The 288,358-nt window shown below is 45.4% G+C and overlaps 2 protein-coding genes across 2 annotated transcripts; one reads left to right on the forward strand and one right to left on the reverse strand.

Annotated features, from left to right (window-relative positions):
- Window positions 1-38,766: 38,766 nt before the first annotated feature.
- Window positions 38,767-41,220, reverse strand: LOC120996849 (indolethylamine N-methyltransferase-like). Its single transcript, XM_040426793.1, has 3 exons — window positions 40,968-41,220; window positions 39,481-39,688; window positions 38,767-39,383 (listed from the first exon to the last, which is right to left on the reverse strand). Exons 1-3 carry the CDS (start codon window positions 41,119-41,121, stop codon window positions 38,945-38,947), a joined length of 801 nt encoding a protein of 266 aa, XP_040282727.1. The 5' UTR covers window positions 41,122-41,220; the 3' UTR covers window positions 38,767-38,944.
- A 68,419-nt stretch (window positions 41,221-109,639) lies between these two features.
- On the forward strand, window positions 109,640-224,599 carry LOC120996865 (nicotinamide N-methyltransferase-like). The gene is made up of 5 exons (XM_040426794.1): window positions 109,640-109,682; window positions 111,413-111,500; window positions 164,482-164,649; window positions 178,751-178,958; window positions 223,775-224,599. Exons 3-5 carry the CDS (start codon window positions 164,496-164,498, stop codon window positions 224,193-224,195), a joined length of 783 nt encoding a protein of 260 aa, XP_040282728.1. The 5' UTR covers window positions 109,640-109,682; window positions 111,413-111,500; window positions 164,482-164,495; the 3' UTR covers window positions 224,196-224,599.
- The last annotated feature ends 63,759 nt before the right edge of the window (window positions 224,600-288,358 follow it).

Raw genomic sequence — 288,358 nt, forward strand, 5'->3', positions numbered from 1 at the left:
ATCAGCCCAGTAACATGTGCCACAAAATGGTCTGCACAACCTTTAAAAAAAATAGCCTTGGACTGTGCTGCTAAATCGCTATTGGTCTGAATCCCAGGTGTAGATGTCTGACTTGTTTGGAGCTTTGGAATGCACACTGTGGCAGCTTCTGCTGCAGCACTACAAGTCGCAAAATGGCGGCCGGCGGTCAGCCCAGGTACATGTGGATGGAAAAATCACTCTGGCCACTCTAAAAATAGCCAATCCCTATCAAAAAAGCAGCTCAGCTGCAGTTGTTCAGATGAATCACAGGTGGAGGAGAGAAATTTGCTTCCAGTTATTCAATTATCCCTGCCTATTCTCGCCCTAGCATCAGCTGCGTCTAACCCTGTTCTATTCACATCGGGAGTGAGCACGTCCCGACGTGCGCACAAGCTTATAAGAGGCTGAGTCACATGCTGCACTTGGCCAATCACAGCCTTGCCAATAGTAGGCATGGCTGCGATGGCATCTTAGGGCAAGTAGTATGATGCATGTTGATTGGCTGCTTTGCAGCCTTTCAAAATGCGCCAAAATACATGCCGAACGACGAACCCGAACCCGAACTTTTACGAAAAAGTTCGGGTTCGGGTCCGTGTCACGAACACCCCAAAATTCGGTACGGACCCGAACTATGCTCGAACTGTTCGCTCAACACTAATTATAATCAAATACCCACATGACAGGTTTCCTTTAAACTAGTGATTGGGAAGGTATTGTTTCAAGCTAGATTATTGATTTTGAAGAAATGGAAAACAGCAGAACCACCTGCCCATTTAGAATGGAAAAATGCGGCAGAAACGATGAAAAAAGAAAAGGTTATATATCAAATTAACCACCTCAGCCCCCAGTGCTTAAACACCCTGAAAGACCAGGCCACTTTTTACACTTCTGACCTACACTACTTTCACCGTTTATTGCTCGGTCATGCAACTTACCACCCAAATGAATTTTACCTCCTTTTCTTCTCACTAATAGAGCTTTCATTTGGTGGTATTTCATTGCTGCTGACATTTTTACTTTTTTTGTTATTAATCGAAATTTAACGATTTTTTTGCAAAAAAATGACATTTTTCACTTTCAGTTGTAAAATTTTGCAAAAAAAACGACATCCATATAGAAATTTTGCTCTAAATTTATAGTTCTACATGTCTTTGATAAAAAAAAAATGTTTGGGTAAAAAAAAAATGGTTTGGGTAAAAGTTATAGCGCTTACAAACTATGGTACAAAAATGTGAATTTCCGCTTTTTGAAGCAGCTCTGACTTTCTGAGCACCTGTCATGTTTCCTGAAGTTCTACAATGCCCAGACAGTACAAACACCCCACAAATGACCCCATTTCTGAAAGTACACACCCTAAGGTATTCGCTGATGGGCATAGTGAGTTCATAGAACTTTTAATTTTTTGTCACAAGTTAGCGGAAAAAGATGATTTTTTTTTTTTTTTTTTTTTTTCTTACAAAGTCTCCTATTCCACTAACTTGTGACAAAAAATAAAAAGTTCTATGAACTCACTATGCCCATCAGCGAATACCTTGGGGTCTCTTCTTTCCAAAATGGGGTCACTTGTGGGGTACTTATACTGCCCTGGCATTCTAGGGGCCCAAATGTGTGGTAAGGAGTTTGAAATCAAATTCTGTAAAAAATGACCTGTGAAATCCGAAAGGTGCTCTTTGGAATATGGGCCCCTTTGCCCACCTAGGCTGCAAAAAAGTGTCACACATCTGGTATCTCCGTACTCAGGAGAAGGTGGGGAATGTGTTTTGGGGTGTCATTTTATATATACCCATGCTGGGTGAGAGAAATATCTTGGCAAAAGACAACTTTTCCCATTTTTTTATACAAAGTTGTCATTTGACCAAGATATTTATCTCACCCAGCATGGGTATATGTAAAAAGACACCCCAAAACACATTCCTCAACTTCTCCTGAGTACGGGGATACCAGATGTGTGACACTTTTTTGCAGCCTAGGTGGGCAAAGGGGCCCATATTCCAAAGAGCACCTTTCGGATTTCACTCCTCATTTTTTCCTGAATTTGATTTCAAACTCCTTACCACACATTTGGGCCCCTAGAATACCAGGGCAGTATAACTACCCCACAAGTGACCCCATTTTGGAAAGAAGACACCCCAAGGTATTCCGTGAGGGGCATGGCGAGTTCCTAGAATTTTTTATTTTTTGTCACAAGTTAGTGGAAAATGATGATTTTTTTTTTTTTTTTTCATACAAAGTCTCATATTCCACAAACTTGTGACAAAAAATAAAAACTTCCATGAACTCACTATGCCCATCAGCGAATACCTTGGGGTCTCTTCTTTCCAAAATGGGGTCACTTGTGGGGTAGTTATACTGCCCTGGCATTCTAGGGGCCCAAATGTGTGGTAAGTAGGTAAATGACCTGTGAAATCCGAAAGGTGCTCTTTGGAATGTGGGCCCCTTTGCCCACCTAGGCTGCAAAAAAGTGTCACACATCTGGTATCTCTGTATTCAGGAGAAGTTGAGGAATGTGTTTTGGGGTGTCTTTTTACATATACCCATGCTGGGTGAGATAAATATCTTGGTCAAATGCCAACTTTGTATAAAAAAATGGGAAAAGTTGTCTTTTGCCAAGATATTTCTCTCACCCAGCATGGGTATATGTAAAATGACACCCCAAAACACATTCCCCAACTTCTCCCGATTACGGAGATACCAGATGTGTGACACTTTTTTGCAGCCGAGGTGGGCAAAGGGGCCCATATTCAAAAGAGCACCTTTCGGATTTCACAGGTCATTTTTTACAGAATTTGATTTCAAACTCCTTACCACACATTTGGGCCCCTAGAATGCCAGGGCAGTATAACTACCCCACAAGTGACCCCATTTTGGAAAGAAGAGACCCCAAGGTATTCGCTGATGGGCATAGTGAGTTCATGGAAGTTTTTATTTTTTGTCACAAGTTAGTGGAATATGAGACCTTGTATGAAAAAAAAAAAAAAAAAAATAAGCATTTTCCACTAACTTGTGACAAAAAATAAAAAATTCTAGGAACTCGCCATGCCCCTCACGGAATACCTTGGGGTGTCTTCTTTCCAAAATGGGGTCACTTGTGGGGTAGTTATACTGCCCTGGCATTTTCCAGGGGCCCTAATGTGTGGTAAGTAGGTAAATGACCTGTGAAATCCTAAAGGTGCTCTTTGGAATATGGGCCCCTTTGCCCACCTAGGCTGCAAAAAAGTGTCACACATGTGGTATCGCCGTATTCAGGAGAAGTTGGGGAATGTGTTTTGGGGTGTCATTTTACATATACCCATGCTGGGTGAGAGAAATATCTTGGCAAAAGACAACTTTTCCCATTTTTTTATGCAAAGTTGGCATTTGACCAAGATATTTCTCTCACCCAGCATGGGTATATGTAAAATGACACCCCAAAACACATTCCCCAACTTCTCCTGAGTACGGCGATACCAGATGTGTGACACTTTTTTGCAGCCTAGATGCGCAAAGGTGCCCAAATTCCTTTTAGGAGGGCATTTTTAGACATTTGGATACCAGACTTCTTCTCACGCTTTGGGGCCCCTAGAATGCCAGGGCAGTATAAATACCCCACATGTGACCCCATTTTGGAAAGAAGACACCCCAAGGTATTCAATGAGGGGCATGGCGAGTTCATAGAATTTTTTTTTTTTTGGCACAAGTTAGCGGAAATTGATATTTTTAATTTTTTGCTCACAAAGTCTCCCGTTCCGCTAACTTGGGACAAAAATTTCAATCTTTCATGGACTCAATATGCCCCTCACGGAATACCTGGGGGTGTCTTCTTTCCGAAATGGGGTCACATGTGGGGTATTTATACTGCCCTGGCATTCTAGGGGCCCTAAAGCGTGAGAAGAAGTCTGGAATATAAATGTCTAAAAAATTTTACGCATTTGGATTCCGTGAGGGGTATGGTGAGTTCATGTGAGATTTTATTTTTTGACACAAGTTAGTGGAATATGAGACTTTGTCAGAAAAAAAAAAAAAAATTCTGCTAACTTGGGCCAAAAAAATATCTGAATGGAGCCTTACAGAGGGGTGATCAATGACAGGGGGGTGATCAATGACAGGGGGGTGATCAGGGAGTCTATATGGGGTGATAACCACAGTCATTGATCACGCCCGTGTAAGGCTTCATTCAGACGTCCGGATGCGTTTTGCGGATCCGATCCATCTATCAGTGCATCCGTAAAAATCATGCGGACATCTGAATGGAGCTTTACAGGGGGGTAATCAATGACAGGGGGGTAATCAGGGAGTCTATATGGGGTGATCACCACAGTCATTGATCACGCCCCTGTAAGGCTTCATTCAGACGTCCGGATGCGTTTTGCGGATCCGATCCATCTATCAGTGCATCCGTAAAAATCATGCGGACATCTGAATGGAGCTTTACAGGGGGGTAATCAATGACAGGGGGGTAATCAATGACAGGGGGGTGATCAGGGAGTCTATATGGGGTGATCACCACAGTCATTGATCATGCCCCTGTAAGGCTTCATTCAGACGTCCGGATGTGTTTTGCGGATCCGATCCATCTATCAGTGCATCCGTAAAAATCATGCGGACATCTGAATGGAGCTTTACAGGGGGGTAATCAATGACAGGGGGGTGATCACCACAGTCATTGATCATGCCCCTGTAAGGCTTCATTCAGACGACCGGATGCGTTTTGCGGATCCGATCCATGTATCAGTGCATCCGTAAAAATCATGCGGACATCTGAATGGAGCTTTACAGGGGGGTGATCAGGGAGTCTATATGGGGTGATCACCACAGTCATTGATCATGCCCCTGTAAGGCTTCATTCAGACGTCCGGATGCGTTTTGCGGATCCGATCCATCTATCAGTGCATCCGTAAAAATCATGCGGACATCTGAATGGAGCTTTACAGGGGGGTAATCAATGACAGGGGGGTAATCAATGACAGGGGGGTGATCAGGGAGTCTATATGGGGTGATCACCACAGTCATTGATCATGCCCCTGTAAGGCTTCATTCAGACGTCCGGATGCGTTTTGCGGATCCGATCCATCTATCAGTGCATCCGTAAAAATCATGTGGACATCTGAATGGAGCTTTACAGGGGGGTAATCAATGACAGGGGGGTGATCACCACAGTCATTGATCATGCCCCTGTAAGGCTTCATTCAGACGACCGGATGCGTTTTGCGGATCCGATCCATCTATCAGTGCATCCGTAAAAATCATGCGGACATCTGAATGGAGCTTTACAGGGGGGTAATCAATGACAGGGGGGTAATCAATGACAGGGGGGTGATCAGGGAGTCTATATGGGGTGATCATCACAGTCATTGATCACGCCCCTGTAAGGCTTCATTCAGACGTCCGGATGCGTTTTGCGGATCCGATCCATCTATCAGTGGATCCGTAAAAATCATGCGGACGTCTGAATAGAGCTTTACAGGGGGGTGATCAATGACAGGGGGGTAATCAATGACAGGGGGGTGATCAGGGAGTCTATATGGGGTGATCAGGGGTGATCAGGGGTGATTAGGGGTGATCAGGGGCTAATAAGGGGTTAATAAGTGACGGGGGGGGGGGGGTGTAGTGTAGTGTAGTGGTGCTTGGTGCTACTTTACTGAGCTACCTGTGTCCTCTGGTGGTCGATCCAAACAAAGGGGACCACCAGAGGACCAGGTAGCAGGTATATTAGACGCTGTTATCAAAACAGCGTCTAATATACCTGTTAGGGGTTAAAAAAAACACATCTCCAGCCTGCCAGCGAACGATCGCCGCTGGCAGGCTGGAGATCAACTCTCTTACCTTCCGTTCCTGTGAGCGCGCGCGCCTGTGTGCGCGCGTTCACAGGAAGTCTCGCGTCTCGCGAGATGACGCGTATATGCGTGACTGTGCGCAGCGCTGCCACCTCCGGAACGCGATCCTGCGTTAGGCGGTCCGGAGGTGGTTAAGTGGAAGAAGGAGATATACCTAAAGTATTGGAATCCATGGAGCATCCAGAGTTAATTTTTTATAATTTTTTTCTCTTTCTCTCCTTTTTGTTTCCTTAGCCGTGCCTTCCTTGTCTCAAGAGGGGGGCGGGGGGTTCGAACGAAGGGAAATTGGGATTTTGTCTTATATGTATATCATGTGTTTGTTGACAAAAATCCCTAATCCGCGTGAAACGGAAGGGATATTGTTGTTTGATGCATTTTATACATGAAAATATTAAAATTAATTATTATTAAAACTATAGATCGCCCTACAAAAATGAGCTCTCACAGCTCCTTAAATGTAAGTATAAAAGTTATGGGGATCAGAACATGGTGATGCAAAAAAATACTGTAGTTTTTAAGGTTTTTATATTTTTACAGTATTAAAATACAAGAAAAACTATAAAAAATATTGTATCACTGTAATCATACTGACTCAGAGGATGAAGTTAACAGGTCAGTTTTACTGGGTAGGGAACACCGTCAAAATGAAACCCATTAAACTGTGGTGGAAATGCAAATTTTTTTTCCAATTTCACCCCATATGGAATTTTTTTCCAGCTTCCCACTACATCACATGCAATATACAGTAAAATGGTGCCATTAGAAAGTGCAACTTGTCCAATAATGGACAAGAACTCATACAACCTATGTGAACGGAAAATGAAAAAGTTATGGCTCTGGGAATGCAGGAAGTAAAAAAGGAAAATTGATGTGTCCTTAAGACCTCTTTCACACGAGAGTGACGGATTAGGTCCGGATGCGTTCAGGGTGCGTTCAGCAAAACTCGCACCATTTTGCAAGCAAGTTCAGTCAGTTTTGTCTGCAATTGCGTTCAGTTGTTCAGTTTTTTCCGCGCGTGTGCAATGCATTTTGATGCGTTTTCCCCGCGTGTGGTAAAAAACTAAAGGTTTACAAACAACATCTCCTAGCAACTATCAGTGAAAAACGCATTGCATCCGCACTTGCTTCCGGATGCATAGCATTTTTCACTGAAGCCCTATTCACCTCTATAAGGCCAGGGCTGCGTGAAAAACATGGAATATAGAACATGCTGCGTTTTTCATGCAATGCATGAAATGAATGGGTCAGGATTCAGTGCGCGTGTGTGTTCACGTCCCGCATTGCACCCGCGTGGAAAACTCGCTCGTGTGAACGAGGCCTAAAAGGGTTGAGTCATGATAGGGGGTAATAAAACTTCCAGATATCAATAATGCATTTTGTACTTATCATTAAAGATGGCCTTGCGGTTCGCCCGGCGGTCGTATCGCAGCGAACTTTACTCATTCGTGGTTAGTTGAACGGGCAAACATATGGCGATGTCCGTCGGCACCATATTCTTTTACATTGTGAAGAACTTTGACCCATGACACATCCATCAGGTGGTGCAGGACAGCCAATTGAGACGTTTCAGCACATGGACATACCCCCTACCTTATAAATAAACCTGAACTGGCCGCCATTTTACATTCAGTTTTTTGCCAGTGTAGGGAGAGGTTGCTGTGTGGAGCAGGGACCGACTGTTAGGGACACAAAACGCTAGCTAATAGGGCCACAAAAGTCCTTGGACTGGTATACAGTCAGGTCCATAAATATTGGGACATCGACACATTTGTAACATTTTTGGCTCTATACACCACCACAATGGATTTGAAATGAAACGAACAATATGTGCTTTAACTGCAGACTGTCAGCTTTAATTTGAAGGTATTTACATCCAAATCAGGTGAACGGTGTAGGAATTACAACAGTTTGCATATGTGCCTCCCACTTGTTAAGGGACCAAAAGTAATGGGACAGAATAATAATCATAAATCAAACTTTCACTTTTTAATACTTGGTTGCAAATCCTTTGCAGTCAATTACAGCCTGAAGTCTGGAACGCATAGACATCACCAGATGCTGGGTTTCATCCCTGGTGATGCTATGCCAGGCCTCTACTGCAACTGTCTTCAGTTCCTGCTTGTTCTTGGGGCATTTTCCCTTCAGTTTTGTCTTCAGCAAGTGAAATGCATGCTCAATCGGATTCAGGTCAGGTGATTGACTTGGCCATTACATAACATTACACTTCTTTCCTTTAAAAAACTCTTTGGTTGCTTTTGCAGTATGCTTTGTGTCATTGTCCATCTGCACTGTGAAGCGCCGTCCAATGAGTTCTGAAGCATTTGGCTGAATATCAGCAGATAATATTGCCCAAAACACTTCAGAATTCATCCTGCTGCATTTGTCAGCAGTCACATCATCAATAAATACAAGAGAACCAGTTCCATTGGCAGCCATACATGCCCACGCCATGACACTACCACCACCATGCTTCACTGATGAGGTCGTATGCTTAGGATCATGAGCAGTTCCTTTCCTTCTCCATACTCTTCTCTTCCCATCACTCTGGTACAAGTTGATCTTGGTCTCATCTGTCTATAGGATGTTGTTCCAGAACTGTGAAGGCTTTTTTTAAATGTTGTTTGGCAAACTCTAATCTGGCCTTCCTGTTTTTGAGGCTCACCAATGGTTTACATCTTGTGGTGAACCCTCTGTATTCACTCTGGTGAAGTCTTCTCTTGATTGTTGACTTTGACACACATACACCTAGCTCCTGGAGAGTGTTCTTGATCTTGCCAACTGTTGTGAAGGGTGTTTTCTTCACCAGGGAAAGAATTCTATGGTCATCCACCACAGTTGTTTTCCGTGGTCTTCCGGGTCTTTTAGTGTTGCTGAGCTCACCGATGCGTTCCTTCTTTTTAAGAATGTTCCAAACAGTTGTTTTGGCCACGCCTAATGTTTTTGCTATCTCTCTGATGGGTTTGTTTTGTTTTTTCAGCCTAATGATGGCTTTCTTCACTGATGGTGACAGCTCTTTGGATCTCATCTTAAGAGTTGACAGCAACAGATTCCAAATGCAAATAGCACACTTGAAATGAACTCTGGACCTTTTATCTGCTCATTGTAATTGGGATAATGAGGGAATAACACACACCTGGCCATGGCACAGCTGAGAAGCCAATTGTCCCATTACTTTTGGTCCCTTAGCAAGTGGGAGGCACATATGCAAACTGTTGTAATTCCTACACCGTTCACCTGATTTGGATGTAAATACCCTCAAATTAAAGCTGACAGTCTGCAGTTAAAGCACATCTTGTTCGTTTCATTTCATATCCATTGTGGTGGTGTATAGAGCCAAAAATGTTAGAATTGTGTCAACGTCCCAATATTTATGGACCTGACTGTATATATTATTTAAACCCTTAAGGACCCTGGGATTTTCAATTTTTGCGTTTTCATTTTCACTCCCCGCCTTACCATAGTCCAAACTTTTTTATTTTTCCATTAACATAGCCTTATGAGGCCCTTTTTTTTGCGGGACAAGTTGTACTTTTTAATGGCACCATTTACGGTTGCATATCATGTAGTAGGGAGCGGGAAAAAAAAAAAAATGGGGTAGAGTTGGGGAAAAATGCAATTCTGATAAATGTTTTTATTAAATTTTTTTGACACTGTACACTATGCGGTAATAATTGACCTGTTACCTTTATTCTCCAGGTCAGTATGGTTCCAACGATACCACACTTGTATAATTTTTCTTGCGTTTTAACACTGACATTTTTTTTAAAACCTTTGAGGATTTTTTTTTTTTCATAACCATATTCTGACCCCTATAACTTTTATGTAGCTATGTGTACGGGGCTGTGTGAGGGCTCATTTTTTTGTGATAACAATTTTAAGTGTGTGCGACTTTTGAATCACTTTTTATAAAAAAAATTATTGGGTAGTTGAAGTGACAAAAAATGGCAAATTGGCAGTTTTAATTTTTTTCCCGCTACACGATTTGCCGTATGCCATTAATATTGTTATATTTTATTAGCATGGGCATTTTTGCACGTGGCGATGCCCATGATGTTTATTTTTTTTATTGGTTAAGTATTTTTATTTTAAGGAAAGGGGGGTGATTTGAACTTTTTGATTATTTTTTTTAAAATTTTATTTGTAAAAACGTTTTTTACTTTTTTTTTTTTACTTTTTGTAAGTCACCTTGGGTGAGAATAACTGGCAATCATTCGATTGCCCATAGTATTCAGTGATGGCTAAATAGCCATCATTGAAGACTTCATTTGCACTATATCGATACAAGGCTGCCACCTAGTGACCTGTATTGATATATACATCTAATTGACTCTGAAACCTGTTTGAGGCTTCGGTCAATTAGCGCAAGGTAACAGGTCCCCCGATCTCAGCCGGGGAACGCGTGACTTCCGGTTCCGGTCTGTGCAGATGCTGTGGTCACATTTGACCATGGCATCTGAAAGGTAAGATGTATGCGATCAGCCTTATCGCTGATCGCATACATGTGACGCGGGTCTCTGCTATTTAAAATAGCAGAAACCCTGCGGCTAAGGCGCCCGCTGCACTCGCGAGCGGGTGCCATGCTTAGGGATCGGACCCATGACGTACAGCTACGTCATGGGTCCTTAAAGGGTTAATATGCGCAAGGTGAGCAGTAAGGGACGGAGAAGTGGCCGTGCTGCTGATGGTGCACGCAGAGGCCTGGCCCTGGGCGCAGTGAAACTGGGCCTATTGCCAGAGCACAAGAAACACACTCATCCACAATACCTAGCTTCATGTCCCAGTTTGCAGGGCAATGCTGGACACCACTCTCGAAGTCAGACCAGTGCGACCAGGTGGTCGGTTGGATTGCAGCAGATAATGCTTCCAGTCGGTTAAGCACCACCCTGTCTTCCACAAAGTCCAGTCTCAGTAGCCAAAAGTCTGGTCAACAGAATCCTCACCCTGATATTCCTTCCACCCACCATGGTGAGTCTTGGCAAACAAAGGTTCCTACACTCGGATATTCCAAGGAGCTCTTTTCCACACTATTCCTTGATTTGGGCCTCTCGTCAATCCCGCTTGAAGAGGGACATGAGGAGATCTTGTGCCCTGATTCCCAAACTCTGGAGCATCCACATTTAGAAGAAGATGACAGTGGGGAACGGCAATCAGTGTTTCATGAGGTGGATGATGATGATGATGAGACACAGTTGCCAATAAGTCAACCGCAATTAGTGTCTCAAGAGGTTCATAATGAGGATGAAACACAGTTGTCAATAACTGAGGTTGTTGTTAGGTCAACAAGTCAGGAGGATGACCAGAGTGAGAAAGTGGAAGAGGAGGTGCTGGACGATGAAGTCACTGACCCAACCTGGGAAGGTGGCAAGCCGAGCGAGAACAGCAGTACAGAGGGGGAGGGATTCGCAGCACTGCAACAGGCTGGAAGGAGCAGTGTGGTGGCAAAAGGGAGAAGGCGGGCCATACCAAATAGGCCAGCAATTGTTCCCCGGAGCACCCCCTTGCGTCAATCTCCCTTGCCAAGGGGTAGGTGTTCCGCAGTCTGGTGCTTTTTTTGTGGAGGCCGGGAGCGAGTCGTAACCTGGGATGACACAGGTGCTACCGACGCCACGTACGCCAAGGGCCCTACTTTAATCAGGGTTTCCGCTGCCACCTACGTTAGTAGCTGCAACCACCCCCCCTTATCCCCTTATCCTCCTCCGCCTCCTCCTCCACTTCCACCTCTAAATTATCATCTTGCAGCACCAGTCAGCAATAAGTCAGTAGCTGGAAGTAGTGTAGCACTGCAGTGGGGAAGCGGCAACAAGCTGTGCTTAAACTGATCTGCTTAGGTGACAAACAGCACACCGCCGCAGAGCTGTGGCAGAGGATAAGGGACCAGACTGAGCTGTATTTCTCGCCACTCAACCTACAACCAGGCATGGTTGTGTCTGATAATGGCCGTAACTTGGTGGCGGCTTTGGAGCTCAGCAAGCTTACACACATACCATGCCTAGTCCATGTGTTCAACTTAGTGGTTCAACTGTTTCTCAAAACCTACCCCAATTTTCCTGAGCTACTGGTGAAGGTGCGCCGCGTGTGTGCCCACTTCCGCAAGTCATCGACAGCTTCCGCTGGTCTGGCAATGCTGCAGCAGCGCTTGCAATTGCCAGCTCACCGACTCTTGTGCAATGTGAGCACGCGCTGTAACTCCACGTTCCACATGTTGGCCAGGCTTTGTGAGCAGCAGAGGGCAGTAGTGGGATACCAGCTGCAACATGGTTGTCACCTTGCCAGTCAGCTTCCGCTCTTCACAAGACACGAGTGGGCATTGATTTCTGACCTCTGTGAGGTTTTACGCAACTTTGAGGAATCAACACAGATGTGAGCGGCGATAACGCTATTATCAGCGTAACCATCCCACTTCTGTGTCTACTCAAACGCTCGCTGCTCACAATTAGGGCAGATGCCTTGCATGTGGAAGAGGTGGAAATGTGGGAAGAAAGTACACAGGGTGATAGCCAGACCACCCTCAGTTTGTCTTCTCAGCGTGAATTGGATGATGAGGAGGAGGGGGAGCAGGAGACGGTTGCCTCCGCTACAGAGGGTAGTAACAATGGAAGTTTTATTCCTTCTGTTCAGCGTGGATGGGTAGAAGAGAAGGAAGAGGATGAGGAGATTGAGAATCAGATTGAGGACAGCGAAGTCTTGTCTGTTGGGACTCCGGCACACATGGCTGACTTTATGTTAGGCTGCCTTTCCCGTGACCTCCGCATTGTATGCATTTTGGCCAACACCAATTATTGGTTGTTCACCCCTCTCGACCCCCCGCTACAAAGAGAACTTCTCATCTCTCATTCCTGTGGGGGAGAGGATGAGCAAAATGGTGCAATACCAGAAGGTCCTTTTGGAAAAATTGCTCCAAAACTTTCCAGCTGACAACGCTGGCTGCAGTGTAGGCAGTTCCAAGAAGGGGAGACGAGGGGAACACACTGCAGTTCCAACAGAGGAAGGGCAACACTCTCCAAGGCCTGGGACAGTGTTATGACACCCCGCCTGCACCCTCAACCTGATGCTCGGCCTAGTGTCACAAGGAGGGAAAAATTTTGGAAGATGGTGAAGGAGTACGTAGCAGACCGTGTCAGCGTCCTCAGTGATCCCTGAACTGAGGAGTCCCACTACCCTGAACAATTGTACCACAATGTGAATGGGGTCATCCTTTATGTGATATACAGGTTGTATCGGAGTGCCTCTTCCTTGTAATTTTTGGCAGCACTTTATATACAAGTAAATATACAGGAAAGAATGTTTCCTAACAATTTTTGGTCTAAAATCGATTTTATCTTCGGTTTGGTGCGTATTATTGTCAGTCTGTAAAAGTGGCATACTACTCGGACAACATCGTTCCCAGCAGCGACCTGGGAGTCCAAGATGCATCCAGACATCCTCTCCATGCTGTTCCCGAACAATTTTGGTGGTGTTTCCATCAATTTCTGACCTTTTCCTATGAACCGGGCACCCTCCCCTCTTCAGAGCAGGGGGTGCCTGGTTTAATGCTCGGGTTCTCCCATTGACTTCCATTGTGCTCGGTTGCTCGGTAAAGCACCGAGCATCCCGAGGTGTTCTACTCAAGTACCCGAGCACTTTGCTGCTTGACCAACACTAATAAATACATCCCAAAACCAGTTGTATCAGACTGAAAATTCACTCCAAAAGCAAGGCTGAATGGACATACTTTTATATATGAAAAACACACCCTAAAACTGGATGTATCAGATGGCAATTTCACCCCAAAAACAAGTATTAATGGAAGTACTTTTTTATATTAAAAATAAATACACCCCAAAACTGGTTGTATCAGATCGCACTTTCGGTACATAAGCAAAGATGAATGCAAGTACTTATATATCAACTAAATTCACCACAAAACTGGTTGTATAAGACCGCAGATTCACCACAATAACAGAAGCAAGGATTATTGGAATTACTGATGTATTAAAGAATGCAAACATCCTAAAATCTGTAGTAATCAATCACTTTTAGTAACCCCAAGGTGTAAAGAATAACCCCTATTACCCAAGCTTTATACTCTCCAATTGCTCCCTGCTCTCTCCCTATAGTGTGAATGATGCCTCCCTATCCTTTCAATACACTATGAATAATCTTTCCCTGAACTGCTCAGATGCTTATTTTTTTTATAAAGTCTGTCTTAGCACTGTCCCTAGTGCCGGCAACGTCTCTCCCTGCACTAAGTTCACTGTAAAATGGCGGAGACCAAGTATGAGGAGGCTTTTTATAGGGCTGTGACATCACAGGGACTGGCTATCTGCTGATTAGCTGTCTGCATGGCATTGTGGGTTTTCCCTCGTTTTCGGGCTTCTTACTTTCACTTTGTAACATGTGCAGCAGCCATTTTAGAAAAAATGTGATTCGTTGCCACGAAGCACGAGGAAATTCGACTTCGGGATGAATCGAATTTTTACTAAAATTCGGATAGAATTCCACTTCGTCAACTTCTATTCGCTAGTTAACATGGTTACATTTTTATAAATTTTTTGGTTGGGGGGAGTTAAATTTCATGAAATGGCATATGTACATGATTACTGTAGTAATACAGACATTTTCTCAAAGTTGAAGCAAGCTGAATGCGATCAGTAGATCTCTCCTTGCTGCTGGTGCCTCATCTTGCCACTCTTGCTGTCTGTCATGGTGTGATAACATGCTGTATGATAACAGCATCAAATGTATGTTTACCCGTAGTTATGTATGTCAGTGTCACTCTGACATCATTTACTATTGCTGCTATTGCGTTCCAGAGCTTGGGGAGGGGTGAAGGGGGGAAAAAAATTCTTAAAAAAATAACAAATTTTCCTACAAATTATTAGGCTAGAGGCGATTATATGCCAACTTTTTAGGGCAATTTGAGGAACTTCAGTTCTGGCCTTAATCGATTCGGGTCCAAACCAAACTTTTTACAAAATTCAGCAAATGAGACCTGAAATGAATCTTGACTGGTTTGAACATCTCTAATTTACAGACATTTCAGCATTATAGATAAGGTCTCCACAGTAAATGTCAATACACAATTGCTAGTTCTTATGGTCATGAATATGTTTATACAGCATATAAATTGTTCTCTAATTTGTTCTTAGATTGCTGGATAATATTTGATATCACTGGTTATTTTAAGAAAATCCTAGAGCTAAGATGATTATGTGATAGTTAAAGGGGTTCTACAGTTTGTTTTAACTGATGATCTATCCTCTGGATAGATCATCAGCATCTGATCGGTGGGGGTCTGACACCCGAGACCCCCGCCGATCAGCACCGCTGCCTTCTCAAACAGCTGATCGGCGGGGGTCCCGGGTGTCGGAGCCCTGCCGATCAGATGCTGATGATCTATCCAGAAGGTAGATCATCAGTTTAAATAAACTGCAGAACCCCTTTAAGATTTTTAAGTACATTAGTTTTATAGATAACATTTTCCACAGTTGGCGCATGTTCTACATATTGTTTAATCTACTACATGTTCCTATTCACTGGCTGAAGAATGTTCCCAGTCAGCTGCCAAATTCTGTAGTTCTACTGGCAGAGTATTAAGAAATTATTGTTGAAATTGCAGAACTAAGCAAAAAAGAAATTTGCAAAAGGCAAATATAAATTACAAAACTACAAACCGGATTCCAAAAAAGTTGGGACACTATACAAATTGTGAATAAAAACGGAATGCAATGATGTGGAGGTGGCAACTTCTAATATTTTATTCAGAATAGAACATAAATCACGGAACAAAAGTTTAAACTGAGACAATGTACCATTTTAAGGGAAAAATATGTTGAATCAGAATTTCATGGTGTCAACAAATCCCCAAAAAGTTGGGACAAGGCCATTTTCACCACTGTGTGGCATCTCCCCTTCTTCTTACAACACTCAACAGACGTCTAGGGACCGAGGAGACCAGTTTCTCAAGTTTAGAAATAGGAATGCTCTCCTATTCTTGTCTAATACAGGCCTCTAACTGTTCAATCGTCTTGGGCCTTCTTTGTTGCACCTTCCTCTTTATGATGCGCCAAATGTTCTCTATAGGTGAAAGATCTGGACTGCAGACTGGCCATTTCAGTACCCGGATCCTTCTTCTACGCAGCCATGATGTTGTGATTGATGCAGAATGTGGTCTGGCATTATCTTGTTGAAAAATCCAGGGTCTTCCCTGAAAGAGATGACGTCTGGATGGGAGCATATGTTGTTCTAGAACCTGAATATATTTTTCTGCATTGATGGTGCCTTTCCAGACATGCAAGCTGCCCATGCCACACGCACTCATGCAACCCCATACCATCAGAGATGCAGGCTTCTGAACTGAGCGTTGATAACAACTTGGGTTGTCCTTGTCCTCTTTGGTCCGGATGACATGGCGTCGCAGATTTAAAAAAAGAACTTCGAATCGTGACTCGTCTGACCACAGAACAGTCTTCCATTTTGCCACACTCCATTTTGAATGATCCCTGCCCCAGTGAAAACGCCTGAGCTTGTGGATCTTGCTTAGAAATGGCTTCTTCTTTGCACTGTAGAGTTTCAGCTGGCAACGGCGGATTGTGTTGACTGACAATGGTTTCTGGAAGTATTCCTGAGCCCATTCTGTGATTTCCTTTACAGTAGCATTCCTGTTTGTGGTGCAGTGTCGTTTAAGGGCCCGGAGATCACAGGCATCCAGTATGGTTTTACGGCCTTGACCCTTACGCACAGAGATTGTTCCAGATTCTCTGAATCTTCGGATGATGTTTTGCACAGTTGATGATGATAGATGCAAAGTCTTTGCAATTTTTCGCTGGGTAACACCTTTCTGATATTGCTCCACTATCTTTCTGCGCAACATTGTGGGAATTTGTGATCCTCTACCTATCTTGGCTTCTGAGAGACACTGCCACTCTGAGAAGCTCTTTTTATACCCAATCATGTTGCCAATTGACCTAATTAGTGTTAATTGGTCTTCCAGCTCTTCGTTATGCTCAAATTTACTTTTTCCAGCCTCTTATTGCTACTTGTCCCAACTTTTTGGGGATTTGTTGACACCGTGAAAATTGGAATCAACGTATTTTTCCTTTAAAATGATACATTTACTCGGATTAAACGTTTGATCTGTTATTTACGTTCTATTACAAATAAAATATTGACATTTGCCATCTCCACATCATTGCATTCAGTTTTTATTCACAATTTGTTTAGTGTCCCAACTTTTTTGGAATCCGGTTTGTACATGAATCTTATATTCAATTTTGCTATTAAAAAATAATTTAGCTCGCTTAAAGGGAAATACCAAATTCATAACATGCAAAATCCAGACTCTAATGACTGAAAAACACAACCTTCTTTCTAAGCACAGAAGTTTCTCTGCCAAATCTTGTTTAAAGATTTAAAGTTTTAAAAGTTCTGTTGTTTACTAGCCCAAATTATTGGGTCTGGTATTGCAGCTCAACCCAAGCCACTTGAATGCAGTTGAACTGCATATCCATACACTGTCCTATTACAGCAGTGGCTCTGTTTTTAGGGGGAAAAATAATAAACAGTGTACAGAGCCAAAGCATCAGCTGCAGTACCCAAGAACGGCCACTACATAGTGAATAGAAAAAAATAAGGGGTTGGGTCAGCACAACCTGCCTGTAGGTGCAGATCGCTATGGCGAAATACATATACAAACGGAAAATGCAAATGTGATCGCACACTACATCCAGCACTCTGCCCTCCATGCTGGATGAGACATTGGTTTATATTTTGGCCAAAGCATAGTAAGCCACTCACCGCGTCAAGGCTGTCTCATGAGTGGTCCCTAACTCTTGTTCCTACCTGTTCATGGGCCATGACAGCCACATAAAATCCAGGGAATGCAGGTCAGCATGCAAGCCAAGTACACTTTGCTTGTAACCCCGTCCGGTGCCATTACAGCTTTCATCGGATCCAGGGATGCAAGTACCAACATGCATGCTGAACCCACCATATACTTCTCCTGGAGCCAAATGGCTAATGGTAGGTTCTATACAAGCAGACTCAGTTTTATACTGACTTTAAAACCAGCCTCAAGGACAGATTAACTGGTCAGGTGTGCAATGACTCCAAGGAGATCGCCACGCCTCCAATATATACTACAAAGAAAAAAATAAGGGGTTGGGTCAGCACAACATTGCCTGTAGGTGCAGATCGCTATGGCGAAATACATATACAAACGGAAAATGCAAATGTGATCGCACACTACATCCAGCACTCTGCCCTCCATGCTGGATGAGACATTGGTTTATATTTTGGCCAAAGCATAGTAAGCCACTCACCGCGTCAAGGCTGTCTCATGAGTGGTCCCTAACTCTTGTTCCTACCTGTTCATGGGCCATGACAGCCACATAAAATCCAGGGAATGCAGGTCAGCATGCAAGCCAAGTACACTTTGCTTGTAACCCCGTCCGGTGCCATGAGTGGTCCCTAACCCCGTCCGGGGTTACAAGCAAAGTGTACTTGGCTTGCATGCTGACCTGCATTCCCTGGATTTTATGTGGCTGTCATGGCCCATGAACAGGTAGGAACAAGAGTTAGGGACCACTCATGAGACAGCCTTGACGCGGTGAGTGGCTTACTATGCTTTGGCCAAAATATAAACCAATGTCTCATCCAGCATGGAGGGCAGAGTGCTGGATGTAGTGTGCGATCACATTTGCATTTTCCGTTTGTATATGTATTTCGCCATAGCGATCTGCACCTACAGGCAGGTTGTGCTGACCCAACCCCTTATTTTTTTCTTTGTAGTATATATTGGAGGCGTGGCGATCTCCTTGGAGTCATTGCACACCTGACCAGTTAATCTGTCCTTGAGGCTGGTTTTAAAGTCAGTATAAAACTGAGTCTGCTTGTATAGAACCTACCATTAGCCATTTGGCTCCAGGAGAAGTATATGGTGGGTTCAGCATGCATGTTGGTACTTGCATCCCTGGATCCGATGAAAGCTGTAATGGCACCGGACGGGGTTACAAGCAAAGTGTACTTGGCTTGCATGCTGACCTGCATTCCCTGGATTTTATGTGGCTGTCATGGCCCATGAACAGGTAGGAACAAGAGTTAGGGACCACTCATGAGACAGCCTTGACGCGGTGAGTGGCTTACTATGCTTTGGCCAAAATATAAACCAATGTCTCATGCAGCATGGAGGGCAGAGTGCTGGATGTAGTGTGCGATCACATTTGCATTTTCCGTTTGTATATGTATTTCGCCATAGCGATCTGCACCTACAGGCAGGTTGTGCTGACCCAACCCCTTATTTTTTTCTTTGTAGTATATATTGGAGGCGTGGCGATCTCCTTGGAGTCATTGCACACCTGACCAGTTAATCTGTCCTTGAGGCTGGTTTTAAAGTCAGTATAAAACTGAGTCTGCTTGTATAGAACCTACCATTAGCCATTTGGCTCCAGGAGAAGTATATGGTGGGTTCAGCATGCATGTTGGTACTTGCATCCCTGGATCCGATGAAAGCTGTAATGGCACCGGACGGGGTTACAAGCAAAGTGTACTTGGCTTGCATGCTGACCTGCATTCCCTGGATTTTATGTGGCTGTCATGGCCCATGAACAGGTAGGAACAAGAGTTAGGGACCACTCATGAGACAGCCTTGACGCGGTGAGTGGCTTACTATGCTTTGGCCAAAATATAAACCAATGTCTCATCCAGCATGGAGGGCAGAGTGCTGGATGTAGTGTGCGATCACATTTGCATTTTCCGTTTGTATATGTATTTCGCCATAGCGATCTGCACCTACAGGCAGGTTGTGCTGACCCAACCCCTTATTTTTTTCTTTGTAGTATATATTGGAGGCGTGGCGATCTCCTTGGAGTCATTGCACACCTGACCAGTTAATCTGTCCTTGAGGCTGGTTTTAAAGTCAGTATAAAACTGAGTCTGCTTGTATAGAACCTACCATTAGCCATTTGGCTCCAGGAGAAGTATATGGTGGGTTCAGCATGCATGTTGGTACTTGCATCCCTGGATCCGATGAAAGCTGTAATGGCACCGGACGGGGTTACAAGCAAAGTGTACTTGGCTTGCATGCTGACCTGCATTCCCTGGATTTTATGTGGCTGTCATGGCCCATGAACAGGTAGGAACAAGAGTTAGGGACCACTCATGAGACAGCCTTGACGCGGTGAGTGGCTTACTATGCTTTAGCCAAAATATAAACCAATGTCTCATCCAGCATGGAGGGCAGAGTGCTGGATGTAGTGTGCGATCACATTTGCATTTTCCGTTTACATAGTGAATAGAGCTGTGGTGTTCTGGCTTCTCCTCCTAGCACCTGCTAACAGATGATCAGTGGGAGTGCTGGATACTGGACAGACGGATCATCAATATTGGTGGACATTGATCCGAATTTCAGGTTAAATTTGATTCTCCGCAAAGCTGAATTTCCTTGTTCTTCATGGTAGCGAATCGATTTGACCTGATATAATTTAAAAAAAACAAAAAACTAATACTATTTACCTAATCCATTTGCTCGCGACGGGCCAGCCGCCATCTTGCGGGTGTGATGACGTCATCTCTGGCCACGTGAGATTTCGCGCCCGATCTTCAAGCCAGATGGTGTTGGACAGCCCGTCGCGAGCAAATGGATCAGGTAAGTATTATTATTTTTTTAATTTACACTGTATTATTGCTATCAGAGGCCGCGATCATGTATGATTGCGTCGTTCCCTGTCGTTGCACCCACTACTTACAAAGAAATGTACTTTGTGACAAAATAATTTTTCACAAAGCCTTTTTTTTTTTGTAAAATTCAGCGAAGCGGGCAAATCAAATTTTACTAAACTTCGCTCATCTCTAATCAATTTGTTAATTCCCGAAAATACCTATAAAGCTGGCTAATTCAAGTTGCATTGCAATGCAGTGCCTAGCACCCCAATCTCTCATTCATGGAACTGTATAGCATATTGTGTAGAACTGTATATTTTTCATGATTGCTATGCCACCTTAAAAGAAACACCTAATATGATTATTTGTATGGTACTGTATATAGGAGCACTCTAAGACAGTGCGTATAGATAAAAGAGACTATAATAATGGTCTGGGCAAGCTACTTGAAAAAAGTGAACTGCCACAATTAGATGTGATATTTAAGGGGTTTTATGGATTCACAATATTGAAGACCTATCTTTAGGATAGGCCATCACAATCAGATTGGAGGGAATGAGACTCTTGGCAACCCTGCAGACCACCTATTGCAGCATTCTGCTTCAAGAGGTGAAGTATACTGCAAAGAAAATGTCTGAATGCATGTTCGGGAGTTGTCTCCTGCGCCTGAGCACACCAAGCCCAATGTGAAAATTTCCACATTCCAAGGTGAAGTCTGTGGACGTTTACGTTGTAAGTACAGCAACCTATTCAACAAAGGGAGCAGAAGAGTCTGTCATGAGGGAGAACCCCTCTTCTGGTTGCATTGTATTAGCTAAAATATACATCTCACATCTGGATGCTTGTGTCAGTCAGCTAGTGAAGTGCCGATTGAGGAAGATAGCTTTAAAGAAACACCATTTGGCCTGTTACTACTTGTTCTGCCCTGAGACCTATACCATCTGTGACAGTGCATTCTGTGTATCAACTGCCGGTTCCTCGCATGATAAGAACTGTCCTGATCTGTTTGCATTTTAATTCTTCAGTAAAGAACTATTCTGCTGCACAACTGCCTCATTACTGCTTCCTGCACTACTATTACACTGAAATGTGCTGGCTATACGACCGGGACCCTGCCTTCCACCTCAAAACCTTCACCATCAAGGGCCCCTCAACGTCATCATGCAGGAGGATGTCAGAATAGGAGTGTGCCCCAAAGGAAAGAACATGTATGCATTTTCCATCACTGCATGCTGGCCCGAGGAGGAGCTTCAGAACCATGAGTATTAAAGCTACTAGACTCCTCCAACCAAAGACACTCATGCATGACCCTGTGGCCCCGGTGCTGCACAAGGACTGTGACACTAGGACTATTGTTGTGTCCTCTTCATTGTTTAAATCTTAAACAAATAAAGGCCTCATTACAGTGCCCAAACTTCGGGCAGATCATCTGCTGGTCTAAAGATGTTGCTGATTACCCGATGAAGGAATGAAACGCTTGTTCATCGTGTAATTGGATCTTTCATGAGGTCACCTAAATCATCATTTGCCAACAGCAGATTATGCCTGGAAAACAATGATCCTGTATAGGAACAGCGATGATATTAGCAATTGCTCCTCCTAATACTGTGGAGGAGATCACTGCATGTAAATTATGAGCTGCTTATTGATAGGAAGGAACACTTCCTTCCCGACAATCATCTGCTCAATCGAGCAGCAATGTAAACTACAAAAAGACCGCAGCAATGGTCCACAGGGGTGCTGAGAGTCAGACTCTCAATTATCCTAAGGATATGTCATCAGGATGGGGAACCTGGAAAACCCATAATCCACTTATCTAATGTAATTTTATACCTGCCTATAATCAGTTCTGTTTTCCTTTGTTTAATCTTTAGCTTTACTTTATCCCTTTGTACTGAGATATTTGATCTTGTATTGCAGTTGTATTTATCCATAATATGATTTTATTCTCTATTATATCATGGCATTTTCTTTCACCATACGGAAATATTATTTTAAGGTTTAAGGTACACTCTTCTTCTACGGGCATTGTATGATATTGGAACTCAGCCCTAATCTCCTGAATGTGGCTGAGCTGCATATTCAGTCCATGGAAAGATGTAGCTCTGATTCTGATCAGCAAACGTTTGATAATTATATCAGATTTACTTACAAGGTTATAATTTTTTTTTTTTTTCTGTTTTAGTGGCCATTTGTGAAGAGACTCTGAAACTCTAATACTGGTCCCCAATGTTAATACTACACCTAACCTTAATACTGACCCTTAAGCCTAATACTGACCCCTAACCCTAAGGCTACATTCACACTGCCGTATGTGTTTTCCAGCCCGCAAATTGCAGATCTGCAAAACTCGGATACTGTCCGTGTGAATTCCGCATTTCGTGGAACATACACGGCCATCCCTATGATGGAAATGCCTATTCTTGTCTGTGATTGCGGACAAAAATAGGAGATGGTCTTTATCTTTTTTGCAGATAAAGTGTGCTGTCCCCATCCTAATAATGGCCCTAATGCTAATACTACGCCTAACCCTAATACTGGCCCCTAACTTTAATGCTATGCCTAACTCTAATACTGGTCTCTAACCCTAAGGCCTCTTGCACACGGCCGTTGTTCGGCCATTCCATGCATTAGCGATCCCCATTGCACAGGCACCATCCTTGTGGCTGCTGCGATGGACCCAGACCCATTCAACTTGAATGGGTCTGTGATATGTCCGCACCGAAAAAAATAGATCAAGTGAATGGGTCCGCATCCGTGATACAGTGAGCAGGAGGCCGGTGCCTGCATATTGCTGATATGCTGTTTACGGGCCACAGTAAGGGCCACGGCCGGCAATGGACCTGTGCATGAGGCCTAATACTGACCCTAACCCCAATACTGACACCTAACCCTAATACTGACCCTAATGCTAATACTATGCCTAACCCTGACCTTCATGAGGTGCTTTCAATCACTCCAGCTGACGGCCCAGTCGCTGCCAATTTCCCGGGCCGCCAGGTGCATCTGATTGTGCAGGTGTGTCATTTTGCAAGGATGTAAATCTCCTTTGCAATTTTTTTTTTTTCGCTTTAAAAGCAACATGAGGGATTGCAGATTGCTCTTCGCTTGCTTTCCGGCATGTACCCATACCCAAAGGAGACACCTATCAGCCATAGAATAGGCATATCGTGAGTATGACCCACGGATGGGAACCCTCTCTGCTGGGTGGGTTGCAGAGGAGCCGCCGTGCGAGTGTCTGCCGAGGCCTCGGTGCTGCCAGCCCAGCAGCCGCCGTGCGAGTGTCCGCTGAGGCCTCGATGCTGCCAGCACAGCAACGGCCGTGAGAGTGTCCGCCGAGGCCTGGGGCCGCCGGCCGAGTGGCCGCCGGCCGAGTGGCTGCTGGCCAAGTGTCCTCCAAAGGCTATAGGCCGCCAACCGCGTGTCCGCCAGATTCTATGGGCTGCCAAGTGCACCCCAAAGCAGTCAACAGGTTACCCCGGGACACCGCTCAGCCTGTTTCAGACAGACCGCTGGTGGCTCCATGGTCTGAGGCGCCTGCCAGTAGAAGGGTGAGGGGGTTCGAATGTACCCCACAGACCCTGGGAGAGTAGCACTAAGCCGGTGTGTGTGATTTGTCATACCAATGTTTATATCGTAATTTTATCTCTCTTCAAAGTCACAACCGGACTGTCCTCACGTGTGCCGTCTGTCACAAAGTGTACAGAGACTTATCCACGCACTTGAGGAGATGCTGTATGTAAGCACAGACGATGAGATCCAATCCAGTCTGTTATCTTCCACGACCTCCCTGAAGAACATTGCCAGCCGCGGTACCACCATCAGCTACCATCAGGCTGCCTCCCTTCAATCCACTGAGGACATAGTACGGTTCCTGGAAGACAGAGGGTTCACCATCATCGATAAGCCCCCTTCTCCCTGGTAAGGTGCTGTTATGTGTTGTGGGCCTGTGTTTCCCACCCCAACACCCTTCTGCTGACTTACGTACCTTATACTTCTCTCTATAGCTCTGGTCCTCTTACTCCTCCTCTCCAGGCCAGCCAGCATCTTTCATCTTCCACCCCCAACGATCATGGAACTGTTTGCCAGATTAGCAGTCATTGGGAGGATGGAGCTTCAGAAACCGTGAGCTTAATGGAGGAGGATGGGGCTTCAGAAACCGTGAGCCTAGTGGAGGAGGATGGGGCTTCAATAACCCTGAGCCTGGTGGAGGTTTCTTCAGGAACCGTGAGCCCAGTGGTGATGGAGGTTTCTTCAGGAACCGTGAGCCCAGTGGTGGTGGAGGGTTCTTCAGCAACCGTGAGCCCAGTGGTGGTGGAGGGTTCTTCAGGAACAGTGAGCCCAGTGGTGGTGGAGGGTTCTTCAGGAACCGTGAGCCCAGTGGAGGAGGGTGCTTCAGGAACCGTGAGCCTAGTGGAGGCGGATCTGGCCCCTTCAGGAACCATGGACCTATTATCTGTAACCGAGTCTCCAGATGTAGACGATGATAATTTCTTTCAACGCACTCCCAGGTGGGTACACGACGCTTGGTGGTGAACCTTGACTTTCATGGTCGCACCGTGACTGTTTCCTCTTTCTCATCATCCTCTACCCCTGCCTCTAGGACTTTGAGAACCACAGGGAAAGGGGCTAGACGGAAGAGGATGCAGGACGCTGGTCTGTACAACCGTCATCCCTCTGGGGATCCTCTGTTGAAACCTTACTCCAATTATCTGAAGTCTACGCTGGGCCTGAACAATCACAGGCAGGAGGTGGATGCGGCTGCCCGGTTCCTATACTTTATGAAACCACAACGTGCCTGCCTGTACTTTGTCAGCGACATGGAGAAGGTTCACTATTACTTTGACAAGCTCTTAAAAGCCAAGCTCTATCACCAGACTCGGCTCAACTGCATCCAGCATATCCGGCGGTTCGTAAAGTACAACATGCGTTCCACCAACCTTTCCATTAAGCAGCCTGACCTGTACAAGGCGTGCAAGTTCTTCCTCACCACCACCGAAGACAAACAAAAGAACCTGTCCAAATCTCAAGAGACCGTGTCGACAGGAGGTGAATGTGGGGCCAGGGGTAGTACTGGGAAGGTGGAGTCATTTGATGGTCCTCCCCCACTCTCCGTTAGTATGTACCTAACTTCTCTGGTCTTCTTTCTCCCCTTGTCTTAGGTACACGGCCTTGAGCCAAAAAACACCCAGCCCGTCCGATTGCCGAGCAGTCCTCACGGACGCCAAGAGCATGTTCTTGAAGTGCATAGACAAAGCCCGGGCGAACATATCCTATCAGCAAACAGAAATCATCCTTTACCTAGAGTGCCTTCTTGTCTTAAAGCATCTTCAGCGACCGGCGGTAGTCTAAAACATGACTGTAAGCCGCTTTTCTGGTTTAGTATGTGGGGTTATTTTTCACCACTTGTCGCTCCTCATGTCTCCTTCTCCTTGCAGGTGGGAGAGTGGGATGGGAGGATGCACCATGAATATGAAGGTGAAAACCTATGTGGGATCGGTGTAAGAACCCACAAGACCTCTACTCAACAAGTTGCTGCTTTCGCGCTGGATAAGGATGAAGAGTCTGTGAGTGAGGGCAGATGCCCCTTGCGGGTTCCGGGACGTTATTCGGCTCCCACCCCCTTCAATTTAAACATTTTGTACCCTTGTTCTTTCCCCAGTAGTTCCAAGCCTACTATGAAAAAGTCCGGCCATTGCTAACCAAAACTGACACAGACGATCCAAAGGCTAAAATTCTTCCTTTCTTCACTGGGAACTGAGAGACATAGTGTTTCACGAGACATCAAGAGATACCAATCAAAGTGAGTAGTGCCCAAGAAGTCATCCCTGCTCTCTGTCTCTTTGTTGCCCGGATCTTCAGCTTATTTTCTCCTTCGTTCCCAGGTATTTCCTCCCCAATATCTCCAGTCAAGTGGTCATGAAGGTCTGTGAAACTTGGATGCTTGCAAGATACACTGATCCTGAAAAGTCTCTGTTTGCCAAGTACTTAGCGCACACGAACTCCACGGTGGACAGGCACTACCGGGAGTAAGTGCTGGATGACATCTGTCATGGTTACAAGCTGGTGAAGAGATCTTGTGGTTGTGATGAGGGCCAGACCCAATCCACCGCTGCCCCCCAGATGGAACTGATCGTGGTGGAGAGGGAGATGGAATGTCTGCCCAACAGTTCAAGCTGCGGTCATTAATATTTATGTGTAAAGAAAATAAACGATTTTTCTATCTCAAATGAATTTGGCTCAGACAAGTTCAATGGCTCTTGTAGCCCTAGACATCTTCTACAAACCCCGAAAGTTTGGTGCTCCTAGCCCGAAAGGAGTCCTAGCGACATGACTTCCAGTGGGTGGTGCCATTTTGAGAGAGAACCGTAAATGGGAGCGAACCTGACTGATGCACCCGACCTGCAAATCAAGGAGCTGGGCAGGATCAGACTCCTCTCCCCGTTCACAGAGATGGTGTGCCTTACCAGGGGGGCTCCGTTTCCCACATCTCTTGGAAGAAGGTAGAGATGCCCCGGGGGTGAACTGGGTGGTCGCATCCCAACAGCAAATCCAGGGGCCTGGGCAGAAGTCCCTCACTCCTCCCACTGGCAAAGAGAAGGGCATACCTTGCCGGTTTGAGAGAGAGAACTGCAGATGAGAGTAAACCTGGCTGTCGCACCCGAAAAGCAGTTCCAGGGGCTGGGCAGGATCAGGCTACTCTCCTGGGTCACAGAGCTGGTGTGCCTGGCCAGAGAGGCACCGTTTCCAACACCTCTTGGAAGAAAGTAGAGATGCATCGGGGGTGTACTGGGTGGTCGCATCCCACCAGCAGTTCCAGGGGCCTGGGCAGGAGTCCCTCACTCCTTCCACTGGCAAAGAGAAGGGCATACCTTGCCGGTTTGAGAGAGAGAACCGTGGATGACAGCGAACCTGGCTGGTGCACCCGACCAGCATTTTTAGAGGCTGGGCAGGATAAGATGCCTCTCCTGGGTCACAAAGCTGGTGTGCCTGGCCAGGGGGGCCCCGTTTCCCACACCTCTTGGAAGAAGGTAGAGATGCCCCGGGGGTGAACTGGGTGGTCGCATCCCACCAGCAGTTCAAGGGGCCTGGGCAGGAGTCCCTCACTCTGGCAAAGAGAAGGGCATACCTTGCCGGTTTGAGAAAGAGAACGGTGAATGAGAGCGAACCTGGCTGGTGCACCCAACCAGCAGTTCCAGAGGCTGGGCAGGATCAGACACCTCTCCAGTGTCACAGAGCTGGTGTGACTGGCCAGGGGGGCCCAGTTTCCCACATCTCTTGGAAGAAGGTAGAGATGGCCCGGAAGTAACTGGGTGGTCACATCCGACCAGCAGTTCCAGGGGCCTGGGTAGGAGTCCCTCACTCCTCCCGTTAGAAAGGAGAAGGGTATACCTTGTCGTTTTGAGAGAGAGAACCGTGAAAGGGAACGAACCTGGCTCGTGCACCCGACCAACAGTTCCAGAGGCTGGGCAGGATCAGACGCCTCTCCTCGGTCACAGAGCTGGTGTGTCTGGCCAGGGGGGCCCCATTTTCCACACCTCTTGGAAGAAGGTAGAGATGCCCTGGGAGTAAACTGGGTAGTCACATCCCACCAGCAGTTTCAGGGGCCTGGGCAGGAGTCCCTCACTCCTCCCGCTAGCAAAGAGAAGGTCATACCTTGCCGGTTTGAGAGAGAGAACCGTGAATGAAAGCGAAACTGAATGGTGCACCCGACCAGCAGTTCCAGAGGCTGGGCAGATTCAGACGTCTCTCCTGGGTCACAGAGCTGGTGTGCCTGGCCAGGGGGGCCCCATTTCCCACACCTCTTAGAAGAAGGCAGAGATGCCCCGGGGGTTAACTGTGTGGTTGCATCCCACCATCAGTTCCAGTGGCCTGGGTAGGAGTCCCTCACTCCTCCCGCTAGAAAAGAGAAGGGTATACCTTGTCGTTTTGAGAGAGAGAACTGTGAATGGGAACAAACCTGGCTGGTGCACCCGACCAGCAGTTTCAGAGGATGGGCAGGATCAGACGCCTCTCCTCGGTCACAGAGCTGGTGTGCCTGGCCAGGGGGGCCCCATTTTCCACACCTCTTGGAGGAAGGTAAAGATGCCCCGGGGGTGAACTGGGTGGTCGCATCCCACCAGCAGTTCAAGGGGCCTAGGTAGGAGTCCCTCACTCCTCCTGCTGTCAAAGAGAAGGACATACCTTTGCCGGTTTGAGAGAGAGAAACGGGGATGAGAGCGAACCTGGCTGTCGCACCCTAATAGCAGTTCCAGGGGCTGGGCAGGATCAGACGCCTCTCCTCGGTCACAGAGCTGGTGTGCCTGGCCAGGGGGGCCCCGTTTACCACACCTCTTGGAAGAAGGTAGAGATGCCCCGGGGGTGAACTGGGTGGTTACATCCCACCAGCAGTTCCAGGGGCCTAGGCAGGAGTCCCTCACTCCTCCCGCTGGCAAAGAGAAGGGCATACCTTGCCAGTTTGAGAGAGAAATCCGTGAATGAGAGCGAACCTGACTGGTGCATCCGACCAGCAGTTCCAGAGGCTGGGCAGGATCAGATGCCTCTCCTGGGTTACATAGCTGGTGTGCCTGGCCAGGGGGGCACCGTTTCCCACACCTCTTGGAAAAAGGTAGAGATGCCCCGGGGGTGAACTGGGTGGTGGCATCCCACCAGCAGTTCCAGAGCCTGGGCAGGAGTCCCTCACTCCTCCCGCTGGCAAAGGGAAGGGCATACCTTGCCGGTTTGAGAGAGAGAACCGTGAATGAGAGCGAACCTGGCTGGTGCACCCAACCAGCAGTTCCAGAGGCTGGGCAGGATCAGACGCCTCTCCTGGATCACAGAGCTGGTGTGTCTGGCCAGGGGTCCCCGTTTCCCACACCTCTTGGACGAAGGTAGAGATGGCCCGGGGGTGAACTGGGTGGTCGCATCCCACCAGCAGTTCCAGGAGCCTTGGTAGGAGTCCCTCACTACTCCCGCTGGCAAAGAGAAGGGCATACCTTGCCAGTTTGAGAGAGAGAACCGTGAATGAGAGTGAACCTGGATGGTGCACCCGACGAGCAGTTCCAGAGGCTGGGCAGGATCAGACACCTCTCATGGGTAACAGAGCTGGTGTGCCTTGCCAGGGTGGCCCCGTTTCCCACACCTCTTGGAAAAAGGTAGAGATGCCCCGGGGGTGAACTGGGTGGTGGCATCCCACCAGCAGTTCCAGGGGCCTGGGCAGGAGTCCCTCACTACTCCCGCTGGCAAAGAGAAGGGCATACCTTGCCAGTTTAAAAGAGAGAACCGTGAATAAGAGAGAACCTGGCTGGTGCACCCGACCAGCAGTTCCAGAGGCTGGGCAGGATCAGACACCTCTCATGGGTCACAGAGCTGGTGTGCCTTGCCAAGGGGGCCCCGTTTCCCACACATCTTGGAAGAAGGTAGAGATGCCCCGGGGGTTAACTGGGTGGTCACATTCTACGAGCAGTTCCAGGGGCCTGGGTAGGAGTCCCTCACTCCTCCCGCTGGCAAAGAGAAGGGCATGCCTTGCCGGTTTGAGAGAGAGAACCGTGAATGAGAGTGAACCTGGCTGGTGCACCCAACCAGCTGTTCCAGAGGCTGGGCAGGATCAGATGCCTCTCCTGGGTCACAGAGCTGGTGTGACTGGCCAGAAGGGCCCAGTTTCCCACACCTCTTGGAAGTAGGTAGAGATGCCCTGGGGTGAACTGGGTGGTCGCATCCCACCAGCAGTTCCAGGGGACTGGGTAGGAGTCCCTCACTCCTCCCGCTAGAAAAGAGAAGAGTATACCTTGTCATTTTGAGAGAGAGAACCGTGAATGGGAACGAACCTGGCTGGTGCACCCGACCAGCAGTTCCAGAGGATGGGCAGGATCAGACGCCTCTCCTCGGTCACAGAGCTGGTGTTCCTGGCCAGGGGGGCCCCATTTTCCACACCTCTTGGAGGAAGGTTGAGATGCCCCGGGGGTGAACTGGGTGGTCGCATCCCACCAGCAGTTCAAAGGACCTGGGTAGGAGTCCCTCACTCCTCCCGCTGGCAAAGAGAAGGGCATACCTTTGCCGGTTTGAGAGAGAGAAACGGGGATGAGAGCAAACCTGGCTGTCGCACCCGAATAGCAGTTCCAGGGGCTGGGCAGGATCAGACGCCTCTCCTGGGTCACAGAGCTGGTGTGCCTGGCCAAGGGGGCCCCGTTTACCACACCTCTTGGAAGAAGGTAGAGATGCCCCGGGGGTGAACTGGCTGGTCACATCCCACCAGCCGTTCCAGGGGCCTAGGCAGGAGTCCCTCACTCCTCCCGCTGGCAAAGAGAAGGGCATACCTTGTCGGTTTGAGAGAGAAAATCGTGAATGAGAGCGAACCTGACTGGTGCACCCGTCAAGCAGTTCCAGAGGATAGGCAAGATCAGATGCCTCTCCTGGGTTAATGAGCTGGTGTTCCTGGCCAGGGGGCCTCGTTTCCCACACCTCTTGGAAGAAGGTAGAGATGCCCCGGGGGTTAACTGGGTGGTTGCATCCCACCAGCAGTTCCAGTGGCCTGGGTAGGAGTCCCTCACTCCTCCCGCTAGAAAAGAGAAGGGTATACCTTGTCGTTTTGAGAGAGAGAACTGTGAATGGGAACAAACCTGGCTGGTGCACCCGACCAGCAGTTTCAGAGGATGGGCAGGATCAGACGCCTCTCCTCGGTCACAGAGCTGGTGTGCCTGGCCAGGGGGGCCCCATTTTCCACACCTCTTGGAGGAAGGTAAAGATGCCCCGGGGGTGAACTGGGTGGTCGCATCCCACCAGCAGTTCAAGGGGCCTGGGTAGGAGTCCCTCACTCCTCCTGCTGTCAAAGAGAAGGACATACCTTTGCCGGTTTGAGAGAGAGAAACAGGGATGAGAGCGAACCTGGCTGTCGCACCCTAATAGCAGTTCCAGGGGCTGGGCAGGATCAGACGCCTCTCCTCGGTCACAGAGCTGGTGTGCCTGGCCAGGGGGGCCCCGTTTACCACACCTCTTGGAAGAAGGTAGAGATGCCCCGGGGGTGAACTGGGTGGTCACATCCCACCAGCAGTTCCAGGGGCCTAGGCAGGAGTCCCTCACTCCTCCCGCTGGCAAAGAGAAGGGCATACCTTGCCAGTTTGAGAGAGAAATCCGTGAATGAGAGCGAACCTGACTGGTGCATCCGACCAGCAGTTCCAGAGACTGGGCAGGATCAGATGCCTCTCCTGGGTTACAGAGCTGGTGTGCCTGGCCAGGGGGGCACCGTTTCCCACACATCTTGGAAGAAGGTAGAGATGCCCCGGGGGTTAACTGGGTGGTCGCATCCCACCAGCAGTTCCAGAGCCTGGGCAGGAGTCCCTCACTCCTCCTGCTGGCAAAGGGAAGGGCATACCTTGCCAGTTTGAGAGAGAGAACCGTGAATGAGAGCGAACCTGGCTGGTGCACCCAACCAGCAGTTCCAGAGGCTGGGCAGGATCAGACGCCTCTCCTGGATCACAGAGCTGGTGTGTCTGGCCAGGAGTCCCCGTTTACCACACCTCTTGGACGAAGGTAGAGATGGCCCGGGGGTGAACTGGGTGGTCGCATCCCACCAGCAGTTCCAGGAGCCTTGGTAGGAGTCACTCACTACTCCCGCTGGCAAAGAGAAGGGCATACCTTGCCAGTTTGAGAGAGAGAACCGTGAATGAGAGTGAACCTGGCTGGTGTACCCGACCAGCAGTTCCAGAGGCTGGGCAGGATCAGACACCTCTCATGGGTCACAGAGCTGGTGTGCCTTGCCAGGGGGGCCCCGTTTCCCACACCTCTTGGAAGAAGGTAGAGATGCCCCGGGGGTTAACTGGGTGGTCACATTCTACGAGCAGTTCCAGGGGCCTGGGTAGGAGTCCCTCACTCCTCCCGCTGGCAAAGAGAAGGGCATGCCTTGCCGGTTTGAGAGAGAGAACTGTGAATGAGAGTGAACCTGGCTGGTGCACCCAACCAGCTGTTCCAGAGGCTGGGCAGGATCAGATGCCTCTCCTGGGTCACAGAGCTGGTGTGACTGGCCAGAAGGGCCCAGTTTCCCACACCTCTTGGAAGAAGGTAGAGATGCACCGGGGGTGAACTGGGTGGTCGCATCCCACCAGCAGTTCCAGGGGCCTGGACAGGAGTCCCTCACTCCTCTCGCTGGCAAAGATAAGGGCATACCTTGCCAGTTTGAGAGAGAGCACCGTGAATGAGAGCGAACCTGGCTGGTGCACCCGACCAGCAGTTCCAGAGGCTAGGCAGGATCAGACTCCTCTCGTGGGTCACAGAGCTGGTGTGCCTGGCCAGGGGGGCCCCGTTTCCCACACCTCTTGCTAGAAGGTAGAGATGCCCCAGGGGTGAACTGGGTGGTTGCATCCCACCAACAGTTCCAGGGGCCTGGGTAGGAGTCCCTCACTCCTCCCGCTGGCAAAGAGAAGGGTATACCTTGTCGTTTTGAGAGAGAGAACCATGAATGGGAACGAACCTGGCCGGTGCACCCGACCAGCAGTTCCAGAGGATGGGCAGGATCAGACGCCTCTCCAGGGTCACAGAGCTGGTGTGCCTGGCCAGGGGGGCCCCATTTTCCACACCTCTTGGAAGAAGGTAGAAATGCCCTGGGGGTTAACTGGGTGGTCTCATCCCACCAGCAGTTCAAGGGGCCTGGGTAGGAGTCCATCACTCCTCCCGCTGGCAAAGAGAAGGGCATACCTTTTGCCGGTTTGAAAGAGAGAAACGGAGATGAGAGCGAACCTGGCTGTCGCCCCCGAAAAGCTATTCGAGGACTGGGCAGGATTAAACGTCACTCCTGGGTCACTGGGCTTCTGTGCCTGGCCAGGGGTTCCCCGTTTACCACACCTCTTGGAAGAAGGTAGAGATGCCCCAGGGGTGAACTGGGTGGTCGCATCCCACCAGCAGTTTCAGGGGCCTGGACAGGAGTCCCTCACTCCTTCCGCTGGCAAAGAGAAGGGCATACCTTGCCGGTTTGAAAGAGAGAACCATGAATGAGAGCGAACCTGGCTGGTGCACCAGACCAGCAGTTTCAGAGGCTGGGCAGGTTCAGACTACTCTCCTGGGTCACAGAGCTGGTGTGCCTGGCCAGGTGGGCCCCATTTCCCACACCTCTTTGAAGAAGGTAGAGATGCCTCGGGGGTGAACTGGGTGGTCGCATCCCACCAGCAGTTCCAGGGGCTTGGGTAGGAGTCCCTCACTCCTCCCGCTGGCAAAGAGAAGGGCAGGCTTTGTCATTTTGAGAGAGAGAACCGTAAATGGGAACGAACCTGGCTGGTGCACCCGACCAGCAGTTCCAGGGGCCGGGCGGGATCAGATGCCTCTCATCGGTCACAGAGTTGGTGTGCCAGGCCAGGGGAACTTCATTTCCCACTCCCCGAGGAAGAAGGTAGAAACCCCGACCGGCTTAGGCAGCCTGGCAGCGTCCAGGGTTCAAGCGCCTCTGCCAGGACGCGAGGTGCCACACTTCCCCGCTCCATAACTCGGAAGGTTTCCTGGCGTCTTGGCAAAGTCCCTCTATCTATGTCTCTATATCTATAGTTAGATAGATGAGGTGCTTTCTCCACCCTCTGATCTTCTGTGTGGTTTATCTCCTCCACCTAGGATCGATTTGGCATATTGTGACCCGGCGAATAGGGACCCTCCCTCGGCTGGACTTTGAAGTCCATGCCTGCTGATGGCGAGAGTGTCCTCTCTCTCTTCTAGCCCGGGTTTGATGTTGTGAGTGACCCGGTGGGTAGGGCAAGAGACCCCTGACCTTCTCCCTATGTTTAACAGAACTTTGGACTTGCGATTTTGAAGCACATAACCGATGAGAGAGAACTCGATGGGGGCATCCCACCAGCAGTTGCAGGGGCCTGCGCAGGAGCCCCCCACTCCACCCACTGCTAAAGAGAAGGGCGGACCTTGTCGGTTTGAGAGAGAGGACCGGGAATAAGAGCGAACCTGGCTGTCGCACCCGACCAGCAGTTCCAGGGGCTGGGCAGGTTGGGTCGCCTCACACCGGTCACAGAGGTGGTGTGTCACGCTAGGGCTAGCCCCGTTTCCCACACCTTGCGGAAGAAGGTAGTGAGGCCCCGGGGGTAAACTGGGTGGGCACATCCCACCAGCAGAGAGGGCCGGGAATGAGAGCGAACCTAGCTGTCGCACCCGACCAGCAGTTCCAGGGGCTGGGCAGGATCATACTCCTCTCCTGGGTCACAGAGCTGGTGTGCCTGGCCAGGTGGGCCCCATTTCCCACACCTCTTGGAAGAAGGTAGAGATGCCTCGGGGGTGAACTGGGTGGTCGCATCCCACCAGCAGTTCCAGGGGCTTGGGTAGGAGTCCCTCACTCCTCCCGCTGGCAAAGAGAAGGGCAGGCTTTGTCATTTTGAGAGAGAGAACCGTAAATGGGAACGAACCTGGCTGGTGCACCCGACCAGCAGTTCCAGGGGCCGGGCGGGATCAGATGCCTCTCATCGGTCACAGAGTTGGTGTGCCAGGCCAGGGGAGCGTCATTTCCCACTCCCCGAGGAAGAAGGTAGAAACCCCGACCGGCTTAGGCAGCCTGGCAGCGTCCAGGGTTCAAGCGTCTCTGCCAGGACGCGAGGTGCCACACTTCCCCGCTCCATAACCTGGAAGGTTTCCTGGCGTCTTGGCAAAGTCCCTCTATCTATGTCTCTATATCTATAGTTAGATAGATAAGGTGCTTTCTCCACCCTCTGATCTTCTGTGTGGTTTATCTCCTCCACCTAGGATCGATTTGGCATATTGTGACCCGGCGAATAGGGACCCTCCCTCGGCTGGACTTTGAAGTCCATGCCTGCTGATGGCGAGAGTGTCCTCTCTCTCTTCTAGCCCGGGTTTGATGTTGTGAGTGACCCGGTGGGTAGGGCAAGAGACCCCTGACCTTCTCCCTATGTTTAACAGAACTTTGGACTTGCGATTTTGAAGCACATAACCGATGAGAGAGAACTCGATGGGGGCATCCCACCAGCAGTTGCAGGGGCCTGCGCAGGAGCCCCCCACTCCACCCACTGCTAAAGAGAAGGGCGGACCTTGTCGGTTTGAGAGAGAGGACCGGGAATGAGAGCGAACCTGGCTGTCGCACCCGACCAGCAGTTCCAGGGGCTGGGCAGGTTGGGTCGCCTCACACCGGTCACAGAGGTGGTGTGTCACGCTAGGGCTAGCCCCGTTTCCCACACCTTGCGGAAGAAGGTAGTGAGGCCCCGGGGGTAAACTGGGTGGGCACATCCCACCAGCAGAGAGGGCCGGGAATGAGAGCGAACCTAGCTGTCGCACCCGACCAGCAGTTCCAGGGGCTGGGCAGGATCATACTCCTCTCCTGGGTCACAGAGCTGGTGTGCCTGGCCAGGGGGGCCCCGTTTCCCACACCTCTTGGAAGAAGGTAGAGATGCCCCGGGGGTGAACTGGGTGGTTGCATCCCACCAGCATTTCCAGGGGCCTGGGCAGGAGTCCCACACTCCTCTTGCTGGTAAAGAGAAGGGCAAACTATGTTGATTTGAGAGAGAGGACCGGGAATGAGAGCGAACCTGATTGTCGCACCCGACCAGCAGTTCCAGAGGCTGGGCAGGTTGAGGGGCCTCTCTCTGGTAAAATATGTGGTGTGTCACGCCAGGGGAGCCCCATTTCCCACACCTTGCGGAAGAAGGTAGAGAGGCCCCGGGGAGTGAACTGGGTGGGCGCATCCCACCAGCAGTTCCAGGGGCCTGGGGAGTAGCCCCCCACCTTCCGCTTTCAAAGAGAAGGGCGGACTATGTGGTTTTGAGAAAGAGAGAACTGTGAATGAGGGTGCACCTAATAGGTGCACCCGACAAGCAGTTCCAGCGGCTGGGCATGTTGGGTCCCCCTTTCCCCTTTCACAGAGGTGGTGTGTCATGCCAGGGGAGCCCAGTCTCCCACACCTTGCGGAAGAAGGTAGAGAGGCCCCGGGGGGTGAAATGGGTAAGCGCATCCCACCAGCAGTTCCAGGGGCCTGGGGAGTAGCCCCCCACCTTCCGCTTTCAAAGAGAAGGGCGGACTATGTGGTTTTGAGAAAGAGAGAACTGTGAATGAGGGTGCACCTAATAGGTGCACCCGACAAGCAGTTCCAGCGGCTGGGCATGTTGGGTCCCCCTTTCCCCTTTCACAGAGGTGGTGTGTCATGCCAGGGGAGCCCAGTCTCCCACACCTTGCGGAAGAAGGTAGAGAGGCCCCGGGGGGTGAAATGGGTAAGCGCATCCCACCAGCAGTTCCAGGGGCCCGGGGAGGAGCCCCCACTCCTCCCGCTGGCAAAGAGAAGGGCACACTTTGTCGTTTTAAGAAAGAGAGAACCGTGAATGAGGGAGCACCTAATAGGTGCACCCGACCAGCAGTTCCAGCGGCTGGGCATGTTGGGTCCCTCTTTCCCCTTTCACAGAGGTGGTGTCATGCCAGGGGAGCCCAGTCTCCCACACCTTGCGGAAGAAGGTAGAGAGGCCCCGGGGGATGAACTGGGTGGGCGCGTCCCACCGGCAGTTCCAGGGGCCTGGGGAGGAGCCCCCCATTCCTCCCGCTTGCAAATAGAAGGGCGGACTATGTCATTTTGAGAAAGAGAGAACCGTGAATGAGGGTGCACCTAATAGGTGCACCCGACCAGCAGTTCCAGCGGCTGGGCATGTTGGGTCCCCCTTTCCCTTGTCACGGAGGTGGTGTGTCATGCCAGGGGAGCCTAGTCTCCCACACCTTGCGGAAGAAGGTAGAGAGGCTCCGGGGGGTGAACTGGGTGGGCGCATCCTACCAGCAGTTCCAGGGGCCTGGGGAGGAGCCCCCCACTCCTCCCGCTTGCAAAGAGAAGGGCAGACTATGTTGTTTTGAGAAAGAGAGAACCGTGAATGAGGGTGCACCTAATAGGTGCACCCGACCAGCAGTTCCAGCGGCTGGGCATGTTGGTTCCCCATTTCCCCTTTCACAGAGGTTGTGTGTCATGCCAGGGGAGCCCAGTCTCCCACACCTTGCGGAAGAAGGTAGAGAGGCTCCAGGGGGTGAACTGGGTGGGAGCAGCAGTTCCAGGGGCCTAGGGGGGGGGGGGCAGTCCTCCTGCTGGCAAAGAGAAGGGCGGACTATGTTGTTTTGAGAAAGAGAGAACCGTGAATGAGGGTGCACCTAATAGGTGCACCCGACCAGCAGTTCCATGGCCTTGGATGGTACAGACATCTCTCCTATGGTGCCCCAGGCTCCCGTGCCAAGGAGTAGTTCCATGGAAGCGATAGAGAGAAGGAGGTACCCACCGCTGGTTCACTTGAAGGCAGACAAGTGTCAGCAGATATCTGCCAAGCCGTCAGCCCTGTGGCTGCCATTACACGGGCTGTCAACAGTTAATCCTGTTCGAGACGCCTAACCCTAATACTGGCCTTAATATACTTAACCCTAATACTAATCCTAACCCTAAAACTGACCATAACCTTAAATACAACCCCCAATACCTCACACAGTGACCATAATATATGACTGTCCACATATATCTGTACCCACTGCATCTTTAAACCCTTACCCCTGACACATAGTATACACACAGAACACTGATATGTCAGGTACGAGGTATAATAGTTGCCTTTTGTACAGATATATAGTATAAAAAGCAGTGTATTGATACATCAGAACATGGTTCTGGTGCTGTATTTGACTTATAAGTTTGGTTCTGGTGCTATATTTGGTGTTGATTTTGTTGCTGTATTTGACTTATAGGCTTAGTTCTGATGCTGTATTCATGCAGTGAACTTAGTTCTGGTACTGTGTTTGACTTATAGGCTTGGTTCTAGTGCTGTATGCATGTAGTGGTCTTTGTTTTTGCTCTTTATTTGTGTTTTAAACATGCAGCTGATGTTCTAATACCATCCATTCACATCTGAGTTTGGGTGACTGTCACAGATCCTGTTATTCCTGCATGCAAGACTTGTTTGTCTAGTAAAGAGGCAGCATCTTGAGCAGACCCCATTATAGTCAATGGATTCTCTTCAGCTCAGGAGTTGGTAAATCTTGCCCCTCTAATGACCATGCAGTTGCTAGGGTCTCTATCATGTCTAGTATCTGGGATTGCACATGTGTGTGTGTGTGTGTGTGTGTGTGTGTGTGTGTGTGTGTGATCCCAACATGAAAACAGAACTAGCTGCCTCCTTTTATTGATTTAAAGCCCATTTACCTATACCGCCTTTTGCCTTTTTGCTGCCTTTTCCTCACCCTTCACCTCCCTAGGCACATGGCCCTCAGTCCCTAGTTACACAACTGAATCCAGCAGTTGGAAAAAATGTAGAATGAAATTTAAATTAAACACCACAAGCCCTTTAATAATGCAGACAAAAACTTGATAATTATAAAGAAGTTTTATTAGTTTTCTGATTAATTGATGGGAAAAAGCTGATACTTTGAGATTCCATTTTTGTTTTCAAGAATTAAAAAGATAGTGCTACTGCCACTTTCTGGTACTAAGGCATCAATGCATGCACTATTGCAATTTCATTCTGCCTATGTGAAGAACTGACTTGCTTTTACACATCTTTAACTTTTTTCGCCAGAATAAAAATTCCAGAAGTGTGATTGCAGATATCAAACATAGGCTTGTCAAATTCTCTGTGGAGAACTTCCAGGTCCTCAATGACAAACCCTGTATCTGTTACGACTTTTCTAAGAAATTGCTCACTTAGGTTGATGATGGAGAAATGCATTTTTCCACATCGAAAAATAGTGCCTCCTAATACGCTACCAATAATCAGATGACCGCCCATTTTCAGCAAGCCTGAGAGATTTTTGATAACATTTGCATAGGCCTCTTCATCTTTGCAGGCACATTCAAGGCAGCCTACAGTCAGGACACAATCAGCTTTGGGTAAGACGAGAGGGTGAAGAGGACTGCTCTTGGTGACATCACATGGCACTACTCTTTTCAATGTCTTCCTCAGTTTTTCTTCCTTCTCTGCAATTTTTCCACTAAGTAGGAAATTAAAATGTATTATAACATTGCTTTTATAAATGAGACAAGTTTAAAGGAATACTCTTTGTCTACCTTTGAGGTTTAAACACATACCTACGTCCTTCTAAGTCACAGACAAAGTTCAAAACAGGCGTCCAGTCAAACAACCCAGGCTCGTTTCTTCGCCATTTCTCCAGGTATTCCCTGTTCAGATCTGTAAAATCTGCAGCCGTAATCTCCTTGAAGGCCTCACATGCAGACAATTCTTGGTAAATGGCAGGACCAGGACCAATGTCTATCATCAAGTCCCCTTTTACGCCACCTGAGTACAGAGAAACAATTATAAATGCAATATAGGTCATAATAACTTAGCTATGTGGTACCTGCATGGCCATATTAGAGAGTATTACCATATTAACATGCATTTTCCCTGATTTGGTCCATAGGATGGTGGAGACATGCCACAAACTAGCATGCGTTCTATGTCTTAATTGGCATGTCTTATTATATTTTGACCTTCAAGGGAACATAATGAAAATCCTGAGGTGCACGTCCAAGCAGTCAGGTTTCTGCATGAAATTTTGGAAGTCAAAACCAGGAGTGAATTAAAAAAGGAGAAGTCGCGGATCTGTCCTTTATACTTTCTCTCCTTCTATGATCCACTTTAGATTTTGGCTTCCAAAACTGCATGCAGAAACCTGACCGTGTGGCCACACCCTAAAAGAACACGGCTTTGTCTAGCCCAGGGGTAGGCAACCTCCGGCTCCCAGCTCTTGTGAAACTACAACTCCCAGTATGCATACTTGCTCTGCTCTTCTAAGAACTCTCATAGAATTGAATGGAGCATGCTGGGAATTGTAGTTTCACAACAGCTGGGAGCCGGAGGTTGCCTACCCCTGGTCTAGCCCCTACTGTATTATGGGTCTTTCTCAAGCAGTTTTGACCTGTGTATGCACAGAAGGCGCATGGACGTACTGTAGCTATGAGGATAACATACACACAGCTGAAAAAAGAGAAGGCTAGGAGAGAGGACAGAACAGGGAACTGTGAGCTTAAAGTGTCACTAACTTTTTATACAACTTTTGATATGTCATAAAGACATATCAAAAGTTATTACCGATGGTGTTTTGAGTGCAGAGCCCCCACCGTTCTCTTAAATTAGGGGAAGGAAGCTATCATGCACTCTCACCACGCTGGGGAGGAAGGAATAGAGGCAAGCTTGTGCAGTGAGGAGAAACAGTGCAACATGCTCACACCTCTTTCCCCTCGTTCTACAGAATGGTGGGGATCTTATCACTCATTAATATTCACATCAGTTTTTTACTATTTTTTGTCTTTGAAAGTACTTTACAGCAAAAAATCAGGCAATTAAGCTTTGCTAAGTGAGTAGCTTGTTCTTTAGTTACATACGTTATATCTGCAACACACATTGAAGGAGAGGTAGATGTGAGATACAGTAGGTACGATAGACAGAAAGACAGACAAAGACAGACCGACAGACCGACAGACGGATAGATAGATAGATAGATAGATAGATAGATAGATAGATAGATAGATAGAATTTTAAACATATATAAAGTATTCGATTTCTCTGGAGTTACCTGATGTGAAAGCTTTGTGCAGTTTTCTCAGAATGAAGTTTAGATATCCATCTTTAATGAAGACTCCTGAAACAGCTCCATAATAAGTATCTAAATAAATCTGAGAATCAAAATTTTCTTGGTATAACTTTGGTCCGGTGAATGCAGTTGTCATTTTAGCAGTTCCAGTTCTCCAGCAGTTCCCTGTAACATCTGTGTTCTCAGGCGTAGTCCAGTTCCTTTTATAGCTATGTTCTGAGGTGCTATCAGATAGGCTGATCCCATTCAGCTGTTAATAAGTAAACACGCAGGCACATGTTTTTATGGTTATCTATATTATAAAAATGAAAGTCTCTCTGTCTGTCTGTCTATCTACCTGTCCTCTATAGGCATCCAGATGCCTAAACCAATCGTCACTAAATTTGGCACATAGGAACATCGGGTGTCTGGGAAGGTTTTCGTAAAGGTCTCAGTTCTCTAGGACGCACCGTCCTGAGATATTCCCAAAAAATGTATTAGCCAATAGGAGCTCTCAGGTTCTTCACTTATATCCTAACTGCCATACACACAGTCACATGACCCTTATTAGCCAATAGAAACTTGCACGTCCTTGAGTCTTGACATACACAGTTACACCAGGTTTCCCCAACAACTTAGCTCTTTTTCTTTCAATGTTATATGAGACAGTGGAGGTCACTGTTAAGGGGGTGGGGTGCTGTAGCGATCACTGTTAAGAGGAAGGACACTGTGGAGGTCACAATTAAAAGGGTTGTCCGAGTTATGGAAAAAAAAAGATATAGCACTGTAAATGTGATGGTCAGCGATATACAACTAAGCTAAGCAAGTTTTAGGCAAAACATTTTTTCATCATTTCCCTGGTTCTCTTCTGGCCCTTTGTTTACTTGCAATAAAAACAATCTCTGCCCCTCCCCCTGCACTGCTAAGGGAGTGAGTATAAGTGCTGCCCTGAGTGACATGTCTGCCTGCTGGGAGACTCAGCAGCATGTTGTATGTGTAGGACTACAAGTCCCAGCTGTATAATGACACTGCTAAGGGAGTGGATATAAGAGCTGCCCTGAGTGACATGTCTGCCTGCTGGGAGACTCAGCAGCATGTTGTATGTGTAGGACTACAAGTCCCAGCTGTATAATGACACTGCTAAGGGAGTGGATATAAGAGCTGCCCTGAGTGACATGTCTGCCTGCTGGGAGATTCAGCAGCATGTTGTATGTGTAGGACTACAAGTCCCAGCTGTATAATGACACTGCTAAGGGAGTGAGTATAAGTGCTGCCCTGAGTGACATGTCTTCCTGCTGGGAGACTCTGCAGCATGTTGTAAGTATAGAACTACAAGTCCCAGCTGTATAATGACACTGCTAAGGGAGTGAATACAAGAGCTGCCCTGAGTGACATATCTGCCTGCTGGGAGACTCAGCAGCATGTTATATGTATAGAACTACAGGTCCCAGCTGTATAATGACACTGCTAAGGGAGTGAATACAAGTGCTGCCCTGAGTGACATGTCTGCCTGCTGGGAGACTCAGCAGCATGTTGTATGTGTAGGACTACAAGTCCCAGCTGTATAATGACACTGCTAAGGGAGTGAGTATAAGTGCTGCCCTGAGTGACATGTCTGCCTGCTGGGAGACTCAGCAGCATGTTGTATGTGTAGGACTACAAGTCCCAGCTGTATAATGACACTGCTAAGGAAGTGAGTATAAGTGCTGCCCTGAGTGACATGTCTGCCTGCTGGGAGACTCAGCAGCATGTTGTATGTGTAGGACTACAAGTCCCAGCTGTATAATGACACTGCTAAGGAAGTGAGTATAAGTGCTGCCCTGAGTGACATGTCTGCCTGCTGGGAGACTCAGCAGCATGCTGTATGTGTAGGACTACAAGTTCCAGCTATATAATGACAAAGCTAAGGGAGTGAGTATAAGTGCTGCCCTGAGTGACATGTCTGCCTGCTGGGAGACTCAGCAGCATGCTGTATGTGTAGAACTACAGGTCCCAGCTGTATAATGACACTGCTAATACACACAGGATCTTCCCCTTACCTGCAATGCTCTGCAGAACTCTTTCAGCTCCTGTGCCCAGCATTTGTCTCCTCACTGCCTGCAGATACACAGTAAACACTTCAGCCCTGAGTCTGTGCAGCTGAAGGGGTTAAGAATCCTGGGAGAGAGCAATAAGCAGCAGCAGTGCAGGGGGGGCGTGGCCAGCACAGTGATGTCTGGTTTACAGGCTTGTAAACGACCTTTATCAGAGCAGGGAGAGAAGCTGACATCACAGGTCATGTGACCCTCAGTTAAATCTGAGAAACCAGCCACTAGAGAGAAACTGAGTTAATTGGAAAGCTGTTACATTTGCGTAGTTAGAAACATAGAAAGAATTCAAAAATAACTCGGACAACCCCTTTAAGGGAACGGAGTGCTGTCGAGGTCACTCTTAAAGGGATATAATGCTGTGGAAGTCACTGTTAAAGGGGCGGGGAGCTGTGAAAGTCACAGTTAAGGGGCTGGAAACTGTTGACGTCACTGATAGGGAGGCAGGGTACTGTGGCGATCACAGTTAAGGGGGAAAGCACTGTGATGGTCACAGTTAAGGGGGTGGGGTGTTGTGGAGGTCACTGTTAAGGGGCAGGGAACTGTTGAGATGACTGTTAAGGGGGCAGGTTGCTGTGGAGATCACTGTTAAGGGGGGACGGCCACTGGTAAGTAGGCAGGTGCTGTGGAAGTCATTGTTAAGGCACGGTGGAGGTCACTGTTAAGTGGGTGGTGTTCTCTGAAATTCACTGTTAAGGGGTATAGTGCTGTGGAGGTCACTGTTAAAGGGGTGTGGTGCTGTGGAGGTCACTGTTAGGGGGACAGGGTGCTGTGGAGGATCAGGATTAGATCTGATGGTCCGCCATGTTGTCAAAGGCTACTTTCCCACTGGCGTTTTGAATTCCGTTTGTGAGATCCGTTTCAGGGCTCTCACAAACGGTTAAAAACCTATCAGTTAAGCCCTAATGCATTCTGAATGGATAAGGATCCGCTCAGAATGCATCAGTTGGGCTGCGTTTGGTCACCGTTCCGCTTTGGAGGCAGACACCGAAACGCTGCTTGCTGCGTTTTGATGCCTGTCTGACGATGCGGAGCCAAACGGATCCGTCCGGACTCACAATTGAAGTAAATGGAGACAGATCCATTTGTACTGGCTCCGCTTTGAGACGGATCCGTTTCAAAATGTTCACATCTCTGCGCATGCCCAGTAATTTCCTTTCCCTCCCATCATTGTCGGCCATCTTGGATCATCGACTTGCTGAACACTGGTAAGTATAGGAAGTTTTGTCTGTATATCTTTATTTTTTTTATCTATCTATCACTAGGGGGGGCTTCTGGCACTGGGGGGGTGTGGCTGGCACTGGGGGGGCTGGCTTTATGTGGGCTACTGGCTTTGGGGGGTGGCTGATGGCACTGGGGTGGGGGTGCTGCTGGCACTGGGGGGGCGGCTGGCACTGGGGGGGTGTGGATGGAACTTTGAGGGCTGATGGCACTGGGGGTGCGGGCTTTATGGGGCTACTGGCTCTGGGGGTGGCTGATGGCACTAGGGTGGTGGGGCTGCTGACACTGGGGGGCTGATGGCACTGGGGGGGGGGTGTGGCTGGAACTGTGGGGGCTGCTGGCACTGGGGGGTGTGTGTGGCTGGAACCGTGGGGCTGCTGGCACTGGGGGGGGGCTGGCTTTATGGGGGCTACTGGCTCTGGGGGTGGCTAATGGCACTGGGGTGGGGGGCTGATGGCACTGTGGGAGGGTTGGTTGGAACTGTGGGGGCTGCTGGCACTGGGGGGGGGCTGGCTTTATGGGGGCTACTGGATCTGGGGGTGGCTGATGGCACTGGGGTGGGGGGCTGCTGGCACTGGGGGGCTGATGGCACTGTGGGGGGGTTGGAACTGTGGGGGTTGCTGGCACTGGGGGGGTGATGGCACTGGGGGGGTGTTGCTGGAACTGTGGGGGCTGCTGGCACTGGGGGTGTGTGGCTGGAACTGTGGGGGCTGCTGGCACTGTCTTTATGGGGGCTACTGGCTCTGGGGGGTGGCTGTTGGCACTGGGGTGGGGGGCTGCTGGCACTGGGGGGCTGATGGCACTGTGGGGGGGTTGATTTGTTACTGTGGGGGCTTCTGGCACTGGGGGGGGCTGCTGCCACTGTGGGGTCTTCTGGCACTGCGGGGGCTGCTCCACTGTGGTGGGCTGCTGGCACTATGGGAGGCTGCTGGCTCTGGGGGGGATTATGGCACTTGGGGGGGATTATGGCACCTATGGGATTATTATATTATTTTTTTATTAGGGTTGTCAAAAAGTTTTATAGAAAGTTCTGTGGTGGGCAAGCACCAATTTATCTTGTATAAAGTAAGTATTTAAAAAAAAAAATTGTTGATATATCTGGAAATAGTGCTCTAAACAAGTTCCTTTAACATTATCTGCATTTTGTCTGGTATTATGTTCAGTACAGATGTCATCAAAGAAGCAAACCATTGATTGGAGACACCCACCCAGAAGCCGCCGTCGTATTCAGAGGCCGGTAAGTATAAAATCAACGCTTGCAGTTTGTACTGTTTAATTCGTTGCATTAACCAGTATGTGCTCTTATTATAGGCTTCTTCATCATCGGACGGCTCTCCAGCTGTGGCCGGCTCACCTGCCAGGGCCCGCTCGACAGTGGTGGCCTCGCCATCGTCCAGGGGAGGTGGACCAAGCACGGACCGGGGCTGTCAAGAAGTAAATATACATAATATTATTTATTTATTTTTTTAAATACATTATGGTTTAAAAAAAAAGATTTGTTTCAGCAACCTGCACCTAGAGCCGTCAGCGAGGATCCCCCAGTCGCCTCCAGAGTCCGCGGGAATGAGAGTAGCGGTCGTAGACGTGTAAGTCTTGATTAAGTAGTTCTAATTTGCATTTTGTATTCAGATTTTCAGTTAATTTTGTATTTCTTTTTCTTTCAGGGTTCCAGAGGCTCCACCAGAGAACATGAGGAGCTCGGGGTCCCTACCATTGATAACGAGCTCCTCATCCAACTGGTGGAGGCGAGTCCATCTTTATGGGAACACTCCGACCGCCACCACGCTGATCATCATCTGACCCAGCGGCTCTGGAGGGACATATGTTCTGAACTTTTTGAGACCTGGGGGAGCTTTTTGCTCCCCTGTTTTGGCCAGCCCCCTATGGTATAAGGTAGACATAGCATAGAACATGGATGTTGTATTTAAAGGATAATTCTTTACTTTCCATTTTTTTTTTTCTACAGAACTGCCAGCAGCACTCGGGAGCCTGAACAACCTCCTGAGGCGGAACCAGAACGGATCGCCAGCGCCAGCCCTCCTGTCCCTCATGCATCGGCTCAGGACAATCCGGGTCCCATACCGGAACCCTCTGCTCAACAGAGGCTCTTTGGTTTCCACCCAAATTTGAGAGCCCTGGTGAGCAGGCAGAGATCCGGTGGGCCAAATCAAACTGATTATTTGAACCTTGTAGAGGTCGTTTTCGACACTCTGGAAGGTTTTGCCGAACATCAGAAGGAGTTTAGTGCTGACTTGATTCGCCGCTGGGAGGGGGCGGAGTCGGCGATTCAATGCAGCCCTAACTACCATTATGGGCTAAGCTTAATCAGTTTGATGGACTCAATGACGCCCGAGCAGTTGCATGAGTTTAAGATCATGCTAGAGAACGGGTCATGGCAAATTATGCACCGCCCTCCGTGATGCGGAATGACAAGGGAACGGAGCCCGTGTATTGTGGATTCGCAAATGCGGTCCGCAATACGGGAACGGTACACCAGCGGTCGTGTGAACGAGCCCTAACAGGTTGCCTAGGAGACCCAGCCTGAGGCTGGATCTCCTGGGCACCCGTAGAACGCAGGTCCCCATGCCGTGCAAGGCATTGGACAGTCTCTGCACGGAATCGAGCTGCCTTGTCACACATTGGGTCCCCGCCACAGCAGCGCGAGGACCCGATGCGCTCCTTCACCCGCCGCAAACCACTTCTATGTCACGGTCAGCACTGACTGCGGCATAGAAGGGGTTAATCTGCCGGCATCGCTGTAAACGATGTCGTGGATATAGCAGGGGCCTGGCTATCAGGGTCTGCCGGACCCCTGCAGTGATCGGGCGGGCGCAGCTCCTGCACCCGCTCGATCAGCCCGCCGTGCATGTACGGCGGAATGCGCTCTGGCACAGCATCCACCGCCGTATATGCACGGCATTTTGCGTTAAGGGGTTAATCAGGTCTCCATTGGGTGTAGCACGATGAACAACAGGTCTTTATTCAGAAATAACAGAAAAAAAATATGAATATAACTTTCAGTAAGATAAGAATCTCAGCACATCTGCTTCTGGCTTTCTTCTCTCCTCAGCTCTCGCTTTGTACATGTGCAGCCAAGTCTCCGCTCCTTCCTGCCTTTTCATTTTAGCAGTACTTTATTAACAACATAACACTGTGTCTGGAAACAGGCAATCACATAATGTGATTGTTGCAATGAGCATTATTCCAACAACTTATAATTACAATATGCCAGTTCTTCACAGGAAACAACGCGTAGTATAAGGCCTCTTTCACACGGGCGTCGGGTGTGAGGGCCGGACAAGATGGGGGTGCGTTGTGGGAAAATTAGTGCCGCTTTCTGGTCTTTAGGCCCCTTTTACACGGTCGAGAATTCAGCGCGGGTGCAATGCGTGAGGTGAACTGCTGGTGGCCTAAAAAATCGGCATGTTTTGTACCCAGACCCAAACCTGGACTTCTTCACAGAAGTTTGGGTTTGGGATCAGTGTTGTGTAGATTTTATTATTTTACCTTATAACATGGTTATAAGGGAAAATAATAGCATTCCTAATACAGAATGCTTAGTAAAATGTCCATTGAGGGGTTAAAAATAATAAACAAATTTAAGTCACCCGAGAAGGGCATACCTTGCCGGTTTGAGAGAGAGAACCGTGAATGAGAGCAAACCTGGCTGGTGCACCCGACAAGCAGTTTCAGAGGTTGGGCAGGTTTAGACTACTCTCCTGGGTCACAGAGCTGGTGTGCCTGGCCAGGGGGGCTCCATTTCCCACACCTCTTGGAAGAAGGTAGAGATGGCCCGTGGGTGAACTGGGTGGTCGCATCCCACCAGCAGTTCACCTCACGCATTGCACCCGCGCTGAATTCTCGACCGTGTAAAAGGGGCCTAAAGACCAGAAAGCGGCGCTTGCATGGAGTGCCACCACCTCTTCAAAAAGCTGATCTGTGGGAGTGCCAGGAGTAGGACCCCCGCCAATCAGATATTGATTACCTATTCTGAGGATAGGTCATCAATATAAATCACTGCACAATCCCTTTAATTTGTAATTTATTAAAGAGTAAATAAACTTTTAGAAAAAAAAATTGTAATATACTTTATTTATTAATTTTCTATTTTTACTATCATTTTTCACCCCTAAAGCGCACCATTCAGTGTGCTCTTAAAACTCAGTTCTCCGTACATCGCTAACAGCTCAGCAGTGTATGGAGTACTCATTTTATGAATAGGCAGCAGCGCTGTGAGTACTGTACATTGCTGCTTCTGCCAGTGCTCCCCGAACAATTACTAACTCTTGGCATAATACATGGGTACCCTGTGTGTTGACCATTGTGTGTTGAAACCGTTGTAAGTTGAGTAATTGGTTCCAAAGACCCAAAATGTCATCCAAGATAAGAGAAAATTAAGATATAAGAAAAATAAGCAGATCACTAAGGCTACTTTCACATTAGCGTTTTAGTTTTCCGGTATTGAGATCCTTCATAGGGGCTCAATACCGGAAAAAACGCTTCCGTTTTGTCCCCATTCATTGTCAACGGGGACAAAACTGAACTGAACAGAACGGAATGCTTCAAAATGCATTCTGTTCCGTTTAGTTGCATTCCCAGACCGGAGAGCAAACCGCGGCACCTGAGGGGTTAACTACCGCAGATCGCAGCTAGCGCTCATAGAGGTCGGGACCCGGCTATGTGATTCTGCAGCCAGCTCCTGCCTCCTGTATATTAATTAATTAGAGAAGTAGCAGCCGCACAGGAAGGGGGGGGGAGACACTGCTTCCTTCTCCCCTGTGCTGCTGAGGGAACACGGAGAGCGCTGACAGATCAGTATATCGGCAAAATAGATGCCGATACCGATAACGTTCAAAATCCTGAATATCGGCCGATAATATCGGTAAAACCGATAATCGGTCGATCCCTATTAGTAACTAATCACATTTTCTTTCTTAAAATGGCTGCTGCACTTGTTTGGACATGAAGCAAGGAACTCTGGGAATGAGGGATCACCCACAATGCCATGCCTGCAGCCAATCAGCAGCCAGCCAGCCCTGTGATGTCACAGCCCTATAAATAGCCTCAGCCATCTTGGATTCAGCCATTTTCCAGTGTACTTAGTGCAGGGAGAGACGTCAGCAGGCGCTAGGGACAGTGGTAGGTAATACTTTAAAACTTTTATTTTGCTGTACAGAAGTTAAGGGAAAGGATAGGGAGGAATCATTCCACAATATTGAAGCAGAACAGGGTTCAGTAGGGAAGTTTACAGCCTGGGTAATAGGAACAATCCTATTACACCTTGCTGCACTGACTGGTGATCCAAATTGCCATTATACAGCTCTGTAATTCCAGCAAACCGTTCTTGTTATTGGGGTGCAAGTGCTGTGTGATACAGCCATTAACCGGGTTTATTACAGGGAAATATTTCTATGTCTTATTTGCCCTTGTGCGGTGCAGTTATATGTTCTTGTTGAGGGAAGTGTTGGATTTAAATATATATGTATATATGCCCTTACATATATGCATATATATTGGCCCTTGTGCATGGGCGAGTCCAGGTGGTAGGTGTATACATAGAGATGTATGTATGCCCCCTTGTCAGCATACATCTCTATGTATATAATATATTGTAGGTGGGCTTATTGCTGCCCATTCAGACCCCCTGTTTTATATATATATACAGGGCTTTTTTTCTGGCGGAACGCACCGGAACGGCGTTCCGCCACCTTTTGACATCGCAGGCTGCGATGTATCAGTGGGGAGGGACTGGGAGGAGGAGCTTGGGGCCGGTGCGTTCACTGTGCTCCGGCCCCGCCACTCCAGTACAGTTATAAAATGTGTAATTCAATTAATAATGATTCATGCTGCCCCCTCTGTAGTATAACATTCAATATATCCTACTCACAGGGCTACTGTTATATCGTAATGCAGGCCGGCCGGGCAGACGAGCGGCAGAGTGACAGACGTCACGTGGCTGCCCGGCCTACTTTATGAATGAAGCAGGCGGCGCAGGCACGTGACGTCAGTCAGTCACTCTGCCGCTCGTCTGCCCGACCGGCCTGCATTACGATATAACAGTAGCCCTGTGAGTAGGATATATTGAATGCAGTGGCGACTCTAGGAACAATGTATAGGGGGGGCACAAAGATACCACAGTCAAAAATGGGAGGGCAAAAACAAAATAAGTATATATAAATAATATTACAAAATACGAGAGAATTGCGGTCTGCAGGGATACATTTATAATAAAACAATTTACTTACAAACGAAGCTATTCAGTCGTCTGCTGTGCCGTCCTCTGCTTGCTTCCGCAGGCGCACTGTTATGGTGGATCTGTGGAAGACACACTGTTATGGGGGCATCTGTTGATGACACATTATGCCTCTCATTAGCCCTCATTATGCCTCTCATATCAGCCCTTATGCCTCATTAGCCCCCATTATAAGCCCTTATGCCTCATTAGCCCCCATTATTCCTCTTATTAGCCCCCATTATGCCTCTTATCACCCCCATATCAGCCCCCATATCAGCCCTTATGCCTCATTAGCCCCCATTATAAGCCCTTATGCCTCATTAGACCCCATTATTCCTCTTATTAGCCCCCATTATGCCTCATTAGCCCCCATTATAAGCCATTATGCCTCTTATTAGCCCACATTATGCCTCTTATTAGCACCCATATGCCTCATTAGCCCCCATATGCCTCTAATAGTCTAATTACCCCCATTGTGTCTCTAATTAGCCCCCATTATGCCTCCTATTAGCCCCCATATGCCTCCAATTAGCCCCCATATGCCTCCAATTAGCCCACATATGCCTCCTATTAGCCCCATATGCCTCCAATTAGCCCCCATAGCCCCCATATGCCTCCAATTAGCCCCCATATGCCTCCTATTAGCCCCCATATGCCTCCAATTAGCCCCCATATGCCTCCAATTAGCCCCATATGCCTCCAATTAGCCCCCATATGCCTCCAATTAGCCCCCATAGCCCCCATATGCCTCCAATTAGCCCCCATATGCCTACTAGCCCCCATATGTCTCCAATTTGCCCCCATATGCCTCAAATTAGCCCCCATATGCCTCCAATTAGCCCTCATAGCCCCCATATGCCTCCAATTAGCCCCCATATGCCTCCAATTAGCCCCATAGGCCTCCAATTAGGCCCCATATGCCTCCAATTAGGCCCCATATGCCTCCAATTAGCCCCCATATGCCTCCAATTAGCCCCCATATGACTCCAATTAGCCCCCATTATGCCCCCAGCAGCCACATTTTTTATAAAATAAAAATACCACTTACCTCTCCTGCTCCTGGACGGACGCCACCTGCAATTTTCTCCCTCCTCAGTCGACTGTGCTCTAAACTGGTGCGCACAGCGTGAGGTCACAGAGCGTCCTCACGCTGTGCGCAGCCCTGCACAGCCGACAGCCGAGGACCAGGAAGTGGTGAGTACAGACCACTTCCTGGTCCTTCGGTTCAAATGAGCGCTTCCATAATGGAAGCGCTCATTAGATAGTATTCACCTGGGGGAATCAGCGGGAGGGCAACCGGGGGGGGGCAAAGAACAGCGATGCCACTAATTGAATGTTATACTACAGAGGGGGCAGCATGAATCATTATTAATTGAATTACACATTTTATAACTGTACTGGAGCGGCAATGGGGGGTCTGTGGATGACACTGTTAAGGGGTGGGGGGTCTGTGGATGGCACTGTTATGGGGTGGGGGGGTCTGTGGATGGCACTGTTAAGGGGGGTCTGTGGATGGCACTGTTATGGGGTGGGGGGGGGTCTGTGGATGGCACTGTTATAGGATGGGGGGGGGGTCTGTAGATGGCACTGTTATAGGATGGGGGATCTGTGGATGCCATCCACAGATCCCCCATAACAGTGCCATCCACAGATCCTCCACCCCATAACAGTGCCATCCCCAGATCCCCCATTAACAGTGCCATCCCCATCTGGGGGGTTTCTTTGCTGGGTTGGACTTTTATAGCCCCCCCAAATTTTACTTGCATCCCTGTTCTCTAAGTTTTAAGGGGCGGTGAGAAAAAAAGTCCTGTGTATATATATATATATATATATATATATATATATGGATGTGCCCCAAGCATCTATAAGTATATATGTATATGTACAGTTAAACTGTGCCCAGAAGCTCCCATGGATGCCCCCCCCCCCTCTGGAATGTGCCTGCTGGGTGGGGAGAGACCGACAACTGGACAATTATGTCCAGTTTCAGCCTCTTCAAAGGACAGATGATCAATAAAGATCCTCTGCCCTTTGTCACCATCTCCGGCAGCGCCGGAGATGGTATGCCTAACAGGGACATGAGAACAAAGAGTTCCCATGCCCCTGTGTGCCGCTCACCTCCGGCGCTGTAATTACAGCGCCAGAAATGTGCGATATCTCCACAGGCGGGAGGATCTAAGGATCCCCCCGACTGGGAGCGCGGGCTGGTGCGGTGATGTGGACCTGGCTGCAGGACCGCAGGACCCCCTGCACCCCCCCCCCCCCCCCCCCCCCCCCCGAAGGAGAGCGCATCCAGAGCTTCAACAAACTCTACCTTTCTACCTTCCGCCATAGCAAAGAGCGCAGCCAGTATACCCCGGCACCTACCCCTCACAGAAGCAACCCCGGCACCTCCAGCAAGGAAGAGGGCGCAGGCAGCAATGAGCTGCACTGCGCTCTGAAAACAGCGGCCAGCCCCAGGAGGAGAGAGCACACAGGCTGAGCAACCAGCCCCCCCTCTGGAATGCCAGCTGGCTAAGTATTGCTTCCTTGTTAACCCCTGAACCCCTGTTCCTGCTGCCCTGAAACCCCTGCAGCACAGAACCCCTGATATGCTGCCCTGCCTCAGCATTAACCCCTGCTGAGACCCTGGCAGACCTCTTCAGCAGTAACCCCTTCACTGCCTGATCCCTGCTGCAGTCTGCTGCCCTGAATACCCCTGCTCTGCCCTGACACCCCTGCATCAACCCTGTAGCCTCTGCCCTGCAAGTCCCTGCAGAGCATTAACCCCTTCAGTGCTCTGTTCCCCTGCTCTGCAAGTCCCTGCAGAGCATTAATCCCTGCAGTGCCCTGTTCCCCTGCTCTGCAAGTCCCTGCAGAGCATTAACCCCTGAATTGCCCTGTCCGTGCAGTGCATTAACCCTTGGTGTTTAACCCCTTGTACCCCGTAGGGACAGTGAGTAGCCAGGCGGGTAGGTTACTGATATTTGTGTGAATATAAGTGTATTATTGTAATTGTGGTCGTGGCAAAAAATTTGGACTCAGGCAGGCGTGCTCGTCTCAACATGTAACCGGCTGATTTGTGCCTGGAGCCGGATACGAGAGCAGCCTATAAGGGAGCTGCCCTGGAGGAGAAGATTTAGAAAATAAGGGGAATGGGCGGGTGGGTCGATAACCGTAACACCTGCCTGGTAAGAGTGAGAGGGGCTGATATAGGCTCAAGCCCCTCCCACAAATGCAGACTGAGCTTCAGCCTTAACTAACTTGTGGTCGTGGCTAAAAAGTTGGACTCGGCAGGCGTGCCCATCTCGACATCTAACTGGCTGAGTTGTGCCTGGAGCCGGGTACGAGAGCAGCCTATAAAGGGGCAAAAAGGAAACCAAGTTAGTTAATTCAAGGATTTTATTGAATCATAATACCAGAGACAGAAATTTCGCAAGCTTTTCAATCTGCGTGTTTGGTATGTACCTGGTGAAGCATGACGAGCGCCAGCGTCCCATTCTCCGGATGACATGAACGGGGACCCTGTGCTTGGAAGCTGCGGATGCAGCTCCGATACGGAAGGAATGTCCAGATATTGAGCTGGGGTCGAAACCTAAGCCTGAGGCAAGTTTACGGATGTGGCACATGAATTGCGCAGAGGTGAGAGGTCCATTGAGATGAGGTAGCAGTGGGCTGTTAGGGGGAGCTTCACGGATGGCGTGCATGAGCTGCCTGAAGACTTGTACCGGGCACCAATTATTGCCAGATTGGAAGAATCTTACCTCAACTGGGGGACCTGTCTCGCTTGTCTTAGTGGACAACAACCTAAGCGTATAGTGGCCCTGGCTCCTTTAACAGACCGCTGTGCCCAGCTGAACTGCAAGTGAATTCACCTGGCCTAAGGAACCTGTAGAAGCCCAGGTACATAGCAGCTTTGATGACCAAGCTGGAGAAGGGCCCAAAAGGGTCGCCATCAAGGGCTGATGGCCTTTCTGGACCCCACGCAAGGTGGCCTTGACTGCATGCGAGGAAAAAATGGAGCCCCCTCCCGGGTTACGGAGCATGGTGTGGTGTTGGACGCCCGCAAGGTACAACTTGATGGTGTGTGCGAGAGATGTAAATGGTGATGACAATGGGCGATAAAGGCCATGATGTACGGGATGTCCGCTAGCTCGCCCTGTGGGTGCAGTCTGGAAAAATCCTGGTAGGTTCTCAGGCCAGATTGGTAGTTCCTGGCTGTATTTGGGGCAAGGGACTGCTGTGCCAGGCCCCTTGCTGAGGAGACGAGAGCACTTAGTCCATGGTCAGGGAACTGAATGCCGGGGTGGGACATCTGAGCGGATCGGCTTCGGGCATGACCTGGAAAAAGAGGGGGAAATTAAACCGGGATAAGGCATCTGCCGCGATGTTTTGCTGGCCCGGAATGTGGCTGCAGTGCAAATGGAAATTGTGAGGAAGGGCAAGCCAGACCAGCCGGCGCAAAAGTGACATTATTTTTTGGGACTTAGCCCTACCCTTAGTTAATATGTCAACTAGAGCCTGATTGTCGGTGACGAACATCACCGGCGTGTTGGTCCAGTGATGACCCCAGGCCTGAGTGGCTGCGACAATGGGGTATAATTCCAACAGGGAGGAGGAGCTGATGGATTCGGCATCCGCCAGGACAGACGTGGGCCAATGGTCAACCAGCCAATGGTGACCCCAAATGGCTGCGTAACCGCAAGAAGCGGCAACATCCGAAAAGATAGTAGGGAAGGAGGGCGACCATGGAGGGAAGAAGAGGGAGATGCCGTTCCACCGGGAGAGGAACAACTCCCACATGGCCAGGTCCGCCATTGCATGGCCGTCCAAATGACAGGATGACGCTGTCCTGGTCGGGCGCCAAGGGAAGAAGCTGGAGTAGCCTCGACACGAACGTCCTGCCCTGGGGCATGATCCTAGAGGCGAAATTGAGCCGGCCCAGAAGAGATTGTAACTCGACCTTTTTGAGGCACCTGGAGGAGGCAGTGTGGGAAATAACCTCTCAGCACTGGGCGAGTTTCTCTTCCGGGAGGCTGGCCTGCATGCTGACGGAATGTAGGATGATGCCCAGGAATGAGACCCTAGTGGCGGGACCCTCAGTCTTGGCCTGGGCGACCGGAACCTCTAGAGTGGCGAATATCTCAAGGAAGGTGGTGAGGATGCCAGATCTGCCCTGCATGCCCTCAATGATCAGAAAGTCATCCAGGTAATGGATGACCGTCTGTAGTCCGCCGTGATAGACCAAGATCCAGTGTAGCGCCTTGGCAAACTGGTCGAACAGCCAGGGGCTACTTTTAGAGCCGAAAGTGAGCCTGTTGGCGAAGTAATATTGGCCGGCCCACTTGATGCCATAGTACTGCCACAACTGAGGTTGGATGGGGAGGAGCTTGAATGCATCGGCAATGTCCGCCTTTGCTAACCAAGCACCTCTGCCATACAACAAAATGGCCCGTATGGCGTCGTCTATGGAGAAATACTTCATGGAGAACTCTTCCGAAGGAATGAATGAATTAAGGCTAGGAATAGCAGAAACATGAGGGGCGGACAGGTCATAGATCAACCTTTTTTTATTAGTGTTTTTTTTGGACACCAGGCCGATAGGGTTGATGCGCCATGAATGAAAGGGTATGAATGGAAAGGGACCTATAAGGAAACTTTTATCTACCTCAGACTGAATTAACTCGCTCGTTGTTGTTGGGTCTCTGGTGACTGATAGAAGATTCCTGCCCTCCCAAGGGACCTGAGGTAGTGCAATGAGCCCGGTGTGGAACCCATCCGAGAAGCCTGCCAACAGGAACGCCACGAAGTTCTAATCGTGGTGGTCCCGAAGGAGAGCCGCCAAGAGGTCCACATTAATGTCGGGTAGTCAGGATTCTTTAGCCGCCCTCTTGGGACAGGAGGAACGAGGGTGGGCCCTGAAACACAAGGAGCAAACATGTAGGGATCTGCAACTGCCATAGGAGCAACCACCTGCATTGAAATTATTACAGATTTGGCTCCCAGGTAGAAGATGGGCCGGCCGAGCTTGTCGGTGGAGGGGGTGGCCTGCTGGGTCCCGGAGGACCCCGAGAGAGCCCTATCCTGAGCGGTGTGGGCGGTATTTGGGCACCATTCGGAGGTATAAAAAATGGATTGGCACATCGCGCAGGTGGGTGCCCTGAACCCAGCGAAGTGACGGCAGAAAAGTTCTCTGTCAATGATGGCCCAGCTGGTGACATACTGAAACTGAGCCAAAGCTGCTGCCGCTTTTGCCGAGAAAGAACGATGGTAGTCGTAGAAGGCTGAACCTCCATACTTATGACCCAGGTCAGTGACGAGGTATAAGTAGCTGTCTAGCTCTTCCCTTCTCTCCGACTGTGCGGTGCAGACAATGTCCCTAAAGAGGCTGAATGCCAGGACAAACTCCGGAATGGATAATTTGCGGTTAAGCCGAGAGTCCTTGGCACTGAGGACTACGGACACATCCCCACAATTGATCACCCTGTTTTTGGGTACATCTTGGGCGGCAATGAGAACTGAAGCAAGATTAACGTCTTTCCCTGCCAGAATGTCTCTTTTGAGATTGTCTGGGATAAAATGCGAGGGGGCCACTTGGGGAATAGGCCTGGGTGTACCTGGTGTCAGCCAAACCGAAGTGGAGGGTGTGGCCAGTGGGACGGGTGTCGGGGGTGCCACGGATGGCCGGGACTCCAGTTCCGATACTCTTGCTCGGACGTCAGCCACCGAGTCGACCAGTGAGTTCAAGGTGGACTGTAGCTGCACCAGCGAGAGCTGGATAGATGATGTGTCCGGTTGAACCCTGGAAGAGTTTGGGCTGACCATGAGGAGCTTATATAGCTCTGCCTTTCTGGTGGAGGCTGGATGCGGGATGCCCCTCCTGTTAAGCTCAGCCAGTAACTTTGGAATGGTCCAACTCCTTAGTGACGATGGACCGGCTTGGCCTGAAACGACTGTTTCAGGGACAGAAAGGCTGTCATCTATATCAGAGGCCCGAGACATGATTGACCCAAATACAGAACACCGTAACACGGACTACCAGAAAAACCGACCTGGCCAGATAGATGAAGAATCAAATTAATTGAGAAACATTGACCCGTTGGGCTCGCCGAGGATGTCAGTGAGTACTTACCTGTACAGGACTGACTGGAACCTAGGAATAGGCTAGAACCTGAAAGAAAAAAGGGAGACAGCCGAAAACTTGAGAGTGCAGAACGAGGGACGACCCCAGACCTGTTGAGCCAGGCGAACTGGCCAGGAGGGGGCGCACCCCTGGAGTCAAATAAACGTTTGAGCATATCAGACTGGCCATTGACAGTAGAAGGCCACCTGAGCGTACCAGGTGGCAGAAGGGAGAGATGGCGCGTTGCCATGAGACAGAGGCTGCGCGTAGCAGCGGCCCGCGAAGGGCGAAAGACATTACATAGCTGACCTGTGAGCCAGGCGGACAAAGAGCGTGGAAGAAACCTGAGGATCAGGATGAAGCGTGGCCCCGCAGGCTGCACAAGAACAGACAGCACGACTGCCAGCTGGTTGAAGGTGCGAGGAGACCCACGTACCAATTGAAGGTGAGTAGGCAAGGAGGACCTGGGCGTACCAGGAACGAACTGTGCCCTGGGCGAACCAGGGGTCGACAATGTGACAAAACAAGACAACGACCGTGCCCAGTGAACAATCAGGGGCCTAGGAAGTGGTTACGGACACAAGGACAACAGTGACCTGGGCGTACCAGGCAGACGATGACAGGCCTGGGCGATCCCAGCAAGAGGGAGACGACCTGAACGTATCAGGGAGGTGGTTCATATGAAACTTTTATTTTTATTATTTTTATTATTAACTTTAATGATTTTATTATTTTTTTAAAAGCAACCCAAGCTAAAATATAACAGGTGCTATTGCTCCTAGGAGCATGCCAGCATGCATCTGCCGCACCCTACCTGGGATGTCAGCAGGCAGGACCGCCGGGTGGCTAAACGGAATGGCATGCCCAATGGCGCCCCCTGCCGACCAGATATGAGCAGCAGGCGCCCGAAAGCAGCCACCTGGAAACCAGCGCAACGTGACCCCTGAAGGAAGCCGCGAGTCCCACCAGCCATCGTGAGATTTGGCTTGTTTATTATTAAATTGATTACACCTGTAACTTTGTGGCCATTCCCTCTATGGGATGGACTTCAGCTCCTGTGGGCGGTGACTGTAGAGCATATATAGTTTGTTAAGATTGTATTTGGACTACCTGTTGATGAAGGCACATTGCCGAAACCTGGTCCTGGTCTTTTCATTTATGGAATAAAAGACATCTGATTCACATTAAGACGCGACTGCTGGGATCCTTTGTTCATATCACTGTGGATTGACGTCCTCTCCCGTGCAGCGTGCATTTGAGTGAGTGCTGGTTTCTCCATATCAAAACAAAAATCGTGAGAAGTACGGCAGGCACTAGATGTGGCGGGCGGAAGCTGGGGTGCGAAGAGGATGTCCTCCAACTTACCCCCGTGCAACGCGAAAGCTGCAGCGTGAAGTGACCGGGACGGCTGAGGGGAGCAGATGCGACTCTTCTACCCGGAAGTCGATAACCGGAACGCCTGCCAGGTAAGAGTGAGAGGGGCTGATATAGGCTCAAGCCCCTCCCACAAATGCAGGCTGAGCTTCAGCCTTAACTAACTTGTAGTTAGATCCTGGGGAGGACTTGGGACTGTGTTAGCGTAGTTAGGACCGTAATAGTGTGTTTGTTTACTTACAATGGGATGCGAAAGTTTGGGCAACCTTGTTAATCGTCATGATTTTCCTGTATAAATCGTTGGTTGTTACGATAAAAAATGTCAGTTAAATATATCATATAGGAGACACACACAGTGATATTTGAGAAGTGAAATAAAGTTTATTGGATTTACAGAAAGTGTGCTATAATTGTTTAAACAAAATTAGGCAGGTGCATAAATTTGGGCACCACAAAAAACTAATGAAATCAATATTTAGTAGATCCTCCTTTTACAGAAATTACAGCCTCTATACGCTTCCTGTAGGTTCCAATGAGAGTCTGGATTCTGTTTGAAGGTATTTTGGACCATTCCTCTTTAGAAAACATCTTTAGTTCATTCAGGTTTGATGGCTTCCGAGCATGGACAGCTCTCTTTAAGTCACACCACAGATTTTCAATTATTTTCAGGTCTGGGGACTGAGATGGCCATTCCAGAATGTTGTACTTGTTCCGCTGCATAAACGCCTTAGTGGATTTTGAGCAGTGTTTAGGGTCGTTGTCTTGTCGAAAGATCCAGCCCCGGCGCAGCTTCAGCTTTGTCACTGATTCCTGGACATTGGTCTCCAGAATCTGCTGATACTGAGTGGAATCCATGCGTCCCTCAACTTTGACAAGATTCCCAGTCCCTGCACTGGCCACACAGCCCCACAGCATGATAGAACCACCACCATATTTTACTGTAGGTAGCAGGTGTATTTCTTGGAATGCTGTGTTCTTTTTCCTCCATGCATAACGCCCCTTGTTATGGCCAAATAACTCAATTTTAGTTTCATCAGTCCACAGCACCTTATTCCAAAATGAAGCTGGCTTGTCCAAATGTGCTTTTTGTGCTGTGGGCGGAGAAAAGGCTTCCTCTGCATCACTCTCACATACAGCATCTCCTTGTGTAAAGTGCGCCGAATGGTTGAACGATGCACAGTGACTCCATCTGCAGCAAGATGATGTTGTAGGTCTTTGGTGCTGGTCTGTGGGTTGAATCTGACTGTTCTCACCATTCGTCGCTTCTGTCTATCCGAGATTTTTCTTGGTCTGCAACTTCGAGCCTTAACTTGAACTGAGCCTGTGGTCTTCCATTTCCTCAATATGTTCCTAACTGTTGAAACAGAGAGCTGAAATCTCTGAGACAGCTTTCTATATCCTTCCCCTAAACCGTGATGGTGAACAATCTTTGTCTTCAGGTCATTTGAGAGTTGTTTTGAGACCCCCATGTTGCTACTCTTCAGAGAAAATTAAAAGAGGAGGTAAACTTACAATTGACCCCCTTAAATACTCTTTCTCATAATTGGATTCACCTGTGTATGTAGGTCAGGGGTCACTGAGCTTACCAAGCCAATTTGAGTTCCAATAATTAGTTCTAAAGGTTTTGGAATCAATAAAATGACAATAGTGCCCAAATTTATGCACCTGCCTAATTTTGTTTAAACAATTATAGCACACTTTCTGTAAATCCAATAAACTTCATTTCACTTCTCAAATATCACTGTGTGTGTCTCCTATATGATATATTTAACTGACATTTTTTATCGTAACAACTAATGATTTATACAGGAAAATCATGATGATTAACAAGGTTGCCCAAACTTTCGCATCCACTGTATATTGCTGTGTGCTGCTATAAATATATATATCTATTCCATTGATATAGATATACAGTACAGACCAAAAGTTTGGACACACCTTCTCATTCAAAGAGTTTTCTTTATTTTCATGACTATGAAGGCATCAAAACTATGAATTAACACATGTGGAATTATATACATAACAAACAAGTGTGAAACAACTGAAAATATGTCATATTCTAGGTTCTTCAAAGTAGCCCCCTTTTGCTTTGATTACTGCTTTGCACACTCTTGGCATTCTCTTGATGAGCTTCAAGAGGTAGTCACCTGAAATGGTCTTCCAACAGTCTTGAAGGAGTTCCCAGAGATGCTTAGCACTTGTTGGCACTTTTGCCTTCATTCTGCGGTCCAGCTCACCCCAAACCATCTCGATTGGGTTCAGGTCCGGTGACTGTGGAGGCCAGGTCATCTGGCGCAGCACCCCATCACTCTCCTTCATGGTCAAATAGCCCTTACTTTCAAAGTTTTCCCAATTTTTCGGCTGACTGACTGACCTTCATTTCTTAAAGTAATGATGGCCACTCATTTTTCTTTACTTAGCTGCTTTTTTCTTGCCATAATACAAATTCTAACAGTCTATTCAGTAGGACTATCAGCTGTGTATCCACCTGACTTCTCCTCAACGCAACTGATGGTCCCAACTACATTTATAAGGCAAGAAATCCAACTTATTAAACCTGACAGGGCACACCTGTGAAGTGAAAACCATTTCAGGGGACTACCTCTTGAAGCTCATCAAGAGAATGCCAAGAGTGTGCAAAGCAGTAATCAAAGCAAAAGGTGGCTACTTTGAAGAACCTAGAATATGACATATTTTCAGTTGTTTCACACTTGTTTGTTATGTATATAATTCCACGTGTTAATTCATAGTTTTGATGCCTTCAGTGTGAATCTACAATTTTTATTGTCATGAAAATAAAGAAAACTCTTTGAATGAGAAGGTGTGTCCAAACTTTTGGTCTGTACAGTATATAATTATAAGCAAATATTAGACTGTGACATATAGTGTGTTAATAAATACCTTTTATTTAAGCACAGTGTGTAGTCTTTTGTAGTAGTAAGGCGCCGCAGCAATAACCGCAGGTAGCTCAGTGTAGAGTAAAGTAATCAGTAGTGATTTGTTGTTTATTTAGGCATAAATAAGCGGTCATCACTAGACGACTCACGCCTATTTATGAATATTAATTATTGAGATTTGCATAAATATCAATAATTAATATCCCCTTTAACAGTTCTAAAGCATTTTTGGCTTCTATTAGTGGAAAAAAAGGGGTTATTAGCTGTTGTGTGGTGAAGTGAAAAAATTACAGCCCTTTTTGGCGTGTATTAGTGGCAAAAAAATATATATATTTGCCATTCAGCGGTGCAGTTATTTGTTCTAAACCACTTTTTTACATGTATTAGTGGCAAAAAAATATATAATTTGCTGTTCAGTGGTGTAGTTATATGTTCTAAAGCTTTTTGTGGCGTGTATTAGTGGCAAAAAAATATATATTATTTGCCATTCAGCAGTGCAGTTATGGTCAAAAATCCCAGTGGTAAGATGTGGAAAGCTAAAAGAGACTTATCCAAAGCGACTTGGAGCTGTGATTGCCGCAAAAGGTGGCTCTACAAAATTTTGACTTTAGGGGGGTGAATATTCATGCACATTGACCTTTTCTGTTATTTTGTCCTATTTGTTGTTTGCTTCACAATAAAAAATATTTTAAAAAATAAAATAAAGTTGTGTGTTCTGTAAATTAAATGATGCAAATCCTCAAACAATCCATGTTAATTCTAGGTTGTGAGGCAACAAAACACGAAAAAAGTCAAGGGGGGTGAATACTTTTGCAAGGCACTGTATATATTTGACATTCAGCGGTGCAGTTATATGTTCTAAAGCCCTTTTTTGCGTGTCTTAGTGGCAAAAAATATATATATTTGCCGCTCAGCGGTGCAGATATATGTTCTAAAGCCCTTTTTGACGTGTATTAGAGGCAAAAAAATATATATTTGCCGTTCAGCGGTGCAGTTATATGTTCTAAAGCCCTTTTTTGCGTGTATTAGTGGCAAAAAATATATACAGTATTTGCAGTTCAGCTGCGCAGTTATATGTTCTAAAGGCTTTTGTGGCATGTATAAGTTGAAAAAAGTAAGGGCCTATTTGCTGTTCAGCAGTGCAGTTATATATTCTAAAGCCATTTTTAGTGTGTATTAGTTACATAACTAATTACAGACCTTTTTGGGGTGTTTTAATTTCCTTTTTATTTATTTGATCTAACAGTATGTCAGACAAAGAAGTGCCAGGCCCTGCACAGGGGAGTGGCAGAGGCCTAAATGTTTCTGGCGCAGGCACAGGTCGCAGCAGAGTAAGCAGGAGTCGCAGCCAGAGGCCTGAGCTCCCAGTGTCATCTAGCGGTCTTGTCTTGAGCAGCAACCTAGCAGTTCTTGAATGGTTTACTCGGTCATCTACTTCGTCCCAAGTGACATCAGATGCCCCCAGCCAAGATTCGGTGGGTTCGTCAGACACAACCCTTAGTTGGTATGGCCCGGGAGCAGGCCCTGTGCCCTCATCTGTCCTCAACCTGCCTCTGTCCTTTCCTGTTCCCTCAGCCAGATAAGTATTATGTGCTGTGGGCTCAGCTCCACTATACAGCCAGGACGAGATACTAGAGGACAGTCAGCAGCTACTGGCCAGCCAAGATGTGGAGGAGAAATCCGCCGCTTCCTCCGGTAGGCGGGCAAGTAGTGATGAGGAGAATGGTGTGGGAGCTGGTGTTGCGAGCAGTCAGGCTCCTGACCTAGAGACCGTTGAGGAGGACATCAGTGACGTGCAGACAGTACTCAATGATGTAGCTGATCGCACTTGGGTGCCGGGTGAATTAGGGGCTTCATTATCATCGGGAGAAGAGGGTGGCAGCTTGCCCATGAGCCAGCAAGTCACTAGCGTGGTCAACAGTAAGCAGAGTGGCAGTAGTCGGGAGCCAAACGTGCCCATGGTAGACAACCTGCTTCGCTGGAGCCTACCTGCCTGGAAAGTAGTGGTGCAGGGGTTCACGGAAGCAGCGGCAGTAGCAGTCAGTCAGTGCGGAGTGTTGGGGGAAAGATTATCTACTCGACGGTGTGGCAGTTTTTTGTTAAGCTGCCAGAGGAGGTGAACATGGCCATTTGTAGAATCTGTGTGCAGAAAGTGAAGTGTGGCCAGGGTGCCAATGTTGACACCACGGCCCTGTTCTTCTGGTGCCGGAGCTTTCTTTTTATCGTGTATCTACCTCTGGACTGGCTTGTGTCCGCCCCGTGCACCATCACACAGGATCGGAAGGTGAGCTGGCTGTAACCTTTCACCACGGCCCTGTGTCAACATATGCAGCGTCACCATAAAGTGGCCTGGGAGAACCGTGGCTCTGATGTGGTGGTCAAGACTGCTGCAGCAACCACTGCATCACCTAGTGGCACGCACCCGATTTCAGGCAGTCAATGCTCCACCACCTCAACCAAAGGGAGTTGTATGTCCTTCCCATCATCTGCTGGTCCTGATGCTCCTGCTCCTCTTCCTACTGTCACGGGTGAAGTTTGCAGATAGCTGGAACTTATGAATAAACGAGCGTCTGGCTTGATCCGAAACTAAGGAGCTTATAGGTGAGCCCTATAAAACCCTAAGAGCTCTCCCTGAGTGCTATGCACATGCAATGGTCTCGATGGTAGATGATTGCATGCCCATATAAAACCCTATAATAGTGAGGACCCCTGAAAACCCTATAATAGTGAGGGGACATGACCACCGGCTCCCTGCACTTAATACAGACGGAGTCACCTAGATTCAAGCCAGCAAGGAAACACAATAAAGTAAAGGACTTATCTGAGCAAACAGCAGAAGCAGCCTCCATCAGTGAACACTTCATCCAGGAAGTAGTATAAACTGCAAAGTGAGGCAGTATGGGAGGGAATATAAAGGAAGACGATTAGTCTAAATAAGTGACACCTGGCAGAAGGAAAGGAGATGAGAAAGTGAAACCAAAACAAAGAACATCATAACATCATACAAGAGGTAGAGAACAACGTCTGCCAGACCTTCTCACAGAACTGGCGGTGACAGTACCCCTCCCTCTACAGGTAAACTCCGGACACTCAGAGCCCACCTTCTCAGGATGAGCCCTATGGAAAGCCCTGATGAGACGAGTGGCCTTAATGTCCGCCACTGGGACCCACATCCTCTCCTCAGAACCATAACCCTCCCAATGAACGAGGTACTGAAGAGAACCGTGGATAATGCGAGAATCCACAATCCTAGAGACCTGAAATTCAAGATTACCATCAACAATAATCGGAGGAGGAGGCAAAGAGGAGGGTACAATAAAAAAGAAAGGTATTTAGTCACCAGTCTGCAACAATGTTCTGCTGCAGGTCCGAAGAGTGTTGTGGGATCAATCACACTTTCATGGAGTATACATATAGGGTTCGGACCGCGCGTGTCATAAATAGACGGTAAACAAACAGTTTTTTTCTTTCTCCTTCTCCTTTCAGAAAAATACAGAGGTCTGAAGATGTCCTATTTGTTAATATCTTGCAACTTATAAAAATTATAATAGTGTAAATCCGTACGGTTGTACTGCCCTGCAGTGTACAGATTGTACTTACATGGCACTCCACCAACAGCAGGCGTATCTAAGATATCATCCGCGGCTTGTTAGGTTCTTCGCGGCGAAGGTCCACGTTCATACGACACCACACAGGGCTCAACCACGGACTTGATTCCAGCACACACCAGATGAGTCTGCTATTATTCCCGACTTCTTTTGATTAAAAATTTAAACATGCACTTTAAAATTCGCATTAAAAATCCCAGCGTCTTATTCTTTGCCCGACCCAGGTTTCGCTCCTTAAGCTTCGTCAGGGGCACACATCATCTCTCCCTCCCCCTTCTTTTTTATTTGGTAGGCTAGAGTTAATCAAGGACCTGATGTGCTACTCCAGACACCTTCTCTTTTTTCTTCACTTAACCCTACACTTGAATCTCTTGATTCTCAATGGAAAAAAAAACGCAGATCTTTAAGTCCTAATTCACATGGGGATAATCGTTCTACCATTTTTTGGCTAATTTATAACGGCTTGCAGGTCAAAATCTACATTCAGGCCCCCTGGTTGTAGCGTACACGATTCATATATCCACCTACTTTCTTTTTTATTAATTTTCTCTAGAAAGCTTCCTCTCCTCCAATGGTTTTGTACTAATTCCACCCCCATAAATTTTAGTCCCTCTGGGTTCTTTTGGTGATATTTTTTATAGTGCACCGAGACGCCATGACTTTCAAGCCCCTTCTTGATATTTCTTATGTGCTCCTGCACCCGGACCTTAACCGCCTCAGGACCGCCGTACGCAGGATTGCATCCTGGCGGTGGCCCTGCTATTCTGGGTGGACGCGAGAGGCGAGATTTCCTGTGAACGCGCGCACACAGGCGCGCGCGTTCACAGGATCGGAAGGTAAGCGAGTGGATCTCCAGCCTGCCAGCGGCGATCGTTCGCTGGCAGGCTAGAGATGCAATTTTTTTTAACCCCTAACAGGTATATTAGACGCTGTTTTGCTAACAGCGTCTATTATACCTGCTACCTGGTCCTCTGGTGGTCCCCTTTGCTTGGATCGACCACCAGAGGACACAGGCAGCTCAGTAATAAGTAGCACCAAACACCACTACACTACACCACCCCTGTCACTTATTAACCCCTTATTAACCCCTGATCACCCCATATAGACTCCCTAAACACCCCCCTGTCATTGATCACCCCCCTGTCATTGATCACCACCTTGTAAGGCTTCATTCAGACATCCGTATGTTTTTTACGGATCCACTGATACATGGATCAGATCTGCAAAACACATACGGACGTCTGAATGGAGCCTTACAGGGGGGTGATCAATGAAGGGGGTGATCACCCCATATAGACTCCCTGATCACCCCCCTGTCATTGATCACCCCCCTGTCATTGATCACCCCCCTGTAAGGCTCCATTCAGACGTCTGTATGTTTTTTACGGATCCACTGATACATGGATCGGATCCGCAAAACACATACAGACATCTGACTGGAGCCTTACAGGGGGGTGATCAGCCCATATAGACTCCCTGATCACCCCCCTGTCATTGATCACCCCCCTGTCATTGATCACCCCCTGTAAGGCTCCATTCAGGCGTCCGTATGTTTTTTACGGATCCACGGATACATGGATCGGATCCGCAAAACACATATGGACATCTGAATGGAGCCTTACAGGGGGGTAATCACCCCATATAGACTCCCTGATCACCCCCCTGTCATTGATCACCCCCCTGTAAGGCTCCATTCAGACGTCCGTCTGTTTTTTACGGATCCACGGATACATGGATCGGATCCGCAAAACACATACGGACATCTGAATGGAGCCTTACAGGGGGGTGATCAATGACAGGGGGGTGATAACCCCATATACACTCCCTGATCACCCCCCTGTCAGGCTCCATTCAGACATTTTTTTGGCCCAAGTTAGCGGAAATTGTTTCTTTTTTTTTTTTTTTTTCTTACAAAGTCTCATATTCCACTAACTTGTGTCAAAAAATTAAATCTCACATGAACTCACCATACCCCTCACGGAATCCAAATGCGTAAAAAAATTTTGACATTTATATTCCAGACTTCTTCTCACACTTTAGGGCCCCTCAAATGCCAGGGCAGTATAAATACCCCACATGTGACCCCATTTCAGAAAGTAGACACCCCAAGGTATTCGCTGAGGGGCATATTGAGTCCATGAAAGATTTAAATTTTTGTCCCAAGTTAGCGGAAAGGGAGACTTTGTGAGAAAAAAAAAAATAATAATTTCCGCTAACTTGTGGCAAAAAAAAAATTTCTATGAACTCGCCATGCCCCTCATTGAATACCTTGGGGTGTCTTCTTTCCAAAATGGGGTCACATGTGGGGTATTTATACTGCCCTGGCATTTTAGGAGGCCTAAAGCGTGAGAAGAAGTCTGGGATCCAAATGTCTAAAAATGCCCTCCTAGAAGGAATGTAGGCCCCTTTGCGCATCTAGGCTGCAAAAAAGTGTATCGCTGTACTCAGGAGAAGTTGGCGAATGTTTTTTGGTGTGTCATTTTACATATACCCATGCTGGGTGAGATAAATATCTTGGTCAAATGCCAACTTTGTATAAAAAAATGGGAAAAGTTGCCTTTTGCCAAGATATTTCTCTCACCCAGCATGGGTATATGTAAAATGACACCCCAAAACACATTGCCCAACTTCTCCTGAGTACGGCAATACCACATGTGTGACACTTTTTTGCAGCCTAGGTGGGCAAAGGGGCCCACATTCCAAAGAGCATCTTTCGGATTTCACCGGGCATTTTTTACAGATTTTGATTTCAAACTACTTCGCACGCATTTGGGCCCCTAAAATGCCAGGGCAGTATAACTACCCCACAAGTGACCCCATTTTGGAAAGAAGACACCCCAAGGTATTTCGTGATGGGCATAGTGAGTTCATGGAAGTTTTTATTTTTTGTCACAAGTTAGTGGAATATGAGACTTTGTAAGAAAAAAAAAAAATAATCATAATTTTCCGCTAACTTGTGACAAAAAATAAAAAGTTCTATGAACTCACTATGCCCATCATCGAATACCTTAGGGTGTCTACTTTCCGAAATGGGGTCATTTGTGGGGTGTTTGTACTGTCTGGGCATTGTAGAACCTCAGGAAACATGACAGGTGCTCAGAAAGTCAGAGCTGCTTCAAAAAGCGGAAATTCACATTTTTGTACCATAGTTTGTAAACGCTATAACTTTTACCCAAACCATTTTTTTTTTTACCCAAACATTTTTTTTTTAATCAAAGACATGTAGAACAATAAATTTAGAGAAAAATTTATATCTGTATGTCGTTTTTATTTGCAAAATTTTACAACTGAAAGTGAAAAATTTCATTTTTTTGCAAAAAAATCGTTAAATTTCGATTACTAACAAAAAAAGTAAAAATGTCAGCAGCAATGAAATACCACCAAATAAAAGCTCTATTAGTGAGAAGAAAAGGAGGTAAAATTCATTTGGGTGGTAAGTTGCATGACCGAGCAATAAATGGTGAAAGTAGTGTAGTGCAGAAGTGTAAAAAGTGGTCTGGTCATTAAGGGTGTTTAAGCTAGGGGGGCTGAAGTGGTTAAGGGGTCTGATGGTACGTCCTACATACTGGAGGCCACAAGGGCACTCCAGTACATATACGACCCCTTTGCTATGACATGTCATCTCTCCCACTACTTCCAATTGTTTGCCTTTTACCATGCTATTAACTATAGTACTATTTTGTAATCTTTCTGTTCTTTTTCTGTTTTTACAGGCAATGCAGAAACCACACCAATTAAAACTATTTTTTATTTTTTTATTTATGTCCTCAGGTCGGTTAGCACTATGTACTAATTTATTTTGTAAATTAGGTGCTCTTTTTTAGATGACTAGTGGTTGTTCAGGAATTACAGGTCCAAGTACTGGATCATTTTTCAGGATGGACCAGTTTCTTTTAATTGCGTTTTTTAGTTCCCCAGAACATTGTGTGAACTGGGTTATGAATGAAAAACGGAAGTCAGTTGTGTTTTTCGGTATTTTTGGATTATTTGGGGTTTCCTCTCATTGTTTTATTGTATCTTTTATACATCTCTCCAATTTTTCACTCTCATATCCTTTTTCTAGGAAGCGTTCTTTTATTATTTTACTCTGTTCTTTAAACATAGCTGTGTCAGTGCAGTTGCGGTGGATTCTCTGGACCTGTCCCTTGGATATATTTTGAAGCCAGGGGGCATAATGGCAGCTGGTTATATCTATATACCCGTTGACATCAGTGGGCTTAAAATAGGTTTTAGTTTTAAGCTGTCCTTCTTCCACATATATGGTCAGGTCCAGAAAATCCACCGAAACCGCACTAACAGTGCTGGTGAAACTTAAGTTCCATTCCTTATTTTCCAATCCTCTAATAAACATCTCCAACTGATTTTTTTGCCCTTCCCATATCACCAGGCAATCATCTATATACCTTTTCCAAATTCTTAATGTCCCACTTTTTTTGTATTTGTTCACCTTGGGGTCAATGTAATGTTTTTCCCACATGGTCATAAAAATATTTGCAAAACTGGTTTCGCCCCCATCACCGTTCCGACCTTCTGTAAGTAATATTGGCCCTTGAACCAAAAATAATTATGCTCTAGGCAGAATTCCACACAGCGTACAATGAAGTCCGCTTGTATTTTTGTCATGTCAGAGTCATCGTACAGGGTATCTTTTATTGCTTGTAGTCCTTTGTTTTTTGGTATAATGGTATACAGGGAGGATACGTCGGTGGTAGCCATCCACGTATTCTCCCCAACCCCCTGTAGTTCTTTTATCATTTTCACCACACAACCACTATCCTTTAAAAATAACTGTGCTAATGGTACATATTTCTGTAAAAAATTATCTATGTATTCCGTGATCCTACTGGTCAGGGAATTAATCCCTGACACTATAGGTCTACCAGGTGGATTTATAGGGCTTTTGTGGATCTTCGGTAATACATAGATAATTGGGGTCGTAGGCTCTTTTATATTCAGATATTCCATTTCCTTTTTATTGAGTATGCCTTTGTCTCCTCCATATTTGACCAAATCTTGTAATTTATTCCTATATTCTGGGAGAGGATCTTTTTTCAACATAGCGTAGGTTTTGGCATCTCTCAACTGTCTCAATACCTCTGCTTTATAGTCCTCGACATTCATCACTACTACCTTGTCAGAATCTGAGAAAGCGGTGCTGAGAAAGGGGTTAAAATTTGCTCCATCAAAGAACCCCCTGGGTTTGAAAGTCATGGCGTCTCGGCGCCACCAAAAGAACCCAGAGGGACTAAAAGGGACAGGTCCAGAGAATCCACCGCAACTGCACTGACACAGCTATGTTTAAAGAACAGAGTAAAATAATAAAAGAACGCTTCCTAGAAAAAGGATATGAGATTGAAAAATTGGAGAGACGTATAAAAGATACAATAAAACAACGAGAGGAGACCCCAAATAATCCAAAAATACCGAAAAACACAACTGACTTCCGTTTTTCATTCATAAACCAGTTCACACAATGTTCTGGGGAACTAAAAAACGCAATTAAAAGAAACTGGTCCATCCTGAAAAATGATCCAGTACTTGGACCTGTAATTCCTGAACAACCACTAGTCATCTATAATAGAGCACCTAATTTACAAAATAAATTAGTACATAGTGCTAACCGACCTGAGGACATAAAACTATTTTTTCTTTTTTTATTTAATTGGTGTGGTTTCTGCATTGCCTGTAAAAACAGAAAAAGAACAGAAAGATTACAAAATAGTACTATAGTTAATAGCATGGTAAAAGGCAAACAATTGGAAGTAGTGGGAGAGATGACATGTCATAGCAAAGGGGTCGTATATGTACTGGAGTGCCCTTGTGGCCTCCAGTATGTAGGACGTACCATCAGACCCCTTAAGGTCCGGGTGCAGGAGCACATAAGAAATATCAAGAAGGGGTTTGAAAGTCATGGCGTCTCGGCGCCATCCATGTATCAGTGGATCCGTAAAAAACATACAGACGTCTGAATGGAGCCTTACAGGGGGGTGATCAATGACAGGGGGGTGATCAATGACAGGGGGGTGATCAGGGAGTCTATATGGGGTGATCACCCCCTTCATTGATCACCCCCCTGTAAGGCTCCATTCAGACGTCCGTATGTGTTTTGCAGATCCGATCCATGTATCAGTGGATCCGTAAAAAACATACGGATGTCTGAATGAAGCCTTACAAGGGGGTGATCAATGACAGGGGGGTGATCAATGACAGGGGGGTGTTTAGGGAGTCTATATGGGGTGATCAGGGGTTAATAAGGGGTTAATAAGTGACAGGGGTGGTGTAGTGTAGTGGTGTTTGGTGCTACTTATTACTGAGCTGCCTGTGTCCTCTGGTGGTCGATCCAAGCAAAGGGGACCACCAGAGGACCAGGTAGCAGGTATAATAGACGCTGTTAGCAAAACAGCATCTAATATACCTGTTAGGGGTTAAAAAAAATTGCATCTCTAGCCTGCCAGCGAACGATCGCCGCTGGCAGGCTGGAGATCCACTCGCTTACCTTCCGATCCTGTGAACGCGCGCGCCTGTGTGCGCGCGTTCACAGGAAATCTCGCCTCTCGCGTCCACCCAGAATAGCAGGGCCGCCGCCAGGATGCAATCCTGCGTACGGCGGTCCTGAGGCGGTTAAGGTCCGGGTGCAGGAGCACATAAGAAATATCAAGAAGGGGCTTGAAAGTCATGGCGTCTCGGTGCACTATAAAAAATATCACCAAAAGAACCCAGAGGGACTAAAATTTATGGGGGTGAAATTAGTACAAAACCATTGGAGGGGAGGAAGCTTTCTAGAGAAAATTCATAAAAAAGAAAGTAGGTGGATATATGAATTGTGTACGCTACAACCAGGGGGCCTGAATGTAGATTTTGACCTGCAAGCCGTTATAAATTAGCCCAAAAAAATTGGTAGAACGATTATCCCCATGTGAATTAGGACTTAAAGATCTGTTTTTTTTTTCCATTGAGAATCAAGAGATACAAGTGTAGGGTTAAGTGAAGAAAAAAGAGAAGGTGTCTGGAGTAGCACATCAGGTGCTTGATTAACTCTAGCCTACCAAATATAAAAGAAGGGGGAGGGAGAGATGATGTGTGCCCCTGACGAAGCTTAAAGAGGACCTTTCACTTGTAAAAACAATGTGAACTAAGTATGCTGACATATAGAGCGGCGCCCGGGGATCTCACTGCACTTACTATTATCCCCGGGCGCCGCTCCGTTCTCCCGTTATGCCCTCTGGTACCTTTGCTCTTTAAGTTATAGTAGGCGGTGTCTTCCCTTGTCCTGTGGGCGTCTCCTTCTCCTAGGCTGCAGCGCTGGCCAATCGCAGCGCACAGCTCACAGCCTGGGAGATTTTTTTCTCCCAGGCTGTGAGCTGTGCACTGCGATTGGCCAGCGCTGCAGCCTAGGAGGGGGAGACGCCCACAGGACAAGGGAAGACACCGCCTACTATAACTTAAAGAGCAAAGGTACTGGAGGGCATAACGGGAGAACGGAGCGGCGCCCGGGGATAATAGTAAGTGCAGTGAGATCCCCGGGCGCCGCTCTATATGTCAGCATACTTAGTTCACATTGTTTTTACAAGTGAAAGGTCCTCTTTAAGGAGCGAAACCTGGGTCGGGCAAAGAATAAGACGCTGGGATTTTTAATGCAAATTTTAAAGTGCATGTTTAAATTTTTAATCAAAAGAAGTCGGGAATACTAGCAGACTCATCTGTTGTGTGCTGGAATCAAGTCCATGGTTGAGCCCTGTGTGGTGTCGTATGAACGTGGACCTTCGCCGCGAAGAACCTAACAAGCCGCGGATGATATCTTAGATACGCCTGCTGTTGGTGGAGTCAGGGCCGTCTTTAATATTAATTAGGCCCTGGGCAAAAATTTACTTGGGCCCCCTGGATCCCTCCTTCCCACACCCTTGCATGCAATCACGCCCTCCACCACAACACACACAAAAAAAAACCCACACACCTGGTAGAGTACAGTGAATGACTCGAAATACTTCCAGTTCTGGAGACTCCAGCGGCTCAGGATCAGTGCTCTGGGCAGCTGGGCTCAGGCTGGGAGTGGGCACCGCTCCGCAGTTCAGGAAGGAGACCGGGGCTCGGCTCACCCTAGCGTTACAGTGCACCCCAGCACCCCACAGTATGCAGTATAGCACCCTATAGTATACAGCATCCCACAGTATGCAGTATAGCACCCTATAGTATTCAGCACCCCACAGTATACAGTAGAGCAGTATAGCACCCCACAATATACAGCACCCCATAGTATACAGCACCCCACAGTATACAGCACCCCACAGTATACAGTAGAGCACCCCACAGTATACAGCCCCCCACAGTATACAGTAGAGCAGTATAGCACCCCACAGTATACAGCCCCCCACAGTATACAGCCCCACACAGTATACAGTAGAGCAGTTTAGCACCCCACAGTATACAGCACCCCACAGTATACAACACCCCACAGTATACAGTAGAGCAGTATAGCACCCCACAGTATACAGCCCCCCACAGTATACAGTAGAGCAGTATAGCACCCACAGTATACAGCACCCCATAGTATACAGTAGAGCACTATAGCACACCACAATATACAGCACCCCACCGTATACAGCACCCCACAGTATACAGTAGAGCAGTATAGCACACCACAGTATACAGCCTCCCACAGTATACAGCCCCCCACAGTATACAGCCCCCCACAGTATACAGCACCCCACAGTATACAGCCCCCCACAGTATACAGTCCCCACAGTATACAGTATACAGCCCCCCACAGTATACAGTGGAGCAGTATAGCACCCCACAATATACAGCACCCCATAGTATACAGCACCCCACAGTATACAGCACCCCACAGTATACAGTAGAGCACCCCACAGTATACAGCCCCCCACAGTATACAGTAGAGCAGTATAGCACCCCACAGTATACAGCCCCACACAGTATACAGTAGAGCAGTTTAGCACCCCACAGTATACAGCACCCCACAGTATACAACACCCCACAGTATACAGTAGAGCAGTATAGCACCCCACAGTATACAGCCCCCCACAGTATACAGTAGAGCAGTATAGCACCCACAGTATACAGCACCCCATAGTATACAGTAGAGCACTATAGCACACCACAATATACAGCACCCCACCGTATACAGCACCCCACAGTATACAGTAGAGCAGTATAGCACACCACAGTATACAGCCTCCCACAGTATACAGCCCCCCACAGTATACAGCCCCCCACAGTATACAGCACCCCACAGTATACAGCCCCCCACAGTATACAGTCCCCACAGTATACAGTATACAGCCCCCCACAGTATACAGTGGAGCAGTATAGCACCCCACAGTATACAGCACCCCACAGTATACAGTAGAGCAGTATAGCACACCACAGTATACAGCACCCCATAGTATACAGTAGAGCAGTATAGCAAACCAAAATATACACTGCGTGCAGAATTATTAGGCAAATGAGTATTTTGACCACATCATCCTCTTTATGCATGTTGTCTTACTCCAAGCTGTATAGGCTCGAAAGCCTACTACCAATTAAGCATATTAGGTGATGTGCATCTCTGTAATGAGAAGGGGTGTGGTCTAATGACATCAACACCCTATATTAGGTGTGCATAATTATTAGGCAACTTCCTTTCCTTTGGCAAAATGGGTCAAAAGAAGGACTTGACAGGCTCAGAAAAGTCAAAAATAGTGAGATATCTTGCAGAGGGATGCAGCACTCTTAAGATTGCAAAGCTTCTGAAGCGTGATCATCGAACAATCAAGCGTTTCATTCGAAATAGTCAACAGGGTCGCAAGAAGCGTGTGGAAAAACCAAGGCGCAAAATAACTGCCCATGAACTGAGAAAAGTCAAGCGTGCAGCTGCCAAGATGCCACTTGCCACCAGTTTGGCAATATTTCAGAGCTGCAACATCACTGGAGTGCCCAAAAGCACAAGGTGTGCAATACTCACAGACATGGCCAAGGTAAGAAAGGCTGAAAGACGACCACCACTGAACAAGACACACAAGCTGAAACGTCAAGACTGGGCCAAGAAATATCTCAAGACTGATTTTTCTAAGGTTTTATGGACTGATGAAATGAGAGTGAGTCTTGATGGGCCAGATGGATGGGCCCGTGGCTGGATTGGTAAAGGGTAGAGAGCTCCAGTCCGACTCAGACGCCAGCAAGGTGGAGGTGGAGTACTGGTTTGGGCTGGTATCATCAAAGATGAGCTTGTGGGGCCTTTTCGGGTTGAGGATGGAGTCAAGCTCAACTCCCAGTCCTACTGCCAGTTTCTGGAAGACACCTTCTTCAAGCAGTGGTACAGGAAGAAGTCTGCATCCTTCAAGAAAAACATGATTTTCATGCAGGACAATGCTCCATCACACGCGTCCAAGTACTCCACAGCGTGGCTGGCAAGAAAGGGTATAAAAGAAGAAAATCTAATGACATGGCCTCCTTGTTCACCTGATCTGAACCCCATTGAGAACCTGTGGTCCATCATCAAATGTGAGATTTACAAGGAGGGAAAACAGTACACCTCTCTGAACAGTGTCTGGGAGGCTGTGGTTGCTGCTGCACGCAATGTTGATGGTGAACAGATCAAAACACTGACAGAATCCATGGATGGCAGGCTTTTGAGTGTCCTTGCAAAGAAAGGTGGCTATATTGGTTTGTTTTTGTTTTGTTTTTGAATGTCAGAAATGTATATTTGTGAATGTTGAGATGTTATATTGGTTTCACTGGTAAAAATAAATAATTGAAATGGGTATATATTTGTTTTTTGTTAAGTTGCCTAATAATTATGCACAGTAATAGTCACCTGCACACACAGATATCCCCCTAAAATAGCTAAAACTAAAAACAAACTAAAATCTACTTCCAAAAATATTCAGCTTTGATATTAATGAGATTTTTGGGTTCATTGAGAACATGGTTGTTGTTCAATAATAAAATTAATCCTCAAAAATACAACTTGCCTAATAATTCTGCACTCCCTGTACAGCACCCCACCATATACAGCACCCCACAGTATACAGTAGAGCAGTATAGCACACCACAGTATACAGCCCCCCACAGTATACAATACCCCACAGTATACAGCCCCCCATAGTATACAGCCCCCCACAGTATACAGCCCCCCACAGTATACAGCACCCCACAGTATACAGCCCCCACAGTATACAGCACCCCATAGTATACAGTAGAGCAGCATAGCACCCTACAGTATACAGCACCCCACAGTATACAGTAGCTTACAGTATATTAGCATAACAGCCCCTGTCACCTTTTCCTGATGTAATCTTCACAAAAAAAGCTCCACAGTTAAGGCAAACTTCTCCTGCAGGAACACTCCTGGTAGAAAGGACCTTTGATTACCTCATAGCCATGTGACCAGTAATATTGCTAGGTTACTGGTCACATGGTGATGATGTCATCTAAGGTCCTTTATCCTAAGAGAATCACAGCTCTCACAGTTCGCTGCCTGGAGTGCCGGCAGGCATGGCAGCACCCCCCTGTGTAGCTGACAGCCTGACACCCGGTGCAGTGGCTAGCAGGGCTCAAGAGGCAGCTGCCTTGGGCCCCCCAGGAGCAACTGGGCCTGGGGCAGCTGCCCCTTTTGCCCCTTGTTAAAGACGGCCCTGGGTGGAGTGCCGTGTAAGTACAATCTGTACACTGCAGGGCAGTACAACCGTACGGATTTACACTATTATAATTTTTATAAGTTGCAGGATATCTACAAATAGTACATCTGCAGACCTCTGTATTTTTCTGAAAGGAGAAGGAGAAAGAAAAAAACTGTTTACCGTCTATTTATGACAAAGAGGAGGGTACAGAGGGTGGGACATAAGGTTTTAATAGGGACCTGTGAAAAACATTATGGATCTTCCAAGTCTGAGGAAGATCAAGACAGAAGGCAACGGGATTGATGACGGACAAGATCTTGTAAGGCCCAATAAACTTAGGACCTAACTTCTAGGAGGGAACCTTCAGTTTGATATTCTTTGTAGACAACCACATCAGATCACCCACATTCAGGTCCGGACCAGGCACACGTCTCTTATCCGCCACACGCTTATATCTCTAACTCATCCTCTTCAGATTACCCTGAATCTTTTGCCATATAAATGACAAAGACGAGGAAAATCTCTCCTCATCAGGTAAACCAGAAGACCCCTCTCCAGAGAATGTCCCAAACTGCGGATGAAACCCATATGCACCATGGGCGACGGTTATTTAAAGCAAACTCAGCAAGGGACAAAAAAGAATACCAATCCTCCTGATTCTCCGCCCCAAAACAGCGCAGATATGTCTCCAGATTCTGATTGACGCGTTCGGTCTGAATTTTCGACTGCGGGTGAAAAGCAGAAGAGAACGACAACTGAACCCCCAAGCGAGAACAGAAGGCCTTCCAGAATCTGGAAACAAATTGCGTGCCCCTATCAGAAACGATGTCTGAAGAAATGCCATGCAATTTAACAATATGATCAACAAACACTTGCGCCAGCGTCTTAGCATTGGGTAAAGGAATGGAATGAAATGTGCCATTTTGCTAAAACGGTCCACTACCACCAGAATCACAGTCTTCCCCGAAGAATGAGGCAGGTCTGTAATGAAGTCCATGGACAGATGCGTCCAAGGACGGGAAGGAATGAGTAATGGGAGGAGAGAACCTGATGGCCGTGAATGAGGGACCTTGGCACGAGCGCAGGTCTCGCAGGCTGCCACAAAACCCTCAACCATCTTACGAAGAGCCGGCCACCAGAATCTCCGAGCAATGAGATCCACTGTGGCTCTACTCCCCGGGTGCCCAGCAAGGACAGTATCGTGGTGCTCCTTAAAAACCTTGTGTCGTAAAGCGAGAGGCACAAACAACCTCCCAGGAGGACAAAGATCACGAGCCTCTGCCTGGGCTGCCTGAACCTCTGCCTCCAAATCAGGATAAAGAGCAGAGACTACCACCCCTTCAGCCAAAATGGGACCCGGGTCTTCAAAGTTCCCCCCTCCCGGAAAACAAAGTGACAGGGCATCCGCCTTCACATTTTTAACCCCAGGGCGGAACGTAACAACAAAATTAAACCTAGAAAAGAACAAAGACCATCTAGCCTGTCTCGGGTTCAGACGCTTGGCCGATTCCAAGTAGGCCAGATTCTTATGGTCGGTAAACACAGTAATAGGGTGTCTGGCTCCCTCTAATCAATGGCGCCATTCCTCAAAAGCTAATTTGATGGACAACAACTCCCTATCTCCCACATCGTAATTTCCCTCTGCAGAGGATAGTTTCCTTGAGAAAAAGGCAGACAGTCGCCATTTGGCAGGAGAGGGACCCTGACATAAGACCGCACCCACACCCACCTCAGAAGCATCCACCTCAACAATAAAAGGTAGAGAGACATCAGGTTGTACCAAAATGGGAGCGGAAGAAAAACTCTCTTTAATACTAGAAAAGGCTTTAAGCGCATCTACCGACCACAAGGAAAAATCCACCCCCTTTTTAGTCATATCAGTGAGTGGCTTAACAACAGAGGAATAATTCAAAATGAACTTTCTGTAATAATTGGCAAAACCCAAAAACCGCATCAGCACCTTCTGATTCTCAGGAAGCTCCCAATCAGGCACAGCGCAAACCTTCTCAGGGTCCATCCGAAAACCAGAAGCGGAGAGAAGAAAACCAAGAAATTGAATCTCCGGAACTGCAAACACACATTTTTCCAGTTTAGCGTACAATTTATTCTCCCGCAGAATCAGCAAGACCTGACATAGGTGGTCCCGATGAGTCTTGAAATCAGGAGAAAAAATAAAAATGTAATCTAGATACACCAGTACAAATTTCCCCATTAAATGATAAAAAATGCTGTTCACAAAATGTTGGAAGACAGCCGGAGCATTCATCAAACCAAAGGGCATAACCAAATTCTCGAAATGACCCTCAGGGGTACTGAAGGATGTCTTCCATTCGTCCCCTTCCCTGACCCTGACTAGGTCGTATGCCCCTCTTAAATCCAACTTAGAAAAAACTTTAGCCCCAAAAATCTGGTTAAACAGGTCCAGGATCAGAGGAATCGGATATGGGTCACGAATCGTGATACGGTTCAGCTCCCTGAAATCCAGACAAGGTCTTAAAGAAGCATCATTTTTCTTAACAAAAAAAAAAAAACTGCGGCAACAGGTGACTTCGAGGGTCGGATGTGTCCCTTTCTCAGGCTCTTAGAGATATAAGTATGCATAGCAACCCTTCCAGATTGGGAGAGATTGTATAGTCGTGATTTTGGCAGCTTGGCGCCTGGGATGAGATTAATAGGGCAGTCGTACTCCCGGTGAGGGGGCAACTCCTGGACACCACTCTCAGAAAACACATCCGAAAATTCTGAGAGAAAAGATGGCACAGTCTTGGTAGAAACCTCTGAAAGAGATGCCGTGAAGCAATTCTCTCTGCAAAACTCACTCCAACCATTTATTTGCCTTGCTTGCCAATCAATGGTGGGGTTATGTTTAGTGAGCCAGGGTAGCCTCAACACTAGAGGAGTAGGTAATCCGCTTAAGACGAAACATGACATATCCCCAACATGAGTGTCACCCACAGTCAAACGGATATTGTGAACTATGCCCTTTAACGATCTTTGAGAAAGTGGAGCGGAATCGATAGCAAAAACAGGTATATCCTTTTCCAAAGTGCATACTTGGAAACCATGCGTTGTTGCAAATTGATTATCAATGAGATTGACAGCTGCTCCACTATCTACAAAAATCTCACAAACAATGTTCTTGCTGTCTAGCGGCACCCTTGCAGGCAGGAAAAAACGGGAACTACAAGCAAACGGCAAACCTTCAATTTCCGCATCAACCTTGTCAATAGAAGCAAATGGAAAGGTTTTAGAGTTTTTTTTGTTTTGTCTTGTTTTTATTACCCTCAGAAAACTTCATGAATCTCCTAGAGGGGCAAACATGAGCTAAATGATTTATACCACCACAACAGAAACAAACCCTCCTCTGAGAGCTGAATCCTCTACTATCAGAGGCAAGCAAACCCAGCTGCATGGCCTCCTCCTCAGAGGGGATAGAGACAGACTAAGACCCCTGCGCACTGAATGAGACAGCCCCACTGTCCTTCGGCTGAATATGACAGGAAAGAGTAGTCTCCTCTCTCTCTCTAAGACGCCTAATACGAACAGCTAGAGACATGGCTGACTCTAACGACGCTGGTCTCTCATGGCATTCGCATCTTTCAATCTTTCCGAAAGACCATGGCAAAATTGACTTCGGAGTGCAGCATCATTCCAACAAGTATCAGCTGCCCATCTCCGAAATTTAGAACAATATATCTATGCAGAGTGTTTACCCTGGCATAAAAAACGCAGTTTAGATTCAGCCAGAGCAATACGATCCGGGTCATCATATATCTGCCCCAGGGCTACAGAAAAATTAATCCACTGATCGGAGGGGCCGTGCCCCCACCGGCATCGAAAAGGCCCAAGACTGAGCGTTATCCCTGAGCAGCGAGATGATGATCCCCACCCTCTGCTCCTTATCACCAGAGGAATGGGGAAGTAGGCGAAAATGGAGTTTGCAAGCCTCTCTAAAGTGAACAAAATTCTCACTACCCCCGGAGAATGTATCTGGAAGCGAGATCTTAGGCTCGGAACAAACTCCATGAACGCCAGCAGAACCGGTCACCTGCAACTGAGACACAGTTTTACGGAGATCTGCTACCTCCAGCGAAAGACCTTGCATGCGGTCAATCAACGCTGAAACCGGATCCATGCTTAAGACGGTTATGGCGGTTTATAATGTCATGGGTGAAGTTTGCAGATAGCTGGAACTTATGAATAAACGAGCGACTGGCTTGATCCCAAACTAAGGAGCTTATAGGTGAACCCTATAAAACCCTAAGAGCTCTCCCTGACTGCTATGCACATGCAAGGGTCTCGATGGTAGACGATTGCATGCCCACGTACCGAAGTCTGTGTGACACCTGAAAACCCTATAATAGTGAGGGGACACGACCACCGGCTCCCTGCACTTAATACGGACGGAGTCAGGGTCACCTAGATTCAAGCCAGCAAGGAAACACAATAAAGTAAAGGACTTATCTGAGCAAACAGCAGAAGCAGCCTTTCAGCAGTGAACACTTCATCCAGGAAGTAGTATAAACCGCAAAGTGAGGCAGTATGGGAGGGAATATAAAGGAAGACGATTAGTCTAAATAAGTGACACCTGGCAGAAGGAAAGGAGATGAGAAAGTGAAACCAAAACAAAGAACATCATACAAGAGGTAGAGAAGAACGTCTACCAGACCTTCTCACAGAACTGGCGGTGACACCTACTCCTCATCAGTCATTCTGTCAGCAAACGATCACTGAAGCGATTGCCAAGAGACAGCAGTATGCGTGCACTCATCCAATGGCGCAGAAGCTGGCCAAGTTACTGGTGCTACAGTCCCTCCCTTTCCAAGTGGTGGATTCTGCACCTTTCAGAGAACTGATGGCTTGTGCCGAGCCAAGGTGGCGAGTCCAAAGCCGTCATTTCTTTGTTTAAAAAGGCTGTACCAGCCAGTCCTTGAGCCTGTTAGTGTCTGCCAAAGTGTACGGCAGCTCTGACGTGTGGAGCTATGAGAGTTAATTTATTTACAGTTGGTCACTAGGACCATAGATGTCCCTGATTTACACGTGTTATTAATTCTAAAATTTAGCATTTATTTCTTGTCCTTAAAATGTTACGAACACTTCTATTAAAATAATCAGCAGTGCATGCTATATACATGTATGATTGGTGCCAGTGAGAACAAGCTGGTTCAGCACAGTCATCATCCTGTGCATCCTTCTCTCAACCCACTACCAGTGGGCCAGTGGGAAATCCCAATCAAGCAGGGAACATTACCCAGACACTGATGCCCCATTTTTTAGTGCCGGGGATACAGCTCAGGGACAGAGACAAGTGGGGGTATCGCCAGGGGACCTAGTCGCTACATCATCTACTGATATGCAAATCATTAATCTCAGTGATATGATACTGACCCCAGAACATGAGACCATGTTAAGAAAAGGATTATCGTTTACACCTTTACCATATTTTGACTGCTTCAGTTGGGTCAAAGACGTAAATCTGTTTGCGAGGAAACTGGCATTATACAAAGAGCATAAAAACCTAGAAAAAGACCCAACAAAACAAAGTGCTAGAGAAGCAGAAGCGGTACAAATCTTAGAAGATCTACAGAGAGAACATCAGGGAGAAATAGTGCCACTTAGAGCACCCCACAGTACACTTACTCCACAATCCAGATTCACCCCGCCATTTACAAAATATGGGAAAATAGAGTCGTTTGTAGACCTGGTCACAAAGGATCTTCAAAAAATCAAGACCAACAAAGCCTTCCTAGGATCCAACCTAACTCCACAGGAGAAAGGAGTTCTGGATAGTCTGAGTAAAAATGATGACATAGAGATAAAGCCCTCTGACAAAGGAGGGAACATAGTGCTCCTGAATAAGGAATACTATGTAAGTATGGTGATGACCCTCCTAAATGATAACAACACATATCGATTACTTGGAGAGAACCCTACAGTGGGGTTTAAACAAGAACTTAAAGCCATCTTGGATGAGGCGAAGGGAAGGGGCCTTATCACCAAGGAAGAGATGAGGGTCCTCTTTAATCCTCATCCAACTATAGCTACCTTCTATGCCATCCCCAAGGTACATAAAAAACGTGACCCTATACCAGGGAGGCCAATAGTATCAGGGAACCAGAGTCTATGTGAGGGGATTAGCAGCTATGTTGACCAGATCATATCGCCATTCGTGCCCAGTTTATCCTCTTACCTTAAAGATACCAAGGACACGCTGATGAAACTCCATGACATTCAGGTCAGTAAGACCACATATATAGCGAGCCTGGACGTTGAAGCTCTCTATACCAGCATTCAACATGATCTCGGCCTAGTAGCACAGTACCATGAACACAATGAGTTTGTTTTATCACTACTTAAGTTTTTATTGACACATAATTATTTCACCTTTAGGGAAAAATATTATTTACAGATCACCGGGACAGCTATGGGGACCATATGTGCACCTAGCTTTGCTAATTTATTTTTAGGGTTGTGGGAAGAACAGGAGGTTTTCACAGAGGATAATTTACAGTTCACAGATCACATATTATACTGGGGTCGATACATAGACGACATTATAATTTTGTGGGACAGCACCAGCACACAATTCCATGAGTTTGTCAATAAACTCAATAACAATCTACTAGGCCTCAATTTTACTGCTGAGATAGATCAGAGAGCTATCAACTTCCTTGATCTCACAATTACCCTGGAGATGGACGGCGGTCTCAAAACGACCATCTATAGGAAGCCCACATCAACAAACAGCCTCCTACATTGGGAGAGTCACCATCCAACCAGTCTTAAAAAAGGAATCCCAATAGGACAATATCTGAGGGCAAAACGAAACTGTTCAACAACTGAAGACTTTGAAACAGAATGTGGGCTCCTATATGAGAAATTCTTGGCAAGAGGATATCCAAAAAAGACCTTACACTTCGCATACAATCGAGCGAAGAAAAGTTGTAGAACAAATCTACTTCTTGGCAATAGACAAGTTAGAACATCAAATGAAAAAGCAATACGGTGCATCGGTACGTATGATGGACAACATGAAAAGATACGTAAGATCTTGACACGTCACTGGCCTATACTACTCTTAGATGAAGAACTGAGGGAAGTCATCACCCCCAGACCAGCCATTACGTATAGAAGAGGGCAGAATATAAGAGAAAAACTAGTGCACAGTCACTTTATTCAGAATAAAAAACAAGCCAAATCCACCTGGCTGAGAACGGTCGGATCATATCCGTGCGGGGACTGTAGCTTCTGCAGACTGATGTCGCCAAAGAAAGAATTTACAAATCCCAATGATAACAAAAAATATAAGATCAAAGAATATATTAATTGTAAATCAATGGGAGTAGTCTATGCCATCCAATGTGACTGTCCAAAGATATACGTGGGTAAAACCACGCAAGAACTCAGAAGACGAATCTCGAAACACCTTAGCATGATTAATACCACTGGCGATACCCCCCTTTCAAGACATATGCACTATACACATAATGATAATGTTCAAAATTTGAGAGTCTGGGGAATACAAAAACTCAAATTAGGCCCAAGAATGGGCAACCTAGACCAGAGATTACAACAACTAGAAACTAGATGGATATACCGGCTAGGTAGCTTGGCCCCACATGGTTTGAATGAGGGATTCACCTATGCCTCATTTCTGTGAAAAAGACTCCTGCAAAACTAATCAATTAGAATGTAAACAGAAGAAATGTTTATGAACCTATGGATTATGTAATTAGGGGACGGACCAAGATACTCCCAGAAAATAAAATAAAAATTAATTATAAAACAGATAGTATCTTACCAGTTTTGGTGCAGTACCAAGCAGATACATGTGAGTACTACAAGTAGAAATAAGATGCACCGAACAACATAAATGATATGCGAATTCTCTAAACACAATAGTGTCTCTAGAAATTAAAATTCATAATAATGAGTAAATAAATAAAATCATAATGAAACAAAAATAAACATAACTAGAAAAGAGATAATAACTAATAACCATCACCCACCAGGAACTTTAGGATCATGAAAATAACTCTAGACTTGTTAACCATCATCAATAAGTAGCGTGAAAATTTGCAAATAAATATAATTAAAATAAAATATAAATAATAAAAAGCATATTAAAAATCATGAGAATATCCAATAATGAGCATGAGCCTATCTGTATAGATATGTATAGATATGTAAACAAAAATAAAAAATATTAAAAAACAAATACTCACAAGGTTAAAGTTGAGGGAATTTGGGAAGATGTGGGATCCTACAAGAACCTACAATTTAAAATGAAGAATTAGATACACTAATCACAAGAGAGCACAATTGACTAAGGCATGGGTTAAATGCAGTCAGCACCAATCACTAAAAATATAAATTCAATTAAAATCATAATAACTTAATAGATTAAACCTAAAAAATGAAATAAAAATAATAAAGATTACATTAAAACTAAGAAAAATATCTAACAATGAGCACGAGTGTTACTGCATAAGTATGCATCTAAAGATACTCACGTAATGAGGGATGGGGGAGTCCTGGGATGAGTGGGACCCTATAGGAACCTGTAATATATAGAAAGGAAGAGAAAAAATAGATATTGATACAGGGCAGTCCATGACCAATAATAACACAAAATATAGATAGAGTGGATGTAATAAAGTACAGGGATCACCACCGGAATCACGGTGGGATCTACATTAGACTAACCCTTTAGAATAAATTAATAACATGAAGGTATCAGGACTGTGATGATTATACATTTATACATAAAAATAATAAAAAAATAATAAATGATAGAAAAGGAGAAAAGAAGTACAGTATAGGCAAATGTAGAGGGCGTTTTAAATTCCACATCACAAGTAAAGTGTTATTAATATAGATAAAATCAGGGAACCCATATTCAGAGATGCTGGTATAAGAAGTCTAACAAAAAGGCTAGATGGTAAGAACTTGAGATCATCGCAAAGGTGCGACAGGACCTGTAAGATACAGGGGAGAAAGAATATAAGTACCTCACAGATCTGACATCTCTGCACTATCACCCTGAGCAGCCGCAATAAGCTCCATGATCGGACGGCACGGGCACTAAGTCAGATGACATGCGCACATCGATGACGGCGCATAGATTAGTCGTCATCTAGAACGGAGAAGCGCATATAGGTAGAACCGATATGAACCAGCAGCTAAGTGCCTAGACATGCGCAAGTGACCACAGAGACCGGCAATACAGTCTAAGTAACAGCGCAACTCATACGGCGCAGATCAACCATCATTGGCTGCTGAAATATGAGGAGTGGCCAACCTAGAACTATAGACGGTAGATACACCAAGAGTGGCTGAGCGTGTTTGACTCAGAGTAAGAGAGACATGCATTGGATAACAGAACAGATACGTCGAAAGGGAGGTCTTATAAACCGGGATCCGCCCCCAACACACACTTCACTGCCCATACCCCTGAAGACGCCAAGTGGCTTGGCGAAACATGTCGGGGGGCAGATAGTGTGTCTTTTAGCCAGTTTGTGCATGTCCATGCAGTGAACTGTAGGGGACAGAGAATGAGAGAGTGTATCGCATGAGGACTCATGCTGTTGGAAGTAGCGCACTGTGCTAATAACAGAGCGCAATTACTCAGTACTGGAGCATTATCCTAACAGGCAGGAGAGCCTCAAACAGCTATTAGTTATAAGCGCCCTCTAGTGATATCACTCAGCAAACAGTATCACTGGCACCAATCATACATGTATATAGCATGCACTGCTGATTATTTTAATAGAAGTGTTCGTAACATTTTAAGGACAAGAAATAAATGCTAAATTTTAGAATTAATAACACGTGTAAATCAGGGACATCTATGGTCCTAGTGACCAACTGTAAATAAATTATTGCACAGTCCCAACACGTGTTAGGGAGAGATATGTAAAGAAGGTCAGAGCTATGAGAGTTGACCCCACTTCCGCCTCAACGTTCTCACGCCGTTGGTCATGTAACAATGTCCGCCTATGCCTCTACGGTGTGCCCAGCCTCCACTGCAGGGACAATTCACAGTGCCGCTCCAGCATACCACATGTGAAGGGCATGACGGTGTCACGCTGTTCTGCACCTCGTTTGCCTGGGTAACGGAGTCACACAGGGTAGGAACTGCTCCATATCTTTCATCAAGAAATCGAATCCTGGCTTTCACCACGACAACTCAAATTCAGAACTATGGTGACCGACAACGGAAAGAACATGGTGTCGGCGCTGCGCCAAGGAGGGCTGAGCCATGCGCCCTGCATGGCACACGTGTTTAATTTGGTTGTCAAGCGGTTCCTGAAGTCTTCCAGCCATCTGCAAGACATCCTAAAAATGTCCAGGAAACTTTGCATGCACTTCAGCCACTTGTACATAGTGATGGCCCGAATAGTTCGCCGGCGAATAGTTCCCGGCGAACATAGCTTGTTCGCGTTCGTCGCGGCAGGCGAACATATGCGATGTTCGGTCCGCCCCCTATACATCATCATTGAGTAAACTTTGACCCTGTACCTCACAGTCAGCAGACACATTCCAGCCAATCAGCAGCAGACCCTCCCTCCCAGACCCTCCCACCTCCTGGACAGCATCCATTTTAGATACATTCGGAATCTGCATTCTCAATGAGAGGAGGGACAGTGCTGCTGCTGATTCAATAGGCAAAGCGTTAGCTAGGGCAGTGTTCTGTGTCCACAGACTCATCTGCTGTCAGGACAGCGTCCTGACAGCACCCCAAAAAGCCCTTTTGAGGGCTGGTACATCAGTCTGCTTTTTTTTTATTTTTTATATATATATATATATATATATATATATATTGAAGTTGCCTGCCCGTGTGTGAGAGGCTGCAGGCTCAGTCACAGACAGTACTGTGTGCACACCATTCATACAGGGTGTGACAGAAAATACCTTGCAGATAAAAAAAAATTATATTTAATATTTTTCTGTGATCTAATCACATTTGCAAGCCCGTATGTGTCAGGCCCACACAGACTGTATTGTGGCCACTGGCTAGTGGCTAGGCCTCCACTTATACCGTTACAGGGTGTCACTCACTCACAAATACCTCGCAGATAAATAAAAATTCTATTTAATATTTTTCTGTGATCTAATCACAGTTGCAAGCCAGTGTGGGTCAGGCCCACACAGACTGTACTGTGCCCACTGCCCACCACTTATATAGGGTGGCACAGTACCTTGCAGGCATAGTAACACTTATCTAATAAAAAATGACAGGCAGAGGCAGGCCACCCCGCAGGGGCCGTCGTGTTCGTGGTGGTGTGATTTCCACTGGTCCTGGAATAATGCCCAGTGTTCAGAGGCCAAGTACCCTGAACCCAAAAAATTTGGAGAAAATAGTTGACTGGCTTACACAGGACACCCAATCTTTAACAGCTTCCGCTAAGAACCTTGACGCACAATCCTCCTCCAGCTCAGCTTTGGTCACCTGCTCTCAAGTTACCACTCTCCCGCCCGCCGCCACCACCACCACTACCACCAACACCGCTTCACTTGATCCCTCAGAGGAGTTATTTACACATCAGTTGGATGAAATTAGTGATGCACAACCATTATTGCCAGAGGATGGAGATAACAGGGATATGTCTCAGTCAGGCAGCATTACACACATGGACATACAGTGTGATGATGATGATGATGTTGTACCCGCTGCTGCTTCCTTTGCTGAGGTGTCAGATACCAGTGAAGTGGTTGATGATGACGATGTGTCCGTGGATGCCACGTGGGTGCCTGCTCGAAGAGAAGAAGAAGAGGGGGAAAGTTCAGAAGGGGAGACAGAGAGAAGGAGGAGACGAGTTGAAAGCAGGGGGAGGTCGTCGCAAGGAGCTAGTGGCACAGTGAGACAGCAGGTAACGGCACCCGGGGTCATCCAGACAGCACGCCAATCAACGCATGCTGTTGCCACCACCAGAATGCCGTCATTGCAAAGCTCAGCAGTGTGGCATTTTTTTTGTGTGTCTGCCTCTGACAACAGCGATGCAATTTGCAACCTGTGCCAAAAGAAACTGAGTCGTGGGAAATCCAACACCCACCTAGGTACAACTGCTTTGCGAAGGCACATGATCGCACATCACAAACGCCTATGGGATCAACACATGATGACGAGTAGAAGCAGCACACAAGCTCAAAGCCACCATCCTCCTCCTGGTCCAGCATCTTCAGCCACGTCAACCACTGCTGTCCTCCTTGCCCCCTCTCAACCACCCGCCACTCCGCCTCTCACCTTCAGCAGTTCCATCTCATCTGCCCACAGTCAGGTGTCTGTAAAGGAAATGTTTGAGCGTAGGAAGCAAATGTCACAGAGTCACCCCCTTGCCCGGCGTCTGACAGCTGGCTTGACGGAACTCTTAGCCCGCCAGCTTTTACCATACCAGCTGGTGGAGTCTGAAGCCTTCAAAAAATTTGTCGCTATTGGGACACCACAGTGGAAGGTACCCGGACGAAATTTTTTTTCAAAAAAGGCAATCCCAAACCTCTACTCAGTGATTGAAAAGGAAGTCATGGCATCTCTGGCATACAGTGTTGGGGCAAGGGTCCATCTGACCACTGATACCTGGTCTGCAAAGCACGGTCAGGGTAGGTATATCACCTACACTGCGCATTGGGTCAACCTGCTGATGGCTGCCAAGCATGGAATGATTGGCTCTGCAGAGGAGTTGGTGACACCGCCACGACTTGCAGGCAGGCCTACTGCCACCTCCTCTACTCCTCCTACTCCATCCTCTTCCATAACCTCCTCGGCTGAGTCCTCTTCTGATGCGGTGTCTGGTTGCACATCAACTGAATCCCCCCAGCTCCCCAGGGGCTATTCCACATCCCGGATACGACAGTGTCACGCTGTCTTGGGGTTGACTTGCCTGAGAGAAGAGAGCCACACCGGACCAGCACTCCTGTCCGCCCTGAACGCACAGGTGGATCAGTGGCTGACCCCGCACCAACTGGAGATCGGCAAAGTGGTGTGTGACAATGGAAGCAATTTGTTGGCGGCATTGAATTTGGGCAAGTTGTCACATGTGCCGTGCATGGCACATGTGTTGAATCTCATCGTACAACGCTTTGTGTCTAAGTACCCAAGCTTACAGGACGTCGTCAAGCAGGCCAGGAAAATGTGTGGCCATTTCAGGCATTCCTACACGGCCATGGAGCACTTTTCAGACATTCAGCGCCGAAACAACATGCCAGTGAGGCGCTTGATTTGCGACAGCCCGACACGTTGGAATTCAACACTCCTAATGTTTGACCGCCTGCTCCAACAAGAAAAAGCCGTCAATGAGTATTTGTATGACCGGGGTGCTAGGACAGCCTCTGCGGAACTGGGAATTTTTTTTCCACGTTACTGGAAGCTCATGCGCAATGCCTGTAGGCTCATGCGTCCTTTTGAGGAGGTGACAAACCTAGTCAGTCGCACCGAAGGCAACATCAGTGACCTCATCCCATTTGTTTTCTTCCTGGAGCGTGCCCTGCGAAGAGTGCTGGATCAGGCTGTAGATGAGTGTGAAGAGGAAGAGGAAGAATTGTGGTCACCATCACCACCAGAAACAGCCTTGTCATCATTGCTTGCCGGACCTGCGGCAACGCTGCAAGAGGAGTATGAGGAAGAGGAGTCAGAGGAGGAATGTGGCTTTGAGGAGGAGGAAGATCAACCACAGCAGGCATCCCAGGGTGCTCGTTGTTGTCACCTATCTGGGACCCGTGGGGTTGTACGTGGCTGGGGTGAAGAACAGACCGTCAATGACATCAGTGAGGACGAGGAACGGGAAATGAGTAGCTCGGCATCCAACCTTGTGCAAATGGGGTCTTTCATGCTGTCATGTCTGTTGAGGGACCCTCGTATAAAAAGGATGAAGGAGAACGACCTGTACTGGGTGGCCACGCTACTAGACCCCGGTATAAGCAGAAAGTGGCGGAAATGTTACCAACTTACCGAAAGTCAGAAAGGATGCAGCAGTTCAAAACAAAACTAAAAAATATGCTTTACACAGCTTATAAGGGGGATGTCACAGCACAACAGGAATCTAACAGGGGAAGAGGTGAAAGTAATCCTCCTCCTACCACGACCACGGCGGCAAGGACAGGACGCTTTACAGATGTGTTGTTGATGGAGGACATGCAGAGCTTTTTCAGTCCTACACATCGCCACAGCCCTTCGGGATCCAGCCTTAGAGAACGACTCGACCGACAGGTAGCAGACTACCTCGCCTTAACTGCAGATATCGACACTCTGAGGACCCCTTGACTACTGGGTGTGCAGGCTTGACCTGTGGCCTGAGCTATTCCAGTTTGCAATAGAACTTCTGGCCTGCCCCGCTTCAAGTGTCCTGTCAGAAAGGACCTTCAATGCAGCAGGAGGCATTGTCACTGACAAAAGAAGTCGCCTCGGTCAAAAAAGTGTTAATTACCTCACCTTCATTAAGATGAATGAGGCATGGATCCCGAAGGGACTGACAGTGGGGGATACGTTTGACTAACAAAAGGCCTGATGACATGCCTTGGCCTCAAAATGGTCCTCACGCTGCTGTATTTAATGTCTGCATATTGGATGACTTTCGTGAATTCTCCGCCACCAACTAGGGTTCAAGCCGCAATGTTTTAGTCACCTTTCTGCCTTGAAATCATCAATTTTTCCGGCCGCTGCTACAACAGCGGCTGCAACAATAACATTATTTTTCAGGCATGTGTACATGCCTAATTTTTCTGGCCTCTGGTGCTGCACTGTGGCTGCAAAAACAAAACAAAAAAAAAGGCACATACAAGTGTCAATTCCCCTTCGTGCTCATTACCTTGTTGTGGTGAAGAGGCTTGCGTATCACAATGAAGCGATCATCACCTCTATGAGTGTGTTGGCAATGTTGCCACACCCCAGATGATAAGGCCGTTGCTTCATTATGATGAGACCAAAAGCGATCGGCTGGATAATTTTTCATAGAAAAAAAAAAAAAAAAAAAAAATTTTTTAAAGTTGTATGGGTGGGTTTTTAATACATAAAATAAAAAAATCATAATAAAGTCTCAATAGTTTATTAGAAATAATGCAGACAATTTAAAAAATTCCCATCAATTCCAATACAAAGCAAGTACAAAGCTCAGAACTAAATTATTCCAGGATGTCGTAATGGTTTGTTTATTCGACAATGGTTAATCAATTCGACACACGTCCCCGGGTAGGGGACGTAACAGGGATTAAACTGATAGTACTAGTTAAGACACCACTCATATAGGGTGTCACAACACATTGCTCCGTGCACGCGCAGTGCCCCAACTTGGGAGTAAGAGGACCGACCAAGCTGCTTTTTCCATCTCCCGGTTCCTAAAATCAATTCAGTTTGGTGTATCAGAGTTTGGTCTGTCACTGTGAAGGCAGTCAAAGGTTCCCGGCCTAAATTTTTTTTCACAAAAGGCAATCCCACCCTGATATGGGACGTAACAGGGATTAAACTAATGAGAATAGTACTACAGAAAATAGCACCCATATCGGGTGTGACAGTAAATTGCACGGCGCAGACGCAGTGACCGTGGCTTGGATTCAAACAAAGGGGAGGGAGCCAGTGATTTTTTAACCATCTCCCCGTTCGAAAAATCAATTTAATAAATGGACCCCAGATTGGGGACGTAACAGGGATTAAATTGATGAGAAGAAAGAACTAAAGAAAATACCACTCATATTGGGTGTGACAGTAAATTGCACGGCGCAGACGCAGTGACTGTGGCGTGGATTCAAACAAAGGGGAGGGAGCCAGCGTTTTTTTAACCATCTCCCTATTCGAAAAATCTATTTAATAAATGGACCCCAGATTGGGGACGTAACAGGGATTAAACTGATGAGAAGAGAGAACTACAGAAAATACCACTCATATCGGGTGGGACAGTAAATTGCATGGCACAGACGCAGTGACCGTGGATTCAAACAAAGGGGAGGGAGCCAGCGTTTTTTTAACCATCTCCCCGTTCGAAAAATCAATTCAATTCACCTTTCCGGGACCCTTGGTGTTGTACGTGGCTGGGTGGAGGAAGAAACCTTCAATGACATTAACGGGACATGGCTAGCTTGGTATCCAACCTTGTACAAATGGGGAGTTTGCGGTTGGGCAAATGGACTGTTTGCGGTTGTTTGCGATGCATTAAAAGGGGAGTTTGGTCTGTCAATGTCTGTGAAGCGGGCGTAACCCTTACACTACCTGATCGATACAACATCATACCTGATCGTATACACACACTGGATGCTTTAAAATTGGATTGTTAGGTGATTTATGCCCTTTATGGATTAAAATCCAACTCTGCGTCAACTATGTAATTTTCCATAGGAGTTTTGCCATGGATCCCCCTCCGGCATGCCACAGTCCAGGTGTTAGTCCCTTTGAAACAATTTTTCCATCACTACTGTGGCTAGAAAGAGTCCCTGTGGGTTTTAAAATTCGCCTGCCTATTGAAGTCTATGGCGGTTCGCGAACATTTGCAGAAATTCGCGTTCGCCGACAGAAAATTTTATGTTCGCAACATCTCTACTCGTACACGGCAAAGCACACCTTCCTTAAGCTGCAGCAGCAGAACGGCATCCCCCAACATAGGCTGATATGCGACGTTTCCACCTGTTGGAATTCCACCCTCCATATGTTTGACCGACTATACGAACAGAGAAAGGCCATCAATGATTTCTTGATGATCCAAGCGGACAGGAGTGCTCCACTGTGTAACTTCGATGTCAGCCAGTGGTAGCTCATGCGTGACACCTGCCATTTGCTCAGGCCCTTTGAGGAGGCCACGTTATTTGTCAGTCGCCAGGACTACGGGATGAACAACATCATTCCACTGCTTCATGTCCTGGAACAGATGCTGGTAAATCTGGCTGGTCAGGGGACTAGAGACGTGGCACCCAAATCTCACGGCCACATGAGCCCTGTGGGGGCTGAACTGGAGGAGGAGGAGGACATTGGAGCACAAACAATGTGTAGTGAAATGGGTGTTTTTCTACACAGGTGACAGGAGAGGAGGAGCAGGAGCAGCCAGAGGAGCTACAGGGCGATGAGGAAGATGAGGCAGAGGACCCAGACACACTGTGGCATTATACCCTCCGAGTCACTTGCACAAATTGCCCAATGCATGCTCACTTGCTTGCGTAGTGACAGCCAAATTGTCACCATTCAGCAGTGGGATGACTTCTGGCTCTCCACCTTGTTGGACCCTCGCTACCGGTCCAAAATGGGGGCATTTTTTACAGCCGCTGAGAGGGAGGACAAACTGAACTACTACAGAGACATCCTATGTAGTCAGTTTGCCACTGCCTATCGGCGCCATCGTCTATTCTCTCGCAGCTCTGACCAGGGAGGGTCCTCTGCGCTCACGTTCCTCTGCCATGGCTGATGTGGCAGAGTGGGGGGTAGGAGCAGTTCCAGCTCCATCAGCAGCAATGAGCAGCTTTCTTCACCCGCCTAGTGAAGAAACTACTCACCAGCAGCAGCTAGACCTGGAGCAGGACCTGAACTAGCAGGTGGTGGCATACTTAGACAGCACCCTGCAACCCCACATCGAAGATCCGCCGGACTACTGGGCAGCCAAACTGGATTTGTGGCCGGAAATGGCAAATGCCCTGGAAACGCTGTTCTGTCCGGCCAGTAGTGTGGCATCAGAGCGGGTGTTTAGTGCGGCGGGGGCCATTGTTACCCCAAGAAGAACTTGCCTGTCCACCCAAAATGTTGAGAGACTGACCTTTGTCAAGATGAATCAGGCGTGGATCAGCCAGGATTTTCACCTACCAATGCCTGATGCATCAGACTAGATCATCCATGGTGCCACACCAACACTTTGACAAAAGAGACCGGTCTCTTCTGGCTGCCTCCCTCAGCTACTATTCTGATACTGCCACCCGCCTGATACCACACACATTATCTACCACGACTGATCTGTCAGAAGGAAGGAAAAATAAGACGCACAATGGATCCTGTCTATGTAACAGCTGTAAGGCCTGCATGACATGGTCCCTATTTTGCATCAGAATTGGCTTATGATTTGGTAGCCAAAATCAGGAGTGGGTATAAAACACAGAAGACATGCAAATATTCCATTCACGGGTCATCTCTGTTTTGGATCCACTCCTGTTTTTTTGGGTTTTAGCAATACTGATGGATTACTGACCAAATGCTGACCGAGTGAAGGCGGATGCTCCACAGACAGAATCTGTTTTTTGGGGGTTATTGTTCTGATGGATCAGAGGAAGGGCAAAATAATCAGTGACATCAACACAAACTTACTGCTGACACCCTCTCCACTCTGTCGGGGGGGCTCTACTTGTATAAGCGTTTAATAGAACAGGTTCTGTAGACATCTATGTGGAATCAGCTGACAAGGGTGTAAAAGGAGTGCGCTTCTTCTTGACGCTAACATTGACCTGTAAGAGTTCACACTTGAGTTATTTGGTCAGTTTTGGCCCCGTAACTGCCCAAATAAGTGAAGTGTGCAGTGATTCTAAGGGCGACACCTGTCATCTGCATGTCATACTGACTCATGGTATTGTTGCACTACCACAGCAGACTCCCTATGCGTGTTAGGCCTCATGCACACGTCCGCAAAACGGATTTCCGTTGTTCCGTGATCCGTGGCCGTTTTTTCTTCCGTGGGTCTTCCTTGATTTTTGGAGGATCCACGGACATGAAAAAAAAGTTGTTTTGGTGTCCGCCTGGCCGTGCGGAGCCAAACGGATCCGTCCTGACTTACAATGCAAGTCAATGGGGACGGATCCGTTTGACGTTGACACAATATGGTGCAATTGCAAACGGATCCGTCCCCCATTGACTTTCAATGTAAAGTCAGGAGTCCCTATTAATATACCATCAGATCGGAGTTTTCTTCAATCCGATGGTATATTTTAACTTGAAGCGTCCCCATCACCATGGGAACGCCTCTATGTTAGAATATACCATCGGATTTGAGTTAGATCGTGAAACTCAGATCCGACAGTATATTCTAACACAGAGGCGTTCCCATGGTGATGGGGACGCTTCAGGTTAGAATATACTAAAAGAACTGTGTACATGACTGCCCACTGCTGCCTGGCAGGTGCTGCCAGGCAGCAGGGGGCAGACTCCCCTTCCCCCCCCCCTGTATTTAACTCATTGGTGGCCAGTGCGGACGCCCCCCCCTCCCTCCCTCCCTCCCTTGTATTTAACACATTGGTGGCCAGTGCGGCCGACGCTACTGCAGTCCTGGCTGCCATGGTTACTTAGCAATTTTAGAAGCATTATACTTACCTGCGATGTCTGTGACCGGCAGGGCGTTCCTCCTACTGGTAAGTGAAAGGTCTGTGTTATAATCAATGCACCGCACAGACCTTTCACTTACCAGTAGGAGGAGCGCCCCGGCTGGTCACAGACATCGCAGGTAAGTATAATGCTTCTAAAATTGCTAAGTAACCATGGCAGCCAGGACTGCAGTAGCGTCTTGGCTGCCATGGTAACCGATCGGAGCCCCAGCGATTAAACTGGAACTCGCCGCTGCCACCAATGATGGGGGGTCGGTCATTTTAATTAGGAGGAGGGAGGGGGGCAGGCCGCACTGGCCACCAATGTGTTAAATACAAGGGAGGGAGGGGGGCCGGCCGCACTGGCCACCAATGTGTTAAATACAAGGGAGGGAGGGGGGGCCGGCCGCACTGGCCACGAATGAGTTAAATACAGGGGGGGAGGGGGGCCGCACTGGCCACCAATGAGTTAAATACAGGGGGGGAGGGGGGGTTCTGCCCCCTGATGCCTGGCAGCACCTGCCAGGCAGCAGGGGGCAGTCATGTACACAGTTCTTTTAGTATATTCTAACCTGAAGCGTCCCCATCACCATGGGAACGCCTCTGTGTTAGAATATACTGTCGGATCTGAGTTTTCACAAGTGAAAAATCAGATCTAAAAAGCTTTTATGCAGACGGATCAGCGGATCCGTCTGTGTGAAAGTAGCCTACGGACAAGGATGACGGACGCGGATGGCAATCTTGTGTGCATTCATGTTTTTTCACGGACCCATTGACTTGAATGAGTCCGTGAACCGTTGTCCGTCAAAAAAATAGGACAGGTCCTATTTTTTTGACGGACAGGAAACATGGATCACGGATGCGGCTGCAAAACGGTGCATTTTCCGATTTTTCCACGGACCCATTGAAAGTCAATGGGTCCGCGAAAAAAAACGGAAAACGGAACAACGACCGCGGATGCACACAACGGTCGTGTGCATGAGGACTTACTGCAAGGCACAGTGTTGTACACCACTATAAAGGCTCTTTACAGCCAGGAAATAGCAATTTTTTTACGTAATTCACCACAAATAAATTCTGATCAAACCAAAAAAAATATTAAAATTCCGTGAACTGGCCAAATCTAATTTTTGAGAAATTCGCTTATCTCTATTCAATATTATTAAAACGGCATATAGGGTATCGGTACACCAATAAACAGAATAGCACACCAAATTATCTGTGAGTGATAATGTGATATTAAATGTCAGACCTGGCCCTTAATCATCCAATTCTGTTTATTCTATCTCCACACAGTTGGAATTAAATTTTTTGTGGGGTTGTTCAATTTAATTAAACCAGCATATAGGTGATCATTCCAGTTTATTTCTGTCTCCACACAGTTTATTATTAAACCAGGGGGGGTCATTGAATGTAATGACAAGGTTGTAATTTTTGTGGGGGGTGGGCTTCGATTTTATGAAACCAGCATTAGGGTATCACTACACTAATACAAGGTAGTGCACAAAATTGTCTGTGATTGATAACGAATTTAGGCCTAAATCCATTTCCCTTAATTACTACCTCTGCACGGTGCCAAATTGTTTTGGGGGTTGTTATATACATTTAAACGAGCATATACGTGATTGCTACACCACTACACAGGGCAGCACACAACATTATCTGTGAGGGGTAACGAATTTATGCCCAAACCTGTTTCCATTTAGTTCTCTCTTCACATGTTTCCAATCAATTTTTTGGGGGGGAAGGTTGTGGAATTTATTAACAGCAGCATATATGTGATTACTACAACAACACACAGGGCAGCGCACAGCATTATCTGTGAAGCCCAAAAATGTCAGGGCTAGGGAAGGGTTCCCTGGTGGCTATGAGTCAGAATGGTTTACAGCTACACTACTTAGGCTACATGCACACGACCGTGGTGTGTTTTGCGGTCCGCAAATCGCGGATCCGCAAAACACGCAATGTGCGGAACGGCACGGACAGCCTTTAATATAACTGCAAGAATAGGACACGTTATAGTTTTTTTGCGGGGCCACGGAACAGAGCAACGGATGTGGACATCACACGGAGTGCTGTCTGCATCGTTTGCGGACCCATTGAAGTGAATGGGTCCACATCCGAGCCGCCAAAACTGCGGCTCGGATGCGGACCAAAACAACGGCCGTGTGCATGAGGCCTTAATCTGCAATGTTTCAAGTCAATGGAATTTAACATTGTACATGCTTGAGCATCTGTATGAGCAGCGGAAAGCTGTGAACATTTTTGTCATGCACCAGACCGCCTCAGCGCGGAGCATGTTGTTCATGCTGGAATTGTCCTTCATATTTATGAGCTGAAGCTCATGCAATAGATGGAGGAAGACATCTTGCTGTCCTCGATGTAGCTGTGGGGACCCATAATGAGAAACTCCCATATGGGAGGAGAAGAAGGTGCTGCTCCTTGAGGAGGAAGAGGGGTCAGGTTGGAGGAGCAAGAGGATGATGACGATAACAGTGACACTGGCCACGACACCCAATCATCTCAGTGGGGGGCCGGGGTTGAAAAGAACTGGCTGATTGGGCACACTGACCATGTACAATGCCAGGTCATGCAATTTTCTTAGCTTAGCGGAGAAGGCAGAAGCAGGAGCCTGCTCCGCTCAGCTAATCCTGGCATAGTACATGGGTACAGTGTAACCATGTACTGTATTATGCCAAGAGTTAGTAATTGTCCCGGGAGCACGGGCAGGAGCAGCAATGTGCGCTCATGCCTGTACTCACAGCGCTGCTGCCCATTCATAAAATGAAGACTCCGTACTCCATACACTGCTGAGCTGTCAGCGGTGTACGGAGAACTGAGTTTTAAGCTCACACTGAGAGGTGCACTATAGGGATGTAAAAGTATAGTAAAAATAGAAAATTAATAAATAAAGTATATTAGAATTTTTTTTTTTTTAGGGGATTACGGACAATATATTAAAAATTATTATGAATGTTTAGTTACTCTTTAACTCTTGACTTCTGGGCAAGCAGAATTGTTATATTTTTTTTTAATTCCCAGCCCCACCTTAACTCAGGACAGTGTTCTACATTTTATGTCAACCTCAGTTTTCCAGCATCTCAGTTGTGAAAATTTGAACCAGGTCTAGTGATATATTTCAAAATCTATTTGCCCAGTTTTATACATATTTACAGAGTCAGACATGTTGCACATACCCTTGTTCTTCTCTGACACTGAACTATCCAAGATCAACAAAATATAATTGATTTTACTTTCTTTCCTAACACATAACTGGACTCTGACATAAAGGTAGCCTCAGAAGTCTGAGAGAATGTAGTAGTAATGTCCTATATTACATTTTGTATTATGTCTTAAGTGGCTGTAAAAGGTTTACCCTTAAATATGTGGCTATGGGTTCCCAACAAAGACCAGAGCAAGAAAGTAGGTAGTAGCAGCAACAGCTAACCGGGCAGTGGCAGCTCACGTTGTTCATGCTGGAGTTGTCCCTCATTCCCCTCATATTTATTTTTAAAGAGATGCTGACGCTCATGCAATAGGTGGTAACGAGGGAGGAGGAAGAAGAACAGCTAACGCATCTTGCTGTCCTCCGTGTAGCTGTGGGGACCCAGAATGAGAAACTCCCATATGGGAGGAGAAGAAGATGCTGCTACTTGAGGAGGAAGAGGGGTCAGGTTGAAGGAGCAAGAGGATGATGATGATGACAGTGACACTGACCACGAAACCCAATCGTCTCAGTGGGGGGGGCGGGGTTGAAAAGAACTGGCTGCTTGGGCACGCTGACCAGATTGGCAACCTGTAGACTCGCTTACGTAATGACAGATGTATCGTTGACCTCAAGCAGTCCGATGATTACTGGATAACCATGCTTTTATACCCTCACTATCATGCAAAATGGGTGAATGTTTTCCTCCCGCAGAAAGGAAGGACAAATTACGTTATTGCCAGAAAACACAGTGTACGCAGTTTACCGCATCTTACTGTGAGCAGACGCCTGCCGCCAGCATGTCTAAAAGGGAGGCCCCTCTCCGCCCCTCACACAGTCACCCCAGTCCCGGTTCCACAAGCAGCAGAAGCCGCAGCAGCAGTAGCAGAAGCCGCAGCAGCCATTTCAATCTACTCAACATGATAGATCAGTTTTTTTATGTGCCACGCCAGGCTGAGGCCAGTCAGCAAGTTGATAGCTCCCATCTCAACATCTAGGTTCAGGCCTACCTAAACTATGGCCACTCTGGCACATACCCTGTTTCCTGACTCCATGGATTTGTGGGCAGGCCGACTGGAACAGTAGCCCAAACTAGCACAGCACGTTCTCTTTCTTCTTTTTTGTACAGCCTCCAGTGTCATCTTGGAAAAAGTTTTCAGCTCCGCAGGGGGCGTGGTGATGCCCAAACAGACCAAGTTGTCCTCCGCCAGTGTCCAAAACATCACTTTTGTCAAAATGAACTAAGACTGGATTGGGGAGGATTTTCACTCTCTTCTGGCTGAGGCTGATGAATATATCTGTTCCTGCTGGCCGTGCCCCATCTGGTCTCTGTTTCTGTCTGCCTGCCTCCATCAATTTTTACTAAGCCGTTCACAATGAGCCACTTTTTCTTCTGACAATCAACACTTGTGTGTGTTGTAAGGCATTCTGACCCCGGATATGTTAATGATTGTAGCGCATATCCACAAATCCAGGTTCAGATTCATCATGTAATACATTAATGCATGTGCCGCTTCTTACTGTAACGGTGCATGCAAGCCTACTGAAGTCTGCGTTAACCGCCACCATCTTGAAAGAGCCGCATCAGAGGCAATACATTTAAAGGGAACCTGTCACCAGTTTTATGGTGTCCTAACTAAGGGCAACATAAATAAGTGACTGATTCTCTTAGCAAAATGCTGGGTCACTTTCTTTAATTGACCCAGTCAATCTGCCAACATCTTGTATTGAAAAGCTCCAGCTGATAATTATGAGTTCCTGACTCTCCCCGCCCACCTGCTGCTGATTGACAGTTATTTTCCATATGAATCAGCAGCAGGTGGCTATAGATCCGAATTAAAAATACGCTGGACTCACTGACATCACGCTGGACTCAAATCAGCTCATTAGCATGCAGCATGCGGCATCTTTGTGTGTATATTATGAGGTAACCATCTGTCACACCAGTAAGTGAATACATCTAAGGCACTTTTCTAGTAGTTAATGATTGTATATAATTAGTTAGATTATAATCAAATATCCACATGACAGGTTCCCTTTAAGGCATGTACAGAGCTAGGGATTTTTCATCTATCTTAGTTATGTAGATGAATGAACTGGTTTGCTCATCTCTACTTCTGAAGTACACTCAGGACATAAAAATAAATAAAAATTCATTTTTCTCTGACTTGTTAGTAAGGTACATGATCTAAACTACCAAAGACTGCATTTGGTGAGTTATAACCTACCTTCTAATCCTCAGCTGTGTCATGTGACCAAAACTCGGATCTCCAACTGGCAGATGACAGGAAGTCAGTCACTTTTCTATTCATTGCTATGAGACTGACATTGAGGCTACTATAGGAATACTTTGAGAAACTGGCTCCCTGATCACACATAAAATGCTATGTTATGTGGAGATCAGAGTGTGAGTCAAAAAATAGAGACGAGTCCAGTCTAGATTCTCTCTCTTTCTCTCTCTCTGGGGGGACCCAGCACACCCAGGTGTTATAAAGCTTACATGGGCATCATGTAATTCCTCATTTCTCTGTTATAATGATTTGAAAGAAAATCCAGCACAACATCCTCATAAAATGGAAAAGTCTTTAATGATTGCATTAAAAGTCCATAAGGTGCAAGTTTAATAGCTGCGAGTTTCGGACGATAGCCATGATGAAAGGAAACCTGCGGTCGTCCCGGACGTGTAGCTGTTAAACTTGCACCTTACGGACATTTAATGTGATCAATAAAGACTATTACTTCTTTTGAGGATGTTGTGCTGGATTTTACCTTCAAGTATTTCACCGTGTCCGGAACAGCCTTTCTAAGCACCGCCTGGAGTTCTTGGAACCCTCAATGGCAGTCAATGTTGGTGTGGTGAGCTGGATGACATTTTCTTTATTTTCTTCTTTACTTTTAAGCCTCTTTCATACGGGCGTCATGTTTTTGGCCCGGATAAGATGCGGGTGCGTTGCGGGAAAATGCATGATTTTTCAGCGCGAGTTCAAAACATTGTAATGCGTTTTGCATGAGTGTGAGAAAAATCGGCATGTTTGGTACCCAGACCCGAACTTCTTCACAGAAGTTTGGGTTTCGGTTAGGTGTTGTGTAGATTTTATTATTTTCCCTTATAACATGGTTATAAGGGAAATAATAGCATTCTTAATACAGAATGCTTAGTACAATAGGGCTGGAGGGGTTAAAAAAAATAAAAAAAATTTAACTCACCTTAATCCACTTGCTCGTGCAGCCCGGCTTCTCTTTTGTCTTCTTTGAGGAATAGTAACTTTGATGACCTCACTGCGCTCATCACATGGTCCATCACATGATCCATCACCATGGTGATGGATCATGTGACGGACCATGTGATGACTGCAGTGACGTCACCACAGGTCCTTTTCCTGTGCACAGCAAAGATGAAGACAGAAGAGAAGCCGGGCTTCGCAAACAAGTGGATTAAGGTGAGTTAAATTTATTTTTATATTTTTTTAACCCCTCCAACCCCTCCATTCTGTATTAAGAATGCTATTATTTTCCCTTATAAGCATGTTATAAGGGAAAATAATAAAGATCGGGTCCCCATCCTGATCGTCTCCTACAACCGTGCGTGAAAATCGCACCGCATCCGCACTTGCTTGCGGATGCTTGCGATTTTCACGCAGCCCCATTCACTTCTATGGGGCCTGCGTTGCGTGGAAAACGCACAAAGAGGAGCATGCTGCGATTTTCACGCAACGCACAAGTGATGCGTGAAAATCACCGCTCATGTGCACAGCCCCATAGAAATGAATGGGTCCGGATTCAGTGCGGGTGCAATGCGTTCACCTCACGCATTGCACCCGCGCAGAAATCTCGCCCGTGTGAAAGGGGCCTTACAGATTACAGGTCTTTGCTTGATTTGCCATTGACATTAATCAATGCAACACAATTTCATGGGGGAGGGGAATCAATCTTAAATAAAAGGTAATTTCCAAATCTCTAACTTTATTCTGAACTCAAAAAGAACAGCTCTCATCTCAGCTCTTGCAAAGCATCCTTTCTTGAAACAAGAATGTAGAAGATTTTATTTTATTTTTTAATCAGGATCGGATGTGATTGGAAAATTCCACATCATAACATTAAAAGCAATATTAAGTAAGTAAAGCGGTTTATTTAAAACAATATTCAATATTTTACACTGTACATTGTACATCAGCATGTAGGTTTAATCCGTGGGATGTTGTAATTCTATTGTCCAAAAGTCCATTATCCTTTCTCTTCTACAATACATGCAAATTTGAGAAGCCACATTAAGTTTACAAGTACCATGATGGTCACAGATATAGCCAAAGATAATTTAAACTGCTATTAAATATCTTGGCACAGGATTTGGTTTTAGGTTATGGATCCTCTTTTATGAATGTGAGCCTTTGATTTGCTACTAAAAAGCTATGACTTCTAAGCTTACGTGTCTTAACGGCAGGCTATAAACCACATAAATGGTAATAAAATAAACATTTCTACCAGAAAAACTAAGTAGAGTAATTTTCTTGTGACTCCTGTAGCTGCTGCATCAAAGCTTAAACTAAAATGTTTCTTAAGGAGCTTAGCCTAAACAATTACATTTTGTGGGGTGTACAATGATGGATCCACAGCAGATATCTTCCTTCTATTAGCCATTGGACCTACACTAAGTAAATGGTCTTAAGTTGGGCCATAAGGAGTGCTGGTCGATGATAAAAATAAGCTTAAAGAGATTCCGTCATGACATTTTAGGCCTATAACCTAAACATATGGCCAGGTCCGTCCAAATAGCATGAATCCGAAACTGTACTTATTAAATCTGCCTGTGGCTCTATTAGCACATAAAACTGGTTACATAAGGACATCCCAAATTTACAAGGACAGGCTCTGAAAGTTAGTGACAGTCCCAGCAAATTTGGGACTGTTGGTAACTATGGGTGTTTACACAGGCAGGTGACATCTGAATAAACATTTCCATCATCGGCCCTCAGTGGTGGATTATAATATGGAAAGTTCAGGCGGCCACCTCCTGAGGAGAGCCCAAACACCTCATGCAAATTGTGGTTTTGTCACCTAATACTGGAAGGATTCTAGCACTTTTCCTTTTTCCTTTCTTGCCATTATATGACAAACCTGCTATGGGCATCTTTCTGCAGTACCTGTGGTCACATGACCTCTCTGAAGGTAGCAGCAGGCAGAAGAGGTGCTCCTAGGTAAGTGTACGGGGTCTGGTGTCTATTAGGGGGCCTGGGGTATGAATCTGGGTCAGTATTTAGGGACCTAGAGTCTGACTTTGTTTAGGGGGTCTGCTGTAGGTATTTATTTATAGGGGCTAGTTTGAGTGTGTAGATTAAATTAGTGGGACTGGTCTCTGGGTCTGTAGAGGACCTGGTTTGAGGGTCTGTATTAATTTAGGGTATTTGGTTTGGGGGTCTGTATTCAGAGGATCTGTTTTGAGAGTCTATATGAGTTTAGGTGTCTGCGGGTAACGCCTTGTTCACATCAGCGTTCAGCCTTTCCGTTCTCCTGCTCCGTTATAGGAGCAGGAGAACGGAAAGGACAGATTCGGCACATAACTGATCCGAATGGAGCCTACAGACCCCATAGACTATAATGGGGTCCGTTAGGTTTCCGATCAGATGAAGATTTTTGAAGCAGAGACAAAAGTCCTGTGTGCGCAACTTTTGTCTCTGCTCCAAAATCATCTTCAGAGCGGAAACCTAATGGACCCCATTATAGTCTATGGGGTCCCTAGGCTCAGTTATGTGCCAAATCCGTCCTTTCCGTTCTCCTGCTCCTATAACGGAGCAGGAGAACGGAAAGGCTGAACGCTGATGTGAACTCAGCCTAATCAGCGGCAGTATTAGGCCTTATTCACACGTCCGTTGTTTCTTTCCTGATCTGTTCCGTTTTTTGCGGAACAGATCTGGACCAGATCTGGACCCATTCATTTTCAATGGGTCCTGAAAAAAAATCAGACATTGAGCTGTCCGTTTTTTTTCAGGACCCATTGAAAATGAATGGGTCCAGATCTGTTCCGCAAAAAACGGAACAGATCAGGAAAGAAACAACGGACGTGTGAATGGACCCTTAGACTGCCAGATCATCGCTAACGAGCGTCCATAGGAACTCTTGTGAGCGCCTATCTTCTGGTGTAATAGGGCCTTTACTCTCTTCTCACCATTGAAAACACATGTATGCGGGACCATGCCAAATGTATGAGGGATGAGAGGAATAGCCGTCATTCAGTCAACAACTATCTGAAGTATAAGGTTGGCTTTATGTGCTGTATATGACCACCAGAGACATCAGATTGTTAGTAGATCTCAGCAAATTTAGCTATATCTAGCAATGGTCTGCAGATAAATATCTAATGTCTATGGCCAGATTTATATCCTATGTGCAGGAGAGTAAGTACCACCATAGGATCTGCAGTGACTGCCATGGATCCTGTAGTGGCAGGAGGCCTGCCGTTGTAATGGATGTGTTTCATTCATTATGGCCCAGACTTTATTCCCTGGCCTGTGCTCTCTCTATATGTTTTTACTGTATTGTGCCTGCTGGGCTGAGTAGAAGAGCCCATGGGCAGAGAGAGGATCATAACCAGGCCTGTCCTCTGCCTGTGCGATCTCGCCGGTCAGCAGGCATGATGATGTCACCGCGTCGCGTCTGCTGGAGAGAGCAGGAGGTGCTATATTCATCAGGGGAATGGGGTTAGATGAGTATTACTGTTTTTTATTTTGTTTACGCATCAGGGGCTTCACTAATGTAAGGGGGCACTAAGGTAGAGCTCTACTGTGAGGGCACACTAAGGGGGCAAACCTATTCTATGTGGCACTAAGTGGGAGCATTACTGTGGGAGCACTAAGGGGGCATAACTACTATGTGGAGGCACTAAATGGACAGCACCACTGTGTGGGGGCACTAAGGGAGCATAACTATTGTGTGCACGCATCAAGAGGGCATAACTACTGTGTGGGGGCAGTAGAGGAGGATAACTGCTGTGAAGGGGCACTAAGGAGGCATAACTACTGATTGGGTAGGGGTTTTCATGTGAACTAGCTGCAGGAAGTGGGGGGTTGCGTGAAAGTTGCTTAGGGGAGAGGGGGTTAAAAAATTTGCTATGGGTCCCAGACTTTTCAATTTTTTTGTAATTATTCCCCTACCTATGTAAACTGTAGACCCTTTGACAGGACCAGGCTCTGGAAAACCATTAAAGAGAACCTGTCACCTCCAAAAACCATCCCAAGCCTCCAGCAGTACCTGAAGTAGCCCGCAGTGTGTTTCTAATGATCTGCAAATGTTCTTTTATCCCCTGCCTGCGCTATTTTCTAGTCATGCTTGAAGTCACGTAACCGCGTCCCCTTCCCTGCCCCTTCTCTGTGACTGACAGCGGGCAGTTCGGCTGGCTTTGCCAAACCTTCTGCATAAGCTCTGTCAGTCACAGCGAAGGGGCAGGGAAGGGGGCGCGGTTACGTGACTTCAAGCATGACTAGAAAATAGCGCGGGCAGGGGATAAAAGAACGTTTTCAGAGCTTTTACCACATCTGACTGCTGAAATGATCATTAGAAACACACTGCGGGCTACTCTCAGGTACTGCTGGAGGCTTGGGATGGTTTTTGGAGGTTACAGGTTCCCATTAAGGATTATGCTTCTATTAGCAGATAGGAACTGCTTAAAGGGAACCTGTCACCTAGATTTTGCGTACAGAGCTGAGGACATGGGTTGCTAGATGGCCGCTAGCACATCCGCAATACCCAGTCCCCATAGCTCTGTGTGCTTTTATTGTGTCAAAAAAACGATTTTATAGATATGTAAATGAACCTTAGAGGAGTCCTGTCTCCTCCATGCTTGAGAGAGGAGTCCAGCGTTCTCTGACTCTGAGTCCAGCCACGCCCACTGCGAAGGAGCCCAGCACCGCCCCGCGTCCTCCCAATCTCCTCCTTGCTCCCCGATGTCACAAAGCTAGTGCGCCATAATCTCGTTATGCGCGAGCTAGCACATGCGCAGTTCGTTCCCTGAGGCCGATGCCAGCACATGGAAGGAACACTATGCCGACACTGCGCATGCGCTAGCTCGCGCATCGCGAGATTATGGCGCTCTAGCTTTGCGACGTAGGGGAGCAAGGAGGAGATTCGGAGTATGTGGGGCGGTGCTGGGCTCCTTCACAGTCGGTGTGGCTCGGCTCCGGAAATGTTAGTAACAGCTCCTTGGGCTTCTTACTTGCCTCATTTACATATCTATAAAATCGGTTTTTTTGACACAATAAAAGCACACAGAGCTATGGGGACTGGGTATTGCGGATGTGCTAGCGGCCATCTAGCAACCCATGTCCTCAGCTCTGTACCCAAAATCCAGGTGACAGGTTCCCTTTAAAGGGGTTCTGCACTTTGTTTAAACTGATGATGTATCCACCTGGGACCCCCACCGATCAGCTGTTTGAGAAGGCAGCGGCAACAACTGTAGTGCCAGAAGTTCCGGACCTCTGTGCCCAACGGTCAGTAACAGAGAATAGAGCGCTCCATGACTAAAGCAGAATGCACAGACATCCCAACCTGCAAAAACTCATTTCAGGGAGGTTTTCTTTTTTTTTTCTTTCACAAACTTTTTATTACATTTTCTGCACACTTTGCTCTATGGTGTGGAGGACGGAGCTCATTACCCTGCCTCAAATTATGCTATTTATGTATATGATTAAAGGGATTCTGTCACCACCTATAAGCTCTGTGAGCTAAACACATGCTCATGTCCAGGGCAGCATTCTGATTTCTAAGGTGGCCTCATAAAAGCTATTTGTGGCTTTATTCTGCGGAAAAACAGGTTTTACTAACCTGTCAATCATTGAATTAAGGTGCCCAAGCAGGGGAGGTCTGTGGATGCATGGTGCCCGGCCGCACGCATCGCCGTTCGTGCCCAGCGCCGCCTTCTACTCTTCAGTGCTGCCTCTCCCTCCCCCTCCTCCCGCTTTGAGATCCCGCGCGTGCGCACAGGCTCAGCCTGATGCGCCGTTGCGGACTGCTGGCATCGGCTTCTTCTTGCACTGTGCGCACGCGCCGAGAAGGGGGACACTGCTACAGGTTGCCGGAAAGGTTTACTGCGAGTACCTTTCCGGGATATATTGTCTCACATGCGGGCGTCAGGGAGCCGCTATCTAATAGCGGGAGACTCCCTGAACGTCCGGGAGACTTGAGATCCCTGATCATAATGAACAAATTCAAAATGATAAATCTTTAGCTCTCTTTATTGGAAACTTCACTACATTACAGGAAAATTCTTAAAAGCATCTTGTACAACGATTAAAAAACATTCCTACCCAATTTGGACATAGTATGACTTGTCTTTAAAGGGGTATTCCCATCTTAGACAATGGGGGCATATGGCTAGGATATGCCCCCATTGCCTGATAGGTGCGGGTCCCACCGCTGGGACCCGCGCCTATATCGAGAACGGAGCGGGTGAGCGCTGTGGCAGGAGGACCCAAGATTTCCCGGGGTCTGTCCACCAAACACTAATCCCCGCCTCTCCCATAGAAGTGAATGGGAGCGTGCCGCGCATGCGCGGCCCATGCTCCAATTCATTTCTATGGGGCAGACGGCAATAGCGTGGTACCAGCGGTCATAAGACAATGGGGGCATATCCTAGCGATATCCCCCCATTGTCTGAGATGAGAAAACCCCTTTAATCATGGAACCAGTCCATGAAGGACAAGAAGGAAAAGTCATACTATCCCCAAAATGCTTAGGTAAGATGTTTTTAAGGATTTTCTAATAAAGAAGTGAAGTTTTTATTGGGGTGCTGGAGAAATCTGTGGCGTACCTCCAATAGAGGCAGACCACACAGCTGCTATGGGGCCCCTGAGGGAAGGGGGCCCGCAGTGGAGAATAGGCCCCGCCCACTAATTACAGTTGCATAGCTACCTGTGTGAAAAGAGAATGTAAGAAGTGGAGAAGGACCTTTGGTGACGTCATCAACCATGTGACCAGTGCAGGAAGCCAAGGAATAGCAGAGCAGCAGAAGTCTGAATGACCTGTGGTGATGTCATCATCATGTGACCAGTTCAGAGGACCGGTGAAAGCCCTATAGGATGTCGCTGTGAGGGGGCGGAGCTTCTGTGTGGTGCCTGGAGAAGAGGTTGGTGGTGTCCTGGGATAACCTACATAACATCCTAGAAAAGCTGGGAGTTGTAGTTCTGTCATATTATATCCCTCTCCATGTAATTTCAATGTATGCCCTAGTACAGTCTGGTAATGTTGAGAGTTGTAGTTCTGTCCTATAATATCCCTCTCCATGTAATTTCAATTTATGCCCTAGTACAGGTTGGTAATGCTGGGAGTTGTAGTTCTCTCCTCTTATACCCCGCTCTCTGTAATGTATACTGATGCCCGATAATAATAAATCTGGCCATACTGGGGGTTATAGTTATTTCCTTTTAAAGCTCTCACCTAGTACAACTGGATGATGCCCTATAATAATCTGGACATGCTGGGAGTTGTAGTTCTCTCTTCTTAGGCTGGGTTCACATCACCGTTTAGTTTTTCCGTTTTGCGTGCAGGACTTTTTTTCCATCTAAAATAATGGATCTCAGGCGGAAATGGCTGAAACGGATGCCAAATATGCAGAACTGATGCTTGAAATACAGAATCAGTTTTTTTTTCTTTATTTTTCGTACAGAAAACTAAGGCTACTTTCCGCGTTTTGTGCGGATCCATCTTGTATCTGCACAGATGGATCCGCACCAATAATGCAAATGCTTGTATCCGTTAATAACAGATCCGTTTGCATTATTCATAAAAAAAAAAAAAAAAGTCTAAGTCAAAACGGATCCGTCTTGACTTACATTGAAAGTCAATAGGGGACGGATCCGTTTTCAATTGAACCATATTGTGTCAGTGAAAAACGGATCCATCCCCATTGACTTACATTGGAAGTCTAGACGGATCCGTTTGGCTCCGCATCGTCAGACGGTCACCAAAACGCTGCAAGCTGCATTTTAGTGACCGTCTAAAAAAACGCAACGGAGACCAAATGCAGCCAAAGTGATGCATCCTGAACGGATCCTCATCCAATCAGAATGCATTGGGGCTGAACTGATCCGTTTTGGACCGCTTCTGAGAGCCCTGAAACGGATCTCACAAGCGGACCCAGAAACGCCAGTGTGAAAGTAGCCTAAACATTGATGTGAACCCGGCCTAATACTCTCTGTGTAATATCCACTTGTATCCAATAATAATAGCCCGGACATGCTGCGAGTTGTAGTTCTCTCCATTTAACCTTTCCCTGTGTTGCGCCCTAATTTCCAATAATAAAAATCTGGTGATGATGAGACTTGTAGTTCCCTTGTAACTATTAGAATGTTCTGCAGCAGCTGAGGTGTGTATTAGGCGTTGTTCACATCTGTTCTGCCGTCATAGGATCAGAACAACGAAAATCACTGCAATTCTGGATCTGGCACTTGATGACGGATCCCACTAAATATGATGAGATCTGACGGGTTCCATCTGCCAGGAAATAAAATTGTGTCCAGCATTTATGACCTGATCTGTGAATGAGGCCCCAACACAGATGTGATCAAAGCCTTATATGTTCTCTAGCATCAGGTTATGATGTTCTGCAGCAGCTGAGGTGTGAGTTAGGAGGTTCTGCAGCAGCTGAGGTGTGTATTAGGAGGTTCTGCAGAAGCTCGGGCGTGTATTAGGAGGTTCTGCAGCAGCTCGGGTGTGTATTAGGAGGTTCTGCAGCAGCTCGGGTGTGTATTAGGAGGTTCTGCAGCAGTCAGAGAAACATCAGTTGTGACTGGATTAAATCCTTTAGTTTTCTGTATTTGCACTTTGTAAAATGTCCCTGTCCTGTTCCTCCGCCAGCACACATCGCACTGTGACCTGACTGACCAGTCCGGACCTGACCTGAACCGCCCCCGCCCCTGACTGCGCCCTGCCAGCAGCAAAAACAGTAAGTCAGCATTGGGGAGGAGGTGAAGCAGCAGCAGGCACAGTCCATGGGGGAAGGGTAACACACTATATACACTCACCTAAAGAATTATTAGGAACACCATACTAATACGGTGTTGGACCCCCTTTTGCCTTCAGAACTGCCTTAATTCTACGTGGCATTGATTCAACAAGGTGCTGATAGCATTCTTTAGAAATGTTGGCCCATATTGATAGGATAGCATCTTGCAGTTGAGGGAGATTTGAGGGATGCACATCCAGGGCACGAAGCTCCCGTTCCACCACATCCCAAAGATGCTCTATTGGGTTGAGATCTGGTGACTGTGGGGGCCATTTTAGTACAGTGAACTCATTGTCATGTTCAAGAAACCAATTTGAAATGATTCGAGCTTTGTGACATGGTGCATTATCCTGCTGGAAGTAGCCATCAGAGGATGGATACATGTTCTCATTCTGTTTACGCCAAATTCGGACTCTACCATTTGAATGTCTCAACAGAAATCGAGACTCATCAGACCAGGCAACATTTTTCCAGTCTTCAACAGTCCAATTTTGGTGAGCTCGTGCAAATTGTAGCCTCTTTTTCCTATTTGTAGTGGAGATGAGTGGTACCCGGTGGGGTCTTCTGCTGTTGTAGCCCATCCGCCTCAAGGTTGTGCGTGTTGTGGCTTCACAAATGCTTTGCTGCATACCTCGGTTATAACGAGTGGTTATTTCAGTCAACGTTGCTCTTCTATCAGCTTGAATCAGTCGGCCCATTCTCCTCTGACCTCTAGCATCCACAAGGCATTTTTGCCCACAGGACTGCCGCATACTGGATGTTTTTCCCTTTTCACACCATTCTTTGTAAACCCTAGAAATGGTTGTGCGTGAAAATCCCAGTAACTGAGCAGATTGTGAAATACTCAGACCGGCCCGTCTGGCACCAACAACCATGCCACGCTCAAAATTGCTTAAATCACCTTTCTTTCCCATTCTGACATTCAGTTTGGAGTTCAGGAGATTGTCTTGATCAGGACCACCCCCCTAAATGCATTGAAGCAACTGCCATGTGATTGGTTGACTAGATAATTGCATTAATGAGAAATAGAACAGGTGTTCCTAATAGTTCTTTAGGTGAGTGTAAGAAGTAACAGCAGCGGGCACAATTCATCGGGTCTGGCTAGGTTTTCACTTGCGATCAGATTTTGGTATTCTGTTCCAGCAGAATATCCGAATCCCAGATCCAGCATATGCCAAACACTGCTGGCACCTGCCGGATCCGATTCACCATCATGGGGTCAGTCGAGATCCCACATGCAGCGGTGTTTTGCCCTTTGTTTTTGCCAGAATCTGCAACAGAGGCTTCTGCTGGAACCTCTGCAGTAGATGTGCACCTACCCTAAGGGGTGCTGTGGGTCGCTCACAAGGGGGCCCAATTCAGATTCTTGCCATGGGGCCCAGTGATTTCTATGTACGCCCCAGCTGGAGATTTATCGTTTTTAATTTGTTCATTGTGGATACCCCTGTGTCACCTAACACCTGTTATTTGGGCATTTAACAAAAACAAGGAGATAAACATAATCATTTTTATTCTGTGTATCACAGTAAGTATAAACTGTCATATGCATAGCTACTGCCAGGAAAACAAAGTTATAAAGCCTTTTATTGTGTTGCACATCTGCCCTTGATCTGTTCCTTGAACCAAATCCAGTCTCTACACAAATGTCAACATTTATTTGCACAATGTTGTAAAACAGACAATCGGTGACAACCTCAGGGATGACTTTCTGCACGTAATCGATCCAGGGTGCTATAAAAAAAAATATAAAAAATTCTTAACACGGCATAAAAATAGTGACAAATAAATACTTTAGGCAGTCAGCTTTTGCTGACCCATAAATATGTCCATATTATTTAGCAGCAAAGGTATTTACTTAGCACATGTTTTTTTTTTTGTATGTCTGTTTTAATGGCAATTTCCCTCTTAGGGCTGTTACACACAAGCGAGTCCATTGCGGGAATCACGCTTCGTGTGTGAGTGGGATCCTCCGCTCTGGACTTACAGGAGCGCACAGCATTATCATGATTTATAATGCTATGTGTCTCTGCTTGACCTTATTTCTACAGAATCATACTGACAGCTTTATGTCACTATGATTCTGTGGAAAAAAGCCCATGCAGAGACACACAGCATTATAAATCATGATAATGCTGTGCGCTCCTGTAAGTCCAGAGCGGAGGATCACACTCACACACGGAGCGCGATTCCCGCAATGGACTCGCTCATGTGAAACAGCCCTTAGGAAAAGCAGTCTTCAATTGCAGGATTCCAGCCCCCTAATACTGGATCTTTTGAATAAGGATGAGTGAAGTTATCAAAAATTTGATTTGGCTGCTTCAACAAAGTTCACAAAGAAATTTGGTTTGTTCGAAATAACTTTGCCACAAATCACATTCCATTGTATGTAACAGGCGCAATTAATGAGGAATGGCGATCGTGCCATCCCCCCGTCATTGAACCCCTCAGATGCTGCTTTCAATGCTGATCGCGGCATCTGACAGTCACAATAAGGCCTTTCAGGGGTTAATCAGGGGTTAAAAACAAAAGAATAAGGACACCATTATCTTCTTTTCTCTCTAGCAGCTCTTTCAGGGTGTGATTTGCTGTCTCGACTTCCCCATCCTTTTCGGTGCTGTTGGTGTTCCTCAGGGTTCAGTCCTGGGACCTCTCTCCCGATCTGTAGCAGATTTGGTTTTCAGTAGCACCTCTATTTTGATGACGTCCAGCTATATACTTTTTTACACCTCTGCAGTATTACAGAACACCAGTAACTGTCTGTCTGCGGTCCCTAACTTCATGTCCTCTCTATATCTGAAAACTGTTTTCTCCATCTACTAATCTGCCTAAACCTGATAACTCCATCTCAGTGCATGGCACGACCACAATGCCTAGTCTGCATGCCCGCCATCACAGTGTTACAATCAATCTACACCCTGCCTGGATGGCCGTGTCCTGTTACAAGATCAACGGCTCAACGCGTTTCAATGTGGAACCATAAGCCACATATCATCAGGAGCGAGAGTCTCTAGATAGAGGTAGCCTGTAAAGCAGAAGTAGCCTCACACTTTTGCGTGTCAAGGCTCCGGCGCTATGATGGCCATCCAGGCAGGGTGTAGATTGATTGTCAAGCAGCGCTACAGCTGACTTGTCAGTGTGCATGCGGTCTGATACCGAGACCCAGTGTGATATTGCATGAATGGGTAGGCTGTTGTAGGCAGCTAAGTGAGCGTCCCCATATTCTACTATACTGGATGGATGCTACATGCTGGTCTGCCTTGGTAACCAGCTCATCACTCACTCATAGCTGCTCTATAATTTATGCTAGGTAGGACTGCTCAAATAACGCACCTGTGCCTGGTTCAAATATAAGAACCGTGTCCTGACTCCCTCCCCAGTAATTATTGGCACCAGTGTGCTAGCTGGATAGGGACCTAGTCCAGACTTTGGGTTGTGTGGTGGATATAATCTAACTCCTATACCACATCACCTGAGTCTGGAGCCTGATAGTCACGGAAAGGGATGTACAGATTATTCCCGTTTTTAACCTGAGATTAATAAATACTTTATTATTTTCTTTTAAATACGTTCTTCAGGCAGTAATTATTATATTTATAGTGAACTTACACAATAGTATTTGTTTGTGTGAGATGGATTTGATTTAAATCAAAATGATTTAAATCACAATTTAAATCACTAGTCAGTAAGGCTTGATTTAAATCATAGTTTTCTACATAAAGACTAATTCTTGCTGGTATAACTTATAATATGCAAGTAGATGAAGATTTAAACAACTTTTCATATTAGTTTGATTAGGGTAGGTTGATTCTGCATTCATAGGTTTGTAGAAGTTAGGATTAAGGTCTTTTTCTCAACTCTGTTCATGTTATAACATTTTTGCTGTGAAGAAGAGGCATGTGATCTCTGCTGAGTCAAATTCAGTTTTGAGAACTGCAAAAGTAAACCAAGCATCTGTGATAATATCTTGTAGGCAGAGAAACTGCCGAATAATCTTACAAGAACCTCTGGAAGAGCATGACCTTGTGAATGGATTAATGGAATTTATTTACCCAAAAAAATTACACACATAGAAACATAGAATGTGTCGGCAGATAAGAACCATTTGGCCCATCTAGTCTGCCCAATATACTGAATACTGAATATACTGAATACTATGGATAGCCCCTGGCCCTATCTTATATGAAGGACGGCCTTATGCCTATCCCATGCATGCTTAAACTCCTCCACTGTATTTGCAGCTACCCCTTCTGCAGGAAGGCTATTCCATGCATCCACTACTCTCTCAGTAAAGTAATACTTCCTGATATTACTTTTAAACCTTTGCCCCTCTAATTTAAAACTATGTCCTCTTGTAGTTTTTCTTCTTTTAAATATTCTCTCCTCTTTTACCTTGTTGATTCCCTTTATGTATTTAAAAGTTTCTATCATATCCCCTCTGTCTCGTCTTTCTTCCAAGCTATACATGTTAAGGTCCTTTAATCTTTCCTGGTAAGTTTTGTCCTGCAATCCATGTACCAGTTTAGTAGCTCTTCTCGGAACTCTCTCCAAAGTATCAATATCCTTCTGGAGATATGGTCTCCAGTACTGAGCGCAATACTCCAAATGAGGTCTCACTAGTGCTCTGTAGAGCGGCATGAGCATCTCCCTCTTTCTACTGGTAATGCCTCTCCCAGCAGCGTGTTTCAGATTCTTCAAAGATTTTCGTTCTTCAGAAATAAGGCCTCTTTCACACTTGCGTTGTCCGGATCCGGCGTGTATTCCACTTGCCGGAATTACACGCCGGATCCGGAAAAACGCAAGTGTACTGAAAGCATTTGAAGACGGAACCGTCTTCCAAATGCTTTCAGTGTTACTATGGCAGCCAGGACGCTATTAAAGTCCTGGTTGCCATAGTAGGAGCGGGGAGTGGGGGAGCGGTATACTTACAGTCCGTGCGGCTCCCGGGGCGCTCCAGAGTGACGGCAGAGTGCCCCATGCGCATGGATGACGTGATCCATGTGATCACATGATCCATGCGCTTGGGGCGCCCTGACGTCACTCTGAAGCGCCCCGGGAGCCGCACGGACGGTAAGTATACTGCTCCCCCGCTCCCCACTACAGTTTACCATGGCTGCCAGGACTTTAGCGTCCCGGCAGCCATGGTAACCACTCTGAAAAAGCTAAATGTCGGCTCCGGCAATGCGCCGAAACGACGTTTAGCTTAAGGCCGGATCCGGATCAATGCCTTTCAATGGGCATTAATTCCGGATCCGGCCTTGCGGCAAGTTTTCCGGATTTTTGGCCGGAGCAAAAAGCGCAGCATGCTGCGATATTTTCTCCGGCCAAAAAACGTTCCGTTCCGGAACTGAAGACATCCTGATGCATCCTGAACGGATTTCTCTCCATTCAGAATGCATTAGGATAATCCTGATCAGGATTCTTCCGGCATAGAGCCCCGACGACGGAACTCTATGCCGGAAGACAAGAACGCAAGTGTGAAAGAGCCCTAACACAAGTAGGACGCGTTTCGGCCCGTCCTGGCCTTCATCAACTAATAAAATACATTGTTAAACTCACAACATATATAGCATGTCAGTTCCTGTGACGTGGAACCAGGTACATACAAAATCTGGACTGAAGTCTGGGATCGGGGTTCAACATTAATTGCATGAAATACCAAATAGAGTTCAGTATATTGATGAACTTGCTGGAGAGTGTGAATCTGCATCAGTTTCAGCACTGTGGCAAAACAGGGCTTAATCGGCCGAAGGCCCTTTGGGGGCGCATTTGAAGCAGGAGGTGAGGGAGCGCATTTGGAAAGGGGAGTATGTGGAAATTTTTCCCCTGCTCCCCTTGGAAAAGTTTAACTTGGATAGAGCTAGGAAGGAGGAGGGTAAGAAGGAAGACGAGGAGAAGCGAAGGTATCGCTTAATACTGTGGACGTTTCCAAACTGGTTGCAGGCTTTCACAATATTAGCAAGTGTGATTGGGGAAAAATCGCCAGAGGGTTGTTCAGCGCTTTTTTGCTATTTGGACGCCATCAGTGAAGCGTATCGGGTGTATGGGGGCAAGCATGGCTGCTCTATGATGAGCAGTTCATACAGCAGAAGACCGAATCACAAAGATATTGCTTTGTGGTTGAAGGTAACAGCGCCAGTTAGGTCAGGTCAGTCCTTTCGGGGGGGAATCTGGGGGCAGGGGCCAATCCGGTTTTGCGTCAGCGTCCGCAAATTTATTGTGCTTATTATTTAATAAAGGGGGGTGCAAATTTGAAGCTAAGTGTAAGTTCAAACACGAGTGCTCCACATGTGGTGGGTCCCATGGAGCCACGCTTTGCTTCAAGGGAAGCAAGCAAAAAGGGGGTGAATCCAATAGCAAAGGGGGAGACACCGGTTCGTCTGGAAAGGATAGAACCGTTATTAAGTAGAAACCCGGATAAGGGGGCGGCAAATTAGTTGCAGGAAGGGTTGTTGTCGGGTTTTCGGATTCCGTTTATTCCGTCTGGCGCGGTGTTAGTTAAAAATAATCTACGGTCAGCTCTGGTATTGGAGAAATTGCAAAAAGTTTTGCCTTATTCATCATCTGTCTTTTCCGACGGTGATGTCGTTCAATGATGGTATTGATCCAGCTATGTGTTCGGTGGTCTATATCTCATTTGATGCAGCAATTACGTGGGTTTTGTAGGTTTGGTAAAGGGGCGTTGCTCACAAAGACAGATATTGAGGCAGCGTTTTAGATTGTTGCCAGTGCATCCGGATAGTTTGTTGGGGTGTTTTTGGGATGGGGGGATCGTTGTTTGCAGATGGGCTGTTCCCTGTCATGCTTGTACTTTGAGAAGTTCAGTTAGTTTCTGGAATGGGCGGTGGCGGATGCTTCCAAATGTGAAAGTATCATTCACTATCTGAACATTTTCCTTTGCATTGGCCCTCCGGATTTGTGCGTTTGTTCGCTGTTACTGCACACGTTGAGCACGTTGTTTGGTGCATTTGGGGTTCCTCTGGCAACAGAAAAGACGAATAGATTTTTTTTGGGGATAGTGATTAATATGGTGCGGATTGAATGTAGGTTGCCCTCAGATAAATTGGCGGGATTAAAGGGGGAAGTTGCAAGGGCGTGGCTTTTGCAGAAGATTAGGCTGCATGAGCTTCAATCACTCCTGGGAAAGCTTAATTTTGTGTGCTGAATTATGCCCATGGGGAGGGTTTTTAGTAGGAGGTTAACAGAGGCGACGTCTGGAATAGCCGCACCACTCCATTACATTCAGATGGGTCGTAAATTGAGGGCGGATTTGCAAGTTTGGAGCTCATTTTTGGATAGTTACAACGGTCGTTCACTATTTATGAGTGAAGTCGTGGATTTGTTCGATTTGGTTATGGCGTTTACTGTGGTGGTCAATGGTGTGCAGGAGGATGGCCAGATAGTTGGGTGGCAAGGGGCTGGGTGAGGAATTTAGATCTGTTGGAACTATTCCCTATTGTAGTGGCGGTTATGATGTGGGGGGAGGTTTTCAAAAATGTTCGGTTCCATTGTGATAATTTGGGAGTGGTTCAGGCAATTAACGGGTTGTTGGCCTCATTGCCTTTAGTGGTGCGACAACGGTTGGTCTTGGAATGTTTGTCACTCAATACATGGCTGGTGGCGGTACATGTACCCGCGTTCGCAAACTGTATTGCCGATGCTCTCTCGTTCCCAGTGGGAACGTTTTCGGCAGCTTGCCCCAGAGGCATAGGAGGTCGGGCTGGAGTGCCTGAGGTAACGTTTTTATTAACTGTAAGCATGCTAGGGAGCTGTGGGTGCAATACACCAGCTTTGTACTTCTGACACAAAAATATAATAGTTCACCAAAAATATATATACACACATATAATATAAATTCAATCTTTATTGTTTAAAAATAAAAATTCTATATATATTCTAGCAAAAGTACATACAGTGGTAGCAGTGCAGGACAGTACTGCGACAAGTATAAGTCCACCCTCCCCCAACAACAATAACTCCTATGGTTAGTTTTGCACAGTCAGAAAAGCAGATTATAAGCCACAATCTTAGTACAGATATTGTGTAATAAAACACATACCGGTATAAAAATAGATAGCTCGTATATCTCATACATATGCGGTATAATAATCTCATATCCTGACCTCATGCCACATCATATTACCATACCCATTTACTGCCATTAAATATCAGCTTAGCATGGAGTCTCCGAAAGGTATACTCCAAATGCATGCAGAAGGCACACAATGTTTTTTGGGACATTTGGTGATCCTCACCGCAATCGCCGATTTTCGCGTCGTTAGTCGGCGCATGCGCAATAGTTACTGTGATGCCGTACAAGGAATGGGCATCGCAGTGCGCATGCGCCGGCCAAAGGAATGAGTGCGCAGGCGCGGGAAATCGGCAGCATAACAAGTTAGTACAAAGGCGGTCAGAGGGTAGGAAGGGGCGGAGGTACGCAATGAGAAGGCTGAGCAAGCAGGGCACCTAAGAGAGTAACGCCGCCCCTGGGCACTTGCGAGCCCTCATTTGCATATCTTATAAAGATCGTTTTTGAGGGTTCTATAAGTCCAGGATTGATGCCAGAGGTAACGTTTTTATTAACTGTAAGCATGCTAGGGAGCTGTGGGAAGGGTTAAAAAAGTGAAATGCTAGTGACAGACTCCCTTTAAGCTGCCTGCTTCCTGCCCCTGCAATACTCAGTGCTGATTGGCGGTGCTACACGTGATCCAGATTTTATAGAGGCTGGGTCACATGCTGCAGCGGCCAATCACAGCCTTGCCATTAGTAGGCATGGCTGTGATGGCTTCTAAGTGCCCACAGCTTAAAAGATTGCACTGCAGCCTTTCAAGAAGCTTTATTAAATGCACAAACACCGAACTCGAACCCGAACTTTTGCTGAAAAGTTCGGGTTTGGGTCCGTGTACCCGAAATCGCAAAGTTCGTTACGGACCCGAACTTTGCAGTTGGGGTTTGCTCAACACTACTTGTAATACATACAATTCCCGTAGATAAAAAAAGAAAAAGTATACATTGTAATCGTACCTATAACCACAGCCTAAAATATCTGTCTGCGTGTAACCTGAACAACCTTGAACCGCATGAAGACTACACAGCTGTAGGAGTTGTCAGCTGGACTCTCCGTAGGAAAGACAGTTCTGTTTCCCCAATTGCTGTATATACTGTATGGTGCTCAATGTGCACCGTGTATAAAGTTCAGGAAACGGCTATGATGCTTCTTGCTACTGTCCCAGTGATCACGTTGTCGCTGGGTGCTCGATAGCTGCAGGAGCTGTTGGATTTTCCTTCTGTGCCTGAGGCTAATATGTAGGCCATAGCTTCAGGGGAAATCAGTGACCTTATAGGGGTTATCCCATGATTAATGTAAAAAATGAAAATGAGACATCATATAGCACTTGACAACCTCTTTCTAACAAAGCTAGATCCAGCCCTGTACCTCACATGGATCCAGAGATCTCCACATTCATTGCTCTGCTAGATTTCTATCAAGCTGGCAGCTCAAGGGGAGTGTCTTATCTGCTGCAGCTCAGGGGGCGTGTCTCAGCTCTCCCTATCACAGCTCAGGGGGCGTGTCCATGCTCTCCCTATCACAGCTAAGGCAGTTAAAGGATTAAAAATGAGCATGTGCGGCCATCTCAGTGAGCAGGTCAAAGAAATAAGAAAAAAACAAACAGCAGGTGGCGCTATACAGATACATTTTATTGAATAACCCAGTGGTACAGCTATGTGAAAATAGCCTTATTTACATTTAGCCAGGTAAGAAAATAAACGAAAAAAAATAAAATAAAAATAGCATGAAAATAGAAAGAATCCCATCACCGGAAAAAATATGAAAAAAATGTTTAACCCCTTTCCTACCAGCGCTGTAATAGTACGGTGCTGCGGGAAGTGACTTCCCGACAAGCTGCCGGAGCTGCGTTCGCCCGATCAGGAGCTGCAGGGGAACGGCTGTTCCCGTTACCCGGACCCCTGCTGTATGCGCCGGCATCGGTGAAAACACCGATGCCGGCGCATTAACCCTCACAATGCCGCAGTCATCGCTGATCACGTCATGTGGGGGGGGTGTGGAGCGAGGGAGCTCCCTCCATTGTCCCCATCGGGTCCCCGTGCTGCTGTGACGGGGACCTGATGGCTGGGACGGCAGCCCGATGCCTTCCTTAGGCATTGTGGCTGCCTTCCCTGTTAGGCCTATTGCACACGACCGTATGGCTTTTTCAGTGTTTTGTGGTCCGCAAAAAACGGATCCGCAAAAAATACAGATGACATCCGTGTGCATTCTGTTTTTTGCGGAACGGAACATCTGGCCCCTAATAGAACATTACTATCCTTGTCCGTTATGCAGACAATAATAGGACATGTTCTATCTTTGAACGGAAATACGGAAACTGAATGCATACGGAGTACATTGAAATTAATTGTCAGGAGTGGAAATCTGGTGTATTTCACCCACAAAAAAAATCACTATAGGTCACCCACAGAATAAATAGCCAGATGAGATTCCTAACACTGTCCCTCACTTCAGCTGCCTGCTTCCTGCCCCTGCACACGAACGTGTGCGCCCTGTGGCCGTGCTGCGGGTCGCAATGCACAACCACCCACCGCGGGGCAGCCACAGCGGATTGCGAACTCATTCAATTTAATGGGTCTGCGATCCGGCCGTTGCGCAAAAACATAGGACATGTTCTATCTTTTTGCAGAACGGAAGTATGGGACGAAACCCCACAAAAGCACTCCGTAGTGGTTCCGTTCCGTGCTTCCGTTCCACACCATTCCGCATCTAATAATAATAATAATAATAATATGTATTTATATAGCGCCACAATATTCTGCAGCGCTTTACAAGTTCATAGGGTTCATATACAAAACTAAAACAAAAATAACTGGCTAATATGCAACTGAAACACTAGGAGTCAGGGCCCTGCTCGCAAGAGCTTACAATCTATGAGGAATTGGGGGGGACACATAAGGTAGTTGATTGTGATAAGTAGGATTTGAGCCATTATTGAACTGACAGGAGTCGTGCCGGCCGATCTGCTTCGGGTTTGGGACTACTAGAGGATCGAGTTCAGGCCAGAGGAATTGGTGGGGGAGAGGTTTAGTTGGGGAATAGTCATTTTAGGTAGCTTGATAAGCCTGCCTGAAAAGATGTGTTTTTAAGGCACGTTTGAAGGTGGAGAAGTTGTGAATTGACCTGATATTCCGGGGCAGAGTATTCCAGAGAGTAGGTGCAGCTCGAGAAAAGTCTTGAAGACGGGAGTGAGAGGTACGAATTATGGAGTATGTTAATCTTAGGTCGCTAACAGAACAGAGAGCACGAGTACGGTGGTAGATGGAGATGAGGGAGGAGATGTATGGAGGTGCAGCACTGTGAAGAGCTTTGTGGGTGAGGGTGAGAAGTTTGAACTGTATTCTGTGGTGGATGGGCAACCAGTGAAGTGACTGGCACAGACTAGTAGCATCAGTGTAGCGGTTGGATGGATAGATGAGCCTGGCTGCAGCATTTAGGATAGACTGAAGGGGGGAGAGTTTAGTGAGAGGGAGACTGATTAGTAATGAGTTGCAGTAGTCAAGACTAGAATGAATCAAGGCAACAACAAGAGTTTTTGCCGTTTCCACCATAAGAAAAGGGCGGATTCTGGCGATATTCTTGAGGTGCAGACGACAAGAGCATGTAAGTGATTGAATATGGGGAACAAAGGAGAGATCGGAGTCAAATGTGGCCCCAAGACAGCGGGCATGTTGCACAGGAGTTATGATAGTGCTGCAGACTGAAATTGAAATATCAAGTTTCGGTGAGTTAGTAGATAGGGGAAAGACAAGAAGTTCAGTTTTTGAGAGGTTCAGTTTTAGATACAGAGAGAACATGATGCACTTCCGGATTTGCGGACCCGTTGAAGTGAATGGGTCCGCATCCGTGATGCGGAATGGTGCCCGTGTATTGCGGATCCGCAAATGCGCACACATGTATTGTAATTCATTGTACAGGGGATCAGACCCCCAAAAGTTGTGGGGAAAAAAAAGTTTAAAAAAAAGTTCAAATAAAGTTTTGCATAATAAAAAAAAAAATAATAATTTCAAGTAAAAAATAAAAAAGCGTTCTTTTGCCATAATTAAGTAATATATATTTTTTTTAAAAATAGGAAAAAAAAAAGAAACGTTTACATATTAGGTATTGCCTCATCCGTATCGACCAGCTCTATAAAAATATCACATGATCCACCCTGTCAGGTGAATGCAGAAAAAAGCAAAAACTTTAAAACAGTGCCAAAACAGCCATTTTTTTTGTCATCTTCCCTTACAAAAAGTGTAATACCAAGCGATCAAAAAGGCGTATGTACCCCAAAATTGTACCAATCAGACCGTCATCTCATTCCACAAAAAATAAGACCCAACCTAAGGCAATCGTCCAAAAAGTAAAAAAATAGGGCAGTCAGAAAATGGAAACACAAAAACAAGATTGAATTCAAAAATGCATTTACTGTGTAAAACTTAACAAAAGTAATAGACATATTGGGTATTGTCGCGTCCTTAACAACCTGCTCTATAAAAATATCACATGAGATGCCCCCTCAGGTGAATACTGTAAAGAAAAAAAAAAAAAACTATGCCAAAACAGCCTTTTTTTCACCTTGCCTCACAAAAAGTGTAATACAAACCAAGCGATCAAAAAGTTTTATGTACCCTAAAATGGTACCAATGAAAAGGTCACCTCATCCTGCAAAAAAATGACCCCCCACATAAGACATTCACTCAAAAAATAAAAACTAGTGGCGCCCATAAACCAATCCATCAATATCATATACAGTCAGGTCCATAAATATTGGGACATCAACACAATTCTAACATTTGTGGCTCTATACACCACCACAATGGATTTGAAATGAAACGAACAAGATGTGCTTTAACTGCATACTGTCAGCTTTAATTTGAGGGTATTTACATCCAAATCAGGTGAACGGTGTAGGAATTACAACAGTTTGCATATGTGCCTCCCACTTGTTAAGGGACCAAAAGTAATCGGACAGTTGACTTCTCAGCTGTTCCATGGCCAGATGTGTGTTATTCCCTCATTCTCCCAATTACAATGAGCAGATAAAAGGTCCAGAGGTCATTTCAAGTCTGCTATTTGCATTTGGAATCTGTTGCTGTCAACTCTCAAGATGAGATCCAAAGAGCTGTCACTATCAGTGAAGCAAGCCATCATTAGGCTGAAAAAAACAAAACAAACCCATCAGAGAGATAGCAAAAACATTAGGTGTGGCCAAAACAACTGTTTGGAACATCCTTAAAAAGAAGGAACGCACCGGTGAGCTCAGCAACACCAAAAGACCCGGAAGACCACGGAAAACATCTGTGGTGGATGACCGAAGAATTCTTTCCCTGGTGAAGAAAACACCCTTCATAACAGTTGGCCAGATCAAGAACAGTCTCCAGGAGGTAGGTGTATGTGTGTCATAGTCGACAATCAAGAGAAGACTTCACCAGAGTGAATACAGAGGGTTCACCACAAGATGTAAACCATTGGTGAGCCTCAAAAACAGGAAGGCCAGATTAGATTTTGCCAAACGACATCTAAAAAAGCCTTCACAGTTCTGGAACAACATCCTATGGACAGATAAGACCAAGATCAACTTGTACCAGAGTGATGGGAAGAGAAGAGTATGGAGAAGGAAAGGAACTGCTCATGATCCTAAGTATACCACCTCATCAGTGAAGCATGGTGGTGGTAGTGTCATGGCGTGGGCATGTATAGCTGCCAATGGAACTGGTTCTCTTGTATTTATTGATGATGTGACTGCTGACAAAAGCAGCAGGATTAATTCTGATGTGTTTCGGGCAATATTATCTGCTGATATTCAGCCAAATGCTTCAGAACTCATTGGACGGCGCTTCACAGTGCAGATGGACAATGACCCAAAGCATACTGCAAAAGCAACAAAAGAGTTTTTTTTAAGGGAAAGAAGTGGAATGTTATACAATGGCCAAGTCAATCACCTGACCTGAATCTGTTTGAGCATGCATTTCACTTGCTGAAGACAAAACTAAACAAAAAAAAGGGAAAATGCCCCAAGAACAAGCAGGAACTGAAGACAGTTGCAGTAGAGGCCTGGCAGAGCATCACCAGGGATGAAACCCAGCGTCTGGTGATGTCTATGCGTTCCAGACTTCAGGCTGTAATTGACTGCAAAGGATTTGCAACCAAGTATTAAAAAGTGAAAGTTTGATTTATGATTATTATTCTGTCCCATTACTTTTGGTAATGGGACACATATGCAAACTGTTGTAATTCCTACACCGTTCACCTGATTTGGATGTAAATACCCTCAAATTAAAGCTGACAGTCTGCAGTTAAAGCACATCTTGTTAGTTTCATTTCAAATCCATTGTGGTGGTGTATAGAGCGATAAATGTTAGAATTGTGTCGATGTCCCAATATTTATGGACCTGACTGTATATATATATCATAGGGCCCGATGGCAAAACTTAGTAAAGGCCCCCTCCCTTTGAGATTTTGACTTCTGTACTGTGGAACAGAAGCTTTATCAATTGATTGCCTATTGTGAACAGCACCATCATTTTAGTGCATTTTAAAAAAACTGGTATAGGTTGATAAATCTCGCATACAGCTCTAAATTATTGTTCAATTAATAAATGATAAAACCTGCTGCCTGCCACAATTAGGGGGAGCTCACTGCATAGAAATACACACAGTTACTATTGAACTTAAAGCGTACCTGAGTTTTCAAAATAAAGTTTGCATAATGGCTGTGCTTCTTTGTATATTCATAACTGTGTCATGTTTGGGATTCCCTGAAGTTTTTTCAGCCTTATTATTCCCTATTTCAGATGCACAGCTAGATGCATTTCACTCAAAAGCAGAAAGCGTCTCCCTTCTATCATCGCTGTACTATTGTGACATATTTTCCCTTACTGTTTCCAGTTGCAGAGTTCACAGAACAGATAAGGAGGGATACATCACGCTTACAGACACACAAGGGAAGTAGTTTAGAAGCAATTTTTTATCAGGCTCATGATCTCAGCTAGTTCTGACCCCCCCCCGCCCACACACACACATCCTCTTAGCAATTTAGATGGAATTGAGACCCCTAGTGGTCATGACTTTACAGGTTTTTTTTTTTGCGGGTGGATGCAAGCATTAATTTAGAAATTTGCTAGTTGCGCCATTCTCTTTTAATTAAATTTGTAAAAATATTTTCCCTGTGCTCTTCCTAGTCCCAGTGGCTGCAGAAAAATGCCATAGTTTTGTGTAGGGAAGCAAGGGGAGGATCAAGCTCTTAAGTCTTGTCTCAACAGATTTGTGATGCCTTTGACAACTGATGTCTTCATTTCTGAACTAGTGTCATCCATTTAATCATATGTCAATATAATGATCCACTGATTAAAAATGCATTCTTAAAGGGGTATTCCAAGACTTTAATACTGATGACTAGTGTTGAGCGAAGTTATCAAAAATTCAATTCGGCTGCTTCACTGAATTTCACAAAGAAGTTTGACTCATGATGAAGTGCATTTCTTTGTATGTAGTGGGCACAATGATCGGGAACGGCGATCGCCCCGCCCCCGTCATTAAACCCCTCAGATGCTGCGTTCATCTCTGATCACGGCATCTGAGATTAACGTTGAGGACTTTCAGGGGTTAATCCAATAAAAAAATAAACAAATCAAAAATACTCACCTTATCCATTTGATGATGTAGAGGCCGCCGTGGCCACCACACGTGAGATTTTGAGTGGTATCTTCAATAGGCGGAGGCCTCTTCTCGTGTTAATGGATGAGATAAGTATGTAATTTTTCGTTTTGACTTTGATTGGCTCATCATTACTGATGACCTCTGGATAGGCCTTCTCCATGCTCACCAAGCACAGCACCATACATTCTACATCAGTCTTCAATGGGGCTGATCTGCAACTAGGCTGTGTGACCAATAAACGTGTCGTCACACAGTCTTCGAGCGCCACTGCCTACTCAAACAGATGATCGGCGGGGGTCCCGGGTGTCACATTCCCAATGATCAGATAGTTAACTTTCTCCTGTTCTCCCAGGGGATAAGCCGCCACCAATGTCTGGCAGTGTCTTTCTCCTTTCTCCCAATTAAATACAGGTACACATACATAGTGAGCCAAACTGAACGTGTATGTGAATGGAAAAGTTGGGAGGGAGTCGTGATAGATAGATGTTCAGCCAACAAATATTGAATGAGTATGATCAGCCTTATAGGGCATTTCCAGGACTCCAATATTGATGGCATCTTCAGGATAGGTTATCAATATCATTTTTCACAATATCTACAGTATATAGCATACAATGGGAAAGATGCTAGTACACAGACTTCTCTTTTGCTAGTTTACAATCAAGCATTACTTATCCATTGTTTTTTAAGGTCGCACACAAATTTTAAAAAAGGGAGACCAATTAAAAGCATCGTTCTCGCTATTTAACCATTTCTTAATTTCATCTAGTTTGCCTTGGAAATAATCAGTCAGATAGATTTTTTGAAATAATTCACATGCAGACAGTATATGATATACGCAGGGACCAACACCAATCTCGATAAGGCCGTGACCTTTCCTACGACCTGATAAAAAACTCATGTTTAAAGAATTATGGTGGGTTTACACGGGGCGAGAGCAGCTGATTATTAGGAAGGAAGCGTTTCTCTCAGACAGCTGGCTGCTCATTCAGTGGGGGCAGGGCCTGCGTTACGGGGGGAAAACAGGGCAATTGCCCAGGGCCCCTTTTCCAAAAGGGGCCCCCTGCTGTTAGATACTTAAAGGGGTTCTGCAGTTTGTTTAAACTGATGATCTATCCTCTGGATAGATCATCAACATCTGATCGGCGGGGGTCCGACACTCGAGACCCCCGCCGATCAGCTGTTTGAGAAGGCAGCGGCGCTCCAGCAGCGCTGCGGCCTTCTCACTGTTTAGATGTATTCCAAACGTCAGACTGGGATGACTGGCTCTGACCTCAGCTGCTGGACTGCAGGAGCTCCCAGGACCCTCCTATTAATCCCTTTAGATCACAGCCATATTTCACCTTGAGGACCAGGCCATTTTTTGCTAATCTGACCAGTGTCACTTGTGGTAATAAAACGCTTTTAAAACGCTTTTACTTATCCAGGCCTTTCTGAGATTGTTTTTTCGTCACATATTTTACTTCAAGACACTGGTAAAATGAAGTAAAAATAAATTATTTTTATTTATAAAAAAAAAATACAAAATTTACCAAAAATTTTGAAAAAATTGCAAATTTCCAAGTTTCAATTTCTCTACTTCTATAATACATAGAAAAAACAATAAAGACCAAAGGGGTCCAATTGATAAAAAAAAGGAAGACAGTGTCCACCCAATAAAACCAAAAGGACACCCGTAGTTGTAACTCAGTACTAGCTCCCGAGTGAAACAAGCGAAAAAACAAGAAAACAGAGCTCATAGAACCAAAAGTAAAAATAGAATTTTATTGTAACATGATTAAAAAAAAATATATAAAGCAATAAGTAATGTGCCGTTAAAAAGTGAATGGAAGCAGAAAAAGAGCGCCACCCTGGGATAGCACACGTGTCAAATGTAAAAGGTAGTGATCAATGGAATAGATTATATACGGTACAGTGACCAGCCAATGATCAGAAAAATACAACCTAAATGACGAATGAGTCAAAAGAGAACATACACGGCAAAAAAAAGCTAGAACGGGGTTCGGACGAAGGCACGCCGAAACGCGCGTTGGGGTAGCGCCATCCTGGGTGATATAGCACACTGTCTTCTTTTGGTGAGTCTCTGCTCTTTTTCACCTATACGGCACTTAATTTAGGATATTTTACATCTAGTCATTACTGAGGTTTGCTCCTAGTTCATTTATGTTGCACTTGCAATGCAAACCCCGTTCTAGCTTTTTTTGCCGTGTATGTTCTCTTTTTGACCGCTGACTCATTCGTCATTTAGGTTGTATTTTTCTGATCATTGGCTGGTCACAGTACCGTATATAATCTATTCCATTGATCACTACCTTTTACATTTGACACGTGTGCTATCCCAGGGTGGCACTCCCCTAAAAAATAAAATAAAATTCTAATATACTTTATTTATAAATTTTCTATTTTTACTATACTTTTACATCCCTATAGTTTTTTATCCGATTGTCAGTGGCTAAATTGGGATATAAATGTAGTACTCCATGGAAGTAACCAATGATGCAGAGGCCTGGGTCACACTGAGTAGTGGAGTCCTTCCGTATCCCCCTCCTGTGACACACTCTGCACTTTTTTTGGGTCTGTCCCTTCTTTCCGGTATGGGGGACCACACCTGGAAAGTGTTGGCCAGGGACGATCCGGGCGCCTACAGTTCCCGAGGTACTCCGGCCTGCTCTTTCCCGGTCAGAAAAGATCAGGGCTTTGAGGACTGCCTCATAGAACTGGAGGAATGTCCCTGTGCTGCCAGCGCTTCGGGATAGTACAAAAGAGTTGTACAAGGCAACCTGTACCAAGTAGACCGCAACTTTTTTGTACCATGTCCGGGTTTTGCGCATGGTGTTATATGGCTTGAGGACTTGATCAGAGAGATCAACTCCTCCCATATACCGATTGTAGTTGACGATACAATCGGGCTTGAGGACCGTTGCCGCGGTACCTCGCACAGGGACAGGGGTGATGCCGTTACCATGAATTGTGGACAGTACAAGGACATCCCTCTTGTCCTTATATCTGACCAGCAACAGGTTTCCACTGGTAAGGGCACGGGTCTCACCCCTGCGGATAGGTACCTGGAGGGGGTAGGTAGGGAGGCCGCATTGATTTTTCCGCATGGTCCCACAAGCGGACGTGGATCTGGCGGCGAGGGACTGGAACAAGGGGATACTAGTATAAAAGTTATCCACCTACACCTAGAGTGGGGGACATTCTGGGGGTTGAATACGGGAATTTCACCCCTCGTACACACGAAACTTGTAAGTGTACCCTGAGGTACTCTCACAAAGTTTGTACAGCTTCACGCCATACCTCGCCCGCTTAGAGGGAACATACTGGCGGAAAAGGAGTCTCCCCTTGAAAGCAATGAGAGACTCATCAACCGCGACCTCCCTTCCAGGTACATAGGCCTGTACAAATTTGGCCCCAAAGTGATCGATGACTGGCCTGATTTTGTACAGGCGGTCATAGGCAGGATCACCTTGGGGGGGACATGCTGCATTATCTGCATAATGCAGGCATTACCGGATGGCCTCAAACCGGGAGCGTGTCATGGCCGTACTGTAAAGTGGGGTCTGGTAGAGGACGTCCCCACTCCAGTAATGCCTGACACTAGGTTTCTTGACTGGGCCCATGTGCAGCACGAGGCCCCAAAATATACTCATCTCGGCTGCACTGACCAGGGTCCAGCCACCGGGCCTAGCCAAAAAGGAGCCCGGGTGTTGAGCAACAAACTGTTGGGCATACAGGTTTGTTTGCTCCACCATTAGATTTACAAAGTGGTCACTGAAAAAAAGATTAAAATAGTCGTATTCAGTGAAGCCCACTGTGGAATTCTGGATTCCTGGTTGGCCACAGGGTCCCTAGCATGGCGGTCCTCTTGCTCCGCCTGGCGGCGTCTCCGCCTTGGGGGCTCATCATCATCGCTAGATGATGATTACGCGGATGACAAAAGGAAAGTGGGGTCATCCTCGTCCTCACTGGGACTCTCGGAGTCGGAGGCAAGCTGGCCATAGGGGAGTGTGTGTCTGTGTGTGTGTGCGTGCGTGTAAATCTTTATTCAGTGTGTGTGTGTGGGGGCACGGGTGTTCGCGAACTTAGCCTAAATCTAACAGACAAAAAAAAAAAAAAAAGAGCAAAAAATGTTAAAAAATCAAATAAAAAAATCGCTGATCAACCACCTGAAGTTGATCAGCGGTGGGGTGTGCGATGCGCTAACAGTGGCCGGACGCTAAGAGTGCCGGCCACAGTGAGCGTACGCAAAAAACAAAATTTGTGGGGGGCAAGCTGCAGCACCCCTGGGGGGGGGGGTCTAGGGTCACACAGCTGTGCTGTGGACCCCAGACACCTGATTTAGGGTGATGCAATCAGTAACAGTTTTTTTTTTTCTTCCACTAACTTTCCCTAAATATCCCTGCCTAATCTAACTTGTCCTTAGCCTTTCCCTAAATACCTGGGGGTGCTGGGGCACAGATGGGGTGCTGGATCCTGAGCTCTGAACAGATGGGGGGTGCTGGCTCTGATGATCGATGCAGCGCTCCTCTCTTCTTGGGCTCCCGGACTGAAAAGTAGGAAGAGAGGAGCGCTGCGATAATTTGAACCTCCCACCCGCCGAGCCGACCAATGAGAGGCGATCCTGGGAGGTGATGTCACATCACCTCTCAGGATCGCAGGATGGTGATTGGTGGTGTATTATCACACCACCGATCACCATCCTGTTCCGGGTTATCGGGTCCCCAGAGACCCGAATAACCCGGAAACGCAGCAAACTGCAGGTCTGAATTGACCTGCGGTTTGCTGCGATCGCCTACATTGTCCACAGGTACATTGATCGCCTACATTGTCCACAGGTGCCTGCACAATGATTTGAGCAGGCACCGGGTTCCGATCACCGCCCGCTGAGCGGCGGTGATCGGAAATACATAGGACGTACCGGTACGTCCTGTGTCCTTAAGGATTGGGACATCAGGACCTACCAGTACGCCCTATGTCCTAAACAGGTTAAAGCACCTGGTAAGTCCATCTAGCAAGAAACATGCAGCAGTGTCTGTGGAGAGGGTGCAGGGCTGCTGGGGTCGCACTCGCATTGTAGCAACCCTGCACTGCCCTCAACTACTGATGGTAACTGACCTGTGAGTTTCCCCTGTGTCCCCTCCTGTGCGCTCCCTGTTCCCCCTCCTGTGCGCTCCCTGTGCCCCCTCTGTGTGCTCTCCCTGTGCCCCCTCTGTGTGCACTCCCTGTGCCCCCTCTGTGTGCACTCCCTGTGCCCCCTCTGTGTGCACTCCCTGTGCCCCCTCTGTGTGCGATCCCTGTGCCCCCTCTGTGTGCGATCCCTGTGCCCCCTCTGTGTGCGCTCCCTGTGCCCCCTCTGTGTGCGCTCCCTGTGCCCCCTCTGTGTGCGCTCCCTGTGCCCCCTCTGTGTGCGCTCCCTGTGCCCCCTCTGTGTGCGCTCCCTGTGCCTCCTCTGTGTGCGCTCCCTGTGCCCCCTCTGTGTGCGCTCCCTGTGCCCCCTCTGTGTGCGATCCCTGTGCCTCTGTGTGAGCTCCTTGTGTTCTGTGGGCTCCGTGTGACTCCAGAGCACAACCAAACGGCATGCTCGTGTGGTGCTTGTGACGTGGCTGTGCTGCGTTCAATTACATGGCTGTCTGGGCCATAGAGGGCTCTAGTTAAACTAATGAAGACAACATTGTTTAGGTGGTCTGCATTGTTAATGGGGGGGACACATAACAGTGTGTCATCCACAGATCCCCCATAACAGTGTGTCATCCACAGATCCCCCATAACAGTGTGTCATCCACAGATCCCCCATAACTGTGTGTCATCCACAGATCCCCCATAACAGTGTGTCATCCACAGATCCCCCATAACAGTGTGTCATCCACAGATCCCCCATAACTGTGTGTCATCCACAGATCCCCCATAACAGTGTGTCATCCACAGATCCCCCATAACAGTGTGTCATCCACAGATCCCCCATAACAGTGTGTCATCCACAGATCCCCCATAACAGTGTGTCATCCACAGATCCCCCATAACAGTGTGTCATCCACAGATCCCCCATAACAGTGTGTCATCCACAGATCCCCCATAACAGTGTGTCATCCACAGATCCCCCATAACAGTGTGTCATCCACAGATCCCCCATAACAGTGTGTCATCCACAGATCCCCCATAACAGTGTGTCATCCACAGATCCCCCATAACAGTGTGTCATCCACAGATCCCCCATAACAGTGTGTCATCCACAGATCCCCCATAACAGTGTGTCATTTACAGATCCCCCATAACAGTGTGTCATCCACAGATCCCCCATAACAGTGTGTCATCCACAGATCCCCCATAACAGTGTGCATGCGCAGCATTATTTCCATTCATTGCTATGAAATAAGAGAGCCAGTGATCATCTATTATCAGAAAACTCATAGCATAAAGGAGGATGACCATGCATGCACACTGTGCTCTCCCTTCACTTCAGGGGCCCGGATGGGACAGCCCCTTTTTTTCAGTTTGTGGTTTTATAAACTGCACCATGGAAAAACAGAAGTGCCCTGGCCATTCATAACATGGGGTCCATGTCCAGAATTCCCATTGAAAATGGGAAGGAATAAAAATCCACGCCAAAACTGCATCAAAAAGTGTTTTATAAAATTAGTCCGAAAAAAACCACATCTCCCAAAAATTTCTGCATTAGGTTTTTTAAGCAGAGAAAATACTATGTGTGAACATACCCAAAGAGGCTGCAGGATCAGCAGTTTACAGTGGAAAGGCTAAAGAGAGATAATGTGGCATTCTACAGTCGTGGCCAAAAGTTTTGAGAATGACACAAATATTAGTTTTCACAAAGTTTGCTGCTAAACTGCTTTTAGATCTTTGTTTCAGTTGTTTCTGTGATGTAGTGAAATATAATTACACGCACTTCATACGTTTCAAAGGCTTTTATCGACAATTACATGACATTTATGCAAAGAGTCAGTATTTGCAGTGTTGGCCCTTCTTTTTCAGGACCTCTGCAATTCGACTGGGCATGCTCTCAATCAACTTCTGGGCCAATTCCTGACTGATAGCAACCCATTCTTTCATAATCACTTCTTGGAGTTTGTCAGAATTAGTGAGTTTTTGTTTGTCCACCCTCCTCTTGAGGATTGACCACAAGTTCTCAATGGGATTAAGATCTGGGGAGTTTCCAGGCCATGGACCCAAAATGTCAAAGTTTTGGTCCCCGAGCCACTTAGTTATCACTTTTGCCTTATGGCACGGTGCTCCATCGTGCTGGAAAATGCATTGTTCTTCACCAAACTGTTGTTGGATTGTTGGACGAAGTTGCTGTTGGAGGGTGTTTTGGTACCATTCTTTATTCATGGCTGTGTTTTTGGGCAAAATTGTGAGTGAGCCCACTCCCTTGGATGAGAAGCAACCCCACACATGAATGGTCTCAGGATGCTTTACTGTTGGCATGACACAGGACTGATGGTAGCGCTCACCTTTTCTTCTCCGGACAAGCCTTTTTCCAGATGCCCCAAACAATCGGAAAGAGGCTTCATCGGAGAATATGACTTTGCCTCAGTCCTCAGCAGTCCATTCACCAAACTTTCTGCAGAAGATCAATCTGTCCCTGATGTTTTTTTGGGAGAGAAGTGGCTTCTTTGCTGCCCTTCTTGACACCAGGCCATCTTCCAAAAGTCTTCGCCTCACTGTGCATGCAGATGCACTCACACCTGCCTGCTGCCATTCCTGAGCAAGCTCTGCACTGGTGGCACTCCGATCCCACAGCTGAATCCTCTTTAGGAGACGATCCTGGCGCTTGCTGGACTTTCTTGGACGCCCTGAAGCCTTCTTAACAAGAATTGAACCTCTTTCCTTGAGGTTCTTGATGATCCTATAAATTGTTGATTGAGGTTCAATCTTAGTAGCCACAATATCCTTGCCTGTGAAGCCATTTTTATGCAACGCAATGATGGCTGCACGCGTTTCTTAGCAGGTCACAAAGGTTAACAATGGAAGAACAATGATTTCAAGCATCACCCTCCTTTTAACATGTCAAGTCTGCCATTTTAACCCAATCAGCCTGACATAATGATCTCCAGCCTTGTGCTCGTCAACATTCTCACCTGAGTTAACAAGACGATTACTGAAATGATCTCAGCAGGTCCTTTAATGACAGCAATGAAATGCAGTGGAAAGGTCTTTTTGGGATTAAGTTAATTTTCATGGCAAAGAAGGACTATGCAATTCATCTGATCACTCTTCATAACATTCTGGAGTATATGCAAATTGCTATTATAAAAACTTAAGCAGCAACTTTTCCAATTTCCAATATTTATGTAATTCTCAAAACTTTTGGCCACGACTGTACACACAGCTGCTGTGGTTGCAACCGCTGTCCGTGCCTACAAAGTTCTGTCCAACTGGTAGTCCAATATTTCAGGATTTGGGGCCCCACTTTCAATTTTGCCCAGGGTCACACTGTCTAAAACCGGCCCTGAGTGAGGGTGAAACACTGCATTCATCCCCAATAATCTGCCTGACAATCGAGCTGTGTAAACTTGCCATGATTATTGTCACAATAAATAAAAAAAATATGGTAGAGTAATGGTGCAGTTACACTATGCGAGAAGAAGCCGATTATAGGGAAAGAAATGTTTAGAGATGAGCGAATCAAAGTTGACGAAGTGGATTTCCTCACGTTTCATGGTAACGAATCACATTTTTTCCTAAAATGGCTGCTGCACCTGTTAGGACATGGAGCAAAGAACTCTGGGAATGAGGGATCACCCACAATGCCATGCATGCAGCCAATCAGCAGCCAGTCAGCCCTGTGATGTCACAGCCCTATAAATGGCCTCAGCCATCTTGGATTCAGCCATTTTCCAGTGAACTTAGTGCAGAGAGAGACTTGACAGGCACTAGGGACAATGGTAGAAAAGACTTTAAAACTTTTAGTTTGCTGAATAGAAAGATCAGGGAAAGATCATTAGAAGTGTAGGAAAAAGAAAGGGAGGAATTATTCCACAGTATTGAAGCAGAACAGGGTGCAATAGGGGAGTGTACAGCCTAGGTAATAGGAACAATCCTATTACACCTTGCTGCACTGACTGGGGATCCAAATTGCCATTATACTGCTGATTTCAGGTTTTAAATAGATGATACCTCTGTAATTCCAGCAAACCGTTCTTTTCATTGGGGTGCAAATGTTGTGTGATACAGCCATTAATAGGGTGTATTACTAGGGAATTTCTATGTCTTATTAGACCTTGTGCAGTGCAGTTATAAGTTCTAAAGCCTTTTTTGGCGTGTATAAGTGTGGGGAAAAAAGAGCTTATTAGCCATTGTGTGGTGAAGTGAGAAAATTAATGCCCTTTTTGGGGTGTATTAGTGGCAAAAAAAAAAGTATTACTTGCCGATCAGCAGTGCAGTTATATGTTCTAAAGCTTTTTTGGTCGTTCCGTGGTGAAGTTATATGTTCTAAAGCTTTTTTAGCTTGTATTGGTGGCAAAAAAACGATTATTTGCTGTTGTGTGGTGAAGTGAGAAATTTACAGCCCTTTTTGTCGTGTATTAGTGGCAAAAAAAAGTATTATTTGCTGTTCAACGGAGCAGTTATATGTTCTAAAGCCTTTTTTGTCGTGTATTAGTGGCAAAAAAATGTATTATTTGCCGTTCAGCTGTGCAGTTATGTTCTAAAGCAGAGATGCTCAACCTGCAGCCCTTCAGCTGTTGTAAAACTACAACTCCCATCATGCCTGGGCAGCCTACATCTATCAGCCTACAGCAGTGCATGGTGGGAGTTGTAGTTTTACAACAGCTGGAGGGCCGCAAGTTGAGCATCCTTGTTCTAAAGCCTTTTTTGGCGTGTATAAGTGGGAAAAAAAGGGCTTATTAGCTGTTGTGAGGTGAGAAAATTACAGCTCTTTTTGTCATGTATTAGTGGCAAAAAAAAGTATTATTTGTCGTTCAGCAGTGCAGTTATATGTTCTAAAGCCTTTTTTGTTGTCTATTAGTGGCAAAAAAAGTATTATTTGCCATTGTGTGGTGAAGTGACAAAATTACAGACTTTTTTGGGGTGTATTCATTTCCTTTTTATTTACTTATTTGATCTAACAGTACGTCAGACAGAGAAGTGCCAGGCCCTGCACAGGGGAGGGACAGAGGCCGAAATGTTTCTGGCACAGGTCGCAGCAAAGTAAAGGGGCGTGGCAGCAGGGGTCACTTCCAGAGGCCTGAGCTTCCAGTGTCAGCTAGCGGTTGTGTCTTGACAAGCAACCCAGCGGTTCTTGAATGGTTTACTCGGTCATCCACTTCGTCCCAAGTGACATCAGACACCCCCAGCCAAGAGTCGGTGGGTTCATCAGACACAGCCCTTAGGCTACTTTCACACTAGCGTTCGGAGCGGGTCCGTCTGATGTTTCATCAGACGGATCCGCTCCTATAATGCAGACGTTTGCATCCGTTCAGAACGGATCCGTCTGCATTATAACTTAGAAAAATTTCTAAGTGTGAAAGTAGCCTGAACTGATCCGTCCAGACTTTACATTGAAAGTCAATGGGGGACGGATCCGTTTGAAGATTGAGCCATATAGTGTAATCTTCAAACGGATCCGTCCCCATTGACTTACATTGTAAGTCTGGACGGATCCGCTTGCCTCCGCACGGCCAGGCGGACACCCGAACGCTGCAAGCAGCGTTCGGGTGTCCGCTTGCTGAGCGGAGCGGAGGCTGAACGCCGCCAGACTGATGCATTCTGAGCGGATCCGCGTCCACTCAGAATGCATTAGGGCTGGACGGATGCGTTCGGGGCCGCTTGTGAGCCCCTTCAAACTGAGCTCACAAGCGGAGCCCCGAACGCTATTGTGAAAGTAGCCTTAGTTGGCATGGCCCGGGAGCAGGCCCTGTGCCCTCACCTGTCCTCAACCCGCCTCTGTCCTTTTCTGTTCCCTCAGCCAGAGAAGTATTATATGCTGTGGGCTCAGCTCAACTATACAGCAAGGACGAGCTGCTAGAGGACAGTCGGCAGCTACTGCCCAGCCAAGATCTGGAGAAGACATTTGCCGCTTCCTCCGGTAGGCGGGCAAGTAGTGATGAGAATAGTGGCATGGGAGCTGGTGTTGCGAGCGGTCAGGCTCCTGGCTCAGATACTGTTGAGGAGGACATCAGTGACATGCAGACAGTACTCGATGATGATGTAGCCGATCACAATTGGGAGCCGGGTGATGAAGGGGCTTCAACATCATCGGGAGAAGAGGGTGACAGCTTGCGCGTGAGGCAGCAGCAGAGCCAGCATGTTGCTAGCGTGGCCTGGAGTCAGCAAGGTGGCAGCAGTGGGAGGTCGGGAGAAAAACGTGCCTGGGGTAGACTACCCGCTTCGCAGGAGCCTACCTGCCCGGGATGTAGTATTGCAGGGGTTCGCGGAGGCAGCCGCGGTAGCAGTCAGTCAGTGCAGAGTGTTGGGGGTAAAATCACCTACTCGGCGGTGTGGAAGTTTTTTGTTAAGCCGCCGGAGGAGGTGAACATGACCATTTGCCGAATCTGTGGGCGGAAGGTGAAGCGTGGCCAGGGTGCCAATGTTGGCACCATGGCCCTGCGTCAACATATGCAGCGTCACCATAAAGTGGCCTGGGAGAACCGGGGCTCCTATTTGGTGGTCCCGCCTGCCACAGCAACCGCTGCATCACCCAGTGGCGCGCACCCGATTTTAGGCAGTTAAAGCTCCACCCCCTAGCCGAAGGGAGATTTCTGTCCTTCCCATCATCTCTTGGTCCTGATGCTCCTTCTCCTCACCCTCCTACTTCTTGTCAGTCATACCGTCAGCAATCGATCACCAAAGCGATTTCCAAGAGATAACAGTATGCGTTTCCACGTGGTGGACTCTGCACCTTTCAGAGAACTGATCGCTTGTGCCGAGGTGAGGTGGAGAGTCCCAAACAGTCATTTCTTTCCCAAAAAGGCAGTACCAGCCCTGCACAAATATGTAGAACAGAACGTGGGCCTGTCCTTGAGTGCACTTCAGCGCCGATGTGTGGAGCTGTAACTACGGTCAGGGACAATACATGTCCTTTACGGCCCACTGGGTAAATGTGGTTCCTGCCCAGATAAACCAGCAACTTCGCCAGGTGACGCCGCTTCCGCCTCTACATTCTCACGCCTTTGGTCCTGCGACAATATCTGCCTCTGCCTCCTCATCCTCCACAGTGTCCTCAGCATCCACTGCAGGGACAATTGACAGTGCTCCTCCAACATACCACATGTGCATGGCACGGCGGTGTCACCCTGTTCTACAGCTTATTTGCCTGGGCAAACTGAGTCACACAGGGGAGGAACTGCTCCGTGTCCTTCATCAAGAAATCGAATCCTGGCTTTCTCTGCAACTACTCAAAATCGGAAACATGGTGACAGACAACAGGAAGAACATGGTGTCGGCGCTGTGTCAAGGAGGGCTGAACCATGTGCCCTGCATGGCTCACGTGTTCAGTCTGGTTGTCAAGCGGTTCCTGAAATCTTCCACCCATCTTCAAGACATCCTAAAAATGGCCAGGAAAATTTGCATGCCCTTCAGCCACTCGTACACCGCCAAGCACACCCTCCTTGAGCTGCAGCGGCAGAACAGGGTCCCCCATCATAGGCTGATATGCAACGTTTACACCCATTGGAATTCCACCCTCCATATGTTGGACCGACTATACGAACAGAGAAAGGCCAGAAACGATTTCTTGATGATCCAAGCGGACAGGAGTACTCCTCTGTGTAACTTCGGTGGCAGCTCATGCGTGACACCTGCCGTTTGCTCAGGCCCTTTGAGAAGGCCACATTATTTGTCAGTCACCAGAACTACGGGATGAACAAAGTCTTTCCACTGCTTCATATCCTGGAAAAGATGCTAGTACATCTGGCTGGTCAGGGGACTGGAGACGTGGCGCCTAGATATCACGGCCACATGAGCCCTGTGGGGGCTGAACTGGAGGAGGAGGAGGACATTGGAGCACAACAATATGTAGCAAAATGGGTGGTTTTTATACACAGGTGACAGGAGAGGAGGAGCAGGAGCAGCCGGAGGAGCAAGAGGGAGATGAGGAAGACGAGGCAGATGACCCAGGCACACCGTGGCAGTATGCAGTGGAGATGAATGCAGGGAGTCCCTCCGAGTCACTTGCTCAAATGGCCCGCTGCATGCTCACTTGCTTGGGTAGTGACAGCCAAATTGTCACCATTCGGCAGAGGGATGATTTCTGGCTCTCCACCTTGTTCGACCCTTGCTACCGGTCAAAAATAGGGGATTTTTTTACACCCGCTGAGAGGGACGACAAGCTGAACTACTGTAGAGACATCCTATGTAGTCTGTTGGCCACTGCCTATCTGCGCCATCATCCATCCTCTTGCAGGTCTGACCGGGGGGGCCATCTGCGCTCATGTTCCACTGCCATGGCTGCTGGGGAGGGGTGGGATGGCAGGAGCAGTACCAACCCCATCAGCAGCAGCCTGAGTCTAAAGTCACTAATGAGCAGCTTTCTTCACCCGCATATTAAAAAAACTACTCACCAGCAGCTAGACATAAAGCAGAACCTGAACCAGAAGGTGGTGGCATACTTGGAGTGCACCCTGCCAGCCGCCATTGAAGATCCGCTGGACTACTTTGCAGCCAAACTGGAATCACTGAAGCAATTGCCAAGAGACAACAGTATGCGTGCACTCATCCAACGGCGCAGAAGCTGAACGTGCTCCTGGCCAATTTGCTCCCTTTCCTAGTGGTGGACTCTGCACCTTTCAGAGAACTGATTGTTTGTGCCGAGCCGAGGTGGAGAGTCCCAAGCCGTCATTTCTTTGCCAAAAAGGCAGTACCAGCCCTGCACACACATGTAGAACAGAAGGTGGACCAGTCCTTGAGCCTGTCGGTGTCTGCTAAAGTGCACGGCAGCGCCGATGTGTAGAGCTGTGACTACGGTCAGGGACAATACATGTCTTTTACGGCCCACTGAGTAAATGTGGTTCCTGCACAGCCACACCAGCAACTTGGCCAGGTGACGCCTCCTCAAAGGGTCCTGTGACAATGTCCGCCTCTGCCTCCTCATCCTCCACCGTGTCCTCAGCCTCCACTGCAGGGACAATTCACATTGCCCCTCCAACATACCACATGTGCAGGGCACAGCGGTGTCATGCTGTTCTTCAACTTGTTTGCCTGGGCGAATGGAGTCACACAGGGGAGAAACTGCTCCGTATCCTTTATCAAGAAATTGAAGCCTGGCTTTCTCCACGACAACTCAAAATCTGAACCATAGTGACCAACAACGGGAAGAACATGGTGTCGGCGCTGCGTCAAGGAGGGCTGAGCCATGCGCCCTGCATGGCAAAAGTGTTCAATCTGGTTGTCAAGCGGTTCCCGAAGTCTTCCACCCATCTGCAAGACATCCTAAAAGGAAACTTTGCATGCCCTTCAGCCACTCGTACACCGCAAAGCACACCCTCCTTGAGCTGCAGGGGCAGAACATAGGCTGATGTTTCCACCCATTGGAATTCCACCCTTCATATGCTGGACCGACTGTACGAACAGAAAGAGGCCGTAAATGATTTTGTGATGATGCAAGCGGACAGTAGTACTCCCCTGTGTAACTTCTATGTAAGCCAGTGGCAGCTCATGCGTGACACCTGCTGTTTGCTCAGGCCCTTTGAGGAGGCCACATTATTCGTCAGTCGCTAGGACTACTGGACGAACAATGTGATTCCACTGCATCATGTCCTGGAACAGATGCTGGTAAATCTGTCTAGTCAAGGGACTGGCTAGGTGGCGCCTACATCTCACGGCCACATGAGCCCTATGGGAGCTGAACTGAAGGAGGTGGACACTGAGGCACAAGCAATGTGTAGCGAAATTGGTCGTTTTTCTACACAGGTGACAGGAGAGGAGGAGCAGGAGCAGCCAGAGGAGCTACAGGGCAATAGGGAAGACGAGGCAGAGGACCCAGACACACCGTTGGCAGTATGCAGTGGAGATGGAGGCAGGGAGTCCCTCCGAGTCACTTTCACAAATAGCCTGATGCATGCTCACTTGCTTGCGTAGTGGCAGCCGAATTGTCACCATTCGGCAAAGGGATGACTTCTGGCTCTCCACCTTGTTGGACCCTCGCTACTGCTCCAAAATGGGGGCCTTTTTTACACCCGCTGAGAGGGAGGACAAACTGAACTACTATAGAGACATCCTATGTAGTCAGTTGGCCGCTGCCTATTTGCGCCATCCTCTCGCAGGTCTGACTGGGGGGGCCGTCTGCGCTCACGTTCCACTGCCATGGCTGATGGGATGGGGTGGCAGGAGCAGTACCAGCTCCATCAGCAGCAGCCTGAGTCTAGAGTTGCTAATGAGCAGCTTTCTTCACCCGCATAGTGCAGAAACTACTCACCAGCAGCTAGACATAGAGCAGAACCTGAACTAGCAGGTGGTGGCATACTTGGAGTGCACCCTGCCAGCCGTCATTGAAGATCCGCTGGACAACTGAGCAGCCAAACTGGATTTGTGGCCGCAACTGGCCGAGTTTGCCCTGGAAAAACTGTCCTGCCCAGTCAGTAGTGCGGCAGCAGAGCAGGTGTTTAGTGCGGCGGGGGCCATAGTTACCCGAAGAAGAACCCGCCTGTCCACTCAAAATGTGGAGAGACTGACCTTTGTCAAGATGAATCAAGCGTGGATCAGCCAGGATTTCCACCCACCAATGCCTGATGCATCAGACTAGATCATCCATGGTGTCACACCAACACTTTGACAAAAGAGACCGGTTTCTTCTGGCTACCTGCCTCAGCTACTATTCTGATGCTGCCAAGCAAAAAACAAAAGAACAGAGCTTATAGTACCGTATGTAAAAATATAATTTTTATTATAACATGATTAAAATATGAAAAGAATGAATAGTATGCCGTTAAAAAATGAAGAGAATCAGCAAAGAGAACGCCATCCTGGCGCTGCACACGTATCAAATAGAGAAACGTAATAATGAACGTTATTGATTGTATGTAGTGCAATGACCAACTATTGAAAGAAAATAAATCATGAATATTGGGTCAATATTGAGTCAACAGTCAAAAATAATAACTGCAGCTGGAGATGAAGGGATTGCATGCAAGTGCAGTGGTGACCAAATGGTAGCAATCCACAATAGTAACCAGGTATCAAATAGTACCTATATCCAATGCCGTGTAAGTTAAAGATGACAGAGACTCACCTAGAAAGATGGCGCTACTCCGACGCGCGTTTCGGCGTGCCTTCGTGCGTGGGTAATGCTGCCACTCACCTGATGCCACACATCTGATGCCAAATGCTCCTTCTTTCACCCACCATCTTCAGCTTGTACTGGTATTGCCACCCACCTCCACACTCTATCACTGGTCACTGTAGTCTCCTGATGCTGCTGTCACCTCCACACTATGTCACCTTGCCACTCTGTGACCTCCTGATGCTGCCGCCACCTCCACACTGTCATTGGGCCACTCTGTGGTCTCCTCATGCTGCTTCCACCACACCACTATGTCATTGGGCCACACTGTGGACTTCTCATGCTGTTCCCACCCTCCCCACTTCATGACTGGGCCACTATTTTACTTTTCGGCATGTCTGAAATCATCATTTATTTGACCCTTCTTCTGATCCGTCAGAAGGAAGGAAAAATGGGACAGAATTGGCTTGTGATTTGGTAGCCAAAAGCAGGAGTGGGTACAAAACACAAAAGACATGCAAATATTCCATTCATGTGTCATCTCTGTTTTGGATCCACTCCTCTTTTTTTCGGCATTAGCAAAACTGATGGATTACTGACCAAATGCTGATGGTTATTGTTCTGACGGATTAGAGGAAGGGCAAAATAATCAGTGACGTCAACACAAACTTACTGCTGACATCCTCTCCACTCTGTCGGGGGGCTCTACTTGTATAAGCGTTTAATAGAACAGGTTCTGTAGACATCTATATGGAATCAGCTGACGACAGTGTAAAAGGAGTGCACTTCTTCTTGGCGCTAACATCGACCTGAAAGGCAGAGTTCATACTTGAGTTATTTGGTCATTTTCTGCCCCGTGACTGCCCAAATAAGTGAAGTGTGCAGTGATTCTAAGCGAAGCCTGTCATCTGCATGTCATACTGACTCACAGTATTATTTCACTACCACAGCAGACTCCCTATGCGTGTTACTGCAAGGCACAGTGTTCTACAACACTATAAAGGCTCCCTGCAGCCAGGAAAAAGCTGTTTTTTACCATGATTCGCCGTGAATAAGTTTGGATTAAACCAAAGTTTAGAAAAAAATGCAGTGAACCCGCCGAATCGAATTTTTTAATATTTCGCTCATCTCTATCTATGTTCTCTGTATCTCCCCATGCTCCAGTGATGCCTGTGAGCTGATTTTGGTGCCCCCCTGCTGTGAACACGGATCCTCCTCCTCATCATCATCATCATCATCATCATCATCATCATCATCCAAAACTGTACCCTGGCTGGACAGTTGTGTACTTAGCCACTGTTGGTGCAGGAACCCATCCTCCGAGCCACTTGTGAATGACTGGCCTGATAACCGTGGTAATGATCCCTCTTCCTCCTGTGCCACATAGTCATCCATCATCGTCCAAGGCGTAGAAGTGGGATAGTAACGCTGAGGACAGCGTCATCGGCACTGCCCATGTTTGTGGAGTACTCGGAACAGCGTAACACGGCACACATGTTGCTCATGGAGGCCCAATCGGTGGTGAAGTGGTGCTGTTCCGCAGAGTGACTCACCCATGCGTGCTGCAGGTGAAACTCCAGTATTGCCTGCTGCTGCTTTCTCAGTCCCTCCAGCATGTGCAAGGTGGAGTTCCTTGTGGGTACGTTTCATATGAGGCGGTGATCGGGAAGGCCAAAGTTACGCTGCAGCGCAGACAGGGTGAGAACTCCGAAAGAACGCACAGACGACCCTCACTTTCTGCAGCAGCTCTGACTTATCAGGGTAATTTTTCAGGAACCTCTGCACCACCATGATCAGCACATGCACCAGGCAAGGGATGTGCATCAAACCAGCTAGGCCCAGAGCTGCAACGAAATTTTGCCCATTGTCGCACACCACCAGGTCGGGCTTTAAGCTCAGCGGCACCAACCACTCATCGGTCTGTTCTTGACCGCCCACAGGTCCTGCTTGATGTGGGGTCTTTCCCCCAAAACATATCAGTTTCAGAACAGCCTGCTGGCGTTTCCCCGTGGCTGTGTTGAAATTGGTGGTGCAGGTGTTGCGCTGACGTGATGAGGAGGCTGTAGAGGAAGTACAGGAGAAAGAAACAGAGTAGGAGGAGGCAACAGGAGGCACCAAGATACTTCCAGCAATTCTTGGTGGTGGTAGGACGTGCGCCAAACTGCTTTCTACCTCGGGTCCAGCTGTCACTCACTACATTTACCCAGTGTGCAGTTTGGGAGATATAACGTCCCTGCCCATGCTTACTGATCTACGTATCGGTGGTTATGTGGACCTTGCCACTGATGTCGTGGCACAGCGCACAGATTATTTTTTTCCGAAACTTCTTCATGCAGGGCAGAGACAGCCCGTCTGGAAAAGTAGTGGGAACCACATACCGTGGGAAAGCTGCTGTCATAACTGGAGATAAGTGAATTTCTCAAAAATTCAATTCGGCCAGTTCACCAAATTTCCCAAAAAGTTTCTATTCGATCCAAATTTATTTGTGACAAATTGCATTAAAAAAAACCTGCTATTTTTGGCTGCAGAGATTCTGTATAGTGGTGTAGAACACCGTGCACTACAGAAACATGCCTAGGGAGTCCTCTGTGGTAGTGAAACAGTACTGTGAGTCAGTATGACATGCAGATAACAGGCGTCACTCTTAGAATCACTTCACTTATTACAGGGCCAAAACTGACCAAATAACTCAAGTGTGAACCCAGCCTTACAAGTCAATGTTAGCGTCCGGTATAAAGAACCATGTAGTGGTCCAAGAGTCTACTATAGAGTGAAGGAGCACATTCCTTTTACACCGCCGTGAGCTGATTCCACATAGATTTCTACAGAACCTGTTCCATTACATGCTGAAACATGACCAAATTAACAGGGTGCCCGCTGTAAGTATGTGTTGACATCGCTGTTTATTTTGCTCGCAATGAGAGAAAAAGAATGTGTAGCAGCACTCACCGATGTAATGTTACAAGCAGGTACTTTTTATTCCATATGTAGAATGTAGCAGGGGGCAGACAATTCTTATTCACCCATGTGGAAAGCGACGGCCGTTTCGCGCTAACAAGCGCTTTCTCAGGCTCTGCGTCGGGGCATATCATGCGCGTCACCCTTTTAAATATCGGCGCTGCCGGTTGTCATAGCAATCAACAACACAGCTGTGCCTTCATCAAAGGTAAGTACAAAAATCAATACATGCAACAAAAAGACAAAACAACAAATACCTAGCAATACAGCAATACAATACATATCATGATTGCGTGTGCGTTATGTGGCTACAGGAATGAACTCAAATCGTTCCTGTCATTTAAACCAAGCTCGCGAGGGCTTGAGTGCGCAAAATCCATCTCGCTTCCCTCTGCAGGAGGAGGCGGTGTCTGTCCCCCCTACCCCTGCAGAGGGGTAGACCCAGTCTCCAATCCCGTGAAGGAGATGCAATCAACGTTACCTCCATGTACACTTCTAACGTGTTCTATGAATCTCGGGCAACCTTTTCCTATTTTTATTGAGTTGAAATGTCCCCTCACTGTTTCGAACATGCACCTAATTGTTTTCCCAACATAGAATCGCCCGCAGCTGCAGAGCAGTAAATAAACTACATACGTGCTCCTGCAGTTAATTAAACTGTTGATTCTATGCTGGGTGCCAGCAAACTCAATGTATTTCTTTTGGGAGTTATAGGAACATAGAGAACAGCTGCCACAACGGAAATTGCCCTTTGGAATATTATTCCTGAGCCAATTACTGCCTTTGATGGTCTGGAACCTACTTCTCACAAGTCTGTCCTTGATCGTATGGCTTCTTCTGAAAGATATAAGTGGCTTCTGTCCTGTAAGTTCACTCAAGGTAGCATCTCGCCTCAAAATGTCCCAGTTTTTAAGTATCACTGAACGAATTCGTTCTGTCATGGGGCTATATTTGAAAGAGAATGCAAATCTTGAATCCCCACTGGTAGCCCCGATCTGTTTATTTCTACCAACGCTATCCCTTAATAGGTCATCCTGAGAGAAAGCCTCCTCTACTCTCTTCATATCTTTATTCAGTACATCCTCTGGATACCCTCTCTCTAAGAGTCGCTGTTTCAAATCTGATGCCTGTTTGTGGTATCCACTCTCCCTACTATTTATTCTCCTAAGTCTGATGAACTGGCCGTAGGGTACGGCTTTTTTTACATTCCGTGGATGGAAGCTGTCGTAGTGGAGCAAGGAGTTGGTCGCCGTGGGCTTGCGAAAGCCCTCCATGACCAACTCGTCGCCCTCAGCCACGACAGCCACATCCAGGAAGCGAGATGGATTTTGCGCACTCAAGCCCTCGCTGAGCTTGGTTTAAATGACAGGAACGATTTAAGGTTCATTCCTGTAGCCACATAACGCACATGCAATCGTGATATGTATTGTATTGCTGTATTGCTAGGTATTTGTTGTTTTGTCTTTTTGTTGCATGTATTGATTTTTGTACTTGCCTTTGATGAAGGCACAGCTGTCTTGTCGATTGCTATGACAACCGGCAGCGCCCATATTTAAAAGGGTGACGCGCATGATATGCCCCGACGCAGAGCCTGAGAAAGCGCTTGTTAGCGCGAAACGGCTGTCGCTTTCCACATGCGTGAATAAGAATTGTCTGCCCCCTGCTACATTCTACATATGGAATAAAAAGTACCTGTTTGTAACAACACATCGGTGAGTGCCGCTACACATTCTTTTTCTCTCATTGTGATTTGAATAATCTCTTCACTGTGAGTAGCTGCGCACCACCGCGATTGTGTAGATCCTGAGCAGCCCAGAATACTTACTTCACTGTCTCGTGGACTGTTCATGTAACTCTGCCACCCCTGCCTCTACTACTGTTATACACTGTTTATTTTTCCCTTCTTCTCAACAGTCACAAGAACAACCCAAAAAAAACTGATCCTGTCTTCTTAGCATCCCCCTTCACATGGTCAGCATTTGCTCAGTAATCCATCAGTATTGCTAATGTCTAAAAAAAACAGGAGTGGATCTAAAACAGAGATGACACATGATTGGAAAGTTTGCATGTATTCTGTGTTTTGGACCCACTCCTGTTTTTGGCTTCCAAATCATGATCATATCCTGCTACAAAATAAGGACTGTGTGATACAGGCCATATGGATGCTCCAAATACAAGATCCGTTGTGTTTCTCATTTTTCCGTCCTTCTGACAGTTCAGAAAAAGGGTAAAATAAAATAGTGATCACTACAAGGGCAAACAGGAACAATATTGGCCCCATCATAGAGTGGGGAGGGTGCCAACAGCATAAGTAGTTAACATAGTGGCCTAGTCACAGAGTGGCCCAGTCCCAGAGTAATGTGGTTGCAACAGCATGAGAAGCCAACACAATCACCCAATCACAGAGTGGTTTGGTGGAAACAGCATGAGGAGTCGACACAGTGGCTCTGTCACAAAGTGGTAATGTGGCAAGAGCATGATGAGTGAACACAGTAACAGCACAAGATGGTGGGTGGCAGTAGGAGTACATGGCAGCAGGTGTGTGGCATCAGGCAGATGGCAGCATCCGAATAGTGGCTGAAGCAGGTGGCCAGAAGAAGCAGGTCAGACCTTTGTGAGCATGTGCGATCGCGCCCATAGGCAGCGAACAGCGGACTACATGGGATGTCTCGATAGTAGTTCAGTTTATCCTCCCTCTCAGCGCTTGTAAAAAAAAAAAAAAGCCCCCATTTTGGACCGGTAGTGAGAGTATAACATGGTGGAGAGCCAGTAGTCATCCCTCTGCCGAATTGTGACAATTCGGCTGTCACTACGCAATAAACATAGCATGCATCGGGCCATTTGCGCAAGGGACTCTGAGGGACTCTCTGCCTCCACCTTCACTGCATACTGTGTCTCGGGGTCATCTGCCTGGTCCTCTTATCGCCCTTTAGCTCCTGCTTCTCCTCTCCTGTCCCTTGTGCAGAAAAACCATCAGTTCTGTATATATTGATTGTGCGTGAATGTCCTCCTCCTCCTCCAGTTCAGCCCCCACAGAGCTCAGGTGCCCGTGAGATGTAGGCGCCACGTATCCTGTCCGCTGGCCAGCTAGATTTAGCAGCATCTGTTCCAGGACATGAAGCAGTGGATGACGTTATTCATCCCGTAGTCCTGGCGACTAAAAAAATAAAGTGGCCTCCTCAAGAGCCTGAGCAAACATCAGATGTCATGCATGAGCTGCCACTGGCTAACGCCAAATTACACAGGGGAGTACTCGGTCCGCTTGCATCATCAAGAAATCGTTCATGGACTTTCTCTGCTCATACAGTCGGTCCGACATGTAGAGGGTGGAGTTCCAACTGGTGGAAAAGTTTTATATCAGCCAATGTTGGGCCATTCTGCCTTTGCAGCTCGAGACAGGTGTGATTTGCAGTGTAAGGCCTCATGCACACGACAGTATTTTTTTCACGGTCCGCAAAACGGGGGTTCCGTTGTTCGTGATCCATTTCCGTTTTTTTTTTCCGTGTGTCTTCCTTGATTTTTGGAGGATCACCAGACATGAAAAGTGAAAAAAAAATCGAAGTCAAGTTTGCCTTGCAATTGATAGGAAAAAAAACGGACGCGGACGGCGGATGAACAATCTTGTGTGCCTCTGTGTTTTTTCACGGACCCATTGACTTGAATGGGTCCGCAAAACCGTTGTCCATGAAAAAATAGGACAGGTCATATTTTTTTTGACGGACTGGAACACGGATCACGGACGCGGGATGACAAACGGTGGCATTATCCGAGTTTTCAACGGACCCATTGAAAGTCAATGGGTCCGCAGAAAATCACGGAAAACGGAACAACGGACACTGAACATAACAACGGTCATGTGCATGAGGCCTAGGAGTGGCTGAAGTGCATGCACAATTTCCTGGCCATTTTTAGGATGTCTTGCAGTTGAGTGGAAGACTTCAGACATCACTTTAGCCCTCCTTGACCCATCACCAACACAATGTTCTTCCCAATTAGATAAAACTGGGTCAGTGGCTACACCAAACTGAAAAACCTATGGCTAGGTGCTCTACCCAGCGACTCACCCTAGTGTCGCAAGAGAAAATAGGTTCTAGTGAATTTTGGATCTGGGAGGCACTCAAAATATCTAGGGCCGTGTGTATTAACCACAATGTACGTGATACTGGTAATAATTTATTATATTTTTACCAATTTAGACAACTTTGTGAGAGAAGGATAAAAAATGAAAAGATTTAGTAATTGATCAACTAAGATTAATACATATGTAATTAAGAAAAATAGGAAAATTAGAAAAATTTTAAAAAGTATATAAAATTTATATAATTTTTTTTAAAATACTGTATATAATGTAAACTAGAAGTCACAGTATATGTGAATATAAAAAATGGACATGACCTACGGTGCGGATTTTCCGCACGCAAATCCGCACGCAATCCTGATTGTGTGCAGGGGGCCTTAATGTTTTCCGGTAAGTTAGGGTAATATATTTGATGCTCACAAAAGCCTGCGGTATAATAATATTTAAAACTGTAGCGCTATCCTGTGTGCGGTGAACATGGTTAAGGATGTCCACTGTATTAGCGATGTACCGCTCCAGAGACAAAACGCATATTAGGGTGATCGGAGCACAGATTGATAGATTTTTTGGAACACTCAAGAAGCCTTTGGATTAAGACCGGATACCGTTTACAAGCTCCGCTGTTCCATTCAAGACACGAGCCGTTCAATGCAAAGCATCTTCAACTCAAGCAACTAGCACCCCGCCTTAGCTCCCACGGCGCCCACGTGGGACTCCACGTCATGGGCAGGTAGAGCTCGACTGGCCAACATTACTTCTTCCCGCGTACATCTGGACCGGTAATGTAATTGAAATTTTGTAATTTACAACAATCTGTGCTTCGATCACCCTAATATGTGTTTTGTCTCTGGAGCGGTACATCGCTATTTACAGTGGACATCCTTAACAGTGTTCACCGCACACAGGATAGCACTACAGTTTTAAATATTATTATACCGCAGGCTTTTGTGAGCATTAAATATATTACCCTAACTTAACGGAAAACATTAGATGTATTGTGACGTTCTCTCTCTATCAGATGGAGGCACATACTGTCACTGATAAGTAAAAAGGAAGATTGTCAAAGCTAAAGGGAAGCTCTCTGACATATACAGTTGCTGATTTCTTGCTATACTATATCGCTTATCATTGGGATGCCCATTCATGAAACAGTGTGAACGAACTTGGACTATTTAGAAATTTGATGTAACTGCTCCCCCTACTGGACATTAATGGGATTTAACGTGAATATTTTATATGCACATACACTCACCTAAAGAATTGTTAGGAACACCTGTTGTATTTCTCATTAATGCAATTATCTAGTCAGCCAATCACATGGCAGTTGCTTCAATGCATTTAGGGGTGTGGTCCTGGTCAAGACAATCTCCTGAACTCCAAACTGAATGTCAGAATGGGAAAGAAAGGTGATTTAAGCAATTTTGAGCGTGGCATGGTTGTTGGTGCCAGACGGGCCGGTCTGAGAATTTCACAATCTGCTCAGTTACTGGGATTTTCACGTACAACCATTTCTAGGGTTTACAAAGAATGGTGTGAAAAGGGAAAAACATCCAGTATGCGTCAGTCCTGTGGGCAAAAATGCCTTGTGGATGCTAGAGGTCAGAGGAGAATGGGCCGACTGATTCAAGCTGATAGAAGAGCAACGTTGACTGAAATAACCACTCGTTACAACCGAGGTATGCAGCAAAGCATTTGTGAAGCCACAACACGCACAACCTTGAGGCGGATGGGCTACAACAGCAGAAGGACCCCACCGGGTACCACTCATCTCCACTACAAATAGGAAAAAGAGGCTACAATTTGCACGAGCTCACCAAAATGTTGAAGACTGGAAAAATGTTGCCTGGTCTGATGAGTCTCGATTTCTGTTGAGACATTCAAATGGTAGATTCCGAATTTGGCGTAAACAGAATGAGAACATGTATCCATCCGCTGATGGCTACTTCCAGCAGGATAATGCACCATGTCACAAAGCTCGAATCATTTCAAATTGGTTTCTTGAACATGACAATGAGTTCACTGTACTAAAATGTCCCCCACAGTCACCAGATCTCAACCCAATAGAGCATCTTTGGGATGTGGTGGAACGGGAGCTTCGTGCCCTGGATGTGCATCCCTCAAATCTCCATCAACTGCAAGATGCTATCCTATCAATATGGGCCAACATTTCTAAAGAATGCTATCAGCACCTTGTTGAATCAATGCCACGTAGAATTAAGGCAGTTCTGAAGGCAAAAGGGGGTCCAACACCGTATTAGTACGGTGTTCCTAATAATTCTTTAGGTGAGTGTATACTGTGACTTCAAGTTTACATTATATACAGTGTTTTTTTTAACATTTTTTATATATTTTATATATAAAAATTTTACATTTTTTCTAATTTTCCTATATTTCTTATTTTTCTTAATTACATTTTTATCCATCTTAGTTGATCAATTACTAAATCAACTTTTCATTTTTTTTATCCTTCTCTCACAAAGTTGTCTGAATTGGTAATATAATAAATTATTAATCCCTTAGTGACCACGCGCATTTAAAAAAAAAATTGCATTTCAAGAGCTATAACTTTTTTGTTTTTTGATCAATGTACTTGTATGAGGTCTTATTTTTTGCAGGACAAGTTACAGTTTTTGATGCACCATTTTAAATACATGTAATGATTGAATAAAGCAAGCTGTTTAGCTAAAAACCCCTTTGTTTACGTCAGTAAAAAGGCGTATTAGTGGTCACTAAGGGGGTAACCGTTAAGGTAAGTAACAGTATCACATACATTGTGGTTAATACACACGGCCCTGGGGCCACTGGGTGATGCAGCGGTTGCTGCATCAAGGCTGTACCACTACATTAGCACCACGGTTTTCCTAGGCCACTTTATGGTGATACTGCATGTGTTGACGCAGAGCTGTGGTGCAATATTGGCACCCTGGCCACACTTCACCTTTTGCCCACAGATTCTGAAAATGGCCATGCTGACATCCTCTGGCGGCTTGATGAAAGACTGCCCACACCACCAAGTATCTTCAAATAAAACCACCCTTTTCTGGCACAAAGAACCATAACAGCCGGCATAAGGAAAGAGAAACATGTCCTGAACCTTTACTCCTACCTCAAACTTCCACTACCCTAATTAATTTGAAGGATTTCGAGTGGAAAGACACATACAATGGCTGACATTACACGTTCACATATCCAGCACAATCTAGGGATCGAATGTGTATCTTCCTTTCTCAAAAAAGACCCAGATATGCCCACAGAGCAAAGAGACTTTGTTCCCACGGGCATAGAATTTATTCTAACCCACAACATATTTTCATTTCAAGACAATATTTACAGACAGACGCAGGGCACCGCGATGGGCACGATATTTGTGTAATATGGGGGGTGTAATCTACTTATAATATACTTTCTAACATAGAAAGTATATTATAGTGCATTTGTATTGTGCAGCAGTTGTGTGCGGTTCTGCTGCGATACCGCAGCTACACAGAGTGCCAAACACTATTGGAACAAATAATTTCTGATTGGTGTGATAATCCAGTTGCCCCCCCAAAAAAACTGATTGAGGCAGGGGTGTTATATACCAATAATATACTTTCTATATAGTGCATTTAGGGTAGTGCAGCATTTGTGTGTGGTTCTGCTGCGTTACCGCAGCTACACACAGTGACAAACGCTATTGGAACAAATAATTTCTACTGGTGTGATATACTAGTTGCCCCCCAAAAAAGTGGGCTACGGTAAAATTGTATTCAGTGACCGCAAAATGTACCTCGAGCCACATAATCAGAATTTATTTTATGTCAGGTGAATGCCTAATTTTGAAGGCCCGTACTCCTGTGGCCTAAAATAAAAAATTTCTCGGCACCAACAGGGCACATTTCAGAGAATTTCCCTTTAAGACGCATAAAAATGTCCCCTGATTAAAATACATATTTTATGTCGGGAATTTTTGTCATTGATCCCCCTCTAGTATGTCATTGTCCATGTTGTGGGACTATTTGTACACTTCTACTAAGTATTTGGTGGCTGCAAATATAAGCTGAAGGTTTTTCAGGTTCTCCTGCCATTAAAGTGAATGGGGCCCGCGTTCGCGAACAGTCTCGGCCGATGTTTGTCCATCACTATTCATTTATTTATTTTTATATATATATATACAGTATATATATATATATATATATATATATATATACAGTCAGGTCCATAAATATTGGGACTGACACAATTCTAACATTTTTGGCTCTATACACCACCACAATGGATTTGAAATGAAAAGAACAAGCTGACTGTCAGCTTTTAATTTGAGGGTATTTACATCCAAATCAGGTGAACGGTGTAGGAATTACAACCAGTTTGTATATGTGCCCCTCCCACTTGTTACGGAACCAAAAGTAATGGGACAGAATAATAATAATCATAAATCAAACTTTCAGTTTTTAACCACCTCAGCTCCCCTAGCTTAAACCCTTAATGACCAGACCACTTTTTACAATTCTGCACTACACTACTTTCACGGTTTATTGCCTCTGTCATGCAACTTACCACCCAAATGAATTTTACCTCCTTTTCTTCTCACTAATAGAGCTTTTCATTTGGTGGTATTTCATTGCTGCTGACATTTTTACTTTTTTTGTTATTAATCGAAATTTAAGATCCAAAGAGCTGTCACTATCAGTGAAGCAAGCCATCATTAGGCTGAAAAACAAATCAAACCCATCAGAGAGATAGCAAAACATTAGGCGTGGCCAAAAACAACTGTTTGGAACATTCTGAATAGAAGGAACGCATCGGTGAGCTCAGCAACACCAAAGACCCAGAAGACACGGAAAACAACTGTGGTGTATGACCGAAGAATTCTTTCCTGGTGAAGAAAACACCCTTCACAAACAGTTGGCCAGATCAGAACACTCTCCAGGAGGTAGGTGTATGTGTGTCAAAGTTAACAATCAAGAGAAGACTTCACCAGTGTGAAGATGTAAGATTTACAAGTTGTAAACCATTGGTGAGCCTCAAAAACCAGGAAGGCTAGATTAGAGTTTCTCTAATGACATCTAAAAAAGCCTTCACAGTTTTGGAACAAACATCCTATGGACAGATGAGACCAAGATCAACTTGTACCAGAGTGATAGGAAGAGAAGAGTATGGAGAAGGAAAGGAACTGCTCATGATCCTAAGCATACCACCTCATCAGTGAAGCATGGTGGTGGTAGTGTCATGGCATGGGCATGTATGGCTGCCAATGGAACTGGTCTCTTGTATTTATTGATGATGTGACTGCTGACAAAAGCAGAAAGATGAATTCTGAAGTGTTTCGAGCAATATTATCTGCTCATATTCAGCCAAATGCTTCAGAACTCATTGGACGGCGCTTCACAGTGCAGATGGACAATGACCCAAAGCATACTGCAAAAGCAACCAAAGAGTTTTTTATGGGAAAGAAGTGGAATGTTCTGCAATGGCCAAGTCAATCACCTGACCTGAATCCGATTGAGCATGCATTTCACTTGCTGAAGACAAAACTGAAGGGAAAATGCCCCAAGAACAAGCAGGAACTGAAGACAGTTGCAAGTAGAGGCCTGGCATAGCATCACCAGGGATGAAACCAGCATCTGGTGATGTCTATGCGTTCGAGACCTTCAGGCTGTAATTGACTGCAAAGGATTTGCAACCAAGTATTAAAAAGTGAAAGTTTGATTTATGATTATTCGGGTTGAGGGAACCCGAACTGTAAAGTTCGGTTTCGTACCGAATTTAGGATTTTTTGGACCCCGGACCCAAACCCGCCGAACTTTGCCGTAAAAGTTTGAGTTCCCGTGTTCGGCGAGTTAATGGCGCTTTTTGAAAGGCTAGCAGAGCAGCCAATAAACAAGCGTTTAACTCGTATGCCCTTAGAAGCCATCACAGCCATGCCTACTAATGGCATGGCTGTGATTGGCTAGTGCAGCATGTGACCCAGCCTCTATATAATCTGTAGTTGCGTAGTGCCTGCACGTCACTCTGTTCGTATTAGTGTAGGGATAGGATGCTGCTGCTGTGAGAGAGAGAATAGAAAATAATCTTTTATCAGAAGTGCTTGTTAACTCAGCGATCTACAGCAATTTGGTTTTGTGGGTGCAGTGCACAATTTTTTTTTACCCTGCCCCTGAGCCCCAGTGACACAGAAAAATAACTTTTATCCGTCTGTTAGTTAGGTGGGCGTCGGCAGCATTTTTATGGCAACTTCAGTGCCACCAGCACAGCATATGTGCATTTGTGACAGTCAAGTACATGCTTGAAATCTGCAATTATATTCTGGGTTAAAAAAATCACCCATTTTTGCAAGACCCTACATCTGGGGCCTTTGCTGCATTTGTTACAGTGAAATACAAGTTTGAAATACTGCAATAATAATCTGGGTTTTTAAAAAAACACCCATTTTATGCGGAGACACTACATCTGAGGCCTTTGCTGCATTTTGTCACTGTGAAATACAAGCTTGAAATACTGCAATAATATTCTGGGGTTAAAAAAACACCCCATTTTTGGCAATACCTTACATCTGGGCCTTTGCTGCATTGGCACTGTGAAATACAAGCTTGAAATACTGCAATAATATTCTGGAGTTTAAAATAACAACCATTTTTGGCAAGACCCTACATCTGGGGCCTTTGCTGCATTTATCACATTGAAATACATGCGTTAGATACTGCTGTTATATTCTATTATTAAAAAAACACCCATTTTGGGAAAGATAATAAATTTGCGGCCTTTTGCTGCATTTCTGACAGTCCAATACAAGCGTATATACCGCTGTTATATTCTGGTATTTAAAAAAACACCAATTTTGGGTAATACCCTACATCTGGCGCCCTTTGCTGCATTTGTCACAGTGAAATACAAGCGTTTGACACTGCTGTTATATTCTTTTTATTAAAAAATACAACTTTTTGGCAAGATACTAAATTTGCGGCCTTTGCTGCATTTGTGACAGTGAAAATACAACCAGTCAATACTGCAGTTACATTGTTGGTTGACAATTAAAAAAAAATCTGACCGTGAAAGTAATTGTATAAAATTTGCCTGTCACACTGTTAGTGTGACCTTAAGAAATGTTTCCTCTTTATGGACACAAGCACTGCCTTACTTCAGTGAACTTAAAGAGGACCTTTCACTCTGTATAAACTATGTGAACTGAGTATGCTGCCATATAGAGCGGCGCCCGGGGATCTCACTGCACTTACTATTATCCCGGGCGCCCGCTCCGTTCTCCGTTATAGGCTCCGGTACCTTTGCTTTTTAAGTTATAGTAGGCGGTGTCTGCCCTTGTCCTGGTGGGCGTCTCCTTCTCCTAGGCTGCAGCGCTGGCCAATCGCAGCACACAGCTCACAGCCTGGGAGTTTTTTTTTTCTCCGGAGCGGCATTGAGATCCCCGGGCTCTGCTCTATATGGCAGCATACTCAGTTCACATAGTTCCTAACAAGTGAAAGGTCCTCTTTAATTGTTTGACTATTGGTGGTCACATTTTTTTGCCTGACATAAACCGACTGTTAGTTTGGTGGTGAACTCAAAGAATGAGGAGAGCCTCAAATAAGGGACGTGGCCCTGGTCGTGGTGTGCTGGTGTTGGTGGAGCTCTTGTTGCAGGGAGGAGGATGTGGTCGATCTGTGCAGCTACATGCACAAGTAAAACACCTTCCTCAGGTGCGAGTAGGCGACAGAAACTTCAGCGTTATTTGGTAGGGCCGAATGCGGCTATACGAATGGTTGAGGCCAGAACAAGTACAGGCGATAGTAGATTGGGTGGTTGACAGTGCTCAGTTCCTTCACATTGTCTCCCACCCAGTCTCCTGCTGAAAGATCAGATTTAGCACCTGCAGCGATGTCCATCAGTCCTTCACCTCACACCCTTGCAAATCAGCCAAGCATTCTGAGCCCCCAAGTCATGGAGCAGTGTCTCTGCTTTTTGATGACTCTGCTTGCAGGGTTTCCCAGGGCCATCCAAATAGCCCTGCCCAGAAGTGGAAGAGATTGAGTGCACCGATGCCCAACCACTTATGTTTCAGGATGAGTAATGGAGGACCCACCGCAGCATGTCTCGGATGATGACGAAGCACAGGTTCCAACTGCTGTGGCTTTCTGCAGTCTGCAGACCGACAAGGAGGGCAGGGGGTGAAGACTGGGTGGAAGATGATGTGGAGGACGATGAGGTCCTCGACCCCACATTGGAATCAAGGTCATACGAGTGACCTGTGTAGTTCGGAGGAAGAGGCGGTGGTCGCACAGAGCCACCAGCACTGCAGAAGAAGGAGCAGGGTGCAAAAGCAGCGCAGCCATCCCCTAGACAGTACGCCTGCTACTGCCACACTACAGCAAGCGACCGAGCACACCAAAGTCAGCTCCAAAGAGTTCCCTGGCGTGGCAGTTCTTCAGACAATGTGCTGACGATAAGACAAGAGTGGTTTGCACGCTGTGCAATAAGAGCCTGAAGCGAGGGCATTAACTTTTCTAAACTGAGCACAACTGCATGACCAGTCATCTAAGTGCAAAGCACGAGCTGACAGTGGAGTAGACACCTCAAAAACAAAGAAAAGGTCTCTGGCTCCTCCTGCTTTCTCTTCTGCTGCAGTCTCGGACTCTTCATCACCTCTGTAGTGACAGTGGCACCTGCCACCCTGCAAACAGAGGATCTGCCAGCAACGCCACCACCTGGGTCACCAAGCATCTCCACAATGTCCTATGGAAGCGTTCAACTCTCTATCTCCCAAACAATGGAGCAAAAGAGCAAGTACCCCCCCTACCCACCCGCGATCCCTGGCCCTGAATGCCAGCATTTCAAAATTACTGGCCTTTTAAATGCTGTCACTCCGTCTGTTGGAGACGGAGAGTTTTAAAAGCCTTATGGCGGTGGCTGTCCCACAGTACGTCGTGCCCAGCCGCCACTACTTTTCCATGCGAGCCATCCCTTCACTGCACAACCAAGTGGGGGACAAAATCAGGTGTGCACTGCGCAACGCCATCTGTGGCAAGGTCCACCTAACTACGGATACGGTCAGGGACGTTATATATCCCTAACAGCACACTAGGTAAATGCAGTGGCTGCTGGGCCTGAGACGGATAGCAGTTTGGCGCATGTTCTTGCACCACCGAGGATTGCAGTGCGCTTCTCTTTGCCTCCTGTTGCTTCCTTCTCTACTCCGCTTCCTCATCCTCTACCGGCCCCCTCATCCGGTCAGCGTAACACCTTCACCCACCACTTCAGCACAGCCAGGGCGTAAACGACAGCAGCAGTTTTAAAACGGATCTGTTTGGGGGACAAACCCCACACCGCGCAGGAGCTTGTCGACGGGCATGGAACAACAGACCGATGAGTGGTTGGTGCCAGTGAACCTCAAGCCCCGCCTGGTGGTGTGCGATAATAGGCGAAATCACGTAGCAGCTCTGGGGACTAGCCAGTTTGACGCACATCCCTTGCTGGCGCAATGTGCTGAATTTGGTGGTGCAGAGGTTCCTTAAAAATTACCCCGATATGTCAGAGCTGCCTGCAGAAAGTGCGGGCCGTCTGTGCGCGCTTTCGGAGTTCTCACCCTGCTACTGCTCGCCTGTCAGCGCTGTCAGCGTAACTTTGGCCTTCCCGCTGTCACCCACATTTTGACATTATAGACCTGCTTACATAGCGCTGTAGCATAACTGTAGATGATTCAAATGGTACCCTTTGTTGTGTTCTTGTGAAGTTCACGAGGCAAAAACTGACTGTTATTCGTATGTAAATGAGGGCTCGCAAGTGCCCAGGGGCGGCGTTTACTTCGTTGGAGCCCAGGCTGCTCTGCCTCTTTTGCTCATATCTCCGCCCCAGCCTCTGCCCGCCCTTCTCTTTCCTTGCGTCCTACTTCTCTCCCAGCGAAATGCCACACCTGGGCTCTCCCTCGCTGGGCCGGGGCATGCGCACTGCGATGCCCATTGTGGGCACGGCATCACTGTAGCTACTGCGCATGCGCCGGCCAACGGCGCGGAAACCAGTGGCAAGGAGGGGGACCAGAGGCGCAGTAGCTACAGTGATGCCGTGCCCACAATGGCATCGGCAGTGCGCATACCCCGGCCCAGCTAGGGAGAGCGCAGGTGCGGGATCTCGCTGGGAGAGAAGGAGCATGCATGGAAAGAGAAGGGCGGGCAGAGGCTGGGGCGGAGATATGAGCAAAAGAGGCGAGCAGCCTGGGCTCCAACGAATGTGAACGCCGCCCCTGGGCATTTGCGAGCCCTCATTTACATACAAATAAAAGTCTAGTTTTTGCCTGGCTGAACTTCACAAGAACACAACAAAGGAACCATTTGAATCATCTACAGTTATGCTACAGCGCTATATAAGCAGTCTATAATGTCAAAATGTGGTGACAGACTCCCTTTAAGAACTGCTGGGTTGCTGGTCAAGACACGACTGCCAGCTTTACTTTTTATGAATAAAGTCTTTCCTAAACAATGTCCCTAGTGCTGGTAAATCTCTCCGGCACTAAGTTCACTGTAAAGGTAAATTGGATGGGCTGCACTCCGCTTGTCCAATCTGTGATGTGCTTCAGTGGAGTGGATATATTCCAAGTAGACAATAGTAAGAGAAGTACCACTGCACACCTGGGGTTAACATGCAATTAAAATTATTTTATTGTGACATATCCTCAATGAATACATAGGTAGATATGGAAGAATGCCTATTTATGTGACTCCAAATCTTGACGTTTCGGTCAGTTCAGACCTTGGTCACATAAGTCACAGGAGAGAGTCAAAGGGTGGAATGGAGGACCCCCGTGGTACGGTGTGGACGCGCTGCGGGGGAGGCTGTAGGCCAGTGTGAGCACTGTAAAATGGAAAATACCAAGCAAGCTGAGACATCACAGGGACTGCCTGGCTGCTGATTGGCTGGCTGCATGCATGGCATTGTGGGTGATCCCTCGTTCCCGTGCTTCTTACCTCCTCGTTCTAACATGTGCAGCAGCCATTTTAGGAAAGATTTGAAGAATTAAATTTTTCCTGAAATTCAGATCGAATTCCACTTCTTCAGCTTTGATTCGTTCATCTCTAGTCCCTACTCTAAATATGTGCAGAGACGGACAAACACCAACAGACAAGCAAACGCAAAAACTGAGTTGTATGGTAATGGGTCAGAACTGTCACGTGCCGGAGGCCAAGCCAGACCTCCGGGACGTCAAGCAAACAGGGCACAGGCAAAACAGACCCGTACATGACAGTAAGCAGGTTAGGCAATAGTGGTAGTACTACAACAGAACCCAAGTGCACCGCAGACCAGTGTCAAAACCCAGAGAGCCAGTGAACTCCGTTCTTCAGAGCCCCTGGTGGTGGGGATGAACTGGGCCGAGGGCTCACTGGTCGCACCTCCAGGGAGGTCTGGTGCACCTTGGCCCTACCTGCAAGGAACCACTCTGGTGCAAGGAACCAGAAGTTGAACAGGACGACAGAACTGGAACCCAAGCAAACGCATGACATGGAACAGACAACACGACGAACGGGAACCAGCACAGAAGCAGATGCCTGGACCCCAAGTGGGATGAAAGCATGCGGTCTCAGGCAGACTAGAGATTTCCCTTCCAGGGAAGACAGGGACCCTATCACAAAGGCAGGACAAAACATGGGACAGGACAGAAGCAGAAAGGAACTACAGGCAGACAAGCACAGACAAGGATCAGAAGCAGTAGGTACTGCCAGACAGGACATGGGACAGAATACATCCGAAGCAGTTTAGCACTGCCAGGCTATCAGATGCAGATGCTACACATCATACAGGACAGGTACAAAACATCATAGAACAGGTAACCACAACATCAGACAAGGCAGCAACAATGCATTACCAGGTGACCCCACAAACAAGGGCAGATGGAACTCGCTTTTCTTTAGTAACACTCTTGTTGCCAATGTAGCAAATTGTTTCAATTACTGTGTGCTAGGTATCAATTAGCTGCCTCAGTATTAGTTTCCATTGCATTGTCATATCCTGCTCTAATGAGACTATTATAATTCTAATAAATCCCTTCCCAGCTATCCTCTATCTCTTTGATCAAGATTTTTCACTATCTGTGCTGGGGGAGGTCTGCAGATCCGGCCCCTCAACAACAAACAAAGCTCCCCCGACCTGTTTCAACACAGAATGTGGCGTCTTCAGGGGTTTGGAGCTTGTGAGACGCCCCCCAGCACAGATAGTGAAAAATCTTGATCAACGAGATAAAGGATAGCTGGGAAGGGATAGAACCGGATTAAAGCAGGATATGACAATGCAATGGAAACTGTTACTGAGGCATCTAATTGATACCTAGCAAACAGTAATTGAAACAATTTGCTACATTGGTAACAAGAGTGTTACTAAAGATAAGAGATTCATTCTCAGTATACAGCAACCATTGGAATCTGATATTATAGCGGAGGTGTGTGTGAGTCAACACAACAACTGTCATTATTACAAAATCCGTACCCAGCTACCAATACCACCAATATATTTTTTTGGGTTTTTTTAATATCACCCGAGGCTTTATTTGAGAATGTAACACAGATAAATATTAAATACGCCACATGATGAGAGAGATTCTTTTAATTCTATCTTTCTTTTTAGGAAAAGTAATAAAGGTTATTTTTTATCCTAAGGAAAAGAGGAATAATTTGCGCCTTAAACAGAATTGGCATAGCTATTAGCTATTGATGAGTGTTTAGTTTTGAAATAAAGCCTGCAGCCAGTACTCGAGAGGGCATGCAGCCAGCCTACACGGACACAACTGTCACAGTGAACAGCACTGTGACAAGAACCAGACTGGCTATGCAGTACCAAACAAAAGACAGAGAGTAGTCAGAAGACAAGCCGAGATCAGAACCAGACGAGCTGCATAGTACCAAACAAGTGAGACAGAGTGGTCAGAAAACGAGCTCGGGTCAGAAGAACGGAGGAGTCCGTATACAAATGCAGGAACAGGGAACAAAGAACCTAGCTAGTGAGCCAAACAAGACTATCGCTGGCACTGGCTCCAAGCATATATAGGGGGTTTAAATAGAGTGTCAGGTCCCCGGACCAGAACCTGATTGGGCTGGTGAAACCGGCACTCCATAGGTCATTCAACTAAACAGAACACAACAATAAGGCAGAAGGGCTGTTATTCAGACCACTGCCCATCTCCCCAGCGCATGCACGCGGCGGGGAGAAACAGAGTATCGCTCCCTGTAACTAATGACGCATCACTGGGGACGTGTCTCAGCAGCGTTTCTCCCAGTGCGGCCGAGCTGAAGCTGAGGAGTGTGCCGCTGGGTCCAGGGCAGGTAAGTTCCTTACAACTAGTACCTAAGAATCTCCCCAGGTTCAGCATGGATTCGGTATCGAAAACCATGCTAAATCTGTGCTGAAATTGCCTCTCGTTGTTTTCAGTGGGAGGCCGCCCTGCAGTTGTTTTTTCCAGTTCAGTTTTCCAGACTGCACCAAGAATGTACATGTCCATTCTTGACCTGGTTACTGCGTAGACAACTTGAGAATGTGCAGTGGGAGACTGCTCGTGGTTTAGCTCCATTCAATAAAAGTGGGACCACACAATTCCAAATGAAAACTCACTGCAGAGGATACGTGGAGGATTTTCACTGTATCGAAATCCATCCTTCTGCATGCAGTTTTGAAGGTCAAAATAGGAGTGGTTCCTAAATGGATAGAACGCATAAAGGACAGATATGGCTTCTCTTTTTTTAAGTCACTCCTGGTTTTGGCTTCCAAAAATGCATCAGAAAACCTGAATGTGTGGCCACACCCCAACAAAGGAGTGATCTTACAACACTCGTATTACAGGTAGGTCTACAAGTATAGCTCATTCAGCTATGCTGTGGTAGTTCACAAATTGCATATATCAAGACAAGGATCTAAGAAAAGGTAAGGCTGTCATCACTATTCCAACACCATATTTGTTAAGTAGATGCAGTACGTAGATGTTAAGACTAGACTTTTTAAGGAACAATCATAACATGTGTTGATGGATCTTCTCACCTTTCATCAACAGGTTTGTAATAAAGAATGGCGTTTGCGTCTACTTCATACAACCGCCCTTATGACAACTTTGATGCCAAGAAATATTTGGACAGGTTCTATAGCATGGACCCTGAAACCCCGGAAATCTATAAAGACTTAAAGTTTTTGCTGACGTTTCATAGTGATGTATTTTCTTCAGGTATGTTATAATAACCGTAAGAAGTCATAGTGTTAATGAGAATTGAGCCTTAGAAATTTGCATCATGACATAAATATCAGAACTGGGTTCATTGACAGAGATGATAACGCATGCAGAGCCTTCTTCCCACTGAAATGAATTTTCTCCTAGATTTCCACAGCTACCACCCAGTATATTTAGGAACTGAGGTGGTCGACACGTGAGGATAGATCTCTATGAAAACTATGGGCAGAATGGTTTTTGTCATCATTGTGGTTTAGAGCTGACAAATCCAATTGCTGGACTTCCAAATGCCTAAAACTAAGATTGGAAAAAAAAAAAGATAGAAAATTCCATAGTGTAGTGGAGTTATGCTAGGACTGCAACATGTGTCTCACCAATGTCAGTGGTGTCTCACTGCGACATGCAACAGTCGCACAAAAATCCAACTGAGATGTATTTTTGTGTGACTGTCACATTGCAGTCGCAGCATGTCGCAGAGCAACACCATTGACTGTTATAACAAAAAGTTTTGCGCAACATATGTCGCAGTGTAGTTGTTCCCTTTTTGTCACACAAAACATCTCGCCATGTAGCCCAAGCCTACATGACCATACGTATTTTTCAGTCCTCAAACAATACTGGTAATGTCAGGGTGACATCTGTGTTGCAATCTTTTTTTTTTTTCGTGATTTGGGGTGGGCGATATGGCCAAAAAATCTATATTGCGATATAATTTTAAGCACGTGCGATATATATACAATATATTGTTCTCTATATTTGGGGGGGGGTTATAATCTTTTTTTTTTTTACTTTTTTATTTAATAACTATTAGCCTCCTTAAGGGCTAGAACCCTTGTCATATTCACCCTAATAGAGCTCTATTTAGGGTGAATAGGACTTTACACTCTCCCTGCTGCCCTGTGCTTTGTGCACACAACAGCAGGGAGCTGCCATGGCAGCCAGCCTCTCATGTGCCCCCCAGACTCTCATGTGCCCCCCAGCCTCTGATCCGCCCCCAGCCTCTCATGTGCCCCCCCAGCCCCTGATCCGCCCCCCAGCCTCTCATGTGCCCCCCAGCCTCTCCCTCTTATCAGCCCCCTCTGGTAACTCAAACCCCACCCACCCACCCACCCCCAGTATTAATCATTGGTGGCAGTGGCCACAGGGTCCCCATCATTGGTGGCAGTGGGCAGTTCGATCGGAGTCCCAGCAGTGTAATGCTGGGGCTCCGATCGGTTACCATGGCAGCCAGGAGTCACGCTACTGAAGTCCTGGCTGCCATGGTATGTTAGTGAGCAGCATTATACTCACGTGCGCCGTGGCCGCCGGGCGCTCCTTCTTCTCATAGGTCTGTGCGGCGCATTGCTAATGCTATAAGCATTAGCAATGCGCCGCACAGACAGAAGAAGGAGCAACCGGCAACCATGGCGCAAGTGAGTATAATGCTGCTCACTAACATACCATGGCAGCCAGGACTTCAGTAGCGTGACTCCTGGCTGCCATGGTAACCGATCGGAGACCCAGCATTACACTGCTGGGACTCCGATCGGAACTACCCACTGCCACCCAATGCAGAGACTGAAGACAATTCCCGGCACCCGACCTCTGACAGGACGCTGTGATCCGCACGATTAACCCCTCAACTGAGGGGTTAATTGCGGCGGAACGCAGCGTGCAGTCATAGGGGCCGGATATGGCCGGTGTTCTGCCACTTTTCTATACCGGACAAAAGTCTATACCCGGAAGTGATGTCAGAAACTGCACCGGAAGTCACGTGGACGCGTTGGAATCAGCTGGAGGAGGGGGTTGTTCTGCCAGATTTCTATACTTTAGCCGAATGCGCTTGCGCAGCGCGCACACCTCCTCCTCAGCTGATTCCAACGCGTCCACGTGAACCTTCGGTTGCAGCTACATCACTTCCGGGTAGCTTCGTGGTTATATCACGGTTCGGCGATATAGGCGATATGCACAAAAATCCATATCGTGGCACAAATTTATATCGCATATCGCCTATATCGCCCACCCCTAGCGTGAATGCATTGTAACAATGCCTATTCTTGCCCGCAAACGGACAAGAATAGGACATGTTCTATCATTTTTGCGGGTCTGTGAAACGGACATACGGATGTGGACAGCACACAGTGTACTGTACGCATTTTTTGGGGGACCCATTGAATTGAATGGGTCCGCATCCTATCCGCAAAAAATACGGAACGTTTGCGGACTAAAAATACTGTCGTGTTTATGCAACCTAAAAGTCAAACAACTATTAAATTAATAAATGTAAGTGTACCATTATATTACTACCACATGTACTAAGTGTACATTATATTACTACCACATGTACTAAGTGTACATTATATTACTACCACATGTACTAAGTGTACATTAATTACTACCACATGTACTAAGTGTACATTACATTACTACCACATGTACTAAGTGTACATTATATGCTACCATTTGTACTAAGTGTACATTACATTACTACCGCATGTACTAAGTGTACATTACATTACTACCGCATGTACTAAGTGTACATTATATTACTACCATTTGTAATAAGTGTACATTACATTACTACCGCATGTACTAAGTGTTCATTACATAATACCACATGTACTAAGTGTGCATTACATTACTACCACATGTACTAAGTGTACATTATATTACTACCACATGTACTAAGTGTATATTATATTACTACCACATGTACTAAGTGTACATTACATTACTACCACATGTACTAAGTGTACATTACATTACTACCCGCATGTACTAAGTGTACATTACTACCGCATGTACTAAGTGTACATTACTACCGCATGTACTAAGTGTACATTACATTACTACCGCATTGTACTAAGTGTACATTACATTACTACCCCATGTACTAAGTGTACATTACTACCGCATGTACTAAGTGTACATTACTACCGCATGTACTAAGTGTACATTACTACCGCATGTACTAAGTGTACATTACATTACTACCGCATGTACTAAGTGTACATTACTACCGCATGTACTAAGTGCTACATTACTACCGCATGTACTAAGTGTACATTACATTACTACCACATGTACTAAGTGTACATTATATTACTACCACATGTACTAGTGTACATTATATATACTACCACATGTACTAAGTGTACATTATATTACTACCACATGTTCTAAGTATGCATTAGGGATCGACCGATTATCGTTTACCCGTGTTCCCTCAGCAGCACAGGGGAGAAGGAAGCAGCGTCTCCCTCCCCCTGTGCTGCTGCCACCAATGAAAGGAGGAGAGGAGAAGAGGAGGGGAGGGGCTGTGGCCACTGCGCACCAATGTTGTTGACTCACTCATTCATTCAACAGGAGGTGGGAGCTGGCTGCAGAATCACATAGCTGGCTCCCCCCGACCTCTATGAGCGGTAGCTGCGATCTGTGGTAGTTAACCCCTCAGGTGCCGCTACCTAAGGGGGCTAAAAGTTAGTAAAAAAAAAAAAAAGTTAAAATAAAACACCAAAATATTAAGTATAAATGATAAAGAAGATTTACAAAAAAAAAGCTACACATTAACAATAAACATGTATCGGTATAAATTACTGGCTATTGGCTGCAAGTTCACAGTTTATCTGTATCGGCTCTAAAAAAATCAATATTGGTCGATCTTAGTATGCATTATATTACTACCATATGTACTAAGTGTACATTACTAATACATGTAATAAGTGTACATATAAATACTACCGGTAATACATGTGCTAAGTGATACATACATTACTACCATATGTAATAAGTGTACATTACATTACTACCACATGTACTAAGGGTACATTATATTACTACCGCATGTACTAAGTGTACATATCATTACTACTACATGTAATAAGTGTACATAGCATTACTAATACATGTACTAAGTCTACATATCATTCTCCCCACATGTACTAAGTGAGCATTACTATTATATACTATTGTTCGAGCACCAAAGTGCTCGGGAGTTTCGAGTAGAACTCTTTGGGTTGCTCGGGTGCTCTACAGAGCACCCGAGCACAATGGAAGTCAATGGAGTACCCGAGCATTAAACCAGGCTAGGGCTGAAACGATTACTCGAGGAATCGCGTAATTCGACACAAAAAAATCTAGATGCTAATTTTTTGCATCGAGAAGAATTTGTTTGTGTCATGTGACCACGGATCGGGAGTGAAGCGCTTGCTATTACTCACCCGCTCCGTGGTCACCTGCCGGACTGCAACGCGCTGTACTGGATTCTGAACATCGTCAGGTCATAGTGCACGTAAGCGCGCGGGGGCGCGAGTGGCATTACAGACAGAGCTGCTGGTTATCAATGATGGCGGCAAGGGCAATATTTGAATTCACGATATTTCGAGAATAATTGGGCAAATATTCGTCATATATTCGAGAATTCGTGATCTCCAGTCATTATTTTCTTGATGCGAAAAATCGGCAATCGGAAATTTGCTAATAAAATTTGCAATCCAAAACTTCGCGATCAACACTCTTCTAAAGTCAAGATATTGCAGCCTTCTCATTGGCCCACAAGCAAGAAGCAGAGAGGGATCAGGGTACTGATGAAAAAAAATCTAGAATATTCGCGATTACTAAGATATAGCACTATATTTAGATATTCGCAAATTCTCAAAGTGCCAATATTCCCGATCAACACTATGGTATCGGCGGAAGGCTGGTAAGTGGCTGCATGTGTGGAGGGGGCACTGGGGTGATTAGTGCTCTCGCCATGTGTGTCCCGGAAAGAGAACCCCATAAGAGGACTTCTAGTTAGAGCTGTGTTACCTGTACGGTATGGCAGAGGATAATAGGGGTAGTAAGTTCTCGCTGGCATTGTTTCAGAGGGGTGATGACAGAGGGTTGTAATAGCGCCCCCTATCGTTAGTGGCTGATTCAGGGTGGTTTGGGTTTTGTTTCCTTTTTAGTCCTTATAACTGTTATATTATTCTCTGTTTGTTTCCCTCATGGGTCTCCTCTGCTGCCTCGTTGCTGCTGACCTTATATGTCAACCTACTGAAGCACTGTGGGGGAAGGGAAGTGTCAACAGTTCTGGCCCATCTCTGGTGCGAGTATATCCCTGCACCCTGACATCACACCGCGTACTGTGACATCACTGTGCACATATCCCTGCACTGTGACATCAATGTGCACACTATCCCTGCACTGTGACATCAATGTGCACACTATCCCTGCACTGTGACATCACTGTGCACACTATCCCTGCACTGTGACATCACTGTGCACACTATCCCTGCACTGTGACATCAATATGCACACTATCCCTGCACTGTGACATCAAATGTGCACACTATCCCTGCACTGTGAATCAATGTGCACACTATCACTGCACTGGACAACAATGTGCACACTATCCCTGCACTGTGACATCACTGTGCACAATCTCCCTGCACTGTGACATCACTGTGCACACTATCCCTGCACTGTGACATCACTGTGCACACTATCCCTGCACTGTGACATCACTGTGCACACTATCCCTGCACTGTGACATCACTGTGCACACTATCCCTGCACTGTGACATCACTGTGCACACTATCCCTGCACTGTGACATCACTGTGCACACTATCCCTGCACTGTGACATCACTGTGCACACTATTCCTGCACTGTGACATCAATGTGCACACTATCCCTGCACTGTGACATCACCGAGCACACCATCCGTGCAATGTGACATCACTGTGCACACTATCCCTGTACTGTGACATCAATGTGCACACTATCCCTGCACTGTGACATCACTGTGCACACTATCCCTGCACTGTGACATCACTGTGCACACTATTCCTGCACTGTGACATCAATGTGCACACTATCCCTGCACTGTGACATCACCGAGCACACCATCCGTGCAATGTGACATCACTGAGAAGAATATCCCTGCTGAGCTGATGGCACAAGGGGGGAGAGCTGATGGCACTGGGGTGGGGGAGAGCTGATGGCACTGGGGGGGAACGAAGGGTGTTGGCGTCTGATGAGTTTTTATAATGGAAAACAGTCTATTAATTCATTTTTTCTATTAATTACTCGATTAATCGAAAAAAATAAATCAATAGAGTACTCAATTTCTAAAATAATCGTTTACTGCAGCCCTAAACCAGTCACCCCCTGCTTTGAAGAGGGAGGGTGTCTGGTTCACAGGAAACGTCCAGAAATTGATGGAAACACCATGCGGGAGGATGTCTGGATGCATCTTGACTCCCAGGTCGCTGCTGGACCGATGTTGTCCAAGTAGTACGCCAATTTTACAGACTGACAATAATACGCCCCAAACCAAAGATAAATCGATTTTAGAGGAAAAATTGTTAGGAAACATTCTTTCCCTGCATATTCACTTGTATAGTGCAAGTGCTGCCAAAAATTTCAAGGAAGAGGCACTCCTATACAACCTGTATATCACATAAGGAGGGCCTCCTTCACTTTGTGGTACAATTGGTCAGGTAGTGGGACTCTACACTCATAAAGCCTATGCACTAAGTGAAAGGGCTGCCAAAAATTTCAAGGAAATCGGCGCTCCAATTAGTAGTGAGGGCCAGCCTAATAAGCATGTTGATATGATGGAGGAGGAGGACTAGAAAAGGAAGATTGAACCTTATACCCTTTTTTGTGGTGGAAGGGTGGCATGAAATACAGTGTATTCAATACACCATAAAAAGCCACATTTAAACTGCCTTTATGTCTCGCCGCATTTCCTCTGGTGGAGTAGAGAAGTCAGGTGCAATCCAGGCCTTGTTCATTTTGATAAGAGTCAACATGTTAGCATTTTCAGTTGACAGGCGGAATGCGAGTATCAGTTATTATGCCCCCTGCAGCACTAAATACCTGGCTTGACAAATGCTGGCGACAGGGCACGCCAGCACCTCCTAGGCGTAGAGCGCCAGTTGGTGCCACATGTCCAGCTTAGTCAACCCAATAGTTGTAAGGCACAGAGGGATCATTGAGGACGCTGACACGGTCTGCTATGTACTCCTTCACCATCTTCCAAAACTTTTCTCTCCCTTGTGACACTAGGCGTGCATCAGGGTGAGGGTGACTGGCGGGGTGTCATGAAACTGACCCAGGCCGTGGTGAGTGTTGCCTTGCCTGCTGTGTGTTCTCCTCGTCTCCCCTCCTCGGTTGCCCAAGGAACTACGTACTCTGCCGCCAGCATTGTCAGCTGGAATTTTGGGTCCAATTTTTCCACAAGGACTTCTGGTATTGCACCATTTTGCTCGTCTCTCCACCACAGGAATGAGGGATGAGAAGTTCTCTTTGTAGAGAGGTCGAGAAGGGTGAACAACCAGTAATCGGTGTTGGCCAAAATTGCGTATAACGCGAGGGTCACTGAAAGGCAGCATAACATAAGGTCAGCCATGTATGCCAGAGTACCAACAGACAAGACTTCGCTGTCGTTTTTAGGAGAATGACTCTCAATCTCCTCATCTCTTCCTCCTCTTCGGCCCATCCACTCTTAACAGATGAAAAAAAACTGCTATGGGTACTACACTCTGTAGCGGAAGCAACCGTCTCCTCCTTCTCATCATTATCCAGTTCGCACTGAGAAGACGAACTGAGGGTGGTCTGGCTATCACACTGTGTACTGTCTTCCCCCATTTCCACCTCTTCCACATGCAAAGCGTCCGCCTTCATTGTGAGCAGCGAGCGTTTCAGTAAACACAGAAGTGGGATGGTTACGCTGATAATAGCGGTTTTGCCGCTCACCATCTGTGTTGATTCCTCAAAGTTGCGTAAAACCTCACAGAGGTCAGACATCCATGCCCGCTCGTCGCTTGTGAAGAGCGGAAGCTGACTGGAAAGGCGACGACCATGTTGCAGCTGGTATTCCACTACTGCCCTCTGCTGCTCACAAAACCTGGCCAACATGTGGAACGCGGAGTTCCAGCTCATGCTCACGTCGCACAACAGTCGGTGAGCTGGCAATTGCAAGCGCTGCTGCAGCATTGCCAGACCGGCGGCAAGCTGTAGATGACTTTCGGAACTCGGCACTCACGTGGCGCACCTTCACCAGTAGCTCAGGCAATTGGGGTAAGGTTTTGAGAAAACTTCTGAACCACTAAGATGAACACGTGGAATAGGCATGGTATGTGTGTGAGCTTGCTGAGCTCCAAAGCCGCCACCAAAGTTACGGCCATTATCAGACACAACCATGCCTGGTTCAAGGTTGAGTACGTGAGAGCCACAGCTCACGGTCTGATCCCTTATACCCTGCTACAGCTCTGTGGCGGTGTGCTGTTTTTCACCTAAGCAAATTAGTTTCAGCACGGCCTGTTTGCTGATTCCCCACTGACAGTCTACACTGCTTCCAGCTACCGGCTGACTGGTGCTGCAAGATGATAATTCAGAGGTAGAAGTGGAGGAGGAGAAGGGAAGTTGCAGCCACTAATGTAGGTGGTGGTTGGAATCCTGATGGAAGTAGGGCCCGCCAATCCTTGGCGTCAGTAGCACCTGTGCCATCCCAGGATACTCGCTTCCGGCCTCCACAAAATTCACCCAGTGTGCTGTCAGTGAAATGTAACGTCCCTGGCCATAAGCACTTGTCCATGTGTCACTCGTTAAGTGGACCTTCCCAGTAACTGCGTTGGTCAGGGCACGGGTGATGTTACGGAACACATGCTGGTGTAAGGCGCGGAACGGATGTGCTAGCTGATGTTGCTTGCGAAGGTGCAGGGCGGGAGGCATCCGGGCCTGCGTCTTGGATAGGGGATTGGCCAGCATGTAACACAGGGGAAGAAGAGGCAGTGGTGTGACTCGCATACACTGATTGTGGACACAGGCGTTCGGCCCACCTATTAGGGTACTTTGATGCCATGTGGCAGATCATGCTGGTGGTGGTGAGGTTGCTAGTGTTCACGCCCCTGCTCATTTTAGTACCACACAGGTTGCAAATGACAATTCTTTTATCGTCCGCACTATCCTCAAAAAAGCCCCAGTCTGCGGAACACCTAGCCCTTGGCAAGGGAGATTTCCGCAAGGGTGTGCTCCAGGGAACAGTTGTGGGCCTGTTTGGTGTGGCCCGCCTTTCCTTTTTGCCACCCACTGCTTCTTCCAGCCTGTTGCGGTGCTGCAGATCCCTCCCCTCTGTACTGCTGTCCTCGCTCGGCTTGACACCTTCCCAGGTTGGGTCAGTGAGTTCATCGTCCACCAACTCTTTTCCACTTCCTCACTCTGGTCATCCTCCTGACTTGTTGACCTAACAAGAACCTCACTTATTGACAAACTGTGTTTTATCCTCATCATCAACCTCGTGAAACACTAATTGTCGTTCCCCACCATCATCTTCTTCTGACTGTGGATGCTCAAGAGTTTGGGAATCAGTGCACAAGATCTCCTCATGTCCCTCTTCAAGCGGGCTTGGCGAGAGGCCCAAATCAAGGAATGGCGATGAAAAGAGCTCCTCGGAATATCTGAGTGTGGGATCACTTGTTTGCCAAGACTCTCCATGGTGGGAGGAAGGAGGATCAGGGTGAGGATTCTGTTGACCAGACTCTTGGCTACTGAGACTGGACTTGTAGAAGACAGGGTGGTGCTTAACCCATTAAGGACTCAGCCCTATTTCACACTTAAGGACTTGGCCATTTTTTGCAAATCTGACCAGTGTCACTTTAAGTGCTGATAACTTTAAAACGCTTTGACTTATCCAGGCCATTCTGAGAGTGTTTTTTCGTCAATATTGTACTTCATGACACTGGTTAAAATGAAGTAAAATAAAAAATCATTTTTTTTTTATACCAAATTTACCAAAAAATTTGTAAAGAAATTGCAAATTTCCAAGTTTCAATTTCTCTACTTCTATAATACATAGTAATACCTACAAAAATTATTACTTTACATTCCCCATATGTCTACTTCATGTTTGGATCAATTTGGGAATCATTTTATATTTTTGGGGATGTTACAAGGCTTAGAAGTTTAGAAGCAAATCTTGAAATTTTTCAGAAATTTTCAAAAACCCACTTTTTAGGGACCAGTTCAGGTCTGAAGTCACTTTGTGAGGCTTACATAATAGAAACCACCCAAAAAGACCCCATTCTAAAAACTACACCCCTCAAGATATTAAAAACTGATTTTACAAACGTCGTTAACCCTTTAGGTGTTCCAAAGAGTTAATGGCAAATGGTGATAAAATTTCTTGGCAAATTTTCCATTTTAAATCCATTTTTTCAATAACAAAGCAAGCGGTTAACAGCCAGCAAAATGCTATATTTTATTGCCCCTATTCTGTAGTTTGATAGAAACACCTCATATGTGGCCATAAACTACTGTACGGGCACACAGTAGGGCATAGAGGCAAAGGTGCACTGTATGGTTTTTGGAAGGCAGATTTTGCTGGACTGTTGTTTGTTTTTTGACACCATGTCCCATTTGAAGCCCCCCTGATGCACCCTAGAGTAGAAACTCCATAAAAGTGACCCCTATATAAGAAAACTAAACCCTCAAGGTATTCAAACTGATTTTAAAAACTTTGTTAACCCTTTAGGTGTTGCACAAGATTTAATGGAAAATAGAGATACAATTTCAAAATTTCACTTTTTTGGCAGATTTTCCATTTTAATTTTTTTTTCCAGTTACAAAGCAAGGGTTAACCAGCCAAACAAAAATCATTATTTATGGCCCTTATTCTGTAGTTTACAGAAACACCCCATATGTGGTTGTAAACTGCTGTACGGGCACACGGCAGGGCGCAGAAGGAAGGAATGCCATACGGTTTTTGGAAGGCAGATTTTGCTGGACTGTTTTTTTTTGACACCATGTCCCATTTGAAGCCCCCCTGATGCACCCCTAGAGTAGAAACTCCAAAAAAGTGACCCTATTTTAAAAACTACGGGATAGTTTTGTTGGTACTAGTTTAGGGTACAATGATTTTTGGTTGCTCTATATTACACTTTTTGTGAGGCAAGATAAAAAGAAATAGCTTTTTTGGCACCGTTTTTTTTTTTTTTGTTATTTACAACATTCATCTGACAGGTTAGATCATGTGGTATTTTTATAGAGCAGGTTGTCACGGACGCGGCGATACCTAATATGTATACAATTTTTTTATTTATGTAAGTTTTACACATTGATTTCATTTTTGAAACAAAAAAAATCATGTTTTAGTGTCTCCATAGTCTGAGAGCCATAGTTTTTTCAGTTTTTGGGCAATTATCTTAGGTAGGGTCTCATTTTTTGTGGGATGAGATGATGGCTTTGAATGGCTTTATTTTGGGTGCATATGACTTTTTGATCGCTTGCTATTACACTTTTTGTGACTTTTTGTGGCTTTTTTTACACCGTTTTTATTTTTGAAAAAAAAAAAAACATGTTTTAGTGTTTCCATAGTCTAAGAGCATAGTTTTTTCAGTTTTGGGCGATTATCTTGGGTAGGGTATGATTTTTGCGGGATGAGATGTCGGTTTGATTGGTACTATTTTGGCGTACATGCGACTTTTTTGATCACTTTTATTACTTTTTTTGGGAAGTAAGGTGGGTAAAATTTCAATTTTCTCATAGTTTTATTATTTTTTTTATGGCGTTCACCGTGGGGAAAGTAACATGACCGTTTTATAGATCAGGTCGTTACGGACGCGGCGATACCTAATATGTGTAGTGTATTTTATTTTTTTAATTTTAATTCAGTGATAAATGTTTTTTTTTTAACTTTACTTTTTTCACTTTAAAAAAAATATATTTTGACCCAGACCCACTAGGTTCTTGAAGATCCAGTGGGTCTGATGTCTGTATATTACAGTACAGTACACTATATAGTGTATTGTACTGTATTTTACTTACACTTTGTCTGAACAGATCTATGCCTTTAGCACAGATCTGTTCAGCACCATGGACAGCAGGATGCCTGAGAAGGCGTCCTGTTGCCATGGGAACCTTCCCCGTCTGCCACAACTGAGCATACGGGGAAGGGTAAGGAGGGGGGCTCAGCAGCCCCCCGATGGGAGAGGGAGGGAGCTCTCTGACTGTTAACCTTTTCCATACAGCGGTCCCCCCCCCCCCCCGGTGTTGTGACAGGATGCCCGCTGAATGATTTCAGCGGGCATCCCGTTCCGATTAACCCCCGCGGCGCCGCAATCGCATTTTAGAGCCATGACCGTACCGGTACGTCATGTGTCCCTAAGGGGTTAAAGGGATTCTGTCACCAGGATTTCACTTACTGAGCTGTTAACATGACCACATCAGTCTCCATGATTTATATTACAATATACTAGTATTACTGCCCTGTGTCTTGTAATTTGTCTATAAAATCGCTTTTATTAATATGCAAATTACCTAAATAAGGAGCCCAAGGGGCTGTCCCTCTGTCCATTGGAGCCCAGTCGCACACCTTCTCCTTGAGCCCAGCACCGGCCCACTGCTCATTTATTCACTCCTCATTGCCGACCTCATATGCCTGTTGCGCCGTATTCTCACGCATGCGCCGTGGAAAGACCAGTCAGCGCATGTGTTCTGTGAGGCCGATGCCAGGACACCGCGCGGGCGCTGACAGGTCTATCCACAGCGCATGCGCGAGATTACGGCGCTCCTTTCATTCTGTGCCCTGCCGTGTGCCCTTACATCAGTTTACGACCTTATGTGGGGTGTTTCTGTAAACCGCAGAATAAGGGTAATAAATATTGAGTTTTGTTTGGCTGTTAACCCCTTAATGTGTTAAAGAAATTTTTTTAATAAAATGGAAAATCTGCCAAAAAAGTGAAATTTTGAAATTTCATCTCTATTTTCCTTTAATTCTTTTGGAACACCTAAAGGGTTAACAAAGTTTGTAAAATCAGTTTGGAGTAACTTGAGAGGTGTAGTTTCTACAATGGGGTAATTTATGGGGGGTTTCCACTATGTAAGCCCCACAAAGTGACTTCAGACCTGAATTGGTACTTAAAAAGTGGGATTTGGAAATTTGCTTAAAAATTTTAAGAATTGCTTCTAAACTTCTAAGCCTTCTAATGTCCTAAAAAAATAAAATGACATTTCCAAAATAATGCAAACATAAAGTATACATATGGGGAATGTTAAGTAATAAATATTTTATGAGGTATCACTTTCTGTTTTAAAAGCAGAGAAATTGAAATTTTGAAAATTGCAAATTTTTAAAAAATTTTGGTAAATTTAGGATTTTTTCATAAATGAAGGTGAATATTATTGATCTCAAATTTATGACTGTCACGAGGAAAAAAATCTTCAGAATGGCTTGGATAGATAAAAGTGTTCCAAAGCTATTACCACATAAAGTGACGCATGTCAGATTTTAAAATTTTGACCTGGACACTGGGGGCATCAATGACCGTTGGTCATGAAAGGGTTAAAGAAACTCCCCAGTTTATTATTATAGACGTGATCAGAGCTGAGATGACTTCTAGGTATAGAGGGAAAGTTACCACAGTGCTCCAGACTAAAAAAAATACCTAGTAGCCATTGGCTTCCTGAACTGAAAAATTTAGGAGCCAAATTCAATTTTTTAGTCGCCAAATCAAAACCGAATCCAAATTTTGGTATCGTGACAACGCTACGCCGATCAGATCAGCGTAGGGTTGTTTAGATACCAAAATTTGGATTCGCTTTCGTCACCATAAAAAAGTATTGCGATACTTACCGTATTTTTCGCCCCATAAGACGCACTTTTTCCTCCCCAAAAATGGGAGGAAAATGCCCCTGCGTCTTATGGGGCGAATGCTGACAGTTTAACATCGCTGGATGCGATGTACGGAGCGGGGGCCGGGGGAGGGACTGGGAGGAGGAGCTGGGGGCCGGCAATAGCGGTGGGTCGGTGCGGTCACTATACTATAGCCCCGACCCACCGCTCCAGTATTCTAATATAAAATGTATTATTGAATTAAAAGTTATTAAACATGCCCCCCTCACTCCTAATAGTACCGTATGTCCTAATTGCTTCTGTATAATGCCGGCAGGCCGGGCGGGCGGCAGCGTCACTCCCTGATGTCACGTGCCTGCGCCGCCTCCTTTATGAATGAAGCAGGCGGCGCAGGCAAGTGACGTCAGTGAGTGACGCGCCGGCCGCCCCATTACCATTGTTTTTAATTGAAACTGTGACAATAATAACGATTAAAACATGATGTTATTTTTTTATCAGGTCATGTGAAAGGTCATAGCCTCATCGAGATTGGTGCTGGTCCCTGCATACTTTTTGCACTGTCTGCATGTGAAGTTTTTGAAAAGATCTATCTGACTGATTATTTACAAGGCAACCTAGATGAAATTAAGAAATGGCTAAATAGTGAAAATGATGCTTTCGATTGGTCTCCCTACTTAAAATTTGTGTGTGACCTCGAAAACAATGGGTAAGTAATGCTCGATAGTAAATTAGCTAAAGAGAAGTTTATGTTTATGTACTAACATCTTCCCCATTGTGAGTTAGATTGATATGGTAAAAAAAATTGAGATATGTGTATCTAAATAAAAAGTAGATTAGACCAGGAATACGTTGAGGGCTCCTTTTAGAATGCATTTACAGTATAATCAGTGGATCATTATAATTAGTGTTGAGAGAAGCAAAGCATTCAAAGTGGAATTTGGTCCAAAATGTAGAACATTTTTAGAATCAGTTTTTCCTAAAATGGCATCTGCATGTGTTACAAAGTGAAAGTAAGAAGCCAGGAAGGCAAGATCACCCATAATTCCTTGCAGCCAGCCAATCCTCAGATAGCTATCCCCTGTGATGTCACAGCCGTATAAAACTCTCATCCCATGCGGTCTCCATCATTGTCCTGTGAGCTGAGCATAGGGAGAGATGTTGCAAGCACTCATGCGCTAGGGACAGTGTTGCTGAAAATAATTAATAGATGAATATTGGAGAAGGAGACTGCAGGGAGAGTGCAGGGAGACTTATTCTGTATTAGTTTTATGTATTTATTCCTACATCAGCCATAAACTAAGATATGTAATTTAATACCAATAAGATGGAAGCCTTCGGGCCAGGTCTTAATGATGACCATCCTCATCTTTTGCTGGCTTTACTTCCAAATTATCCTTCAAAGTCTCCATGTCCTAGAAAAGTCAGCAAGATGCAGAAAGAGGAGGAGCTGGATGTTCCTGATATATTCTCATCGATATTAAATTATGTGGAAAAGGAGGAAAAGCAGATGGCAGAAGAAGGGCTCTCAGCTGTAGGGCAGGAGAGCGCTGGGGTTGGAGAAGTGGGTATGCCAGAGCTGATTAACATTCTGTGTTTAACCACCTCCCGTCCGCCCATAGACTATAAACGTCCGGGAGGTGGTTCTCTATTTCTGAATGGACGTTCCAGAACGTCCATTCAGAAACTGCAGCTCCACGCTAATCGTGCAGCTGCTGATTGGGTTGCCCGCTGTCAGTGACAGCAGTGCAACCCAGAGAGAAGGCAGGGACAGTGACCAGGTGTCCCTGCCTTCTGGATCGCTGCATACACAGCGCTCACTGAGCACTGTGTATGCAGAGCAGGAAGCGCTATGCGCTTCCTGTTCCGGCCCGGCGGTCATGTGATCGCCGGGACCGGAGAGTGCAGGAGACCTCGATCAGCCCTGCACTGGGGCTGTACAGCGCTGTATTGCGCTGTACAGCCTCTCTGGGGGGGGGTGTATTTCTCCTGTAACTGGGGCTACAATGTCAGCCCCAGTTACAGGAGAAATCAATCAGTGAAAAAAAAAAAAAAGTAAATGTCCCCAGCGGTCTTGTATGACCTTATGGGAACGCAAAGTGAAAAATAAAAAAATAGTGTTAAAAAACTAAAATAAAAAAAAGGTTTCACATGTAAAAAAAAAAATCCCCCAAGTAAGTAATAAAAAAACATTTTAAAAATAGAAAAAAAAAAAATTGACATATTTTATATTGTCGCGTCCGTCACGGACGCAGCAATATAAAATGTCTATTTTATTTTTTCTATTTTTAACATATAAATATATCACATGATCGACCCAGTCCGATAAACACCATAAAAAAAATTAAAAAATAACTGTCAAAAAATTCTATTTTGTGTCACCTTATTGCTATTATTGTGTTAAAGTGAATAAATAAAAAAAAGTATACATATTTGGTATTGCCTCGTGCGTAACAACCAGCTCTATAAAAAATAATCACATAACCTAACCCTCGGGTGAACACCGTAAAAAAACAAAAAAAAAAACTGTGTCAAAACAAGCAATTTTTGTCACCTTACATAACAAAAAGTGCAACACCAAGTGATCAAAAAGGCGTATGTCCCACAAAATGGTACCAATAAAACCGACAAAACTATAGCTGTCAGAACAGGACACACTAAAACATAATTTTTTTGTTTCAAAATGCTATTATTGTGGTAAAACCTTAAATAAATAAGAAAAAGTATAAGAGAAAATACATATTAGTATCGCCACATCCGTAACTATCTGCTCTATAAAAAATGTCACTGACCGAACCCCTCAGATGAACGCTGTAAAATAAATAAATAAAAAACTGTGCTAAAACAAACAAATTTTTTTTTGGGTCACCTTGCCCCATAAAGTGTTATAATGAATGATCAAAAAATCATATGTACCCAAAAATAGTACCAATAAAACTGGCACCTTATCCCCTAGTTTTCAAAATGGGGTCACTTCTTGGGAGTTTCTACTGTAAGGGTGCATCAGGGAGGCTTCAAATGGGACATGGCATCTAAAAACCATGTGGAGTTTCTTTTCTTCTGCGCCCTGCCGTGTCCCCATACAGCAGTTTATGTAAACTGCAGAATCTGGGTAATAAATATTGAGTTTTGTTTGGCTGTTAACCATCGATGTGTTAAAGCAGGGCTCGACAAATCCCGGGCGCCAGGTCGCCATGGCGACCAGGAATTTGGTCCTGGCGCTTGGGTATTTGTCAGTCCGTTTTCAAAGATGCGCTCTCGGCGCGCACCATGGTTTCCTGAGCGGCACAGTGGAGGAGAGAAGTCTATGGTATGTTAGTGAGCAGCATTATACTCACGTGCGCCGTGGCCGCCGGGCGCTCTTTCTTCTGTCTGTGCGGCGCATTGCTATGCTATAGCATTAGCAATGCGCCGCACAGACCTATGAGAAGAAGGAGCTCCCGGCGATCACGGCGCACGTGAGTATAATGCTGCTCACTAACATACCATCGCAGCCAGGACTTCGGTAGCGTGACTCCTGGCTGCCATGGTAACCGATCGGAGCCCCAGCATTACACTGCTGGGACTCCGATTGGAACTTGCCCACTGCCAGGCCACCAATGATGGGGGGAGGGAGGAGGAGGGAGGGGGACCCTGTGGGCCACTGCCACCAATGATTAATACTGGGGAGGGAGGCAGGGTGGGTTGTCGTTACAGAGGGGGCTGATAAGAGGGAGGCTGGAGGGGCTGATAAGAGGGAGGCTGGAGGGGCTGATAAGAGGGAGGCTGGAGGGGCTGATAAGAGGGAGGCTGGAGGGGGCTGATAAGAGGGAGGCTGGAGGGGGGCTGATAAGAGGGAGGCTGGAGGGGGGCTGATAAGAGGGAGGCTGGAGGGGGGCTGATAAGAGGGAGGCTGGAGGGGGGCTGATAAGAGGGGGGCTGATAAGAGGGAGGCTGGAGGGGGGGCTGATAAGAGGGAGGCTGGAGGGGGGGGCTGATAAGAGGGAGGCTGGAGGGGGGCTGATAAGAGGGAGGCTGGAGGGGGGCTGATAAGAGGGAGGCTGGAGGGGGGCTGATAAGAGGGGGGCTGATAAGAGGGAGGCTGGAGGGGGGCTGATAAGAGGGAGGCTGGAGGGGGGCTGATAAGAGGGAGGCTGGAGGGGGGCTGATAAGAGGGAGGCTGGAGGGGGGCTGATAAGAGGGAGGCTGGAGGGGGGCTGATAAGAGGCTGGAGGGGGGCTGATAAGAGGCTGGGGGGGGCTGATCAGAGGCTGGGGGGGGGGGCTGATCAGAGGCTGGGGGGGGGCTGATCAGAAGGCTGGGGGGGGCTGATCAGAGGCTGGGGGGGGGGCTGATCAGAGGCTGGGGGGGGCTGATCAGAGGACCTGGAGGGGGGCTGATCAGAGGCTGGGGGGGCTGATCCGAGGCTGGAGGGGCTGATCAGAGGCTGGGGGGGGCTGATCAGAGGCTGGGGGGGGCTGATCAGAGGCTGGGGGGGGCTGATCAGAGGCTGGGGGGGGGCGGATCAGAGGCTGGGGGGGGCTGATCAGAGGCTGAGGGGCTGATCAGAGGCTGGGGGGGGGGCTGATGAAGGCTGGCTGCCATGGTCAGCTCCCTGCTGTTGTGTGCACAAAGCACAGGACAGCAGGGAGAGTGTAAAGTCCTATTCACCCTAATAGAGCTCTATTAGGGTGAATATGACAAGGGTTCTAGCCCTTAAGGAGGCTAATAGTTATTAAATAAAGTAAAAAAAAAAAAAAAGTTTGAACACCCCCCCCCCCCCCCCAAATATAGAAAACGATATATTGCGATATACATGCTTAAAATTATATCGCAATATAGATTTTATGACGCGGCTCCGCCTGGCTCCTAACTTTTTTAGCTGGCTCCTAGATTCCAAGGAAATTTGTCAAGCCCTGTGTTAAAGAAAACATTGGATTAAAATGGAAAATCTGCCAAAAAAGTGAAATTTTAAAATTTGATCTCCATTTTCCTTTAATTCTTGTGGAACGCCTATAGGGTTAACAAAGTTTGTAAAATCGGTTTTAAGTAACTTGAGGGGTGTAGTTTCTACAATGGGGTTATTTATGGGGGTATCCACTATGTAGGCCCCACAAAGTGACTTCAGACCTGAACTGGTCCTTAAAAAGTGGGTTTTGTCAATTTTCTTAGAAATTTGAAGAATTGCTTCTAAACTTCTAAGCCTTCTAACGTCCTAAAAAAATGAAATTACATTTCCAAAATGATGCCAACATAAAGTAGACATATGGGGAATGTTAAGTAATAAATATTTTATGAGGTATCACTTTCTGTTTTAAAAGCAGAGAAATTTAAATTTAGAAAATTTTGGGTAAATTTGGGATTTTTTTATAAATAAAGGTAAAATATATTGACTCAAATTTATGACTATTATGAAGTACAATGTGTCACGAGAAAACAATCTCTGAATGACTTGGATAAGTAAAGGCGTTCCAAAGTTATTACCAAATAAAGTGAGATATGTCAGATTTGCAAAATTAGGCCTGGTCAGGAAGGGGGCAAATGGCCCTGATGGGAAGTGGTTAATGTCAAATGACCTGCAGGAGATTGCAGGCAAAACAGCAATAATATGCATATTGTGCCTCCTCCTAACCAGCCAAACCCCATTCCAGAAACAGCCCATGTTCATTAACAATGAAGCAGCACTATACAGTGCAGTACTCATTATAAAATGAAAGGCAGCTGTGGGTTAATTGGCCGTATGGTTCTTCCCCGCAGCACAGCTGCAACCCACCCACTACACACCTGCAACCTGCCTGCAGCACGGCCGGTTAGTTGGCCATACCCTAAGGCAGAGTGGCCTGAGTATACCTGATTTTTAGCAATTTGTGCCGAATAATTTGTAACAAATCAAATTTTTTGGCTAACTTTAGCGAAGTTGCTGAATGAAATTTTTCAAAACGTCGTCTTTGACATAGAAACAACAATACACAGATCAACGTAGAGTACCTGAGGTGGAAAATTCAATACATGAATCCCTGGAGAAGATCAATTGGAAGTATAGAAAAAAATCTCAGAAAAAGGAAATTCCACAATTAAAAACTGTCAGCTTCATCAGAAAATATTTTTTTCTATACTTTAGGGTACAGAGACCCTAAAGAACAACTTAGTGTTTCAAACAAAAGATGATCTTAAAGGGTTATTTCGGTTATGACACCGATCATAAGAATGGGGGCACCATACCCTGCAGAGCCCCCCTGTAATGGATGGTCAGAAGTGCATGCTGCCACTCCATTAATTTCTATGGGAGCACAGGAGATGTCTGAGTACAATACATGGCTATCTCCAGCAATCCCATAGAAATGAAGGGAGTGGCAGCGCACATCATCTTTTGCAGACTTCTGGAAGAGAGACAAGAGGCTGGTTTGTGACCCACAACCTTACTCACCATGAGCAGCGGGACAACAGTGGGCATGGACCGCCATCATGACCCTGCGGCTCCTTAAAAAATGTTAGAGGTTCCCTAGAAGCCAACAACAGCAAGAGCTGTGTCAAGTCAAGAGTCAGTTACCTAGGCTTTTAGGTTTACAATAATTTGTGGACATGAAGAATAAAATATCTTGTATGAGATTAGAAAACAAGGTTGTTTTCTTCCAGAGGGCCATTTTTGCAGTGTCAATTTGTGTTGCTCTGGTCCATTTAAGAAACGAATGCTAAGGTGCAACACCAAACAAAGCCCATGGACAACATGTTTAGGGAAAAGATTGTAATTTCATACAACCCTTTTAATAGTTGTGATTTAATGTAAACCTTTGTTTTTAACCAGTTTGACACCAGCCCATTCCAGACCAGGCACAGGTTTAGTTTTTTTTAGTGCATGGGGTTTGAAAGCAATTACTTATTTCCATTATTCAGAAAATTTTCATTTATTTCTGTAATACTTAGGGCTTTATTTGTATGTCAATCTTAATTTAGTATTTACATATTTTTATACCTGGGAAAATGTAAATGAAAGTCAAATGTCTATTTTTTGTCTTTATTTTTTATTTTATTTTTATACACTCAGCACAATTTAACTTAATATTTTTTTATTGCTGACTTCCTCTTCAAATGGGCTGACATATTTGCCCCAGTTACAGGGGGAATACTGTACATGAATGAGGGAACAGGAGCAGGAATCATCATGGTAACTTCCTGAACTGTACACACAATGCCCATTGATCATATATATGGTAATTTGTAAGGCTGGAATGGTAAGAAACATCTCTGCCTTTTCTATAGGGAGTCCAGCTGTCACTGACAACTGGCTCCCGAGTCTTGCAGCTGCAGAATCTGTGAAGTTCAGATTGCAAGAAGACCCACCAGATAGTTTAAGTTGTCAGATGGTCTGCAAGTTGTAAGACGTATCACTACATATTACATGCAATAGCTTTATAAAGTTTTGTTAGAGCTCTTTTCATGCTTTGAGAGAAGGAAGAGCTCAGTCTCTTCCTTCTCAGGCTGCAGGGTGAGGGTGATGGCTGCTTTAACCCTTGATATCTCAGGCTGTATAGCAGCCAGGGATATGAGCATGGTGTCATGAACTCACCTGGAGGTGCTCCTGTATCAGGTCCCGTCACTCCATGGCAGCACTGCTGGTGTCGTTCTGTACTGTTCAGAACCATCCTTCTGTTAGCAAGCCCCACTGACATGGAAGCTGCTCGGCATTCAGCGAACAGAGGTGTTGACCAATCAGGCATGGCTCTGACATCACATGCTCTCTGCCAGAGGAAGATTTAAACAGGCATCTGCTGTTTTTTTTTAGCCTCCCTAACTTGTATTGTTAGGCTATCTGGTTCTCTGACTTTCAGATTGTCCCTGACCTTGCTGCTGGCTGCTGGTTATTTCCTGACTTGATCTCTTGGCACGGATCCTATATGACATTTGACTGTTTGTATTTTGTCTTGGTTCTGACTTCTCTCTCTGGTTTGGACTCTGGCCTGATTTGACTTTGCTTTTTGGACTCTGATCCAGTCTTGGTTTTGCCTGTCTGTTATTATGTTTATTATTTTATTCATTTGCATTTGCCCAGCACTTAGTCAGGAAGGCATAAATTTGTGGGCCATCACTTTTGGATGGATCTTGCAAGTAGGTAAGGACAGTGGTGAGAGTTCAGGTCTTCACCATTGCCTACCATGACACATGGTCTTGTTTGAATGCTGGCAATCTAAGCTTTGAAACAAGACCAGGATCACAGAATCCTTTGCCTGCTTTAATTTTCAGTTACACTACCGTCCTGCAGATAAGAAAGTTAAAGCGATACCCTAACCAGGTCTTTTGACTCTATTGAGCTGGATGGACCTCCTCAATACATAATAGGTCCAGCTTGTATTTCCATTGCTCCAGTTCAGATTAAAGACGTCCCTCCTGGGGGAATTTATGTTCCATTTGGCAGGCAAACCTCTGTCCTCTCCTGGGGACATACAGTGCCTTGAAAAATAATTCATACCTCATATTTTTTATTGGGATTTCATGTGATAGACCAACACAAACTATCAAGTACAGTATATGTGAAGTAAGAAGAAAATGAAACATGGTCAATACTTTGTAGGACCACCTTTTGTTGCAATTACAGCTGCAAGTCTTTTGGGGGTATGTATCTACAAGCTTTGCACATCTAATTTTTGCTCATTCTTCTTTGCAAAATAGCTCAAGCTTAGTCAGATTGGATGGAGAGCATCTGTAAACAGCAATTTTCAAGTTTTACCACAAATCTTAAATGGGATTTAGATCTGAACTGTGAATGGGCCATTCTAACACATGAATATTCTTTGATCTAAACCATTCCATTGTAGCTCTGGCTGTATGTCTAGGGTCATTTTTCTGCTGGAAAGTGAACCTCCATCCCAGTCTTAAGTCTTTTGCAGCCTCTAGCAGGTTTTTCTTCAGGATTGCCCTGTATTTAGCTCCATCCATCTTCCCATCAACTCTAATCCGCTTCCCTTTCCCTGCTGAACAAAAGCATCCCCAAAGCATGAAACAACCATGTTTCACGGTGCAGATTGTGTGTTTAGGGTGCAGTGTTAGTGTTCCGCCACACATAGCGTTTTGCATTTAGGCCAAAAAGTTCAACTTTGGTCTCATCTGACCAGAGCACCTTCTTCCACAGGTTTGCTGTGTTTCTGTGGCAGATTGCAAATGGGACTTCTTATTCTTGCTTTGAAAATCGGCTTTCTTCTTGCCACTCTTCCATAAAGGCCAGATTTGTGGAGTACATGACTAATAGTTGTCCTGTGGACAGATTCCCCCACCTGAGCTGTGGATCTCTGCAGCTCCTCCAGAGTGACAATGACACTCTTGGCTGCTTCCTTAAAGGGATTCTGTCATCAGAATTTAGGCCTATAACATATGGCGAGGTCCCTACTAATACACAGAATCCTAAAGTGACCTTATCAAATGCGCCTGTGGCTCTATAATCATATAAAACAGGTTTATATAACCTGTCACTCACATCAAATTGTGTCCAAGGGGACGTCTCACGATGCAGGGTGCCCGGCTGAAGCCATCTCCTTTCGGTGCCCAGCGCCGCCTTCTGAATTGAAATCTCCGCCCTCCCTTCCATTAGATACAGGCTGTAATCGGGCGGCCAAGGAAGGTTCTAGCGAAGTGCGCCGGCCGGCGCATGCGCACTTCGCATAACGAGGCCGCTGCCAGGAGTGAACGATGAACTGAGGTAGGCGGATCTAATGGAAGGGAGGGTGGAGATTTCAATTCAGAAGGCGGCGCTGGGCACCGAATGGAGATGGCTGCAGCCGGGCACCCTGCATCGTGAGACGTCCCCTTGGACACATTTTGACGTGAGTGACAGGTTATATAAACCTGTTTTATATGATTATAGAGCTACAGGCGCATTTGATAAGGTCACTTTAGGATTCTGTGTATTAGTAGGGACCTCGCCATATGTTTAGGTTATAGGCCTAAATTCTGATGACAGAATCCCTTTAATTAGTGCTCTCCTTGCCTGGGCTGTCAGCTTAGGTGAATAGCCATGTCTTGGAAGGTTTGCAGTTATGCCATACTCCTATTTGGATGATGGCCTAAATAGTGCTCAGTGAGATGTTCAGAGCTTTAGATAATGTTTTATTACCGAAACCTGCTTTATACTGTATTTACTTCTACATAACTGTATTCTTGACCTGTCTAGTGTGTTCCTTGGTTTTCATGGTGCTGTTTGATCACTGATGTTTACTAACAAACCTCTAAGACCTTCACAGAACTGCTGTAGTTATACTGAGAATAAATTATACATAAGTGGACTTTATTTACTAATTAGATGACTTTTGAAAGCAGTTGGTAACATTGGATTTTATTTAGGAGTATCAGAGTACAGGGGGCTGAGTACAAAGGCATACTACACTTTGTAGATTTTTATTTATTAAAAATGTTGAAAACCATGTATCATTTTCTGTGTTTGCCTATCATATAAAATCCCAATAAATAACATTAAAGGCTGTGTATACCTTTTGGGGGAATTTTTTTTATTATTGCATTTCACTCATTTTGAGCTTAAATGGGTTTTTTTATTGTTCTTTTTTAAACATATGGAGCCCTTTTTTTCTGTACATAGCTAAGATGCTCTAGTAGCAGCCTCTGAATTATCTCTCTCTTCCGTCAGCCAGCTAATCTGACGGGCTCCTTATCTCTGCTCTCTGGCATTAAAAACACACTTATAATAGCTCAGTTCTTACCTTACTGATAAGAATGTGGCTTAAATAAGTGTTTATGACCTCTTAGTAATTTAGAGATAAGGGTTATTACAAGACCGGCACAAAGTGAAAATGAATGACAAAATGGCTCAATATTTTTAATAAGACCAATTGGAAAAATGATTTTTAGCCCAAAATGAGTAAAATGCTATTAAAAAATGGCCTCCGAAGGTGTACATATCCTTTAAGCTTGTGGGTGTAACGTGAAAAGGTTATGAATACTTTTTCAAGGCACTGTAAATCTAAGTTGGCAGGACATCCTGGGGTTCATAAAACATTTGAATTCATTTCCAGACATTATTGGTGACCATCTCTTTGTCAACATGTTCAAAATTTTGTTTCCGTTTGTGTGAATTGTGCCCAAAAAAGCCTTCCAGAGAGAAACCAGATGGTGTACATCTTTTGCCTATACCTAATGCACAATGTCAACACATTGTAATAGATTTTATTACTGATCTTACTTCCTCCTTTGGATGTACAGTAATCTGGATAGTGGTAGACCATTTTTCTAAAATGGCACACTTTATTCCCTTGCCTGGATAACCTTCTGACCTACAACTAGCTCACTTGGGTTTACCAAGGACAGAGGTTGTCAGATTAACCTGATTTCTTTTTATGAGGAGGTGAGCAGTAGCCTGGACAGAGGGGCGGCTGTGGATGTAGTGTTTCTTGATTTTTGCAATGGTTTTTGATACCATCCCTCATAGACGTATAATAGGTAAAGTAAGGTCTACAGGCTTGGAAAGTATACTTTGTAATTAGATTGAAAATTGGCTGTAGGACTGTATCCAGAGAGCTGTGGTCAATGATTCATATTCAGAATGGTCCCGGGTTATAAGTGGTGTACCCCAAGGTTCAGTGCTGGGTCCCCTATTATTTAATTTATTTATTAATGAGGATGGGATTAATAGCACCATTTTTATTTTGCAGATGACACTAAGCTATGTAGTACTGTGCAGTCTATGGAAGACGTCCATAAAATACAAGCTGACTTAATTAAACATTCTGAGTGATTGGGCATCGACTTAGCAAATGAGGTTCAATGTAGATAAATGTAAAGTTATTCATCTTGGTAGTAATAATCTCTGTGCTTCATATGTCCTAGGGGATGTAACACTGGGAGAGTCACTTATAGAGAAGGATTTGGGTGTCCTTGTAGATCCTAGATTAAATAACTGCATATAATGTCAATCAGCTGCTTCTAAGGCTACCAGGATATCGTCATGCATTAAACGAGGCATGGACTCGCGGGGTAGACTTAATACTACCACTTTACAATGTGTTAGTGTGGCCTCATCTGGAATATGCAGTTCAGTTCTGGGCACCAATCCAAAGACAGGACGCTCTGCAGTTGGAAAAAGTACAGAGGAGAGCGACTAAACTGATAAGGGGCATGGAGGATCTTAGTTATGAAGAAAGATTAAAAGAATTTCATTTATTTAGTCTTGAGAAGAGACGTCTAAGTGGGGACATGATTAACCTATACAAATATATAAATGGACCATACAAAAAATACGTTCAAAAACTGTTCCGTGTAAAATTCCTTCAAAAGACAAGGGGACACTGCCTCCGACTGGAGAAGAAAAAGTTCAGCCTCCAGAAGCGTCAAAGCTTCTTTACTGTAAGAACTGTGAATCTGTGGAATAGACTTCCTCAGGATGTGGTCACAGCAGGAACAGTGGACAATTTAAAAAGGATTTAGATGAATTCTTAAAAGCAAATTACATTAATGCTTATAAAAACGTGTAGAAATCTGAGTCTCACTTTCTTCTGGGATTCGTGTCCCCACCTATCCGTTGGTTGAACTTGATGGACTTTTTTCAACCGTATTAACTATGTATTTAACTATGTATGTAACTTGTTCATCAAACATATCTTTAGTTTGTGCAGTCTTCCTAACCATATTGCTTTAGATAGTGGAGTACAGTTAACTTCTAAGTTCTGGAGATAACTCTGTAGATTAGTAGTTTTGGATTTCTCGTCTACGAAACATCCACAGTCTAATGGGCAGTTCGTTTTTCAGAATCTATTTAGTTCTTTCTATCTGTCAAGCAAGGTGACTGGATGTCTGCTCTTAATGGGCTGAATTCTGCTACTATAACCATTCCAGCCAATCTACTGACAAGTCTCCTTTCTTTATTGTTGATGGCCAACATCTTTGTGTTCCTGCATCTAATGAATTCACATGCTGCAGGTGCCATGCCCGGGAATTTTTTTCAGATTTGACAAGGCTTCTCTTTCTCAGGCCTCTATATCCATGAAGATACATAGATTAAGACAAGAGATTAAGAATTCCTCCACAGTTTTCTTCAGGTGACAGGGTCTGGCTGTCCTAAAGAAACATTTGTTTGAAAGTACCATCTTTCAAATTCACTCCTCGGTTTTTGCAGCCCTTCAAAGTTATTTCACAAGTTAATCCTATCACCTTCTCTCTGCATTCCCAAACCCTTGGTACTACACCGCTACACCAAGCCTTTCATTTCTGTTCCTTTTAGCGCTGAAATGAATTTGAGGTCAGCAATACAGTATATTAGATATGACGACGGTTAGGGGCAAGACCTTTTATTTTGTGGATTGGAAGGGTTTTGGTCCAGATAAGAGGTCTTGGGAGCCTGTACAGAACATCAATGCTCAAATTCTCCGGAAGAAATTCCTGACACTATTCAGTCCACAGTAGAGAGGGCATAAGGGGTGGGGTACTATCACGCTTGTAGTGCATGCCTGCCATTGCCCTGCTCTTCCCTGTGAGCAAGGCCCCCTGCGCTACTTGGCTCTGCTTCTCTGCTGTGTCCTGCTCTTCTGCCTTTGACGTTCCCGGCCTCCGGCGTCCTTCCTGGTCTGTTCTTTAGAGTACACACTCGCTCTCTCCTTCAAAGAGCCAATGAGTACAGCCAAATGGGTCATCTGTGAACTACACCAGCACTATTCCAGGAGGTAGCAGCTTAATTGGTTTCCTGCAGCAAAGGCCAGGTCGCTGTATAGGGATTAAAATGTGAATGCCAGGGAAACGTCAGGACAACGCCATTAGGTCTAACCAAAGGTCAAACTGGTTAGTTGGCACAGAGCATCCACTGCCCAAATCTAATATATTTATACCACACAGTGAACACTGTAAAATAAATCACACAAAATAATGCAAAAATTGCTATTTTTATCTCCCCGTAAAATAAAATAAGTTATTTAATACACTATATGTACCCCAAAATGGTTCTTAATAAAAAAAAATTCAAGCTAAATGGCTAAATTGGAGAAAAAATGTAAAAGTTATGACCTCTGGAACACAGAGGGGAAAAATGTTACTGGTCTTTAATTCTAAAATAAGTTATGTCACTAAAGGGTAAAGTTGCGCACCAACTATATTTTCTAAATTAGGCCTCATGCACACGGCCGCAAAAGATGCGGACAGCACTCCGTCTGCTGTCCAAATCCGTTGCTCCATTCCGTGGCCCCGCTCAAAAAAATATAACATTTCCTATTCTTGTCCGCGCTTTGCCGACAAGAATAGGCATTAATATTAAAGGCTGTCCGTGCCGTTCCGCAAATTGCGGAACGTGCACAGACACAATCTGTGTTTTGCGGATCCACGATTTGCGGACCGCAAAACACACCACGGTCGTGTGCATGAAGCCTAATTCAGATAATTTCAGAATCTACAATAAAACAGTCACATTTTAAAGAGGCTTTTTCCAATTTTTTGTTGGGGTGAGGGGGGTTAAAGGGGTTCTAAATGATTAGAAAAAGGCATCTACAAGAAATAGGACGGTGTCAATTAATGAAGGTAAGCCACTATTTAATCAAGCTGTTGAGCTTCTCCTCGGGTTCCCTGCTGTAACTGACAGCTGGGGACCTGACCTGTGCCACAAATTCATTGTTTCGTTAAAGTTATTCCTCTATAGGGATGTGTTCTCTGAAAATGAACTGCCACCTCAGTCTCAAAGCATCGGCATTACAGCATCATTTAAAAATGTAGTAAGAGTGTACAAAGTTCACATTAATTCATGGTGAGAGGTACAAATGCTTGAAACATACATCAAGGGGTTGAGAAATCTAGGACTCCCAGTAGCATGTCTGAGTTTGAGTCATCTCTCCACCTGATGACACTGCTATTTGAGGAGGAGAGTAGGCTACTAGCCAAGAACAGCTAATAGTTAAATGATTACATAGAGGCCACTAAGAAATTTCAGAGGAAAGAGTCCCTTCTCTAGCAAGCAGTGGAAAAGTTCATCTGAAAGAAAGGAACATTTTTCCATAAATTAGGAGGAGGGACATATTTTTTTGATTACAACATCAAGACAAAGACAGCCCTGAAAGTGGGGACTGAAAAGCCATTCTTTGATTTTGACACCGTTACTGTTTATCCTAGTAATTGTTCCATGCCTGTTGTTTCTACTGGGGGAACCAAGTGGTCGAATCTGAGTGTTGCGCTGGTGTCCCCTGCCCCACTTCTTCCTGAGGGCATGGGCACCGTGCTACTCACCCAGCCAGCTTCACCTCCCGTCTGGCACACTAGGTCCGCTCTCTGGTGCTTCCCAGCTGGTATTTTCAGTAAATTCTTTAGGGCCATGACCTGCAGCTTGTTGTGAAGGCCTCCAGGCCTGTTCCCTAGGGAGCTCCCTCCTGGCCTCTTAAAGAGCCAATGCACACACATCCAATTTTTTCACCAATCTACAGCTGGCAGTCCCTGGGTACTAAAGGCATTTTCCCCAGTGGGAGGGTGCCTCAGCTTGAGGTTGCTAGTTGACCAGTGAAGGTGTGCTATCTAGCCTAATACTTTTAATACTCTGTTGCCTGCCCTGATCTTAGCCTGTTCTCTCTTTTGACTCACTTCTGCCTGCCCAGAACTCGGACTTGACTCATGGATACACACAGACTCTCTCTTCCCCTACCTCAGTTTGTTTCCTGACTATGAGTACTGCCTGAGCCCTTGGTGCTCTGCACTGGTGTCTCTGACCTCCATAGCTCAGCTGCCAACTACACAAGGACTATTTCAGGAGGTAGCAGCTTGGAAGTTTCCTGCAGTAAAGGCTAGATACCTGTATAGTGGGTTAAAGGGTGAAACACGGGGAACCTCCAGAACCCCTACCTTAGGTTTAGCCCTTGTTATTGTCCCACTCCAAGAACGCATTGCAGGTTATTAACATGTCACAATTTATACTGCAACTTGCATAATTGAGCTTACAGAAAAGGACCCCTCTTTTGTCCGCACATTCAAATTTCAATCGATAATGCGTTAAGTAGTGCACCACTCAGTACTGCTCCTAACATTGTTAATAACTATACACTGGGAGGCTGTGCTATGAAAGTGTGAAACCTGTTGGTTAAGTTCATACTGTCGAGGGGTGCAGCACTATGTGGCTTTGCTGCATTCCTCAGCACTTTGCTTAAAGGGGTTTTCCCATCTCAATATTTGTAGCACATTGCTACCTTAGCCCTGGTTATTGTCCCACTCCAATAACGCATTGTAGGTTATTAATGTAGTGCCCTGGAGCAGGTAGTACTTTGACATTTAGACATTTGTGGACATTTGCCTATATCCCCTATTCAAAGTTAAAACTTCTTACTTTATTTCTCTTGAAAGGGTTAACTTATACTGTTTATCACTGTGTTATTGCATTTTATACACTCACCTAAAGAATTATTAGGAACACCATACTAATACGGTGTTGGACCCCCTTTTGCCTTCAGAACTGCCTTAATTCTACGCGGCATTGATTCAACAAGGTGCTGATAGCATTCTTTAGAAATGTTGGCCCATATTGATAGGATAGCATCTTGCAGTTGATGGAGATTTGAGGGATGCACATCCAGGGCACGAAGCTCCCGTTCCACCACATCCCAAAGATGCTTTATTGGGTTGAGATCTGGTGACTGTGGGGGCCATTTTAGTACAGTGAACTCATTGTCATGTTCAAGAAACCAATTTGAAATGATTCGAGCTTTGTGACATGGTGCATTATCTTGCTGGAAGTATCTATCAGAGGATGGATACATGTTCTCATTCTGTTTACGCTAAATTCGGACTCTACCATTTGAATGTCTCAACAGAAATCGAGACTCATCAGACCAGGCAACATTTTTCCAGTCTTCAACAGTCCAATTTTGGTGAGCTCGTGCAAATTGTAGCCTCTTTTTCCTATTTGTAGTGGAGATGAGTGGTACCCGGTGGGGTCTTCTGCTGTTGTAGCCCATCCGCCTCAAGGTTGTGCGTGTTGTGGCTTCACAAATGCTTTGCTGCATACCTCGGTTGTAACGAGTGGTTATTTCAGTCAACGTTGCTCTTGTATCAGCTTGAATCAGTCGGCCCATTCTCCTCTGACCTCTAGCATCCACAAGGCATTTTTGCCCACAGGACTGCCGCATACTAGATGTTTTTCCCTTTTCACACCATTCTTTGTAAACCCTAGAAATGGTTGTGCGTGAAAATCCCAGTAACTGAGCAGATTGTGAAATACTCAGACCGGCCCGTCTGGCACCAACAACCATGCCACACTCAAAATTGCTTAAATCACCTTTCTTTCCCATTCTGACATTCAGTTTGGAGTTCAGGAGATTGTCTTGACCAGGACCACACCCCTAAATGCATTGAAGCAACTGCCATGTGATTGGTTGACTAGATAATTGCATTAATGAGCAATAGAACAGGTGTTCCTAATAATTCTTTAGGTGAGTGTATATATGTAGTGATATATATCCTGTTCATTGTCACTGTATTTACATGGCTCTGTGGAAAGGGTTAATGAATACTGAGAGACTGTTAGGACTTTGATTGAGAAGGTGGTAATTTTCCACATCAGCCATAGGGTTTACCCCATAAGGACCCATACGTCATATCTGTCCGGGACTTAAAGACCAGTGATGTACATGTACTTCATGGCAATCGGGCGGGTGCAGGAGCTGCGCCTGCCCGATCAGCAGCAGGGGTCCGGCAGTCACTGATAGCCGGACCCCTGCTGTATGCGCCGGCATCGATAAAAACACTGATGCCGGCGCATTAACCCTTGCACGACCACCGTCAACACTGACCGCGGCACGTTCAATGTTTGGGAGGGAGCTTCCATTTGGTCACCGCGCTGCTGTGACGGGGACCCGATCCAGGGAAGGCAGCCCAATGCCTTCCTTAGGCATCGTATCTGCCGTCCCTGACAGCCTGTGAGATCCTGCCCCCTGGATCTCACAGGCAGGAAGCTGTAAGTGTATTTCAGTGTGTAATACACTTACAGCCAATGCATTACAACACAGAAGTATTGTAATGCATTGTAAAAGGGTGTCAGACCATTAAAAGTTGAAGTCCCGGATTGGGACAAAAAATTAAGTGAAAAAAAAGAAGTTAAAAAAATAGAAGTTGGGGGGCGTGGCCTAAGAGCGCATGGAGTAAGTCGCACCGCTCACTGCTCCTGCTAGCATCCTGTATAATCGAGTGGTAGCACCCCTCGAATCGTTGCTTTAATCTTGCCTGGTGGAAGGGAAGTGACCGGAGGGTGCTGTGGCGATTTTGTGAGCTCTGACATGCCGAGGAAATCAAGCAAAGTGCCGAAGTCCGACAGACCGGAGGTGGGCCAACATGGCGCCGATGGAGGAGAGGGGACGGCGCTGCAGCAGACGATGAGTCAGAGTGCGGCTGCTAAACTGAGCAAGTATGCTCGTACAGACAGCGGAGTGGGCGATTGGGCTGAGGAAAAGGAGACAGATATACATACCTCCTCTGACCAGGAGGACGGATCCCTTGATGGTGAGGCCCTGGATGCGGTGAATTGGCCGCCACTGACTCCTGCATGTCCAGCTAAGGACACAGCAGGCCCTAAGGCCGCGGCTAATGAGGAGCCCACTTTGAAAGATATCATGGCCGCTGTGGCCAGCTGTAATAGCACCCTGAAAGTGCTCACAGTGCAAGTCGGCAGCCTGAGATCAGATGTGTCTATAATAAGACATGATCTACACAAGATTTCTGAGCGCACCTCTGAATTGGAGAAGAGCGTTTCCACGATAGAAGATGTAGTTCAGCCTTTGCAAATGGCGGCAAAAACAACTGCTAAGGATATTGCTGCTTTATATGCCAAAACGAATGATCTGGAGAACAGGTCCAGAAGGAATAACCTGCGAATTGTGGGAATGCCAGAGAAGGCGGAGGGGGCCAATGCCACAGAATTTGTGGAGAAATGGTTGCATCAGTTGTTCCATGAGAAAGGCCTATCTTCCCTGTATGCGGTGGAGCGGGCGCACAGAGTGCCCATGCGGCCGCTCCCGCCAGGCAGGCCTCCTCGCCCTATATTGGCGAAGATTCTGCATTTCAAGGACCGGGACACTATTCTGCGGCAGTCCAGGGACAATGAGGAGATGGTCCTGAATGGGGTTAAAGTGTCCATATTCCCGGATTATTCTAATGAGGTGCAGCGGAGAAGAAGTAGATTTATGGATATAAAGAAAAGGCTGAGAGGTTTTCAAGTCCAGTATGCTATGCTGTTCCCTGCTAAACTGCGTATGGTGGCATTGGGATCCACCAGATTTTTTGAGGATCCGGAGGAAGCGGCACAGTGGCTGTACGGCCACGAGCGACAATTGAGAACTGGGGCCCTGGACACTTGAAGGAGGCAGAGATATGGTTTCTTATGTTTAAACTATATATGTGTTTGCACTTTAAGGTCGCTTTAATGTTGCACGAGTTAAGAAGTGTATTATGCAATGCTACCGCATGGTAGATCCTGAGGAGGGCGTAGGTGGTTGAGAGAGTATAATGTATTTCTCAGCTGTGGGGAGGATTCTCTACCTGAGGAAGTGTGTTGTAATCTGTTATGAATATTATAGGTTTGGGGGCAAGTTGCTCTCGGATTGCCCTGTTTTAATGATTGAGGTTGATGAAAGGGGGACTGCGGTCCCCAGTTACAGTAACCTGATTATGAGTGGGGGAGGTAGTGGGGGGGGGTAGGGAGACAGTTGGGGGGAAGGGATAGGGTCGTGAACTTTGAGTGGATGGAGTTTGAGTGGGTTGTGAGATTCAAGTATGGCTTAATTTTCTACCATGTCACAGGTGATTAGAGTTTTAAGCTGGAATGTGAGAGGTATGGCAGATGCATGGAAACTACAGTGTATTTTCCAATACTTGGGGCGGTTTCAGCCGGCTATATGTTGTCTTCAGGAAACACATTTGATTGGCGATAATCTCCACTGGCTGAGCAAAAATTGGGTGATTCATGCGATACATTCAACTCATTCCTCTCACTCTAGAGGTGTAAGTATGATTGTGCATAGTAGTATTAGATATGAACATATACAGGAATGTGTGGATGCTGAAGGCAGATACGTCTGTGTCGTGTGTAAGGTTGATGGGATACAGATGGTGCTTGTGTCGGTGTACGTGCCTCCACCGTTTGCTTCTCCATTGATAAGGGAGATTATGGACTTTGTGGCGGACTTCCCTGGGTTACCATGGCTACTGGTAGGGGACTTCAATTGCACGCTGAATGACTCCTTAGATAGATGCCGGGTGGAAGGATCAGGTGGTTCACCGGGGAGTGTGGCTCTAAAGAATATTATGAGTGAAATTGGTGTATATGATGTATGGAGATTGCGTAACCCTAATAAGCGTGGATTCTCGTGCAGATCAGCCACGCATCATTCGTTATCGCGCATAGATTTGGCCCTTGCTAATGATGTTATGCTGCCACTGGTTAGGGATGTTGTCTATCATCCTCGGTCGTTGTCTGACCATTCTCTGTTGCAGATTGACTTGTGTCTGGGGGTGCTCAGGCAGGGACCGAGGCTGTGGAATTGTAACTCACACTGGCTGAATGTGCTGGGCGACTTATCCGGGATTTCTCTAGAGATCAAGGAATTTTTTGCTATCAATACGGGGACGGCTTCAGTACACGGTGTCTGGGATGCCATGAAAGCATTCTTGAGGGGAGTCTTGATGAAAGAAATTAGCAAGCATAAATCTAGGTCTAGAGAGGCGGACGTTAAAGCTCATGTTCTAGTGGCTGAGGCTGAGAGGGTGTTTGGTCGATCCCCTACCCTGATTAACAGTGAGGCGCTGGCGGTAGCTCAGGAGCAGCTGAGGTGTCATTTAGTGCAGGCCGCAGAAAGGAAGAGAAGTTTCTATCGCCAGAGATCTTTTGAAGAGGGTGAAAAGGTGGGTCATCTGCTGTCGGTTGTTTCCCAGGCTCAGAGAGGCTCCTCTTGTATTCAGGAACTGAGAGATGGCATGGGGAATAGTAGTCAGGACACGAAAGGAATTTTAGATATTTTAAAAAGTTTTTATGTGTCTCTATATGCTTCCACTGTCTCTAGTTCTGAGGAGGCTTTAAATGCTTTTCTGGTGGAGGCACAGTTATCGGTGCTGTCAGAAGAGGATAGAGAAAGGTTGGAGGAGCCGATCTCACTTGAAGAATTGGAAGCTGCGCTTGGGGATATGGCGAACGGTAAGGCGCCGGGGGCTGATGGCCTACCGGTAGAGGTATATAAAAAGTTGCAGGGGATACTCCTTCCTGAATTACTTAATGTGCTTGAACATTCATTGGAGGCAGGTTCGCTACCACATTCGATGCAGGAGGCTATAATTGTGGTTGTACCTAAACCCGGGAAGGATCCCAAGTTACCGGATTCCTATAGACCAATTTCGCTTTTAACGGCGGATGTAAAGCTCCTGGCGAAGGTGCTGGCGAACAGGTTGTCCAGGGTGATTCTGACCATTGTGCACCCGGATCAGACGGGTTTTATGCCTGGGAAATCGACCGCTATTAATCTCCGTAGACTATATGCTAGTTTGAATATCCCGGCAGATAATTGTAGAGACAGGGCCTTGCTTGCTCTTGACGCCGCCAAGGCGTTTGATAGTGTGGAGTGGAATTACCTGTGGGGGGTCTTGAGAATCATGGGTTTTGGTGCGCGGTTCATTCAGTGGGTAAAGGTATTGTACTCGAGTCCCAAGGCAAGAATTAGAGTTAATGGGGGGGTTGTCAGACGGTTTTGCCTTGGCTAGGGGCACCAGACAGGGATGCCCATTGTCGCCCTTGCTGTTTGCTCTTGCAATAGAGCCGCTTGCGGCTTTTATTCGCCTGTCATTAAATATTGATGGGTTTCGATATGGTGTGCTGCACAATAAAATGGCTATGTATGCGGATGATACTCTGCTTTTTTTGGGCGATACTGGTGCATCCCTGGATGCGGCCATGGCATTGATTGATAGATTCGGGAGCTTCTCTGGGCTTCAGATAAATTGGGAGAAGTCTGCTTTGATGCCAGTTGATGGACAGGCCCTCTCAGGTAGGCAAGTTGATAGTTTGGTTCCTTGGGTGGATAAATTCAAATATTTAGGGCTATATATATCACCTAGACTGTCGGACTTTAAAGACCTTAACCTGTCTCCGCTGCTGGCTACTTTTAGACTAAAGGTGAGGACATGGTGTAGACTTTTTCTTTCGGTGGTGGGCAGAGTGAATCTTTTAAAAATGGTAATGATGCCCCAGCTGCTTTACGTATTGAATAATGCTCCCGTGTGGATTCCCCTGGATAGATTTAGGAGAATATATTCTATGTTTAGGGATCTTATTTGGAAGTATGGTCAGGCTAGGATTAGACTGGAGACATTGCAATACCCTAAGTCTGAAGGTGGTCTGGCTGTTCCTAATGTATGGATTTATTTTTTAGCTTCCCAATGTCAGCATTTTAAGGGATGGATTAGCTTCCAACTGCCGGATATGACGGGGCAGATACTGCAACACTGGTTGGGCAGTCGTGACCTCATGGGTATTCTGGAGGGGTCGGGAATGCATGCTGGGAGAGAGAAGTTCATGCTTATTGATCTTATGAAAAAAGTCTGGGCGAAGGTGAAGCAGCTTAGAGGTGTAGGTGATATCTGTGAGCTTTCCCCAATTAGGAATAATCACCTATTGCCTGAGTTCCTAACAATGTCAGGACTCCGGAATTAGGAATCTCATGGAGTGATGAGGATTGGCCAATTAACTGAGGGCAAGATATTTAAATCGTTCCAGAGCCTGCAGCAGGAATTTAATATCCCAGGGTATGGTTTTATAAATATCTTCAATTGAGGCATGCCTTTGAGGTCACGATGAGGAAAGGATGTACAATAGCCCAAATGGAGGTGGTCCATAAACTTGTTCTCCCGACAGGGGAGGGGGAAAGAGGACTGATATCACAGGTATACACTCTCTTACTGGATAAATTCTTGGAAGGATTTCCGCTTTCAAGGATGAAGAAGTGAGAGGCTGACCTGGGGGATATCTCTAATGATAAGTGGAATGACATACTGGAAGGAGTTCCCAAAGTGTCCCTGAGTGAACAGGGCAAGCTGTCCCAATTATTCATCATCCATAGAGTGTATAAAACGCCGGTGTTCCTAAAAAAGGTTGGAGTAAGAATGGATGACAAGTGTCCAAAGTGTATGGAAGATGGCGTGGATCTGCTACATATGCTTTGGTCTTGTCCAGTAATAGGTAACTACTGGGAAGGAGTACTGAACATGATTAACAGTAAAATGACGTTGAGAATTCAAAAAGATCCCAAGGTGTGTGTATTGGGGTATGTGTCTGAGATTGGAGGGACTGAGTCGGTTAAGGTAGCGGTGGGGAGGCTGTTGTATGTGGCCAGGAAACTAGTGGCTATGAGGTGGATTCAGGGAAGTCCGTCCACATTGGATGAGTTTGTGCGGAAGGTGAATGACATGCTGATGTTGGAAAAAGGGGTGTTTGTGAAGAGAGGTTGTCCTCAGAAATTTGAGAAACTATGGAGTGAATGGTTATCTCACACTCATGTAGTTATTTAGGCTCTTAAAGGGTTCATGACTTGTTTATGGGGAGAGGAGGGGGGGGTATGGGCTGGGAGGGGATGGGAGGATGTTAGAGGTTGTTAGGATAAACGCATCTATTGTCTAAAGTTTGGTCCTACATGTATACAAGCTATGTACAGCTGTATGACGATATTGTGTGAAGTTATCATTGGATATTGCTGTATACTGATTTCGCATTTTGAAAGGAAAAAAAGACCATGCACTGTTTTGAAATATGATGCATTTATTGGATTAATAAAAACGATTTGATAAAAAAAAAAATAGAAGTTAAAAAAAGTTTAAAGTAAAAAGAAAAGGGCCTTTTTCCAAAAAGAAAGTAAATATATATTTTTTAAATAGGGAAAAAAAGAAAAGTAGACATATTAGGTATCGCCGCGTCCATATCGAACGGCTCTATAAAAATATCACATGACCTAACCCCTCAGGTGAACACCATAAAAAAATAAAAACTGTGCGATCAAAAAGGCGTATGCCCCGCAAAATAGTACCAATCTAACCATCACCTCATCCCTAAAAAAAATTAGCCCCTATATAAGACAATTGCCAAAAAAATAACAAAAAACTATGGCTCTCAGACTATGGAGACACTAAAACATGATTTATTTTTGTTTCAAAAATGTTTTTATAGTGTTAAATGTAAAAAAATATAAAAAAAAGTAGACATATTAGGTATCGCCGTGTCCGTAACAACCTGCTCTATAAAAATACCACATGACTTCACCCCTTAAGTGAACACTGTAAAAAATATAAAATAAAAACTGTGTCAAAAAAGCAATTTTTTTTGTCATCTTACATCACAAAAAGTATAATAGCAAGCGATCAAAAAGTCATATGGATGCCAAAATAATGCCAATGAAACTGTCATCTCATACTGCAAAAATGATACACTACCTAAGACAATCGCCCAAAAAAGAAAAAAATCAATGGCTCTCAGACTATGAAGACACTAAAACTCAAATAAATAAAAAAAAGTATACATATTAGGTATTGCCATGTCCATAAGGACCTGCTCTATAAAAATATCACATGACCTAACCTAAAAATGAGCCCCTACATAAGACAGTCGCCCCAGAAAAAAAAAAAAAAATATGGCTTTCAGAATATGTAGACACAAATTTTATTTTTTTTCAAAAGTGCTTTATTATGTAAAACTGAAACAAACAACCACAAAAATTTGTCATATTTGGTAATGTTGCATTCGTAACAACCTGCTCTATAAAAATACCACATGATATAACCTGTCAGATGAACATTGTAAATAACAAAAAATAAAAATGGTGCCAAAACAGCTATTTTTTGTTACTTTGTGTGGCGAAACCAACCTCGCCACTGGGTTTTGGAGAGGCCTGTTTACCAGCCTCTTGCCCTACGACTATGGCCCCAGGACATATTACCCTTCAAGAACAGTGTAACAGAACTATGCCGCATGTCTGGACTGTTAATAGGACCGAACGCGGTCAGCGGTGTATACTAAAGATTCTGTGGAACTAAAATCGGATGCGCAAATACACGAACACCGCTGACCCTTACCTTCTTCCATACGGAACTTTCAGCTCCAGAGACTAAGTCCCGTTCGAAGATGGGAATTAGTAGTTTTTCTGCATGAAATTGACCGACCGCACAGCCCAAATCTATGGAACTGTTTTGGGCAGGAAATTGTGCTTGCGGTCAGTCATAAAGGACTTCCACTTAACTTTTGATCCGCTGGAGGGATTTGTGTGATTTTTGGAAGTGGTTATATTTGATGTATGCTGAGTTTAAATATGTAATTTTTATGGAGATGGAATGTATGGTTTTAAAGTTATAGAGTATGTTTAAAAACTGTATTTTTACTGTCTGTGATAGTTATGTTAATCCATAATTATATCACAGACAGAAGGGAGGATTTTGTGTGTTTGGGTGGGGATTCCTGTCCTGTTGTTCCACATGTGTATTGGCGATTTCCCTTTGTCCTGAGAGATAATTGGATTACTCCCCGGTTGTCTCCAGGACAGAGAGGAGGAAACCATGATGCATTGTGGGGATGTGTTGTGTCTGTATCCTGAATTGCTACATATCTGTCCTGTGTCGCAGTCTCCCTTCTGGTCCCCTAGGGGCGTGAACGATTGGTTGCTGTACTTACATTGTATGTGTTGTAATATATTGATTGGTTGTATTTCAAAACCCTGTGGGCAGTACTATGTTTTTGGTTTGTGAATAAAAGAGGCTGTACATGAAGTACAGTCAGTTCCTGTTTTATACCTTCATGAAGTCTTGGCTCATGTTTGGCTCATGGGATAACTACACTCTTGGGGATTGCTATATCATAATACTCCCCTGAGTATAAGCTCCTGGTTCCTGTCTCTGGATTTAGGAGAGGTTCACCCACTGGAGCCTGGAGCCTTGTCGTAGGTCCAGGGTGGGTAGGAGACGGCGAGACCTCCACCAAGCTTCGGCGGTTCGTGGGGTCTGCAGTGCTGACGGTGTCGAGTGGAGTGCTTGGAGTCCTCTGGAAGCACTAGGAGCATCTATCGACGGAGGTACCCGGTCGGGGTGCTAGGCGTTCCGTTACACTTTGCCTCACAAAAAGTGTAATATAGAGCAACCAAAAATCGAATGTACACTAAAATAGTACCAACAAAACTGCCACCTTATCCCGTAGTTTCCAAAATGGGGTAACTTTTGTGGAGTTTCTACACTATTGGTGCAAGGGAGTCTTCAAATGTGACATGGCAACTTAAAATTATCCCAGTGAAATTTGCCTTCCTTCTGCGCCCTGCCGTGTCTGTACAGCAGTTTATGACCATATATGGGGTGTTTCTGTAAACTACAGAATCAGGGCAATAAATATTGAGTTTTGTTTGGCTGTTAACCCTTGCTTTGTTACTGGAAAAAAATTGTTTAAAATGGAAAATATACCAAAAAAGTGAAATTCTGAATTTCATCTACATTTTCCTTTTAAATCAGTTTTGAATACCTTGAGGGGTTTAGTTTCTAAAATGAGTTGATTTATGGGCGGTTTCTAATATGTAAGCCCCAGAAAGTGACTTTGTGCACTGAACAGCTCCTGAAAAAAATCGGGTTTTGGAAATTTTCTTAAAAATTTTAAGATTTGCTTCTAAACTTCTAAGCCTTCTAACGTCCCAAAAAAATAAAATGTCATTTTCAAAATGATCCAAACATAAAGTAGACATATGGGGAATGTAAAATAACTCCTTTTGGAGGTATTACTATTATAAAAGTAGAGAAATTGAAATTTGGAATTTGCTAATTTTTCCACATTTTTGGTAAATTTGGTATTTTTTTTATAAATAAAAATGAAATATTTTGACTAAATTTTACCACTGCCATGAAGTACAATATGTGACAAGAAAACAATCTCAGAATTGCCTGGATAAGTAAAAGAGTTTTAAAGTTATTACCACATAAAGTGACACATGTCAGATTTGCTAAAAATGGCCCTTAAGGTGAAAAATGGCAGGGTCCTTTTAGGGTTAAAGAAGACCATGTTTTGGAGGTAAAAACCCAGACTTGTTTACCACCAAAAGCAGACAGACTGACCTTTTAAAATGTCTGGTTTAGCTCTGTGGTTATGTCTGGAAACTTGTTTTTGTCTGGGAAAAAAACTGCTCTGTCATTGCCTTTAAGTATAATTGAAGCTCTAATGTAAGTCTATACCAGACGGAAAGTGTTACAAAGTATCTGTGCTGAGTTTCTCCACTCCACCCCTCCCACTAAAAGTCACCAGTCTAGCTAGAAATTGTTTATAAAGAGAGCAGTCAGAGCCCCTACTGTGCTGCAGTTGGGGACCAGTGCTTGGAGGGGAGACTCATGCCAGCCTGCATGAGTGACCAGAAGAAGACGCTGAGATGGGGACGCTGAGCCACAGACCATGGGTCACTAGCCCTGTGACCAAGGAGCCACCCGGACTACTGAGCTACAGACAGTGGGCCCTTGACCAGGATTTCAGCCTTCTGAGAGAGAGAGAGAGTTAGCTCAGGCCTTTCCTTAGCATCAAACCCTTCTTCTGCCAGGGAGGAGACTCTGCCAGACTACTGAGTGACCAGAAGAAGACACTGAGACAGGGATATGCTGCCACAGACCCTGGATCACCAGCCCTGGACCAGGGTACCAGCCTTCTGAGAGAGAGGAACAGGTAGCTCAGGCCTTTCCTCAGCAAGAAGCCAGCCCTATGCCTCGCCTGTATCTTTTTGTACCTGAATTCCTCCAATAAAGAAGCACTCTGGTTTACTGCAGACCCTGACTCTCTGGACTTATTTCCCATCGAGGTGCACCACGCCTTTCCATCCTTTCCGAAGAGTAGCAACATGTGGTGACACCTCGACAGTGTCCGGGGGACCCAGCGTAGCGTTGGGGCCACCCCAAACCCGGCCGCTGCATTAACATTTCACAATTGATATTGCAACTAGCAGAAATGAGCTTACAGAAAAGGGACCCCTCTTTTGTTCGCACATTCAAATTTGACTTGTTCATTTAGGTGAAAGGTCTCAATCTTTTTGTTCAGTGGAAAAAGTTTTCCCACTTAAGTTTTCAGGACCTCCCAGGTGTCATGGTACTCACATACCTGTTGGAAGAGGGGCCAGAGGTTTGGGGGGAGGATCCATTTACTGACCCTAAGTTACCCTCTAACAATCTCCACCCATGGATTATAGTATCCCCCTTGACACATTTCTGAAGGAAGTGGCCAAAAAGCTGACTTTGGAGAACAGACTACCGACTCAGCAAAACCTCATGAGGGGTGAAATTAGAACATCTATTGTCATCAATCCTTCAAATTAGGTGGGTGATATAATGACCATGCATTATGCACAATATGTTGGTATGTGCCAAAGTATTCTGGGATGCAATTTTTGTTACAAGATGCTGGAATCTGATCTGACTGCTATGTCTTTGGGCCAACTAAGTACCATTCTTTTCTGTGCCAGGGCTACAAACTTAATAAGAATTAACTGTCCTTCTTATACCGTTACACTCAGTGATCAGTGACGTGACCCGCTGTGCATGGTTGCAGAAATGCATAACACAAGATAAGCTTAGCAGTTAGTTTAGGGTTATCGAATACTCTATAAATGTGTTAGGTAGTGCACCACCAATGGCAGATCATAATAGGGTCGTTTGGGTCGGCAGCCCCGGGCCCAATGTCAAAGAGGGGCCCATCGCATCCCAAAACGGAAACGCTCAAGCGTCATTGCATTTTCATTTTTCAATAGTGCTGTGCTAACAGCAGTAGGCTGGCACCCAGTGGAAGGAGGGAGATAGAGTGAGGAGGACCTCAACTGCAACACCTCCTCCAATCAGGTAGCAGCTGAGCGCCCCTCTCTGATGTCCTCAATGGAAGGAAGCACTATCTAGGGTTACCATGCTGCCGACTGTAAACTAATGGTCTGCCCTGTAATTACTATATAATAATTAATTGTGGGTATTTACCCACGTGCTTACTCTCCTCCTGCACTTCCCTTTTCTTGTTTGGTCCTGGGCACTGCCAGACACAATCGTTTGCTCTGTTCCCAGGCCCGGTGAGAGGTCAGAAGGATGCAGCAGAAGCTCTGTGACTAAGTGATGGAGCTCAGGGTGAGGTTAGAGTTGATGACAGGAGATCTGGCTGTTTGCCACAGCAGGGAATCAGAATTTACAGCTGTTAGGGTCAGGTCAGATAGATGCATAGGCTCTGCTACTCTAGTGCATATATATTCTTTGATATGGGACCTGAGGTATGTGCTGCTGGATACAGTGTCACTCCAGCTAACCTTCCTCATGGATGGGATATGGTGGAAAATCCTCAGCTCTGCTCCCTGTTAATAACAAAGGGAGTTCAGCTGTGGGACAGAGATCTACTGCAGGACCTGCAGAAGATCTATCACAGGGGTCAAACTGACCAGTGATTAACCCTAATAGCTCTCCTCTGCTGTATACCTAACAGTATCTAAAAATAAATATAACGTAAAAGAGTACATTGTAAAAAAAAAAAATTATATGTTAACATATAAGTTGTTTTTTTAAACCAGACTCTGCTGGATAGAAGTGTGGTGTGCTAGGCTTTTGTAACCCTTTCTTTCCCTAACGTATACGTTAAACCAGGGGTGCACAACCCTTGGCCCGCATGCGGCCCCCCTCCTGCTGGGCAGAAACACAGCTGATCCTGCGTTCAGCTGGGTTTCTGCCCGGAGCGCCGCACAGCGGATGGATCACAGGTTTTGCTCCTGCACTGTAGCAGGAGCGATAGGGTCCCCAGCTGTTAGTGAGAGCGGGGAAGCCGAGGAGAAGACAGAAGCGCTTTATCAGCTCTTCTGCCTTCTCTCCTATGAGCGTTATGCAGTGTGGACCCGGCGATTACGTGATCGCTGGGTGTCCCGGGGGCAGAGGGGTGCAGAGCTGCACGGTCAGTAGACCCTGATCAGCTCTGCCCTGTACAAAGCACTCCCAGCAGGCTGGTTTCCCTGTAACTGGGGCTCCTTTGGATGCTGCAGTTACAGTGGAAATAGTACAAAAAAAAGTCTCTCATTGTCTCCCAAAGGTCTTTCAGTGACCTCTTGGGGACAAATTATGCGGGAAAAAATATATCAAAAAAATTTGTTGAAAAATGTATAAATAAAAATACAAAAAAAATACAAAAGGAAAAAGTGCTAAATAAAAGAGTGTTCACTGTCTGCCAACAGTCTTTTTATGACCCCATGGGGAAAAAACATATTTAAAAAAAAAAAAAAAATCTAAAAAACAAATCATAGAAAAAGATACAAATAAAAGAAAAAGGAAAACGTGCAAAATAATAGTGTTCATTGTCCATCCATTTTTATGACCTCTTGTGGGACATATTATGTTGCAAAAATATATTTAAAAACAATAAGTAATAAACCAATTATAAAAAATACAATAAAATATTAATAAAATACAAATAAAAGTAAAAAGGAAAAAGTGTAAAATCAAAAAGTGTTGTCTCCCAAAGGTATTTTTATGACCTCTTGGTGGGAGATATTATGTAGCAGAAATATATTAAAAATTAAGTTAAAAAAGATAAAAAATAAATAAAGTACGGTACATAAAAGAAAAAACACACACACCAACCAAAACCGTTTACTATTACCACCCCATTCACGTGAAACTATACATATTATATTTAAAAAAAATGGCCTACACAACATAGGGAACTAGTTATAATAATTTATTTTGGTGTCAGTTTGCATATTTGAAGAATAAGGAGCTGTAGTTTGCCCCTATTTTAGTTTCCCCCAAATAAAACTACTGAAAATTGAATTATAAAGCCCTATGTGTCACGTAAAAAATTATTGCAAAAATTATTTTTGTAGCCCAACAAATAAGATACAATGAAAGAAGAAGTCCAGCTCAGCTCGGGTGCAAAAGGTGACTCTTTTATTCCAGCGGTTTTAAAATTTCCATAAGACAAGGTGTGTACAGTGACGCGTTTCAGACCTCTACAACATATGGGTCCTTCTTCATGTTTGTCATGAAGGACCCATATGTTGTAGAGGCCTGAAACGCGTCACTGTACACACCTTGTCTTATGGAAATTTTAAAACCGCTGGAATAAAAGAGTCACCTTTTGCACCCGAGCTGAGCTGGACTTCTTCTTTCATTGGATCCTATATATTTCCGCATCCAGGTGCGGTGTCTGTGCCCAGAGGGTGTTGTTTAGCAGGTGAGAGCTGGTTTACGCTTGATTCTTTGACAACAAATAAGATAGGTACAACCGTTTGAACCACCACAGGAGCTAAATCATAAAAAAGTGCCTGGTCATTGAGCCTTTTCAGGCCTAGACATTAAAGCGTTAACCAATGAGTGTTTTCCCCAATAGTAAAGGAAAGCGCTTACTGGTTATTGCAGGGGACCTATAACTAGGGGCAAGAGGCGGTAATAACCAGTAAACGCTGTCCTCTTCAGTGAAGGAAAGTGCTTACTGGTTATTGCAGGGCCCCTATAACTGGGGGCAGGAGGCGGTAATAACCAGTGAGCCCCGTCCTCTACAGTGAAGGAAAGTGCTTACTGGTTATTGCAGGGCCCCTATAACTGGGGGCAGGAGGCGGTAATAACTAGTGAATGCCGTCCTCTGCAGTGAAGGAAAGTGCGTACTGGTTATTGCAGGGCCCCTATAACTGGGGGCAGGAGGCGGTAATAACCAGTAAGCCCCATCCTCTGCAGTGAAGGAAAGTGCTTACTGGTTATTGCAGGGCCCCTATAATGGGGGGCAGGAGGCGGTAATAACTAGTGAATGCCGTCCTCTGCAGTGAAGGAAAGTGCGTACTGGTTATTGCAGGGCCCCTATAACTGGGGGCAGGAGGCGGTAATAACCAGTGAGCGCTGTCCTCTGCAGTGAAGGAAAGTGCTTACTGGTTATTGCAGGGCCCCTATAACGGGGGGCAGGAGGCGGTAATAACTAGTGAATGCCGTCCTCTGCAGTGAAGGAAAGTGCTTACTGGTTATTGCAGGGCACCTATAACTGGGGGCAGGAGGCGGTAATAACCAGTGAACGCTGTCCTCTTCAGTGAAGGAAAGTGCTTACTGGTTATTGCAGGGCCCCTATAACTGGGGGCAGGAGGCAGTAATACCCAGTGAGCCCCGTCCTCTGCAGTGAAGGAAAGTGCTTACAAGTTATTGCAGGGCACCTATAACTGGGGGCAGGAGGAGGTAATAACCAATGAGCAGGGGCAGATTGGCCATAGACCTCACAGGAAAATTTCCCAGGGGGACAGCCAGTGGAAGTTTTTTGGGGATGTGTTTTGTTCTGCTGGCAGTATTTTGTGATGGACTGTGGTTTTTGGCTCTGTTGGGGTGGTATAATGTATCACAATATGGCCCTGCCTACCATCAGTTTGGATGCAACTACAAAACAGGGCCACTTTTAGTATTTTTTCCAGAGCTACTTTAAGTTCCCAGTCTGCCCCTGAAGGAAAGTGCTTACTGGTTATTGCAGGGCCCCTATAACTGGGGGAAAGAGGCGGTAATAACCAGTGAACGCTGTCCTCTGCAGTGAAGGTAAGTGCTTACTGGTTATTGCAGGGCCCCTATAACTGGGGGCAGGAGGCGGTAATAACCAATCAGCTCAGTCCTCTGCAGTGAAGGAAAGTTCTTACTGGTTATTGCAGGGCACCTATAACTGGGGGCAAGAGGAGGTAATAGCCAATAAGCTCCGTCCTCTGCAGTGGAGGAAAGCACTGATTTATGAATAGGAGGCAGGGTGGGAAGAAAATTTTGCCACTTTGCGATTTTTTTTTTTTTTAACAAGTTCCTGCAGCATGGCCCCTGAAATAGAAGATTCATAATTACCTGCTCCATGGCGCTCCAGTCCTCTGCCCTGCCCCCGTTGCCTCCATTTTCTGGTTCCCACGCTGTTTACACCTGGCAGTGCATGGCCATGGTCACATACACCACTCCAGTCAATGACTGGCTTCAGTGGTGACATGCTGCTTGCGGCCACATTACTGCTGAAGCCAGTCATTAGCTGGAGTAGTGTATGACCATGTCCATGCACTGCCAGGTGTAAACAGCGCGGGGACCAGAAGATGGAGGCAGCGGGGCAGTTCGGGGGAGCAGGTAAGAACAACTCTTTGGTTTCAGGGGCTATGCTGCAGCACGATATTTGGGACAATTACTGGGGACAAGTGTTCATGGGAGCGCTGATATCTGTCCAGTATAATCGTGCAGCTGATCACTCGACAAGGAATTGCTAGTTTGTAGGCCGATTTGCATATTTTATCAGGATGAACGATGATTATCTGCAGCACATCTCCCTGTGTAATCAGGAATGGGCTACCAATAATCAATATAACTAAATGAAGGAGGAATGACTGTGATAGTGATCATTCTTCCACAGTCACTTTGCATTATGCTGTGTAATAGGCTGATGCACACAAGCGCTGATTAAGTTTTTTTTGCGGCCCCTTGAAATAGTGCGATGTGACAATGCGGCCCCCAGACCAAAAAAGGTTGTGCACCCCTGCGTTAAACGGTTGGCAAACACGTGATGTGAACCCACCCTAACCTTTTATTTAACCCCTACACTACCAGTAGGGATGAGCGAAGCAACCTTCGGATCATAGATGATCTATGATCCGAAGATCGCTTTGCTCATCCCTAACTACCAGCACCGTAAATGTACAGCGCGGGTCCTATATTTAAATATGGCGCGCCGAAGGCCCTATAGCAGATGGGTTTCTACTGTTTCAAACAGCAGAGGCCTGAGGCTAATGTCTGCGATCGAGGTACTATATACTGTGGGGTGTTGTACACTATACACTATGAAAGTCTGGGAATGTTATACTATATATGTGGTATAGTTGTATTTAATATTTACCAGGAAAAAAAAAATATAAGAAAGAGGGATGGTCGGGGCAAATGGAGGAAGGGGGCCCAAGACAGGTAATCAGCCCTGGGCCTATGATATATTTAAGCCGTCCCTGTGCACCACTCAGTCCTGCTCCTAACGCTGTTAATAGCTATATACTGGGAGGTTGTGCTATGAAAGTGTGAAACCTGTTGGTTAGGTTTATACTGTCGAGGGCTGCAGCTCTATGTGGCTTTGCTGCATTCCTCAGCACTTTACTCATGATTGGTAGCACATTGCTAGGATACGCCACAAATATCAGATGGGAGCGAGTCTCACAGGTAGGGTCGGCACCTATCTCCACAAAAGGGCCCCTAAACTGAAGGGAAAGCAGCAGTGTATGCGTGGCCACCCTCCATTCAACGCTACGGGATTTCCAAAAATAGACAATAACTGGCTCGGCTATTTCCAGCAGTACCATAGCAGTTAAGAGAGAGGTGACCATGCTTACGCAGCTTGTGCTTCATTTACTGCTATGAACTTCTGAAAATAGCCAAGGACACTTTTTTGTAAGGGCATTCGCCAGAGGTGGACTGGCCATAGACCTTATAGGGAATTTTCCTGGTGGTCCGATGCCCATAGGGCCACCAAAGCCCTCCTCACTGCCACTGGGTGGGTACATACTACTGGGGGCACCATAGGGGGTCATTGTTAGAGGAAGCCCAAGCAGCCTGCTAAAGGTAAGGCTGGTTTGGTGCTGTGGCTGTATCTCACCTCCTAAGCCCCATGCTCCATATCTTAATTAGAGACAATTAGGGGAGGTGGACAGAACGTGGCAGCTATTGATGGTCACCACAGAGGGACAAGTTTCTAGGGAGGTATTTTGTGCTGCATTGTGGTATTTAGTTCTGTGGCATGGTATTCTGTGTGGCACTGTGGTATTGCTGACCTTGCAAACTTCTATTAGCCCCATCTACTTGTCTTGCCCTACCTTCTGCCACTTTGGACCCACCTACAATATCAGGGCCACTTTTAGTTTTTTTTTCCAGGGCCACTTTAGGTTGCCAGTCCACCCCTGGCGTGTGCAGTGTGCTCTTATTTACTTTGGGGGTTCTGGAGATAGGAGCAGGTACCACCTCTGAGACCCACACCTATCTGAAATTTGTGGCATATCCTAGCAATATGCCACAAATATTGAGATGAGAAAAAACCATTAAGCCTGAATTCACACCGATACAAGCCAGGCATTTGTATGCTTCACAGTTGTGTTGAAGCAGGAGTGAGTTGAGCTGTAGGACTCCTAACCCTTAACACAGTGGGGAAGAGTTATCAAACTGGTGTAAAGTAGAACTGGCTTAGTTGTCCATAGCAACCAGAGGAGCTCTGAAAAATGATAGGTGGAATCTGATTGGTTGTTATGGGCAACTAAGCCAGTTTTCCTTTACATCACTTTTGATAAATCTACCCCACTGAATTTACCTACACTACTTCATACTCTTAGTAGTAATGCACTAGTAGGTGGTGTCAAGAAGGTGTTAACCCTGTTGGTCAGGCTCAGACCATTGGGGGATGCAGTTATGTGACTTTACTGCATTCCTCTGTACCTTGCCTAAGTTTGATTGACACTAAGGGCAGATATTTCCAACCTTTTAACCAGTTGTCTTTAATACGTTTTGACATTTTTGGTCATTCTTTTTTTGAATGTGTCATCAAAAAAAACCTAGAGGGACAATTACTAAAGAGGACCTTCCACCATTCCTGACATGCCTATTTTAATAGCTACATGCATTCCCCACATACTAACACTTCTGGAGCATCTATTCTTATGACTCTATGTTCTACCATTCCTTTATTATTTCTACTAGAAGTTATGAATGAAGTAAGTATCTTTACACATTTAAGTATCTTTACACATCTGTTTTTTTTATAAGAATAGTGTGAAACTAGCGCAACGCCCCTGCACAACACAAAGTCATAAGAATAGATGCTCCAGAATCGGTTTTACATGGGGAATGCATGTAGCTATTAAAACATGCATGTCAGTCAGGAGCGGTGACGGTCCTCTTTAAGACCAGCATTTTACATGCCAGTCTTAAAGGAGTAGTCCCGGTTCAGAGCTGAACCCGGACATATCCCCTTTTTCACCCAGGCCCCTCTGAGATGAGGATCGGAGCATTTTATGTTTTACAGACTAGGGCAGCGCTAAAGCCCAACCATTAGTGCCGGTGACGTCACCGGGAACACTGCTAGGTGGAAGCCTCTGCCAAGCAGAGACTCGGTACATCACCGGATCTGCTGAAAAAGCTGAAAATGCTCTGATGCTCATCTCAGAGAGGCTGGAGGGGTGAAGTACTGTGCACCATGATCTATGCTGACATGCTCTGTGCCTCCATTTACTTTGCTACCAAGCATTGTGCCCCCCTGCTCTGTCTCCATGCACTGTGCCACCTTATATAGTCAAACATGCTTTGTGCTGCTTCTATAGTGACACATGCTCTATCTAGTGACACATGCTCTGTGTGCAGTGGCCGGGTTTGGGGTGGCCCCAACGCTATGCTGGGTCCCCCGGAGACTGTTGAGGTGTCATCACGTGTTGCTGCTCTCCGGAAAGGATAGTAAGGTGTGGTGCACCCCAATGGGAAATAAGTCCAGAGAGTCAGGGTCTGCAGTAACCAGTGTGCTTCTTTACTGGATGAATTCAGGGGCAAAACAATACAGACGAGGCATAGGGCTGGCTTCTCCAGTCTCCTCCCTGGCAGAAGAAGGGTTTGATGCTGAGGAAAGGTCTGAGCTACCTGTTCCTCTCTCCTTCTCAGAAATCTGGTATACTGGCCAAAGGCTGAAGGCCCACTGTCTGTAACCCAGTAGTCCAAGTGGCTCTTTGGTCACAGGGTTGGTGACCCATGGTCTGTGGCTCAGTGTGCCCATCTCAGCATCTTTTTCTGGTCACTCTTGCAGACTGGCATGAGTCTCCCCCTCCATGCACTAGTCCCTAACTGCAAAACACTAGGGGCTCTGACTGCTCTCCTTATATACAGTTTCTAGCTAAAAAGATTTGATTTGATCCAAATTTATTTGTGCCGATTCGCATTAAAAAAAAACAGCTATTTCCTGGCTGCAGAGAGCCTGTATAGTGGTGTAGAACACTGTGCCTTGCAGTAACATGCATAGGGAGTCCGCTGTGCTAGTGAAAAAGTACTGTGAGTCAGTATGACACGCAGATGACAGGCGTCGCTCTTAGAATCACTTCACACTTCACTTATTTGGTCAGTTCCGGGGCCAAAACTGACCAAATAACTCAAGTGTGAACTCAATGTTAGTATAAAGAACCGTGCAGTGGCCCAAGATTCTACTATAGAATGAAGAAGCGCACTCCTTTTACACCATCGTCACCTGATTCAACATAGATTTCTACAGAACCTGTTCTGTTACACGCTGAAACAAGTAGTGCCCCCAGTAGTGCAGAGTGGTGAGGGTAGCCACAGTATGAGGAGTCAACACAGTGGCCCAATCAAAGAGTGGTGAGGGTGGCAACAGCATGAGGAGTCAACACAGTGGCCCAGTCACAAAGTCGTGAGGTGGCAACAGCATGAGGAGTCAACACAGTGGCCCAGTTAGAGAGTGGGGAGGTGACAACAGCATGAGGAGTCATCACAGTGGCCCAGTCACAGAGTGGTGAGGGTGTCAACAGCATGAGGAGTCAACACAGTGGCCCAGTCACAGAGTGGGCCATGCTGACATCCTCCGATGGCTTGATGAAAAATTCCTACTGCCGAGTATGGCATTTTCCCCCCACCACTCCGTGCTGAGTGCCTGCTACCGCTGCCTCCGTGAACCCATGCACTGCTACTTATTTCCAGACAGGTAGGCTACTGTGTAGTAAGTGGTCTACCCGGGCACTTTTGGCTACAGATCTCACACTGCTGCCACCCTGCTGACTCTTCCGCTGCCTCACGCACAAGCTGCCACCCTCTTCTCCTGATGATGATGATGAAGCCCCCTCTTCACCCGGCTACCACGTGTGATCGCCTACATCATTATCATCCACTACTGTCTGCACATCACTGATGTCACCCTCACCGGTCTCATGGCCACGTGCCTGACCGCTCGCAACACCAGCTCTCATGCGACTCTCATCGTTGCTACTTGTTCACCTACCAGAGGAAACAGCGGATCTCACCTCCTCACCTGTCTGTCGGACTGTCACGGTCCCTCCCATGACAGAGGTGAGAAGATCTGAGAGACTGGCGGCAATTGAGGTTATCTGACAGTCTCTCTTGTTCTCACCTTGTAGTGTTGTTGTTTAGTAATGACCACACCTCTCGTCAGGTGCAGCTTGTGGTCATGAGAAAAATAAGAAAGATCGCAGCCGGCACTGCTACATGTGTCTGAATAATCACATAAATCGCCGTATCGCACTGACTGTGGTATCAAGGTGGTGCTCTGCTGGTTATATAGTCCATATGATAGTATATAAAAGTAGAAAAAAAGTACCGGGGCATTCACCATCAATCTTGAATTGCAGTTTATTTCATAGTTTCATAGTAACAAAAAGGTGGTGGACATAAAACAATGCACAGGTGTGTGAATCGGCAACAGCTGTTTCGCGCTGATCCGAGCTTTGTCAAGCCTCCTGTGACGTGAAGGGGAGGGGGATTAAATACCTCCTTCCCATATACGTCACTGCTATGCGTGTGCATGAATATATAAAAACATATACAAACTTTTAAAACCATTCAAATGAAGACAGCCAAATCATTTTTATCATTTAACCCTAAGGTCCCATAGCTTGTGTTCTAATTATCCATGCGGCTTCTCACTGGAGGAGGATGCGTTTCCTGTCGCCCCCTCTTATTGGGGTCTGGACTTTCTCTATCCCTGCACACCTTAAAGTCTCAGCATGTATGTGCTCGATTAACCTAGTTGCCCCATTTTTATTGATTATAGATTTTTTATGTTCCCTAAAGCGTATGTATAGGCATCTATGCGTTTTTCCGATATAGTATCTCCCACATGGGCAAAAAAATCACATATACCACGTATTGTGTTTGGCAGTGTATGAATTGTTTGACAACATGCCCCACACTTCCTATCTGCAAATATCTCTGTTTATACACATGATCGCACATAGAACAGTGTCCACATGCGTAATTCCCTTTAGGGGCACTCCTGCCCAGCCAGTTGTCCACTGGACGGGGAAGGTTGCTCCTAATGATAGCATCCCCTATAGTCCTACTCCTGCGAAAACTAATAATAGGATGACTCTCCACTTTGGCTGACAAAGTCGCATCCCTTTGTAACATCTGCCAATTATTTAAAATGACTTTTTTGATTGTGGGAGCCATTGGGGAATAGTCGAATGTGAACACGGCTCTACCCGCTTCACCCTTGTTGTATTGTCTCCTCTTTTTCTTTTTTATGCATATGTTTTTCCCTAATACCTGTCTTTTTTGTATAATTTTAATATATGCCTTATCCACAATGTGCTCAGGGTAACCTCTTTGGAGAAAACGCTTTTTCAAGTCAACACACTGCTCTCTAAATTCTGTGTCATCTTTAATAATTCTAGCCAGGCGCATAAATTGACCATATGGGATAGCAGTTTTAATGTGTGGCGGATGGTAACTCATGTAATGCAACAATGCATTCGTGGATGTTGATTTCCTATGGATGGTGGGACATAGTTGCCCATCTCTCACTCTAACTTTCACATCAAGAAAGTCCAGCTCATCTTCACTTAAAGGGCTTGTGAACCGCATATTCATGTCATTGATGTTATTTAAATAATCCACGAATGCATTGAACATTTCCTTCTCCCCCGTCCAGACAATAAATATATCGTCTATGTACCTTAAAAAGACTCTGATGTACCGTACAAATGGATTCTGAACAGTGTAAATATATCTTTCTTCAAACATCGCTAAAAATAAATTCGCGAAAGTACATGAGACAGGTGTCCCCATAGCTGTTCCTGATAATTGTTTAAACCATTCCTGATTAAAGGTAAACGCATTATGAGTCAGAATAAATGACAGGGATTCTGTCACACATTCTATATGTTGTTCACTTCTTCCCACTTTGTGTAGAATGTTGCGGATAGACTCCATCCCCAGCTCCCGTGGAATTCTAGAATACAGACTCTCCACATCCACTGCAGCTAAATAAAAGCCGTCCTGCCATGTAATGTCCCCCAAGGCCTCCAAAAATTCGGTGGTGTCCTCCAAATAAGAGGGAACTCCTTTTAACACCGGGCGCAACATCCAATCCAAATATTGGGAAAGGGGTTCGGTTAAAGAGCCGTTCCCCGACACTATGGGGCGTCCGGGTGGATGCATCACCGACTTGTGGATCTTGGGTACTATATACCATACGGGTTTGGTGGGGAACTGGGGGTAGAGTCTCTCCTCAACACGTTTGGTTAAAAACCCCTGTCTACATATTTCCACAACAGTGTTCTAATTTGATGTTGATATTTAATGGTGGGGTCTGCGCCAAGGGGAGTATAGATATTAACATCCCTAAGTTGCCTATCGGCTTCTGTCATATATTGGGTTTTATACATAACAACCACGTTGCCCCCCCTTGTCGGCTGGTTTGACAATTATTTCCTTGCAATTTGCAAGCCATTCTAATGCTCTTTTCTCACCATCACTGAGATTTTATTTTATTTGTGGATATATCAGAGCTTTGGTTTCTTTAAGAAGTGGCTTTTGAAAAAAGTCAAAACTGCCTCCAGCTGACAAGGGGGGATTGAATGTGGATTTGATCCCTTGTGTGAAGGGCTCAGATTCCTCTATACTTTCCGGTGTCTTAAAATCCTCACTGCTGTGTAAATATGTGAGAACAACCTGTCTATCCTGTTCCTCCACCCCATCCCCTAAATGAAAACCCAAGGGTCCTGCAGATAGGGGTGGTGCTACTTGTGCATGATCTACCATGTTAAACTTGTTTACCTGGAAGTGTCTAAACAGGTTCAATTTCCTTATGGCTTTAAACACATCTACTTAAAAATTCACCACATCAAATTCAGATACCAATCCATAATTCAAGCCCTTCGATAGTAGTAAAAGGCAGTCACTGTTCAAAGTAATATCAGTCAAGTTCACCACATTATGTCCCAATGGGGGATAGAGTATCTCACCCACATCTAGTATCGCCTCCACGCCACCTGCTTCCTCTTGTATCCGCTCTTGTGGGATCCTGCGTCTTGTTCTCCCCCTCCTAGTTCCTCTGCTAAAGGGGGGTACTGTCTCACTGTGTCTTGATTCTCTCTGCGCACATCATCCATGTTTGTTCTAGCGCTGTTAAATTCTTCCGATGTACTCGAGTTAGACTCAGATGTCCAGTAATCTTGTGATCGCTTATTCCTCCTGCGTCGGCCCCTCCCATTGTAGCGTCTTCTAACAGGTTTCCAATCAAAAACATGGTTGTTGTCAAAATCATCTTTATCTCGTAAAAAAAATATCTTTTTTCTGCTCTTTGATGGCAGCTTGTATAGGTATTAGATGTTTTTCCAACTTTTTTATGAACCCCTTGTATTGATTTTCTGTGCGTCTCATTTTCAAGTCACTTTTAACTTTGTTCAATTCCATCAACACATTATCATATTCTTTTTCATTACGTGCCAAGACAAAGTTGCATCAATTTAGAGGAGTAGTCAAGGTGAATGGATTGCCATTGATCCACAAAAGCAGAATCATCATTAAATTGGGACACATCCTTATACATCCTGAGTCCCCTTGGGACCCTATTTTAAGCAACAGCTTGTGGTCATGAGGCTCTATTTAGTGCTGACTCACACTTACCATGCGGTTGATATTACCTGCTTGGTGTTGGTTGAGCTGGAGTGTTGTTCCTTTGTATCTCCTGCTCCTCCATTCTTCTTTAAAGATAAGTGCATTTAGTTTTGTCTTTTGTTGTTTTCTTTTGTGTTGTTTTCTATTCCTCAGGGAGACACTGGTTCCTTCATCTGGGAAGGAACCAGTAGTCTCATTCCCTGCCACCGTTCCTAGGGATTCCAGGGTCTCCAGGGCTAAGGTTCCGGTATATGAGTATTTCCACCTTCTGGGTCTACTCATACTGGCAGGAGTCGGGAGAGGTCTAGGGATTGCTAGGAGGTCACCATCCCTCTTCCTTAGCTTTGAGGCCTAGACTCTGGTCTATTCCCTTCTGTGTGTATTCTGGTGTTATCCCCTCCACATTACGTGTGACACGGACATAACACTACGTAACATCAACTGCAAGGGTAAAAGAGCAATCGTGTCAGGCCGCAATTTCGCACCAACTCCGCAACTACTGATTGACGCATCGAATTAAGTGTAAAAGAATTTGACCACCCTAAATGTGTGTAGTATCAAACCAGGTTTGGGTCAAAAAACACAGAATAGGTGCAGATCTTTCCATTAGGGCTCATGCACACGGCCATTGTGTGGCCGTTCTGTGCATTGGGGACCGCAATTTGCGGTCCCCAATGCACGGGCAACATCTGTGCGGCTGCCGGGACGGATCCAGACCCATTCAACTTGAATGGGTCCGTGATCCGTCCGCACCGCAAAAAAAATAGAACGGTCTATTTTGTTGCGGTGCGGAGGCACGGCCAGAAACACCATGGAAACACTCTGTAGTGCTTCTGTGGGGTTCCGAAACGTGCTTCCGTTCCGCATCTCTGTGATTGCGGACCCATTCAAGTGAATGTGTCCACATCCGTGATGCGGAGTGCACACGGGCCGGTGCATGAGCCCTTACACCTTATCTCTGAGTAGGCTTCACTACTGGTTTTGGCTCACAAAAAAATGATGAAAATAACTGACCAAGTAACTGAACTGTGAACTCACCCTTAGGCCCCATTCACACGTCCGCAATTCTGTTCCGCATTTTGCGGAACGGAATTGCGGACCCATTCATTTCTATGGGGACAGACTTTGTCCCGCTCGGATCCGGAATTGCGGATCTGCACTTCCGGGTCCGCACTTCCGTTCCGCAAAAATATAGAACATGTCCTATTCTTGTCCGCAATTGCGGACAAGAAAAGGCATTTTCTATATAGTTCTGGCAATGTGCGGATCCGCAAAATGCGGAAAGCACATTGCCGGAGTCTATCCGCAACATTCTACACAAAGTGGGAAGAAGTGAACAACATTTAGAATTTTGTCCGTGGATCCGCAAAACACATACGGACGTCTGAATGGAGCCTAAAGTGTGTAGTATCGTGCCACTATTTCACACCAACTCTGCAACTACTGATTGACGCATCAATTTAAGTGTAAAAGATTTTGACCACCCTAAAAGTGTGTAGAGAAGTGTTCTGCTTCAGCGAACAGTGGCCTCTGCAGCTAACCCTTTTTGGGTTATCTGTTCTCGGCCTTTATGGTGTGGATCACCTGTAGTATCCTTTTTTCTTTTTTTAAAGCCCGAGGAGCATGCTTTCTTCACCCATGCAGTATGCCAGACCGCACTTTCACCCCACAATCAAGGAGGAATTGATGTAATTTTATATCAGCTAAATACACCCCAAAACTATATTAGACTGCAGTTTCACCACAATAACAGTATTAAGTATTACTGGAATTACTGATGTAAAATCTACTGATCTAAAATCTGTAGTAATAGATCACTTTTAGTAACCTCAATTAGCGCAGCAAGGTGTAATACAATAGCCCCTATTACCCAGGCTTTACACTCCCCTGTTAGTCCCTGCTCTCTCCCTATAGTGTGGATGATGCCTCCCTATCCTTTCCCTACACTATGAATAATCTTTCCCTGAACTGCTCAATAGTTTTTTTGGTTAATAAATTGTTTCCTACCATTGTCCCTAGTGCCTGTCAAGTCTCTCTCTGCACTAAGTTCACTGGAAAATGGCAGAATCTAAGATGGCTGAGGCTATTTATAGGGCTGTGACATCACAGGGCTGGCTGGCTGCTGATTGGCTGCATGCATGGCATTGTGGGTGATCCCAGAGTTCTTTACTCCATGTCCTAACACGTGCAGCAGCCATTTTAGAAAAAAAGTGATTCATTACCACGAAGCGTGAGGAAATTCAACTTCGGGACGAATCAAATTTTTCCTGAAATTCGGATCGAATTCCACTTTGTCAACTTCGATTGTCTCATCTATGAACAGGAAATATATCACAGCATACATATAAAATACAGTTAAACAGTATTAAACAGTGCAAGTTAACCCTTTCAAGTAAAATACCGTAAGAAGTTTACAACTTTGCATAGGGGAAACAGGGGCAAATGTCCAGATATGTCCAGACTTCACAGTACCCCGACTCCAGGGCACTACATGTGCCCCTGTGCTCTGTGCCACTTACTGTACCCCCTTGCTCTGTACCTCCATGCTTTTTTCTCCAATGCTGTGTCTCTATGTACTGTGCCCCTATGCATTATGCCCCCATACTTTGTGCCCCCTTGTTCTGTGCCTCATTGTACTATGCAAAGTTATGTGCTCCCTTGCTCTGTGACCCTTTATACTGTGCCCGCAAGTACTGTTTCCCCCTGCTCTGTGCAACCTTATACTTCCCTTTAAGCCAACCACACAAATTAATCAGCAATACAGTTCAGGCCTTTTCAGGCCATGCTGGCATCGGCAGAACATCAAGCAACAGCAATGGTTCACCGGTCCTACCAGCGCTGAAGTGGATGCTTAATTGTATCTGCCTCCTGTGGACACAGATACAATTGAACGCGGGGGCGCCCAGAAACTGGGTAAATCGATCCGATGACAGGGTGCTCAGAAGATAGGACTGTCTAGCGCCTCTTCAGAAATGCAGGGTGATGTGTCCTGTGTGGTTTCACAGGTCACAGATCACTAATGCCGGCCCTGAAGGCAGTCGCCGTAATCCTGTTCAGAAACAGAACAAAAAATGTGCAATCATAAAATTAGGGATTAGATTAGGGAAAAAGATGTGTGTTGCTAAATGGTTTTAACTGGCAGATAACATTTTTGTGACCTATTTCCTTTAAGGCCTCATGCACACAAACGTATTTTCTTTCCTTGACCGTTCTGTTTTTTTTTTTTTGCAGACCGCATACGGAACCATTTATTTCAATGGGTCCGCAAAAAAAAACTGAAGTTACTCCGTGTGCATTCCATTTCCGTATGTCCATATCTCCGTTCCGCAAAAAAATAGAACATGTCCTATTATTGTTCGCATTACGGACAAGGATAGCACTGTTCTATAAGGGGCCAGCTGTTCCGTTCTGCAAAATACGGACTTCACACGGACGTCATCCGTAATTTTTGCGGACCACAAAATACATACGATCGTGTGCATGAGGCCTAAGGGTGTTGGCCGAAACCCCTAAGCAATTTTAATTCTGGCCTTGAAAGTGTTTAGCATAAAGAAAAACAGGCACTCACCCAATTATCAGACAGAAAATGTGACATCCCATCTATTGCCATGTGCACCATTGCAGCCATTCACTGGCCTCAGCGGTGATGTATCACCAAGCAGAACAGCCACTTAGGCCAGTGAATATCTGCAGCGTTGCACATGACGACTGGCAGGACGTCACACTTTCAGTCCACGTGGGGACTGGAAGCAGCGGGGACGAGGTCCTTTATAATGGAAAGAAGCATCGATGAATAGGTTAGTGCCTTTTTCTCTTTATGCTAATCATGTTAAGGACCTAAATTAAAATTGCTTTGGGGAACGGGAAGGGGGTCAGACAACCACTTTAAGCTGATTCAACAAATTGTATCTTCCCACTGCTGAAATGTACTCCTACTTTTCTTCCTAGATCAATCCCTAGTGGGAAGGAAGAGAAGATAAGAAGAATGGTCTCTCTCATGAAGTCTGATGTCACCATGAACAACCCACTTCATCCCAGTTCCCTGCCTTTAACAGACTGTGTAATGGTTACCAGTTGCCTTTCGAGTGCTTGCAAAACTTTTGCAGACTTTAAAATTGTTGTTAAGAATGTTGTATCTCTGCTGAAACCAGGAGGACATCTGATTCTTAGTGATTACTTAGGCGCTTCATATTACTGGGTAGGAGAGGCAAAGCTTCCACTTTTGGCAATTGATGAGCACGTTGTCCGGGAAGCAGTGGTGGAGAGCGGGTGCAAAATTGAAGAGTTTCAAATGTTTAAAGAGTTTGATATACCAGAGGAGGTATTTGATTGTAAAATTGTTTTCTGTCTTCTTGCCCATAAACTTTAAGGTACATGGAAGAATTCAGGATGAAATGTGGTGTCTACTTAGCAGATTTATGCGTACCTCATAGGGATCCAGAGATTTCCACATTCATTGCATCAATTGTTTTGCTAGATTTATTTCAGGTTAGCAGCTCAGGGCATGTTTCCTTTCCATTGCAGCTCTCCCTGTAACTACTACATTTTCTAAGATAAGATATGACTGGTGAAAATTGAAGATTTAAACTGTGTGACCACCACAGTGAGGTTGACAGGAAATAAGGAAAAGAACAAACATCAGGTGGCGCGATACAGATACATTTTATCGAATAGCTCAGTGGTTATACTACGTTTAATTACATGGAATTATAAAAATATTCAGATGCAGGTGTTTACTTGAAAAATGTAGAATATTTATCATGGCATAACCCCTTTAAGGCTACTTTCACACCTGCGTTAGGTGCGGATCCGTCTGGTATCTGCACAGACGGATCCGCACCTATAATGCAAACGCTTGTATCCGTTCAGAACGGATCCGTTTGTATTACCATGAACACTGAAAGTCAATGGGAGGCGGATCCGTTTTCAATTGCACCATATTGTGTCAGTGAAAACGGATCCGTCCCCATTGATTTACATTGTGTGTCAGGACGGATCCGTTTGGCTCCGCATCGTCAGGCGGACACCAAAACGCTGCAAGCAGTGTTTTGGTGTCCGCCTCCAGAGCGGAATGGAGGCTGAACGGAGGCAAACTGATGCATTCTGAACGGATCCTTATCCATTCTGAATGCATTGGGGCTGAACTAATCCGTTTTGGGCCGCTTGTGGGAGCCCTGAAACGGATCTCACAGGCGGACCTAGAAACGCCAGTGTGAAAGTAGCCTAAGTGAACTGAGCGGTGCACCGACTACATTTATATGGACATGTAATCCACAAGTGACACTTTCAGGAGCTTTTTGCCCATTTTATTGTGACCAGGGGCGTAGCTATAGGGGGTGCAGAGGTAGCAGTCGCTACCGGGCCCAGGAGCCTGAGGGGCCCAAAGACCCTTGTGCCTCATAAGAAGACACCAGTATTATAGAAGGCGCATGCTGTTCAAGCTGCACTTCTGGCTGGAGGGAAGGGGTTAGGGCAAGAATTTAGAATTGGGGGGGCGCCATTTAAATTTTTGCCACAGGCAGCACAAAGGCTATGTTCTTCCCTGCCCCTGGCTACAAAGTTCTGAGGGAAGGGGGCCCAAGCTGAACTCCTGCACCAGGGCCCATGAGCCTTTAGCTACGCCCCTGATTGTGACTGTGAGGGTACAACCACACAGCACGGTTGTAATCCAGTCTGGTCGCGGTCAGCTGCCGCCAAGAACCAGGCGGCCAATTAGACCGCAGCTGCCTGATATTTAACTAATTAGGACCGTACTGTATAAGCGGTCTGAATTATTAATGGCTGCATGGTATTGAAGGTGCTGCACGGCTATTAAGAATTCAGACCGGTGCTGTCTTAATTAATTAAACATAAGGCAGCTATGGCCTAATTAGCCGCACGATTGTTGATCGCAGCTGGCTGTGACCCGAATGGATCATGAACACACTGTGTGGTCGTACCCATAGGGGGCTAATTTATCAAATGTTGTAACTCTATTCCTAACCACATGGTGTGCTGTTGATTGGTAAAGGTAGTTTATAGTGCCGAAATGTCGCACTTCGGTAAAGGATGCATTGTACCTATATAAATAAAACTGTTTTCTGTTAACCTTTACAATGCTGTGGCCTGTTTGTCTTTGGTGAATACTCTGGTAGAAATATTTAGTGGAATAATACACATCTCGCTGTGTTAAACAGAAATTGCTAAATGTGATGGGTTTCCCTGAGATGTCCAAAAAAAGAAAATAAGCGCAACCTCCCACCTGTCTATTGTACTTATCATTTCAGAGCATCGCTTCGATATTTTACGGAAACTATCATATTAGCTATAAAAGGGTACGCTCCAACACATATCGGGAGTAAATATCCACATCCAGACTTTCTCCCAAACAATTACACAAACAGGCTAGACTGGATAGAAGTTAATAAATACCTAAAATAATACTTAAAACAGTATTAAAAACTGATGGTGGTAAGAGCACATACAGGGTAATAATTAGCCCTCGCAGGAGATATAAGGCAATATTCAGAGACCATACGTCAACCAAAGTATTAGCAGCAACATAAATTAATCTACAGAAACCCAAAAGCAAACCCCATAGGGATACACATACACAAAATATACAAAGAATATCTAAAGTTTTATTAAATAATTAAATACAAATAATTACAGCAACACATGATAATGGACAATAATCTAAAAAGGTATAGCAGCAAGGAAGATGGTGTTGCGAGTGGTAGCTCACATGCTGACTGGCATGGTATAAGATCCCAATGTCAAAGTTAACAAGGCACAAAAACAATTGAGCAGTGCCAAAAAGAAATGTATGTACCAATAATATCCAGCAGGTTATCTGATATTCCCAAATCCCCTGTATGCAAGCAATCCACACAAGGTACCGAAAGGAAACCAACAACGGATGTGCAAACTACAGGTAGGGGAAACAGAAAATACCTGGGCAGTAGTACAAGACAGGGATCCAACCTCCGGTCAGCTGTGAGCGCACCCCGACGTACGTTTCTCTCCGCTTTCTCAAGGGGCCTTTTTTTATAAATTAATCTACAGTCAATACATCAAGTGCCAAGTGCTTAACTCTGCATGGAAGGATAAATACCCATCCACACCAGTCATTATGCGGTCGCATGCATGTAAGTGGGTCATTATCTCCCGCGTCCCGATGTGCGTTTCTCTTATTGCTTCATCAGGGGGTTGCATAGAGTAGTTACAGAACGCCTGAGAATCCTACAGAAGGCCATCCAACTGGAAAATTGGGAGAAGGGAGGATAAAAGATTTTCTTCTACACGTGTAATATATGTCACTTGAGCCACGTCTTAGTGCCTGAGTGCTCTCATGTGAGTACTCCTTCCCATCTTCGGAAGCCATCTTGATGCTAGTAGATGGGTCACTATTTTGACCAAAAATGTGCACAAAGCTTCTAATTTTAGAGTATTACCCCAGACCTGGGGGTACTACTGTTGTTTTTTAAAGTAATGTTTTGTAATAGTCATGTTAAGTCACCTTTCATGCAATACACTTTGTACACCAGCAGATTGAATATGGTTGGTGGTGTTTGGCAACAGGACTGGAACTTGCCATCTCATTCCTCCCCTCTTGGTTGGAGAGGGCTGGTCCGACTTCCTTCCCATGGAGGGACAGAGCTATTTAGAGTCATTTGAAGTTTGAAATATAGTAAGTGAGGAGTGAGAGAGCATGCTCCATCTCCTCCAGGCTATGTGGACCACATGTGCTCCATCTCTTCCAAGCTGTGTGGACCACAGAGGCGGCTCATCTAGGAGGACATTGTTGCTAGGCCATACAATATTTGTAAACTACGAATAATTTGTTGCAAAGTGGTGGGTAACATGATAAAGGGGTTATTCAGGAATTGATAATGATAACCTATACTTAGGATAATACAATACATCTTACCACACTGCATTAAAGGGAACCTGTCGCCGGGATTTTGTGTATAGAGCTGAGGGCATGGGTTGCTAGATGGCCGCTAGCACATCTGCAATACCCAGTCCCCATAGCTCTGTGTGCTTTTATTATGTAAAAAAAAACGATTTGATACATATGCAAATTAACCTGAGATGAGTCCTGTACGTGAGATGAGTCAGGGACAGGACTCATTTCAGGTTAATTTGCATATGTATCAAATAAATTTTTTTTACACATTAAAAGCACATAGAGCTATGGGGACTGGGTATTGCGGATGTATTAGCGGCCATCTAGCAACCCATGTCCTCAGCTCTATACCCAAAATCCTGGTGACAGGTTCCCTTTTAATAAATAAAATAAACACATGACTCTGCTTGTGGATAAAAATTGGCCACGGTCCTTTATTAAGGGTAACAAATTACCTATCAAAATATTCCAAATTACCTTTAGTAAAATCAATTAACACATTAAAAAACCACAACTGTACATAAAAGGCAGTAAACATGTCCCTGGGTCACTAACCCTTCCCTCTACCCCAGGACTGTGACAGTAATGAAGGATGGGACAATGTCTTCTTCTGCCTCTTCTCAGCATTGTATGAGCCTCAGGACCGCTGGAGGCCCACTACTAATTAGCTATGTGCCCCCCTTATCATGGTTTCTCACTCGCCATACATATTTTACCACACTGCATTGAATAAATAAAAAATACACATTAATCTGCTTGTGGATACAAATTAGCCAAGGTCCTTTATTAAAGGTAACTTAAATCACATATCAAAAAATAGCAAATTACCTTTAATAAAATCATATAACACATCAAAAAAACACAACTGTACATAAAAAGCAGTAAACATGCCCCCTTCCCCCAGCAAAGCTGGATGACTAACCCACAAGCTATGTAAGAAACCACCTATATGGCCCTCCCGAAAAGACCGCAGCATTCTCAATAATATCCTGTAGACCCACATAAAAAATGCCCATGTCTGATAAATAAGTCAAATCTTCTTTATAAAAGGCTCGCAAAAAAAAAATTCTATCTCCCTATTTCTAAATGATTACCCCTGCAATGAAGGCAAGAATTTTTCCATACTCTGGTTAACTCTCTTCCAGATTCTACTCATAAAAGAAAACTTAGTCGACTTCCAGAGAAACTTTTAGGATTATTTCAGAAAAAAACAAAACAATATTCCGATACAACGACTTAATAAATAAAAAGTCTTTCTTCATTTCGGCAACCAACTCTAAAGTCTTTGGGCCAGATTTATCATTAGCTCAGGTCAGAATAATGGAGTGAAAAAGTCCCAAAAAAAGTCCCAAACGCTAAAACTGTGCACAAATTTGCGACTTTTTTCTGCTCTGCACTATGCTCGCCAGTTTTCTGAAAGTGGGTGTGTTTTCTTATGTAAATGAATCTCTAGACAGATTTACTATTGGGACTATTTAAAAAGTCGCAAAAAAGTCGCAATTTCACTCCAGTGAGGACCATGCTTATCTTATGAGACTTTTTAATAGAACATGCGACTTTTTCATAAAAACGTGCGACTTTTTCGTAAAGATGTGCGACTTTTGTAAAGCTGCTTACTGACGGATAAACTGCTACCGTCAAACCACATTTATTACAGTCTTAAAGGGCCGATCATAAATCTGACTTGGCTAAAACTGACTTTAGCCATATGTGAAAGTGGAGTGAGCTGTCAGAGTAATGATAAATCTGGCCCTTTATCTTCCCAAAATCATTTCCACCAATGTGGAAAATGATCATATCTGGGGTGGCAAAGACAACAATTCTCCTTTCAAAATAGGAATGACTTGCCTCCATTGCAAACCTCTAAAAACCAACCAGTGATATAAATGGAGAGTTAACAAATAACTGTTGGGTATAGTTACGCTGAGCTGGCCCCTTCTCAGCCCAATGCACAAAGAAATGCCCAAAAATCTAGACCGTAAGTTGCCTATGCACCGAAAGAAAATGAAATGTTAACCAAATTAGGCCTATCATATAATTTACATCGATCCACATTCCCAGAGACCTATTCTTTTGATAATAGCTGAGTCTAAGCCTAGCCGAGCAGCTTCTGTTGCAGCTCCAGTTCTAAAGGAATGAGAAGAATAATGCTCCGTTCCCAAATACAGCTGCTGTAAACAGTTCTTAAAAACTGAGTTAAACTGAAATTTGGAAACAGAACCACCATTGGCATGAGTAAAGAAAGAACCTGCTACCTGAGGAGGAACTAACAAATATAATTCAAACACAAGAACAGGACAAACTTCCGAACCTTGAAAATGACCTTATTTAATCTACTTGCCTCTACCAAACTGCTTAGTTTTAGACCTCCTAATAAAAATAAATAACAAGCAACCATCACTAATCAACAATGTAGACAGAGATTTCTTATTGGGGCCACCAACTCTCTAATACAAAAAGCACCGAAAAACGCTAACACAAAAATAGCCTTAAAGGGACACTGACAGGCCCTATAAACATATTTAGTTATTCCTATGCAGTCATAGATCTATTAAAGTGTATTCCAATGATATAAGAGTACCTTCTGTCCGCATTGTAAACCATGTAAAAACAACTTTATATTCATCTGTCAATCACATTTCTTTATGCCCAAGGGGCGTTTTTTCTCATACCTTTGTGCCCAGCCGCGCCTCAACTGTCGCTTCCTACCGCCGCCCAGCTCATTATTATTCACTGCGCTGGGCGGCTCTTACATTCCCCGATCCTGTCAGCGGAGAGAAGAGTTTCTTGGCCGGCGCAGGTGCATTAACTATCTGAATTTCTGATGACATCAGCGCTCTGAAGCGCTGGATACGAGTGCCTTGGAGGAGAGATCGGACGCAGGCGCATTTAATTACAGGCTTGGGAGGGTGCCGGCGCATGTGCAGATGGTCCGATTGAGGCGGATGCCCATAATTATCTATCGGGCATGCGCGGGAACTGACAGGATCGGGGAATGTAAGAGCCGCCCAGCGCAGTGAATAATAATGAGCTGGGCGGCGGTAGGAATCGACAGTTGAGGCGCGGCTGGGCACAAAGGTAGGAGAAAAAACGCCCCTTCGGCATAAAGAAATGTGATTGACAGATGAATATAAAGTTGTTTTTACATGGTTTACAATGCGGACAGAAGGTACTCTTATATCATTGGAATACACTTTAATAGATCTATGACTGCATAGGAATAACTAAATATGTTTATAGGGCCTGTCAGTGTCCCTTTAAACAATACAAACTCGTAAGCTGACAATGCAACATCCTTTAAAGGGGTATTGCCATCTAAGACAATGGGGGCATATCACTAGAATATGCCCCCATTGTCTGATAGGTGCAAGTCCCACCTCTGGGACTCGGAACTACACCGAGAATGGAGCAAGGAAGGTGGTAGTCAGGGTCCAGCCACCACCAAGTGTTCTCCCCATAGTAGTGAATGGAAGTGCACTGTGATTGCACAGCCACCCATCCCGTTTATTTCTATGAGGCCGACGGAAATAGCTGAGCTAGCGCTCGGCTATTATCGCCGGCCCCATAGAAACGAGTGGAGGGCGCATTGCGCATTTGCAGCCGCCCTCCACAACTTGTCTCGCTCCTTCTTGCTCCCGGCACCAATCTCACCCTACCCTTCCTGGTTTGCCACAAACGACGCTCCGGCCTCACTGACTCCTGTGGTCCTGTCTCTTCACCACACACCGCCGGATCTTCCGCAAGGCAGCACTGCAGCCACTCCTCTCTGTTGTGACTTTATGCTCTTTTCAACAGCTGTAATAACAGCTCTTGTAAGCTGCACGTACTACTGCGCTGCCCCGCTTCCATTTCACCACTCAAGAGCTCTTCAGATGACAACGTCTTCTTCTTGTTCTTCTCAGCATCGGATGAGCCTTATGCCCACTTGTAAGGGGCATATATACCCCTGTTTCCCACCACAGCCGTTCATCCTGCCAATAGATGCTGCCCCAGCAACAGGTAGGCAGTACGCCGAGCATACCAATGCTTAGCACACCATGGGGGGTCCCACTGCTAATTAGCTATGTGCCCCCTGATCATTATAACTAGTGATGGATGAACATCTGCCGGGACGGTTCAAATGTTCGCGAACCGCAGGTTCGCGGTGGGTCCTATTAATTTTAATGGGAGGCGAACCTGAAAAACCTTCAGCTCATATTTGCATCTAAGAAATAATTACCGGAAGTGCACAAATAATCCCATACATGGACAGTGACATACCAGATGTATTATTCGAATTTGCGATATATTCGGCAATATAATTTTCGCGTATGCGCATGCGCAAATGCACTATACAGTACCCAAATGTACTATAAAGTATATTGGTATATAACACCCCGCTTCAATCAGTTTTTTGGGGGACGACTGGTATATCACACCAGTAGAAATAATTTGTTCCAATAACGCTTGTCCCTCTATATACCTGCAGTATCGCAGCAGAACCGCACACAACTGCCGCACAATACAAATGCACTATAATATACTTTCTAACATAGAAAGTATATTATAACATTGTACAAGGCAATCCATTAGAATATACATAAAGATAAAACGTAACCTTTAATAATGTACTATGAGGGTCCATTCACACGTCCGTAAGTGTTTTGCGGATCCGCAAAACACGGACACCGGCAATGTGCATTCCGCAATTTGCGGACCGCACATCATCAGCACTATAATAGAAAATGGCCAATCTTGTCTGCAATTGCGGACAAGAATAGGACATGTTCTATTTTTTGGCGGAAACGGAAGCACGGATGCGGAAGTGCGGATGCGGACAGCACATTCCGGCCCCATTGAAAACTAATGGGTCTGCACCCGTTCCGCAAAATTGCAGAACGGATGCGGACCCATTTTGCGGACTTGTGAATGGAAAAGATATCCATCAAAATGAAAATAAATAAAATTATTAAAGTTAAGCAAAAAGCATAGATGTGGTAGGCAATAACAAGTGCTCGGCGGCACCAAATCAGAAACCATATGTTCTACCACAATCCGGGGGGTTCCAGTGCACGTCCATATATCCCGGAGGGAAAGCAAAAAACATCAATCCCTGGGCTAGATGATGATGTGGTATTGAAGGACAGGGTGGGCAAAGAACTGTTCCTGATATTGCCCTACAGGGGGGTGCTATTCTGGCCCCGATAGCCTAACCACAGACCACCCGCCCTGATAAGAGCGAACCCATCCGGAACCTCACCCTATATAAAAATGGCCCTAGTAAGCCCCTAGCCCCTAGGCCCCTGACTTCCAGGTGATCACTATATAGATCTATGTGTTTTTGACTCATTATAAAAGTATATTATAAGTATATCGCACCCCTCTGTGTATCACACATATAGATAGCACACCTATACTAGTGCTTAAAAATACTTTTGTGGCCCTATTAGCTAGCGTTTAGTGTCCCTAACAGCCTGTCCCTGCTCCACACAGCAACCTCTCCCTACACTGGCAAAACACTGAATGTAAAATGGCGGCCAGATCAGGTTTATTTATAAGGTAGGGGGTATGTTCATGTGCTGAAACGTCTCAATTGGCTGTCCTGTACCACCTGATGGATGTGTCATGGGTCAAAGTTCTTCACAATGTACAAGAATATGGCGGGCGCGAATATCTCCATATGTTTCGCATGTTCGGCGAATCGCGAACACGCAAAGTTCGCCGTGAAACGACCGCCGGGGGCGAACCGCAATGCCATCTCTAATTATCACATTGGTGGGGGTCTGAGTCCCAGCACCTCTGCCAATCAGCTGTTTCAGGGAGCTGTTGCGCTAACTGGAGTTCTGGTGAGCACAGCTGGCTCTTGGCAGCTTTCCAAGTACAGCGCCATACTTTGTATAGCAGCTGTCCTTGGTACTTCAGTATAGCAACATTGATTTGAATGGGTCTGAGCTGCAACTAGGCCATATGACCCATTTATGGTGATGTCACTGGCCTAGGAAGAAGCAGTGGTGCTCATAGAGGGACGGCCTCTTCTAACAGCTGATCGGCGGGGTCCCGTGTGTTGGATCCTGTCTATCTGATATTGATGACATATCCTGAGGATAGGTCATAGGTCATCAATATTAATTCCTGGGTCTACAGGAATTACAGCCACAGGTGCCGTTGTAAAGCCATAGGGAAGGGAATCCAAAGGGTGACAGTGTCATCTTCAGCCCATTGCCAACCATCATCTGAGAGGAGAGAAATTTCACTTTTAATGAACTGCTGATGAATGTACAGCTATCCGTTGTTTTGCACTCATTAAAGATGTTATTGGTTCTTTTCCTTTCATCATCACCTACTTTTCACTGCACCTAACCCCAGGAAGCGATGGCCTGATATAGGACATCATGACACAAAAACATCACATCAGGGCCACTACCACTCCCATCCTCTGCACTGGCTCATCAGGGGTTCGCTACAATATCAGTTATGCAATTCAGATTTATTAATACTGTGAATCCTGGAAAAATCTTCTAGCACCTGTGGTTAAAAACTCAAAATATTTATTTCAAGCACATAAAAACATCATGCAGTAGAAAAAATATAAAAAAGCTATGCGTTTCAGATGAAACACATCATCCTTCCTCATGTAAATCACTCCTGGTACAACACAAATATTAATAACTGTAATAATCATTTTTTATATAATTTGGGCATTGTAGCTGGCCAGCTAAGACCTGTCCTAGGTTGCTAGTATAGCTTATATGTGTATACAGCTAAACCTGCTAATAACCTTAATACAGTTCCTATGTTTATGTGTTAGAGACAAAAGCAGAGTTATTTACTGTGACATCATGTTTTGGATGTCATATAACTGTTATATTTTGTGTTCACAGAAGCAGAAAAAGATAATATGCCTTTAAGATTAATTTTGTTATGTAAGATAAGCTCAGTGACACAGCACAAACAACAGAAAGCATAGTGTTAATCTGTTGTTGCTGGGCAGAAGTCTAGACCAATCACAGCCAGCTTCTCACACATCAAGAATTTTCACCAATCACAGACAGCCTCACACACAGCCTGTCTGGGAATTCCCCTAGCAGGAGCTGCTGGAATCATTATTCACCAGAGACAGGAGCTGAAGAGACATTCACTCCACTGAGAGCTGTGTTTTTATGGGAACAAGAGGCCAGAATTGGTATTTAAAACAGTTATATAATGTTAATATTGTTTGTATTGTGTTTAGAACTGTATACTGAACTATATATATATATATATGTGTTTACTTACAGTTCCACCAAACTCAAATGCAAAACAAATTGCAAACTGCAAATAGCATATAAATAGCAATCCATACAAATTGCATACAGATCAATATCTGCTGCGAAGGCGGCAGTGTTATATGAAGAAAAGTTGAAGTTAATAAAGAAGTTATTTCAAGCATTTGGTGTGCTCTTTAAACCTACTGTTTCCATAGAACGGCGCTAGAGGAATTACAGAGTAATAGACAGTCTGGTTAGACTAAAAGTCAGAGATACCAAAATTCTTCTAATACCACAGCGCAAAAGACACTTAATAGTGCTGCGCCTGCCACAGTGGAACTATTTTGCCCTCAGAGGGCGAAGCGATAGCGCTTCTCAACTTGCACAGTAAAGAGCACATTAGAGCAGCGGAGCGCCACCATATGCCGCCACACAGCAACTGTTCCCTGAGTGAGCAAGCAAAGACATCCCAGCGGGGCTACCATAAAGGCCATAGAACGTGCGCATTAGTCAAACTGCAGCCGACTCTTAAAGTGGCAGAACGGCAAAGTCAAGATAGTCAGAGAAAGAGCGCCAACCCTCCTGCGATCCCTAGAGAGAGAAAGAGACGCATGGTGGGAGGCCAAAGTCCACAGCTAGAGTGACAGCACCGCTATCCATGGAGAGACCACGTACTGCAGTCAGCTAGTTTGCCGCCACCAGGCCCAAAGCCTGCAGCAGCGTATCAAAGCCAGCGCATCGCAAGTCATCACAGATCATCGCAAGTCATCACAAAGCATCGCAAGTCTGCACAGAGCATCGCAAGTCAGCACAAGCATCGCATCATATCAAGAAAAGACACGTCTTCCTTAAGATTGACATTTGTTCCTGCTCTTCAGAATAAGGTCAGAGCTTTCCTTTTATTACTTATCATTGCATATAGGCTTTGGCATAAAGAGACATTTTTTGTGTTCAGAAATAAGAGACGTTAAATAAAAACAAAGGACAGTTTGTAGTACACGGACTCTAAAGCAGTGGTCCCCAACCTTTTTTGCACCAAGGACCAGTTTCATGCAAGACCATTTTCCCAGAGACCGGGTGGGGGGGGAAGGGGGCGGGGTTCTGGGTCGGGGCTTAGGGGGTGCTAGTCGGCGCTGACTGACTCACGCGCATAACAAAACCCAAGGTGCATATTAAAATATATAACACTATATAATGACTATATAAATTAACTAGGGTCTCTGCTGCACCTGGTCTCTGCTGCACTGTACCGTATTTTTCGCCCTATAAGATGCACCTAGGTTTTAGAGTAGAACAATAAGAAATAATATTTTTCATTACACCTCAGGTCAGACCAGCAATCAGACCCCCAATATTAATCAGACCTCAGATCAGACCCCCAATGCCTCAGATCAACCCCCCAACCTTTAGCCATCTATCAGCCCCCCATGTCAGCCATCAGCCCCTTATGTCAGCCATCAGCCCCTTATGTCAGCCATATGTCAGCCCCCAGCCCTTATGTAAACCATAAGCCCCACATGTCAGCCATAAGCCCCCACATGTCAGCCCCGAGCCCTTGTGTCAGCCATAAGCCCCTTATGTCAGCCATCAGCCATATGTTAGCCCCCCATGTCAGCCCGCAGGTCAGCCATCAGCCCTTATGTCAGCGCAAATAAAAATTAAAAACACTTACCTCTCCTGCTCCTGGTCACCATCGTGATCCTCTTCTTCCTGCTGTCTGCTGTGTATCGCGGCGCACAGTGTGAGGTCACAGAGTGACCTCACGCTGTGCGCAGCCCTGCACAGCCGATAGCCGAGCCGAGGACCAGGAAGCGGTGAGTACAGATTCTTCACCGCTTCCTGGTCCTCCTGTTCTAATGAAGCGCTTCCATAATGGAAGTGCTTCATTAGTACCGCGATAAAGACGGCCCTGATCGCCGCGGCCAGGCTAACAATCTTCCACGGCCCGGTCCTAGGCCGCAGCCCGGCGGTTGGGGACCGCTGCTTTAAAGCATTTAAAGTGAAAGTCATTTATTGCCTGCATTTATCGCTGTTGTATTTAAAGTGACAGTCATTTATTTCTGCATTTGTCAGTATTGCATTTAAAATGAAAGGACTCTTAATATTCGTATTGATTGTCAGTATTGCATTTAAAGTAAAATGTCTGAACCTGGTATTTCCATGCCACTGTTAGAGGATACAAAGATAGACAGAGCAGAGGGGAAAGAGCAAGGGAACCTGTCTGAGGTAGAAGAGTCTGATATAGCATTATTCTTGCCTCAAACAAATATAGCCCAAGCAGATGAACTAAGATGTTCATCACTTGCCAGAAAACCGACCCCAAAGATGCTGGAAAATTTGTAGCAAGAAGCAGCACTGAAAGGAAAAAAGTTCGCCAGAATGTATGATAAGTGGAAATTATACATTAAAGACATTCGTAAAAAGCTAAAGCAAGAAAGTATAAAAAGGGAACTTTAGTGATATGGTGAATCAGAGCTTATGGCAGCATATGTCAACCTGCGGTTATTTACGACACCTTCCCAGGATATTGTAAGGAACATGGACACATGTACTGCGATCACTAAAGATTTGGTAAAGCTCATGAGAGAACTATCATCTGCAGAAAACTATAATGAAGTTAAAGCAAGAAGTAGAATGAATGAGCTTTTTAAGAGAGACTATGCTAGATCCTTAGGTGGTAGCACAATCTCAAGTGTGACTTCCTTCGCTAGCAGAAGTGACACCCGTATATCAGAGTCTTCAAATACTTCAGCCAAAAGAAAGGAATTAGCTGAACAACTTGCTGTCAAGAGAGCAGAAATTGAAATGGAAGCTGCCATCGAGGCGCAGCGCCAACTGATGGCTGAAAAGGAAGCTGAAAAGGATGCACAACGCCATCAGATGTAAGCTGAAATCTAGGTACAGCACCAACAGATAAAAAGTCTTGAAAGGCAGAAAGAAGTTAAGATCATAGAAGCCAGACTCAGAGTAGATGAGGAGGATATGAGTCAGAGTAGTCATAGGTTCAAATCGGTACTAAGTGAAGAAACAGACTCCTACTTTCCTTCATAGGCCCAGGAGAATGGAAGGAAATCTCCAGCATGTAGTGAAGAAATAAGTTATTATCCTTCCATCCCTGCTCATAAAAACAAAGAGAGGCCTAGTCCAGTTTTAGGAAAAAGGTGTGTGAATTTACCCTCTATCTCTACCGGAAAAGATGAAGAAAAGGACTCACCTAATTCAGAAGTAAGTGAGAAAATAGAACCGGATGATTCTATTCCTAGATGCCATGGCAATTCTCAGGAGAGTGTTACAACCACTGTTCCAGCAAGACCACAGAGAACAGTCCTAGCTAGACTTCCCGTTCCGGAACCCACTGTATTTTCAGGAGATGTACTGAAGTTCATAGAGTGGAAGGCAAGTTTTGAAATGATCATTGAGCATCATTGCTTCACTCCAGTTGACAAGTTATTCTACCTTCAGAGATATGTTGGTGGAGAAGCCAAGGAAGTTCTTAAAGGTAACTTCTATAGAAAAGACGAAGAAGCCTACAAACAAGCTTGGAAAAAATTGAATGCAAGATATGGTCATGCTTTATTAGTACAAAGAGCATTTAGAGAGAAACTGAATAACTGGCCTAAAATAGGTCCTAAAGAACACTTCAGACTCCAAAAGTATGGTGACTTCCTGCAAGCATGCAGCAATGCCATCCCACATGTTTAAGGACTGGAAGTACTGAATGACTATCTAGAAAACCACAGGATGATAACTAAGCTACCTGAAGAAGTGGCTTCTAGATGGAATCGTTATGTGACTAAACAGTTAGACCTAGGCAAGAACTTCCCAAGTTTTAAAATGTTCTGTGAGTTTGTCAATGAGGAAGCACGGATAGCATGTAATCCAGTAACATCATCTTACGTCTTAAAATCCTTAGAAGAAAGGCCTGCAAGAGAGATAAGATGTGCAAGAGCAACTAGCTTTGCAACCAGCAGCTAAAGGTCCAGATACCTACGAGAGCAATTGCAAAGTCACTACTGGGATCAGTAGAGAGACAGAACCGACAAATCTTCAGACTACCTTCAAATGTACATTCTGTGGAGAGAACCACTCCATACACAAGTGACAACAATTGAAGGAGAAGTCCCCAGATAAAAATAAAAAATTTGTACTGGATAACCAACTGTGTTTTGGATATCTAAGAAAAGGTCATGTTACTAAGGAGTGTTAGAAAAAGGCCACATTAAGCGTTTTCAAAGGACGCCATCCTACACCACTACATGAAGATAGTCCAAAGAAAGATAAATCCTCAATACCTAAAGATACTGAGGAAGAAAAGAAAGTATCGGTATTCTCTTGCAGAGTGAGGGAAGGAGAAAGCAATAGCACATCAATGGTTGTACCAGTGTGCATATTAAATCCTAAAAGGAGGAACAAGAAGGTATACGCCTATGCACTACTGGATGCCCAGAGTGACGTCAACTTCATTGATCAAGAAATCTGCAAGAAATTACAAGTGGCTACAGAACCAGTGAAGCTCAAACTCACCACAATACGGGGAGAGACACATTAGTGAACAGTCAAAGGGTCACAGGACTGAGAGTTATAGATGTCCCCGCTGAAGGAGTTTGGTGTTGGACTGTTGATAGGTTACGATTGTCCCGAAGCCTTGGTACCACGAAAGGTAATCACAGGAGGAAAGGGTGAACCCTGTGCTCTTCAAACTGATCTAGGGTGGGGTGTTGTTGGAGGAAAACAGCAGATCGCAAACTCAAGACAGGTGACAGGATTGTGTCATCGAATATCTCTCCAAGAGTTACCAACTGTAAGTCCAGCAAAAGTAATCAAGATCCTTGAATCCCACTTTGCAGATATAAGTTCTAAAGAAAAGAGTGTATCCCAAGAAGACATAAAGTTTGTACACACTCTAGAAGAAAATATTCATCAGAATCAACAAGGTCATCTTGAAATTCCCTTACCTTTTAGAGAACGACCTCGTCTGCCAAATAACAGAAATCTTGCCCTAGCAAGATTGAAATGTTTGAAGAAAAAGATGGGAAGAGATCCCAAATTCAAACAGGATTATTTGAAATTCATGGAAGGCATCCTCGAAGAAGGACATGCAGAGAAAGTTAATAACCAACCTAAAGAAGGAGAAGTGTGGTACATTCCACATCAAGGTGTCTACCACTCAAAGAAACCAAATAAGATTAGAGTAGTATTTGATTGCTCAGCAAAATACAATGGTGTAGCATTGAATGATCTTCTACTAAAAGGACCAGATCTTACAAACACTCTGCCTGGAGTACTCTGTAGATTCAGAAAGTATCCCGTAGTGGTCATGTGTGATGTTGAAAAATGAAGATAGAGACTTCCTGAGGTTTCTATGGTGGGAGGATGGAGATACAGATACAGAGCCAGCAGAATACAGCATGAAAGTACACTTGTTTGGAGCAGCATCATCTCCAGGTTGCGCCAATTATGGTATGAGGTACCTGGCCAATCAGAATGAAAAGGATTGCCCATCAGCAGCAAATTTTCTGAAGAAAAACTTTTATGTAGATGATGGTCTCATAAGTCTAGAGTCTACAGAATCTGCAATCAAACTAGTGAAAGAAAGCCAAGAGTTATGCGCAAGAGGAAACCTGCACCTTCACGAATTCATCTCAAACAACAGAGAGGAACTGGAATCCATCAGTGACTCTGAACATGCAGCAACAATGAAGACTGTAGATCTCAATTATGATCATCTTCCAGTTCAGAATTGAGATGGAATGTAGAGAATGACAAGTTCTTTGAAGTATCTATTGAAGAGAAAGTTGCAACTAGACGAACCATTCTTTCCACAGTGGCTTCTATATTTGATCCATTGGGATTCTTGGCCCCAGTAATCCTCAGAGCAAAAGAAATACTGCAAGAATTATGCAGACAGAAGTTGGGATGGGATGAGCCCATACCTGAAAATTTAAGGCCAAGGTGGGAGAGTTGGATAAGAGACTTGCAAAACTTGAGAGAAGTTCAAATACCCAGATGTTTTGTACCTCATGATTCCGGAAAGTACAAGAAAATAGAACTTCATCACTTTTCAGATGCCAGTAGTTATGGTTATGGTCAGTGCTCCTACATCAGAGTAATAGGAGAAGAAAAGATACACTGTTCCCTGGTTATGGGGAAGGCCAGAGTCGCACCTACCAGTATTCAGACAATACCAAGACTTGAACTGACAGCAGCTGTAGTTTCAGCATCAGTAAGTACGTTTTTGAGAGAAGAATTTGAATTGAAAATAGATGAAGAATATTTTTGGACAGACTCACAAGTTGTCCTAGAATACATAAACAACGAAGCTCAAAGATTCCATACAGTCAGGTCCATAAATATTGAGACATGGACACAATTCTAACATTTTTGGCCCTATACACCACCACAATGGATTTGAAATGAAACAAACAAGATGTGCTTTAACTGCAGACTTTCAGCTTTAATTTGAGGGTATTTACATCCAAATCAAGTGAACGGTGTAGGAATTACAACAGTTTGCATATGTGCCTCCCACTTGTTAAGGGGTCAAAAGTAATGGGACAATTGACTTCTCAGCTGTTCCATAGCCAGGTGTGTGTTATTCCCTCATTATCCCAATTACAATGAGCAGATAACAGGTCCAGAGTTCATTTCAAGTGTGCTATTTGCATTTGGAATCTGTTGCTGTCAACTCTCAAGATGAGATCCAAAGAGCTGTCACTATCAGTGAAGCAAGCCATCATTAGACTGAAAAAAACAAAACAAACCCATCAGAGAGATAGCAAAAACATTAGGCGTGGCCAAAACAACTGTTTGGAACATTCTTAAAAAGAAGGAACGCATCAGTGAGCTCAGCAACACCAAAAGACCAGGAAGACCACAGAAAACAACTGTGGTGGATGACCGAAGAATTCTTTCCCTGGTGAAGAAAACACCCTTTACAACAGTTGGCCAGATCAAGAACACTCTCCAGGAGGTAGGTGTATGTGTGTCAAAGTCAACAATCAAGAGAAGACTTCACCAGAGTGAATACAGAGGGTTCACCACAAGATGCAAACCATTGGTGAGCCTCAAAAACAGGAAGGCCAGATTACAGTTTGCCAAATGACATCTAAAAAAGCCTTCACAGTTCTGGAACAACATCCTATGGACAGATGAGACCAAGATCAACTTGTACCAGAGTGATGGGAAGAGAAGAGTATGTAGAAGGAAAGGAACTGCTCATGATCCTAAGCATACCACCTCATCAGTGAAGCATGGTGGTGGTAGTGTCATGGCGTGGGCATGTATGGCTGCCAATGGAACTGGTTCTCTTGTATTTATTGATGATGTGACTGCTGACAAAAGCAGCAAGATGAATTCTGAAGTGTTTAGGGCAATATTATCTGCTCATATTCAGCCAAATGCTTCAGAACTCATTGGATGGCGCTTCACAGTGCAGATGGAAAATGACCCAAAGCATACTGCAAAAGCAACCAAAGAGTTTTTTAAGGGAAAGAAGTGGATTACTATGCAATGGCAAGTCAATCACCTGACCTGAATCCGATTGAACATGCGTTTCACTTGCTGAAGACAAAACTGAAGGGAAAATGCCCCAAGAACAAGCAGGAACTGAAGACAGTTGCAGTAGAGGCCTGGCAGAGCATCATCAGGGATGAAACCCAGCGACTGGTGATGTCTATGTATTCCAGACTTCAGGCTGTAATTGATTGCAAAGGATTTGCAACCAAGTATTAAAAAGTGAAAGTTTGATTTATGATTATTATTCTGTCCCATTACTTTTGGTCCATTAACAAGTGGGAGGCACATATGCAAACTGTTGTTATTCCTACACTGTTCACCTGATTTGGATGTAAATACTCTCAAATTAAAGCTGACAGTCTGCAGGTAAAGCACATCTTGTTCGTTTCATTTCTGTCACGGCTGTATGTGAGCAACAAGAGCATGCACAGAAAATAGAGCTACTGACCGAACCCAAACTAGGGAGGATAAAGGGTAACCCCTGTCAGACCCTCAAAGCTCTCCCTATGCTGCTAAGCCCATGCCCGGATCCAAATGGTGGAACAAGGCATGCCCGCATACCTAAGACTGATGACCACTGTAACCCCTACAATAGTGGAAGGGGCACGGCAACCGGTGCCCTGCTCAGTATATGGAGGGAACCGTGGTCGCCTCGGATCCAGTCAGAAAACACACAGATACACTACAATGTCTGCACACTTAGCTGAAGGAACTGCAGCCGCAGTGAAGACGGATCCAAAGACAGGCTGGCAATATCCGGAGTACTTGCTGCAGCAGAACACAGGTCCAGTGAAAGGATAGCATACAAGGGAAGATACTCAAGCAAGAGCTACAACTCAAATGAGAAATATAATCCACAGCCTACAAAAGGAGGAGGGGTGATTTAAAGGCAGGGAAATCAAACGCAGGAGGAACAGCTGGGAGGAAGGAAACAGAAAGTAAAGAGCTCATCACAGGGGCGGAGAAACAGAGCAGTGAGAAGTCCTCCAAGCTCTAGTAGTGACATCATCACAGGGGTGGAGAAACAGAGCTGTGAGAACGTCTCAAAGCTCTGGTAGTGACAGTACCCCCCCCTCTACGGGTGGACTCCGGACACCCAGGACCCACCTTCTCAGGATGAGCCCTATGAAATGCCCTGATGAGGCGAGTGGCTTTAATGTCCGACACCGGAACCCACATCCTCTCCTCAGGACCATAACCCTTCCAATGAACGAGGTACTGAAGAGAACCGCGGACAATGTGAGAGTCCACAATTCTGGAAACCTCAAACTCCAGATTGCCATCAACCAAAATCGGAGGAGGAGGCAAAGAGGAGGGTACCGTGGGCTGGACATATGGTTTTAAGAGAGATCTGTGAAATACATTATGTATCTTCCAAACCCGTGGAAGATCAAGACGGAAGGCAACAGGATTGATGACTGACAAGATTTTATAAGGCCCAATAAACTTGGGACCCAATTTCCAGGAGGGAACCTTCAGTTTAATATTTCTTGTAGACAACCACACCAGATCACCCACATTCAGGTCCGGACCAGGCACACGTCTCTTATCAGCCACACGCTTATACTTCTCACTCATCTTTCTAAGATTACTCTGAATCTCTCCTCCTCAGGTAAACCAGAAATAGCCCCTCCCGAGAATGTCCCAAACTGCGGATGGAACCCATATGCACCAAAGAATGGTGACTTATCAGAAGATTCCTGACGACGGTTGTTCAGAGCAAACTCAGCAAGAGGGAGAAATGAACACCAATCCTCCTGGTTCTCTGCCACAAAACAGCGCAAATATGTCTCCAGATTCTGATTGAGGCGCTCAGTCTGACCATTCGACTGCGGGTGAAAAGCAGAAGAGAAGGACAGCCGAACCCCCAGGCGAGAACAGAAAGCCTTCCAGAATCTGGACACAAACTGCGTGCCTCTATCGGAAACAATATCAGAGGGAATGCCATGCAATTTAACAATATGGTCGACAAAAGCTTGCGCCAACGTTTTAGCATTGGGTAAACCAGGGAAAGGTACGAAATGAGCCATCTTGCTAAAACGGTCCACCACCACCAGGATCACCGACTTCCCTGAGGAACGAGGAAGATCCGTGATAAAGTCCATGGACAGGTGTGTCCAAGGACGGGAAGGTATGGGTAACGGGAGAAGGGAACCTGAAGGCCGTGAACGAGGCACCTTAGCGCGAGCGCACGTCTCACAAGCAGCCACAAAACCCTCCACCGACTTACGAAGAGCCGGCCACCAAAATCTCCGAGCAATGAGATCTACCGTGGCTCTACTCCCGGGGTGACCAGCAAGAACAGTATCATGATGCTCCTTGAAGAGTTTGTGACGTAGCTCAGGAGGCACAAACAACTTCCCAGAAGGACAACGGGCAGGTGCCTCAGTCTGGGCAGCCTGGACCTCGGCCTCCAAATCAGAATATAGAGCAGAAACAACTACCCGCTCCGCCAAAATGGGACCCGGGTCCTCGGAGTTTCCTCCTCCCGGAAAACAGCGAGAGAGAGCATCAGCCTTCACATTTTTGATCCCAGGGCGGAATGTAACGATAAAATTGAATCTGGAGAAGAACAGAGACCATCTGGCCTGTCTCGGATTCATACGCCAGGCCGACTCCAAGTATGCCAGATTCTTATGGTCGGTAAAAACGGTGATAGGGTGCCTGGCCCCCTCCAACCAATGGCGCCATTCCTCGAAAGCCAACTTGATGGCCAACAACTCCCTATCTCCCACATCATAGTTTTTCTCTGCCGGAGAGAGTTTTTTAGAGAAAAAGGCACAGGGTCGCCATTTGGCAGGAGAAGGGCCCTGGGACAAAACCGCACCCACACCCACCTCGGAAGCATCCACCTCAACAATAAAAGGTAAGGAAACATCGGGATGCACCAAGACGGGAGCAGATGCAAAACTCTCTTTAATCTTAGAAAAAGCTGCAAGCGCCTCCTCCGACCAAGAGGAAAAATCCGCCCCCTTTTTTGTCATGTCAGTGAGGGGTTTGACAACAGAGGAATAATTCAAAATGAACTTTCTGTAATAGTTCGCAAAACCCAGAAAGCGCATCAATGCCTTCTGATTCTCAGGAAGCTCCCACTCAAGTACAGCACGGACCTTCTCCGGATCCATGCGAAAACCAGAAGCAGAGAGGAGAAAACCCAGAAATTGAATCTCCGATACCATAAAAAGACATTTCTCCAGCTTGGCGTACAATTTATTTTCCCGCAGAATCTGCAGAACCTGAAAAAGATGATCCTGATGGGTCTGAACATCAGGGGAAAAAATCAAAATATCATCAAGATACACCAATACAAATTTCCCTATTAAATAGTAGAAAATACTGTTAACAAAATGCTGAAAGACGGCCGGAGCATTCATCAGGCCGAAAGGCATAACGAGATTCTCGAAATGCCCGTTAGGGGTATTAAAGGCCGTTTTCCATTCATCCCCCTCTCTGACCCTGACCAGGTTGTACGCGCCTCTCAAATCCAATTTGGAAAAAACCTTGGCCCCAACAATTTGGTTGAAGAGGTCCGGGATCAGAGGAAGGGGATAGGGATCGCGAATCGTGATACGGTTCAGCTCCCTAAAATCTAGGCAAGGTCTCAGAGAGCCATCTTTTTTTTTAACAAAAAAAAAAACAGCGGCAACAGGTGATTTTGAGGGACGAATATGCCCCTTATCGAGACTCTCGGAGATATAGGTTTGCATTGCGATTCTTTCCGGTTGTGAGAGATTGTAGAGGCGAGCTTTTGGCAGCTTGGCGCCGGGAATGAGGTTAATGGGACAGTCAAACTCCCGGTGAGGAGGTAGCTCCTGAACACCGCTCTCGGAAAACACGTCTGAGAAATCAGAGAGAAATGATGGCACAGTTTTAGTAGACACCTCTGCAAAAGTCGCTGTGAGACAACTCTCTCTACAAAAGTCACTCCACTCATTTATTTGCCTTCCTTGCCAATCAATAGTGGGGTTATGTCTAGTGAGCCAGGGTAACCCCAAAACTAGAGGAGAAGGCAATCCGTTAAGGACAAAACAAGATATATCCTCCACATGAGTGTCACCTACAGCTAACCGGATATTGTGAACAATGCCCTTCAGAGATCTCTGTGAGAGTGGAGCAGAGTCAATAGCAAAAACAGGTATATCCTTTTCTAATGTGCAAACCTGAAAACCATGCATGGCTACAAATTGAGTGTCAATAAGATTGACGGCCGCTCCACTATCAACAAAAATCACAAGAAATGACTTTGCTCTCTAGCGCCACCCTGGCAGACAGGAGAAAACGGGAACTGCAGGTCAGAGGAAAAGCATCAATTCCTACATCAACTTTGCCCAAAGTAGCAGATGAAGCAGAGTTTGATGATTTACCTTTTGAGGTTTTTCTCTTATTATCGCTCTTAGTACAGTTCAAGAATCTCCTAGACAGACAAACATTTGCCAAATGACCTATGCCCCCACAACAAAAACACACCATACTCTGAGGACTAAATCCTCTTTTATCAGGGGCAAGTCGACCTAGCTGCATGGGCTCCTCCTCAGAGGGGACTGAGACAGGATGAGGCCCCTGCACACTGAATGAGTCCGCACCACTGCCCCTAGACTGACAATGGCTGGACAGAGAGGTCTCGTTTCTTTCTCTTAGACGCCTGTCAAGGCGTACCGCCAATGACATGGCAGACTCTAAGGACGTTGGTCTCTCATGGAAAGCAAACGCATCTGTCAAACTCTCTGAGAGACCATGACAGAACTGACTCCGGAGTGCAGCATCATTCCAACCTGAATCAGCTGCCCATCTCCGAAATTCAGAACAATAAAGCTCCGCAGACAGTTTGTTCTGGCATAAAAAACGTAAGTTAGATTCGGCCAGAGCAACACGATCCGGGTCATCATATATCTGCCCCAGGGCCACAAAAAATCCTTCCATGGATCGAAGGGAGGGATCCCCTGATGGCAGTGAAAAAGCCCAAGTCTGAGCATTACCCCTGAGCAGGGAGATGACAATCCTCACCCTCTGCTCCTGATTACCAGAGGAATGGGAACACAAGCAAAAATGGAGTTTGCATGCCTCTCTGAAGCGAACAAAACTCTCACTGCCCCCGGAGAACGTTTCCGGAAGTGAGACCTTTGGCTCGCAACAGACTCCATGGGCCGGAGCAGAGCCTAATGCTTGAAGCTGAGTCATAGATTGACGGAGATCCGCTACCTGCAAAGAAAGACCCTGCATGCGGTCAACCAGGCCAGAAAGCGGATCCATGTCAAAAAAGACGGTTTTGGTGGATTATAATGTCACGGCTGTATGTGAGCAACAAGAGCATGCACAGAAAATAGAGCTACTGACCGAACCCAAACTAGGGAGGATAAAGGGTAACCCCTGTCAGACCCTCAAAGCTCTCCCTATGCTGCTAAGCCCATGCCCGGATCCAAATGGTGGAACGAGGCATGCCCGCGTACCTAAGACTGATGACCACTGTAACCCCTACAATAGTGGAAGGGGCACGGCCACCGGTGCCCTGCTCAGTATGTGGAGGGAACCGTGGTCGCCTCGGATCCAGTCAGAAAACACACAGATACACTACAATGTCTGCACACTTAGCTGAAGGAGCTGCAGCCGCAGTGAAGACGGATCCAAAGACAGGCTGGCAATATCCGGAGTACTTGCTGCAGCAGAACACAGGTCCAGTGAAAGGATAGCATACAAGGGAAGATACTCAAGCAAGAGCTACAACTCAAATGAGAAATATAATCCACAGCCTACAAAAGGAGGAGGGGTGATTTAAAGGCAGGGAAATCAAACGCAGGAGGAACAGCTGGGAGGAAGGAAACAGAAAGTAAAGAGCTCATCACAGGGGCGGAGAAACAGAGCAGTGAGTAGTCCTCCAAGCTCTAGTAGTGACATCATCACAGGGGTGGAGAAACAGAGCTGTGAGAACGTCTCAAAGCTCTGGTAGTGACAATTTCAAATCCATTGTGGTGGTGTATAGAGCCAAAAATGTTAGAATTGTGTCGCTGTCCCAATATTTATGAACCTGGCTGTATCTTTGTCACCAACAGAGTTGAGAAAATTCAGGAAATAACAGATCCAGGACATTGGCATCACATTGACACAAAGCATAACCCAGCAGACCATGCTTCAAGAGGCCTGAATGTAACAGAATTGAAAAATTCTAACTGGTTCACAGGCCCAGAGTTCCTTTGGGAAAAGGAAATCACATCTAGTAAAGGTTACACAGAATTGTCTATGGGTGATCCAGAAGTAAATGTTGTACAAACATTGAGCACTGCTGCCAAGTGTCAAGATGACATATTTGAAAGACTAGCCAGATGTTCAAAATGGAATACAATCATAAACGTAGTAGCTCGAATTCAATGTTTGGCAATGTTTGGCAGAGAGTAGGAAGTAAGACATCAAAATGCAGAGGGAAGAATAGATATATGACGATCAAAATCCCCGATATGAGATCAGGAAATCAATTTTTTTTTTAAACACCCAAGACAACCAAGGGTAATAACATGGGGGTGGTAATAACATGTCCTTAGGATAAGAGACAAGAAACAGGACAAGGATAGACTCCTGTAGTCAGGGCCGGCCTTTGGGGTGTGCGGGCTGTGCGGCCGCACAGGGCGCCATAGCAACAGGGGCGGCCGACAGCTCGCAATGTAATATGCGGCAGGCGAGGCGGCACTTGTGTTCTCCCTCGGGGCGGGCCCCCCGCCCCCTCCATCTCCCCCTCCCCTGTATCTAGCAGGGGGCGCCCGGCGCCCGTTGCGGTCTAAAAAAAAAAAAAAAAAAGTTGCTTATAAAAGTTCGGGCGGTCGGCGGCGCCCCTCATGCTGCGCCGTCTGAGCGGCTGAGGCTGAGCGCTTGCCGCTCTAAAGAATCCTGCCTGCGCCTGCTGTGTGCTGTTAATGTAGCGTGGCCGAGCTCTGTTCGATCCGCGGTACAGGAGCTTTTGTTTCCTGTACCCGGCCGGACTGACAGGAAGTGCTCACTTAGTGTGCACTTCCTGTCAGTCCGGCCGGGTACAGGAAACAAATGCTCCTGTACTGCGGATCGAACAGAGCTTGGCCACGCTACACTAGAGGTGGAGGTGGGAGTGGAATGAGAGTGACAAGGGGGGAGGAAATAATGAGAGTGAAAAGGGGGGAGGGGGGGAGGAAATAATGAGAGTGACAAGGGGGGAGAGGGGGGGAAATAATGAGAGTGACAAGGGGGGGGAATAATGAGAGTGACAAGGGGGGGAAATAATGAGAGTGACAAGGGGGGAGGAAAAATAATGAGAGTGACAAGGGGGGGGAATAATGAGTGACAAGGGAGAGGGGGGGGGATAATGAGAGTGACAAGGGAGAGGGGGAATAATGAGAGTGACAAGGGAGAGGGGGGGGAATAATGAGAGTGACAAGGGAGGGGGGGTGGAATAATGAGAGTGACAAGGGAGGGGGGGTGGAATAATGAGAGTGACAAGGGAGAGGGGGGGAATAATGAGAGTGACAAGGGAAGGGGGGGAAGAGAGTGACAAGGAAGGGAGGAAGGAAGGGAGGAAGGAAGGGGGGGGGGAAGAGAGTGACAATGGAGTCCCCAAAGCCAGACTGCAGCCAGAGTCCAGATCATCTTATTGTCCTGGTGGTAAGTAGACAATGCAATATGTTTATTATTTAATTGTTTAGTTATTAATACTACATTGGAAACTAATTTTCTCAGCTGGACACCTCACCAGCGGTTAGGGTAGGGAAAAAGCACTGGCCCGTACGTAATTTTTCCCTTCCCTAACCGCTGGTGAGGCTCCCGGTGCATGCGCAGTGTCGGCCGGTGTTCAGCTGAGAACATCCATCCGATCACTGCGCCTGCGCATTGGCCCATAGTTTTTCCCTACCCTAACCGCCGGCGAGGCTCCTGGCGCATGCGCACTCTGCTGTGAAATTTCCCTAACCTGTCGTTGTGCGCCTGCGCGGCGCTGCACACCTCCTCACGTCATGTCCGGTGCGACCGGAAGTGACGAGGGTAGGGAAATCTCACGAAGTAGGGAAGTATAACATTACACCGGTCTTTGGGGTGTGTGGGCTGGTAACTACTTGGTTGGATAGTCAGCCAGCCTATGCCATGATGCCAGCAACAAGCAATGTTTTTTTTTTTGGAGGGGGGGGGGGCGCCACAAGGTTAGATCGCACAGGGCGCATGAACACCTAAGGCCGGCCCTGCCTGTAGTGAATAATGATAAATATATAACAAATGTATGTGTATATTTTTGAACTTGTCATTGAATATGTGTCTTTGGTTTTCTATCTGTTCTCCTGTTGTCTTGAATTTTTTGTATGTTGTGTGAGACAGTGACAGGTCTCACTCAGGTTAGAGGCATGGAAGGGGTGGATAGTGTGGTCCACACCCCTGTTCCACCTCAGGTGAGACAAGCTGGAGGTAATCAGCCTGGCATAAGGCACCTCCCAGAGTGTCAGAAAAGGGGTAGTGTGTTACCTGTGGACAGAGGCCTGGAGGCTCTGTCTGTGTGGTCTCAGCTGGGCAAGGCTGAGGGACCACAAGGCTGGGAGATAGCCTGGAGTTGGGGGACGCAGCGACGCCTGGGAGGGTCGCAGGGCCATAGTCAGGCAGACTACTGAGCCCCAATCCCCCACAAGAAATACTGAACTGGAGACAGTGGGCGTACTGTGCTCTGTACAGCCAGGAGGCTGTGGGACGTTGGCTGACAAAGCCGCATGTGTTCACAGGGTGTGAACTGTGACTTTAGGTGAGTCAGGATATTATATGTTTAGTTAGAGCCCAGCCGGGCAGGTGTTTATTTTGTACCATTTATGTTTGGATTGCTGAGGAGCCAAATAAAGTGATGTTTGGACCAGAAACTTGGTGTCTGGCGACGATATTTGTGTGAATCACCCCCGGAGAAGAGCTAACCCCCCACAGTTGAAAAAGAAAAATAAACAAGATAAAAAAAAAATGTTTGGCAAAGGGAATCAGAAAGAAGGAATCATTGAATGTAGAAGAAAGACTGAAAGCTGAAGAAACAGTCATAAGACTCATTCAACAGAGATTCTACAGTGAAGAGTTGAAGAGACTTAGTCAAGAAACTAAAAGGCTTCCAAACAACCACCCATTGTACAAGCTTAATCTTGTTCTGCAGGATGGTATACTGAAGGTGGGAGGGAGACTGGAAAATGCATTGTTACCTAGCAGAGTGAAGCATCCAGCAATTCTACCCAAAAACTCTACTTTCACAAGATTGATTATTGATCACTACCACAACATATCCTTGAATCAAGGAAGAAGCTTTACCCAAAGCTGTTTGAGAGAAGGTGGTTACTGAATTGTGAAAGGAAGCAAAGTATATAAGTAAATGTGTAGTCTGCAGAAAGGCACGTAGACCTACAGAAGAACAAAGAATGGCAGATTTACCGGCAGATCGTGTAAACCCATGACCACAATTTCTTTATAGCGGAATGGATTGTTTTGGCTCATTCATCACCAAACAGAACCGTAAGGAGTACAAGAAATATGGACTAATATTTAAATGTCTAAGCTCCAGAGCGATTCACCTGGAAATGTTAGAAGATATGTCAACTGATGCATTTATCAACACCTTGAGATGTTTCATAGCCATTAGAGGTACCGTCAGAACTTAGATCTAATTTTGACGGAGCAAAAAATTGATTGAAGAAAGCTCTAAAAGAGATTGATAAAGAAAAGTAACTGAGTATTTGTTAGAGAAACAGTGTGATTTTCACATGAATGCTCCACATGCAAGCCATACAGGAGGAGTTTGGGAAAGACAAATCAGAACTGTGAGAAATGTGTTAAGTTCAGTGTTGAAAAAGAACACCGGAAGAATAGATGATGCTTCACTTAGGACCCTATTCTATGAAGTAATGTCTATTGTTAACAGTCGTCCAGTTACAGTTAATAACATGAACGATCCAACAAGTTTGGACCCTTTAACTTCCAACCATCTACTTCACCTTAAGTCGGATTACATACAGCCACAACCTGGCAAGTTCACCAAAGAGGATTTATATACCAGAAGGAGATGGCGAAGAGTTCAATATCTATCAGAACAGTTTGGGAATAGATGGCGGAAAGAGTACTTAGCCAATCTTATGCTAAGAAGTAAATGGCAAACACCCAGAAGAAATGTCCAAGTTGGTGAGTGGTGACATAGTGTTAGTGAAAGAAGACGATTTACCTAGAAGTCAATGGAAATTGGCCAAAGTTCTAGAAGTTCAAAAGGATGAAGACAAACTAGTAAGAAGAGTGTTGTTACAAATAGGAGACTCAAAACTTGACAAAAAAGGAAAACGTCTCATTATTCCACTCAAGTTGGAACGTCCTATACAGAAGTTAGTTCTACTTGAGAGTGATAAAAGACGCTCGATAGGTGAGAACCTGATGGAAAAATTCTCAAATTCATGTTCAAGTCCTACCACTAAGAACATAGAATTATAGGTAATTTTGGTGGGAGTGTAGCTGACCTGTCCTAGGTTGTTAGTATAGCTTATATGTGTATACAGCTAAACCTGCTAATAACCTTAATACAGTTCCTATGTTTATGTGTTAGAGACAAAAGCAGAGTTATTTACTGTGACATCATGTTTTGGATGTCATATAACTGTTATATTTTGTGTTCACAGAAGCAGAAAAAGATAATATGCCTTTAAGATTAATTTTGTTATGTAAGGTAAGCTCAGTGACACAGCACAAACAACAGAAAGCATAGTGTTAATCTGTTGTTGCTGGGCAGAAGTCTAGACCAATCACAGCCTGCTTCTCACACAGCAAGAGTTTTCACCAATCACAGACAGCCTCACACACAGCCTTTCTGGGAATTCCCCTAGCAGGAGCTGCTGGAATCGTTATTTACCAGAGACAGGAGCTGAAGAGACATTCACTCCACTGAGAGCTGTGTTTTTATGGGAACAAGAGGCCAAAATAGGTATTTAAAACTGTTTTATAATGTTTATATTGTTAGTATTGTGTTTTTAAAGAACCAAATGCAACTAAAATGACATCAATTGTTTTTGTAATACAGTATTAAATGTTTTTTTTGTGATTTCTTCATTGACACAATTATTCAACCCCTTAAAGACTACCACTCTTAAGAACAGAGGTTCATTCAAGTGTTTTCGATCAGGTATTGAAAACACCTGTGGATGTCAAGGAGCAGCAATCAAGCATAATAAGCACCAATTAGGCAGATTTAAAAGGACTGTGATACTCAGCTCCTTCTAGACATTTACTGGTGTGTTTACAAACATGGTGAAGTCAAGAGAATGGTCCAGGAAGACAAGAGAAGAGGTGATTTCTCTTCACAGGAAGGGCAATGGCTATAAGAAGATTGCAAAGATGTTAAACATACCAAGAGACACCATAGGAAGCATCATTCGCAAATTCAAGGCAAAGGGCACTGTTGAAACGCTACCTGGTCGTGGCAGAAAGAAGATGCTGACTTCGACTGCTGTGCGCTACCTGAAGTCCCCGTGTGACTGCTAAGGAACTGAAAAAAGATTTGTCAGATGTGGGTACTGAAGTTTCAGCTCAGACAATAAGGCGCACACTGCGTAATGAAGGCCTCCATGCCAGAACTCCCAGGCGCACCCCCTTGCTGTCTCCAAAGAATAAGAAGAGTCGACTGCAGTATGCCAAAAGTCATGTGGACAAACCACAAAAGTTTTCGGATACTGTTCTGTGGACTGATGAAACAAAATTAGAACTGTTTGGGCCCCTGGATCAATGCTATGTTTGGAGGAGGAAGAACAAGGCCTATGAAGAAAAGAACACCTTGCCTACTGTGAAGCATGGTGGGGGGTCAATCATGCTTTAGGGCTGTTTTGCTTCTACAGGTACAGGGAAGCTTCAGTGTGTGCAAGGTACCATGAAATTTCTTCAGTACCAGGAGATATTGGATGAAAATGTGATGCAGTCCATCACAAACCTGAGGCTTGGGAGACGTTGGACCTTTCAACAGGACAATGATCCCAAGCATACCTCCAAGTCCACTAGAGCATGGTTGCAGATTAAAGGCTGGAACATTTTGAAGTGGCCATCGCAGTCACCAGACTTAAATCCGATTGAGAACCTCTGGTGGGACTTAAAGAAAGCAGTTTCAGCACGCAAGCCTAAGAATGTGACTGAACTGGAGGCTTTTGCCCATGAAGAATGGGCGAAGATACCCGTAGATCGCTGCAAGACACTTGTGTCAAGCTATGCTTCACGTTTAAAAGCTGTTATAACTGGAAAAGGATGTTGTACTAAGTACTAAGATTGAATGTCACTTGGGGGTTGAATAAAACTGATAATGATGTGAGCACAGAAAAGACATTTGTGGTTATTTCATTATAAATGTTATGTTATATTTGTCTGACTTACAAGTGCCTCTTTGATTTAATTGTAAGCAAGATGACTGAAATGATCAAAATCAATGTTAAACTGGCCAAAGCACTCAATTTCAGTGGGGGTTGAATAATTTTGAACACAACTGTGTGTGTGTATATATATATATATATATATATATATTTACAGTACAGACCACCTTCTCATTCAAAGAGTTTTCTTTATTTTCATGACTATGAAGGCATCAAAACTATGAATTAACACATGTGGAATTATATACATAACAAACAAGTGTGAAACAACTGAAAATATGTCATATTCTAGGTTCTTCAAAGTAGCCACCTTTTGCTTTGATTACTGCTTTGCACACTCTTGGCATTCTCTTGATGAGCTTCAAGAGGTAGTCCCCTGAAATGTTCTTCCAACAGTCTTGACAGAGTTCCCAGAGATGCTTAGCACTTGTTGGCCCTTTTGCCTTCACTCTGCGGTCCAGCTCACCCCAAACCATCTCGATTGGGTTCAGGTCCGGTGACTGTGGAGGCCAGGTCATCTAGCGCTCACCCCATCACTCTCCTTCATGGTCAAATAGCCCTTACTTTCAAAGTTTTCCCAATTTTTCGGCTGACTGACTGACCTTCATTTCTTAAAGTAATGATGGCCACTCGTTTTTCTTTACTTAGCTGCTTTTTTCTTGCCATAATACAAATTCTAACAGTCTATTCAGTAGGACTATCAGCTGTGTATCCACCTGTCTTCTCCTCAACGTCACTGATGGTCCCAACCCCATTTATAAGACAAATAATCCCACTTATTAAACCTGACAGGGCACACCTGTGAAGTGAAAACCATTTTAGGGGACTACCTCTTGAAGCTCATCAAGAGAATGCCAAGGGTGTGCAAAGCAGTAATCAAAGCAAAAGGTGGCTACTTTGAAGAACCTAGAATATGACATATTTTCAGTTGTTTCACACTTGTTTGTTATGTATATAATTCCACATGTGTTAATTCATAGTTTTGATGCCTTCAGTGTGAATCTACAATTTTCATAGTCATGAAAATAAAAAAAACTCTTTGAATGAGAAGGTGTGTCCCAACTTTTGGTCTGTACTGTATATATGTTTACTTACAGTTCTACCAAACTCAAATACAAAACAAATTGCAAACAACAAATAGTAATCCATACAAATTGCATACAGATCAGTAGAACTATCGGTCAAATCTTAGATATAACTCTCAGAGAGATCATAAAGTGCTTAAATAACTTAAAGTGACAGTACAGATACTCAAGAGAGAAATATATCCACCATTTTATGTTGAATGACAAGATTGAACAATTGAACCACCATCTTAATCATGGTGATATATTTTCAACACATGTTATGTACATGGACTATCTGCTGCTGAGGCGGCATTGTTATATGAAGAAAAGTTGAAGTTAATAAATAAGTTATTTCAAGCATTTGGTGTGCTCTTTTAACCTACTGTTTCCATAGAACGGCGCTAGAGGAATTACAGAGTAATAGACAGTCTGGTTAGACTAGAAGTCAGAGATACCAAAATTCTTCTAATGCCACAGCGCAAAAGCGCAATAGTGCTGCACCTGCCACAGGCATCACAGGGAGACTAAACACCACACCCTTGACAGACGACATTTTTGGTCCCCTACACCAGTCATATTTGGTATGAACTTGGTTGGCATGTTGAAACATGCATTATAAAAACATGTTGCCAGCTGTATGTCTGTCAGTGCAGACAGGAAGGCATAATTTATTGATATTTCATATGCGCCAGCTGAGTGAGAGAGGTGGAGTGTGCATGTGTAATGAATGCCTTCCCAGAAGGCTATGCCAAGAATCTAATGTAGACCCCTCTCAGCTTCACCCTCCAGCCGATTTGGGATAAAAATAAGTGGTTTGATCAACATTGGGTTGCGTGTCACGGAGATCCAGCTGCTACCCGGCAAATATGCAGAGAATAGGCCACACAAAAACCACGGCATGCCGCTTTTTTTGTTTGGCCTATTCCCAGCATTCTCTGCTGGACAGAACTCCCCACTGCAGATGTGAAAGGAGGCCTAGTAGCCTTTACTTAGTAGTTAAAGGAGTTTGTTGTATCTACCTTCAGTAACATGGGTATAATACATTGAAATGCACAATTTAAAATGTTTTTTTATTTTTTAAAAATGAACAATTTCTCAGTGTTTACAGTAAAATGTATGCTACTGGGGTGCTGGCAATAAGTCTGTGAACTGTAGAAACTTTTTCACAAAAACATAAGCTGTTTGCTTCTCACTCTCTCACACTCTCTATATGCTTTCCCTGATCAAAGTCCGTAAGGCTACTTTCACACTGGCATTTTGGCTTTCCATTTGTGAGATCCATTCAGGGCTCTCACAAGCGGTCCAAAACGGATACGTTTTGCCCTAATGCATTCTGAATGGAAAAGGATCCGCTCAGAATTCATCAGTTTGCCTCTGTAACGTCTCCATTCCACTTTGGAGGTGGACACCAAAAAGCTGCTTGCAGCGTTTTGGTGTCCGTCTGACGAAACTGAGCCAAATGGATCCGTTCTAAAACACAATGTAAGTCAATGGGGACGGATCCGTTTTCTATGACACAATATGGCACAATAGAAAACGGATCTGTCCTTCATTGACTTTCAATGGTGTTCAAGATAGATCCGTCTTGGCTATGTTAAAGAAAATACAAACGGATCCGTTCTGAACGGATGCAGACGGCTGTATTATGTGAACCGATCCGTCTGTGCAGATCCATGACGGATCCGCACCAAACGCGAGTGTGAAAGTAGCCTAATATATACTCCCTATTCCCTCCCTATACTCTTCTTATAGTGTCCTTATCACACTAGATTAGTAACTTGTGTCTGTAATAACTTTTTGTCAGACACTGCCACAAGACATCTGTTTACGTTGCATATTGAACAAAGGATGGAGATTCCTATTTCTCTGCAGAAGGACCTGGCTTAATATTGTCCCTTGATCAGGCTCTCTTTCAGCCTCTGAGCCAATCAGGGCAAGCCTCCCCCTCCACCCCCCCCCCCCCCCCCCCCCCCCACACACACACACACTTACACTTCCTCTCAGTGTCATGTGACTGTCCATCTGGTTTTCCTTGCCAACATTAACAGAAAAATGGCATGGGGTGCTGTTTACAGGCAATATATACACAAAGAATCATTGGTTCATTGCTCTACATTGCTTCTCTAGCCCCAAACTCTGCTATTTTCCATTATGTGAAGTGGCACAAGCTCTAAATGTGAATTACCCAGAGTTCCTGTATCTTATGACTCTAAATGAGAAGGAAAATGAAGGAGGAGCGATAATTTCAACTACTGTCCGCCTTCTTACTGATTCTGAGAAGTCATCCTGGAAGAGCCCTTCACAGGGAAAAATGGGAGAGGCCTTTTGGGGGCATGGCTTACATAACAGGATGTGGCTAATCTACTAAGTAGTTGCATAGATATGGTGCCATAACAAGCTCATTACATACAGGTGCATCTTAATCAATTAGAATTAGGGCTTGTTCACACAGCCATTGCCCTTCCGTTGCCATATTGCGGCACGCATACGGCGGGTCCGCAATACACTGGGCACCTGCCGTGTGCATTCTGCATCACGGATGCGGACCCATTCACTTGAATGGGTCCGCAAATCTGGAGATGCGGTGCGGAAAGAAGCACGAAACAGAACCCCACGAAAGCACTACGGAGTGCTTCCTGGGGTTCCGTTCCATGCCTCCGCACAGCAAAAAGATAGAACTTGCTCTATCTTTTTGCGGAATGGACGGACGCGGACCCATTCAAGTGAATGGGTCTGCGATCCGCATGTGGCTGCCCCACAGTCGGTGCATTGCGGACCGCAATTTGCGGTGCACGGGCAGCACATGGTCGTGTGAACAAGCCCTTAGGGTTGAGCGAACCCGTGGAAGTTTGAGTTCTCTGGGTTCAGCCGAACTTCAGGTCAAAGTTCAGGTTTGGGACCCGAACTTCACTCTAATCCCGGACCCCATTTAAGTCAATGGGGACCCGAACTTCACTTTATTATTTTCCGTTATAACATGGTTATAACGGAAAATAATAGCATTCTTAAAACAGAATGCTAAATAAAATGTCTATTGAGGGGTGAAAAATAAAAAAAAACTCACCTCATCCACTTGATCGCGCAGCCGGTATCTTCTTTTCTTCAGGACCTGCAAAAGGACCTGCGGTGACATCACCGCGCTCACCACGTGGTGAGCGCTGTGACGTCACAGCAGTTACTGCTGAATGAAAATAGAAGGTCCTTTTATCTTCATTCAGCAGGACCTGCGGTGACGTCACCACATGGGAATGTCACCACAGGTCCTTTTGCAGGTCCTGAAGAAAAGAAGATACCGGCCTGCCGATCAAGTGAATGAGGTGAGGTCTTTAAATATTTTTTAACACCTGAATAGACATTTTATTTAGCATTCTGTTTTAAGAATGCTATTATTTTCCGTTATAACCATGTTATATCGGAAAATAATAAAATCACCCGAAAACCGAACCCCCGACCTTCAATGAAAAAGTCTGGGTTTGGGTGCAGGTATCCAAACTCGCAAAGTTCGGTACGAACCCGAACTTTGCAGTTCGGGTTCGCACAACTCTAATTAGAATATCATTGAAAAGTTCATTTATACCAGCAATTCAATTTGAAAAGGAAAAAGTCTGGTACCATGTTAGCCAATAGAAAACTAGTTTAGTGCTCTCATTAAGAGAAACAAAATAGGTAAACAAAATGAGTATTGCAGGTTTAGTACCTTTTAATCGCTAACAAAAATAGAAGTAATAATGTTACATAGCGAGCTTTCGAGACATCACCAGTCCCTTCTTCAGGCGTACTACAAGAATATATGAAGAAACAGCAATATATACAGTGGATATAAAAAGTCTACACACCCCTGTTAAAATGTCAGGTTTCTGTGCTGTAAAAAAATAAGACCAATATAAATCATTTCAGAACTTTTTCCACCTTTTAATGTGACCTATAAACTGTACCACTCAATTGAAAAACAAACTGTGAAATCTTTTAGGTGGAGGGAAGAAAACAAAAATAATAATAATAATGTAGTTGCATAAGAGTGCACACCTTCCTATAACTGGGGATGTAGCTGTGTTCAGAATTAAGCAATCACATTCAAACTCATGTTAAATAGGAGTCAGTATACACCTGCCATCATTTAAAGTGCCTCTGATTAACCCCAAATAAAGTTCAGCTGCTCTAGTTGGTCTTTCCTGAAATTTTCTTAGTCGCATCCCACAGCAAAAGCCATGGTCCACAGAGAGCTTCCAAAGCATCAGAGGGATCTCATTGTTAAAAGGTATCAGTCAGGAGAAGGGTACAAAAGAATTTCCAAGGCATTAGATATACCATGGAACACAGTGAAGACAGTCATCATCAAGTGGAGAAAATATGGCACAACAGTGACATTACCAAGAACTGGACGTCCCTCCAAAATTGATGAAAACACGAGAAGAAAACTGGTCTGGGAGGCTACCAAGAGGCCTACAGCAACATTAAATCTGATTGAAAATCTGTGGGGTGATCTGAAGAGGGCAGTGCACAGGAGATGCTCTCGCAATCTGACAGATTTGGAGTGTTTTTGCAAAGAAGAGTGGGCAAATCTTGCCAAGTCAAAATGTACCATGCTGATAGACTCATACCCAAAAAGACTGAGTGCTGTAATAAAATCAAAAGGTGCTTCAACAAAGTATTAGTTTAAGGGTGCGCACACTTATTGTCATGGATGTAATAGGGGAGAACACCAAAACACAACAAGAAGGAAGGGGAAAGACACTAGGCCTCACTGCTACGGAAGGAAAAGGGTCACCACCTATAAAACCCTGCTCCTGGCCCTAACTCCTATCCGTATGGGCACATCTTGATGGTAGAGATGCCCATACACAGGAACCTAGAAAACCCTGGTGACCCTCGGATGCCCTAAAGGTATTGCCAGGGCAGAGACAACCCATTCCTTCCCTGGTGAAGGAACCAGCGTCTCGCTGAGGCCTAGTAAACAACCAGGGGGCGGAATACAAAACGCAACAAGCGGAACACTTAACTTCTGAGGATGATGGATGAACAGGACTTAAACACGAACCACACTCCAGCTCTTCCAAAACCAAATTAAGCTATCCAGAGCAAGGAGTGATGGGTAAAGTCAGACTAAATAGGGATGGCTAAAGGTCACATGATCCACACCTGAACAGGAGGTGTAGACATACCAGCAACACACAGAGAAAGTGAAACCAAAAGAGGCTGTCAGATCACAGGAGTGACACTTATGCAACCATATTATTTTATGTTTATATTTTTTCTTCCCTCTACCTAAAAGATTTCAGTTTGTTTTTCAATTGAGTTGTACAGTTTATAGGTCACATTAAAGGTGGAAAAAGTTCTGAAATTATTTATCTTTGTCTAATTTTTTACAGCACAGAAACCTGACATTTTAACAGGGGTGTGTAGACTTTTTATATCCACTGTATACAATAAGAGACATGGGGGAATGAATGGATATTTTAAAAATAACAGAACAACATATCAAAGATCTGGAGAATGAGTCCTCAATTATCTTACAGATAAAGGGTGTCAAAGTTTTATGGTCTCTAAATTGATGTTATCTCAGAGACCTGGTGCCCCCACTATGTCTATAGAAGACTCTTTAGATCTTGTAGTGTGTCATAAATCCCGGGGGGGGCAAATTCCGTCCAGTATTCAAAGTGTCAAGCAGTGTTATAATGTCATGAGTAAGGGCTCACATTTTAAGTAGCCCAAAACATGTAGACTAAGTTTGGTTTTCCTGGATGTATTTTTATACCGCGTCAATAAAGTATCGATTTTACCACTGCGAAACTGAGCTGGACTTGGCTTTTCGTTTGGACAGTGTTATAAATTTGTATTCCCAAATTCGTCTAGCTCTTTGGGACTTGAAGTTACCTTTTAATATGAGAACTTAGGCTACAGTCCTGGGCTACAGAAATGCTTAGCCACAGGAAATTGTAGCTTCTCTTTAATTATGTGGCGGTGGGACCTCATCCTTGCATTGAATTTCTGTCCTGTTTCTCCAACGTAGAGGCCTAAACAGGACATTTAGTGCAGAGAATCAGATACACAACATTAGATGTAGAACATGTGAATGTCCCAGGGATCTTATAGTCCTGCTGTGTGTTGGGGATCCAGATCTTATCTGTTGTCATCTTCTTATATTACAGGGATATGTTCCTTAACATCATTTCTTCTATTTCTGTTAGCCATTAAAAGGTATCAAACCTGCAATACTCTTATTTTGTTTCTCTTAATGAGGGCACTAAACTAATTTAAAAAGTGAAACTCATATATAGATTAATTACAAAATGATTTAATACATAATCTATTTCAAGCGTTTATTTATTTTAATATTGATGATTATAGCTTACAGCTAATGAAAATTAGAAAGTCACTATCTCGGAAAATTAGAATATTGTGGAAAAGGTTCAATATTGTAGACTCATGGTGTCACACTCTAATCAGTTAATCAACACAAAACACTTGCAAAGGTTTCCTAAGCCTTTAAAGGTTCCTCAGTCTGGTTCAGTGGACGACACAATCATGGGAAAGACTGCTGACTTGACAGTAGTGATGTCGCAAACATAAAATTTTCCGTTCGCAAACAGCGAACGCGAATTTTCGCAAATGTTCGTGAACCGGGCGAACCGCCATAGACTTCAATAGGCAGGCGAATTTAAAACCCACAGGGACTCTTTCTGGCCACAATAGTGATGGAAAAGTTGTTTCAAGGGGACTAACACCTGGACTGTGGCATGCCTGAGAGGGATCCATGGCAAAACTCCCATGGAAAATTACATAGTTGACGCAGAGTCTGATTTTAATCCATAAAGGGCATAAATCACCTAACATTCCTAAATTGTTTGGAATAACGTGCTTTAAAACATCAGGTATGATGTTGTATCGATCAGGTAGTGTAAGGGTTACGCCTGCTTCACAGTGACAGACCAAACTCCCCGTTTAACGCACCGCAAACAGTCCATTTGCACAACCGCAAACTCCCCATTTGCACAAGCTTGGATACCAAGCTAGCCATGTCCCGTTCCTTGTCCTCACTGATGTCATTGAAGGTCTCTTCCTCCACCCAGCCACGTACAACACCAAGGGTCCCCGAAAGGTGACAACAAGCCCCTTGGGAAGCCTGCTGTGTTTGGCCTTCCACCTCCTCAAAGCCATCTTCCTCCTCTGACTCCTCTTCTTCAGACTCCTCTCTCTGCGTTGCCTCTCTCTGCGTTATTATAAGGTGTGTTAAGTAATACTATTCCTATCAGTTTAATCCCTGTTACGTCCACTAGTATTATTATTATTATAAGGTGTGTTAAGTAGTACTATTCCTATCAGGGGACGTGTAAATGGCATCGATTTTAGGAACCGGGAGATGGAAAAAGATGCTTGGTCGGTCCTCCTACTTCAAATTTGGGGCACTGCGCGTGCAATCTAATGTGCCACCAGATATGAGTGGTGTGTTAAGTAGTTCTATTCTTCTATTTTTCTCGTGCACACGTTTGGGAGATTGCAGGCGATGGGGGTTTTACAAAGCCTATGGTCATGCTGAGGTAGTTCAGTGACAGTTAAGTGACCCAGAAAACAATGATTCTGCAGTGTAGGCCCATTGTTGGTCTAGTAGGCTTTAATGATCACCTTAGATGATCACAAAGAAAGCAAAATTATCCAGCCGATCGCTTTTGGTCTGTTCACAATGAAGCAACGACCTTATCATCTGGGGTGTGCCAACATTGCCATTGCCAACACACTCATAGAGGTGGTCGAATCATTGTGATACCTGCCCTGACCGTGCTTTGCAGACCAGGTATCAGTGGTCAGATGGACCCTTGCCCCAACACTGTGTGCCAGACATGCCATTACTTCCTTTTGCACAATCGAGTACAGGTTGGGGATTGCCTTTTGTGCAAAGAAATTTCGGCCTGGTACTTTCCACTGCGGTGTCCCAATAGTTACAAATTTTTGGAACACCTCAGACTCCACCAGCTTGTATGGTAAAAGCTGGTGGGCTAAGAGTTCAGACAAGCCAGCTGTCAGACGCCGGGCAAGGGGGTGACTTTGTGACATTGGCTTCTTTCGCTCAAACATGTCCTTGACAGACACCTGACTGTGGGCAGATGAGCAGGAACTGCTCAAGGCGAGAGACGGAGTGGCGGATGGTTGAGAGGGGGCAAGGAGGACAGCAGTGGTTGACGTGGCTGAAGATGCTGGACCAGGAGGAGGATGGCCGCTTTGAGTTTGTGTGCTGCTTGTACTCATGTGTTGATCCCATAGGCGTTTGTGATGTGAGATCATGTGCCTTCGCAAAGCAGTTGTACCTAGGTCGGTGTTGGGCTTCCCACGACTCAGTTTCTTTTGGCACAGGTTGCAAATGGCATCGCTGTTGTCAGAGGCAGACACACACAAAAAATGCCACACTGCTGAGCTCTGCAATGACGGCATTCTGGTGGTGGCAACAGCATGCGTTGATTGGCGTGCTGTCTGGCTGACCCCGGGTGCCGATGCATGCTGTCTGACTGTGCCACTAGCTCCTTGTGGCACCCACGCAACATCCACGGACACATCGTCATCATCAACCGCTTCACTTGTATCTGACAACTCAGCAAAGGAAGCAGCAGCGGGTACAACATCATCATCATCACATTGTACGTCCATGTGTGTAATGCTGCCGAACTGAGACATATCCCTGTTATCTACATCCTCTGGAAATAATGGTTGCGCATCACTCATTTCTTCCAACTGATGTGTAAATAACTCCTCTGACAGATCAAGTGAAGCGGCTGTGGTGCTAGTGTTGGTGGTGGCGGCAGGCGGGCGAGTGGTTACTTGAGAGGTGCCCGAAGCTAAGCTGGAGGAGGATGGAGTGTCAAGGTTCCGAGCGGAAGCTGTAGAAGATTGGGTGTCCTGTGTTAGCCAGTCAACTATGTCCTCAGAACTTTTTGAGTTCAGGGTACGTGGCCTCTGAACACTGGGCATTATTCTAAGGCCAAAGGGAATCACAGCACCATGACCATGACGGCCCCTGCGGGGTGGCCTGCCTCTGCCTGTATTTTTTTTTTTTTAGATTAGTTAAGTTGTACAGTCGTGGCCAAAAGTTTTGAGAATTAGATAAATATTGGAAATTGGAAAAGTTGCTGCTTAGGTTTTTATAATAGCAATTTGCATATACTCCAGAATGTTATGAAGAGTGATCAGATGAATTGCATAGTCCTTCTTTGCCATGAAAATTAACTTAATCCCAAAAAAACCTTTCCACTGCATTTCATTGCTGTCATTAAAGGACCTGCGGAGATCATTTCAGTAATCGTCTTGTTAACTCAGGTGAGAATGTTGACGAGCACAAGGCTGGAGATCATTATGTCAGGCTGATTGGGTTAAAATGGCAGACTTGACATGTTAAAAGGAGGGTGATGCTTGAAATCATTGTTCTTCCATTGTTAACCATGGTGACCTGCAAAGAAACACGTGCAGCCATCATTGCGTTGCATAAAAATGGCTTCACAGGCAAGGATATTGTGGCTACTAAGATTGCACCTCAATCAACTATTTATAGGATCATCAAGAACTTCAAGGAAAGAGGTTCAATTCTTGTTAAGAAGGCTTCAGGGCGTCCAAGAAAGTCCAGCAAGCACCAGGATCGTCTCCTAAAGAGGATTCAGCTGCGGGATTGGAGTGCCACCAGTGCAGAGCTTGCTCAGGAATGGCAGCAGGCAGGTGTGAGCGCATCTGCACGCACAGTGAGGCGAAGACTTTTGGAAGATGGCCTGGTGTCAAGAAGGGCAGCAAGGAAGCCACTTCTCTCCAAAAATAACATCAGGGACAGATTGATCTTCTGCAGAAAGTATGGTGAATGGACTGCTGAGGACTGGGGCAAAGTCATATTCTCCGATGAAGCCTCTTTCCGATTGTTTGGGGCATCTGGAAAAAGGCTTGTCCGGAGAAGAAAAGGTGAGCGCTACGATCAGTCCTGTGTCATGCCAACAGTAAAGCATCCTGAGACCATTCATGTGTGGGGTTGCTTCTCATCCAAGGGAGTGGGCTCACTCACAATTTTGCTCAAAAACACAGCCATGAATAAAGAATGGTACCAAAACACCCTCCAACAGCAACTTCTTCCAACAACAGTTTGGTGAAGAACAATGTATTTTCCAGCACGATGGAGCACCGTGCCATAAGGCAAAAGTGATAACTAAGTGGCTCGGGGACCAAAACGTTTATATTTTGGGTCCATGGCCTGGAAACTCTCCAGATCCTTATCCCATTGAGAACTTGTGGTCAATCCTCAAGAGGCGGGTGGACAAACAAAAACCCACTAATTCTGACAAACTCCAAGAAGTGATTATGAAAGAATGGGTTGCTATCAGTCAGGAATTGGCCCAGAAGTTGATTGAGAGCATGCCCAGTCGAATTGCAGAGGTCCTGAAAAAGAAGGGCCAACACTGCAAATACTGACTCTTTGCATAAATGTCATGTAATTGTCGATAAAAAGCCTTTGAAACGTATGAAGTGCGTGTAATTATATTTCACTACATCACAGAAACAACTGAAACAAAGATCTAAAAGCAGTTTAGCAGCAAACTTTGTGAAAACTAATATTTGTGTCATTCTCAAAACTTTTGGCCACGACTGTACTATGCGTGCATGCTACTGTGATACCAGATATGAGTGGCACTGTGCACTGGCAGAAGTTGGCAGAGTAGACGCTGTAGGCCTGACACACACGCTTGCAGACCACTAACTGCTATTAAATCTATTACAGTCAAAATTGTATTTTTTTTTTAAATGTGCACTAATGTTACACCAGATATGAGTTGCACTGGTGTGACACTGTGCCCTGGCAGGCCCTGAAACACACACCTGTGAAGGAAAATGACTGCTATTATATTACAGTAAAAAAAAATTATATTTTTTTTAAAATGCAAGCTATTGTGACACCACATATGAGTGGTGGCACTGGGCAAGTGGGCACGGTATATGCTGTGAGCCTGCCACACACGCTGGCAGGCAGGCAACTGCAATTAGATTACACAGGAAAAAAAGAAAGAAAAGCAGACTGATGTTCTAGCCCTAAAAAAAGGGCTTTTTGGGGTGCTGTCCTTACAGCAGAGATCAGATGAGTCCTTCAGGACTGTAGTGGACACTGAATACACTAGCCTAGCTATCGATTTCCCTATTAAATCAGCAGCAGCTACACTGTCCCTCCTCTCACTAAGAATGCAGCTTCCGAATGAATCTAAAATGGATGCTGTCCAGGAGGTGGGAGGGTCTGGGAGGGAGGGTCTGCTGCTGATTGGCTGGAATGTGTCTGCTGACTGTGAGGTACAGGGTCAAAGTTTACTCAATGACGATGTATAGGGGGCGGACCGAACATCGCATATGTTCGCCCGCCGAGGCGAACGCGAACAAGCTATGTTCGCCGGGAACTATTCGCCGGCGAACTATTCGGGACATCTCTACTTGACAGTTGTCCAGAAGACAGTGATTGACACCAAATGTGTAGTAAAAAAAAAAGGTGCACAAGCAACAGGGATAACCGCAGCCTTGAAAGAATTGTCAAGATAAGGTAATTCAAGAATTTAGGGGAGAATCAGAAGGAGCGGACTGAGGCTGGAGTCAGTGCTTCAAGAGTCACCACACACAGACATATCCAGAACATAAGCTACAACTGTTGCATTCCTTGTGTCAAGACACTCAAGACCCAGAGACTACAGAGACTATGTCAGAAGCATCTTACCTGGGCTAAGGAGAAAAAGGACTGGACTGTTGCTCAGTGGTCCAAAATCCTGTTTTCAGGTGAAAGTAAATTGTGCACTTCATTTCGAAATGAAGGTCCCAGAATCTGGGGGAAGAGTGGAGACTGGAGAGGCACACAATCCAAGTTGCTTTAGGTCCAGTATGAAGTTTCCACAGTCATTGATGGTTTGGGGAGCCATGTCATCTGCTGGTGTTGGTCCACTGTGTTATATCAAGTTCAAAGTTAGTGAAGCCGTCTATCAGGAAATTTTAGAGCACTTCATGCTTCCCTCTGTTGACAATTAGTGTTGAGCAAACCCGAACTGTAACATTGCCGGAAAAGTTTGGGTTCAAGTACGGTGTTCGGGTATTTAATAAGCTTGTTGAAAGGCTGCAGGGCAGCCAATCAACAAGCTTTTAAGCTGTGTGCCCTTAGAAGCCATCACAGCCATGCCTACTAATGGCATGACTGTGATTGGCCGGTGCATCATGTGACCCAGCCTCTATATAAGCTGGATCACATGTAGCACCGCCCATCAGCTCTCAGTAATGAGGGACAGAAAGCAGGCAGCTGAAGTGAGTGTGTGATTTTTTTTGTGGGTGCAAGACACCATCTTTGCACCCCTGACACGGAAAGCTAATCATAAATCTGGCTGTTAATTCTGTGGGTGACCTACAGTGATTTTTTTTGTGGGTGCAATGCAACATTGTACTTTGTACCCCTGACTAGGGTTGAGCACTGAACTTTAGGGTTTTTTGTACCCGAACCCGAACCGTACATTTTCGTAAAAGTTCGGGTTCGAGTTCGGTGTTCGACGATTTAATGGCGCTTTTTGAAAGGCTGCAGGGCAGCCAATCAACAAGCGTTTAACTAGTGTGCCCTTACAAGCCATCACAGCCATGCCTACTAATGGCATGGAGGTGAATGGCCAAGTGCAGCATATGACCCAGCCTATATATAAGCTGGAGTCACGTAGCGCCGCACGTCACTCTGCTCTTACTAGTTGTAGGGATAGGATGCTGCTGCTGTGAGGGAGAGATTAGGAAACACTCTGATATCTGCACTTGGTGTGAAGTCAGCAATCTACAGCGTTTTTTATTTTGAAGGTGCAATGCAACATTTTTGTACCCTGCCCTGAGCCCAGTGAGGCTGAAAAAAAAGTTTTAATCCGTCTGTTAGTTAGGTGGGTGTCAGCGGCCATTTTGTGCAACCGCAGTGCACCAGAACTGCATATGTGCAAGGGAAAATCATTTAATCCTATTCTTGTAGTTCAGTGGCCGACATATACCCATTTTTAAAGTGCAACTGCACTGCATATGTGCCAGGGGAAGGAAAAATATTACCGTCTGTGAGTTCAGGGAACCAGGGGGTGACATATCCCCATTTTTTTCTGTAAAGTACCCCTGTGCTGCATTTCTGAGAGTGAAATACAATCAGTTAAATCCATCTGTTCCATTGTGGGGTGACATATTTACATTTTCTGTTGTAAAGTACCTCTGAGGCCTGCACTGCATATGTGACAGGCAGGCACATAAATTCAGCAAATCCATCTGTTCCATTGTAGGAGTGACATATACACCATTTTTTATGTTATAAACCCCTGTGCTTCATTTGTGAGAGTGAAATGTAATCACAGTTAAATCCTTCTGTTTCATTTAGGGTTAAAAAAAACTTTTTTTTTTGGGCAATAAAGTACATTTTTGCCCTGTGCTGCATTTCTGACAGTCCAATAAAACCGCCAAATACTGCAGTTACATTTTTTGGTGAAAAATTTAATTTTTTGTTGCTATAAAGTACATTTGCAGCCTACGCTGCGTACCTGTCTGTCAAATGAAACCATTAAATACCGCTGTTACATTTTTGGGCTTCAAATTCCCATTTTTGGGTGTAAAGTACCTCTGAGGCCTGCACATGTGACAGGCAGGAACATAAATTCAGCAAATCCATCTGTTCCATTGTAGGGGTGACATATCCATCATTTATTTGTAAGAGTGAAATATAATCACAGTTAAATCCATCTGTTTCATTTAGGGTTAAAAAATAATTTGAGGGGGCAATAAAGTACCTTTTTGCCCTGTGCTGCATTTCTGGTAGTTAATGAAATACAGTTAAATCCATCTGTTTCATTGTGTGTGAGAAAAAACTTTTTTTTTTTTACAATAAAGTACCTTTGCTGCCTGCACTGAATAGCAGACCGGGCAGAAAGTTTAAAAAATTAATCTGTTCCATTTTTCCCGTCAAAAAAACCCTGCTCTGCATTTTTCACAAGGAACTTAATTTAGTAAAACCGTCTGCTACTTCGGTGGGTAACCGCAAAAAATTAGGAGAGAGTCAAACAAGGGACGTGGCCCCGGTTGTGGTGCTGCTGGTGTTGGTGGAGCTCCTGTTGCAGGGAGAGGATGTGGTCGATCTGTGCCAGCTACAGGCCCAAGTGAAACACCTTCCTCAGGTGCGAGTAGGCGACAGAACCTCCAGCGTTATTTGGTAGGCCCGAATGGTGAGGCCAGAACAAGTACAGGCGATAGTAGATTGGGTGGCTGACAGTGCCTCCAGTTCCTTCACATTGTCTCCCACCCAGTCTCCTGCTGAAAGATCAGAGTTAGCACCTACAGCTCATGGCCATCAGTCTTTCACCTCGCCTCCTTGCAAATCAGCCAAGCAGTCTGAACTCCAAGTCATGCAGCAGTCTCTTATGCTTTTTGATGACTCTGCTGGCAGGGTTTCCGTGGGCCATCCACATAGCCCTGCCCCAGAAGTGGAAGAGATTGAGTGCACTGATGCCTAACCACTTATGTTTCAGGATGAGGACATGGGAAGACCACCACAGCACATCTCGGATGATGACGAAACACAAGTGCCAACCTTTATATAAACTAGGTCATTTTGTATACCTGTATCTGCTGATGAAGGCATGCTAGCCGCAACGCATCCAGGATTGTGGACATTTCTAATTTGATAAAATAAATATCCTATTGATTGAAGACACGACTGCTGGGATTCTGCAGTGTGCAGACCGACAAGGAGGGCAGGGGTAAAGAGTGGGTGGAAGATGATGTGGAGGATGATGAGGTACTAGATTAAAGGTGGTTGTCAGGAGAGGCAATGGTGTCTCCCTGAATACTGCTCGATTAACAACCAGAAAAACTATGAGGGGCAGTATACTCAATAAAACTTCACTTTTAATAACGTATAGGAGATAAAAAGATGGCCCCTACAGACATACAACGAGTAAGACCTGCAAACACTCAGCCTAGGGGGGTGAGTGAGCATAGACAATTACATAACAAACAGGGATGTAGGTGGTGGACTGGATCAAATGTATGGAGAGGCGGGCGAGACTTTGTTAGAGGGTCTAACCAACTGGCCCTATTGCCTCCCTGCTTGTCCTAGTCCGCCCTACAGGGTGTGTCCAAGGGACGGTGTCCAAAAAGCCCCGCAAGGGGTGGCCCAGACTGGAACTCTCTTCCTGTATAGGTGACCCTAGTAAGGCCCTAGCACAGGAAAAAGAAAAAAATCCCGTCCAATGGAGCCACACACATAAGAGAATGATATAGAGATGTTACCCCACAAAAATACCACTAAAGGGGATAACGTGGGGATATACTCAAGTGTCCCGACGCGTTTCTTCAGAGGATGCCCCAGGATTCATCAGGGGACACAGGGAAATGGTGGTGGTTATCCCTCCCGGCTAGTTCACCAGAAAATAAGGGAATAGCCTATGTAGTTACTGCAGTCAAGGTGTGGCTGAGTATTCTGTTGGCAGCGGTCGGCGTATAGCTCTAAATCCACCTTCAAGCAAAGACCCAGGGTGGTGGTGTCTGCAGTGGTGGGATGACCGGCCATAATACTCAGCCACACCTTGACTGCAGTAACTACATAGGCTTTTCCCTTATTTTCTGGTGAACTAGCCGGGAGGGATAACCACCACCATTGCCCCGTGTCCCCTGATGAATCCTGGGGCATCCTCTGAAGAAACGCGTCGGGACACTTGAGTATATCCCCACGTTATCCCCTTTAGTGGTATTTTTGTGGGGTAACATCTCTATATTACCACCATGTACTGAAAGCGTTGTTTTATCCTCTGCCCGGCGTGCTTCTCCACACATGCTTGAAGTCAAGGAGGCAGCGGCCTCCTTGCTTCAAGTCACGGTAACCACGCCCCCTTCCCTGCCCCTTCACTGTGACTGACAGCCGGCTGTTCAGAAAAGGCCGCCGAACTCTTGTGCATAAGCGCTGTCAGTCACAGCGAAGGGGTATGGAAGGGGTCGTGGTTACCATGACTTGAAGCAAGGAGGCCGCTGCCTCCTTGACTTCAAGCATGTGTGGAGAAGCACGCCGGGCAGGGGATAGGAAGAAAGGCATCATCATAAACACACTGCTGGCTACAAGCAGGTACTGCTGGCGGCTTGGGATGGTTTTGGGAGGTGACAGGTTCCCTTTAAGGCACTCTCCGTAAGTAGAGATAGTACCTCCCAAATACTAGCCTTAAAGGGACACTCTGGGTGATACTATTCTTTAATTTCGTCTTGCCGTGTAATGTATAGGTGGAGAGGCAAGAAATGTTTTGGACATCTTCAGCCATAAACAGAGGGGCACAAAAAATGTGCACACACTTCAATAGTGGTTATTTATGCCCTTTAAAAATATTTGAATAAAAAAATACAGGCGAATTTCCCATTTTTATTTTATTTTATTTTATTTTTTTATAATCTTTATTAGCTGTTTATAATTTACAAAATTTAGACATTTCCATTTTACTTTACTCTTTTTCTTAATAGCATAAACCATAATACCTTTTCGTCATCCATTCTGTTGCTTAGTTCACTCCTGTGGGGAGGGGGGGGGAAATAAAAAAAATAAAACATTGCTCCCAACTCTCCAAGCCATCCCCACACTGCCACCCCAGTCCCCCATCCCCACTCCGAATCCGCCACTAGCCCCATGTTACTGGGCCAGCCATCTCTGCCACTTTTTTTCAAACATATCTTTCTTTCTACTTGACACCAAGTGAAATTCTTCTCCCACAAGCGAGAATCTAGTCAGCCTCTCCCATTCCTTAACTGTAGGTACCATCCCGTCTTCCCAGTCTTGTCACAACACATTTTCTAGCATAAAATAACAATTTAGATGCTACTTCTTGATCTTTGGAGGTAACCATTTTATCCATCACGCCCAGGATACATTCCTCGAAACTAAGACGGAGTTTAAACAGATGATATTTCTCAATTTTTTCCTTCACGTTCCTCCAGAAGCACTGGATCTTTAACCCCTTAAGGACACAGCCTTATTTCACCTTAAGGACCAGGCCATTTTTTGCAAATCTGACCAGTGTCACTTTAAGTGGTGATAACTTTAAAACGCTTTGACTTATCCAGGCCATTCTAAGATTGTTTTTTCGTCACATATTGTACTTCATGACACTGGTAAAATGAAGTCAAAAATTATTATTATTTTTTTTTGCATAAAAAAATACCTAATTTACCAAAAATTTGGAAAAATTACCAAATATCAAAGTTTCAGTTTCTCTACTTCTATAATACATAGTAATACCCCCAAAAATTGTGATGACTTACCATTCCCCATATGTCTACTTCATGTTTGAATTATTTTGGGAATGATATTTTATTTTTTGGGGATGTTACAAGGCTTAGAAGTTTAGAAGCAAATCTTGAAATTTTTCATAAATTTACAAAAACCCAATTTTTAGGGACCACTACAGAAGTCACTTTGCGAGGCTTACATAATAGAAACCACCCAAAAATGACCCCATTCTATAAACTACACCCCTCAAGGTATTCAAAACTGATTTGACAAACTTCGTTAACCCTTTAGGTGTTGCACAAGAGTTATTGGCAAATGGGGATAAAATTTGAGAATTTCATTTTTTTGCCTAATTTTCCATTTTAACCCATTTTTTCCACTAGCAAAGCAAGGGTTAACAGCCAAACAAGACTGTATGTTTATTGCCCTGACTCTGCCGTTTACAGAAACACCCAATATGTGGCCGTAAACGACTGTACGGCCACATAGCGGGGCGCAGAGTGAAAGGTGCGCCGTTTGGTTTTTGGAAGGCAGATTTTGCTTGACTGTTTTTTTGACACCATGTCCCATTTGAAACCCCCTGATGCACCCCTAGAGTAGAAACTCCATAAAAGTGACCCCATCTAAGAAACTACACCCCTCAAGGTATTCAAAACTGATTTTACAAACGTTGTTAACCCTTTAGGTGTTGCACAAGATTTAATGGAAAATAGAGATTTCACTTTTTGGCAGAATTTCCATTTTAATTTTTTTTTTCCAGTTACAAAGCAAGGGTTAACAGCCAAACAAAACTCATTATTTATGGCCCTGATTCTGTAGTTTACAGAAACACCCCATATGTGGTTGTAAACTGCTGTACGGGCACACGGCAGGGCGCAGAAGGAAAGGAATGCCATATGGTTTTTGGAAGGCAGATTTTGCTGGACTGGTTTTTTGACACCATGTCCCATTTTAAGCCCACCTGATGCACCCCTAGAGTAGAAACTCCAGAAAAGTGACCCCATTTTAGAAACTACGGGATAGGGTGGCAGTTTTGTTGGTACTAGTTTAGGGTACATGATTTTTGGTTGCTCTATATTACACTTTTTGTGCGGCAAGGTAACAAGAAATAGCTTTTTTGGCACAGTTTTTTTTTTTTGTTATTTACAACATTCATCTGACAGGTTAGATCATGTGGTAAATTCATAGAGCAGGTTGTCACGGACGCGGCGATACCTAATATGTATTACATTTTTTTAATTTATGTAAGTTTTACCCAATGATTTCATTTTTAAAACAAAAAAAAAGTTTTAGTGTCTCCATAGTCTAAGAGCTATAGTTTTTTCAGTTTTTGGGCGATTATCTTAAGTAGGGTCTCATTTTTTGCGGGATGAGAAGCCGGTTTGATTTGCACTATTTTGGGGTGCATATGACTTTTTGATCGCTTGCTATTACACTTTTTGTGATGTAAGATGACAAAAAATGGCTTTTTTTACACAGTTTTTATTTTTATTTTTTTACGGTGGTCATCTGAGGGGTTAGGTCATGTGATATTTTTATAGAGTCGGTCGATACGGACGCGGCGATACCTAATATGTATACTTTTTTTTTTTATTTATGTAAGTTTTACACAATGATTTCATTTTTGAAACAAAAAAAATGATGTTTTAGTGTTTCCATAGTCTAAGAGCCATAGTTTTTTTCAGTTTTTGGGCGATTATCTTATGTAGGGTCTCATTTTTTGCGGGATGAGATGACGGTTTGATTGTTATAATTTTGGCGTACATGCGACTTTTTTGATCACTTTTATTACCTTTTTTTGGGAAGTAAGGTGGGCAAAATTTCAATTTCATCATAGTTTTTTATTTTTTATTTTTATGGCGTTCACCGTTCGGGTAAAGTAACATGACCGTTTTATAGATCAGGTCGTTACGGACGCGGCGATACCAAACATGTGTAGGGAATTTTATTTTTTTAATTTTTAATCAGTGATAAATGTGTTTTTTTATTTTTACTTTTTTTTCACTTTTTTTCACTTTTTTTTTTACCCAGACCCACTTGCTTCTTGAAGATCCAGTGGGTCTGATGTCTGTATAATACATTACAGTACAATATATATTGTACTGTACTGTATTTTACTTACACTGAACAGATCTATGCTTTCAGCACAGATCTGTTCAGCACCATGGACAGCAGGACGCCTGAGACGGTGTCCTGTTGCCATGGGAACCTTCCCCGTCTGCCACAACTTCGCAGACGGGGAAGGGTAAGGACGGGGCTGGCGGTGGGCTGTCTGGGGGCTCTCTCCCTCTCCCATCGGGGGGCTGCAAAGGCACAGCAGCCCCCCGATCGGAGAGGGAGGGAGCTCCCTCTTACTGTTAACTTTTTCCATACAGCGGTCCGTATGGACCGCTGTATGGAAAGGGTTAAACGGCTGACATCGCATCACAGATGTCAGCCGTTTATACCAGGGTGCCAGCAATGTGCTGGCACCCTGGTATACCCACTGTACACCAACGATTATTCAATGGGAGGCGGGCGGGGGATCGCGATCCCGCCTGCCGCACCGCCCGCCTCCCGCACCGCCCCCACCGCCCGCAACACCCCCCCTGCACCTCCCACGGGGCTAAAATCATTCAGAGGTGCAGGGGGGGGGTGATAAATATATATTTTCGCCACACTAAAGTTTCTGATCGCCGCGGTCAGGGACCGCGGGGATCAGAAACTGCAGAAGTCGCAACAAACCGCAGGTCTGAATTGACCTGCGGTTTGTTGCGATCGCGGACATGGGGGGGTCACGGGACCCCCCCGCGCATTTAGCCGAGGTGCCTGCTCAATGATTTGAGCAGGCACCTTGTTCCGATCACAGCCGGCCGGGCGGCAGTGATCGGAACAACACTTGACGTACCGGTACGTCATGTGTCCTTAAGGACTCGGGAAACATGCCGTACCGATACGTCATGTGTCCTTAAGGGGTTAAACACGTCCAAAGTATATGGATGTCATCTACTCCTACTTCCCCGCATTTTTTACAGCTGAATTGTTTAGATTTATAAGATTTCATTAGAAACTTTGGGGAGTAATATAAACGGTAAAGTATATTAAATTGCTTAATTCTGTATGAAAAGTTGTTTGAAAGCTTATTTTTAGACTGTATAGCCTTTTCCCAAAATTCTTCCCTTTGCATGTTTAGATCCTCACGCCATCTATAATTCAGGGTAGTTATAGCTTTTTTATTTGTCCTATGCTGTAACAGACTTCCATATACTTTGGAAATCAATCTCCTCCCTGACGCTAAATTAGGGATGCCCTCTATAAAACATGGGCGAGGTATTATTTGTGTACCTTTCCCTAGCTCCGCTCGCAAAGCTTGTTTCAACTGTAAATAAAAGAGAGTCAAGTCTTTTTCTCCGATATTATATTCGGTTTTGAGCTCTTGATAGGTTATTATGTCACCCTCTCTCCATATCTGTCCCAGTTTAAATATTCCATACATCCACCATATTTTTTATTCATTTAATTTTAGTTCTTTTAACTGGGTATTATGCCATAGCAAAGTATCTTGGTGTATTTCCCTTTGAGGCAATAAATCCTTTGCCATTTTCCAAGATTTATTCCATAAATCAAATAAGGATATTTTATTAACTTGTTGATTTGACAATATATCTGCTTCCATTAATTGAAAAATACTACACTTTTCTAGACATTTATTAATCCCAGCCACCATGTTCTTATACCTACTTGACTTACTCCACATTATCATGTTTCTAATCTGTCCTGAAACAAAATAGAGCTCCAAATCCGGAACTGATAGTCCACCCTCTTTCTTGTGAGTGTATAATATCTGTGCTCTTATCCTTGGTTTTTTACCACGCCATATCAAGTCCGTTATTAAAGTGGTTATTATTATAAAGGTTCTTTTGGGGATTATTATCGGTGTATTCCAAAAAAAATAATTTAACAAGGGTAATATACTCATTTTAACCAGTGAAATACGACCTGCCATCGAAATATGTATTTTTTTCCAAACCTCTTTTCTTCCGCAAGTCCTGTAGTTTAGGGAGCACATTTAGCTGTATATAATCCTCAAGATTAGTTGTTATCTGGATACCTAGATATTTTACTGATTCTCGACTTTCTTTGACTTCTAGTAATCCTGGTACCAAACCATTCAGAGGATCAATCGGTATACAGGCCGATTTGGACCAATTTATATTCAGTCCAGAATACTTACTATAGTCTTCGAATACCTGAAATATCTTCGAAAGTGAGCCATGAGATCCCACAAACAGCATAATGTCATCTGCATACAAGGAAATTTTTTCTTCATAAGCCCCAAATCTAAAACCCTCGATTTGTTTATCTTGTCTTATTTTATCAGCCAAAGGTTCCATTGCTATAGCAAATAGCAATGGGGATAAGGGGCAGCCCTGCCTAACCCCCCTTCCAATAGATATTTTGTCTGAATATTCACCATTCACTATTACCCTTGCAGAAACTTCGGCATACAATAATTTAACCCAAGATTTAAAATTGTCTCCAAATCCCATTCTCTCCAATGTAGCGAATAGGAAGGGCCATTCTATGGTATCAAACGCCTTTGCGGCATCTATAGTTACAACCATACGTTCACCACAATTCGAGGGTTCCAGCTGGGTATTCATAAAATATCTAATTATATTATCAGTTGTAGTTTTGCCTACCATAAACCCCGACTGATCGTCATGAATAATCCCGGAAACCACTCTCCCCAATCTTTTTGCCAAGATCCTTGCCAATTTCCCATGGTTGACTGCTGTACTTCAGGACATAGACTGGGAGCAACTATTGTCATATAAGGACACTAATGCTAAATGGGAGTGCTTTCAATCTACTTTGGATAAGCAAATAAAATTAAACCCCACATGGATTACAAATAATGTAAAAAGGGCAATAAATTACAAAAAGAGGGCCTTTAAAAAATACAAATTGGAGGGGTCAGCTGTAGTTTTTAAAAACTATAAAGAGCTAAATGAATTATGTAAGAGGGTAATAAAATCAGAAGAAATACACAAAGAAATACAGGTGGCCAAAGAAAGTAAGAACAACCCCAAAACATTCTTCAAATACATAAATGCAAAAAAAAACAAGGTCAGAACATGTAGGATCCCTAAATGATGATAACGGGGTGTTGGTGACTAGGGATCAAGAGAAGGCAGAGCTCCTAAATGTTATTTTTTAGCTCTGTATATACAAAATAAGAGAGGGCATCTCATGAGGGTGGTGTCACAGGTTTAAATACCTCAAATAACATACTTAACTGGTTGACTGTAGATATGGTCCTTAATAGAGATGAGCGAATCGAATCCCATGAAGTGGAATTTGATCAGGATAAATTCGATTCGCTTAGAAGCCGAATTTCCTCATGCTTGGTGTCAGCGAATCGATTTAACTTGTAATAGTATAAAAAAAACAAAAAATTCAAGCTTACCTTCCCCATTTGCTCGCGATGGGCCTCCAGCCTCCATCTTGCTTGAAGATCTTGAACGAAATTCGTCATACGTCACCACGCCAGCCGGCGTGATGATGTAATTTCGCGCCGCACTGGATTTTGGCCTAGTACTTTAACCCCTTAAGGACTTAGGACATACCGGTACGGCATGGGTCCCGGATCCTTAAGGACCCATGACGTACCGGTACGTCATGGCTTTAATTCCCGATTCCGGCGCCGCGGGGGTTAATCGGAACGGGATGCCGGCTGAAATCATTCAGCCGGCATCCCGTAACAACGCAGGGGGGGGTCATTTGACCCCCCCGTATCGACGATCGCAGAAAACTGCAGGTCAATTCAGACCTGCGGTTTTCTGCGCTTTTAGCCGATTCTGATCCCCGCGGTCTCTGACCGAGGGGATCAAACTTTTAAATGCCCGAAAAAAAGTTTTATTAACCCCCCCTGCACCCCTGAATGATATTATGTGGGCAGGTGGTGCAGGGGGGGTGTCGCAGGCGGTGCGGGCGGTGCGGCAGGCGGGATCGCGATCCCCCGCCTGCCTCCCCTTGAATAATCGTTGGTGGACAGTGGTTATACCAGGGTGTCAGCACATTGCTGACACCCTGGTATAAACGGCTGACATCGGTGATGCGATGTCAGCCGTTTAACCCTTTCCATACAGCGGTCCGTACGGACCGCTGTATGGAAAAGGTTAACAGCTCAGGGAGCTCCCTCCCTCTCCCATCGGGGGGCTGCTGTGCCTTTGCAGCCCCCCAATGGGAGAGGGAGAGAGCCCCCAGACAGCCCCCCGACAGCCCCATCCTAACCCCTCCCCGTCTGCGAAGTTCTGACAACTACTGAGCAGACGGGGAAGGTTCCCATGGCAACAGGACGCCATCTCAGGCATCCTGCTGTCCATGGTGCTGAACAGATCTGTGCTAAAGGCAGAGATCTGTTCAGACAAAGTGTAAGTAAAATACAGTACAGTACAATATATATTGTACTGTACTGTATTATACAGACATCAGACCCACTGGATCTTCAAGAACCAAGTGGGTCTGGGTCATAAAAATGTAAAAAAAGTGAAAAAAGTTAAGATAAAAAAAAACACATTTATCACAGAATAAAAAAATAAAATAAAAAATACACTACACATATTAGGTATCGCCGCGTCCGTAACAACCTGATCTATAAAACGGTCATGTTACTTTCCCCGCATGGTGAACGCCATAAAAATAAAAAAATAAAAACTATGAGAAAATTGAAATTTTGCCCACCTTACTTCCCAAAAAAGGTAATAAAAGTGATCAAAAAAGTCGCATGTAAGCCAAAATAGTACCAATCAAACCGTCATCTCATCCCGCAAAAATCATACCCTACCCAAGATAATCGCCCAAAAACTGAAAAAACTATGGCTCTTAGACTATGGAAACACTAAAACATGATTTTTTTTGTTTAAAAAATGAAATCATTGTGTAAAACTTACATAAATAAAAGAAATTGTATACATATTAGGTATCGCCACGTCCGTGACAACCTGACAACTTTTTGGGAGTTTCTACTCTAGGGGTGCATCAGGGGGGCTTCAAATGGGACATGGTGTCAAAAAACCAGGCCAGCAAAATCTGCCTTCCAAAAACCGTATGGCATTCCTTTCCTTCTGCGCCCTGCCGTGTGCCCGTACAGCGGTTTATGACCACATATGGGGTGTTTCTGTAAACTACAGAATCAGGGCCATAAATAATGAGTTTTGTTTGGCTGTTAACCCTTGCTTTGTAACTGGAAAACAATTATTAAAATGGAAAATCTGCCAAAAAAGTGAAATTTTGAAATTGTATCTCTATTTTCCATTAAATCTTGTGCAACACCTAAAGGGTTAACAAAGTTTGTAAAATCTGTTTTGAATACCTTGAGGGGTGTAGTTTCTTAGATGGGGTCACTTTTATGGAGTTTCTACTCTAGGGGTGCATCAGGGGAGCTTCAAATGGGACATGGTGTCAAAAAAACAGTCAAGCAAAATCTGGCTTCCAAAAACCATACGGCGCACCTTTCTCTCTACGCCCTACTGTGTGCCCGTACAGTAGTTTACGGCCACATATGGGGTGTTTCTGTAAACGGCAGAGTCAGGGCAATAAAGATACATTCTTGTTTGGCTGCTAACCCTTGCTTTGTTAGTGGAAAAAATGGGTTAAAATGAAAAATTAGGCAAAAAAATGAAATTTCATCCCCATTTGCCAATAACTCTTGTGCAACACCTAAAGGGTTAACGAAGTTTTTGTAAAATCAGTTTTGAATACCTTGAGGGGAGTATGTTTATAGAATGGGGTCATTTTTGGGCGGTTTCTATTATGTAAGCCTCGCAAAGTGACTTCAGACCTGTAGTGGTCCGTAAAAATTGGGTTTTTGTAAATTTCTGAAAAATTTCAAGATTTGCTTCTAAACTTCTAAGCCTTGTAACATCCCCAAAAAATTAAATATCATTCCCAAAATGCTACAAACATGAAGTAGACATATGGGGAATGTAAAGTCATCCCAATTTTTGGGGGGTATTACTATGTATTACAGAAGTAGAGAAACTGAAACTTTGAAATTTGCAAATTTTTCAAAATTTTTGGTAAATATGGTATTTTTTTATGCAAAAAAATTTACTTTTTTGACCCAATTTTAGCAGTGTCATAAAGTACAATATGTGAAGAAAAAACAATCTCAGAACGGCCTGGATAAGTCAAAGCGTTTTAAAGTTATCTGCACTTAAAGTGACACTGGTCAGATTTGCAAAAAATGGCCAAGTCCTTAAGGTGAAATAGGGCTGAGTCCTTAAGGGGTTAAGCAAGATGGCGGCCGCCGGCCCGTCGCGAGCAAATGGAAGCGGTAAGTTTGATTTTGTACGTTTGAATTATTGTTAATTTTACACTCAGATGACATGATCATGTATGAACGCGGCATCTGAGGGGTACAATGACGGGGGCGGCGCTATCCCAGCTCACTGTCATTGCACCCGCTACTTACAAGTACTACGAAATAATTCGTCACAAAGCAAATTTTTTTGTAAAATTCAGCAAAGCAGCCAAATCGAATTTTCATCTCTAGTCCTTAATATGCTAAAAAAATGAAAAGTCAACAAGGCCCGAGTCCAGATGGATTACACCCTAGAGTTCTAAAGGAGCTCAGTTCAGTTATTGCTTTGCCTCTTTTCATAATATTTATAGATTCTTTAATGACAGGCGTTGTACCAAGGGACTGACGCAAGGTGAATGTGGTGCACATTTTCAAAAAGGGTGCTAGATCTTCACCAGGAAATTATAGACCAGTAAACTTAACATCCATAGTGGGAAAAATGTTTGAGGACCTTCCACGGGACTACATACAGGATTATGTAACTGTCAATAATATAATAAGTGATAGCCAACATGGTTTTACTAAGGACAGTAGTTGTCAAACTAACCTGATTTGTTTTTATGAGGAGGTGAGTAGATGCCTGGACAGAGGAAAGACTATCGGTATTGTGTTTTTGGACTTTGCAAAGGCATTTAAAACTGTCCCACATGGACGACTAATGGGTAAATTGAGGTCTTTTAGTTTAGAAAATATAATTTGTAATTGGAATTCAGTGAGTTGTGGTCAATGATTCCTACTCTGAATGATCCCCGGTTATAAGTGTAAGGTTCTGTGCTAGGTAGGCTATTATTTAACATATTCATTAATGACATAGAGGATGGGATTAATAATGCTGTTTCTATTTTTGCAGATGACACCAAACTTTATAATACGGTACAGTCTATGGAAGATGTTAATAAGTTACAAGCTGACAGTAGACAAACTTACTGTTTGGGCCTCCACTTGGCAAAAGTTCAATATGGATAAATGTAAAGTTATGCACCTGGGGGCTAATAATCTGTATGCAGCATATCTCCTAGGGGTAGTAAAACTGGGAGAGTCATTGGTTGAGAAGAATCTGTGTGTATTAGTGAATCATAGACTAAATAACAGCATGCAATGCCAGTCAGCTGCCTCTAAGGCCAATAAAATTTTGTCTTGTATAAAAAGAGGTATGGACTCACGGGGAAGGGAAGTAATATTGTCACTATACAAAGCATTGGTACTTGAATACTCTATTCACAGGAGTGCACATAGAATTCATTGGGTCCCATAACAGGAATATGAATTGTGCCCCCATGACCCGCATTCGCATTTCTGTTAATTTTTCGTTCTTCTGATCCATTGTGAGGGATAAGAATCCATTTTGTATAAATATGTCCTCTATCTTGTGCATATGTGAAAAAAATATAAAAATTATCCAACTGTAAGGATGTAGGGAGTTTCTGTGTATATAGATCAGAAGTTCCCAGCTGCAAGGTCAAGATAGCAAGAGAGAGTTATGTTTCTTCTCAGTTTCTGTATGTACTGCTGAAGAATGTCAACTTTGAGATAAGATGCTGCAGAAACTTTTTAATTATTAGAATTCTGTTAGTATGGTGCCGAAGTATTGCCTTTTATGATTAACGAATCAAATCACTAGTTTCGCTTTCCACCCCTTTGGTGGTGTGACAGATTTGTCAGTGATTATCGGTAGTGTTATAAAGATGTATACTTGTATGGAATAAATTAGAGAGAATTTGATTCATAGAAACATAGGAACATAGAATGTGTCGGCAGATAAGAACCATTTGGCCCATCTAGTCTGCCCAATATATCTGAATCCTATTAATAGTCCCTGGCCCTATGTTATATGAAGGATAGCCTTATGCCTATCCCATGCATGCTTAAACTCCTTCACTGTATTTGCAGCTACCACTTCTGCAGGAAGGCTATTCCATGCATCCACTACTCTCTCAGTAAAGTAATACTTCCTTATATTACTTTTAAACCTATGCCCCTCTAATTTAAAACTGTGTCCTCTTGTGGTAGTTTTTCTTCTTTTAAATATGCTCTCCTCCTTTACCGAGTTGATTCCCTTTATGTATTTAAAAGTTTCTATCATATCCCCTCTGTCTCTTCTTTCTTCCAAGCTATACATATTAAGGTCCTTTAACCTTTCCTGGTAAGTTTTATCCTGCAATCCATGTACTAGTTTAGTAGCTCTTCTCTGAACTCTCTCTAGAGTATCTATATCCTTCTGGAGATATGGCCTCCAGTACTGCGCACAATACTCCAAGTGAGGTCTCACCAGTGTTCTGTACAGCGGCATAAGCACTTCACTCTTTCTACTGCTTATACCTCTCCCTATACATCCAAGCATTCTGCTGGCATTTCGTGCTGCCCTATTACATTGTCTTCCCACCTTTAAGTCTTCTGAAATAATTTCTCCTAAATCCCTTTCCTCAGATACTGAGGTCAGGACTGTGTCAAATATTCTATATTCTGCCCTTGGGTTTTTACGCCCCAGGTGCATTATCTTGCACTTATCCACATTAAATTTCAGTTGCCAGAGTTCTGACCATTCTTCTAGTTTTCCTAAATAATTCAGCAATGTGTCTGTCAGCTCTCTGAGCGCTCATAAAGAAAACTTCAATTAGGACCCCAACAATTACAGAAGAAGGTTTTTTTGCCCCAACAAAACTTGGTGCCCAACGAGGGGCTCAACTAAAGGACACTTCATTGATCTCCCGACAACTTGGATAATCCAGACTGGGATGGACAGATATAAAAGACAGCACTGCAAGGTAAGAGACTTTATCTTACATTATATCTGTGCCTCCCTGACCAGGTTGTCTGGTTTGAGGGATTGTTGAAGGAACGTATGAATAAAGTCCTTTTACAGTCGAGTCCATATTGATAAAGAACCTTGAAAGTTGAAAATACCTATGATTGTTGGGTTTAGTTTATGATCATGAGTAACTTTGATTGGGATGTTTTTGGCTGGCTTTAGGAGTCACGGTATACGTTTTGTTTGTTCTTTATTGTGTTTAGAAAATTGCAGAACATTATAGAAAGGGAAATGAAAGTCCTTGGACTCCGATGTCCGGTTTGTAGACATTTGATTTGTATAATAATTCTCAGTAACAGAGTACACTAGGTGATATAGTGAGGAAGCTCTGAGGAAACTGAGGGGAAACAGACGTCTGAATTTTGTTACTTTCTATAGTTGTTTTGGTACAGTTGAAGAGCAATGGGGAATCATTTTAGTATGCCTAATGGTTATTGTCGGTGCAGTTCACCGTGATGTGTGTTGCTGTGCAGGCTGGCTGCAGGCTCCCTAGCGTACTGGCTGCAGGTTGCCTCCTGTGCAGGCTGGTTACTAGGGGCTGCATGCTGGCTGCGGTATCTAGTGTGAACCTGCCCGTGTACGTGTGTACCCCATTTGACTGTATCTGTATTTTGTTCAGTGTATCCTGGTTGCCAAGGGCAACGCCCAGTTCTGTATCGGTGTATGCTGGTTGCCAGGGCCACGTCTGGTTCTGTTCCTGTGTGTCTGTCTGTCTGGACTCTGGTTCTGTTGGGGTTAACTCCCCTGTTCTCTTGCTGGGTGGGGCTTCTCAGGTACCTTGTTATGCAGCTTTAAGTTCCTGTGAGCTGTGGGGCTTGTGGTCAGTTCTGGTTTAGTAAGTCGGTCAGTTTGTCATGTTCCGTTCTAGGTGTAGCTCCTTGCTGCTGTCCCAAGGGGTCTTACCATCTGCCCGTTTGTATGGTTCCTCCTAGGTTTACTTTGTTGTATTCTGTATCTTGTTTATGTTAGTCTCTGTTCGTCTGTAACTGCTCTGTTTTGGTGTATTTGATATGTCCTCTTCTGATCTGTTCCTGCTCTTTATGTTATTTGTTTCTGTTCTGTTCCATGTTTTCGCCTAGCAGAGCGTATCTGCATCTGAGCGCCTAGCAGTGCGTAACTGCATCCATTATCTGTTTCTGCCCTGTATGTTTGTTCATGTCTCCTCCGGAAGGGGGTTCCTGGCTTCCCAGGAAGGGGAATCGCTGACCTGTGTGTTCCTCTGGTTCTGTTCCGTTCCACTGGAGGTTCCACCAAGTGTACCGGGATCTTCCTGGAAGTGCGAACAGTGAGCCCTCGCCCTAGTCATCCCCACCATCCGGGGCTCTGTGAAGTACGAGGCTTACTGGCTCCGCCCTCCGGGTTTTGCTGTGGTCTGCCGCTGCACTTGGTTCTGTGGTTCATTCCACTTCTATTTACTTGCTTCTCTGTCATGTCTGTTCTGTTTGCCTGTGTCCTGCTCGTATGACGTCCTGGAGGTCTGCCTTGGACCCCAGCATGTGACAGTTATAAGACAGCCAAAACATTGGTGAAAGAAAGAGGCGGTAAGGAGGGTCTGAAGAATGTGGACAGAGTGTTAGAGAAGGCAGGGATAAAGTATGGGAATCTTAACTCTAGGAGTACTAGTACGGTGGCACCCTGATTTAGGGAGGAAGCTCCGAGGAAGCTATCCTGGGAAAGATTCAGTAGGACACATTGTGGTTGGATAAAGCATCGTGGATGCGAAGAAGTGGTTGATACCTGGATAAAAGTAGCTCGTGAGGTTGAAACTAAGGGATAGAGAGGAGAATTTGTGCGAGGCAGATTGTTGTATACTCAGAAACAGAAAGGCAGTACCATTCCTGGTTGACACGGGGGCAGCCAAAACAGTAGTAGACCAGAGTTTCTTGCAGCCTCATCAGTTAACCCCTTGTCATGTACCAGCTGTGGGATTTACAGAAGAAACAGTTTTTGTCCGTGAATCTGAGCCAGTTAAACTAAAGATAAAAGACAGTACAGTTGTTACCCAATTGTTAGTTAAAGAAAACCTGCCAGAACCTCTTTTAGGGAATGATGTTTTGCAAGCACTGAAGCCCATATACACTTTTTCCCCGACAGCACTACCTGTGTCGATTTTGGGGCCCCAGAGGAAGTATTATGTCCCTTAATAGTGACACTGGCCCTGCCTGAGACTGAACCATCAGATTTATCCCTTGTAGACCAGGCTATTCTTGAGGTGGTACCAAAGGATTTATGGGCAACATAAAAAACAGACATAGGGAAACTTCCAGTGTCTCTGGTCACTGTGTATCTTAAGCCAGGATGTCAGCCCCCTTAAGTGAAGCAGTACCTCCTCAGTCATGCCCAGGAGATAGCAGTGGCAGTAAAATTTATGCTTATTCTCCAGGCCGCTGTATTGGTAAAAACAGTATCTCCCGCTAATACCCCGCTGTTCCTAATAAAGAAGATACCAGTTAAGGGACAGTCTGTCAGTTACAGGATGATTAATAATCTTAGAGAAGTTAACAAAGTGACAGTTTTACAAACTCCAATAGTGCCAAATAGTGTTCAGCGAGCATGCTCGGCCGAATACCAGTTCGGCTCGAGCATCGCTATGCTCGGCACATGGCGGTACTCGGCTGAGTACCGCATGTGCTTGAGCGCAATGCTCGAGTCTCCTTCCCGCACATTTTGAGGCTTCTAAGCAGCCAATAAACGTGCAGTTCAGTACTGCCCTCACTGTAATGCCAGTAGCCATGTTGGCTACTGGCATTACAGTGATTGGCTGGCCGGAACGAGTCATCGGGTTCTATATAGCAGCCGATGACACGTGTTTGGCTCATTCTAAGTCAGGGAGAGATGTGCATAGGAAGGGACAGAGAGTGTAGGAAGTGTAATTGAATTAAATTTTTCTACCAAAACGTTTTATAGACCCAAAAGTCCTTGTAAGGACTATTGTGTGTGACAGCAGCAATATATGTTTGTAGCGCAACCTGCGCTAAATTGCTCAGTGTTAGGGAGAGCTGTGCATAGGAAGGGACAGACAGTGTAGGGAGTGTAATAGGAAGATTTTTATACAAAAAACTTTTCAGAGACCCAAAGGTCCTTTTAAGGACTATTGTGTGTAACAGCAGCAATATATATTTTTAGCGCATCCTGCGAAAAAAACAGTGTAATAAGCTGATGCGGACAGTTAAATTATTCGCGCCACATCTCCTGTGTAAATTGTGCGCATCTCTAAAATATCAGTGACATCCAGTGCACTTTTTCCGTAGACGGTGTCTGCTGCGGACAGCTATTATCCGCGCCACATCTCCTGTTTAAAGTGTGCCCATCCCTAAAAATCTGTGACATCCAGTGCACTTTTTCCGTAAATAGTGTCCCCTGCAGACAGTTAAATTATCCGCGCCACATCTCCTGTTTAAAGTGTGCGCATCCATAAAATATCAGTGACAACCAGTACACTTTTTTCGTACACACTGCGAACTGTGACATTATCTGTGTTACCTGTCCTGTATAACGTTTCCTTATCACAAATACCTCTGTAAATTTTTTTGCACATACACTTCTAAATCCTACGCTACTGTACGTGTGACATAGTACATAGTAAGGGATGGGGAAGTGGCCGTGATGCTGATGGCGCACGCAGAGGCCGTGGCCCTGGACGCAGAGAAACAGTGCCTGCTGCCAGAGCACAAGAAAAACAATCATCCAAGATACCTAGCTTCATGTCCCAGTTTGCAGGGTGGCGCAGAACACCACTCTTGAAGTCAGATCAGTGCAACCAGGTGGTCGGTTGGATTGCAGCAGATAATGCTTCCAGTCGGTTAAGCACCACCCTGTCTTCCACCAAGCCCAGTCTCTGTAGCCAGGATTCTGGTCAACACAATCCTCACCCTGATCCTCCTTCCTCCCACCATTTACAGACTGGCCAAACAAGTGATCCCACACTTGGATATTCCGAGGACCTCTTTTCATCGCCATTACTTGATTTGGCCCTCTTGCCAAGCACGCTTGAAGAGGGACATGAGCTCTTGTGCCCTAATTCCCAACCTCTTGAACATCCACAGTCACAAGAACATGAT

Source organism: Bufo bufo, chromosome 1, assembly GCF_905171765.1.
Source record: "Bufo bufo chromosome 1, aBufBuf1.1, whole genome shotgun sequence".
Lineage (NCBI taxonomy): Eukaryota > Metazoa > Chordata > Amphibia > Anura > Bufonidae > Bufo > Bufo bufo.

Coding starts and splice junctions, on each gene's coding strand:
- LOC120996849 (XM_040426793.1), bottom strand. CDS start 41,121: ATGACAACTGCATTCACCGGACCAAAGTTATACCAAGAAAATTTTGAT. Junction 39,689..40,967: donor GCACAAAGCTTTCACATCAG/GTAACTCCAGAG, acceptor CTCTGTACTCAG/GTGGCGTAAAAGGGGACTTG. Junction 39,384..39,480: donor TGTGACTTAGAAGGACGTAG/GTATGTGTTTAA, acceptor TTTCCTACTTAG/TGGAAAAATTGCAGAGAAGG.
- LOC120996865 (XM_040426794.1), top strand. CDS start 164,496: ATGGCGTTTGCGTCTACTTCATACAACCGCCCTTATGACAACTTTGAT. Junction 164,650..178,750: donor TAGTGATGTATTTTCTTCAG/GTATGTTATAAT, acceptor TTTTTTTATCAG/GTCATGTGAAAGGTCATAGC. Junction 178,959..223,774: donor TGTGACCTCGAAAACAATGG/GTAAGTAATGCT, acceptor TTTTCTTCCTAG/ATCAATCCCTAGTGGGAAGG.